Source organism: Coenobita brevimanus, chromosome 108, assembly GCF_032717465.1.
Source record: "Coenobita brevimanus isolate Jiangsu-jjx chromosome 108, ASM3271746v2, whole genome shotgun sequence".
NCBI lineage: Eukaryota > Metazoa > Arthropoda > Malacostraca > Decapoda > Coenobitidae > Coenobita > Coenobita brevimanus.
The window spans coordinates 4,946,063-5,185,777 of record NC_137061.1 but is presented as its reverse complement, the minus strand read 5'-3'; the positions used below and the strand labels follow the sequence as shown (position 1 = coordinate 5,185,777).

Genomic DNA, 239,715 nt, shown 5'->3' with positions numbered 1-239,715 from the left:
AACGGCCTTGTTGCTGGGGTTCAGTCTGAGACGGTTTCCCAGATTTGTCAGCTTTCCTGTTCCAGGTGTGTTGCTTACGAGTTTGATACCCGTATGCAGTGAAGAATGCATCAGCCGTCTTGACCATTTGGCTGACATCCCCTACGTGGCAGATCTTTAGCTGAGCCATGAGTTCAGCAGGCCACGATTTTTCTAGCCGCGAATGCAGCATAAGGTCAATTATCCCCTCACGTGTGGAAGGAGTTTCATCTTTCTCTATCCATTCATCTAATTAAGCAGTAAGCCGATCAAGAAACTGAACGGCAGTCTCTTTTTCTTGTAAACGCGCCCTCATAAACTGACTCTTGGCGTCGTCAACTGTGAGACCGTACGCTTTGACGAGTGTGGCCTTCATCATCTCATACGTGAGATTGTCTCCACGAATTCTGTGGAGAATATCGAGAGCAGGGCCCTCAAACAAGCTAAGAAACTGGAGCCGCTTAGCTGCCTCATCCAGCTGGTACAGCTGAGCCATATCTTCGAAATGAGCTATGAATGGCTCGATTCACTCACCTTCCTTGTGTGGAGGAAGCTTGATGTGTGGGGTTGCCAGAACATGTGCAGGGAGAGTGCACATGGAGCTTGGGTTAGCTACACCAGATGTGTCTGAAGCCAAGGAATCTCGCTTGAGCTTCAACATCTCAAGTTCATGTTTCTTGTGTGCCTCATGCTCGGCACGTTCGTGTTCTTGTTGTTCTCGCTCATATTCGCGTTCTCGTTGTTCTTGCTCGTATTTGCGTTCTCTCGTTGTTCTCCCTCGTGTTGACGTTCTCTCTCGCGTTCCTCGCGTTATTCTCGTTCATGTTCACATTGTTCTCATTCGTATTCGCGTTGAATTCTACGCTCTTCACGAGCATCATTCTCACGTTGCTGCTCATAACTAAACCGAGAGAGTACATATTCTTTGACTTTTTTGGGGTCCCTAAACCCTTTATCTTTAGCTTCCTGCACATAGACATTAGTAGTCATGATGCTAACTCAGTCTGAGTGAACTAAAGACTAAGTACTGACAGCTATTTTGCAGAGAAATGCCAGTAATCAAGAGTAAAGTATATAGGCACAGGTTAGTGGTGACCAGTTTTATCTAGTTAAACTCGTAAAGAAAGAAAATATACCTAAGTATGGGTGAGTGAGTATTATCTCGTTAATAACTTTAGAGCTAGGAGTTAATATCCTGGAATGAGGTCGCCAGATATCACGGGGGATTGTGAATTTAGGTATTACATGAATTGCTTAAAATGTTGCTTGCATTAATAGAGACAATGAATTGACTTGTGAAAATCAAGCAGTAAGTTTTACTTTATGCCGGCTTACTTCGTCGATTCTCTAAGGACGAGAATTTATAGACTTTCTCTACAGTACACAGCGGAGTCTAATTACTCACGAGTGCTGTTTGTTGTACTGTTAGCCTCTCGAGAACGTGACTCCACCCCTGACAATCAGTAACTAATGCTAATAATGATAAACAGGTTCTTTGCCGGTGCATTAACTCCTGGTTGGCACAACGGATTTAAGCTTTACTACAAAGGACTGGCCTAAGTACCTAGTTTGTGCAACTAGGAGCGGCAACTAAAACGAGCTTAATGTGGAGAAATAATACACGAGTTTAATTACACTAAGCTTAAGGAAAAGAACTATAAATTTATTGATTACAGTGAAATAAATTTACGTTATATGAATCTCAAAAATGAATTCAAAATAACAAGGAGAATATACTCACTTGCTCATTCAAACGCTAACACTTAAACCTAGGAAAACGAAGAGAAATACTGGTCAGTGGAGGGGGCTAATGGAATGACCTGGGTGCCAGTGCAGGAACGGACGCTGCAATACTCTAAACCTCTTTGCCGATTCACCGTCCAGGTGGAGATTTCAAGAACTCGCTGTACAACGGCGGCTCTGCTTCATGCTGGGCACAACGAACCTGCTCTCACGATGATCCAGTGCTGACTAACTTCGAATTATGAAAGAGGGCGAGGGCCGGCTGCATTTGCTTCAACTGTCAACGGAAAGAAAGTGAGCGACATACGCTCACAATAAATCACTCAGTGAAGGTGCTAATGTTGCGCGCAAGGATGAGCATTTATGAAACAGTGAAAAATGTTCTGAAAACCATCCCAGTCGAATGAATGCTGGGACGGTTGAACTGAGTGATACACAGTGGGAATTCCACTAGAATTCGCGGTTTTCACACTGAAACAAAATGTCATGAACCTACAAATACTCTCGTGCAAATTCGTGACAGTAAGGGCCTGAGGATGTCCTGCTGTAGTCCTTCACATTTTAGGTGTAGATAACTATTCTACTTTCCTTCATGGTATTCTGTCTATCTATCTATTGCCAGATGCCTCAATCCCATTCGGGGTGGCCACAAACAAATCGCCTCCACGTCGCCCTGTCCCCCACCATTTCACTGGCCTGCTTCCAACTCCCACCTCCCTCTCTCATATACCTCTCCACCCCATCCCTCCATCTCATCCTTGGCCTCCCCCTCCCCCCCTCCACCTTACTCACATACACTCTCTTCGTCAGTCTTTCACCCTCCATCCTCTCCACATGGCCAAACCACCTCAATGTATTCCTCCTAACGCTTCCTATCACATCCACATCCACGCTACAATGCTCCTTTATATCCCTATTTGTCAGCCTGTCTCTCTATGTGACTCCACAGGCTCCTCTTAAATAACTCATTTCCACTGCTTTCACTCTTGACTTGTGTCCTTCCAGCAACGTCCAAGCTTCACTTCCATACGTTAGAGTTGGTATCACGATACTGTCATGTAGTAACTTTTTCACTTCCATGCTCACTTCCCTGCTTCTTATCACTGCTTTCAAGGAACCAGCAACCTTTCTTCCCAGCTGTACCCTTTCAAGCACTTCACCCTCCAAACCTCCATCTTTACTCATCACACTACCCAAGTACTTAAACGTTCTCACATTTTCCAATTCCTCACAATCCAACCTCGCTGTACATTCACTGACTTCACCTCTCTCAAAGACCATCACTTTATTCTTCCCTACATTCACCTTTAGATTCCGTTTCTTACACACTCTCCCAAACTCATCCACCAAGCCTTGCAGCTCTCCTTCGTCTTCACTCAACAACACAGTATCATCTGCAAACAACAGTACAGGGAGTTTCCAAACACTACCCTCTCTCACCAGGGCCACTCCAACATCCACTACCCTACCTTGTACCTCTTTTATTACCCCATCCATGTACATATTGAACAACCATGGAGATGACACATCCCTGTTTCAACCCAACCTTCAGAGAGAAAAATTCACTCAGTTCATGGTATTATAATTAAAAAAAAAGAAAAAAAAAAAGCCACTTTCTGGGGAAGGAATCAACTTTGTGCAAGGTTGTCACACTGACTGGGAATTTGAACCACTAGACCATCAGGCTGTGACATGCTGGTAAGAAAAATAATTACAGCAACAGGCAGGCATATCCTAAGGTTGATGTATATTTTTTATTGGTGATGGATATTTGCTGCTTCCCAGTGAGCAGCATGAACATTAAAAATATTTACAGCTAATGAGTTAGAGCAGCATTAGGGGAGGTGGTGTAGTATATTTATTTTCGCCTTACTGAACTGAAGCATTCCCCTAACTAGATTACTAAGTTCATCATCGTTGTCGTCGTCATCATCATCATCATCATCATCATCATCATCATCAATCATCATCATCATCATCATCATCATCATCAATCATCATCATCATCATCATCATCATCATCATCATCATCATCATCATCATCATCATCATCATCATCATCTTTCCCACCCTAGGGCAGGGTGAGGAGTAGCAGTGTCCAGACAGGCCAAGTTTGCCCACTCCAATGGGCCACGCTTCCATTCATTCATCATTCAAGCCCCCGGAATCCTGGCTTTATCTGATACGTCAAAAACATTCACCACGTTCTGTAGATCACGTAAGCGTATCCGGTAGAGTCACTCTAAGTTGTGATTGTATAAAATTTGATGAGCATTAGTTATGAGATAGGAATGCCTCCTTGGATACTAGTCATTTTGCTGAGCTGAAAGGGGTCAGGGGTCTTTGTCAGGTTAGAACTAATGCTCTGAGTGGAGCATTGGCTGAGCTGGAAGGAGTCAGGGATCTTTGTCTGGTTAGAACTAATGAACAGAGTGGACTCTGGGTTCATGGGTTCCATTGTAACTTTTGCAGGAACTGTTTGGAAGGTTGCATTTGATCAGTCCATGGTCATTGTCCTTCCAGATGGCCCAACTGACATGTTATTAAAACCTCTTCCCAACAGTCACACTGCTTACACAACCACGCGCACCATAACTCGGCCCATGTGCACAAACACTACACTTACAACAGAGATCCACAGTAGACACACACCACTTCATACATTCAGCATAAACATATTACAACTAAGTATTGATGGCCTTCTCACCAAAGGATCACAGACTGAATTTTTTCTACATAAAAACAACATACACATCGTACTCCTACAAGAAACAAAACTCACATACACACACAAGCTTCACATATCAGACGTTACTCACACATCCACAGAAGGTCGTGGAGGAGGGTTCACCACTCACATTCACACAGCCATCCTCTGTAAAGACAACACAGACAACATGATTGCTTTTTCAGAACGATACCACATTAAAAATACAGTAATCCCTCCACTATCCGATGTAATAGAGCCAAAGGCATGTCTGGAAAGTGGTCCCGTCCGGATAGTGGTCCCGTCCGGATAGTGGGCCCCTGCCTCCTGGACTGGTACTTATGGACCCTAACCCAGCCTGACTTTGAAAGCCACCTAAATAGCTCCCTACCGGACATGCATAGCACCTATTTAAACCTATTTAAGACCCTATTCACACCAATAATGGACATAAAGCATGATAAAAATGAAAAGGAACCAAAGAATGAGGAATTAGAAGTGACTGTACCTCAGCCAGGGTACTTACAGCATGTTTGTGGCCACCTTTTGTAAGGTTTTGGCAGTGGTGAAAATACTCTTGAAGCACGTATAGTAATCCAGTGTTGTGCTGCACTTACAGTAATTCTTTGCACTGTGAGTTATAACTGTTTAACACTGCACATTGTTAATTGCATCAGGCCAGTTTCAACTGCCAGGTTTGCACTCCACAGTTAATCCTTTGCACTCTAAATTCTAATTTCTTAACACTGCACAACACTGTAAATTCCTGTGTGGTCTAGTGGCGAGGTATTGCAGTTTATTCACTGTTTATTCACAAAAAAATGAGCACGTGTGGCTTCCAGTACGATAAGCTACCACTCACGATCGAAGTTAGGCAATACTGTAGATGTTTGGGTGTTGGTGAGGGGGAAACAGAGTTACGAGATCACGACAGCCACATTACCAAACTCCTCGGTTTTCATTACCAAATTCATAAAGCTAGCGTTTATTCTTCACTAACTATATATACAAGTGGAAATACGTGTAATCACTCTTCTTATAATTAACAGCATGTTGATTATTTTCATGTTATATACATTAGCAGATTAATCAGAGAGAGCAAATCCACCATCTCCATCCTGTGTATCCTCATACATGTGAAAAATCCGTTTGATAATGCATTACTCTGATTCATTACCAAACGAATATTTCATGACCAAATTGGCCCACATTTGGTAATGAAACATACCAAATGGCAACCCTGGCAGGGGATGGGGGAGGGGGGAGGAAGGAAGGGGTAATGGTCCGTGGTGTAACAGCTGTTCGGTGCCGCACAGCAATTTCAAATTACGGATGGGAAAAAAATTCAGATTTTTGTGGGATTTTTTTCTTTTTTTGGCCATTTTTGGATTCCGAAGGTCCAGGCCCACAACACCCGGTAAGTGGGAATGTCCGGAAAGTACAGGGATTACAGTACAATGGCTGACGTGTGAAAAGTGATTGATGAGAGTGTTTGCTTGTTGTTTGTTTGAGGGTATGGTGTCTGTTGTTGTGATGGCAGCATGTGATTGTGTATTGTTGCTGTTGGAGAGTGTGATACTGTACTGTTTAGTGTTTTACAGAGTTTGCTGGTGTTTGTTTTGTGATCAAGTGTCTGGAGATGATTATTCCAGTTTAGTGTTTGCTGTTCTGATATTTTATTGTTTATCTGAGTGTTGAGTTCTTGTATTTGTTGTACTGTGTCGTGTGTATGGGGTGTTGGGGAGTCTTGTAGTGTCATGTTGACTGATGAGGCCTTGAATTTTTGGTGTGAATTTGGGATTGTGTCTCTTTCTGTTGCCTTTAGGGATGTGTCTTTTGTCTGTGTTTTGAATAATTGTATTGAAAGTGTGCACAGCGGTGATGATGTTTGTGATGGATGTACTATTTAATGTTTCAAAGTGTTGTTCTGTGTCAGTTGTGAAGGCCTCCCAGTTGGATCTTTTATAATTAGTGCATGTGTGTCTGTGGCCAGCTGGGGTGATCTGGTTTTGGTGGTGGTGATGATTGGGAGGTGGTCAGAGCCAAGGGTGTTGACCATCCTCCAAGATGTTGTGGGGGCAAGGTTTGGGGAGCAAAACGTGATGGCCGGTGATGGAGCTCACTGTTATCTGTGGTGCTTAAATGCAGAAATTTCTGTATTTTATCATTTATGAATAAACATTCATTAGTTAGTGGGTGGGATGATTGGGCATGGTGGGTGGTTGGGTGGCCAGGGTATGATCAGTAAGTAAGTGGTGTGGGTGTGTGGGGTGAGGAGGTGGGTGGGAAGGCAGGGCAGGCAGGCAAGTGAGCTGGTAGGCGGGTATGTTGATGGATCAGGTTGGTGGATGAGTGTGGTAGGTGGATGGAGTGCATTGGTGGACTTGTGAGGTGGGTGGAGTGGGCAGGATGTGCATAGGGTGGGTGGATTGTGTGGGTGGACTGAGAGAGTTAGGTGAATGGTATTGGTGCATGGGTGGGATGGATGAGTGGGCAGAATGGGTGGGTAGGATGGACAGCTGGGGTGGATGGGTGGGCAGGGTTGGTAGGTGAATGGGTGAAGTGAACTTTGTTGGTGTGTGGGTGGATGTGTGGCTTACAGGAGGAAATGGCAAGACAGACTGTGTTTCCAGTTTTCATTAAAATGTAAAATACAACATACGAGTATACATCTCGAGAGTGAAAGATTAATTAGCCCCTTCAGCCAGAGACAGTGCTTTCCTGAAAGAAGCAGTACTGTACCATCTGATGTTAGCTGGGGAAAAATACTAAAGTGACTTGGATGTTGCTGTCACTGGAATGAAGTGCCAGAATATACTAAAATTTAGTAACTGAAATAAAACAAATACCGTATTTTGTGGCGTATAGGAAGCACATTTTTGTCTTAAAGTTACCTTGAAATATCCCCATGCATCCTGGAGGCCAGACTAGGCAAGTTAGCTTGGCTCCATTTAGAAGATGATTGCCTCACTTCTTGGCAATCACAGGTATATTTTAGAGTACTGTGTGATTTATTGTAAAAAATTACATGTCCTTGTGTGTATACTCAGCTGATTCTAGAAACTTGCAAGTTCAGGAACACACAAAACACTCGCAGTTTGTTGAGGTACAGTACAACTGGTCATATGATGGTCTAGAAGTTTAATGGCATAGTAGTGTAGTGTTTAATGTATGCCCTACACTAGTAAGCTAACATGATCACTGGTGAACTGCCTGCTACGAGTAACCTTCTGAATGGCAATCATGATCACATGATCACATCACATGCCATCCATTCGCTAGCTAGCAAAGCAATCATATTGGAGAGATGCAGGCTAGCAAGACTGCTGAATCAGCATAACAGACTCTGTCGCATATGGAAATTCAATCACCCTTGTTAGACTGGATTCTCAACTGATGTTTTGTTTCATTCAAGACAAGAGTCTCATAGAAGGAAACAGTTTTATATTACTGGTAGCGAAAAACAGGAAAAACAGTTGTAATGTTAAACAGTATTTCCCAGAATTACAGGTACACCATTTTTCAGCTGTGACTGAAGTACTTTAGCTATGTCTAAGCCACTCAGGGCATAATTAATACAATATTTGAAATTAGCAGTGTCTGATGGGCATTCATAGTAACATCCACCGTTTTTGTTGAAGTCACAGCCGACAGAGCGATCGGAGTGATTGATCCTGTTCACGCTCTACCTCACTTGCTGCCCTAACAAAGCTGTCATGATTGGCAAAGGTGAATGCAACCCTGTGGGTGTAGGTGTGAGTGTAGTTAAGGAGGGAGAAGTCCAAGTAGAGGCTCAGTGATAAACCACAGTACCCTCGCATCCAAGACTGGTTTGTCCAGGTTGTAGACCATAAATAATAATCCATTATATTGCAGTAATACAGTTGCATACGTCCAATACAAAACCAACGGTTCATGACGGCCCAAACCCAAGGAAAATACAGCTATGATGGTCTCACCCGATCCAACACGGTTCCCGCACCCGGGAGAGTGACGTGGTTGAGATGTTCTCCAATAATTGTTGGCATCTGGTCACATGATGAGCAAGTGGGGCTTGTTTCTGTCTCTTAGCAGAGCATCGGGGACACACCGCGTGTTGCACTCAGCGTTTGCTCCTGGGTTACTGCTTCTCCATACATAACCATGCCTAGTAAACCGTTAACTAACCCCTTGAAGCGCCACCATCTACTTCAGGATACTAAGTTGGAGATAACTAAGCTACTAAGCTGGAGGTAAGCTCAGAAACACACACTTTCAAGGTGAGGAAATTTGTTTTGGTGCCAAAATAGATCTAGGTTGACATTTTAAGGGGCACTTTTCGAAGATTTTGTGACAACATTAATTTTTTCCATAAGATGGGGTGGAGAGGTATATGAGAGAGGGGGGTGTGAGTTGGGAGCAGGGCAATGAAATGGCGGGGGACAGGGCAGCGTGGAGGTGTTTTGTTTGTGGCCACCCCAAACGGGATTGAGGTGTCTGGCAATGGATAGATAGATAGTCTTGTGTTGCTCCAAGACGTTTTTCATCCTAGACAGGACCCTCAGGCGACAATATTACCGTTTTGGACATGAGGGTACTGCGCTTATCATAATCCCTTCACCCCATTAACGCCTTTTATAGGGTAATTTCAGTGGTGGGCAGCACAAACGAAGAAGGACCTTGCGCAAGTGCAAAGCTCAATCCACAGTTCACTACGTTGCGCAAGCGCAAATGCGCAATCTGACAAATATTTAGCTTGCGCAATGTCGCAAAGCGCGAGTGCAAACGATTTGCATATATTTTTAGGAATTACCGAAAAATATTGAGATATTTAAATAAAACAGCATACCTACTTACTTACTTTTATTTTTTATTAGCATTTTCTATTATTTGTAATTTGCGCAAGTGCGTAATCTAATTTTTAGCTTGTGCAATGTCGCAAAGCGCCAGCGCAAATCATTTGCACATAATTGTGGGAATTACTGTAAAATATATATTGATATAATTAAATAACTTATTAAAGTAGTGACCTACCCACCACCCGCTGTGACTGAGGTACAGTAGGTCATTGTCCGGGAAAAACAGCCTTTATTTACCAGGGCATTGGCAAAGATCACGTGATTACTGTATCATCAACTCTCTCTCTCTTTCTCTCCGACAGAGGAGGGAGGGAATGGAGAACAAGAGAGAGAGAAGGGGGACGAAGTTTATGCCTTATCTCCTCACTCAAAGGGACGCTCCTTTGCCATTCCCGCATATTTATTCTCTCTCTCTCTCTCTCTCAGAATAATGCTCTTTATCTCTCTCTCTCTCTTGTCTTGTCAAGACAGTTTATTTAATAATTCAATATAGATATACAATAGCATATGTAATTCGATACAAAAAATAAAAAATCATGAAACGTATTTATTCTCTCTCTCTCTCTCTCTCTCTCTCTCAGAATAATGCTTTTTATCTCTCTCTCTCTCTCTCTCAGAATAATGCTCTTTATCTCTCTCTCTCTATCTCTTGGTATTTATTCTCTCTCTCTCTCTCTCTCTCTCTCTCAGAATAATGCTCTTTATCTCTCTCTCTCTCTCTCTTGTCAAGACAATTTATTTAATAATTCAATATAGATATACAATAGCATATGTAATTCATTACAAAAAATAAAAAATCATGAAACGTATTTATTCTCTCTCTCTCTCTCTCTCTCTCTTTCTCAGAATAATGCTCTTTATCTCTCTCTCTCTCTTGTCTTGTCAAGACAATTTATTTAATAATTCAATATAGACATACAATAGCATATGTAATTCGTTACAAAAAATAAAAAATCATGAAAACAGAGTATTTAAATCAAATATCCACAGCCCAATAAATTATTAGGCTGTGGATATTTGATTTAAATAATATGTTTTAATAGTTTTTGTAAGGAATCGCATATGCTAATCTTAATAAATAATGTATATTTATTATCATTTACTAATAATAATAATTTAAAAATGTTAAAAATAAATTATCTGTTGAAGCATATTAATGCTACTATCCCCTTCCCTCCCGCCTCCCCCCACCAAGCACCAACCCACCCTCGCGACCCGCCCCAGCCTCCCCCATCCCTTGTCCAGCCATGTGGGAAGCTCCCACCACATGTCCCCTGGAAGACCACGTGTCCCTTGGATTGCACAGTGCGCAATCCACAGGGCAGGTGCGCAAGGCAGGTGCGCAAGTGCAAATTTAGTTGTGCAAGCGCAACTAAGTTTGCGCTTGCGCACCTGCCTTTTCATGTGCGCAAGCGCAAAATTGTGCATGGTCTCGTGCAATGTGCAATGCGCAAACGATATCACCGGAGCGCAAGGGTGCGCAATTGCGCTTTGTGCAAGTGTTTGCGCACCTGCCCAGCACTGGGTAATTTATTCTTGCTCGCCAGATGGCTTTATTCCATTCTGGAAACATCTTGTACTGAAGGAGTTAATGTGGGCTGTATCAAATACCACTGGTTTGAAAAGTTTCACTTGTGCTCAGTAAAAACATTTTGTACTAGCAATAATAAGAGAATAGTTGCAGTAGGCCAGTTAGCCCATGCTTCTTTAACTGACTGTTAAGGAAAAAAAAGAGAAAGTCTTTCCCTCCCTCACCTAACCTTTCGGCTGAAACTGGTAGAAAATGTTTGAAGGAGTGACAGGATTTTGATATGACATTTAAAGAAAAGTGGTTGTTTTTAATGCACCTAAGACTCAGTTCTTACACCTATCAACCCAACAAAATCTTTCACAGGTATACCCACTAACGTTTAATAATATGCGGCTTAATCCTGCATCATCCTTGAACATGGTTGGGGTTTCATTTACTCGGGACTTATCTTGGAAAGATCATATTACATCTCGTGTAAAATCTGCTTCCAAGAGATTAGGTGTGCTAAGCCGACTCCGTTCTTTCTTTACCCCTGCACAATTGTTGACTCTATACAGGGGTTTTATCCACCCCTGTGTGGAGTACAACTCTGATGTGTGAGGAGGCTCCCCACATACATCTCTTCTCAGTAGGGTGGAGTCAAAGGCTTTTCGTCTCATTAACTCTCCTCCTCTTACTGACTCCCTTCAACCTCTGTCTCTTCGTCGCACTGTTGCATCTTTATCTCTTTTCTATCGCTACTTCAATGGTCACTGCTCCTCTGAACTGTCTGCATGCATTCCTCCACCTCTACGACAGGCACGTGGCACCCATCTAGCAGCATACTCTCATCCCTTTTCTGTCCAACTCTCTAATGCAAGAGTTAACCGTTACTCCCAGTCCTTCATTTATGCAACAGGTCAACTCTGGAACTGTCTCCCTCTGTCTAAATTTCCTGCTGCCTATGATCTCCAGTCTTTCAAACGCAGTGTGTCCAGGCATCTCGAAATGATCGGATCTTGAATTAGGCTCTCTATTGTATTTTGTTTTTCTCTTGGAGGGAACTGTTATTGCAGGCTCATGGCCTTTGGTTCCTTCTTCCTCGTATTTAAAAAAAAAAAGAAAAAAAAAAGAAATCCCTCCACTATCCGATGTAATAGAGCCAAAGGCATGTCTGGAAAGTGGTCTGTCCGGAAAGTGGGCACCTGGCTCCTGGACTGGTACTTAAGGACCCTAACCCAGCCTAACTTTGAAAGCCACCTAAATAACTCCCTACCGGACATTCATAACACCTATTTAAACCTATTTAAGACCCTATTCACATCAATAATGGACATAAAGCATGAAATAAATGAAAAGGAACCAAAGAATAAGGAAATAGAAGTGACTGTACCTCAGCCATGGTACTTACAGCACATCTGTGGCCGCCTTCTCTAAGGCTTTGGCAGTGATGAATATGCTCTTGAAGCACATACAGTAATCCAGTGTTGTGCTGCACTTACAATAATTCTTCACACTGTGAGTTTTAATTGTTTAACACTACACATTCTGTTAACTGCACCACGCCAGTTTCAAACGTCAGTTTGCACTCCACACTTAATCCTTTGCACTCTAAATTCTAATTTCTTAACACTGCACAACACTCTAAATTCCCGTGTGGTCTAATGGTGAGGCATTGCAGTTTATTCACTGTTTATTCACAAAAAATGAGCATATGCACCATCCATTGACATAAGCATCTACTTGTGATCGCAGTTAAGCAGTAACTGGTGATGAGGGAGGAGCAGGATTGCCAGATCGGAGCTCGGCCACATTACCACACTCCTCAGTTTTCATTACCAAATTTAACTTTTCATTACCAAATTCATGAGGCTAGCATTTGTTCTTCACTAATTGTATATACAAGTGGAATCAATCAATCAATCATTTCTTGTGGCACCCTCGGGGACGCATAGGGCCTCGATGAACTCACACCACCACATCCTATCTTGTGCTAACTCCTCAAGATCTCCCCAACACTCATCTCCAGCTTCCCATCTCATTGTCCTCACCCACGTCTCTTTTGGCCTTCCTCTACCCCTCCTACCAAGTGCCACCCACCCTGGTGTACCTCATACTATTCCCTGTCTCCTATACACATGTCCTAGCCACTTCCATCGTGAGAACCTAACATATTCATTGACCGGCTGCACTCCCGTTATTTCTCTAATTCTACTATTTGGTATCCTTTCCCACCACTTAACTCCTAATATTCTTCTAAGTGCTTTGTTTTCAAACACCAAGAATTTATTTTCCATAGTCACTGTGCTGTACCAAGACTCGTGTCTATAAATTAAGATACTCCTAACCATTACCTTATAAAGTTTGATTTTTGTATGCACAGAAAAATTGTTATTATTTCAAATATTTTTAAGCATTCCCATTGCCTGATTAGCCTTCTTTAACCTTTCCTCGAATTCAAAGTTCAAAGAACTATCCTTGGCTAAATAAGTACCTAAATATTAAACCTATCAACTTGCTTTACAACCATACCTCCAATTACACATTCCTGCGTATTTTCCATATTCATATTGATTATTTCAGTTTTTCCACAATTAATAACCAAACCCACCTTGTGACCTGTGCTCACCAAACAGTCCAACACTCTCTGCATCTCTTCTGGCCCATCACAAATCAAAACTATATCATCTGCATAATCTAAATCCAAGTTTCCTGTTCTCTCCCCAAAGTATACCTGCACCGGTTTCTGTTCCAACACGTTTCATAATGTAATCAATGACCAATATAAATAGTAAAGGCGATAGAACACCACCTTGAATTACTCCGGACTTGACTTCAAACGAATCACTCAGACAACCATCAACCATCACTTTACAAAATGTGTCTTCATGCATGTTCATAATGACCCTCACAAACTCCTCTGGTATTCCATAATGTCTCATGATCTTCCCCATAGTCTCTCTCGAAACACTATCAAAAGCCTTTTCAAAATCAACAAAACAAAGACTTAACGGTATTCTCATTTCATTAACTTGCTGCATCAAATGCCTAACTATAAAGATCTGATCATTGCAACCGCATCCCTTTCTAAAACCAGCCTGTTCATCCCTCAGAATACCCTCAGCCACCAGCTCCAACCTATTTAACAACACTCTACTGAAAACTTTCAAAGCTATCGGTGACAAAGAGATTCCCTTCCAATTACCACATTCACTCAGGTCTCCCTTCTTCGGAACTTTAACAATTACACCATTCTTCCAAACTGATGGTAGTAACCCCGTCACCCATATCTTATTGAATAGCTTGGTCAAGATCATTATTAATCTATCCCCCTCCACTTTAAACATTTCCGGAAATAAACCATCCTCCCCTGGTGCCTTATTATTCTTTAACTGTTTTACTGCTTTCTCCACTTCTACAAGCCTCAACTCTCCTGTTTCTATATTTAAATCTTCCTGAGCAGACAGTACATCCTTTTCTGGTGGTATTGGTCTATTAAGAACTGTCTCAAAATGCTCTTTCCATCTATTTTTAATATCTCCATCTTTGGTCAATAAATTTCCTTCCCTGTCTCTAACTGGTATTTCCTTGCGTTTACCTGCATTACCACTCAGTTCTCTAATCGATTCATATGCTATTCTTTGACTCTGTCCATCATTTTTGTTTATTAAGATTTCAGTCTCTGCAACCTTTTCATCCACACATCTTCTTTTATCTCTCCTAGCTAACCTTCTTACTTCTGAATTCAAACTCCAGTACGCAGCTCTTGCTAATTCAATCTCTTGTTCATCAACGCATTGCATCTCACTCCTCAATTTAGCCTCACCTCTCTTTTTTATCATATCCCACGTTTCCTCTGATATCCATTTGTATCTCCTGAATCTATGTCTCCTTCCAATCGTACATTCAGCAGTCTCATGCAAAACTTTGTTCACATCCTTCCACATCTCATCTACACTTCTCTCCCCCTCTTCCAACGTTTCCAACACCAAAAACCTATTTCTGCATTCTAATCTGAATTCCTCTTTTTCTTCTCCTTCCCTTCTAAGCTTAACAATATCGTATCTACCAACACCAGATTTTTTCTTCTTCTGATTTTTTAAGTTTAAACCTTATTTTTGCAATGCTGAGTTGATGGTCACTACCAATATCCGCTCCCCGTTTAACATGAACATCTAGCAGAGAACTTCTATGCCTCCTACTGATAGCGATGTGATCAATCTGATTTTTATATTTTCCACACGGCGACACCCAAGTTGTCTTGTGTATATTGCAATGCTGAAAGAGCGTGCCCCCGATGACTAAGTCATTTGCTAGACAGAAGCTTCCAAACCTCACTCCGTTTTCACTCATCCTACTACCAACTCCCATCTCACCTATACATGCCTCAAATCCCTCATTTGAACAGCCCATTACTGCATTAAAGTCTCCAACGCAGATCAAAACATCATGTCTAGGTACCCTTCCTACTCCTTCTTGCAACTTTTCATAAAATGTGTCTTTCCTTTCGAGTGCATCATTAGTAGGTGCATAACACACAAACAGACTGATGTTGCCATGATTTGATTTAAACCGTGCGTATAACAATTGCTCATCTATAGGATCCCACTCACATAAAGCCTTATTTGCCTTACAACCCAGCAACAATCCTACTCCCTGATAATGCATTCCATCCTGTTGGCCAGATATCAATAAACGTATACCATCCTCCAAATCCAACTTATCGACTCCAGTTAATCTAGTGTCTGTCAGAGCACAAATATCAAGTCCGTAATTTTGAAAAACCTTCACTAACTCATCGATTTTACCGTCATGATTTAGGGTTCTCACATTCCAGTTACCAATTTTAATTGTATTTTTTACATTAACAAAGGAATTAGATTGTAATTGAGGCAACCATGAGATTCTTAGCACCCCCTGCCCATTTAAGGGCTGCACGGAACTGGGGGCCATTATTGTTCTTTCAGAGTCCATCAAGGTTACTTTGGCTAACTTCCTGAACACCTCGCCATTGTGTTGCAGTCGCAGTAGGCAGCTAACTTGCCTGATTGCCCACACCCGAAAGACCCAGCTATGCTGTAGCCAGTCACATGCCAGCATGCTTCCCAGCCATTTCACTCTCAAGGAGTTCCTCTGCCTGAGAAAGCAGCCACCCCCCTGCTCCCGAGGGCTTTTGATCTGTGTAGGTAGAGGGCGATCACTCTCTCACTAGCCATATACAGTGTATATACAGTGTATTGGCTACACTCACCATACAAGTGGAAATAAATGTAATCACTCTCCTTATAATTAACAGCATGTTGATTATTTTCACGCTATGTAGGCTAGCAGATTAATCAGAGAGAGCAAACAATCCACCATCTCCATCTTGTGTATCCTCATACATGTGAAAAATTCGTTTGGTAATGCATTATTTTGATTCATTACCTAACAAATTTTTCATTACCAAATTGGACCACATTTGGTAATGAAAAATACCAAATGGCATCCCTGACAGGGGAGGGGGGAGGAAGGAAGGGGTGAAGGGGCCGTGGTGTAAACAGCTGTTCGGCACTGTGCGGCAATTTCAAATTACAGGTGGGAAAAAATATTTTTTTTTTTTTTTTTTTTTTTTTTTTTTTTTTTGGGTTGCGAAGGTCCAGGCCCACAATGTCCGGTAAGTGGGGTGTCCAGAAAGTGGGTGTCCGGATAGTATAGGGATTACTGTATTGTGTGTAGGGAAGTCCAGCAGTAGAATGAATGTCAGTCTGTTTCAATACCTATCCAGCTATAATTTTACCTATCTAGCTCTCTATCTGGTGTTCATCTTGGTATTTTCAGTGCAAAATTATGAGGGCTGTTCAGAATGTATCTGACCTCTTTCCCCCCCCCCCCCAACCAGTTAGAGGATAGTGGCAGTGTTTTGTTTAATGCCAGCTACCATGAGTGACTTTGTGGCTGTCAGTCAGCCTGTGTTTGTGGTTGTGCAGCTTATGGTCATTTTGTTCATGCACCTGTCACAGTGAGCGAAAAAGTCGAACATTGTTGCTGCATCAAATTTTGCCAAAAATTAAGTGATACCCAAGTTGAAACTATCGGGAAGATCCAACAAGTTTTTGAGAATGAAGCCATTGTAACTATCAGAATGATCCAGCAAGTTTTGGGGAATGACGCTGTGGAGGTAACGCAAATAAAGGAGTGGTACAATGGCTTAAAAAATGGCTGAATGTCATTCAAGAGCAATTCACGTCCTGGGAGGCCATCAGCTAGCATGAGTGCAGAAAATGTGAAGAAAATCTGCAATTTTGTCATGGGAAATCATCAGTTGACTGTCAGAGAAATTGCTAATGAAATTGGAATCAGTCATGGATCAGTTCACAAAATTTTAATGGACGATATGGGCATATGAAGACTTGCTGCCAAGTTCATTTCAAAGCTCCTTTCACATGAACAACAAGCTCTGCAGATGAATGTTGCTCAAGACATGTTTGAGTGTGCAAATCACAATCCAGACTTCTGAAGACAGTTGTTGCTGGAGATGAGACTTGAGTGTACAGGTACAACCCAGAAGCCAAAGCACAGTCTTCCCAGTGGAAGCATGCAGGGTCGCCTCTGCCAGAAATGCACGACAGGTCTGCAGCAAGGTGAAATGCACGTTAACATTTATTTTTGACTACAATGGTGTTGTGTGTCACAAATACGCACCAGAAAGTCAGAAAATCTGACGTCTTCATGACGCAGTTCGGCAGAAGAGACCTTTGGAAAGTGGCAGATTGGAAGCTGCACCATGACAACACCCCAGCCTATTCTTCTTAACTGATTCAAGAATTTGGGGCCAAGCACAACATCCTGCTGGTCCGGCAGGCTCCCTACTCACCAGACATGGCTTTGTGTGACTTTTGGTTATTCCCAAGCTCAAACCTCCACTGAAGGGTTCCCGTTTTGAGACGAGAAGACATCATGACGAATGAAGCAAAGCACCTGCAGGATATACCGAAAACCGACTTTGAAAAATGTTTCAGGCAGTGGAAAGAATGTTGGGCTATGTGTTTCAAGTCAGAAGGGGCCTACTTTAAGAAGGATTAGTGTCCTAGCTCAACAGGTTAGCTGTTTATTTTTTTAGAGTCTGTGGTTGTATACTTTCTGAACAGACCTCGTATATTCTGATATTTGAGAATGGGGCAGCATTTTTCTTGCACCTTTTTTTTTTTTTTTTTTTTTTTTTTTTTGAGCTGTCACATACTGTACAATGGTAGCTTACTATAATATGTTTAGTCAGTGTTGTTTGCGGTGTGTATACATGTGTGTGTGTGTGTGTGTGTGTGTGTGTGTGTGTGTGTGTGTGTGTGTATTTACCTAATTCTGATATAAAGGAAATGAGCTACGCTCGTGGGGTCCCGTCTCAGTTTCTTAACAAATCAGATTTTGCATTAAACTCATTTAAGTTTTTAGACTGGACAATCTCTTTGTCCAGGCCATTCCACTGGTCTATGCATCTGTAAGGAATACTATATTTTTTGATATCCTTCAAGCAGCGTGGCTTCTTTAATTTCATTCCATGTCCTCTTGTTACTCTCTTATCCCATACAAACAGATCTTCTCTGTCAGTTTTATCTACTCCCATCCTGGTCCTGAACACTGCAATCATGTCTCCTCTCTTTCTCCTTTCTTCTCAGGAAGACAAATCCAGCTTTTCCAGCCTCTCTCTGTACAACAGATCTGCCAGGCTGGGGACCATCTTGGTTACTGTTCTTTGTATTCTCTCAGTCTTGTTAATAATCTTTCTTTTTGTGTGGGGACCACACTACTGCTGCATATTCTAACCTGGGGTGGATCATGGCCACTATCAGTTTTTTCATCATCTGATCCAGTGGATGAAATGCTACTCTTATGTTAGTCAAGAGTTTATACGTTTCTCTAACTGTCTTGTTAATATGTTTTTCAGGAGACAAACTATCCAGGACCAGCACTCCCAAAAATTTCTCTTCTCTCACTTTTGTGATAGGTTCATTACCCATCAAATAATTCAGTGATGGCCTCTTGGTACTTTTAGCTATTTCCAATATTTTACATTTCTTTGCGTTGAGTTTCATTTCCTACTTCTGGCTCCAATCATGTATCCTGTCCAGATCCTCCTGCAGCATTTTACAGTTCTCCTCTCCCTCTACCTTCCCCAGGATCTTTGCATCATCAGCAAACAGACTTGCATAACTGTTCACTCCCTCTACCATATCATTAACGTAAATCAGGAATATTACTGGCGCCAACACTGAGCCCTGTGGGACTCCATTTGTTACTTCTCTCGATCCAGACAGCCTGTCCTTTATTACTGTCCTCATTAGTCTGTCTCTCAGAAAGTCTGTCATGCATTCCAGGAGGCTTTCCTTCAGTCCTCCTTCATGCTTTAGTTTCCACAATAGTCTCTTATGGAGTACCTTGTCGAAGGCCTTTTCCAAATCTAAATACACACAATCCATCCAACCATCTCTTTCCTGTAGCATGTCAATGGCTCTTGAGTAAAAGCTCAACAAGTTGAAAACACATGACCTTCCGCTTCTGAATCCAAACTGACTTTCAGCCAAAATATTCATCTCTTCCAGATATTTTATCGATCTATCTTTCAGGATTCTCTTGCACAATTTTGCAGCCATACTGGTTAGGGACACTGGTTTATAATCCAGGGGTTCTTCCCTGTTTCCTCCCTTACAAATTGGCACCACATTTGCCCTTTTCCATTCTTGAGGCACTTTCCCCTCTTCCAGAGAACACACAATTAATTCTTGAATCTTATCCGCCAGTTGTTTTCTGAATTCCTTCAGCACCCAATTAGAGATTTCATCTGGTCCTGGGGCTTTCCTTATATCCTGGGTTTCCAGTAATTTATACACTTCCTGTACTTCCTCTTTTATATCTCTTATCACTACATTTCTAGTCACTCCCCTTCCATAAACTCCATTTCATTAGTGAAAACTAATTGGGAACATTTGTTCATTAATTCAGCTTGCATTGCCGCATCTTTATAGACCTCTCCTTCTACTTTCAGTTTGGTGATTCCTTCCTTTTGTTTCAATTTACCATTCACAAATCTATACAACAGTTTGGGTTCATCCTTACATTTGTTTATTATACCTTTTTCAAAGTTCCTTCGTCCGCTCTGCGTATTCTTGTGTAATCATTTCTAGTTCTTTTATATTCTTCCTTTGTTCTGTTGTTACCTCTCTTTCTCCAGTTGTTCCACGCTGTGTCTCTCTCTTTGCTGTCATACACCTTCTATTAAACCACTCCATTTTCCTGTTTTCTTTCCTTAATCTTGGCACAGATTTTTCCACCCCCAAATTATAGAGGTCTAGAAAGATATCCCATGTCCTCTGTATCTGTGTTGTTTCTCTGAATTTTCTCCAATCTGCATTTTTGAAAAATTTTCTCAATCATGTAAAGTTTGCTTTCCCAAAGTTATCTTCCCTGCCTATAAAGCTCGTCTCTTGGCACCACGTTCCCTGTTATCATGTGGAACTCAGTGACCACATGATCGCTTTTTCCTAGAGGGCACAGATATTCCAAATGTTGTATTACATCAGGTTCTGTGTTAAACAGTAAATCTAATCATGCTGGTGTGTCTTCACCTCGGGATCGTGTCATTTTTTTTGACCCACTGCGTCATCACATTGTTCATTGTTATATTTAATAATATATTTCCCCACGAATCGTCGCTGCCTCCTGAGTCCCGTTCCTCCCAGTTCACCTCTTTACAATTAAAGTCGCCCAATAAAATTATATTGTTGATTTTCTTAATCATTTTCTGTAGATAACTGGCCATGTCTGATAACATCTCCTGGTATTCATCATCATTCCATGCTCAAGTCTTAGGGGGAACATTCACTACTGCCATATCTCTCTTGCCATTCTCTCCAGTTGGCGACTTGGAGGCGATTTGTTTGTGGCCACCCCAAACGGGATTGAGGCGTCTTGCAATAGATAGATAGATAGATCACTTCAGCCCTACCCTTTCCCATTTCCACAGTATCTACATTTATGTTGTTCTTCACTGCTATCATTGCTCCTCCTCCCGTTTTATCTTTTCTGTCTCTGCTGCACAGTTTGTATTTACCATCTCCCATATGGACATAATTATCTTCTCTTAACTTGGTGTCTACAAAGCACATAACATCAGGTTCATGTACCTTCAAGAAATCGTTGATTTCTAACCTTGCCGATATTAAACCATCAACATTAGTATATGCCACCTCCAAGTTATTTTTGTTGTTTTTTATACCCTCTTCTCTCCTTCTCACTGTCGGTACGACTTCCTCAGTTTTTGATCCATAACTCACCGATAAACCATGTCTTCTCTGCCTCCTTTCTCTGTCCTTTTTTTGTCTTTGCTTGCTTTACTAACTCCTTTATTTTAGCTCTTTCTTCTTCATTTGCATCTCTCCATATCCAAACATTTTTAAACCCTTCTTTGTCTGATAATTTCCACGTTCTATTGATGATTTCATTTTCCATTACCTGGGACTTAGACTTTACCCTTAATGGCCTCTCCCTTCCTACCTTGTACTTTCCTGACTTAGACTTTACCCTCAATGGCCTCTCCCTTCCTTCCTTGTACTTTCCTAACTTAAACACTTCTTCAATCTCTTCTTGAGCTTCGTTGTTTCCCTCCATAACTACTGATATTATATCATTAACCTTACTTAGTTCTTCTCTTTCTCTTTCTGATCTTACTGTCATATGTTTTTCTTTTTCTCCTGAAATTATTACACATTTTTTCTTATCTGCTACATCCCTGACTAAAGATTCTCTACTTCTCAGTACCCTAACCACTTTCTTCTCCACCTTTTCCTTGCTTTGTTGTTCTATAATCTCGTTCAGATTTACATTACCTTCCTTCTGAATTTTTTTCTACCCCTTATGTTGCTCCTTGATTTCCTTAATGTGCTCATCTTGCATCCATGATTTGGATTCATACTCATCTAGTTTACTTTTCATCCTATCCCTTTCTTCTTCCAACCTCTTATTCTCTCTCTTGAGCTGTTTTATTTCATTTGAAGCAGATTCATTACTCACTTTTAATTCTGTGACTTCTCTTTCTTTTTCATTGCTGCGTGTGCAAACATTTTCCAGTTCATTCTGTAGAATTCTGATCTTGTTTTCCTACTCTGTGGTCCATTCCTACAACTCTCTAATTACTGCCTGTACCTTTTTTTAACTCTTGGACATTCCTTTCCGCTATTCTCTCTACCCCTGCTATTCTTGTTTGGTTCAGCTAAGTACTTCCATTTCCCACATCATCTTCGGAGAAGCCCGCAAAATCCCTCTCACTGTTTGTAAACAAAGCACCGTCTCTTTCCGCCATGATGCAACCATATGGAAACTTTCTATTTCCACTACGTCTTGAACTCTTTATGACCGAAACCGCGTTTTTTTTTTTTTTTTTTTTTTTTTTAACCACTGTCCGACGGGACCACCACTCATGTACTCATTTACATAATCACAATAGTCTGGTCTCCTTTTCGCTGCTGATTCAGCAATTATTTCCCCACGATCCAGGAAGAGCTTCATCTTTGTTGGCGACCTGTGTGTGTGTGTGTGTATACTGAAGCATCAGTGAGGCAGCAGTGATACTAAGGCATAACAGTGGATGTTTTCACTATACTTAGTATGGTTTGAGGTGAATGTTTTTAGTAAATTCTGATCAGTTAAGTATGCATTGTTAATTGTTGATGTTGCAAGGCAAACGTAGCTGACAGTGAGGGAGTGATGAGAGAAAAGGTTAGACAGCTCTTTACCCTGTTCCCAAACAGCCTTGCTATACTGAACTTCAGTTGTAAAACTATCTATCTATCTATCTATTGCCAGACGCCTCAATCCCGTTTGGGGTGGCCACAAACAAATCGCCTCCAAGTCGCCCTGTCCCCCGCCATTTCACTGCCCTGCTCCCAACTCACACCCCCCTCTCTCATATACCTCTCCACCCCATCCCTCCATCTCATCCTCGGTCTCCCCCTCCCTCTTCCACCCTCCACCTTACTCATATACACTCTCTTTGTCAGTCTTTCACCCTCCATCCTCTCCACATGGCCAAACCACCTCAGTGTGTTCCTCACAACGCTTCCTATCACATCCACATCCACACCACAACGCTCCTTTATATCCTCATTCGTCAGCCTGTCTCTCCACGTGACTCCACAGGCTCCTCTTAAATAACTCATTTCCACTGCTCTCACTCTTGACTTGTGTCCTTCCAACAATGTCCAAGCTTCACTTCCGTATGTTAGAGTTGGTATCACAATACTGTCATGTAGTAACTTTTTTACTTCCCCCCTGGGGGTAGGGGGGTTTTTCAAGAATACTCCCCCAGTATCCCTGCTTGTCGTAAAAGGCGACTAAAAGGGTTGGCGGAGGGTTAGTGCCCCTCCCCGGAAAACAACTAACTAAAAAAACAAACAAGAAGCCTCGGACAAGGACTGACCAAACGTTGACGACCCAGTTGTAAAACATTGTACTGTAATTTGCTTTTTGTTTAATGTGTGTATACAAGTGCTACATTTTTATTCTATTGTGAAAGTAGTTAGGTGAGTGCATAATTAACCCGCCACGTGCCAGATATTTTTAGCCCTATGGGTCACCTTTGTTCCAGCCATTTTTCGACCCTTTTTTTTATTGGCTAAAATGATAGTTTTTGATGTGAAAACAATGAATTTCACCATTAAAATGCTCACCAATGCTCAGAAATGGATTTTATTGAGTCCTGCATACTCGTATACAGGTATATCCGCTCTCTCACACTCACCAGGTAGGTGAGAGAAAGCTGTTTTCTGCGTAAGGTATACTCAGATATTTATGCTGGGAAGGTATAGCAATATTCAGTACACTTTTCTGATTACTTATTTCTTCAACATCTATCACAGTTTGCATGTCTTTCTGACTGTGAATGCATTATCTTACACTTGAAGATAGGTACAGCTTGACTTCATTATGTACGGTCCTGGCACTTACAAGAAGGTATTTACAACTTGACTTCACTATATAGTCCTTACACTTACAATAAAATATTTACAACTTACATTTACATGAAAATATTTACAAAATACTTTCGCTATGTATAGCACTGGGTGAACACACAGGCAGAGTGAGGCAGAGCGAGTGTGAAAGGGGGAGCACGTGAGTTTATGGCCTTGACAGCCTGGGGTATGGTAGAGGAATAATTACCATACATGCCTGCCAATTTTTACCCGCGATTCTTGAAAAATGCGGTCACAGTGAATTTTTAAATTTTAAATCGTTTTAAAACGGCCCTGGCACTGGCTACAGAATTATGTCAGACCGTTTTAAAACGGCACTGGCACATGGCGGGTTAATAATGGCAACGAAGTGGTGTGCCTCATACAAGAGCATGTTATCACCAGTCAGCTGAGCAGAAGACTCATGTCATTTATCATTTGGTTTGTTAAAGGATATTTTCTCAGTTAAGGAAGTAAATGTGTTGTGTCAGGTACTGAGACATCAGGGGCAAGTTACAGTAGTCTCATATTGCACTGAGTTGAAACTGAATGTTTGAAAATACAGTATCTTAATGTGGGAGATGTGGCCGACAAGTACAGGGAACTTTTAGGGTAGGTTAAATGTTGTAAATGCCCACTGTATTGATTTTTATTTTTAAATTCTGTTTCTGCTGTCTTTTATTTTAATATACATACAAGCAGTTGATCTGGAGATTAAGTGTATTTCCATTTTTAATGGCCATTATATTTTCATAATGAATGAAAGAACGGATTTTATTGAGTTCAGTTGTGGTTTTATATTCATTTAAAGAAAAACAGCATTTATCTGTATGTTGATACATATTAATTATACTTTGATTGAGATAAACATTAATTCTCAAATTATTGTATGAAAGAAATTTGACAGTCCTTAAACTTAAATACAGTAGTGTTAATATGGCATAGAGGAACAAAGTAATATTTTGTAAGAAAGGGGTTGTTTGTTTCATCACTTGTACTGTTGTTTTACATAAAAAGAAAAAAAACAGTGACTGATGAACAGTGCTGAACAGAGCTTCTGAAAGGTGAGTGTATATATGAATGAAAACTATTCATATCAAGCAATCGTCCTGCAGTCCTGATCAAGACAAACTTTTTTTTTTCTTGGAACTGCCCTTCCAGAATTAAGATGCATCTTTCACAATACAGTGTCTTATATACTGTGAAATATGGCACTTTCAAGTTTGCCATTTGCAGGCATTAATGGAGTTCAGAACCAGTCTACAAATATTCCATTCAGTTCTAGCAGGCAGTACATCATTACTTGCTTTCCTCACTTCACCTCACAGAAGTACTACATCTTTTGATATTAGCAATGAGGGAATGCTAGTGCTTGCTTTTGTCAGCATTTCATATTAAATTGGATGGTCTCCATCTGTCTCCCCTGTTCTTTAGCAAGCTCTTCATAAACTTATGGCAATGCCTTTCTCTTGCTTATTACCCCTTTTTCCTGCCTAGTAAACAGTCTCTCCAGCTCTTCAGCATATACCATATGTAAAGTATCCCTCACAGACAATTTTCTGGGTATCTTCCAAACTACTTGGTTTTGATGACAACCTTTTGGAAGTTAGTGATGATTGAAGCTGCAAAAAAAAAAAAAAAAATTTTTTTTTTTTTTTTTTTTTTTTTTTTGAACAATGGAAGAAGAAAAAAATCCATACACCATATTACAGGTGTCCGCCATTCATAAAAAAACTTCAACAGTTTGTCTTCAACTGCTGTTGGTTGAAGTTTGGCAGAAACTAATGTGAGGAAGGGAGTTCCAAAGAGAAGCAGTCCAGGGAATAAAGGAATTCTGACAGGCATAAGTTCTGCAATATGGATGTGCGATACAGTAATCCCTCCAATATCCGACGTAATAGAGCCATAGGCAGGTCCGGATAGTGGTCCTGTCCGGATATTGGGCCCCAGCTTATGGACTTGTGCTTATGTACCCTAACTCAGAGAAACACCTATACAACTCCCTCTGGACATGCATAGCACCTATTTAAGACCCAAATCATACCAATAAGGCACATAAAAGACTGAAATAAATGCAAAAGAAGCATAAAATGAGGGTTTTGAGGTAGGTTCATACAATATTCAACATTCTGGGTACTTACAAGTCCCTGGCTCCTGGACTGGTACTTATGGACCCTAACCTAGCCTAACTCAGAAAAACACCTTCCTACTGCACATGCATAGCTCCTAACACCCTAGTCACACCAATAAAGGACATAAAAGAGTGAAATGAGGTGTTTGAGATAAGTATAGTATGGAAAAAAGTACAGTATGAAACATTCTGCCTACTTGCAGCAAGTCCATGGCCATCTCGATGAATAACCGCCTCCTCTCGGACTCTGACAGTAAGAAGGATTTCCTGAAACACTTGCAGTACACTGTTCATGAAGTCTTGCACTGAACTTAGTCAATCGCATTCAGAAGTCCGTTCTCTTCACAGTGCGCACTCTTGTCTAACTTATGCTCCATTGGAACTTACTAAGTGCTGCACTCTGCACTTTAACTTTTCCCACTCTTCTAACCATTTTCTAAAGCAAAAACAAACAAGTCTATTTACATTTAATTTAGTTCAAAAATAGTCTTTTCACTTACAACTGTAAATCCTTAACACAACGCACTGCTTTTTTCACTGCACAACACTGTAAATTCCTGTGTGGTCTAGTGGAGAAGTTCTTGCTGTTTAATCACTGTCAGAGTCCAAGAGTATCACTGGCAGGTGACCTAGGGGTGCGTCGCTGGGTCGTGGTGATGGTGTACCCACTGCAGACAACTCTGAAGATAGACGCAAACTCACGTCGAGCGGTGACTCCACCGTGGCTGATGTGCTGGGCTGTGGCTCGTAGCATGAGGGCCTGTCTTGGGGAGGCAACAGAGTGGAGCCAGGGCTGGGCACAGCGGGGGTCATGGGCCTGAAAAAACTGTCAATCGTTGATTGACGCAAGGAACGACGATTCTGACAATTGATGATGCGCTGCCTGAAAGCACGCACTTCCTCCACAAGTCCCAAGGGCCCCATCTCCCTGTCGCAGTCCGGGTGTTCCAGGTAGTCGAGAACGAACTCTAGGTGTTCCCGGAGTGCGCTCAGCTTGGGGATGGCTGGAGTAGTGTCATGCTGAGAGGACTCCGCATCATCGTCGCCGTCCTCGTCGGAATCATCAAGCTGGGTACTGACACCTGCAACTGAAGATGTGATCTCGATATCAGACAATGTCTGATACCCAGGATCGCCCTCGTCGTCATCCAACCACTCACCCACATCGTCCACATCCACATCGTCGCCATGCGTACGTAGACGTGCATGGAAGTCATCCACGTTAAAACCTAGGAAATCGTACTCCACATCCGTTCCGAGAAGCAGACGACACCAACCATTTTCTAGAGTCTTGACAGGGACTTCCTTCCATGCACTGGCCCAGTTGTAGATTGCAGACTTGTTGTAGCGGCGAAGGTTTTCCAAAGTCCGCTGGCCTCGCGTGTCAGTCCCTCCCTGCGCTCATCCTCGTCCTCTAGAACAACCATCACCTCGTCCAGGAACTTCCTTCGGTATAGGCGCTTTGTTGCCACAATCACTCCTTGGTCCATTGGTTGGATGAGAGCAGTCGTATTAGGTGGCAGAAACATGCACCTAATGCGGCCATTTTCAGCCACCAAGTCCTTGTCGCACGGGTGGGCAGGTGCATTGTCGAGGAGAAGGAGGGCCTTTACCTGGTCGCGCGGGATTCCCAGTATCTTCGTCTGGTAATGTATGACCTCCTTGACGAAGTGGCGGTGGAACCAGTCTTTGAAGATCTGGGCTGTAAACCATCCATCACCCCACGAAGACACCGAGGCTGCTTTGCACGGCCAACAATAACGGGCTTAAGCCGGTGCATGCCGTTAGTATTGGCACAACACAAAGCAGATATCCGTTGCTTGGAGAGCTTGCAGCCAGGTACACGCTTCTCTGTCTCCTCAGCTAGAGTGTTCGTTGGCAAAGAGCGATAGAATAAACCAGTTTCATCAGCATTGTAGACTTGACCGAGAGTGAGGCCCTCCCTGTCGATCAAGCCCTTCACCTTGTGCCGAAACTCGTCAACTTCATCCTCGTTAGCATCCAAAGCTTTGCCATGAGCTTTACGGTTGGTAAGGCCATACCGTTACTTGAACGTGAAGAGCCAACCCTCGGATGCCTTGAAGTCTAGGGCGTCGTGAAGCCTGGTGAACTTCTCAGCAGCAGCCTTCAGCTCCGTTCCACGTACTATCACACCAGCAGCACGTTGCTGTCGATACCAAATCAACATGGATCGGTCGATTTCTGCAAACTTGGGAGTAAACATCACCTTCCTCTCCACGTTGCGTTTGCTTCTCGACAAGAAGTCAGCTGTGTACTGCATGAGAGTGTCTCGGGATCTCTTAATATCGAACAAAGTAGATTAGGCCAGGCTGAACTCGCGGAGGATGCGGGAAGAAGACCACCCCGCATCTACTTTCTCCAATATCTCCCGTTTCTTCTCCAGAATCAACACCACTCTCTTCCTCTTCTCAGGCGGCGGGGCCATCATCACACACACTAATAAGAGGCACGAGAGCAGCAGGAGTGCCTGCAGCAGGTAAGGCACCACCACAAAAACGAGCACATGGGCAGCCATGACGACGAGCGTTCACTGGTGACGAGAGACAGGCGGAAAGTGGGGAGGATGCAGGGGCGCTCTATCGGATGTTGGGGGAATGACACGCCACAACAAAACTGTCCCGCGCCCCATGCGCCAAGTTCAAATTACAGGCGGGATTATTTTTTTATTTATTTATTTTTTTTATTTATTTATTTATTTTTTCTGACCATTTTGGGAATATTGAATCCCGGGACGATTATGTCCGGTTAGTGGGGATGTTCGGATATTGGGCGTTTGGATATTAGAGGGATTACTGTAGTCTAATCATGAGTGCTTCTAGGTGCCTGTGTAACATGGAGAAAGGTGTGGAGAAGCGGAATACTGGATGCAATTTCAACTGAGCATTTGCCATAAAAATATCTGTAAAATAATGCAGGGGAGGCAACATTCTGTCATACTTGTAGGGAGGAGGGGGGTAGTTCATTTGTACTCATTGGATTATTGATTACAGTATTCTTATAGCTTTTGAATTTTGTCCAGTCATCTTAGTGCAGCTTCTTCACATCCACTCCACGGGAGTGAGGAATATTTGAACTGAGACTGGATATGACTTGTAAATTATAGCTATAATGTATCTTTAAAAGATGCCAGCAACATACTGTAGACTCAGAGTACTAGATAAAAGTTATTGCCATGATGCACTGATGCATTGTGATCAAGGTGAAAATTGACTACTGTGTGTTAAAAGAAAAAGCCAGTCCTGTTTTACTCCCTTCAAGGTATTGGGTCATGATGTCAGTACAGTGGTCCAGTATATTTATGTGTAGTTGACCACCCCACTTCCCTTGATGGCATTGCATGATTACAGAACTTCTAGTAACATCTTAAGGATTAAACCTGTCATGGCCATAACTCTGAGAGAGATATTTTAACTTTAATAACTAAGCACCAGTTGCCCACAGTTATTGAAGCTTGAAAATCCTGAGGAGCTAGTATGTTTTGCTTCCCAGCATATCCAACAATGCGGCTGATGGTCGTGGAGAGTGAGAGTGATGTGGTGCGTGTAGGCAGCCTGCATCTGGTGACCATAGCTGGAGGCACTGTGGGACGGGATGGTGGCAACCTTATACACTTCCCTGATAAGAGCATAAGCAAGGTATGACTGTTATGTGGTAAGCTTGTGATTGTATTTTTGTTGGTTAAGGAGGCTTTCTGACACCTCATCCTTGACAACTATTTTGCATATTAACCCCTACCATTTGCTTTTATCTTATTCATGGGAATTAAATATCAACAGAGACTGTATAGCTACCATACAAGAGATTATCATTGTAATGCAGAAAGGTGATAGGGAACCTTCTTTACCAGCAAGAATATGGGCACTTTTCATATGTTGCCGTCCCTTCCTGCTTTTTTTTTTTTTTTTTCCCCTTCACCATCAGTAACAGATACTGTATCATCTAAAATACTACCAGGATGTTTTTGCTGCTACCTAGTGCTTTTATTCAACTGAAGAGAACATTGTAATGGCAGAGACATTAACCTGTGGAGTGTGCAATTACCTTTATTTATCCCATGCTGTGGTGTTCAAAAAATGAAGGATTTTTTTTTTTTTTTTTACTTGAAGATAAACATCCAGGGCATCATCTGCTGAAAAGAAAAAAAATCACTCTCTCTCCGTCTTTATGTAGGGCCATGTGTGAGTCTATGTACAGGAGTAGTGAAAAAGTGAAAAAAATAAAAAAATTGTTTTTGTTTATTATAAACTTGAAGATAAACATCCAGGGCATCATCTGGTGAAAAGAAAAAAAAAAAATCTCTCTCTCTCCGTCTTAGCGTAGCGCCATGCGTAAGTTTGTGTAGGGGTCAAGTTGTTTATGGTGATGCATGGCCAGCATAGCCTGAGCTGTGGCTCGCAACGTGACGCTACCCAGCCTGAGCTGTGGCTCGCAACGTGACGCTACCCAGCCTGAGCTGTGGCTCGCAGTCCATGGGTTAAGAAAGTCTATAATTAACTTTTCCAGTTTGAATAAGTACAGAAGCACAATGCTGCCAGGACTTCGAAATGTACAAAAGCACTAGGTAGATGCAGGGCTGTTTGAGGCTTCACTAAAGTGGAGCATTGCATGGGGCTTTTCTATAGTGAAGCACTTTGCAGATGAAAATCCTTATGGAGGTGCAATGAGCTGTATGCAGCATTATTATTATGGCATCATGCATGTGAATGTCTTTGGGGAACAAAACTGAAGCACCACATGTGGCTTTGCAAGTGTGAAGCATCTTGCATGTAGAAATCTTTAGGGAGCTACAATGAAACACCATTTAGGCTTTGCTGGCATGAAGCACTCGCATGTGAAAAACAATAAAGTAAAGCACACTATGGGGTTTTGCTATAGTGAAGTTCATGTGAGCCAAAACCTTCTGGGTGTGACTGACTGATCAGGCGACCCCTAGAGATACTTGCACAGCAAAAAATCTCTTGGTCTGATGAAAACCAAATAAGAATATCCAGCATAAGTTCAAAAATTCGTCATCATTGTGAGGCAATTAAAGTTGCACTGTATTTATTACAAAGGTAGTGAGGTGTAATATGTTCTCTATACAGTAAGTTCCCATTATAAATGCTCCTTTTTTATACCCTTTTCAGCTGTTAAATCCACAGTAAACTGCAAAATAATTGCTTATTAAAGTTCCATTCCTGTCTTTAAGTCTGATTGGCCAGCCCAGTAAGAGCTTCTTCTTGGAAGCTCAGTGGTTGGGTTAAGGTGGGAACAAAAAATTGTAAGGCTTATTTGCTACTTTTCCTGGTTTACAATATACAGTGTCTTGTATAGGAAAAGTTGCGATAATATGAAACACATGCCTGATGCGTATAAAGGACTGCCTGCATTTGTAACTCTTACATCGTGGAGAAAGCATTATAACCAGTAGCGGACTGAGGAGTTTGACAGGACCAGAGAATGTTTGGAGTCAGCAGATCCAGTATTTGGTCCTTGGCCTTTGATTGCTGCTGTTACTGTGAGCAGAGCAGTAAGCAGGATGCATGTGGGGAAGGCAGCAGGTGTGTCTGTGTTGACTGATGAAATGCTGAAGGTTTCAGGAGATACAGGAGTGGGGTTAGTTATTGATTTGATAAATGCTATTGTATATGAGTGTGTTGTCCCAGATGACTGGCTGAAGAGTGTGATTGTAAATGCGTACAAGCAGGGTGATGCCCTTAAAAGGGGAAATTATAAAGACGTAAACCTTTTGGACCATGTAGTGAAGATAATGGAGAGAGTTCTAGAAGGTATGATTAGTGAAAGAGTGAATATTGATGAGATGCAGTTTGGGTTTATGCCAGGCAAAGGACCACTGATGCCTTATTCATTGTTCAGTTGTTTCAGGGAAAACAGGGTAAAACAGGGTAATTTCGCTGTGAGCTGTGGTTTTTGCTAAATACAGTAATCACTCTAATATCCGGACGCCCAATAACCGAACATCCCCACTACCCGGACATAATCGTCCTGGGATCCAACATTCCCAAAATGGTCCGAAAACCCCCCAAAATAAAAAAAAAAAAAAAAATTTCCCGTCCGTAATTTGAACTTACCACGCGCGCCGCGGGAGAGCATTGTTTTGGCACGTCATTCCTCCGATGTCCGATAGAGCGCCGCTGCATCCTCCCCACTTTCCGCCTGTCTCTCGCCGCGAGTGCACGCTCGTGTAATGGCTGCCCACGTGATCGCTTTTGTGGTGGTGCCCTACCTGCTGCAGGGCCTCCTGCTGCTCTCGGGCCTCCTCTTAGTGTGTGTGATGATGGCCCCGCCACCTGAGAAAAGGAAGAGAGTGGTTTTGACTCTGGAGAAGAAGAGGGAGATATTGGAGAAAGTAGATGCGGGGTGGTCATCTTCCCGCATTCTCCGCGAGTTTAATATGGCCCGGTCTACTTTGTTCGATATCAAGAGGTCCTGAGACAAACTCATGCCGTACACGGCTGACTTCTCGTCGAGAAGCAAACGCAACGTGGAAAGGAAGGTTATGTTTACCCCCAAGTTTGCAGAAATCGACCGATCCATGTTGATTTGGTATAGACAACAACGTGCTGCTGGTGTGATGGTACATGGAACGGAGCTGAAGGCTGCTGCTAAGAAGTTCGCCGGGCTTCACGACGCCCTAGACTTCAAGGCATCCGAGGGTTGGCTCTTCGCGTTCAAGTTGCGGCATGGCCTTACCAACCGTAAAGCACATGGCGAAGCATTGGACGTTAACGAGGATGGAGTTGACGAGTTTCGGCACAAGGTGAAGGGCTTGATCGACAGGGAGGGCCTAACTCTCGGCCAAGTCTACAACGCTGACGAAACTGGCCTATTCTATCGCTCTTTGCCAACGAACACTCTAGCCGAGGAGACGGAGAAGCGTGTACCTGGCCGCAAGCTTTCCAAGGAACGGATATCTGCTTTGTGTTGTGCCAGTGCTGACGGCATGCACCGGCTTAAGCCCGTTGTTGTTGACCTCGCAAAGCAGCCTCAGTGCCTTCGTGGGGTGATGGATGTCCTTCCTGTCGTCTGGTACCTTTCTTTGAAGATATGGTTCACAGCTGTGATCTTCAAAGACTGGTTTCACCATCACTTTGTCAAGGAGGTCATCCATTACCAGACGAAGACACTGGGAATCCTGCGTGACCAGGTAAAGGCTCTCCTTCTACTCAACAATGCACCTGCCCACCCTTGCGACAAGGACTTGGTTGTTGAAAATGGCCGTATTAGGTGCATGTTTCTGCCACCTAATACGACTGCTCTCATCCAACCAATGGACCAAGGAGTGATCGTGGCAACAAAGCGCCTATACTGTCGAAAGTTCCTGGACGAGGTGATGGTTGTTCTCGAGGACGAGGACGAGCGCAGGGAGGGACGGGACACACGAGGCAAGCGGACTTCAGAAAACCTTCGCCGCTACAACATCAAGTCTGTGCTGTACAACTGGGCTAGTGCATGGAAGGAAGTCCCTGTAAAAACTCTGGAAAATGGTTGATCTCGTCTGCTTCTCGGAACGGATGTGGAGTACGATTTTCTAGGGTTTGACATGGATGACTTCCATGCACGGCTACGTACGCACGGCGACGATGTAGATGTGGACGATGTTCGTGAGTGGTTGGATGACGACGAGGGCGATCCTGGGTATCAGACGTTGTCTGATATCGAGATCGCGTCTTCGGTTGCAGGTGTCAGTACCGAACTTGAAGATTCCGACGCTGAAGGCGACGATGATGCGGACTCCTCTCAGCAGGACACTACTCCAGCCATCCCCAAACTGAGCGCACTCCGGGAACATCTAGAGTTCGTCCTAGACTACCTGGAACACCCGGACTGCGACAGGGAGATGGGGCCCTTGGGACTCGTGGAGGAAGTGCGTGCTTTCAGGCAGCGCATCATCAATCGTCAGAATCGTCGGTCATTGCGTCAATCAACGATTGACAGTTTTTTCAGGCCCGTGACCCCCGCTGTGCCCAGCCCTGGCTCCATTCCGTTGCCTCCCCAAGACAGGCCCTCATGCTCTGAGCCACAGCCCAGCACATCAGCCATGATGGAGTCACCGCTCGACGTGAGTTTGCGGCTGTCGTCAGAGTCCTCTGCAATGGGTACGCCATCAGCACGACCCAGCGATGCACCCCTAGGTTGCCTGCCAGTGATACTCTCGGGCTCTGACAGTGAATAAACAGCAAGAACTTCTCCACTAGACCACACGGGAATTTTGAGTGTTGTGCAGTGAAAAAAACAGTGTGTTGTGTTAAGGATTTAAAGTTGTGAGAGAAAAGACTCTATAGAAAAAAAATTTAACGTAAATAGACTTGTTTGTTTTGGCTTTGGAAAATTAAAAGAATGGGAAATGTTAAAGTGCAACATTTAGTAAGTTACAATGGAGCATTATTTAGACAAAAGTGCACACTGTGAAGAGAAGGGACTTCTGTGTGTTATTGACTAAGTTCAGTGCAAGACTTCAGGAACAGTGTACTGCAAGTGCTTCAGGAAATCGTTCTTACTGTCAGAGTCCGAGAGGAGGCAGTTATTCATCGAGGTGGCCAGGGACTTGCTGTAAGTAGCCAGAATGTTTCATACTGTACTTTTTTCCATACTATACTTACCTCATTTCACTCTTTAATGTCCTTTATTGGTGTGAATAGGGTGTTAGTAGCTATGCATGTGCAGTAGGAAGGTGTTTTTCTGAGTTAGGCTAGGTTAGGGTCCATAAGTACCAGAATGTTTATTAATGTATGAACATACTTCTAAACCCTCGTTTTATTTTTCTTTTGCATTTATTTCAGTCATTTATGTGCCTTATTGTTGTGATTTGGGTCTTAAATAGGTGCTATGCATGTCTAGAGGGAGTTGTATAGGTGTTTCTCTGAGTTAGGGTCCATAAGTACAAGTCCATAAGCTGGGGCCCAATATCCGGACAAAACCAATAACCGGACCTACCTATGGGTCTATTGCGTCGGATGTTGGAGTGATTACTGTACAAACCACCACATATGGAAGATTGACATTTTTATTGTTTTATCTATACATTCAGCCCTTCTGCTAAAGATACCCATAATTGTTTTTGTAAAAAGAAAAGGCCCATGCCACAGTATTTTTGAAAAAAAAAAAAAAAAAAATGTCGATCCATCATCCAAGCCTGTGTCGCCTCGTGAGGAGCGTAGGAGACCGGGGCTAGGCAAGTTGGTCCTGACATTTAAGATGAGAGTGACCACCCTCACTCATCCCTGAGTGGCATTATGTGAGCAATAAACCTCAACCATTCCTTGGATATAAACCTGCACCAGCTTAGTCCAGTTGGAGTGCCTTAATTACCCACTAAACCACCAAACACCATAAGTTGGTTATATGGTTACCATCCAGCTTAGTCAATGGTTTCCTGGTGTACAGGAAACCATTTGGCTTGTCACTTAGTGTAGAGTCACCCATAGACAGAAGGAAGAGGAGAGAATGAAGGAAAAAAAGACAGAAGAGGGAGTGTAAAGTCACCTGTAGGCAGAAGGAAGAGGAAAGAATGAAGGAAAGAAAGAAGGAAGAAAGGAAGGGGCAGTCACCCGAGAGCAGCACTATATCAGGTGAGTGCATGGTGAGCGTCCCTACCTACCACCAAAAAAAAAAAAAAAAAAAAAAAAAAAAAAAAAAGTGTCTCGCAGTGAAATTACCCCACCTGCGGGGATATTTTCGCCACAAATTATTTGTTGTTCTTAATGTTATAATATTTATTGGTGTTATTGTTATTATTGTTAAAATACCACACTGTCATGCATCATTCATCATCACCATCCAATCCTACATTGCCCAATGAGTCGTCCAGCCTCGTCTGATAACTCAAGAGAGCTGAATGATGCCCACATCTCAGCCTGGCCAGGTGGACCCTGTCCTCTCAAGGGAGGTAGGGTTCAGAAGTGTGGATATCAGGAGGCCGTGCGTCCAGGTGTGTGTTGTCCTAGAGTGACTGAATGGAGCGGCGAGTGATTTGAGCACGGATATCTACCTGTCTATCTATCTATAGCCTGACACCCTAATCCCGCAAAGGGTGGCCGCAGACAAAACGCCTCCAAGTCGCTCTGTCACCCACCATTTGACTACCCTCCCCCCAACTCACCCCCCCCTCCCTCATATACCTCTCAACTCCATCCCTCCACCTCATCCTCAGTCTACCTCTCCCTCTCCCTCCCTCCACCTCACCTACATACACCCTCTTAGTCATGGATATGCTTCTGGAATTTGGTTTGAGGTGGGCAAGGGGGAAGAGACGACAGTATTTGTGTATGGTATGTGTGCTGGATGTTTGATGTTCCTTGGTGTGTGTGGATGTGCTGCCATGTAGTGTAGTGGATGGTGTGGGTTTGTGGAAGCTGCAGCAAGAATTTGTGTCCCACTCATGTCTAGATGATCCTTGAATATGAGGACTTTGGTTTCTTGGTGTAGTTGGTCTGTAGGTGTAGTAGCTATGCAGCCTGTGATTATTTTTAGGGCCTTGTCCTGTATGGTATGTAGGATGTTATAGTGTGTTTTAGTGAGGTTAGAAGCCTAAGCAGGGCTTGCATAGTTCATCACATAACATAGATATTGTTTGTATACTGTGGTGGTGGTTTCTTTGTTGTGTCCAAATGTTGTATGGGCAAATGACCTTAGGGTGTTGAGTCTTGGTGTTAATTTATTTTTAATGTTTGTGATGTGTTGTTTAAATGACATTGGTGTATTGTATGTTAAACCAAGGATTTGAGGGCGGTGTGTGTGTGGTAGGGGAGTGTTGTTTATGGTGAGGTGTGGTATGTGACTGTTCTGTTGTCCAGTTTGTGAGAAAGGTCACTGTAGATTAGGGTGTGTGTTAGGGGAGTGTTGTTTATGGTGAGGTGTGGTATGTGACTGTTCTGTTGTCCAGTTTGTGAGAAAGGTCACTGTAGATTAGGGTGTGTGGTAGGGGAGTGTTGTTTATGGTGAGGTGTGGTATGTGACTGTTCTGTTGTCCAGTTTGTGAGAAGGTCACTGTAGATTAGGCTGTGGCTATTTTGGGTCTGTTTGTGGTGAACTATTCGTGTAGTGTGTTGAGGTAAAGTTGGAGGATGTGTGTGGCTTTGTTTGTGTTTTGGTGTGTACATGTTAGTGTTATGTTGTCTGCATAGGAAGCCTTGTTTACAGTGATCCCTCAATTATCCGGATGTGTTCAGTATCCGGACGCTGGACCTTGGCTCTGTTAAACCATTATCCGAATTTACTTGCTATTATCTGGATGTAAAAGTGCCTGAGAACTTCAGCCGGCCAGCTGACATGTCAAAACATATGGTATCCTGGCCACTGGACTTGAGCCCTGAGCGGGAAGTAGCCTGTAACCCACAACCAGAGCTAGAATGTCTGTCTGCACCTGTGCTGAATGGTCAAAATCGCGTTTGTCCTATCACTCCCAGCGCACTTCCAGCACCTGAGTATTATGGCTGTAACCCGCAAGCAGTGTCAAAACATCCATATGCATTCCCCCACTGAATGTCTAATATCGGGCGGCCATGGGGGCTAAGTCTTTCCCACCTGCCACCTCCATCGAACGGAGACCACAAGCCATGAGTACATGTTCAGCAACAGCTGCCGTCCGCTTCTCTATTGAAGGTCAAAAGTCCCCCAGTCATGGTGAGTTGTGTTTCCGTATGGTCATTCAGCGTCTAACAGACCGCAAGCCACGAGTACATGTATGACAATAGCACTTGTCTCCCCGTTGACAGAAGGGGAGAATCCTGCCCACAGCCTCGATTCTCCCCCCCCCCCATCCCTCCTTCATACTCTTCTGGCGCCCTCCTCTCTCCCTCAGTCTGTACCCACATCCATTGTGATAACAGTGACTCGTGAGTTTTCAAAGTTTTTTGCAATTTATTCGACTACTGTTGGCCATATCGAAATTCTGCAGTAACCCACGAGAAAGCTCAGGAAATTATGCATCTAGACATATGCTTAACTCTTGGAAGATGCTGGAAAAATTTTGAATTAGGATGGTGGGAAGTCATATGAAGGTAAGAGTAACTCGTAAACACTTTATTCTTGCTTGAATTTCTGTACTCTTACTTGTCAGTTTTATGTGTTTTTATTAGCTTATCTTATAGTATAAACACCAGCAAAGATTATGGTATACCAGATACAGTGGGGCACCAATTTTCGTGCCTAATTGGGTCCAAAAATAATGCGCGAAAGTGGAATTAGCGAAAGTTGGGGCATTGTCTTTATGGCAAAAAGGCTAATTGGTTCCCGGTTATCCTAAAGTAACATCAGATTTTCATTTTCACTTGCAATACAGTACATCAAATCACTATTGTACATTGCATTGTGAGATACAAACAATAAAAACTGTACAGTACACGTTATATGAGGAGAAACATACCACAGAGACCAGGTTACTCTCTTTTAGCCTTGGCCTTTCCTCCCGACTTTGAATGTCCCGGCCACTTTTTATCACCACCACTGCCTCCCAGCCCTCCCCTCACACCACCAGGCTCTCCCCCCACACCACCAGGCTCTCCCCCCACACCACCAGGCCCTTTCCCCACACTACCAGGTATAGTAGAGGCCATTGAACCGTGAGAATCCAACACAATGGAGCTAGCACGCTCGTACACAATGCCGGGAATGGGTGGACAGAGTGTTGACATGACGTCATTCAAGATGGCGGTGGGTTGCGGGCGGGCGGTGCAGGAAATTCAAAGTTCAAAATATTGTCCCAAACCCAAAATTTGTGCGCGAAAATCGATTTTTTTCAAGCGAAAATGGAAGTTAGGGAATATTTGGTGCATGCCGCGAAAGTGGATTCCGCGAATCCTGCTGTAGCGAAAGTTGGTGCACTACTGTATACCAATATAACCAATTTCCGGTGGCATATTTGGCTGTGGAATTATTTTTGAGCCCTGGGAGCAATCACTCGTCACAGACAACAGATTTTCATACCATTGTCAGTTTTGTTTTGTTTTTTTTTGTTAATGCATTGTTTTCATGATGTTTAGCATTAATCTGGATAATCCTATGTGTGTTTTGATGTCTTAGTATGGCAGAATGACTGAAAAACTGTCAAAATTAGGAGCGATACTGTATATACAGTAGTGTATAGGTTGGGTGTTTTTTGATTTTCAGTGTTTTTTTCATGGTTTTCTTGGTGTTTAGCATTACTTTGGATATTCCTATGTATGTTTTGATGTCTAAATATGGCAGATTGACCTGAAAACAGTGCCAAAACTAGGAGGCGTACCATACATACAGTCGTGTGTAGGTTGAGTGTTTTTTGGTTTTCAGTGTGTTTTATTTTCCATGGTTCTCTTGGTGTTTGGCATTACTTTGGATATTCCTGTGTGTTTTGATGTCTAAATATGGCAGATTGACCTGAAAACAGTGCCAAAATTTGGAGGGGTACTGTACATACAGTAGTGTATAGGTTGGGTGTTTCTCAGTTTACAGTGTTTTCTTTTTTTTTTTTTAATGGTTTTCTTGGTGTTTAGCATTACTTTGGATATTCCTATGTGTGTTTTGATGTCCAAATATGGCAGATTGCCCTGGAAACATTGCCAAAGTTAGGAGGGGTACCATACATGCAGTTGCATGTAGGTTGGGTGTTTTTTTTGGTTTTCATTTTTTTTTTTTTTTTTTTTATGGTTTTCTTGGTGATTAGCATTACTTTGGATATTCCTATGTGTGTTTTGATGTCTAAATTGGCAGATTAACCTGAAAACAGTGCCAGAATTAGGAGGGGTATTGTACACAAAGTCGTGTATTGGTCGGGTGTTTTTTGGTTTTCAGTGTTTTTTTTCATGGTTTTCTTGGTGTTTAACATTACTTTGGATATTCCTATGTGTGTTTTGATGTCTAAATATTATTGAATGACCGGAACACACTGCCAAATTAAGCATAGGTACAATACAAATAGGTATAGGTTGGAAGTGGGTGTAGGTAGGGTCTGGGTATGGTAAGGGAATAGTGTTCATTATCCGGATGTTGTCACTACCCAGACGTGCCATTGGCTCTGTTATGTCCAGATAAATGAGGGATTACTCTATTTGTGGTGAGTGGGGTGTGGGTTTGTCGTGCATGTATGGGTTAAAGAGTGCAGGGGACAAAACAGATCCTGGGGACGCCATTTGTGAAGTTCCTGATGTTCAGTGGCTGACCGGCAAATGCAATATGTGCTTGTCTGCCTGCTAAATAGTTTTCCAGCCATCATTTTGTGTTACTGTGCATGTTTGTGTTTAATATTTTGTTTGTGAGGTTGTGGCGGGGGATGGCATCAAAAGCTTTGCTAATGTCTAGTGTGACTAGAAGTATTCTGTGTGGTGGCCTAGCTGAATTGAAGCCATTAAAAACTCTTTATGTGAGGTCTGTAAGAAGAGTGTTTGTGGAGTGTAGAGGCCTAACCATGTTGTGATGGGGCTAGGGGTATGTGAGGCGTTACTAATTGTAATATCAGTCGTTCAGTGACTTTGGAGGGGGTACAGAGGAGTGTGATGGGGTGGTGTGAGGAAGGTAATGTGGGGTCTTTGTTGGGTTTGGGGATAGCGATGATAGTATCATGCTTCCAGATGTTGGGTATTATGTTGTGTGAGTAGCTGTAGTTTGATATATTGGTGAGTGCTTGTATGCCTTTTGGTCCAAGATGTTTAAGGTGTATGTTGCTTATGGTGTCTGGGCCACAGGCAAATGAGTGCTTAAGGTTGCTAATGATGGGCTTCGTTTGGTTGTAGGTGAAGGGTGTGAAGTCTGGGTCTGTCTGGAACTGTCTTTTGTGTCAGATGACACATTGGTCGTCGTGACATGGGTTTAGATGACTAATGTATGAAAAGTGATTGATGAGTGTGTTTGCGTGTTGTTTGTTTGAAGGTATAGTGTCTGTTGTGATGGCAGCGTATGATTGTGTAGTGTTTCTGTTGGAGAGTGTGATGTTGTTTAGTGTTTTACATTGTTTACCGGTGTTTGTTTTGTGATCAAGTGTTTGGAGATAAGTATTCCAGTTTAGTGTTTGCTATTCTGATATTTCATTGTTTATTTGAGTGTTGAGCACTTGTATTTGTTGTACGGTGTCTTGTGTATGGGGTATTGAGGAGTGTTATAGTATGTCGTGTTGACTGATGAGGCCTTGAATTTCTGGTGTGAAGTTGGGATTGTGTCTCTTTCTGTTGCCTCAAGGGATGTGTCTTTTGTCTGTGTTTTGAATAATTGTGTTGAAAGTGTGCACAGCAGTGTTGATGTTTGTGATGGGTGTACCGTTTAATGTTTCAAAGTGTTGTTCTGTTTCAGTTGTGAAAGCCTCCCAGTTTGCTCTTATAATTAGTGTATGTGTGTCTGTGGCCAGCAGGGGTGATTCTGGTCTTGCTAGTGATGATGATCGGGGGTTGGTCAGAGCCAAGAGTTTTGACCACTCTCCAGGATGTTGTGGGGGCAAGGTTTGGGGAGGTGATGTCTGGGAATGATAGGAGAAAGAGGGCTTGGTGTGGGATATGGGTATGTTGATGGAGGTTGTTGTGGATGAAAAGATTATCTGTTTGGGATTGTAGTACCAGCCCTCTGTCTGTGTCAGCGTTGTTGACATACCAGGCCGATGCCATGGCATTGAAATCACCACCCAGGATGATATTGGGTATGTTAGTGATTTGGTGTATTTGAGGAGAATAATTGTGTGGTACTGAGGGGGATGATTGTGGGGGAATGTTTGTATTGATGACTGGTATGTGTGATTTGTTGCCGGTGCGTAATTGATTGTATTTCCATAAAGAGATCAGTGAAGAGGAAAAAGAAGAAGGTAAATGATGATCTAGGAAGAAAAATGAATGCAAATTACTCTGAAAATAGGAAATTTTTCTAGAAAGAGGTGTGGAAATGTAGAAGTGACATCGGAAAGAAATGTGAAAGTGTGAAGGATGTAAGTGGTAGATTATTAGCCCATGGAGTTGAAGTAAGGTCCAGATGGAAAGAATATTTTGAAAGCCTGCTGAATGGGAATAGAGGGAGCAGAGCTACTGTAAACATGATTGGTTTTGGGGGTGTGCAGAGAAGGAATGCAGTATAATAGGAAACATGACACTCGCACAGGTGATGAACACTGTGAAACGGCTGAAAAATGGGAAAGCAGCTGGGGCTGATGAGGTGTATGCAGAGATGATTAAGTGTAGCGGAGAGAGTGGAATGAAATGCTTGTTGGAGACACGTATGAAGGCATGGATGAGTGATATTGTGCCAGCAGAGTCAAAAAGGCTGTGATTGTACCCCTGTACAAAAATGCAGGTGAGCAGAGTGAGTGCAAGAATTATCGTGGCAAAAGTTTATTGAGTGTGGTTGGGAAAGTATATGGAAGAATTATTATAAAGTAAAAGAGATGTCAGAAGTCCTAGTAAGTGATGAACAGGGTGGCTTTAGGAGTGGCAGAGGATGTATGGATCAAATATTTGCAATGAGACAGATAGTGGAGAAGGCTTGTGAGAAGGACTATAAAGTGTTTATGGCATACATGGATCTGGAAAAAGCATACGACAAAGTGGACAGAGAGGGATTGTGGAAGGTTTTACGCATGTATGGTGTAGATGGTAATTTTCAAGGTGCTGTCAAGAGTTTTTATGATGGTAAAGAGGCATGTGTATGGGTAAATGGGCATCTAAGTGAATGGTTCACAATCGATGTGGGCATATGACAAGATTGTGTGATGTTTCCATGGTTGTTCAATTTATACATGGATGGGGTGATGAGAGAAGTAAAAACACGAGTCGTGGAGAGGGGGATGTCGTTAGTAATGAATGGTGATGGATGGAATATCTCAAATTTGTTGTATGCTGATGATGCAGTGCTACTTGCAAATACAGTACCCTCGCGTCCAACATGGTAATATTGTTATGCACGGGTCCCGTGTTGGACCAAAAATGTGTTGGACAAACAACAGAGCTTATGGGGAAAAATGAATTATGTCAGCAACCCTAGGAAAAGTCACCCTAAATACCTACCATATACCTATACATATATTGGTACTACTGTAATTATAATAAATGGTACTCTACTATGAATGATAACTAACCTTTTAGGATAGCGTTGGTGGGCTTGCTGGGAATGGAAGGTGGTATCCGAGGCTTTAGGTAGTCCTACTGGGTCCCTGGAGGATGGCTGCTGGCATCACTAGCGGGTAATGGCTTCTGCTTCTTTCAACCTCCCTCATAAATCCCTCAAAATCACACTCGGAATCACTATCCTTGTCCACATCCATGGAAGGTCCTGCTTCTGCCTGTCCTAGCATTCTCTCTCTTCCTCCTTTTGCTGGAAGAAGCTAGTGATGAGTGTCTGAGTCTTCTTGTTGATGTGCTCCTGTACAGATCATAGTAACGTGCACCGTTTTCCACGGTAAATATCACTTCCTGGCGTCGGACTTTATTAGGCACCCTGTTCATGGCCTCCTTAAGAATTTCAGCAGCATGAAGGATCTTGGTAACATCCTATATCTTCAGGGGGGGAGCTGGAGCTGCGTTGGAGTCTTCAGCAGCCATTCTCGCTTCCTCCTCTACCTGTGCCTCATCAATTGCAGCAACTCGACGAATGGCTTCATCCAAGGTGGTCTCCTCTCGGCATTGCACAAGGTCTGTTAAGTCCTCCTCTGCAACTACCTCACAGCCTGGGACCCTCTGAAGTTCTGCCAAGGTTGCCTGCCTGCTGTTCTCAGGGCACTGAAGTGAATCTTGTTGGTGAGAAGTGGTGAAGTACGGAGTTAGCTTGCACCAGGCATGGTTGTTTGTTGCCACGTTAACACTGTCCCAGGTGGCCACAATATTGTCAGTACAATTTTTCATGTTGTACTTTTTCCAAAACTGTACAATAATCATAGCAGCAGGGTTACTTGGAGTAGTTAACGTCATGGCAGGGTGGGGAGATTCCTGAGGTGGTGATGCTGGCGGTGGTGTGGCAGTGCTTGTTCCTGGTACAGGTGAGTCACGATCAGGAGAGGATGAGGGAGATGATGCTGGTGAACTGTCGGGGCTTCCACCCAATTCCTCCATCTGCTTCACCTCTGAAAAAGTTTCTGTTGCTCTCTGAAGATGTCTGCTTAGTCTTTGGTTGTAACATCTTGAAGTTACTTATGACCTCCTGGTCAAGAGGCTGCGTAAGTGACGTGGTGTTGGCTATTAAAAACCACCTTCACTGCTGGGTCTATGTCTGCCAAGATCTGAGGGTGTCCACGAACGTTATCAGCCAGCAGGGGGATTTTCTCAGGAAGTTTCAGAGCTCTCATTTTGCATTTTGCATCGGGGATGAAGTGTTTCTTAAACCATACCATGCATAATACTGCAGTCATCCAACCCAAGTCATTTCTATGCCAGATAACCCAGATCTGCCATAGGGTGGTTGTAGAAGCACCTGGGGTGTGCCACCTTGCTTATCAAAAACGATCTCATTTTATGAGACCCGGAGGCATTGACGGTCAGGAGTTGAGATACCCTGGACTTGTCGACCTTCCTGCCTCATCCCTGGCGGCTGGTTTTCATGATGTAAGTGTTGTTAGGCATCATTTTCCATTGTAGTCCCGTCTCGTCCATATTGTACACTCGATGTGCTGTGTACCCTTCCTTCTTTATGGTGTCCTTCAGTAGAGCTGGGAATTCTGAGGCAGCAATGTGGTCTGCTGAAGCAGTTTCTCCATGCAGCTTGGCCTGCCGTATCTCCTTCCTCTTCAGAAACAAAGCAAACCACTCTGTAGAGGCACGGAATGAGTCAGGCTGTGACCCAGTCCTCCTCGCAGCCACACTGTAGAACTTCTTCGCCATCTCCCTGATGTTCAAAGAATCTACAGGAACACCCTCTGCCTCCTTCCTCCATACGTACATACTGAGGTACCGCTCCATTATGATGATTGGTGGGTCAGTAGGCCTCGCCTCTGTAAGCCTTCACCGCCGCCAGGATCTTGTCTTGGTTTTTCATTATGGTCCTCACGCTGGCTTCATTCACGTCGTAGACCTTGGCAATGTCCACAATCCTCTCCCCTTTCTTCTTCCTCTCGATGATTTCTAGCTTGGTGGCCTGAGAGAGGTGCTGCTGCTTCTTGGGGTTCTCAGAAGGCTTCCTAGGCATCATGAGCAGGGTAAAATGCAGTAGCAAGGACAGAAAATGCAGCGAGAAAAAAGCACTGTCCAATGCGAATTATGCTACTGAGTGACGCTGTGGCGGGAGAAATTTAAACAAAACATCATGTAAGAGCAGAAGTGTTTTTAATTGGGCGACATCATGATCACGTCACGTTAGCGGGCGGGGGAGGCTACGTGATTGGAAGTTTTGATTGGCTGTCAGCATCACGGGAACGTTCAGCATGACCGTGTTGGACCAGGGGTGATCATGGTAGAGGCGAACTCTGCGAATTTCGCCCACTTCTCGGAGATCTGTCCGTGTTATGCTAACGCATCCGTGTTACAGTAATTAAATCGTATTAAATTGTACCAATTTTTTGCTGTCCGTGCTGGACGCGAATTGTGCTGGACAAACAAGTGTTGGACGTGAGGGTACTGTACTGGACAAGAACTTGGTAGACTATTGCAGAGTTTTGTTGATGTTTGTGAGCGTTGTGCCTTGAGAGTAAATGTAGAAACAGTAAAGTGAAGGTTATTGAGAGAGAAGGTGACTCCTAGTGTGATGCTACAGTGAATGGAGAGAGGCTGGAATTAGTGAGGGTTAAATACTTGGGTACAGTGATACAAAAAAGAGGAAAATATGCAAAAGTAGTAGAAAGTAGAGTGACATGAAGAAGGAAAGTAGCTGGTGCAATGAAGGCCTTGATAAGAAGCAGAGGCTTGAGTGTTGTAGCTGCATGAGGCTTGCATGAAGGAGTGGTAGTGCCTACTTTAACATATGGACATGAGACTATGGTGTGGCATGAAAATGAAAAGTCAGGAGTAAGAGCAGTGGAGATGGGACTGCTGAGGAATGTTTGTGAAGTATAGAGAGTGGATAGGATACGAAATAATGTGATTCATGAAAGATGTGGAGTGAGGAAGTCGGTGGACACCAGAATCGAAGAGAATGTACTGAGATGGTATGTCATGTGGAGAGAATGGATATCAACAGAGTGGTGAAAAAGGTATATCTGAGTGAATTTGAAGGAGGGAGGAGGCAAGGTAGGCCAAGGGGAACATGGAGGGATGTGGTGAATGAGTGTGTGAGGAAGAGAGGCTTGGAAGTCAGTGAGGCTAGGGGACTGACAAGATCAAGCTGGCTGGATGAATGTTGTGAAGAGAAACTTTTGATCAGGGATTTGGCACTCCTTTTTTACTGACAGTGTCCGGATTGACTCTATGGGATACGTTTATGTGGAGCTACAGAACAAGATGAGTGTTTTGGGCGTATCTGATAGAGCCAGGATTCTGGGGGCTTGAATGGTGAGTGAATGGAAGTGTGGCCCGCTGGATTGGGCAAATTTGGGCTCACCCTACCCAAGGTTTGGAAAGGAGTTACAGATGATGATGATGATGATGATTTCCGTTATGGTGTTATGTGGGGGGAGAAGTGATTTTGTGTTTGCACTACTATCTGAAAAGTTGATGGATTGGTGTACCAGGGTGATGAGTCCACCGCCACCGCCATCGGCCCGGTCTTGTCTGATGATGGTAAATTATGATATGTTGGTGTTTTTTGTGTTCCGCGTAATTTTGTTTCCTGTAAGATGGCATTGTGTTCGTTTTGTTGTGTGATGAATTATGTGAATTCTTGTTTTTTGGTGTTTATGTCATCTGTGTTTATTTCAAGAATGTTAATGTTGTGTGTACAATGTGTGTTGGGTGCTGCATCATCGGGGGGGGAGGTGGGGATGTGGGTGGAGGGGAAGGAGTAAGGGTTGGGGTGGATTAGATTGGGGTGGAGTGGGAGGGGTTAGGGGACTGGATGGTGTGAGAAGGATTGATGGGTTAGGCTGAGGAGGTGTGGAGGAAGTAAGAGAGGAGCTGGTGGTGGGGTTAGAGGGTGGGGGGAAGGAGCATAAGGAGCAGGTCTAGGTGTTTGTGTAAAGTTCTTTGGATGCAAGTGTTGTGCAGGTGAAATGGGCCCTGTTCTTGCGGGAATTGCACGGAACTGAACCCTTTGTCAGTCGACTCGAAGTGATGTGTTTTGAGCATATTGGACATAAGTATTTGTTGATGGTTCCTGGATTGCTCTTAATGTCACCAGCTAGAAGTCTTGAAAAAATGACCACTGGAGAGTTGTTTCTCGGTGTGGAAAAAACAGCGTTGTTGTGTGTGTTGTGTTGGGAGGTGTGTTACCTGCCTGTGCAACTGAAGCCACTCCCAGGCTCTTGGGCCCAGTGAGGAGCCAGGGGGGTATGTGGTGGTTTGGCCCCCATGCCGTCCTCGTCTTCCTCCGCTTCGACAGTCTCTTGGGAGTGAACCCACGATGAAGACCACTGCTCCAGGTCCTCCCCGTGTTTATCATGGTGCTTGAAGCCCTCTCACATGGTTTCAGTAATGGGCTCTGGTGGGAGATGTATGCTGATGATTTGGTGTTGATTGGAGAGAATGAAAGGGAGGCGGAGGAAAGATTTAGGAAGTGGGGAGATTGTATGGGGCATAAGGAGGTGAGAGTAAATGCAGAGAAAACAAGGTGGTGGTATCTTGGGTATGGTGGCAGTACTGTCAAAGAAAAGGGAGATGGCCATGTGCATTTTGCCACAAGGATATGGGAAGTAATTCCATCTTGTGCAGTGTTTGTGATAAGTGGGTGCATGATATTTTTAGTGGTATTAGACCTAGACTGTGAGATAATGCTGATTTCATGTGTGATGTGTGTTGGGGAGAGCATGTGGAGATTGTCAGGCATAAAAGGATTGATCTTGCTGGTGAGTCTCTTGATAGTGTGGAAGAGTTTTGATACTTGGAGACATGTTATGTGCTGGAGGTGAGGCTGGATCTAGCTTAGTGGCTAGAGTGAGGAGTTGTTGGAAGAAGTTCAGGGAGCTGATGGCTCTCCTGACATTGAGAGGACTTTCCCTCCTTGCTTTGGGATCCTAGTATGCAGCATGTGTTAGGAGTGTAATGCTGTATGGCAGTGAGACCTGGGTAGCAAAGGAAGAGGATATTTGCAGACTCAAACGTACAGAAATTACAGTGATTAGGTGGATATGCAATGCGTCCCTGAATGTGAGGCCTGGGGGAGCTAGGTTTTTTATGGAAGAGTTAAGAGGAGAGAAGAAGAGATGAGAGGAGGGAGGAAGAGATCAGTAGGTCGGAAGTAGTGGAAGCGATGAAGAAGATTAAGCTGGGAAAGGCCCCAGGAATTGATGGAGTGTGTGGTGAAATGCTTAGGTATGGGGGTGAGATTGTTGTGGAGTGGATATGGAAGTTGTGTAGATTGGCTTGGGAAGAGGGAAGGGTTCCAGAGGACTGGAAATCAGGTATAATTGTTCCTCTGTACAAAGGAAAAGGGGAGAAAGAAGTATGTGGTAACCATAGGGGTATTTGCCTTCTTAGTGTGACTGGTAAAATATATGGTAGAATACTCATTGATAGGGTTAGGCATATGACAGAGGAGCTGGTTGGAGAAGAACAAGGGGGATTTAGGAAGGGAAAAGGGTGTGTAGATCAGATATTTGTTCTAAGATGTTTAGTGGAGAAGTATCTAGAGAAAGGAAGGAAAGTGTATGCTGCCTTCATGGACTTGGAGAAAGCTTATGACAGAATAGATAGGCAAGGTATGTGGAAGGTATTAAGAATATATGGAGTGGAGGGGAAATTGTTGAGTGCTGTGAAGAGTATGTACGTGGGAGCTAGGGCTACGGTGCGAGTGGATGGTGAGCTGAGTGAGTTCTTTGATCTCAATGTGGGACTGAAACAGGGGTGTGTGATGTCTCCATGGCTGTTTAATATATATATGGATGGGGTTGTAAAGGAGGTGCAAGGTAGGGCAGTGGATGTGGGGGTGGCCCTAATGAATGAGGGTGAGATTTGGAAGCTTCCGGTGTTGCTGTTTGCTGATGATACAGTACTGTTGAGTGAAGATGAATGGGAGTTGCAAGGTTTGGTGAATGAATTTGGGACAGTGTGTAGGAGGAGGAAGCTGAAAGTTAATGTAAACAAAAGTAAAGTTATGGTGTTTGAGAGGAATGAAGTCACAGAGTGTGCAGTGAGGTTGGATGGTGAGGATATGGAGAATGTGAGTGCATTCAAGTACTTGGGTAGTGTGATGAGTAAGGATGGAACTTTGGGGGATGAAGTACGTGAAAGGGTACAGCAGGGAAGAAAGGTTGTTGGTACACTGAAAGCAGTGATGAGAAATAGGGAGGTGAGTATGGAAGTTAAGAAGTCACTGCATGATGGTATTGTGATCCCTACCCTGACGTATGGAAGCGAGGCGTGGACCTTGCAAGAGGGGAACAAGTCAAGAGTGAGAGCAGTGGAAATGAGTTACTTGAGAGGAGCATGTGGAGTGACGTGGAGGGACAGGTTGACGAATGAAGAAGTGAAGGAACGTTGTGGAGTAGATGTGGATGTGGTTGAAAAGATTAGGAGAAATACACTGAGGTGGTTTGGACATGTAGAGAGAATGGAGAATGAAAGACTGACTAAGAGGGTGTATGTAGGTGAGGTGGAGGGAGGGAGAGGGAGGGGTAGACCGAGGATGAGGTGGAGGGATGGAGTTGAGAGGTATATGAGGGAGGGGGGGGTGAGTTGGGGGGAGGGGAGTCAAATGGTGGGTGACAGAGTGACTTGGAGACATTTTGTCTGTGGCCACCCTTTGTGGGATTAGGGCGTCGGGCTATAGATAGATAGATAGATAGATAGTTAAGAGGAAGGATGAGGCGGGAGTGTATTGGTGTTGTTATGAGGAGAGGTAGACTGAGATAGTTTGGGCATGTGGCGAGGATGAGGGATGACAGTTGGGTGCAGAAAGTGAGAAGTGCTAACACTGGGGTTGGAGTTGCAAGAGGCAGACTGAAAAAGACCTGGGGTGAGGTCGTAGAGTGTGATGTCAGGGTTAAGGGACTGAATAGGGAGGCTGCCAGAGATCGAGCAGCATAGAGAACTGCCATTAGGTGATCAAGGCCAATACATGCAAACATGTTGAAGCCTTTATAAATGAAACAAAATGAAATGAGATCCATACTGAGATTTATAGTAGAGAGGGACACCTTCACGCAGTGACACCAGTTATACAGAAGACCCTTACCTCCCTGCCTGTCCCTTGAACGGAGGATTATTGCCTCCAGTCCACTGGATTCATGTCCATATGAGCCATGGGCCACATCAATAGGAACAACACTGAGGTATGGAATAATAAAAACACCATTACAATGAACCAATCAATGTTTTCCTCAGCTTCAACACATTCTGCCCTTACAACAGATCCACGCTGAGATCCGATATAACACAAAAGGGCCTGGTGACCACCGCTACTACATCAAGGATCTGGGCAGCAGAACTGGCACCTTTGTCAATGGAATGCGTCTCAGTGAACCATACGAAACCAGCCCGCCATATGAGGTGCAGTTAATCCTGATTTAAAGTTGTTTCATTTAAGGCTAGTTATAAGTTGCTGAATTTATAACTTTTCTTTTGAAGGTGTTTAATTTTGAAGTTGTTTCATTATTAAGTTATTAATGTTGTTTCAAGTTTTCTTATTATGTTGGTGATGAATTAGCACATTCTCTTTAAAATTTTTTCATTGCAAATTTTCTGATTAAGTAGCTCTTGAACTAACACTTTTCTTTTAAGATTGTTTCATTTAAAGTTTTCATATTAAGTTGCTGATCAATTAGCATATTTGCTAATCATCTACTCACATTATGTAGTGCTGCGTGTTTCTTCCTTCCCCTTTCTTTTTGTATCTCTGTGTCTGACTGCCTCTTTTACTTATACTTCCTTTCTTTTGCGTTACTTTTTATTACTCTTCTTTCCACTTCATGTGGTTCTACACTGAGTGTCTAGCCTGATGTTTTCCTGTAGTCCAGGAAACCATTTACCACAGTGGGTGTTAACCATATAACTAGATTACAGGGTGAAGTGGAGCCTGCTCCTGTTAACTGGGTGGAGAGATGCAAGTATGGCATCCATAATAGAAACGTCGTCTGTGGCACTTTGGGGCTGCGGATTGGGAGGCCCTCAGACAGTACTTCTTTTATTTTCCCTGGATTGATTATTGCTTCCATAGCCGGGAGCCATCTGAGTGTGCCATTCTCATTACAGAGGTTATTCTCTTGGGCATGGAAGCATACAGTCCTTTCTCATATCCTTTGACTAATGCAAGAAAGCCTTGGTTTAATCACGCCTTTTCTAACGCTGTCGGCAACAAAGAGAGGGCCTATAAAAGGTACCGGAGCCAACCCACCCCTGAATCACATCTTTTTTAGGTTTCTGCACGGCATCTTTCTAAGTCTGTTCTTTGCTGTGCTAAAAATAATTTCATCTGTACTAAATGCTCTCATCTCTCCAACTTGAATTCTTCCCACTCCTTTTGGCACCTTGCCAAAAACCTTTCTGACAACTTTACTTCATCATCCTTCCCTCCTCTTTTCTACTCTGATGGCTGTGTAGCTATTTCTTCCACTGATAAAGCAGATCTGTTTGCTCAGACTTCTCCTCCAATTCCACCTTAGACAATTCCAGTGCTGTTCCTCCATCACTTCCCCCCTCTGACTTCCTCATGGCTGACATTATAATTTCTTCAGCTGATGTATTTTCTGCCATCACTGGCCTCAGTACTAACAAGGCATATGGGCCTGATGGAGTCCCTCCTGTTGTCCTCAAAAACTGTGCTTCAGTGCTTACACCCTGCCTAGGTAAATTCTTTCGCCTTTGTCTGTCAACTTGTACCTTTCCTTCTTGCTGGAAGTTTGCCATCATTCAGCCAGTCCCAAAGAAGGGTGACCATTCCCAACCCTCTAACTATTGTCCAATTGCTTTAACATCCTGTGTCTCAAAAGTTTTCAAGTCAGTTCTTAATTTAAAAATTTTAAAGCATCTTTCTCATTACAACCCTCTTTCTGATTGTCAGTATGGGTTCCATCAGGGGCTCTCCACTGGCGATCTTCTCATCTACCTTTCAGACTCCTGGTCATCCTCCTTTCAGGACTTTGGTGAAAGCTTTGCCATTGCATTTGACATCTCAGAGGCTTTCGATCGGGTCTGGCATAAATCCTTAATTTCCAAACTTTCCTCTTATGGTTTCTATTCTTCTATCTGTGCCTTCATCTATAGCTTCGTTTCTGGTCGTTCTATAGTTGCTGTTGTAGACTGCCATCATTCTTCTCCTAGATCTATCAATAGTGGTGTTCCTCAGGGTTCTGTCCTATCACCAACTCTTTTCCTTTTATTTATCAATGATCTTCTAAGCTGTACATCTAATCTTATCCACTCGTATGCTGATGATTCCACCCTTCACCTTTCCATTCGATTCGTGCAACATCCATCTCAGCAGTTACCTCAACAAACAAGGGATGAGGCTATGGCACACCTAATGTCTGACTTGGCTTGTATCTCTGACTGGGGTAAAAATAATCTTGTTGTTTGTAATGCATCAAAGACTCAGTTTTTACACTTATCAACCCATCCAAATCTTCCACAGGAGTACCCATTAATGTTTAATAATATCCAGCTCAATCCTGCATCATCCTTGAACATGCTTAGGGTTTCATTCACATGGGACTTATCTTGGAAAGATCATATTACATCTCTTGTAAAATCTGCTTGCAAGAGATTAGTGTGCTAAGCCGACTCCGTGCCTTCTTTACTCCTGCACAGTTGTTGACTTTATACACAGGTTGTATTTGCCCCTGTTTAGAGTACAACTCTCATATGTGGGGAGGCTCCCCACATACAGCTCTTCTCAATAGGGTGGAATCAAATGTTTTTCGTCTCATCAACTCTCCTCCTCTTACTGGCTCCCTTCAACCTCTGTCTCTTTGCCGCACTGTTGCCTGTTTATCTCTTTTCTATCACTGCTTCCATGGTCACTGCTCCTCTGAACTGTCTGCTTGCATCCCTCCACCTCTACGATGGGTGCGTAGCACCAGTCTAGCGACAAACTCTTATCTCTTTGCTGTCCAACTTTCTAATGCAAGAGTTAGCTGTTATTCCCAGTCCTTCATTTATGCAACAGGTGGTCAACTCAGGAACTGTCTCCTTCTGTCTGTATTTCCTACATCTTTTGATCTCCAGTCTTTTAAACGTAGTGTGTCCAGGCATCTTGAAATGAATGAATGAATGGATCTTGAATTTGGCTCTCATTCGTATTGTTTTTGTTTTTTCTTGGAAGGAACGTTCATTGAGGCTCAGCCTTTCAGCCTGTGGTTCCTTCTTCCTCGCATTAAAAAAAAAAAATAAAATTCAATGAACCAAATCTGCACACTATTCCCCACTCACTGTAGTGAGGTGTTGTCAGCCACAGTTGAACAATGGTTCACTGAACAGGACGGACTTGCAGGGGTGTTTGCTTGTCTTTGTTTGATGAGCATGCTTGGCCAGACAGAACAGGGTTGATCAACAACAGCAACCCTTAAAGTTGTTTCATATAAAGTAGTTCTGTTATTAAGTAGCTCCTGAATTAGCCTTTTCAGTCTAACACATCATGGACCACGGTTGTGGTTCAAAATAAGGATCGCCCAGGAATTTGCTGAAAACCTTTTTAAAACAGTCACCTAAAAACCATCTTAAAAAGCAAACTTATTCTTGAAACATCATTCAGAGGGTTCCTTTTCAATAGTTTAGGTCAGCCAAGCATTGATTATGTGGAAAAAGAGCATTATAAGAAAGTTTGGTACATTCAGAATTTGCCTGTTTGTTCATGTTATTGTTATTCATATTTTTGTTTCACAGGTCTACAAGAAAATTTGTTAGGTATTTCGGGATAAAAACTAACCAGTTGTACATAATGGGTCATTGCATGTGTCCTTGACGTATTTTAAAACACCTAATTGAAAGATGATCATCCACATACTTCACCTCTTCCTTACAACTAATCCTTCTGCTTAACTGTTACTCTTTCCTCCCCATTGGGCTCCTCTGATCACAACCTTAATACTTTAACTTGTCCTATTGCCTCAGTATGGCCTGTGGACCCTCCAAAGAAATGTCATTTGTGGCACTTTGGAGTTGCAGATTGGGAGTCCTCAAGCAGTACTTCTTTGATTTTCCCTAGAATGATTATTGCTTCCATGGCCGGGAGCCATCTAAGTTTGCCTTGTTCATTACAGAGGTTATTCTCTCGGTTATGGATGCATACATTCCTTTCTCATATCCATTGACTAATGCAAGAAAGCTTTGGTTTAATTGCTCTTGTTCTAATGCTGTGCACAACAAGGAGAGGGCCTATAAAAGGTACTGGAGCCAGCCCACCCCTGAATCACATGTTTTTCAGGTTTCTGCCCGGAATTGTACTAAGGCTGTTCTTCCTTGTGCTAAGAATAATTTCATCCGTACTAAATGCCCTCAACTCTCTAACTCGAATTCTTCCCGCTACTTTTGGCACTTTGCCAGAAACCTTGGTAACAACTTTACCTCATCATCCTTCCCTCCTCTTTTCTACCCTGATGGCTGTGTAGCTATTTCTTCTACACATAAAGCAGATCTGTTTGCTCAGACTTTCTTCTCCAGTTCCACCTGAGACGATTCCGGTGCTGTTCCTCCATCACTTCCCCCCTCTGACTTCCTCATGGCTGACATTATAATTTCTTCAGCTGATGTATTTTCTGCCATCACTGGCCTCAGTACTAACAAGGCATATTGGCCTGATGGAGTCCCTCCTGTTGTCCTCAAAAACTGTGCTTCAGTGCTTACACCCTGCCCAGGTAATTTCTTTCGCCTTTATCTATCAACTTTTACCTTTCCTCTTGCTGGAAGTTTGCTTTCATTCAGCCAGTCCCAAAGAAGGGTGACCATTCCCAACCCTCTAACTGTCGTCCAATTGCTTTAACATCCTTTGTCTCAAAAGTTTTCAAGTCATTTCTTAATAGAAAAATTTTAAAGTATCTTTCCTGTCACAACCTTCTTTCTGATAGTCAATATGGGTTCCATCAGGGATGCTCCACTGGCGATCTTCTTACCATCCTTTCAGAATCCTGATCATCCTTCTTTCGGGACTTTGGCGAAAAATTTGCCTTTGCACTTGACATCTCAGAGACTTTCGATCGGGTCTGGCATAAATCTTTAATTTCCAAACTGCCCTCTTACGGTTTTTATCCTTCTGTCTTTGCCTTCATCTGTAGTTTTCTTTCTGGTTGTTCTATAGCTGCTGTTGTAGACAGCCATCGTTCTTCTCTTAAATCTATCAACAGTGGTATTCCTCTGGGCTCTGTTCTATCACCAACTCTCTTCCTTTTATTCATCAATGACCCTCTAAGCTGTACATCTAACCCTATCCACTCATACGCTGATGATTCCACCCTTCACCTTTCCATTCAGTTCGTGCAACGTCCATCTCAGCGGTTACTTCAACAAACAAGGGATGAGGCTATGGCACACCTAATGTCTGACTGGGGCAAAAATAATCTTGTTGTTTGTAATTCATCAAAGACTCAGTTTTTACACCTATCAACTCGACAAAATCTTCCACACAAGTACCCACTAATGTTTAATAATATCCATCTCAATCCTGCATCAATCCATGAACATGCTTAGGGTTTCATTCACGTGGGACTCAACTTGGAAAGATCATATTACATCTCTTGTAAAATCTGCTTCCAAGAGATTGGGTGTGCTAAGCCGACTCCATGCCTTCTTTACCCCTGCACAGTTGTTGTTTTTATACTCGGGCTTTATTCAACCCCTGTTTAGAGTACAACTCTCATGTGTGGGGAGGCTCCTCACATACAGTTCTTCTCAATAGGGTGGAGTCAAAGGCTTTTCATCTCATTAACTCTCCTCCTCTTACTGGCTCCCTTCAGCCTCTGTTTCTTCGCCGCACTGTTGCATCTTTCTCTTTTCTCTTGCTACTTCAATGGTCACTGCTTCTCTGAACTGTCTTCTTGCATCCCTCCACCTCTATGATGGGCACATAGCACCTGTCTAGTGACAAACTCTCATCCCTTTTCTGTCCAACTCTAATGCAAGAGTTACCCGTTACTCCCAGTCCTTTATTTATGTAACAGGTCAACTCTGGAACTGTCTCCCTCAGTCTGTATTTCCTACTTCCTATGATCTCCAATCTTTTAAATGCAGTGTGTCCGGGCATCTCGAAATGAACGGATCTTGAATTTGGCTCTCCTTTGTATTTTTTTTTCTTTTCTTGGAAGGAACAGTTTGCAGGCTCCTGGCCTTTGGGACCTTCTTTCTTGTTAAAAAAAAAAAAAAAAAAAAAAAAAAAAAAACACTTCCAGATACACAGAAATTCTTCTAAGACATTGCAAGCAGATGAGAAGCCATTCAAGTACGGAATTGCCATCAAGTATCAATAGTGCATCACTAGCAGCGTGCCTGCTCAGACAAACCCCGGTTCAGTGATGCAATTGCTTAAGTAAAAACCCATAAAAACCCATCGCTAGGTGGGGTATCGTATTTTGGGGTAGATTTAACATGTAAGGTATACTGTAGGAATGCGTTTTCGAGCCTTGGGTTTCCCCCACCAACCAAGTCTTAAACTCATTCAAATGAGTCCCCCAAAAAGTTTAAAGTCAATGTAAATGGCCTAACAGCTGTTAAAGAATATAACCTAAGTCTCAAACCAGTGCCCGTCTTGCTTGTACCCAGTCAAGGTCACTGGAGAATGCGATCTCCGACTCATATTCAAACACGATAGAGAAGCAGCAGCAGCATTGTATACAATCCCACCATCAGACAGTCCCAGGACAATTAAAGAAACATCTTTTATGCATGATAATAATGTATGAATGATGCAGAATCATCCGAAGTACAAATTGTTGTGACGGAGAATTGTTGATGTTTTGATGGGGAATGCAATGGATAATGTCATCGGGATAGGCTTTTCAACGGCTCCTCTTTATATCATTTTAGTTACTGTTCTGGTTGCGGAGCTCCTTTATTTTCTTCTTTCTTATTTTCCAACACTTACAGTAGAAGTCCGATTTTTCTTCATCTATGGGACCAGGCAAGTGCCGAAAAATCAAAATTGCCGAATTATCAAAAACCCTACCCACTCAGTACCTTATATGTTTCGGTGAACACTATCATCACTACTCATATCATTACAAATGTGCTTGGAGAGAGTACTGTATACTGTTTGATACTGTACAATACTGTAATGAATACAGTGCTATACATGAATATGAAAAATAAAGAAATTAGTGAACATACTGTATATAAATGTAATGGTACAGTAGGCCTACAAGTTCACATGCACTTACCTAAACTTATAGTAGGTTCCTTAATTACGTATGTACAATAGAAGGGGTTGATTGGACTCTGCTACTGCTGGAAGAAGTCCCCAGCAGTAGAAGGTCCTGCAACAGGCTCTAAGGACTCATGGAGAATTTCAAGACTGACGAAAAAAATCGGAAAATCTGCCGAATGATCAGAGATTTTCGTAAATGGGACTATTTCTCAAAACTGCCGAAATATCAGATTTGCCGGGGAATTGGATGCCGAAGAATTGGACTTTTACTGTATTTGGAAATTCCTTTGTATTTTCAAACCGTTTTCCCTTGAACAGCTCGAATGTAAACACATGATTTATCGATCGATGATACGATCAGAATAGCCTTTTCAACGGTCCCTCTTTATGTCATTTTAGTCACTGTTGTGGTTACTGAGCTCCTTTATTTTCTCTTTCTTATTTTCTAACATTTATAAGAAATTCCTTTTTATTTTCAAAGCATTTTTCCTTGAACAGCCTGAATGTAAACACATGATTTATCAATGAATATTTCATATCCATTCCCTGGGCCTGGAACTGTGCATTGGGTGGGGCCTGAGGCATATCTCTCCCCATCTTATTTTACTGGTTATGACCAAGCTAAAGAATGTAATTCAAAGCAAGCCTGAGGACATTAAATCACCCAGGGGGATCTGAGTTTCTTCGTGAAATGTGGGAAGTTTGAGGGGTAGAGCAGTGGAAGTGGTTGAGGTAATGAGTAGGAGGTGGATGGATGTGGGATGTGTGTAAGAAGTCCAGTGTAGGGGTGGATCAGCTAGAAAGATTGCTGGGAGGGATTGTTGCTACAAGTTGTTTTGGCAGGGTTGGATAGATGGACATGGGGATGCAGGGGTGTTGATTAGGGAGAAATAGTTGGAGCATGTCATGAATGTTATGAGAGTAAGTGACAGGATAATAGCAGTGAAAATTTTGTTCAGTGGGATGGTGTTTGCAGTTGTATCAGCATATGCTCCATAAGCAGGCGTGGATGAGGCAGAGAAGGATACATTTGGGATGACTTAATACGTGTAGTAAGCGGTATGGAGGATGATGAGATTGAAGTATTTGGGAGGGATTTAAATGGTCATGTAGTGAAGCAGCTCATGGATATGAAGGAGTACATTGGGGTTGTGCATATTGTACAAGAAATGAAAGGGAAAGGATACTCGAGTTTTGAGAGGTAATGAGCGTGATTGTGTGCAACACACATTTTAGGAAAAGAGAGAGTAGGTTGATTACATACTAGTTTTGGGAAATAGCAGCCAGATAGACTATTTCCTAGTCAGGAGGGCTGATAGGAAGTTAGTGAGGGATGTTAAAGTTATAGGGAGTGAGGAGTGTGTGCAGCAATGCAGATTGTTGATATAAGACATGGTGTTTAAGGAGTGAGTGGTGAAAAAGAGGACATATTACCGTAGGAGGATAATATGGAAGTTGAAAAACCAAGCAGTAAGGGATGCCTTCCATAGCGAGATGAGGAAAATGGTGACTGAACAGGAAGATGCGGACGGAAGTGTTAATGAACAGTACAGAGCCCTCAAGACGAACATTTTGAGAATTACTGATTCAGTATGTGGATGGACAAGAGGCCCACCAAGACATAAAGTGACTTGGTGGTGGGATGAGGGTGTAGAAGCTGCAGTTAAGGAGAAAAAAAGGCTTTTCTAGGAATGGAAGAAGGGTGGTAACAAAGAGGAATAGTTGACTGCCAAGCATAGGGTTAGTAATGAAATTTATTGGGCGAAGTCTGAGTCACTGAGACTTTTACTTGATAACCTCAATTGTGTGGAAGGGAAGAATATGATTTTTAAGGTGGCAAATCAGATGATAAGGGAGAAAAGGGATATTATAGATGAGCAGTGTGTGAAGAATGATGAAGGAGGGGTTGTGATGAACAGTGGGGATATTCAAGATGCATGGAGAGAGCATTACAGCCAATTGTTGAATGAGACACTTGACTGGAACAGGGAAGTTCTGAAGCCAGCAGATCCAGTGTTTGGCCCTTGGCCTCTGATTGACGCTGCTGCTGTGAGTGGGGCAATAGGCAGGATGCAGGTGGGGAAGGCAGCAGGTGTTTCTGAGTTGACTGCTGAAATGTTGGAAGCCTCAGGAGATATAGGAGTGAGGTTAGTCACTGACCTGATAAGTACGATTATATATGAGTGTGTTGTCCCAGATGATTGGCTGAAGAGTGTAATTGTAAATGTGTACAAGGGATAGGGTGATGCCCTGGAAAATGGAAATTATAGAGGCAAAAAGCTTTTAGACCAGATAATGAAGGTAGTGGACAGAGTTCTAGGAGATATGATTAGAGAGAGAGTGAATATTGATGAGATGCAGTTTGGGTTTATCCCAGGCAAAGGGACCACTAATGCTTCATTCATTGTTTGACAGCTTCAGGAAAAATATATAGGAAAGAAATGGGAACTGTACTTTGTTTTTATTGATTTGGAGAAGGCCATTGACAGAGTCCCTAGAGAGGTGGTGAGGTGGGCAATGAGAAAGCATGGCTTGGAGGAGTGGCTGGTTAGGGTGGTTATGGCCATGTAACTGGGTGCTCACATCCAGGTAAGGGTAAATGGAGATTTGAGTGATGAGTTTTCCTTGAATGTTGGTGTGCATCAGGGGTCAGTCTTGAGCCCCTTGTTGTTTATCATGGTACTTGAAGCCCTCTCATGTGACATCAGAAATGGACTCCCGTGGGAGATGTTGTATGCTGATTATTTGATGTTGGTTGCAGAGAATGAAAGGGAAGTTGAGGAAAGATTTAGGAAGTGGAGAGATGGTATGGGGCACAAGGGCTTAAGGGTAAATGCAGATAAAACAAAAGTGATGGTATCTAAGGCTGTCAAAGAAGAGGGAGAGTGGCCATGTGCGATTTGTCACAAGGGTGTGGGAAGTAATTCCATCTTGTGCAGTGTTTGTGATGAGTGGGTGCATAAGAGATGTAGTGGTATTAGAAGTAGACTGTGAGATAATGCTGATTTCATGTGTGGTGTGTGTCAGGGAGAGCATGTGGATATTGCCAAGTGTGAAAGGATTGAACTTACTGGTAGAGTCTCTTGAGTGTGTGAAAAAGTTTTGTTATTTGGGAGAATGTTATGTCCTGGAGGTGGGGCACGAGATAGCTCTGTGGCTAGAGTGAGGAATGGTTGGAAGAAGTTCAGGGAGCTGTTGCCTCTTCTGACATTGAGAGGACTCTCCCTCTCTGCTAAGGGATCTTTGTATGCGGCATGTGTTAGGAGTGTAATGCTGTATGGTAGTGAGACCTGGGCAGTAAAGGAGGACGATATTTGCAGGCTCAAATGTACAGAAATGGCAGTGATTAGGTGGATGTCCAGTGTGTCCTTGAGTACAGTGCCTGGGGGGCTAGGTTTACGATGGAAGAGTTGGGAGGTAGGAAGGGACTGGAATGTATTGGTGTTGTGATGAGGAGAGGTAAATTGAGATGGTTTGGGCATGTGAATAGGTTGGAGGATAATAATTGGGTGCAGAACATGAGAAATGTTAATGCTGGGGGTAGGGTAGTGAGAGGTAGACGGAAAAAGACCTGGCATGAAGTCATTGAGTGTGACTTCGGGGTTAAGGGACTAAACAGGGAAGCTGCCAGAGATCGAGCAGCATGGAGAGCCGCCATTAGGTGACCATGGTCGAAGCTATATATATATATATATATATCTATACAGGTATACCTCTAGATGCGATACCCCAGATTAACCCCTAAAGACCACAGGGTGCCTCCCACAACTGCAATTCGAGGGTGTTTTGGCAACTTTCACCAAGGGTAAATCGATTGTGTTCTGGCCAAGGAGGAAGAATTTACACACCTGACAATGCAATCCGTACCCCCGTAGGCCTAATAGTTACCGCACAATCGCGTGTCAAAGTTAAAAAAAGTTTATGATAGTTACTTCTCAAAAACAATTGAAAACATGAAAGTTTTGATAACTACACATTTTTCTTATTGGAACAGGTAATTTCAAATTGTTTTGTGACACCAACCATGAAAACAGGTGTATGTAGGTGTGGGGACATTACTAAGCTGTGGGGAGATAAAGTAGGCTGTGGAGAGTAGGCCTATAGGTACGGGGGTTGGAAATAACCAGCTTTTCGCATGAAAAGAGAACACTTCAGTGTGTTCTGTAACATCTACCATGAAAACAGGTGTGTATGTAGGTGTGGGAAATAACTAGTGTGGGGAGTAGGCCTTCAAGGCCTTGGTGGTACTTGGGGAGAAAAATTTCGGCAACAACCAAATTCTCTTGTGGAAACCATCCATTTCAATGGGATTTTGTCATACCAGCCATAAAAACAGGTGTGTATATAGGTGTGGGGAGATAAAACAGGTGTGTAGAGTAGCCCTACAAGGCCTCATAATCATTCCAAAACTAACACAGACACATATAAATGTTTATATAAAGTTGAATAATGCTATAGATGCATAAGGAAGGAAGGAAAGAAGAAAAAACAATAATCTGTTTCCGATTTCTCACTTTACTGTCCCAACTTATCATTACACATTTATCACACTCACCATTACAGTTATCACATTATCATTACACCTCATCACACTTGTCATTACAGTTTCGGCAATAACCAAATTCTCTCGCGGAAACTCTCCACTTCAGTGGAATTTATCGCACCAGCTATGAAAACAGGTGTGTTTGTAGGTGTGTTTGTAATGCAACGTTGAGGAGAAAAGAGACGTACACAGTATTTCGGATGAAAGTAATGAAAAGTACAGAGCCTCATACAATCTGGTGGCCAATTATAACAGAAATAAGGAAAACATATGCAATGCATTGCCTTTCAAGTGCATTGAAAGTAACAACATCTGGATGTGTGGTGGGAAACGTTCGCACCTTGCCAGTGCTAATCACAGTCGTGATAGCCTGGGCTGACCCTGGCTGACACGCCAGATAACAGGAACACATGGATAGAATACAAAGGAATTCATAAAAATAAATAATCAGTAGTCAATCATGAAACATACATGCACATAAGTGTGTTCATTGTGATGGAAATGCAAAAAAAAAATGCTGACCAACATTGTCACGCGTAGCGGTGTGCATTCGTAATGCAGCATTGAGGAGAAAACAAACATATACAAAATTTGGAATGAAAGTAATAACTTTAAGCAGCCTCAAACTATTGGGTTGAAATCAATTAGTGCAAAAAGTATGTAATTCACTGAATCATGAGTTATTTGTTATGTGCAGTGACTCCCTAACTAACTAACTAACAAACAGGCAGATAAGTTGACCACAAAGGGCTGGCGGTTATGTTTACGCAGAGTAAGCATTTGCTCAGAGATGAAGGCTAATCAGAGGTACAAATCTGAGCAGGTAGGGGGGGGGGGGAAGCGGTGCATCACATGTAGTACAACATATAGCATTCTCCAACTACGTACGTACGGAAACTGGTAGGTACAACGTGAGAAATGAACAGAGTGTGGTGTAATTATATGTAAATTTGGGAAGAAGTAGAAATAATATGAAACAGGTGCGTAAGGCCTGATAACATTCAGGGGTCTGTAGGGGGTTGGAAGGGTAGTGAGGGACAAGGAGGGAGGGATAGGGTGGGGTTTGGAGGAGGGATGAGGCTAGCAGGAAGGGAGGAGGGGCAAGAGAGGGTGGGAAGGGATGCAGGTGGTGGTGGGAGGAGAGATGGAGGTGTGTGGAGGGGTGGGAAAGTGATGGGGGACAAGGAGGGAGTGAGGGAGTGGAGTAGAGAGTGAGATGGAGGCGGCCGAGAGGGGAGGGGCGCCCCCTCACCGGCCAGGTTGGTCTGATCCCCTCTCATGCCACATCAGGGATGAGTTCTCATTGGCCTGAAGCCATGTACATCATAATCGAGGTGGAGCAAGAGCTCCGCAGTTTTTTCAGGCCCTGCCTAATTGATGCTATTAGGCATTTTGGCATAAAACTCAAATCGCATCACTTGATGCGATTAGGGCTTTAGGGGTTAACGATGGGTGTAGAAATACCACCGTACCTCGCCTAATGATGGCTGAACCCTGGTTTAACGATGGGTTTTGATTTTCTTTTACCGATTTTGATGATATTTTAGACTAAAATTGTGTGTTTAGGTTGTTATATAAACTGTTTTTTTGGCTTAATGTGTTTTAGCCATAGGTGGGGTGAACATTGTCATTTTGGGGTACAGTTTACTAAGCTTGATTTTTTGCAGACTTATTTTTGATGATTTTCAGATTATATTTGTTGGTTTTAGTTAGTTATTTACAGGTGTTAGGCTTAGGTTAGCTTCTTTTAAAGCTATTAGGCCATTTAGATTTGCTTTAAACTTGTTTGGGGGCTCATTTGGCTGGGTTTTGGACTTGGTTTGGGGGGAAACCCAAGGCTGAGAAACACATCCCATTATTATACATGTTAAAACTACCCTAATATACAATACCCCGCCTAACGATGGGTTTTTACCTAACCAATTGCGTCGTTAAACCTGGGTATATACAGTATATACTGTATATATATATATATACCTAGGCTGCTTCCCCCAGGGAAAGGGAGGTAGCCGAGACAGGACGACACACTCCCCATTTACTCATCCATTCAAACACATTCATTCGCATCTTAGCCCCAAAGGGGAGAACGGACAGATCCTCACCGCACCACACCGCACAAGGGTCAACTGGGCAATGCAATCAGTGACATCCGCAGCAGGGCCCGACAGCAGAACTGGTTTACCCCTGCAACATCATAACAGACCCATCCCCTTACTCGCACCTGACCTGACTAGCTGATCAGAACAAATGCGGGAGAATATCCCCTCAGGGCTGCGTCATCACTTATTCATTCACAATTTCTCTCCATTTATTTCTGTCACGCACAGCCACTCTTCCTTGCTCAACAGACATCCCTCTCGCATCCAGCGCTCTCTTCACACTGTCCATCCATCCTATTCGTGGTCTTCCTCTCAGCCTTACACCTCTCACATCAGATCTAGTTATCTTTTTCACCAATCGCTCATTATCCATTCTCTCCATATGCCCAAACCATCGCAACACCCTCTGCTCAACTCTACCAGCCATCTCCCGAACAACTCCAGTTCTCCTTCGCACTTCATCATTTCGCACCCGATCCATACGCGTCACTCCACACATACTCCTCAGACACCTCATCTCCATTACATTCAAACTTTTCCTCTCTGCTACACCCATATTCCATGTTTCAGCCCCATATAATGCAGTCGGTACCACAACACCCTCATACAGCCTTCTCTTTACATCCATTCTAAGCGAACGACATTTAAACACTTTTTTCATTCCTCCCAGCACCTTTCCTACTTCATTTATTCTAAACTTCACTTCTGCATCTATTCTTCCATCCACAGCAACATGTGACCCTAGATATTTAAAACAATCTACCTCCTCAAGCAACTCACCATTCAAAACTATATTCATCCCCCTACCATCTATCAACCTCGTACACTTCATCACTTTACTCTTATTCTCATTTACTTTCAATTTCCTCCTTTCACACACCCTTCCAAACTCCTCTACCAACATTCTCAATCTCTCCTCTGAATCAGTCACCAGTGCAGTATCATCTGCAAACAGCAGCTGCTTCAGATTCCACTCTCCACCATCAACATTTACCAGAATCAGACCACCTAAAACTCTTGCATTCACCTCCCTTACAACACCATCCATGTAAATATTAAACAACCAAGGTGACATCACACATCCCTGTCGCTGCCCCACTCTCACAGGAAACCAATCACTCACAGCATTTCCCACTCTTACACACGCTCTACTATTTACATAAAAACTTTTCACCCCTTTTAGTAACCTACCGTCAAGTCCATACAATCTTAAAACAGTCCACAAAGCCTCCCTATCAATTCTATCATACGCTTTCTCTAAATCCATAAATGCCCAAAACACATCCTTGCCTTTCGCTAAATACTTTTCACACACTTGTCTCACAGCAAACACCTGATCAACGCATCCCCTCCCTCTCCTAAAACCACACTGCTCATCACCAATCACTCCCTCTGTACCCTCTCTAACTCACATAATTAACACTCTACCATACACCTTTCCTACAACACTCAAAAGACTTATACCCCTAAAGCTAGTACATTCATACTTATCACCCTTGCCTTTATACAACGGGACCACACAAGCACTTGCCCAGTCAATTGGCACCATACCTTTCTCAGAGCACACATTCAACAATCTTACTAACCAGTCAACAATAGTCACTCCATCACCCTTCAGGCATTCCACAGCACACCCATCCATACCTGCAGCTTTCCCTGTTTTCATCTCCTTTACTGCCTTCTTCACTTCCTCCTTCGTGATCAAAGAATCATTCAACTCTCCCAACACATTTATTCCTTGCACCCTTCCATCCGCCACAATCTCAGCCACCCTTCCCTTCTCTACATTTAACAGTCTTTCATAATATTCTGCCCATCTCTTCCTTACTGCATCCATCTCAATTAACATCCTTCCATCCTCTGCTTTTACTCGTTCTTCCTTCCCAGACTCTCCCTTTCGCACCCTTTTCACCTCCTTCCAAAACATTTTCTTATTCTGTTGAAAATTCTCTGTCAGCCGCCTGCCCCACCTCTCATCTGCTGCCACTTTAGCATCACGCACAGCCCTTCTCGCTCTATTCCTCTTTTCCTTATACCTTTCATGTGACATCTCATCCTTCCTCTGCAGCCACACTTCATATGCACGTCTCTTCTCAGCCACAGCCATACTTACTTCCTCGCACCACCATTCACTTCCTTTTCTTACACCACCACCCACACGTCTCACACCACACACCTCTTCTGCATGCCCCACCACAGCACTCTTAAACAACTGCCATTCCTCCTCCACGCTGCCATTATCCCGATCTTTCACTGCATTCCACTCATCTTTCAATTTCTCCTGGTACTCTATCTTTTTCTCTCTTTTATCCAACTCACTCATTTTCAAAACCTCCCTGCCACACCTAACCCTCCTAGCTCTCACCCAACTCTTACCTACTCTTAACTTTCCCTCCACCAGGTAGTGGTCAGACATACCTCCACCCTCCCCTCTCAGAACTCTCACATCCAACAATCTTCCTATTACATTCCTAGACACAACCACACAGTCCATCAAAGCTCTATCAACAACCCTTCCACCCTCCTGTCTCACCCATGTATACTTATAAATATCTTTCTTCTCAAACAGCGTATTCCCAATCACCATCTCTCGCTCAACACACATCGCTATCATTCGTTCCCCATTTTCATTTCTTCCAGGCACACCATGCATACCAACTACGCCTTCAACTGCTACATTTCCCACTCTAGCATTCAGATCTCCCATCATTACCACATTCACATTCGCTCCAAAACTCGGCAGACACTCATCAACATCATTCCAGAAAGACTCCCTCTCTTGTTCATCCCTTTCACTACCAGGCCCATATGCACTCACAAACACCCACAACTCACGTTCAAATTTTGCTTTCACCCACATCAGTCTCGATGACACCTCCTTCCATTCAATCACACATTGCTGTACTTCCGGACTCACTAACAAGGCCACACCTTCTCTTGCCCTTCCTCTGTCAACACCTGACAATCTTCCATTCACACTACTGTATATATATATATATATATATATATATATATATATGTATATATCTATCTATCAATCTATCTATCTATCTATCGCCAGACGCCTCAATCCCGTTCGGGGTGGCCACAAACAAATCGCTTCCACGTCACCCTGTCCCCCGCCATTTCACTGCCCTGCTCCCAACTCACACCCCCCTCTCTCATATACCTCTCCACCCCATCCCTCCATCTCATCCTCGGCCTCCCCCTCCTTCTTCCCCCCTCCACCTCACCCACATACACTCTCTCTGTCAGTCTTTCACCTCCATCATCTCCACATGGCCAAACCACCTCAGTGTGTTCCTCCTAACGCTTCCTATCACATCCACATACACACCACAATGCTCCTTTATATCCTCATTTGTCAGCCTGTCTCTCCATGTGACTCCACAGGCTGCTCTTAAATAACTCATTTCCACTGCTCTCACTCTTGACTTGTGTCCTTCCAGCAACGTCCAAGCTTCACTTCCATACGTTAGAGTTGGTATCACAATACTGTCATGTAGTAACTTTTTCACTTCCATGCTCACTTCCCTATTTCTTATCACTGCTTTCAAGGAACCAGCATCCTTACTCATCACACTACCCAATACTTAAACGTACTCACATTTTCCAATTCCTCACCATCCAGCCTCGCTGTACATTCACTGACTTCACCTCTCTCAAAGACCACCACTTTACTTTTCCCTACATTCACCTTTAGATTCCATTTCTTACACACTATCCCAAGCTCATCCACCAAGCCTTGCAGCTCTCCTTCGTCTTCACTCAACAACACAGTATCATCTGCAAACAACAGTACAGGGAGTTTCCAAACACTACAGGGCCACTCCAACATCCACTACCCTACCTTGTACCTCTTTTATTACCCCATCCATGTACAGATTGAACAACCATGGAGACATGACACATCCCTGTTTCAACCCAACCTTCAAAGAGAAAAATTCACTCAGTTCACCATCCACACGCACTGCAGCCTTAGCACCATCGTTCATCCTCTTCACAGCATTTAACAGCTTCCCATCTACTCCATATATTCTTAATACTTTCCACAATCCTTGTCTATCCACCCTGTCATATGCTTTCTCCAAATCTGTGAAAGCCACAAACAACTTCTTTCCCTTCTCTAGAAACTTTTCCACTAAAGATCTAAGAATGAATATCAGATCTACACAACCTCTTCCCTTCCTAAAGCCGCCCTGTTCTTCTCCAACTAATTCCTCTGTTCTTTCTCTGACTCTGTCAGTAAGTATCCTACCATACACTTTCCCTATTATACTAAGAAGACAGATGCCCCTGTGACTATCACACACTTCTTTTTCCCCTTTTCCTTTGTACAAGGGAATAATTATACCTGACTTCCAATCCTCCGGGACTCTACCTTCCTCCCAGGCCAATCTGCACATTTTCCACATCCATTCTACTACTATCTCTCCCGCATACTTCAGCATTTCACCACACACTCCATCAATTCCTGGGGCTTTCCCCAATTTAACTTTCTTCATTGCTTCCACAACTTCTATCCTACTGATTTCTTCCTGTTTTCTCACCTCCCTCCTTCTCCCAGCCATTCCCCAGCCACTTATACTCACCTTACTTCCATCGTGTATGTTCAACAATTCCTTAAAGTGTTCTCTCCATCTGCTCACTTTTTCTCCCTTCTCCACTAGTAATCTAACATTTTTATCTTTCACTCCCCTGCTTACTTCACATCCACCCTGTCTTACTCTTCTCACCTCTTTCCAGAACATTTTCTTACAGTCCCTCCACTTTACACTCAAGTTCCTTCCAAATTCCTCATCCGCTCTCTTCATACTCTCTCTTACTAATCTTTTCACCTCTCTCTTTCTTTCTACATAGAACTGTTTCTTCCGCCTCTCAACTTCTTCCATGCCCCTATTTCTCATCCATTCATTGTATGCTTTCTTCTTTTGTGCCACAGCCTGTCTCACCCCTTCATTCCACCACGCTGTTCCTTGCACACCCCTCCGTCTTCTCTTCCTCCCACACACCACATCACATGCTGCACATATTTCTTCTGTAAATATACTGCACACACCTTCCACGTCCCCCATCTGCTCCAATTCATATTTGCCCAATCGTTCCTCCACTTCTCTCTTATACTCTGCCTTTTTCTCATCCACTTGTAACCTTTCCACTCTCCTTACAAATACTCCTTCTTCCTGTCCTTCCCTTCTTCTATTTCTCCATCCTAATTGGACCTTGATTCTGGCCACCACCTAGTAGTGGTCAGAAAGTCCACTCCCCCAACCTCTATAAGCTCTTGCATCCATTACACATTTTTGCATCCTTTCATCCACACACACACATAATCAATCATTGCCTTTCTTTCATTCATTTCACCACCCACCCTTCTCATCACTCGCCATGTATACCTGTGGATCATTTTGTGCCTGAAGAGGGTATTGGCTATCACCAACCCCCTCCCAGCACAAATGTCCACTAACGCACTTCCATTCTCATCTATCTCAGCAGGCACACCCCACTCACGAACTATTCCATCCACCTTCACATTCCCTACTTTACCATTCATATCACCAATCAAAAACACACTCTCATTCCTTCCAAACTTTTCCATGCACACTTCCACATTTGTCCAGAACTCTTCTCTCACACTGCTTGCACGATCTTGCGTTGGCACATACACACACACAATCGCCCACATTTGTATTCCAACTTTCAATCTTACCCACACAATCCTTGACCCAACTGATCCATACTCTCTTATGCCCTTGTTCGATCTTTTACTCGCAACTGTGAGATATATATATGTATATATATATATATATATATGCCCAATAATCGAACACCCCACTACCCAGACATTTTCGGCCCAGGACTTCATAACCCCCAAATTGCCTTAAAAAAAAAAAAAAAAAATTAAAAAAAAAAAAATAATAATCTATCTATCTATCTATTGCCAGACGCCTCAATCCCGTTTGGGGTGGCCACAAACAAATCGCCTCCAAGTCGCCCTGTCCCCCGCCATTTCACTCCCCTGCTTCCAACTCACACCCCCCTCTCTCATATACTTCTCCACCCCATCTCTCCATCTCATCCTCGGCCTCCCCCTCCCTCTTTCCCCCTCCACCTCACTCACATACACTCTCTTCGTCAGTCTTTCACCCTCCATCCTCTCCACATGGCCAAAAATAATAATAATAATAATAATAATTTTTTCCCCCCGCAATTTGAACTTGGTGCACAGCATGGACCAGCTGTGTTTTGCCGCATAGTTCCACCTATGTCCGGCACGAGGACACTGCTTCTTCTCCATTTCCCGCCCGTCCTTCACACTCGTCACCATGGCTGCCCACATGCTCACTTTTGTGGTTGTTCTCTACCTGCTGCAGGCTCTGCTGTTCCTCTCCTGCCTCTCCTTTGTGTGTGTGATGATGGCCCCGCTGCCCAAGAAGAGGAAACGAGTTGTTCTGACTCTGGAGAAGAAGAGAGAGATATTGAAGAAGGTGGACGCGGAATGGTCTGCATCACGCATCGTCCGTGAATTCAACCTGGCCTGCCCTACATTGCTTGATATCAATAGATCCTGGGGCAAGCTCACCCGGTACACGGCTGACTTCGCATTGAAGACCAAACGCAACGTGGAGAGGAAGGTTATGTTCACTCCCTGGTTTGCAGAAATCAACCGCTCCATGCCGATTTGGTATCATCAACAATGTGCTGCTGGTGTGCTGGTGCGTGGTACGGAGCTGAAGGCAGCTGCTGAGAAGTTTGCAAGGCTCCACGACGCCCCAGACTTCAAAGCATCTGAGGGTTGGCTCTTTGCTTTTAAGTTATGGCATGAACTTACAAACCATAAGGCCCATGGCGAAGCTCTGGAGGCCAATGAGGATGGAGTAGAGGAGTTTTGGCAGAAGGTGAAGGGCTTGATTGACAGCGAGGGCCTCATTCTCAGTCAGGTCTACAACGCTGATGAAACTGGTCTATTCTATGGTGACGAAACTGGTCTATTCTATGCTGACGAAACTGGTCAGTTCTATTGCCCGTTGCCAATGAACACTCTAGCCAAGGAGACAGAGAAGCGTGTACCTGGTTGCAAGCTTTGCAAGCAACAAATATCTGCTTTGTGTTGTGCCAGTGCTAACAGCATGCACTGGCTCGAGCCCGTTATTGTTGGCCGTGAAAAGCATCCTCAGTGTCTTCATGGGGTGATGGATGTCCTTCATGTCGTGTGATACCATTCTGTGAAGGCTTGATTCACAGCCAAGATCTTTAAAGACTGGTTTCACCAGCACTTTGTCAAGAAGGTCATCCATTACCAGACGAACACACTGGGAATCCCGCTCGACCAGGTGAAGGCCCTCCTTCTTCTGGACAGTGCACCTGCGCATCCGTCCAATAAGGAGTTGGTGGCTGAGAATGGCCGCATTAGGTGCATGTTTCTGCCATTTAATACGACTGCTCTCATCCAACCAATGGACCAAGGAGTGATCGTGGCAATGAAGAGACTGTACAGTTGGAAGTTCCTGGACGAGGTGATGGTTGTTCTTGAGGACGAGGATGAGCGCAGGGAGGGACGGGACATGTGAGGCTAGCGGACTTTGGACAACCTTCACCGCTACAACATCAAGTCTGCCATCTACAACTGGGCCAGTGCATGGAGGGAAGTCTCTGTCAAGACTCTGGAAAATATTTGGTCACGTCTGCTTCTCGGAGCCAATGTGGTGCACAATTTTCTAGGTTTTGACGTGGATGACTTCCATGCACGTCTTCATGTGGCTGGTGACGATGTTGATGTGGACAAAGTGCGTGAGTGGTTGGATGAGGACGAGGGCGATCCTGGATGTCAGATCATGTCTGATATCGAGATCACATCTTCGGTTGCCGGTACAAGTACCCAGCTTGAAGATTCCGACGAGGACAATGATGATTTGTGGTAGGTGGGGGCGCTCACCATCCACTCACTGGATGTAGTGCTGCTCTCGGGTGTCTGCTCTTTCCTCTCTTCCGTCCTTCTTTCCTTCCATCCTCTTCTTTCTTTCTTGCCTTCTTTCTCTACTTGTCCCTCTGCCTACGGGTGACTTTACACTCCCTCTTGTGTCTTTATATCCTTCATTCTTTCCTTTTCCTTCTGCCTTTGGGTGACTCTACACTGAGTGACAAGCCAAATGGTTTCCTGTACACCAGGAAACCATTTACTATGCTGGGTGGTAACCATATAGCCAAAATTTGGCACCTGGTAGTTTAGTGGGTATTTATTGTGCTCCAGTCGGATTGAGCCGGTGAAAGTTTATATCCAAGGGGTGGTTGGGGTTGATTGCTTATGTAATGCCACTCAGGGATGAGTGGGGCTGGTCACTTTCATCTTAAATGTCGGGACCAACTGCCTAGCCCTGGGCTCCTACGCTCCTCATGGGGCAATGTAGGATTGGACGACGGATGGATGGACAATGATGATGATGCGGACTCCTCTCAGCGTGCCACTACTCCAGCCATCCCCAAGCTGAGCTCACTCCGGGAGCACGTCGAGTTCTTTCTCGACTAACTGGAACACCCGGATTGCGACAGGGAGATGGGGCCCTTGGGACTTGTGGAGGAAGTGCGCACTTTCAGGCAGCACATCATCAGTTGCCAGAATCGTCGTTCCTTGCATCAATCAACCATTGACAGTTTTTTCAGGCGCGTTACCCTTGCCGTGCCCATCCCTGGCTCCACACCGCTGCCTCCCTAGGATAGTCCTTCCACCTTTGAGCCACAGCCCAGCACATCAGCACGGTGGAGTCGCCACTGGACCTGAGTTTCCCCCTCTCTTCAGAGTTGTCTGCAGTGGGTAGTCCATCACCACATCCCAGCGACGCACCCCTAGGCCACCTACCTTACCTACTCTTGGACTCTGACAGTGAATAAACAGCAAGAACTCACCACTAGACCACATGGGAATTTACAGTGTTGTGCAGTGTAAAGAACAGTGCGCAGCGTAAGAAATTAGAATTCAGAGTGCAAAGACTTAAGTGCAGAGTGCAACACTGGTTACAGGAAAGTACAGTAGAGTGCAGGTGAGAAAAGAATGTGCAGTGTTAAGAAATTAGAATTCAGAGTGCAAAGACTTGATAGCAGAGTGCAACATTGGTTACAGGAAAGTACAATAGAGCGCAAATGAGAAAAGAATGCGCAGTGCTAAGAAATTAGAATTCAGAGTGCAAATGACTAAGTGCAGTGCAAGACCTGATTACTGTAGGTGCTTCAGGTGCACCTTTTTACTGTCAGAGTCTGAGAGGAGGTGGGTTATTCATCGAGATGACCACAGACTCGTTGTAACTACATACCTAGAATAATTGTACATAGTGTACAGTACTATATTTTCCATACTTACCTCTAAAACCTCATTCCCTGGTTTCTTTGCATTTATTTCACTCTTTTATGTCCCTTATTGGTGTGAACAGGCCCTTAAATAGGTGCTGTTCATGTGCGGTAGGGAGTTATGTAGGTGTTTTTCTGAGTTAGGCTGGGTTAGGGTCCATAAGTACCAGTCCAGGAGGCAGGGGCCCAGTATCCAGACAGGCCCACTATCCAGACATGCCTTTGGCCATATTACATCGGATATTGGAGGGATTACTTACATATATATAATATATATATATATATATATATATATATATACGCACACAAGGTGACCCAAAAAAAACTCCCACATTTCAAAGGTAAATGAAAAAAAAATGGTTAAAGATAATCAAAATATTATTTGCCCACATGAAATTTCATTCAATACAGTTTTTATTCATCATGTTTTAAAGATGACATCCTCCAAATGGTGGCCGTCATTGTCTATACATGCATGGAGGCGATTTCTGAAGGCTGCCATGGCTTGATGGGTCATGTCGGGTGGAACAGCGGCTATCTCCTGCTGAATAACAACCTTAAGGGCTTCAAGAGTTTCGAGTCGATGAGTATACACTCATGATTTAAGGTAGCTCCTCAGAAAAAAATCACAAGGGGCGAGGTCAGGGGAATGGGCCGACCACCCAACATCACCACGCAATGAGATCACTCGATCCGGAAACATTTCCCTTAGCACCTGCAATGATCTTCGAGCTGTGTGTGCCGTAGCTCCATCTTGCTGAAACCACACATCAAGTTCTTCAAGCTCAAGGTGTTCGAGTTGTGGCCTTAGAAAGTTTTCAAGCACATCATTGTAACGGTCAGAAGTTACGGTAACAGTTACACCACCCTCTTCAAAGAAATTAGGACCCACGATGCCAACATCAGCAACAGCGCACCACAGTCACTCGACCGGAGTGCAACAGTCTTTCATGTAGCATGCGAGGGTAGTCTTCAGACCAATAGCGTAAATTTTGTTTGGTTACAGAGCCACTCAGATGAAAATGAGCTTCGTCACTGCACAAGAGAACTGCATCTTCCGGAACACGTTGCAGAATGTTCTTGCATAACTCCCTGCGACTCATCCAGTCTCTCCCATTGAGTTCTTGCACAACCATCATTTTGTATGGATGGAAGTGAAGGCTTTGTGTAAGATTCTCCATGCAGTTTTCCAGGATATCCCTACAGCTAAAGCATGCTTCTGTGCAGAACGTCTCGGAGACTGCACAGCAGATCACCTCAATGCTTCGACATCCTCAGGCGTACAAGCACTCCTAGGTCGACCAGGTGATTTTCTTATAAAAGCTGAGCCTGTTGCCCTGAAATTCTCAACCCACTGCAAGATGGTTTTCTGATCTGGAACGTTTTGGTTCCGTGGAATACTGAAACGTCTTTGAAAGCCCCTCTGCACGGCAATCATGGAACGGTTATTTGTGAAGAACGCTTTGACAGCGAACGCGTGGTGTGCTCACGACCATGCCATGTTGGCGACTGAGGACGGTTGGGATTGGGCTACCAACAGACCCTAGCCCTGCCTCTCCCGCCTCACTACTGCCAGTGCTACAGCCTCTCGAAATGTGGAAGTTTTTTGGGGGTAAACCCTGTATACATATATATATATATATATATATATATATATACATATATATACAGTATATATATGTACAATACCCTCGCATCCAGTAAGGTATTTTTGTCAGACAGTACTGCCATACTGGTCTAAATCCATACTGGACATATATATATACTGTATATATATATATATATATATATATATATATATATTTATATATATTTATATATATGTACAGGTAAGCCCTTAATTCACGCGAACTTTTTTCACGCGATTTCGGTTATCCACGAATTTTTCGTACAGTATTAAAACATAAAATTATAGTATTTAAATAAATAATTTTAATATACAAGAGAAATAAAATATAAAAATGCCTACCTGCTGCCCGTGTGCATACATATATGTATATGTGTGTGTGTGTGTGTGTGTGTGTGTGTGTGTGTGTGTGTGTGTGTGTGTGTGTGTGTGTGTGTGTGTGTGTGTGGGAGGTCGGTCTACCAATGCACCACACAGTCAGTTTGAATCCGACGGTCGAACCATGCGTGACTTGTGAATCGTTATTTGTGGCTTATTTTTCTGCCTTCCAGTGATTGCTTGACTTGTCTGCCAACATGGGGCTTAAGCGTAGTGCTAGTGATGCATGTGGTAACACACCAAAACGGACTGTAATGTGATGTTGCTGACAGAAAGTTGTGTTGGACAAACTTAAGGGAGGAATGTAGGCGACAATTCTCCATCAGGACGATTCCCTGTCATTTATTTACATACCAGTTTATTTAGCAGTTACAGTACACTAGTTTTTTACTTATATGAGTTATAAAATCCCCCTGAAAATTAGTTATTAAAGTATTAATTAATCAATAATAAATATATTTATAGAATGACAGGGAATCATCCATGATTTGATGGTGAATTGACTTCATGGTGAATTGTCTTGGAACCGTGTGTTTGGAGTGAGTCAACTCTTCCAACAATAAAGAAGGCCGAACGTAGCATACGGGAGGCAGTGAGGGCCAGTGTACCAGACTGTGCTAAAGTGTCTCCACCTGTGCCTGTGAACTGACTTGGAACCGTATGTTCGGGGTGAATGAGTCAACTGTTTCGACAATAAAGAAGGCAGAATGTAGCATATGGGAGGCAGTGAGGGCTTGTGCACCAGACTGCAGAAGTGTCTCTACCTACGCCTGTGCTTGTCAGGTTTCAGTGTTAAATTTCTTAACATTTTTGTTGTTTTTCATACTTTATGCTAGTTTATAAGGTGTATGTAGTGCATAAACAGTATTATTCAGATGTAATATAATTAGTAGACATGCGTAATTATGTGCACACAAGGGCAGAACATATACGCGAATTTACCACATTCGCGAAGGGTCTGGGAACGTAACCCTCGCGTGAATTAAGGGCTTACCTATATATATATATATATATATATATGTATGTATATGTATATATTTATGAGGTGCTACCCAGCTTGTGTCTACTTGTCTGAGCGCCATGGGGCACTACAGAGCGCTCTGCTGGTAGACAGAATTGCTCGGCGAGCAAGTTTTTTCTTGCCGCCGGGCGAAGAGAGCGAAAGAATGAGGTGGATCGGTCGGCGCACTCCACTGTTTGTAAACAAAGAAGATGGCAGCCACTTCAACTGTGTGCTACAAGTGCTCCAACTGTGGACTTTTTCTCACCTATGAAGAGGTTGAACTTCACAAAATTCATTGTGTTAAGTAATGAAACATTAAAGATTCTTTGGGTATAGTGATTAATATAGGTTTGTTTGTAATACCGCTATGAACGTGTTACTAACGGAGCACCTATCTCTAAGCTAAGGCGAAGTATAAGGCCTCCCATCATCATCATCACGTATATAAAAATGATTATTAATGTGGTATATTAGAGTTTTATTCACACTTGAGCATACAAATGTTGTCAAATAAACTTCTTCTATCAGTGCTTGAGCAGCATCCTCTGCCATCTTGAAAGTTTTCGTTGGTCAGCTGATCTGTGTCTACTTGGCCGACCTTTTTTTTGCTCGATCCACAGCGCGCAGTATTGCCCAAGTAGACACAAGGCAGAAGTTTCAGTAATTTGAACAGAGGGAGCCAACCATTTGCAGTTTTGCCTTTTGCTGCTAGGAGGAATCAGCAGTACCCCTTGTGCGTGAGTGTGGCCCCAGCTGTGTCTGTGTTGTTGAGCTGCGCTTACTATTGTAACATGGTGTGTAGGTGTTTTGGCGGTTTTGCAGTTGTGGACCTCATGGAACAAAGAACCTCCTAAATTTCTGCAGAAGATCAAGAAGACGGCTGCAGAAACTCACTGGTTGCTTCAGCAAGCCATTGGTGACAATGCAATGTCCCAAAGCAGAGCATTTATCTGGTATAAGCTGTTCAAGGAAGGATGAACATCCTTCGAAGACGACGACCGTTCTGGACAACTGTCAACAGCAACACCAGAAAAGGCGGAAATGTTCGTCAGGCTATCCTTGCAGATCGTAGATGAACTATCCATGATGTCTGTAATATCGTTGGACTGTCGTATGGGAGCGTTCAACGCATTTTGTTGGACATGTTGGGCATGAGACGCATCGCTGCAAAATTTGTGGCAAGATTGCTGAGTGACGAGCAGAAGACACATCGCGTTGTAGATTGCAGGGAGCTCAAGAATCAGGTCAGAGATGATGCCACCTTCCTCTCCAAGGTTATAACTGGTGATGAATCATGGGTTTGTGGTTATGACCCAGAGACAAAGCAGCAGTCATCGCAATGGAAGTCTCCCAATTCACCGAGGCCGAAAAAGCGCATCAAGTTCACAGCAGTGTCAAGTCGATGTTGATCGTTTTCTTTGATATCCAAGGGATTGTTCACAAGGAATTCATCCCACCCAGTCAGTCTGTCAGCAGAATGTTTTACTGTGAAGTTTTGCAGTGTCTAAGGGAGAACATCTGCTGCAAACATTCAGAACAGTAGAAGAACAAGGACTGGGTCCTGCATCATGACAACACCCCCGCCCACACATCAGTTGTTGTCCGGCAGTTCTTGGCTTCCACTAACATAGTAGGCATTCCCCACCTACCCTATTCATCTGACCTTGCCCCCTAGGACTTTTTCCTGTTTCCCAAGCTGAAATTACGATTGAAAGGGCATCGATTTGACCCGATTGAGGATATCCAGACAGAATCGCAGGAAGTGCTCAAGACCATCACACCTGAAGCCTTCTGGGGATGCATGGACTCATGGAAAAAATGCTGGGACCACTGTATACATGCCCAAAGGGACTACTTTGAAGGCAACAGTGAGAACTAGAAGGTAAGGTAACTTATTTTCCTACAAAATTCAAACTACTGGAACTTTTGGGTAGCACCTTGTACTATTTCGGCCAGGAGTTGTGAGCCACCCTCGTCTAGCCAACCCGTGTATGTGGCAACGTCGCATTCATGAGCACAGAAGTTGCCTTTGATGTATTTCTGTCGAAAAATATCCCTTCAGCTTTGGGCTTGTACTAATGGATAAAGTATTAGTAATATTTACTCTGAAAATATGACTCTAATAATACGAATATATCATATTTATTATTTAGTAACTATATTTTCTCATACAATACCAAGCAAGTGACTTAAATATGTTTCTTTGATTTCACACCATGACTTCCTGTACTGTAGATTTGAATCAGCGAAGACAGAGCGAACAAGTCCGAAGGATTCATCTGTTATAGAGAGAGAGAGAGAGAGAGAGAAAGCGTGTTTGGTGGGCGCCTGTGAATTTTGGAGAAATGAGGTGGAGGCAGACTGGCGCAGGGAGACGCATGGGATGAGAAACCCTAGATTCCTGTGCTCCATTGAAAACAGGCCACAGTGTGAATATTTCTTCCATCAGTCACTAAAACTTGCCATGCTTTGTGATAAAGAGTCCTTTTTATTTATTTATTTTTAAGGATTGCTATTGGAGGAATAATGAATTAGGAGATAAGTGCTGTTGATTTAACAAAAAACTGTGCTTAATTTGCCTTTCTGTCCAGAGAGGTATATCCAGCTAATGAGAAAAATACTCATGAGTTTTCCAGAAATCTCCAGGTGCCAACCACTAGAAAGAAAACAAATGCGAAAATAAGGCATTTAACAGAAGTTATGCGGCCTGCCTAATAATTTGACAAAATCAACTGGCGTTACCCAGAATAAAACTCATCTTTCATTTTGCCTGACGAGACGTTATCCTCGGATAAATAAACTCCTTCGTCATCAACCAATGGAAATATTCCCTGTTTAGCTGGAGCACGTTATTTACTCATATCACATATAATCATGTGTATGTAGCCGGAATGAAGCCCATTCATTATCTACGGCCTGGCAACCTCCCTGTAAAGTGTACTATTTTCTACCGACAGAGTTAAGCGGTGAGACTCTTCTTTCGTGTAAGGAAATCCACCCCGCCTCTGTGTGTGTGTGTGTGTGTGTGTGTAGAACTGTGAGTCATCTGCCTTGTGGAGCATGGTATGTGGGTTGGTAGGTTTGTGACTTGGTGGGTGCATTGGTTAGTGTAGGCTGGTGGTTTCACAGGCGTATTAGGTGGAGTGGGTGGGCGAGAGGGAGGGAAAGGGTTGTTGGGCTGGTTAAGTGGGGTGGAGTTGGGTTCGTGCATTAAGTGGGATGGGTGGTGGGGCTACCCGTAGGACAAGGCAAAAAACAGATTTATGTCGTCCTACTTTTGAGACATACTGTACTGAGTTAGGTTGTGGGTATGTGCATTGATGGGTGAGTGTGTAGGTGGATGGATGGATTGTGGGAAAACAGGCCTCTGGGATTAGGTTACTTGAGTGAATACGTCCGAGTTGGGAACAGATCAGTGTACGGAAAATCGGTCCACAGGGGATATTATTCTGGAATCATGCTGAAGTAGGTATATATATCCAGTGGGTTACAAAAGCTCCATAATGCAATACGTCTGTCCATCGTGCAGAGGTCTGTTTTTCAACTGCACCACATCGGAAAATAGGTTCATGGGGAAAATAAGTTCATTGTGAAAAATATATCCATGGGTATACGTCCATGTAGGAAACCTGCATCCATGGAGATATTCAAGGTCGATGGAAAAATTGGTCCATGGGGAGAAAATACATCAATTGGGAAAATTAGTTCATGGGAAAATAGGTGTACGTAGAAAAGTAGGCGTCTTTGGGAAAAAAAAAAAAACAGCGTCATTAAGGAAAATAGGTCCATAGGGGATTGTGCTCCGAGTGGTGATAGTGTCCATTGATAAAAATATTCATGGGTTGAAAATAGGTCCCTAGGGACATACACGTACTGTAAACGTACATGGAGATATTTAAAATGACTGGGACTGAAAATATCCAACTTTTAACAGCGACCGTTGCCTGGAATTAGGCTTACCACTGCGCACCTTGGACCAAACAACCATTAGCCAAACCCTATTACCACTTCGTCATCCAGTTTTTATATCCTTCACAATTTACCTTCATTTAGTCATTTAGGCATAGAAAGCCAACCAAAACAAAAGGAAAAATCCCTGTTTAACTGTGTTGAGCATCTCATTTCTCCATCTCATTTCACTAAAATTCACTGGCACTCTCTCTCTCTCTCTCTTTCTCTCTCTCTCTCTCTCTCTCTCTCTCTCTCTCTCTCTCTCCTGGTAACAAATGAATGCTTCGAACTTGTTCACTGTGTGTTCGCTGGTTCAGACTTGCAGGAAGTCGTAGAGTGGAACCAAATATACATATTTGTCACTTGCTTGGCTATATATGAGAAACAAGTTATTAAATAATCAGCATGATATATTCGTGTTATCAGAGTCAAACCTTCAAAGTAAATATTACTATTGCTTTATCCATTAGTACAAGCCCAAAGCTGAAGGGATATTTTTTGACAGAAATGCATCGAAGGCAACTTCTGTGCTCGTGAATGCGACGCTACCACATACACGGGTTGGCTGGATGAGGGTGGCTAAGAACTCCTGGCCGCAATAGTATATATATATATATATATATATATATATATATATATATATAGCAGCCGTGGCTCAGTGGGTTAGAGCGCTCTGCTCTGACCGAAGGGTCAGAGGATCGAATCCACCCAAGGGTCATTGGTAGACATCAGGAAGGGCATCCGGTCATAAAATGCTACACGCTCCAAACCAAAGTCCTCTACCCAGGGGCAACGCCTTAGCCCTTCTCCAAAAAAGGGGTACCTGGCGTAAAACTCACATAAAAAAATATAAATAAAAATATATATATATATATATATATATATATATATATATATATATATATATATATATATATATATATATATATATATATATATATATATATATATATATATATATATATATATATATATATATATATATATATATATATATATATATATATATATATATATATATATACTGTATATATATATACTGTATATATATATACTGTATATATATATATATATATATATATATATATATATATAATGTATATATATATATATATATATATATATATATATATATATATATATATATATATATATATATATATACAGTAGGCTCGCCCAGTGCGCGTCATCACAGTGCGCGTGTGACCAAAAATCATAACGAAAAACCTTGAATGCGCGAGTTTACCCCACAAAACACGAGGTAGAGGCAAGAAGTGGCTTAGAAACGCCATTTTCCATCAGTACGCGACCCCCCCTCACACATAACGCGCCAATAGTGACCTAGAGGCTCAAGAGGAGCCTACATTAAGATATTGCCAATAACAGCTTCAATAATAACATTTTCAGCAATAACAGTAAGTTAGAATAGATACCCAGTTTCTATAATAATGATGTCTTATGTCATGAATACCAGGTTGTTATACTGCCAATACGTCCATAACAAGATGAGGAATGAAACAAACAAGCAAGAGGAGATGAAGGAAATTGCCAAAAATGTGAGCAGTAGCGAGGAGGAGAGGGAGGATCCTCCCCTCACCACCTCCCATAACTCGCCCACCGCCGTCCTCCACTACCCCACCTGACTCACCAGCCGCCTCCCTCTCCACCTTCACAGCCCCACCTGACTCACCTGCTTCACCTGGCATACTTGCAACCCCCACCATAATGACTGTTGCTGCATTCTGGAAGAAATGTAACATTCAACAGGCTGTAAATTTCTTCGTCAAAGCCTGGAATAATACAACATTGGCTACCGTTAAACAAGCCTGGTGTGGCCGGGGTGGTGGCGGGGGCACTGTAAGTGCATTGCTGCACCTCAGAACCCCTGTTGTTTAAGTCCATCAGGCCTGTTGTCTACTGTTGTTAAGGTGACTGCCTATATTTTTGTTACTGCAGTTATATCTGTAGTACAGTGTCTGAAAAATTTGACCTTTTTTAAGTCTCTAAGGGCCAAAAAATGTCCACGTATTAGGGGGTACCGCCCATATGTAATTTTTCCCAGAAGATTATGTATTCCCAATACGTGAGGTCGTGGACTGCCCAATCTCTCGCGCACTGTGTGAGCCTACTGTATATATATATATATATATATATATATATATATATATATATGCTGTATATATATATATATACATATATACAGTAAGCTCGCCCTGAACACGTTCTCGCCAAATGTGCTCGCAATTATACACGGTAAGTGCTGGGATACGTATAAGACAGCGTAAGATTAAAGAACAATTACGAAAACAATAAATTTACGCAAGAGAGGCCTTTGAAAGGCCAAACCATTGAACATCAACGGAGCATGCATGGTTTGTTTTGATCACGTGATTCGCTTTACTGCTTTCCCACGGTACTGTATTTGTAAGTTAAATACAGTATTTACATTACTGTTTTGGTAAGTTTATGTGCAAGTTAAAGTACTATTAAATAATGTTAAAGTAAGAAATAAAGTCTCACAACCAGTTTACCTGATAGGCGTTGGAATAGGTTCCAAGACAATTCGCTGTCAAGTCAATTTGCCGTCAGACAATTTCCCGTCAAAACATGGCCGATTCCCTGTCAAGACATTTTGCACCCTGGACGATTCCCTGTCTTTCTATGAATATACTTATTATTAATTAATCAGTACTTATTATTATTTTAAATATTCTAGCGTCATCCATAGTTGTCTTCATTAATGATGGCAAATTGTCTTATTATTGTGATGGCCAATTGACTTGACTGCGAATTGTCCCAAAACCAATCGGCGTCAGAATGTTGCCTTGTGTTTATGTATTTGTATGTTGAAGTTTTGCTGTGCAGTACTGTATTTGTAAGTCTTGCTGTGCAGTAGTGTATTTGTAAGTTATAACATTAAATAAACCTTCTAACCACTTTAAATGCTTCATGTTGATTACCAGTGGCAGGTAACAGCAAAACACCACATTGAGGGGGTCTAGGGAGCACAGTGAGGAGTAATTAAACTTACGCGGATTCGTGCCGAACGTGCCACAGTTGGAACAAAACCCACACGTTCTGGGTAAGCTTACTGTATATATATATATATACATACAGTAAATCCTCATTTTTCGCGGCGTGGATGTTCCGCCAAAGCCGCACAAAATGCAAAACGTCGAATTGTTAAGTTAAGAATCAGTGGGAAAAACAGAGGAGCGTTCCGGTGGGACATGTACCTATCCTATGGGAAAGTACTATAATACCAAACAGGCCCTACCCAAAATAAAATGAAGAGTGTTTACTAGTGCTAAAACAGCATAACACAATAAACATGTACCTGAAAAGACTTTAAAGCTGTTATGAAGAGCTGCAACACCAAAAATCCTTACCAGAAATAAAGTGAAGACTGGGTTGAGTGGCAGGTGAAGGTGTGTTGAGAGTAGATGGGCTAGTTACTAGGTGACATGGGCCTCTCTGGGGAAGCCCCATCACCAATGCCGAAGCCCTCGAAGTTGAACTCAGGCTCCAGCACCTCCACTTCCTCTCTGTCTACTTCTTCTTCATCCACCCCTGCTGGCATGTTCAAGTCTTGCAGAATAGCAGCCACATTCTGTCTCTCATAAAAATATCGTGTGATCCAGGCATGTCTCTGCTCCTTTATATTTCAGTTGTAGATGGCCATCACTTGAGACTTCAGATCACTCAAGGTCAATAGGATGTTGGTGGCCTCAGGCATAGTCCTGGTGTATGCATCAAAGGTGGTTGCCATGTCGATTATGGTGGACAGGGTGGTAGCAAGGTAGCCGCTAACAAATGAGCATCGGTATGCGTCGTCGGCTTCCGGCTGGGAGCATCGAATTTTGGGGAAATTCGCGAGAAAAACGAGGCGTTGAAGTAAAATGGAAGCATACATTCCTTTCTCATATCCTTTGACTAATGCAAGAAAGCCTTGGTTTAATTGCGTTTATTTTAATGCTGTCCGCAACAAGGAGAGGGCCTATAAAAGGTACCGGAGCCAACCCACCTCTTATTCGCATCTTGTATATGTTTGCTCCCGGAATCATGCTAAGTCTGTTCTTTGCAGTGCTAAAAATAATATCATCCTTACTGAGTGCTCTCAACTCTCCAACTCAAATTCTTTCCGCTCCTTCTGGCACCTTGCCAAAAACCTTTCTAACAACTTAACCTCATCATCCTTCCCTCCTCTTTTCTATTCTGATGGCTCTGTAGCTATTTCTTCTACTGATAAAGCAGATCTCTTCGCTCAGACTTTCTCCTCCAATTCCACCTTAGACGATTCCGGTGCTGTTCCTCCATCACTTCCCCGCTCAAACTTCGTCATGGCTGACATTAAAATGTCTTCAGCTGATGTATTTTCTGCCATCACTGGCATCAATCCTAACAAGGCATATGGGCCTGATGGAGTCCCTCCTGTTGTCCTCAAGAACTGTGCTTCAGTGCTTACACCCTTCCTAGGTAAACTCTTTTGCCTGTCTGTCTGTCAACTTGTACCTTTCCTTCTTGCTGGAAGTTTGCTCTCATTCAGCCAGTCCCAAAGAAGGATGACTGTTCCCAACCCTTTAACTATCGTGCAATTGCTTTAACATCCTGTGTTGCAAAAGTTTTTGAGTCAATTCTTAATAGAAAAATTTTAAAGCATCTTTCTTATCACAACCTTCTTTCTGATTGTCAGTATGGGTTCCGTCAGGGACTCTCCCCTGGCGATCTTCTCACCTACCTTTCAGACTCCTGGTCATCCTCCTTTCATGACTTTGGCGAAAGCTTTGCCATTGCACTTGACATCTCAAAGGCTTTCGATCGAGTCTGGCATAAATCTTTAATTTCCAATCTGCCCTCTTACGGTTTCTATCCTCCTATCTGTGCCTTCATCTTTAGCTTCCTTTTTGGTCGTTCTATAGCTGCTGTTGTAGATGGCCATCGTTCTTCTCCTAAATCTATCAACAGTAGTGTTCGTCAGGGCTCTGTCCTATCACCAACTCTCTTCCTTTTATTCATCAATGACCTTCAAAGCTGTACATCTAATCCTATCCACTCGTACGTTGATGATTCCACCCTTCACCTTTCCATTCAGTTCCCGCAACGTCCATCTCAGCAGTTACTTCAACAAACAAGGGATGAGGCTATGGCATACCTAATGTTCGACTTGGTTCGTACCTCTGACTGGGGTAAAAATAATCTTGTTGTTTGTAATCCATCAAAAACTCAGTTCTTACACCTAGTAACCCGACACAATCTTCCACAGGAGTACCCTCTAAGGTTTAATAATATCCAGCTCAATCCTGCAAGATCCTTGAATATGCTTGGGGCTTCATTAACTCGTCCCATGTCTTTCTCGGTGTACCCCTCATAACCCCACCCCCAATATTAACACTTCTCACCTTCCTCACCCAATTATCATCCCCCATGCTCTCCACATGTCCAAACCATCTCAATCTACCTCTCCTCATCACAACACCAATACACTCCAGTCCCATCCCACCTCTCAACTCTTCCATCGTAAACCCAGCCCCCCCGGACCTTGCACACAGGGACCTACTACATATCCACCTAATCATTGTCATTTCTGTACGTCTGAGCTGGCGAATATCCTCCTCCTTTACTGCCCAGGTCTCACTACCATACAGCATTACACTCCTAACACATGCTGCATAGAAAGACCCCTTAGCATGTAGGGAGAGCCCTCTCAATGTCAGAAGAGGCAAGAGTTCCCTGAACTTCTTCCAACCACTTCTCACCCTAGCCACAGAGCTAGCTCCAGCCCCACCTCCAGCACACAACATGTCTCCCAAATAACAAAACTCTTCCACACACTCAAGAGATTCAGCAGCAAGTTCAATGCTTTCATGCCTGACAATCTCCACCTGCTCTCCCCGACACGCCGTACACATGTAATCAGCATTATCTCGCAGTCTCCCTCTGATACCACTACATCTCTTGTGCACCCATTTATCACAGACACCACACAAGATAGAATTACTTCCCACTCCCTTGTGGCAAACTGCACATGGCCATTCTCCCTCATCTTTGACAGTACCGCCACCAACCCTAGATATCATCACTTTTGTTTTATCTTCATTTACCCTTAAGCCCTTGTGCCCCATACCATATCTCCACTTCCTAAACCTTTCCTTCGCCTCCCTTTTGTTCTCTGCAATCAACACCAAATCATCAGCATACAACAACTCCCACGGGAGTCCGTTTCTAAAGTCACGTGAGAGGGCTTCAAGTACCATGATAAACAATATGGGACTCAAAACTGACCCCTGATGCACACCAACATTCACGGAAAACTCATCACTCAAATCTCCATTCGGTCTTACCTGGGTGCAAGCATCCACATACATAGCCATAACCACCCTAACCAGCCACTCCTCCAAGCCAAGCTTTTTTAAGCCCACTTCACCACCTCTCTAGAGACTCTGTCAAATGCCTTTTCCAAATCAACAAAAACAAAATACAGATCCCTTCTCCTGCCAATATATTTTTCCTGAAGCTGTCGAACAATGAATATGGCATCAGTGGTCCCCCTACCTGGCATAAACCCAAACTGCATCTCATCAATATTCACTCTTTCTCTAATCATACCTTCTAAAACTCTCTCCATTACCTTCATTATCTGATCTAAAAAGCTTTTTACTTCTATAATTTCCTCTTTCCAGGGCATCACCCTTCCTTTTATACACATGTACAATTACACTCTTCAGCCAATCATCTGGGACAACACACTCATAAATAATTCTATTTATCAGGTCAGTGACTAACCTCACCCCTATATATCCTGAGGCCTTCAACATTTCGTCAGTCAACCGAGACACACCTGTTGCCTTCCCCATTAGATGTTGGGAAGATTACTGTACTAATAAGCTGTTGGGATAGTACTGTTGGTGAATCAGGGCCCAGGGTGGGAAGTTATCAATGATGCTATCTGCCTGTGTGAGAGGAGTGTAAAATCTAATCTAAAAATGATTCCATGCTTCCTCTTAAGGAATCCCTCAATTTTGGTTGACCATGGTACAGTTGATGTTTTCTATGGACTGGAAGCTAAATGAAGTGCCAAAAGTAGCTAATTGCTTCCCAACAGTTTCCAGCAACTGTTGGGAAAAAGAAATTTGAGATTTCTAGTAAGTTTTGTAACTGAGAGAGTTTCAGCTTGGACTTGGACTTACGAACAGTCTCTCAGGAGAAAGGTCATAGAGTGATTGTACTTGCAGCTGAATGTTTCCTGTGTAAGAGTGATGATTGTGTGGCAGACTACTGTGTTGGTAACCACACTTCACTCCTGTGGCAGTGCTTCCCAGGGTTGATGGTAGTCACTCATCTACAGTTGCAAAAAAAAAAAAATATTATATTACCAGTATTGATTACCATTTTTTTTTTTTTGTATAGTTCCTTGCCACACGTCTGACTGTCTTTTAACCCCTTCACTACAATAATGTAATTTCGAATGTATTCTTGTTATCTTTAGGTGCTTTGATTCAGCTTCGTAGAAACTGAATTGGAGAGGACAGATAAGCTATAGATTCTATTAATCCTCATGGTTACAGGAAGTATGTCATCACATTATAAAGCATTCAATAAGTAACCTTTTTTTTACATACAATTCATTATTTTTTTTTTAGGTGAAACATGGGTGGCTGATAGAATTTGGTTGGGTGCAAGTGAGATGTCACATCCACATGGAAGATCAGACATGCAATGAGTGTAAAATTGGTCTGCCTCCATCTCTGATGGCTTCAGGTAAGTCCATGTCTTTGTCTCATATTTCATTTTATCCACTCACTTGATGTAGTGCTGCTTTCGGGTGTCTGCCCTTTCCTCTCCTCCATCCTGCTTTCCTTCCATCCTCTTCTATCCTTATTTCCTTCATTCTTTCCTCATCCCTCTGCCTGTGGGTGGCTTTACACTCCCTCTTCTGTCTTTCTTTCCTTCATTCTTTCCTCTTCCTTCTGCCTGTGGGTGACTCTACTGTGAGTGATAAGCCAAATGGTTTCCTGTACACCTGGAAACCATTTACTATGCTGAGTGGTATACATATAACCAAATTTTGGTGCCTGGTGGTTTAGTGGGTAATTAAGGCACTCCAATCGGATTGAGCCAGTGAAGGTTTATATCCAAGGGATGGTTGGGGTTTTTTGCTCACGTAATGCCACTCAGAGATGGGTGAGGCTGGTCACTCTCATCTTAAATGTTAGCACCAACTTGCCTGTTCCCGGGCTCCTGTGTTTCTCATGGGGCAGTGTAGGATTGGATGGTGAATGAATGAATGAATATATGCATGATTCAGCAGGCCTCGTTGTTGTACGTGAATGACAGATTTACAAGCCTTTGGACAATTTTATTTCTGTTATTTATATTTTGTGTGTGTGTGCTTCAGGCATATTATGTGAGTTTTTGTTACTATTTTATTAAGTAAATCTAATATTTTAACCAGTTCAATATGTGAGTAGTGCAGGACAGTAATAAAGGTTTTTGTCCTGCCAGAAATTCATTTTTTGTATATTAGGAAGTCAGGAAGAAATCCTTAGAAAGAAATTTGCAACCTTCGCGTTCACTGTTGCTCAGAAAGGTAGTGAGAGTGAGGGGTTTGTGTTCAAATAATCAACACTCAAGAGAGGATTGTTTTTTCTCCACTGCTTGAACAATGATTCTGAACTTCCTAAAGTCCCTGTGCAGACTATTCTTAAGTGCAGATGTGCACAGATCGTGGGGTCTGGAACTCACAGTTGCTGGGGGTTGAATTTATGAGTTATAGCACCTCCCTCATGAACCTACAGTAGTGTAGAGATAAATCCCTGTGTGCTGTGATAGGAGAGTGTAGGCATGACTTCCTTGCTGAGGTGCCATAATAACCAGTCATGAGATAGTACTGTACTAGGTTTTTTTCCTTAATTAAGTACCTGAGAAGCACCAGAACTTTTAAGGTACTTTTTGGCATATACTGCAGCAGGAAAACTAACTTTTTGCATCCAATAAAAATACAGTGTTGAAAAAAGAATTTTTGCAGATATTTAGGCATGTGAGGAACTTCTAGTGTAAATTATTGTGTGTCTTATTTCAGTGTACGGACTGTTTATATTTCTCCCACTTCCCTAATTTTGTTATATTTGTACAGTATTTTGTCGTACCTTGTGGTACTAGGTGTCAGTGACCATCATCCACATACTTGATGTAGTGCTGCCTACTTCTTCATTAACTTATAACATTCTTTTTCTGTGTCTGTCCTCCTCTCTTCCTATTTTTCCCATCCATCTTGTCACATTTTATTACTGGTATTCTTCTTTCCACCTCTTGTAGCTTGACACTGAGTGACCAGCTGATTAGTTTGCTGTAACCCAGGAAATAATTTGCAACATTGAGTGGTGACCATATAACCAAATAACAGGATGATGTGGAGCCTGCTATGGTTCCTCTGTTAACTGGATAAGGAGACACGATTGCGGTGTCCATCCAGGGACCAATCCTTCACGCATTTTTCCATGCTCCCCTGTGGTGAGATGCAGTCTGCTGCAAAGGAACATCAGTTCACTGCATGGGGCAGCCCTGCAGGTGCAGTTGCTTGCATGCAGTTGATGGGTCTGCTTGGCCAGACAGACTAGGGTTACACAACAACTACAACAATCTCAGCCTCATACTATCAATAAGTGGGAGTAAGGGTTAGGATGATGATGGTCACGGTGGTGGTGATGTATACCACTTCCACACCTTTTCTTTCCTTGTTTCTGGATCCTTCCTCACTTACCTACTTGTGTATAAGTAGAAACAAGGGCTAGGATGATGGTAGTGATGATGATGAGGCCATGATGGTGATGATAAAGATGCTGATTATGGAGATAATGATGAGAGTGATGATGATGATGATAAGTGATGAAATGATGGTGAGGGTGTTAATTGATGACATGATGATTAAGATGATGATGATAATGGTGATAATGATTTGTTTCCACAGCACCAAACCCTAACGTTGATGTGCCACCATCTCTTCGGTTGATGGTGGTGAAGAGTGAAAGTGATGAGGTCCGAGTGGGCAGCCTTCACCTGATGACCGTGGCTGGAGGCACCATAGGACGTGACACAGAAAACCTTGTCCAGCTTTCAGATGAAAACATCAGCACGGTACAATAAGTGTTTGTATTCAGAATGTTCAGAATGAGAGATTAACTATACAGGTAGGTCCTGTTATACGACCATTCGATATACGAGAAACTGATGATACGACCCGAGTAAGTTAGGGACTATTTTCAACATATGATCTTGAAAAGCCAATGATACGACATTCAATCTGGGGCGAGGTCGGAGAATTCTAACTCAGTCATCCCAGCAAATGCAGTCACCGCCGTTTTCTCTCAAACCTCGGAGAGAAATAGTGGGACTGCTCAACTGGCGACAGCCAGCTTCCTGCCTCCAGCACAACGTTACCACCTATAGGTGAGTGTTATGCATGTTTTATATGTTTAATTAATGTGCAGTCATGTTATTTGCATATTATTTGCTCTTTCAGGTTGCTTTCTCTACAGTTCGGTAATATAGATATGTTTGTTGCATTTGGTACCATATATTTTAGCTTGAAAACTTACTTTTGATGGGGTCCTTGAACCCAACCAATATATTACCATTAGTTACGTGTTTTGTTATGCGAGAATTCATTATACGACTATGCCAAATGGAACATAACTGCTCGTATCATCGGGACCTTCCTGTTCTGTATTCTTTTCAGTTTAACTTGGCCTTTATTTGCCATTCCTTCATTTTGAATTTTTATATGTAACAGGTGTTTAATTATAGGACTTTCCTAATCACAAAGAAGTGTTAACCTCTAAAGCACGAGTGACGGACAGTGTCGTCCAAAGACAAGTGTTCAGGGTGCCTCAGTTGATGGACAACCATTTTGTGTTTCCTGTCAATATTCGAAGTCATTCCCATTTTATGTGGTGCCCAGTGCATAATAGGCATATAGGAGGTAGGTGAATGGTGATTCCAGTTTTCGCTGGGAAATGCGAGGGGTAGTAATGATGAGTTTCGATTCCACTTTGTCTGATTCGCTTGCCACCGTCACTGGCATTCCGACCCCTGCCACCTCCATCCTTGCCAAGTCTCCCACTCATGCAATGAAGGGGTTGTGTGAAAGTGCAGTTGGGAAGGAACTAGAAGTAACGGTGTTGTCATTTTCGAGTGGGGAGACAAAGCCTGAGGACAGAATTTACCACGTGGGGTGATGTACAGTACCTTGGCTTCCCTCATGTGCCTCCTCTCATAGCTCCGTGCAGCCACCTGAGAGTGATCTTGATGACCCTTCAGAGTCCAAGGACTTCCTCTATCCTTCTAAAGCCTTGGGAGGGTCCTCTGAGATGTCGGACTCTTAGGGCAAGGGTCTGACGATCAGAAGTCATGTTTTACATAAACACTGAGTAACGGCCCCTGAACCTCCTCTGGGGCGCCTTTGCGTTGCTCATGTGTCACCACTGTCTCATCACCATCCACATCACCACAGCTTTATACTTTGAAGGTGTGTGGGAAAGTGTATTGTATATGTGTAAATTTGTACATGAAAATAGAAATAAGTAAGTGGGTTAGAAAAAAGTAAGATCTGACATTCATTTAGTGAAGTAAGATTGTAAAACAAAAGTGCAGTATACGTAAGATAAGGAAAACTACGGTATTGAAAATAAGCACTGTACAGTATTATGACCAAAACTAAACCTGTATATTGCTTTTGCATGATCCTGTATAGAAAACAGGTGTTGGGGTGAGAGTAAAAGTGATCTTTCAGGGCAAATGCTATACAGTGATTTTGTATTTTGGTGTATAAACTCTGATGTAAGAAATGAGCTTGAGTGAAAATGAAAGTGACTTTGCAGTATATCAAAAAATAAGTGTAGTGACAAAAAATAATTTAGTGAACTTCTTGTAGTGAAGTAAGGACTTAACCAAATGAGTGTCTGTTATACGTAAGGTGCTGGAAGATAAGGAAAACTTTGAGTATAACAAATGAGTACGGGTGAGATGAAAGGTGAAAATAACCTTTCATGGCACTGGTATAAAAAATGTGCCTGAGTGAACGTGAAAGAGATCTTTTGCAGCAAGTACTGTGTATCAGTGTATAAACCTTAGTCTCCCCACACACCTTCTGGTGGAGTGTCTCCCTAGAACAGCTGTATGGATTGGGCAAATAAAATGAGGAAGCTGCACATAAAGGATGTGATGATAAATTCATCCAGCAGTGGCAAGGGCAGGTGGAGAGGTGTGGGAAGGTCTAGTGGGACAAAGGGAAGTGAGAGCGGGGCAGCCTCAACTGACCCGGGCTGCCACAACCTGCGCGGCCTCCCACCCAAGCCAACAGCTACTGTATTCATGTGGATGCTGCCTCACTTCAACCTCAAAAGTTACCTATCCTCCTCACCTCCTTGTTCCACAACTCTTTCACCTAGAGACCTGGGGATACTTGCAGTGGAGAGACAAAGCATTGTTGAGTACAGTTATCTCCCAGTTATCTGTCGTCACAATATCTAGCCTATCACAATATCCGGCGCTCTTTGCTTGGCTCTATTAAAACAATATCTGGCGACATTAGACAGTATCTAACTCAGAAACGGGAAGTAGTCGGCAGTAATATGCATTTTTTGGTGGTGACGTGTATCATCTGGCTCAGACATGGGACCCAGTTGGCATGTGGGCACACCCTGCAACACAGCAGCCAATCACAGTACGTTGCAGGAGGAGCCCATCCGATATGCCAAGCCTACCATTGCCCTCTCATTCTCTCCCATGGATGTTGTGTAATGAGGACATATCTGTTCATTGTGCTTTTGTGACCCACATGGTGGTTATTCCCCAGTGCTGTGACTTAGCCTGTGGCCCCCCATGCCTCACTCATTGCTGTAGTGCTGAGGTGGTAAATCTGGAGTAATCTTTGTGGGAGCCATTTGCCACTAGACTACATGGGATTTAGTGCACTGTACTGCATAGTGTACTACTCTACCCTCCATCTGTGCCAACACTAGGTGAGTACAGTATGAATATGATTATATATCATGTACTGTAGTGGTGGTAGATGGGGACGCTTACCATCCACTCATTCGATGTAGTGCTGCTTTGGGTGTCCACCCTTTCCTCTCATCCTTCCTTCTTCTTCTGTCGTTCTTTCTTTCATTCTTTCCACTTCCTTCTGCCTATGGGTGATTTTCCGCTCCCTTATCTGTCTTTATTTCCTTCGTTCTTTCCCCTTCCTTCTGCTTATGGGTGACTGTACACTGAGTGACAAGCCAAATGGTTTCCGGTACACCAGGAAACCATTTACTATGCTAGGCGATAACCATATAACCAAATTATGGTGGCTGGTGGTTTAGTGGGTAATTAAGGCGCTTCAGTTAGATTGAGTCCGTGTAGGTTTATATCCAAACGATTGTTGGGGTTTATTGCTTACCTAATGCCACTCAAGGGTGGGTGATGCTGGTCACTATCCTTTTAAATGTCAGGACCAACTTGCCTAGCCCTGGGTGCCTTCACTCCTCATGGGGCAACATAGGATTGTGTGTGTGTGTGTGTGTGTGTGTGTGTGTGTGTGTGTGTGTGTGTGTGTGTGTCCGACTGTGATCATAGGCGTCACAGCCTGCTCCCATGGCCCAGTAGTACTCCTACATACCATACACCTCTTTGATGGATGAATGGATGGATGGGTGTACTGTATTAGTGTACAATACCATATGTACTGTATCAATACTTTATTGTATTTTATGCATGATTTTAATCATTTACTCTTGGTTAATATTGTGGGAAAGTTTTTAAGATAGAGAGTTGAGACAGATAGCTTTGGGTGGTGACATATTATCCAGCTCTGTGTTGAATGGATAGCCAATTGGGGATACCGATGCAATATCCTGCATTTTTGCAATATCTGGGGGGGGGGGGCTGAATTGCATCGAGTAATTGAGAGGTTACTATATTCTGATCTTTCATTGAATGTTGTAGGTGGTGTAATTACTGAGATGTGATGGTTTAAATACAAGCAGTTTTGGAGAAAATGCCTGCATACAGGGAGTGCAAAGTATGATAGATGCCTGAGTTTTGGGGGTTAAGAAAAGGAAGTATAGCCATTGTGCTCATATTCTGTTACTGAGCTTTGAGAAATCAGCAGCAAAATAAATTATCTAGATATCAGTAGCAAAATAAACACTCCACTGAGCTAAGGTGGATGAACCATGAGAGAGTGTATGTGACTGAGATGTGTGGGGGAGAGGGAGACTGCATATGAGATGATAGATGGGATTGAGAAATATATAAATGAAAATGATGTGAGTTGGAGAAGGGGGCAGTCTGATTGCAGAGGATAAGGTGACATAAAGGCAATTTGTTTTTGGTTACTTTCTCTAGGCTTAAGGCTTGTGACAGAAGATAAATATGGAACATGTATTGGCTGATTTTACACATTCAAGTTGAGATAACCCTGATTCAGCACACAAAATCTTTTCTGTTATCACTACCCAATTTCATATAACTCAGGAAACCATTTACAGTGTTGGGTGGTAACCATATAACCAAATAATAGGGTGATGTGGAGCCTACTGTGATGTTCCTGTTAACTGCATGGATTGCAAATGAGGCATCCATCTAGAAACCAAACCTCCGCACTCTTTTTCACGTGTTGCTGTGGTGAGGCATTGTCTGCCGCAAGGGAACATCGATTCAGTTGCCTGCAGGGGCAGTTGCTGGCCGGCAGTTGATGGGTCTTCTCATCCAGACAAACTGGGGGGTACTCTCATGCTGCTGGTGCTGATGTTGCTGCCCAATGTAACAACTAAAACATGAGCAGAAATGCATTAAATTGCAATATGAGTGCATTAATCTCTGTCATCACATGTGGACTTGCTCAGCCCACCAAAAGAAAACATTTTTGGTCAAGCAGCACTGATACTGTTTAATCCCGTCACTCATTTTGCACTCACACCAACCTACACACACACACACACACACACACACACACACACACACTGTCAGCCAGAGTGAACGGACGTGTTCAACTGCTCTCAACCACCGCTGCAAACCTTAAGTAGTTTTCAGGAATTACGTTTGTCCTGTCTCCTATGGTATTGTTTTAAGCTTAAAATATTGTAAGTTAATATAGATTACCAAAAATGTAAAGATTTATTGGCAAGAATATACTTGAATGTTTTAAGTATTTTTCGGTAACAGCTGTTTTTGGTACTGTAACCGACATCAAACATTGCCGAAAATGTAAACACTGAGAGAATCGAATTTCCAGGATTTGATAGAAATACTAATGTCGGAGTTAGAGAAAGAACAGAGAAATTAGTTGGAGAAGAACAGGGAGGCTTTAGGAAGGGAAGAGGTTGTGTAGATCAGATATTCATTCTTAGATCTTTAGTGGAAAAGTTTCTAGAGAAGGGAAAGAAGTTGTATGCGGCGTTCATGGATTTGGAGAAAGCATATGACAGGGTGGATAGACAAGGATTATGGAAAGTGTTAAGAATATATAGAGTAGATGGGAAGTTTTTGAATGCTGTGAAGAGTATGTACGATGGTGCGAAGGCTGCAGTGTGTGTGGATGGTGAACTAAGTGAATTTTTCTCTTTGAAAGTTGGGTTGAAACAGGGATGTGTCATGTCTCCATGGTTGTTCAATCTGTACATGGATGGGGTAATAAAAGAGGAACAAGGTAGGGTAGTGGATGTTGGAGTGGCCCTGGTGAGAGAGGATAGTGTTTGGAAACTCCCTGTACTGTTGTTTGCAGATGATACTGTGTTGTTGAGTGAAGACGAAGGGGAGCTGCAAGGCTTGGTGGATGAGTTTGGGAGAGTGTGTAAGAAACGGAATCTAAAGGTGAATGTAGGGAAGAGTAAAGTGATGGTCTTTGAGAGAGGTGAAGTCAGTGAATGTACAGCGAGGTTGGATGGTGAGGAATTGGAAAATGTGAGTACGTTTAAGTACTTGGGTAGTGTGATGAGTAAGGATGGAGGTTTGGAGGGTGAAGTGCTTGAAAGGGTACAGCAGGGAAGAAAGGTTGCTGGTTCTTTGAAAGCAGTGATAAGAAACAGGGAAGTGAGCATGGAAGTGAAAAAGTTACTACATGACAGTATTGTGATACCAACTTTAACGTATGGAAGTGAAGCTTGGACGTTGTTGGAAGGACACAAGTCAAGAGTGAGAGCAGTGGAAATGAGTTATTTAAGAGGAGCCTGTGGAGTCACATGGAGAGACAGGCTGACGAATGAGAATATAAAGGAGCGTTGTGGTGTTGATGTGGCTGTGATAGGAAGCGTTATGAGGAACACACTGAGGTGGTTTGGCCATGTGGAGAGGATGGAGGGTGAAAGACTGACGAAGAGAGTGTATGTGAGTGAGGTGGAGGGGGGAAGAGAGAGGGGGAGGCCGAGGATGAGATGGAGAGATGGGGTGGAGAGGTATATGAGAAAGGGGGGTGTGAGTTGGGAGCAGGGCAGTGAAATGGCGGGGGACAGGGCGACTTGGAGGCGATTTGTTTGTGGCCACCCCAAACGGGATTGAGGCGTCTGGCAATAGATAGATAGATAGACTGATGTCATGGATCTGGTTAAAACATTAATTATGAGGATTAGGGAACTTCAAAAGAAAGTGGAGAATCTAGTGTTAAAGGACATGTCTGAGAATACGGAGATTACTATACAGAGTCTGATCCAGTCCAATGACACGGCGAATGAGGAGATCAGAAATTTGAAGCATGAAAATATCAAATTGAGGAGAAAACTAGAAGAGAGTACTAATAAAACGGAGAAGGTGAGTAGTGTATTAGAAGTGCATAAGGCAAAGTGGGCACACGTAGAAGAACAGAAAAAAGCGGTCAGCTTAAGAGAAATCATCCAGGAAGAAAGGGAAATGAACAAAAAAATAAATGGAAGAAAATGTAGTGAAAATACTGAAGAAAAAAGAGAAAATAATGAGAGAAACTGTAGAAAGGAACAGATGCGTGGTAATATTTGGAAACAGGGAAGAGGAAGAAAATGTTAGATCTGTGAGACTCGAGAGAGACACGAACCTTGTGAGAGGAATATTAGGCAAGATTGACCCCGAAGGAGACAAGTGGGTAAAAGAAATTGAGAAAGTAAGGAGGATAGGGCCTTATAAGAAAGGGGAAACAAGACCAATGAGAGTCAAGTTTACATCAGAAAGTGTAGTAAATGATATTCTTAAAGTGACCTGGAAATTAAGCAAAGAGGCAGGGATGGAAAATATTATAATAAGAAAAGATTTGAATGAAGAAGAAAGGGAAGTTTTAAAATAATTGAAAGAACAAGTAAAAGAAAAAAATTATAAGAGGACAGAGGAAGAATGTAATACTTTTTTTTGGAGAGTGATGGATATGAAAGTAAGGAGGTGGTATGTAAGGAAATAGAAGCGAGGGAGACTAAGGGAGATAGCTATGAAAGATCAGAAATTGAGGAAGTGGTACCGATGGAGAGAAGGAGAGAAGAGGGTATAAAAAACATCAAAAATAATTTGAAAGTGATATACACTTATGTCGATGGTTTAATATCGGCAAAGCTTGAAATCAACGATTACTTGAGAAAACATGAACCTGATATCATGTGCTTTGTAGAGACCAAATTAAGAGAAGATATTGATGTTCATTTGGGAGATGGTAAATACAAACTGTGGAGAAGAGACAGAAAAGAAATAATGGGAGGAGGAGTGATGATAGCAGTGAAGCACAACATAAATGATACTGTGGAAATGGGAGAAGGCAGGGATGAAGTGATATATATGAAATTAGAAACTGGAGAGAATGTCGAGAGATATGGTGGTAGTGTATGTTCCCCCTAAGACAAGAGCATGGAACAGTGAGGAATACCAGATGTTGTCAGATATGGCTAGTTATTTACAAAAAATAATTGAGAAAACCAACAATATAATTTTGGTGGGTGACTTTAACTGGAAGGAGGTAAAGAAAGTAAGGCAGTGTGAAAGGGGAAATAGTAGGGGAGTGAAAGATAGCAATAATAGATTGTTGGTGGAGAAGAGAGAGAAATTGAGGAGATGGAAGGAGCACTTTGAGGATTTGTTGAATGTAGAGAGTGAGAGCAGTGTGAGTATAAGTGGTTGGGGAATGGCTGGGAGAAGAAGAGATGAGAGGAGGGAGGAAGAGATCAGTAGGGTGGAAGTAGTGCAAGCGATGAAGAAGATTAAGTTGGGAAAGGCCCCAGGAATTGATGGAGTGTGTGGTGAAATGCTTAGGTATGGGGATGAGATTGTTGTGGAGTGGATATTGAAGTTGTGTAGATTGGCTTGGGAAGAGGGAAGGGTTCCAGAGGACTGGAAATCAGGTATAATTGTTCCTTTATACAAAGAAAAAGGGGAGAGAGAAGTATGTGGTAACCATAGGGGTATTTGCCTTCTTAGTGTGACTGGTAAAATATATGGTAGAATACTCATTGATAGGGTTAGGCATATGACAGAGGAGCTAGTTGGAGAAGAACAAGGGGGATTTAGGAAGGGAAAAGGGTGTGTAGATCAGATATTTGTTCTAAGATGTTTAGTGGAGAAGTATCTAGAGAAGGGAAGGAAAGTGTATGCTGCCTTCATGGACTTGGAGAAAACCTATGACAGAATAGATAGGCAAGGTATGTGGAAGGTATTAAGAATATATGGAGTGGAGGGGAAATTGTTGAGTGCTGTGAAGAGTATGTACGAGGGAGCTAGGGCTGCAGTGTGAGTGGATGGTGAGCTGAGTGAGTTCTTTGATCTCAATGTGGGACTGAAACAGGGTTGTGTGATGTCTCCATGGCTGTTTAATATATACATGGATGGGGTTGTATTTCTTCGTTCTTTGGTTCCTTTTCATTTATTTCATGCTTTATGTCCATTATTGGTGTGAATATGGTCTTAAATATGTTTAAATAGGTGCTATGCATGTCTGGTAGGGAGTTATTTAGGTGGCTTTCAAAGTTAGGCTGGGTTAGGGTCCTTAAGTACCAGTCCAGGACCCAGGGGCCCACTTTCCGGACGGGACCACTTTCCGGACATGCCTTTGGCTCGATTATATCGGATAGTGGAGGGATTACTGTACAAAAATTTGACCGGCTTTCGGATAATTAGATGAGTATGAACCTCTTTGGTGATAAAATCTATAACACTTACAGTTAAAAAGTGCCAATTTGGTGTTGATTCGTTAAATGACCTCCAATTTGGTATTTCGTCACACTCCCCTGAAGGTACTTTACAGTCAAGTTCAGAGTCACTGAAACTGTTCTTTTCAGGAAACTAATAATGAAGATGTCATTTATTAAATATTCATGAGCATAATACCATTATAAATTCATACAACTGATATCAATCTGTCTATCTATTGCCAGATGCCTCAATCCCGTTCGGGGTGGCCACAAACAAATCGCCTCCACGTCACCCTGTCCCTCGCCATTCCACTGCCCTACTCCCAACTCACACCCCCCTTTCTCATATACCTCTCCACCCCATCCCTCCATCTCATCCTCAGCCTCCCCCTCCCTCTCCCCCCCTCCACCTCACTCACATACACTCTCTTCGTCAGTCTTTCACCGTCCATCCTCTCCACATGGCCAGACCACCTCAGTGTGTTCCTCCTAACGCTTCTTATTACATCCACACCACAACGCTCCTTTATATCCTCATTTGTCAGCCTGTCTCTCCATGTGACTCCACAGGCTCCTCTTAAATAACTCATTTCCACTGCTCTCACTCTTGACTTGTGTCCTTCCAACAATGTCCAAGCTTCACTTCCATTTTTTTAGAGTTGGTATCACAATACTGTCATGTAGTAACTTTTTCACTTCCATGCTCACTTCCCTATTTCTTATCACTGCTTTCAAGGAACCCGCAACCTTTCTTCCCTGCTGTACCCTTTCAAGCACTTCACCCTCCAAACCTCCATCCTTACTCATCACGCTACCTAGGTACTTAAATGTACTCACATTTTCCAATTCCTCACCATCCAACCTCGCTGTACGTCCACTGACTTCGCCTCTCTCAAAGACCATCACTTTACTCTTCCCTACATTCACCTTTGGATTCCGTTTCTTACACATTCTCCCAAACTCATCCACCAAGCCTTGCAGCTCCCCTCCGTCTTCACTCAACAACACAGTATCATCTGCAAACAACAGTACAGGGAGTTTCCAAACACTACCCTCTCTCACCAGGGCCACTCCAACATCCACTACCCTACCTTGTATCTCTTTTATTACCCCATCCATGTACAGATTGAACAACCATGGAGACATGACACATCCCTGTTTCAACCCAACCTTCAGCGAGAAATGTTCACTCAGTTCGCTATTCACACGCACTGCAGCCTTAGCACCTTCATACATAATTCTTCACAGCATTCAACAACTTCCCATCTACTCCATATATTCTTAATACTTTCCACAATCCTTGTCTATCCACCCTGCCATATGCATTCTCCAAATCCATGAAGGCCGCACACAACTTCTTTCCCTTCTCTAGAAACTTTTCCACTAAGATCTAAGAGTGATTATCTGATCTACACAACCTCTTCCCTTCCTAAAGCTTCCCTGTTCTTCTCCAACTAATTTCTCTGTTCTTTCTCTAACTCTGTCAGTAAGTTTCCTACCATACACTTTTCCTGTTATACTAAGAAAACAGATGCCCCTATGATTAGCACACACTTCTTTTTCCCCTTTTCCTTTGTACGAGGGAATAATTATACCTGACTTCCAATCCTCCGGGACTCTACGTTCCTCCCAAGCCAATCTGCACATCTTCCACATCCATTCTACTACCATCTCTCCCCCATGCTTCAGCATTTCACCACACACTTCATCAATTCCTGGGGCTTTCCCCAATTTAACTTTCTTCATTGCTTCCACAACTTCTGTCCTACTGATTTCTTCCTGTCTTCTCACCTCCCTCCTTCTCCCAGCCATTCCCCAGCCACTTATACTCGCATTACTTCCATCCCCTATGTTCTACAATTCCTTAAGTGTTCTCTCCATCTGCTCACTTTTTCTCCCTCCTCCACTAGTAATCTACCATTTTTATCTTTCACTCCCCTGCTAACTTCACTTCCACCTTGCCTTATTCTCCTCACCTCTTTCCAGAACATTTTCTTACAGTCCTTCCACTTTACACACAAATTGCTTCCAAATTCCTTATCCACTCTCTTCTTATTCTCTCTTACTAATCTTTTCACCTCTCTCTTTCTTTCTACATATAACTCTCTCTTCCACCTCTCAACTTCTTCCACGCCCCTGTTTCTCAACCATTCATTGTATGCTTTCTTCTTTTGTGCCACAGCCTGTCTCACCTCTTCATTCCACCACGCAGTTCCTTGCACTCCCCTCCGTCTTCTCTTCATCCCACACACCACATCACATGCTGCACATATTTCTTTTGTGAATATCCTGCACACAGCTTCCACATCCCCCATCTGCTCGAATTCATATTTGCCCAATCATTCCTCTACTTCTCCCTTATATTCTGCCTTTTTCTCATCCTCTTGTAACCTTTCCACTTGCCTTGCAAATACTCCTTCCCGCCCTTCCCTTCTTCTATTTCTCCATCTTATTTGGATCTTGATTCTAGCCACCAAGTAGTGGTCAGAAAGTCCACTCCCCCAACCTCTATAAGCTCTTGGATCCATTACACATCTTCGCATCCTTTCATCCACACACACATAATCAGTCATTGCCTTCCTTTCATTCAGTTCACCACCCACCCTTCTCATCACTCGCCATGTATACCTGTGGATCATTTTAAGCCTGAAGAGGGTATTGGCTATCACCAACCCCCTCCCAGCACAAATGTCCACTAACGCACTGCCATTCTCATCTATCTCAGCAGGCACACCCCACTCACCAACTATTCCATCCACCTTCACATTCCCTACTTTACCATTCATATCACCGATCAAACGCTCTCTCATTCCTTCCAAACTTTTACATGCACACTTCCACATTTGTCCAGAACTCTTCTCTCACTCTGCTTGCATGATCTTGCGTTGGCACATACACGCACACAATCGCCCACATTTGTGTTCCAACGTTCAGTCTTACCCAGTCAATCCTTGACCCAACTGATCCATATTCTCTTATGCTCTTCTTCCATCTTTTACTTACAACTATACACACTCCTTTCTTTGCCCTCTCATTCTCACCTACTCCTGCACAAGTACCCCATCCATACTCCCATTCTCTCACTTTCCACCTCATGAGGTACAAGCACCGCTCGGGAATAGTGTATACTTTTGGTCGATTTCACCACAATTTACTTACCTAACAGGTACCATCCATTTACACCATGAAAAGTATTCCTTCACAACATACCTGAAGGAGGTAGTTTGGATCTACGGTGGCCATGTAGGTACAACTATTATCTCTGTTACTGGTAAAGTATTGTGTGATGGATTGGAGTGTCGTCTGCAGTATGAATTCTGACGTCATCGCCAACATGGCGGCTGCTTCCTTCCAACCGCAAAGAATTAAAGTTATCACATCTTGTTTAGTGCAAATGATAAATTACGTTAAAAAATACATATACTGTAAGTTTTTAAGTACATGGCAGAGTGCACTGGCCATGTTTACCCAGAACCGGCAACACGTCTGTTACCTGTACCACCATTATTATTGTTGTTTTTATTATTGTTATTATTAAGAGCTCCACATTTTGTGGAGTTCTTATTGATATTGTAGAAATTACACTTTTTTTTTGGGGGGGGGGGGATTTGGCTGGCATTCCAAGACCGTTTGAGATAGAGACTTGAAATTTTCAGGAGTGACATATGGTTGCAGCTTCTTTTGGCAAAAAATTTTGTTGCCAACACTAGTGCCTTATATATATGTTATTTTTTCAAAATTTTGCTCCTGCGCAGCAAAAACTTCCAAAATAGTTGCTTTGCAAATGTCTGACTATGCAGTTGTTAACATATACTAGTGCACCTGGGTATTGATATTGAGATCCAACAAATACTTTTTGAGATATTGAGGAAAATCGAAATGACCACCTCATTCCAAAAGTGCTAAATTGAAAAGTATTTGGCTGATGTTGACCAAACTTGGTGGAAATGTAGTGGGTCATGAGTGAACATGAATTGCATAGTATGAATGACCTCGGCCTTCATCTTAAGGTCACATGTCAAAGTCCATAATAAATTTGGAGTCATACCAAAAGTCCATTAATATTAGGTCTACAGTGATAAAAGTATTTTCATGTAGATCAGATATTCATTCTCAGATCTTTAGTGGAAAAGTTTCTAGAGAAGGGAAAGAAGTTGTATGCGGCTTTCATGGATTTGGAGAAAGCATATGACAGGGTGGATAGACTAGGATTGTGGAAAGTGTTAAGAATATATGGAGTAGATGGGAAGTTGCTGAATGCTGTGAAGAGTTTGTACGATGGTGCGAAGGCTGCAGTGCGTGTGGATGGTGAACTAAGTGAATTTTTCTCTTTGAAAGTTGGGTTGAAACAGGGATGTATTTACCTATTTGTATTTACCTATTTGTAGTATACGGGAATTGAGCAATGCTCGTGTTGTCCTGTCTCCATATCCACATTTATCAAGTCTACCTTTACACACATGAATGTTTTTCTCATGCACCACCTCTTTGTCTAAGTCGTTCCAAATATTTAAGAATATACCTAATTGTGATATACACGGAATGTACTATGCTCGTGGGTTTCCGTCGCTGTTTCTCAATAAGTCGAATTTAACTTTAAACTCGTTTAAGTTTTTAGACTGGACGATCTCTTTGTCCAGGCTATTCCATAAGTCTATACTTCTGTAAGGAAAGGTATATTTCTTGATATCCTTCAAGCAGCTTGACTTTTTCAATTTCATTCCATGTCCTCTTGTTGCTCTCTTATCCCATACAAACAGATCTTCTTTGTCAATTTTATCTACTCCCACCATGGTCCTGAACACCGCAATCATGTCTCCCCTCTTTCTCCTTTCCTCTAACGAAGGCAAATCCAGTTTTTCCAGCCTCTCTCTGTATGACAGGTCTGTCAGACTGGGGACCATCTTGGTTGCTGTTCTTTGTATTCTCTCAATCTTGTTTATATCTTTCTTTTTGTGTGGGGACCACACTACCGCTGCATATTCTAACCTGGGACGGATCATGGCCACTATCAATTTTTTCATCATTTCCTCATCCATATAATGAAATGCTACTCTTATGTTAGTCAAGAGCTTATAAGTCTCTCCAACTATCTTGTTAATGTGCTTTTCTGGTGACAAACTATCTTGGACCAGCACTCCCAAATCTTTCTCTTCTCTCCTTTTTGTGATTAATTCATTACCCAAAAAATAATTCAGTGATGGTCTCCTGGTACTTTTACCCATTTCCAATATTTTACATTTCTTTACATTAAATTTCATTTCCCACGTCCGGCTCCAATTGTGTATCCTATCCAAATCCTCCTGCAGTATTTTACAATCCTCCTCAAGGTCTATCTTCCTCAAGATCTTTACATCATCAGCAAACAGACTCGCATAACTGTTCACTCCATCTACCATATCATTTACGTAAATCAGGAACATTACTGGCGCCAACACTGAGCCTTGAGGGACTCCACTTGTTACTTCCCTCCATCCAGACATCTTTTCCTTTATTACTGTCCTCATTTGTCTGTCTCTCAAAAAGTCTCTCATCCATTCTCTCATCCATTCCAGAAGTTTCCCCTTTAGTCCTCCTATATATTCTAGTTTCCACATTAGTCTCTTATGAGGTACCTTGTCAAAGGCCTTCTCTAAGTCTAAGTACACACAATCCACCCAACCATCTCTCTCCTGTACCACATCAATCGCTCTTGAGTAAAAGCTCAACAAGTTTGAAACACATGACCTTCCACTTCTGAATCCAAACTGACATTCAGCCAAAATATTCATCTCTTCCAGATATTTTATCCATCTGTCTTTCAGGATTCTCTCACACAATTTTGCGACCATGCTGGTTAGAGACACTGGTCTATAATTCAGGGGTTCTTCCCTGTTTCCTCCCTTGTAAATTGGTACCACATTTGCCCTCTTCCATTCTTTTGGCACTTTCCCCTCTTCCAGTGAGCATACAATTAAGCTGTGAATTTTATTTGCCATTTGTTCTCTGCATTCCTTCAGTACCCAATTAGAAATTCCATCAGGTCCTGGGGCTTTCCTTACATCTTGAGTTTCCAGTAATTTATACACTTCCTGCACCTCCACTTTTATATCTTTCATCACCGGAACATTTCTAATCACTCCCTCCCCTTCCACAAGCTCCTTTTCTTTAGTGAAAACTGACTGGAAACGTTTGTTCATTATTTCTGCTTGCATTGCCACATCCTTAAAGACCTCTCCATCTACTTTCAGCTTGGTGATTCCTTCCTTTTGTTTCAGTTTGCCATTAACAAATCTATAAAACAGTTTGGGTTCATCCTTGCATTTGTCAGTTATACCTTTTTCAAAATTCCTTTCTTCTTCCCTACGTATTCTTGTGTATTCGTTTCTTGTTCTTTTATATTCTTCCTTTGTTCTGTCGTTACCTCTCTTTCTCCAATTGTTCCACGCCTTATCTCTCTTTTTTTTGGCTATCATACACCTTCTATTAAACCACTCCTTTTTCCTGTTTTCTTTCCCTCTTACTCTTGGTACAAATTTTTCCACTCCCAAATTATAGAGGTCTAGAAAGATATCCCACTTCCTCTGTATCTCTCTTGTTTCTCTGAATTTTCTCCAATCCGCATTTTCAAAAAAGTTTCTCAATCCTGTAAAATTTTCTTTGCCAAAGTTGTATCTTCCCTGTCTATGAAGCTCGTCTCTTGGCTCGACGTTTCCTATTAACATCTGGAACTCAATGACCAGGTGATCACTTTTTCCCAAAGGACAGAGATATTCCAATGATTCTATTACATCGGGTTCTTTGGTGAACAGTAAATCTAACCTTGCTGGTGTGTCCTCACCTCGAAACCGTGTCTCTTCTTTGACCCACTGCGTCATCACATTATTCATTATTATATTTAATAACATAGTACCCCACGAATCCTCGCCACCTCCCGAGTACCATTCCTCCCAGTTCACCTCTTTACAATTAAAGTCACCCACCAAAATTATATTATTGCTTTTCTCAATTATTTTTTGCAAGTAGCTAGCCATATCTGACAACATCTCATGGTATTCGTCATCCTTCCATGCTCTCGTCTTTGGGGGAACATAAACTACCGCCATATCTCTCTTAACATTCTCTCCAGTTTCTAATTCCATATATATCACTTCAGCCCTGCCTTCTCCCATTTCCACAGTATCTACATTTATGTTGTTCTTCACTGCTATCATCACTCCTCCTCCCTTTTTTTCTTTTCTGTCTTTTCTCCACAGTTTGTATTTACCATCTCCCAAATGAACATCAATATCTTCTCTTAATTTGGTCTCTACAAAGCACATGACATCAGGTTCATGTTCTCTCAAGAAATCATTAATTTCGATCCTTGTCGATATGAAACCATCAACATTAGTATATATCACCTTCAAATTATTTTTGACATTATTAATACCCTCTTCTCTCCTACTCTCTGTCCGTACCACTTCCTCAACTTCTGATCTTTCACAACCATCCCCCTAGTTTCCTTCACTTCTATTTCCTTAAATACCATTTCCTTACTTTCATATCCAATACTCTCCAAAAAAAAGTATTACGTTCTTCCTCTGTCCTCTTATCATTTTTTTCCTTTACTTCTTCCTTTAATGATTTTAAAACTTCTCTTTCTTCTTCATTCAGATCTTTTCTTATTATAATATTTTCCATCCCCGCCTCTTTGCTTAATTTCCAGGTCACTTTAAGTATCTCATTTATTACACTTTCTGATGTAAACTTGACTCTCATTGGTCTTGTTTCCCCTTTCTTATAAGGCCCTATCCTCCTTACTTCCTCAATTTCTTTTACCCACTTGTCTCCTTCGGGGTCAATCTTGCCTAATATTCCTCTCACCATGTTCGTGTCTCTCTCGAGTCTTGCGAACCTAACCTTTTCTTCCTCTTCCCTGTTTCCAAATACTACCACACATCTGTTCCTTTCTACAGTTTCTCTCACTATTTTCTCTTTTTTCTTCAGTATTTTCACTACATTTTCTTCCTTTTCTTTCTTGTTCATTTCCCTTTCTTCCTGGATGATCTCTCTTAAGCTGACCACTTCTTTCTGTTCTTCTTCTACGTGTGCCCACTTTGCCTTGTGTTCTTCTAGTACATTACTCACCTTCTCCGTTTTATTAGTACTCTCTTCAAGTTTCCTCCTCAGTTCAACATTTTCCCTCTTCAAATTCTTAATCTCTTCATTGGCTGTTTCGTTGGACTATATTAGACTCTGTATGGTGGTTTCCGTATTTCCTGACACATCCTTTATCACTAGATTCTCTACTTTTTTTTCGAGTTCACTAATCCTCATAATTAATGTTTTCACCAGGTCCATGACATTAGTATTAGCATCAAATCCTTGAAATTCCATTCCCTCATTGTTTACATTTTCGGCCATCTTTAACGTACCGGTAAAGTACCTAAACAGCTGTTACCGAATAACCCACAAACATTCATGTATACTATTGCCAACAAATCTTTACATTTTTGGTAGTCTACCAACTTTCATTATTTTAAATTTAAAGAAAGACCCTAGGAGACAGGACAGACAAAATTCCTGAAACTACTCAAGGTTAGGAGCGATGCCTGGGACGACCTCTCTCGCTGGCTGTTCGTGTGTGTGTGTCATGTCTCCATGGTTGTTCAATCTGTACATGGATGAGGTAATAAAAGAGGTACAAGGTAGGGTAGTGGATGTTGGAGTGGCCCTGGTGAGAGACTCCCTGTACTGTTGTTTGCAGATGATACTGTGTTGTTGAGTGAAGACGAAGGGGAGCTGCAAGGCTTGGTGGATGAGTTTGGGAGAGTGTGTAAGAAACGGAATCTAAAGGTGAATGTAGGGAAGAGTAAAGTGATGGTCTTTGAGAGAGGTGAAGTCAGTGAATGTACAGCGAGGTTGGATGGTGAGGAATTGGAAAATGTGAGTACGTTTAAGTATTTGGGTAGTGTGATGAGTAAGGATGGAGGTTTGGAGGGTGAAGTGCTTGAAAGGGTACAGCAGGGAAGAAAGGTTGCTGGTTCTTTGAAAGCAGTGATAAGAAACGGGGAAGTGAGCATGGAAGTGAAAAAGTTACTACATGACAGTATTGTGATACCAACTCTAAAAAAATGGAAGTGAAGCTTGGACATTGTTGGAAGGACGCAAGTCAAGAGTGAGAGCCGTGGAAATGAGTTATTTAAGAGGAGCCTGTGGAGTCACATGGAAAGACAGGCTGACGAATGAGGATATAAAGGAGCATTGTGGTGTTGATGTGGATGTGATAGGAAGCGTTATGAGGAACACACTGAGGTGGTTTGGCCATGTGGAGAGGATGGAGGGTGAAAGACTGACGAAGGGAGTGTATGTGAGTGAGGTGGAGGGGGAAAGAGGGAGGGGGAGGCCGAGGATGAGATGGAGAGATGGGGTGGAGAGGTATATGAGAGAGGGGGGTGTGAGTTGGGAGCAGGGCAGTGAAATGGCGGGGGACAGGGCGACTTGGAGGCGATTTGTTTGTGGCCACCCCAAACGGGATTGAGGCGTCTGGCAATGGATGGATGGATGTGGAATGTAGAGCTCTGGATGTTGCTTCAGCAGTTTCAGAATTTTAGTTGTTATTATTATCATTATCATTATTGTTATTATTATTATTATTATTATTATTATCATTATTATTATTGTTATTATTATTATTATTATCATTGTTATTATTATTTGGGTCTTTTTTGTAGTGACGGTCATTGTGAAATGATGATACAAAAATACAGTAATCATTATATTATAAGTACTGTTATTATTGATGTGTTTTGTCTCCTATTGGCAGGTTCATGCAGAGATCACTTACAGCTCTGATGGGCCTGATGACCACCACTACTATGTGAGAGACATTGGCAGCACCACAGGGACGTATGTCAATGGATCACGCCTCAGTGAAGCACAACAGCCCAGCCAGCCAGTTGAGGTATTTTATAATGTATACAGTCTGTTACTCAAACGCAACTGCTCCAACTTTCAATTTACACATTATTATGCAGCAAAAAAAAAAGAACCCATGGCAGATAGCCTGCATATGTCATGTCCAAGGAAAATCGAAAAAGCCAAATCAAACATCCATTTCGAGATGCATGGGCATATTATGTCTGAAAGACTGGAGGTCACAGGCATTGGAAAATATTGGGGGAAAATAGTTCAAGAGTTGACCAGTTGCATAAATGAAAGACTGAGAGTGCTGATTAACTCATGTACTGTATTGTAAAGTTTGACAGAAAAAGGGTGAGAGTGTCATTCAAGATGGGAGTTATGTACCTGCAAGGAACAGCATGGTGGAATGAAAAGGTGAAACGAGTGTGACAGAGAAGAAAACATATAATGACTTGATGGGAAGTAGAGGAATGAATGATATGTAGAAACAGAACAGAGAGACACAAGGAGTGATTGATATGTTTGTGGCCTAAGGTACAATGATTTAATTTCATTGTAGACAGCACGGTCATTTTTCAACATAGTCTCCTTGCAGACATACTGTACACACTTAGTCCAGTGGTCATGGATCATATGGATCTCTTCTTTGTTGAAGTTAGTATTTTGGGCCTGCAAGAAGTGATCTACAACATCAATAACACCATTATCAGTGGCAAAATGGCGACCACTGACCCCCTTTTTCATCTTGGGGAACAGGTAGTAGTCTGAGGGCACCAAATCAGGTAAATACGGCAGGCATTCGACAGGAATGGCATCCACGGACTTGTGAGCCGTGGTGTTGTCCAGGTGGAAGAACACCCGTCTTATCAGCTTCCTGTGCTGATTGTTCTTAATTCCCTCATAGCTGCCTCAAGAGACCAGCATAGTAGATCCCAGTAACAGTGTGACCCATTTCCAGATAATCGACAAGCATCACTCCTCCTGCATCCCAAAAAAGGAGGCCATCATCTTCCCTGCAGACATCAACAACCTAGCCTTCTTGGGAGTCGGAGATGTTGCATGTTTCCACTGTTTTGACTGTTCTTTCATCTCTGGTTGGAAGTGGTGCACCCAAGTCTCATCCATGGTCATGAATTGCAGGAGAAATTTCTCGGGATCTGCACAAAAAATAGCAAGATTGTCCTTTGACATGTTGTGCTGACTCCGCTTGCTATCAGGTCCAAGGAGCTTCGGGACCCAGCGAACCGAAATCTTGGTCATTTAGAGGTCATTATGGATAACTGCATGAGCGCATTGCGAGGAGATGCCCAACGCTGTGGCAATGTAAAGCTCTGTTATTCATCATTCGCCAACACCATGTCATGAATTTTGTCAGTGGTTTCCTGTGTAGTGACAGTGACAGGTCTTCCTGGACGAGGGTCATCTTCCAAGTTTTCTCTGCCTCATTTAAATTCAACAGCCCACTTCTTAACCATGCTGCAGGAAGGGGCATCTTCCTTTAGCCTGCCCTGTACCAACCAATTTGTTACCAAACCCACCCCCCAAAACCCGACAGATTTTCGATTTTTTTTTTTCTTCCTCAAACCTTCACTTTTGGTGAGAAACAATGGAAAATCACCAAAAAGTGCCTACCTATGCTTATAAGTGGTCAGGACAGGTAAGACTCCGCGCACCTGGGGCTCATACTCTGTGGAGGCGCGATGCAGCTGCCGCGTTTTCTGTGGTGGGGTAACTAATTGAAACCACCCAGGATACATAAATATACATTTATTTGGTCAAAATTTACATGTACTACAAGAATACTGTATATTGGTTTTCAAACATAAATCTAGGTGATATAAGTGTAGATTCATTATCAGAACACCTGAAAATCGCCAATTTCTTACACAGTTAAGTGCCTGAGACTGTTGTTTCAACCTACATTCTATTTCTCAGCTTACATTATACTTTTGTACAATCATTATACCATTTTCAACTTTCTGTAACAGTTACCACATTCTGACAGGCCTTACTTTTATAGTGAGAGTAATATTATCACCTATTGACATGCCTACTATTATAGTGAGTGTGATATTCCCACAAGCACACAGTATTACATTTTTATTTTTAACTTCGAGTATTGTTTTCCACAAAGATTATACCAATTTTCAACCTTTAAAACTGTTGTCACAATATAGACAGGCCTTACTATTATAGTGAACTCAATGTTATCTCATATTTACATGCCGAGCTTGATATTCTTTCGAGCACACAGTATTACATTCTGTTCTTCAACTTCCATTATACTTTTCCACAAAGATTATTACCATTTTCCAACCTTCTTTAATTGTTATCACATATATACAGTAATCCCTGTACTATCCGGACTCCCCACTTACCGGACATTTTGGGCCCAGGCCTTTGCCCCCCCCCCAAAAAAAAAAAAAATACTTTTTTCAACTGTACTCTGAAATTGGCGCACAGTGCTGAACAGCTGTGTTTACGCTCACTGCTTCCTTCTCCCATCCCTCCACAGTTACCACCTAACTACTGTCCTGACTAGACGTTCATTCAATGGATGCTGCATGTGCTCGTGTTTGTGAATAAACAGTGAATAAACTGCAATACCTCGCCACTAGACCACATGGGAATTTACAGTGCTGTGCAGTGTTATGAAATTAGAATTCAGAGTGCAAAGATTAAGTACGGAGTGTAAACTGGCAGTTGAAACTGGCGTTGTGCAATCAAGAACAGAATGTGCTGTGTTAAACAGTTATAACTTACAGTGCAAAGGATTAAGTGCAGCATAACACTGGATTACTGTACATGCATCAAGAGCATTTTCACCATTGCCAGAGCCTTAGAGGAGGCGGGTTAACCTTTGTAACGAATGGCCATGGACGTGTTGTAAGTACCATGTATACTGCTAAATATTTTCCATACTCACTTCTAATTCCTCATTCTCTGGTTCCATTTCATTTACTTCATACTTTCTCTCCCTTATTTGTGTGAATAGGGTCTTAAATAGGTGCTATGCATGTCTGGTAGAGAGTTATGTAGGTGGTTTTCTGAGTTAGGCTGGGTTAGGGTCCATAAGTATCAGTCCAGGAGGCAGGAGCCCACTTTCTGGACATGCCTTTGGCTCTGTTACATCGGATAGTGGAGGGATTACTGTATATGACTTAGTATTATAGTGAGCATGATATTCTTGCAAACAAACATTATTACATTATTACATTATTAAGGATGCGCAATGCAAGCAGAAATAATGAACAAACGTTTCCAGTCAGTTTTCACTAAAGAAAAGGAGCTTGTGGAAGGGGAGGGAGTGATTAGAAATGTTCCGGTGATAAAAGATATAAAAGTGGAGATACAGGAAGTGTATAAATTACTGGAAACTCTTTTCTATCGCTACTTCAATGGTCACTGTTCCTCTGAACTGTCTGCATGCATTCCTCCACTTCTACAACGGGCGCATAGCACCCGTCTAGCAGCAAACTCTCACCCCTTTTCTGTCCAACTCTCTAATGCAAGAGTCAACCGTTACTCCCAGTCCTTCATTTATGCAACAGGTCAGCTCTGGAACTGTCTCCCTCTGTCTGTATTTCCTGCTTCCTATGATCTCCAGTCTTTCAAACACAGTGTGTCCAGGCATCTCGAAATAAATGGATCTTGAATTTGGCTCTCTCTTGTATTTTGTTTTTCTCTTGGAGGGAACAGTATTGCGGGCTCATTGCCTTTGCTTCCTTCTTCCTCACATTAAAAAAAAAAATTGCTGTTTACACATTATTTACAATTCCACTTGCACTGTTTTACTCAATAGAAAGATTGTAGTCACTCTTTATCAATTGTCAGCCCTTTACGTCTTTCCACACGAGGTTTAGTAGGGGGTAAAGGTCACAGGGCCCTTTGCATGGGGCTAAAAAGCGGGGGGAAGTTAGCAGGAGCGAATCAAACGTACTTCTCACCTTGAAAGACGACAGTGAACTGATAGTGGTGGCCTCCTGCCGCCTGGCTAGGGTGAGTGCAATACTACCAACTTCAGCCTTGTGAGACCTGCTAATATACAGTAATCACTCCAATATCCGGATCAATAGAGCCATCGGTAGGTTCGGATATTGGTTTTGTCCGGATATTGGGCCCCAGCTTATGGACTTGTACTTACGGACCCTAACACAGAGAAACACCTATACAACTCCCTCCGGACATGCATAGCACCTATTTAACACCCAAATCACACCAATAAGGCACATAAATGACTGAAATAAATGTAATAGACACATAAAATGTGGGTTTAGAAGTATGTTCATACATTAATAAACATTCTGGTACTTATGGACTCTAACCGAACCTAACCTAACCGAACCTAACCGAACTCTGAAAAACACATTCCTACTGCACATGCATGAGGTAAGTTTAGTATGGAAAGAAGTACAGTATGACACTTTCTGGTAAGTATAGTATGGGAAAAAATACAATATGAAACATTCTGGTAAATATAGTATGGAAAATAGTACAACATGAAACATTTTGGCTACTTACAGCAAGTCCCTGGCCACCTCGATGAATAACCGCCTCCTCTCGGACTCTGACAGTAAGAACGATTTCCTGAAGCACTTGCACTACACTCTTCCTGAAGTCTTGCACTGAACTTAGTCACTAACACACAGAAGTCCGTTCTTTTCACAGTGTTCACTTTAGTCCAAATAATGTTCCATTAAATTTAAGTGTTGCACATTAACTTTTCCCAAGTTTTTTAAGTTTCCAAAGCCAAAACAAAGAAGGTTAGTTACGTTAAATTTCTTTTCTACTTAGTCTTTTCTCCCAACTTGAAAACCTTAACACAACACACCGTTTTTCACTGCACAACACTCAAAATTCCCGTGTGGTCTAGTGGAGAAGTTCTTGCTGTTTATTCACTGTCAGAGCCCGAGAGTATCACTGGCAGGCGTCCAAGGGGTGCATCGGTGGGTAGTGGTGATGGCGTACCGACTACAGAAGACTCTGAAGACAGCCGCAAACTCACGTCGAGCGGTGACTCCACTGTAGCTGATGTGCTGGGCTGTGGCTCGGAGCATGAGGGCCTGTCTTGGGGAGGCAACGGAGTGGAACCAGGGCTTGGCACAGCGGGGTCACGGGCCTGAAAAAACTGTCAATCGTTAACTGACGCAAGGACCGACGATTCTGGCGATTGATGATGCGCTGCCGGAAAGCACGCACTTCCTCCACGAGTCCCAAGGGCCCCATCTCCCTGTCGCAGTCCGGGTGTTCCAGGTAGTCTAGGACGAACTCTAGATGTTCCCGGAGTGCGCTCAGCTTGGGGATGGCTGGAGTAGTGTCCTGCTGGGCGGAGTCTGCATCATCATCGCCTTCGTCGTCGGAATCTTCAAGTTCGGGACTGACACCAGCAACCGAAGACGCGATCTCGATATCAGACAACGTCTGATACCCAGGATCGCCCTCGTCATCGTCCAACCACTCACGAACATCGTCCACATCAACATCGTCGCCGTGCGTACGTAGCCGTGCATGGAAGTCATCCACGTCAAACCCTAGGAAATCGTACTCCACATCTGTTCCGAGAAGCAGACGAGACCAACCATTTTCAAGAGTTTTCACAGGGACTTCCTTCCATGCACTAGCCCAGTTGTACAGCGCAGACTTGATGTTGTAGCGGCGAAGGTTTTCCAAAGTCCGCTTGCCTCGAGTGTCACGTCCTTCCCTGCGCTCGTCCTCGTCCTCGAGAACCACCATCACCTCGTCCAGGAACTTCCGACGGTACAGGCGCTTTGTTGCCACGATCACTCCTTGGTCCATTGGTTGAATGAGAGCAGTCGTATTAGGTGGCAGAAACATGCACCTAATACGGCCATTCTCAGCAACCAAGTCCTTGTCGCACGGGTGGGCAGGTGCATTGTCGAGGAGAAGGAGAGCCTTTACCTGGTCGCGAGGAATTCCCAGTGTCTTCGTCTGGTAATGTATGACCTCCTTGACGAAGTGATGGTGAAACCAGTCTTTGAAAATCACAGCTGTGAACCATGCTTTCAAAGAATGGTACCATACGACAGGAAGGACATCCATCACCCCACGAAGGCACCGAGGCTGCTTTGCACGGCCAACAATAACGGGCTTAAGCCGGTGCATGCCGTTAGCATTGGCACAACACAAAGCAGATATCCGTTCCTTAGAAAGCTTGCTGCCAGGTACACGCTTCTCCGTCTCATCGGCGAGAGTGTTCGTTGGCACCGAGCGATAGAATAGGCCAGTTTCGTCAGCGTTATAGACTTGACCGAGAGTGAGGCCCTCCCTGTCGATCAAGCCTTTCACCTTGTGCCGAAACTCGTCCACTCCATCCTCGTTAGCGTCCAATGCTTCGCCATGTGCTTTACGGTTAGTAAGGCCATGTCGCAACTTGAACGCGAAGAGCCAACCCTCGGATGCCTTGAAGTCTAGGGCGTCGTGAAGCCTTGCAAACTTCTCAGCAGCAGCCTTCAGCTCCGTTCCACGTACCATCACACCAGCTGCACGTTGCTGTCGATACCAAATCAACGTGGAGCGGTCGATCTCTGCATACTTGGGAGTAAACATAACCTTCCTCTCCACGTTGCGTTTGCTTCTCGACGAGAAGTCAGCCGTGTACTGCATGAGCTTGTCTCGGGAACGCTTGATATCAAACAAAGTCGACCGGGCCAGGTTGAACTCGCGGAGAATGCGAGAGGAAGACCAACCCGCATCAACCTTCTCCAATATCTCCCGTTTCTTCTCCAGAGTCAACACCACTCTCTTCCTTTTCTCAGGAGGCGGGGCCATCATCACACACACTAAGAGTAGGGCAGAGAGCAGCAGGAGGCCTTGCAGCAAGTACGGCACCACCACAAAAGCGAGCACGTGGGCAGCCATGACGAAGAGCGTAGGTCTTGTCGCGGTGAGAGACAGGCGGGAAGTGGGGAGGATGCAGCGGCGCTCTATCGGACGTCGGAGGAATGACGAACCAAAACAATGCTCTCACGCGGCGCGCGCGGCAAGTTCAAATTACGGACGGCAAAAAATCGATTTTTTTTCCAATTTTTTTGGATTTTCGGACCATTTTGGGAATGTTTGATCCCAGGACGATAAGGTTCGGTTATTGGGCGTCCGGATATTAGAGGGATTACTGTATAGCAATGAAATGATTGGCAGGAAACCAAGACAATACATAATAAATTAGGTAGTTCCAGGTGAATGTAAATATCACTTAGGCTTCTCCCTTCCCTCCTTATATGTATATTTATTACGAAAGTAGATTATACGGCATATTTCAAGGGAAAATAAATGGCGAAAATTAGCGAATGAGTGCACGTGACGTGTTGTCAGGTGATAATTAGCCAATTCTAGGTGTATGGCACTCTCACTTACCTTATTTCTTTCTTGTATACTGTATATTATTTGGTATAAGAATAGGGCATAGGGCTTATTTCAATGGATGAAATCAGTGGAAAATTCCAGGGAAGATTTACTTAGCGTAGAATACAGTGTGGTGGCCTGCAATAATTAGGTAGTTCCAGGTGAATGTAAATATCACTTAGGCTTCTCTCTTCCTTTCTTATATATACAGTATTTTTATTACGAAAATAGATTATACGGCATATTTCAAGGGGAAATAAACAGCGAAAATTAGCGAACGAGTGCACGTGAGGTGTTGTCAGGTGATAATTAGCCAATTCTAGGTGTATGGCACTCTCACTTACCTTATTTCTTTCTTGTATATATCATTTGGTATAAGAATAGGGCATAGGGCTTATTTCAATGGATGAAATCAGTGAAAAATTCCAGGGAAGATTTACTTAGCGTAGCATGGCCGGGCAGGCGAGAGGATAGGGTAATGGAGGGGAGGTAGGGAGGGGAGTCAAGAATGGGGAGAAATGGCTAAATTGTCAACACTGGATGGGAGTACAGATGAGATTAGGAGTGCTGACTAGTGTTGGACATTGGCAGTACTGATAGATGATGCAAGCCACCACTTGAAAGCCCGGGCGAATTCAAAATAACACAGAATCACAAAAGTGACGCCCCGCGGTATGATCCCTTGCTCCCAAGCGTCACGAAAGTGACACCCCGCGGTTAAGGAGTTAAGCAAGGCTTGTATGCAATGAAACTTAGAAGTTGTAACAAAGTATATATATTTTCTTACATAACCATTCTGACTCACTTGGCTCACCCGAGTCCTCCCCCACCTTGCCAAATGTTTATCATCATTCAGCACCTGCTGAAGGATCCTTCAGAGCAAATCATTCAAAATCAATACCCATTATCTTCAGGGTCATCATCAAGGAACAGTGAATCATCCTCCTGATTGTCTTCACTGGCAGGAGCTGAATAATGGACAGGAACTGGAGATGTAGCTTGTACAGTGCATCCATGTACTGTGTGATTAATGCTTGGTGTCTTGAATTTATATTAAAATTAATGTAGACAACTTTTGTAATTTTTTATCATTTAGAAAATACTTCATTGTTACAACTTAAACATTTTCAAATACTGTACCGTACAATTTCTGTACTTTATTATTTACAATCTTACAGACTAAAGATGTTCACTTTGTCTGCATATTTGACTTATCACTTATCACCCTCGAGCAATCTATCAGGAACTTCCATGGAAATGATGTGGATCAAACTGATGCAGAGCGCAGGTAGGCAGTAGTGACGCCACCAGCCTGCCACCAAGCAGTGCATGAACACACAAACCGTGTGGACAAAATGATCATTCCGGACTAAAGTCAGGCAGTCTGGACAGCTTCTAGCTTTATCAGAGTTTTCCCGATATACTGTGTAAGAATTTTGTCTGGCTGGCTCCTCGACGCCAATAAAAGCGAATTCCGGTCTGTTGAAGTCTGTTGTAGTGAGGTTTTACTGTCAAAGCAGAGGGAGTGTGGCCATGTGCAGTTTGCCACAAGGGTGTGGGAAGTAACTCCATCTTGTGCAGTGTGTGTGATAGTGGGTGCATAAAAGATGTAGTGGTATTAGAGGAAGGCTGTGAAATTATGCTTATTTCATGTGAGGGGTGTGTCAGGGAGAGCATGCTTAGAGATAGAGAGGTGTTAAAGAATTGATGTTGTTGGAGAGTCTCTTGAGTGTGTTGATGAGTTTTGTTATTTGGGAGACATGTTATGTGCTAGGATAAGGAGTGGTTGGAGGAAGTTCTGGGAGCTCATGCATCTCCTTACATGTAGAGGGCTCTCCCTCCTTGCTGTATGGTAATGAGACCTGGACAGTAAAGGAAGGGGATATTCTCAGGCGCAGATGTACAGAAATTGTATCATATCCTTTATAGAGGCTCCAACATGCTTGCATGCGTCAACCTTGGTCACCTACGCTGCTTGATCTCTGGCAGCCTCCCTGTTCAGTCCCTTATCCCTGCTGAACTGTAACAAGTGATTAGCCTTTTCAGTCCATCAGGGAGTAGATAGTATAAAATCATGAAAAAATAAGAGTATTGATAAGGACTGTATCTGACCTGTCCAGTTTGAAAAGTCTGTTGAAAACTTAATATACTTGTCCGAAGGTAGTTCAGTGTAAGGATTGAGTAGCTTAACCCCAAGTCTTTATGCTGCTGTTTTTTTGGAGCAAACTGGGATTGGAGTTGGTAGTGACCATCATCTGCTCACATGATGTAGTGCTAGCTACTTCTTCCTTCACCTTTGTTATTCATTTTCTGTGTATGCCCTCTACTCATTTCACCTTTTATTACTCCCCTTCCCACTATGTGACCCTACACTGAGTGACAAGCTTAATGGTTTCTTATAACCCAGGAAACCATTTACAATGCTGTGTGGTAACCATAAAGCTAAATAATGGGGTCTTATGGAACTTTCACTGGTTCCCCTGTTAACTGGGTGGAGAGATACAAATATGGTGTCCATCCTGGAACCAAACCTCCATACTCTTCCTTGCACCTCATTGTGATGAGGCACTCTCTACTGTAAGGGAACATATGTTCCCTTGGTTGATGGGTTTGCCCAGCCAGACAGATCGGGCAGCAACAACAGTGATGATGATAGTGAAGGTCGTAATATTATAATAAAAACTGTAACTGTAGTGAAGAGCTTAACATTGGTATAGTGCTAGTCATGAGGAAGTGTTTTGAAAAGGATTTGGAACCATAGGACAGTATCATCTTTTTCTGCCATTATTGGAAATATGCTGCAAAAGGATGAAAATCTGTACCTTAATTGGGTGGACAAACTATTGTGATAAACAGGCCCTAGATGATAATAACTTGTATTCACTTTTGCAGATTGGGCATGGGTTCAAGCTAAGGTTTGGTGGAATCGAGATGGAGTGCCATGTTCATCGGGGCCACTTGACATGCAACGGGTGTGAGCCAGGGGTTGTCCTCTCAAACCAACCTGTAGGTCAGTCATTTATATTGTCAGGTGACATAGTGCTGGAGAGGGATGCCTTCATGCAGTGGCATTGAAATGACTAGGAGACTTTGCTGCCCAGTTATATAAATGTCCCTTAGTTCCATCCCTATCCACCTAAAGGACTGTGATGCATTGCAAGAAAAGCCAACTTCAACCTGCAGTCCACTGGATTCACATCTAGGTGAAACCAGGGTTACTACAGCAACAAAAACCAGGTGTTATGCAATAAATAGTAAGTCTGTCAATCGGTCTATCGCCAGACGCCCTAATCCCGGAAGGGGTGGCCGCAAACAGATTGCCTCCGTGTCGCCCTGTGCCCCACCATTTCACTGCCCTGCTCCCAGCTCACACCCCCCTCTCTCACATACCTCTCCACTCCATCCCTCCATCTCATCCTTGGCCTCCCTCTCCCTTCCCCCCCCCCCTCCACCTCACTCACATATACTCTCCTTGTCAGTCTTTTGCTCTCCATCCACTCCACATGGCCAAACCACCTCAGTGTATTTCTCCTAATGCTTCCTATCACATTCACATCCACACCACAACACTCCTTCACCTCCTTATTTGCCAAGTTTGTCTCTCCATGTGACTCCACATGCTCCTTTCAAATAACTCATTTCCACTGCTCTCACTCTTGACTTGTGTCGCTCCAAGAGGGTCCAAGCTTAACTCCCATACATTAGAGTTGGCATAACAATACTGTCATGTAGTAACTTTTCATTTCCATGTTCACTTCCCTGTTTCATATCACTGCTTTCAAAGAACCAGCAACCTTTTCTTCCTTGTTGTACCCTTTCAAGCACTTCACCCTCTAAACTTCCATCCTTACACATCACACTACCCAAGTACTTAAATGCATTCACATTTTCCATTTCCTCCTCATCCAACCTCACTGTACATTTCACTGACTTCATTTTTCTCGAAGATCATAACTTTACTCTTCCCTGCATTCACCTTTAAATTCCGTTTCTTACACACTCTTCCAAACTCATCCAATGTCAAAAAAGGCAAATTATACCAAGAACTTACTGTATAATACGATACAGTAAGTTCTTGATATAACTTGCATTTTTTTTTTTTTTTTTTTTTTTTTTTTTTTTTTTCGTGTCCCATAAATTTGTGAAAATTGCCTACTGTTGTTCCATTTGTCTCTTTGGCATAAAATTGATTTGCGAGAGTCCTGCTTTACAACATCACAGTTCTATATGGCAGCCAGCAGAAACACAACACTCTTGTCATTATATGGCAGAGCCACACACAACCAGGCACATAAAATGGTCACCACACAAGCACTACCAGACCCTTTTCAGCAGCACCCCACCTCCAGACACTCAGACACTACCAGTGAAAATGCACCTACTGTTTTTCCAGCCTCATAATGCACACTATTTTCACAACAATTTTGCTTCAAAAAAGCACCTTAAGCATTATGCCACGAGGGTTTGGGATAGGCTTATGGGTTGAGGTGACTGGTACTCACAAAGCCCTGTTCATCAGAATGGTGAAAATAATGACGAAGCATGAGAGCCAAGGCCAACAATAGTCAGAAGCAGATCACTCAGTTATTAATTACTAGCAGGGGTACCCAGCATTGCCAGGCCAAAAAGGCAAACACTCTAATCCTTTTTCTTCTAGTTCAGTCTTTCTTTCTACCCCAGAAAGACCATGTACCTCTTATGCTTTTGAAAAGGGAATATAAAAGGTCCAGGAACTTTATGTTTCAGCTTTCACAGACTAACACGCAGTATTTGTGGAGACTTGTTTGCTATTACTGGTGACCTCAAATGACCTTGGAGGTCAACCTCACATAGCTTATGTCCTAACTGGAGGCCATGTGAGTCTTCCAGCCCAAAATTGGGCATCTGGGTCCAGTTGTTCGAGCGTGTATTACCGGTGACCTCCAATGACCTCCGACTGGTGACCTCAGATGACCTCGGAGGTCAACCTCACATAGCCTATGTCCAAACTGGAGGTCATGTGAGTCTCCATGCCAAAAATTGGGCTGCAGTGTCCAGCTGTTCGAGCGTGTATTACCAGTGGCCTCAAATGACCTACGACCAGTGGCCTCAAGTGACCTCGGAGGTCAACCTCACATAGCCTGTGTTTGAACTGGAGGTCATGTAAGTCTCTATGCCAGAGTTTGAGCTGCAGGGGTACCTGACATTGCCCGGGCCAAAAAGACAAGCACTCTTCTAGTGACTTCAGGTGACTCAGATCTGAATTTTGACACCCTAAAAGTTGGGTCACCCTGATTCAGAATATATATGGGTCTAGGGATCTCTGGCCCATGGTTTGGGTGTGATTGAAGGACAAACAAACATGCAAACAAACAAAAAATGTGGCTCTTTTATATATTTAGATTAAGTAATATTTCAGTAATGCAAATGTAGGTGAGTGTGCATTATCATTAATACATTAATAACATTATAAATGAACAGAGGAGGAGGCTGTAGCACGAGCTGAACAGGGTGGTACTCCCGAGGGGAATGGGAATGCAGGTGATAGGGAGAGCTGGAGCTCCTGTTTCACTAGTTATCTAACCATCCCCCTTTGCTGACCTTTTCACTGTGACAGTAACATGGAGAATAGACCAGCATACTCTCCCAAACATTTCCTCTAACTGTCTTATGCACTACACCACATGCACCTTACATTTCACACAACGTATCCCACTACATTACAGGGGTTGGCACCAGCAAGGTCATGCAGCCAGAAAGCTTTGCCCCCTCTACCTAGTGGCGAACTTCTGGGGGGAGGCATGACGGGGGTTCCGCCGGCATAGATCATGGGTCCAGGGCAAGATGGGGCTCGATCCTGTGCTAGAGAGTACAGGGCATTGTGGTTCCCAGGCTGCCACTTCCGCCCAGTGGAAAGGGGCCCGAACCTGGGAGTAGCGCCCCAGGAGACTGCCCTATCAGTGGGTGTATAATGGCAGGAAAGTTGCAGTGACAAGGCGCGCTTGGAGGGTGTCCATGCAGCTGTCCTGGCAGGGTGCCCCGAGGCCACTACCACAGCCACTGGTAAGCTGTTGGGCTAGGGGTTCCAGATCCATTGCCTGGACCTGGGACTGTGCAGTGAGTGGGGCCTGTGGTATGTCTATCCCCCTTTATTAATACTGACTATGACAAAATACAAGAATAAGTTTCAAAGCAGGCCTGAGGACAGTAAATCACCCAGGGGGATGAGGGTGAGTTCATGGAATGTGGGAAGTTTGAGGGGAAGAGCGGGGGAAGTCATTGAGGCATTCAGTAGGAGGTGGGTGGATGTGGCTTGTTTGCAGGACGTCCGGTACAGGGGTGGATCAGCCAGAAAGATTGTTGGGAAGGACTGTTACTATAAGTTGTTTTGGCTGGGGGGGACAGATGGATATAGGGGTGTTGGTGTGATGGTTGCAGAGAAATGGGTGGAATATGTTATGAATGTTATGAGAATAAGTGATAGGATATTGGTAGTGAAAATTTTATTCGGTAGAAAGATAGCTGCAATTATATCGGCATATGCTCCACAGGCAGGATTGGATGAAGCAGAGAAAGATAGATTTTGGGATGATTTAATATGTGTAGTAGGTGGTATGCGGGATGATGAGATAGTGGTTTTGGAGAGAACTTAAATGGTCGTGTAGGTTAAGCAGCACAAGGTTATGAAGGAGTACATGGGGGATGTGCATATGGTATAAGGAATGCGGAAGGGGAAAGGATACTTGAGTTTGGGGAGGCAACGGACATGATTGTGTGCAACACATATTTTACGAAAAGAGAGAGTAGGTTAATTATGTATGAGTCTGGGGGAAATAGCAGTCAGATAGATTATTTCCTGGTTAGGAGGGCTGATAGGAGGTTAGTGAGGGATGTTAAAGTTATAGGAAGTAAGGAGTGTGTGCAGCAGCACAAACTATTGTGATATACTGCTTAAAGAACGAGTGATGAAAAAGAGGACTGATGTACCTAGGAGGAAAATATGGAAGCTGAAAAAACAAGTAGTACGGGATGCCTTCTATAGCGAGATGAGGAGAGTGGTGGCTGAACAGGGAGCTGTAGACAGAGGTGTTAATGAACAGTACAGAGCCCTCAAGAACAATCTCTTGAGAGTTACTGATATAACATGCGGTTGGACTAGAGGACCACCAAGACATAAAATAGCTTGGTGGTGGGATGAGGGTGTAGAAGCTGCAGTTAAGGAGAAAAGAAGGCTTTTCTGGGAATGGAAGAAGAGTGGTAGCAAGGAGGAATACTTGGCTGCCAAGTGTAGGGCTAGAAGAGAGGTATACAGGGCAAAGTCTGAGTCACAGAGACTTTAACTTGATAACCTAAATCATGGGGAAAGGAAAAATATATTTAAGGTGGTAAATCAGAAGAAGATGGATAATCGGGATATTATAGGTGAGCAGTGTGTGAAGAATGATGAAGGAAAGGTAGTGGTGAACAGTGAGGATATTAAAGATGCATGGAGAGAGCATTGTGGCCGGTTGTTGGGTGGGGAGTTTGACTGGGATGGGGAAGTTTGGAGCCAGGAGATCCAGTGTTTGGCCCTTGGCCTTTGATTGATGCTGCTGCTGGGCGTGGGGCAGTGGGCAGGGTGAGGGTGGGGAGGGTAGCAGGTGTGTCTGGGTTGGCTGCTGAAGTGTTGAAGGCCTCAGGAGATGTGGGGGTGAGATTGGTCACTGACCTGATAAGTATGATTATTTATGGGTGTGTTGTTCCAGATGATTTGTCTGAAGAGTGTAATTGTAAATGTGTATAAAGGGAAGGGTGATGCCCTGGAAAGAGGAAATTATAGAGGTATAAAGCTTTTAGATCAGATAATGAAGGTAATGGAGAGAGTTTTAGAAGGTATGATTAGAGAAAGAGTGAATATTGATGAGATGCTGTTTGGGTTTATGCCAGGTAGGGTGAACGCTGATGCCATATTCATTGTTCAGCAGCTTCAAGAAAAATATATTGGTAGGAGAAGGGATCTGTATTTTGATTTTTGTTGATTTGGAAAAGACCTTTGACAGAGTCCCTAGCGAGGTGGTGATGTGGGCAATGAGAAAGCTTGGCTTGGAGGAGTGGCTGGTTAGGGTGGTTATAGCTATGTATGTGGGTGCTCGCACCCAGGTAAGACTGAATGGAGATTTGAGTGATGAGTTTTCCGTGAATGTTGGTGTGCATCAGGGGTCAGTTTTGAGTCCCATGTTGTTTATCATGGTACTTGAAGCCCTGTCACGTGACTTCAGAAATGGACTCCTGTGGGAGATGTTGTATGCTGATGATCTGGTGTTGATGGCAGAGAACAAAAGGGAGGCGGAGGAAAGGTTTAGGAAGTGGAGAGATGGTATGGGGCACAAGGGCTTAAGGGTAAATGCAGATAAAACAAAAGTGATGATATCTAGGGTTGGTGGCGGCACTGTCAAAGACGAGGGAGAGTGGCCATGTGCAGTTTGCGACAAGGGCGTGGGAAGTAATTCCATCTTGTGCGGTGTTTGTGATAAATGGGTGCACAAGAGATGTAATGGTATCAGAGGTAGACTGCGAGATAATGCTGATTTTATGTGTACGGCGTGTCGGGGAGAGCAGGTGGAGATTGTCAGGCGTGAAAAGATTGAGCTTGCTGGTGAATCTCTTGAGTGTGTGGAAGAGTTTTGTTATTTGGGAGACATGTTGTGTGCTGGAGGTGTGGCTGGAGCTAGCTCTGTGGCTCGGGTGAGAAGTGGTTGTTAGGAGTTCAGGGAGCTTCTGCCTCTCCTGACATTGAGAGGACTCTCCCTACGTGCTAAGGGGTCTTTGTATGCAGCATGTGTTAGGAGTGTAATGCTGTATGGTAGTGAGACCTGGGCAGTAAAGGAGGAGGATATTCGCAGGCTCAGATGTACAGAAATGACAATGATTAGGTGGATGTGCAGTGCGTCCCTGCGTGCAAGGTCTGGGGGGGCTGGGTTTGCGATGGAAGAGTTGAGAGGTAGGATAGGACTGGAGTGTATTGGTGTTGTGATGAGGAGAGGTAGATTGAGATGGTTTGGACATGTGGAGAGGATGGGGGATGATAATTAGGTGAGGAAGGTGAGAAGTGTTAATATTGGGGGTGGGGTTATGAGGGGTAGACCGAGAAAGACATGGGACATGGTCATTAAGCATGACCTCAGGGTTAAGGGACTGAACAGGGAGGCTGCAATAGATTGTGCAACATGGAGAGCCGCCATTAGGTGACCAAGGCGAACGCATGCAAGCATGCTGGAGCCTTTAAAAATGAAACGAAACTAAATGAGGATACTTTGTCTAATAGTACGTCTAGTTGGGCCAACAAATAAAACAACGAATAGAACACATTACATTTCTTTAAGTGATTTCTGAGCTTGTTAAGAACAGAGGGAGTGGGTATCCAAGGCCATGATGAACAGGTGGGTACTGCTACAATGCTAAAATGGACCACAGGATGCGAGGTACACCAAGTGTTTTCACAGCAGTATGTAGGAGAAATGTCTGTTTACCCAGGTAAGTCGGTAGATGGCATGCAGATAGCTGGCCAGCCGCCCGCTATTTTGAATTTGGCTCATTGCTAGCCACTGCCTTCTTGTGACTGAATCGCATTGTTCAGCCCGCCGCTTGTAGTAATGGCAGGAAGTCTATTTTTGCCTTGGAGTTATACATTCGATTTGCATGTTGGGAAGTTCAGTTCCCAGATTTTGCATTCGTTGAAAATAAAGCATTTTCTGGGTTAACCTCGCATTGTAGGTGATTCGCATTGTGTGGGGGTGCACTGTATTTCCATTCAAATAAATAATTTAATGCAAAATTATTTTCCCTCACAACTTAATGGTGGATGTTGAATAAGAATAATTATTAAAGTAAATTGATTTTTTCTTCTTCTTCTTCCTAAATACCCCTTGGAAAATCATGGGTGCACATTATGTGCCAGTCTGCATTATATGACGGTAAATATGTTGAATACTCATTTCATGTGCGAAGCAATACAGCACCTGGATCAGAACACTATACTACAAGTCTCCCTTCTGACATGCACCCATCAGAGGTATGCTGTATGCTTTAATAGAGCTGCTGATTAAATTCAGCTTATTACCCTTAGCTCAGGACATCATCTAGCCCTCCTCAGTTATCAGCCTAGACTTAGGTTGGGTGGAATCACAGATGAAACATGCCCCCTCTTGTAGAATAGCCCCACAGAACATCACGCACATTATGGAACACTGCACAGCCCATGATGGGTTTGCTTGGCCAGGCATGACTGGGCCTTGGTATCAACAACAGCACCATCAGTTGTATGGAAAAAGTTGCAATATATTGGAACGCATCCATTGCATATAACAAGATCTGTCTGATTCAGAGGGGCAAGAGGGGGAGGTGATGGTAAGTGGTAGAGGAATGACTTGCAACTTTTGATCACAAGGGTTCGAGTTTCGTTAAAACAGTCTCAACACCTTCAGTCCAGTGACATCTTTGTTCATTCTTGCCATTACCAGGTAGTTTTATTAAACTTTGGGAAACACCCTTGTTGTTGAAGGGTTATTGAAGGTTCTGGGTAACTCCAGTAGATTTGAAAACTCTCATTTAAAGCTGAAAAAGTTCTGATAATGCAATAAATCAGCTATACTGTGTACATAAAAATGATTTAAGACATCAGTGTTGTGAAAAGTCAATCTGTCTCTCTGTTGCCAGACACCTCAATCCTATAAGGGGTGACCACAACAAATCACCTCCCTGTTGCCCTACCCATTGCCATAGCACTGCCTTGCTCCCAGCTCACACACCCCACTCTCAAACACTGTACCTCTCCACTCCATCCCTCCAGCTCATCCTCAGCCTCCCCCTCCCTCCACCTCACTCGCTTACACTCTCCCCATTAGTCACTTGCTCTCCATCCTCTCCACATGGCCAGACCACCTCAGTGTATTTCTCCTAACGCTTTCTATCACATCCACATCCACACCACAGTGCTCTTTCACTTCCTCATTTGTTAGTCTGTCTCTCCATGTAACTCCACATGCCCCTCTCAGGTAACTCATTTCCACTACTGTCACTCTTGACTTGTGTCCTTCCAACAAGGTCCAACCTTCACTTCCATACATTAGAGTTGTTATGGCAATAGTGTCATGCAGCAACCTTTTTACTTCCCTGTTAATTATAACTGCTTTCAGGGAACCAGCAACCTTTCCTCCATGTTGTACCCTTTCAAACATTTCACCCTCCAGACTTTATCCTTACTCATTACACTACCCAAGTACGTAAATGCATTCACATTTTCCATTTCCTCCTCATTCATCCTCACTGTACATTCACTGACTTCATTTCTCTTGAAGACCATAACTTTACTCTTTTCTACATTCACCTTTAGGTTCCATTTCTTACACGCACTTCCAAACTCATTCAACCAAGCCTTGCAGTTCCCCTTCATCTTCACTTAACAATATAGTATCATCTGCAAACAGCAGTACAGGGAGAGTCCAGATGTTGCCCTCCCTCATTATAGTCCCTCCAACATCCACTGCCCTACCTTGTATCTCTTTTGTAACCCAATCCATATACAGATTGAACAGCCATGGAGACCTGAGCCATCCCTCTTTAAATCCAACATTCAAAGAGAAAAATTCATGCAATTCACTATCCACATGCACTGCAGCCTTGGCCTCCCCATACATACCCTTCACAGCATTCAACAACTTCCCATTTACTCCATATGTTCTTGATATTTTCCACATTCCTCGTCTATCCACCCTTTCATAAGCTTTCTCCAAATCCATGAAGGCTGCATACAACTTCATTCCCTTCTCTAGAAACTTTTCAACCAGAGACCTAAGAATGAATATCTGATCTACGCAACCTCTTCCCTTCCTAAAACCTCCCTGTTCTTCTTCAACTAATTGCTCTGTTATTTCCCTAACTCTGTCAGTAAGTATCCTACCATATACTTTTCCTATTACACTAAGAAGACAAATGCCCCTTTGATTACCACACACTTCTTTTTCCCCTTTTCCTTTGTGCAGAGGAATATTTATACCTGACTTCTAATCCTCCGTGACTTTACCTTCCTCCCATACCAAACTGCACATCTTCCATATCCATTCTGCTAGTATCTCCTCCATGTTTCAGCATTTCACCATACACTTCATCAATTCCTGGGGCTTTCCCCATTTTGACATTCTTTATTGCTTCTACTACTTCCATCCTACTGATTTCTTCCCCTCTTCTCACCTCCCTCCTTCCCCCTGCCATGCCCCGCCCACTTATCCTCGCATCACTCTCATTCTCTATGTTTGACAGTTCGTGAAAGTGTTCTCTCCATTTGCTCACATTTCATCCCATCTCCACTAGCAGTTTACCATTTTTATCTTTCACTCCCCTACTACCCTCTTTATCATCCTAACTCTCTTTACCTGTTTGCAGAACATATTCTTACATTCCCTCCACACTGTACCCAGATTCCTGGAGGAGTAGACTGCAGCACCAGTCGAACAGGGCAGTACTCCCAAGGTGGATGGAAAGCTGATGACAGGGAGAGCTGGAGCCCCCGTTTCATCAGCCCTCGGGACTAGGTCCCGACCATCCCCCTTGCTGAACTTTTACAGTGTCTCAGTAACACAGAGAGTAGGCCAGCATGCTCTCCAGTACAAGTTTCTCTAACTATCAGCACCAAATTACATGCACAGTACACACTTCACTTCCTTTCCCAAAATTACAAAATCATGGCAGCACTACACGTGGCCTTGAAGTCCCCGGGGGGGAGGGGACCATAAATGCCCCCACCTTCCGCCCCTCTCCCGGTGATGACTCGAGCTGCCTGGAACCACTGTCTGACTCTCTTCTTCTTCATTTCTACGACATTCGCGGCCTTTCCTCTAACTTTCGCTCTGTTGAGCACCACCTCTCCTTCTCTAAACCTCACCTTCATTTTCTAACTGAGACCCAGCTGTCCGAGGCAACTGACGGCAAACCCTTTTCTGTATCCTCCTACTTTCTTTATACTCATTTCAAAGCCAAAGGTGGATGTTGCATATATGTACGCAACGACCTATCTTGTTCTTGTGTTCCTGAACTCGATTCTTCTGAATTCTTTACACTCTGGCTTCGGCTTTCCTGTCATTCTCTGACTAAATATATCTGCGCCGTTTACCTGTCTCCTAATTCTACTGACTATCAAAAATTCTTTGACAATCTTACTTCTAGGATGGAACACATTCTGTCCATTTCTCCTTTCTCTGCTGTCCATTTCTCCTTTCTCTGCTGTCCATTTCTCCTTTCTCTGCTGTCCATTTCTCCTTTCTCTGAATTCTCCATTCTAGGAGATTTCAATGTTCACCACCACCTTTGGCTCTCCTCTCCTTTCACTGATCCACCTGGTGAACTAGCCTACACTTTTTCTATCCTTAATGACCCACAGCAGCTTGTACAGCACCCTGCCCGTATCTCTGACCGCCTTGGAGAGAGCTCCCACATACTTGACCTCTTCCTTACTACTAATCCTTCTGCTTACACAGTTATTCTTTGCTCTCCGTTGGGCTCCTCCGATCACAACCTTATCACCTTAACCTGTCCTATCGCTCCGGTACGGCCTGTGGACCCTCCAAAGAAACGTCATCTGTGGCACTTTGGAGCTGCGGATTGGGAGGGCCTCAGGCAGTACTTTGATTTTCCCTGGAATGATTATTGCTTCCATGGCCGGGAGCCATCTGAGTGTGCCTTGCACATTACGGAGGTTATTCTCTCGGTCATGGAAGCATACTTTCCTTTCTCATATCCTCTGACTAATGCAAGAATGTCTTGGTTTAATCACGCTTATTCTAATGTTGTCTGCAACAAGGAGAGGGCCAGTAAAAGGTACCGGAGCCAACCCACCCCTGAATCACATCTTTTATACGTTTCTGCCCGGAATCATGCTAAGTCTGTTCTTTGCTCTGTTAGAAATAATTTCATCTTTACCAAATGCTCTCAACTCTCCAACTCGAATTCTTCCCGCTCCTTCTGGCACCTTGCCAAAAACCTTTCTAACAACTTTACCTCATCATCCTTCCCTCCTCTTTTCTACTCTGATGGCTCTGTAGCTATTTCTTCTACTGATAAAGTAGATCTCTTTGCTCAGACTTTCTCCTCCAATTCCACCTTAGACGATTCCAGTGTTGTTCCTCCATCACTTCCCCCCTCTGACTTCCTCATGGCTGACATTAAAATTTCTTCAGCTGATGTATTTTCTGCCATTGCTGGCCTCAGTACTAATAAGGCATATGAGCCTGATGGAGTCTCTCCTCTTGTTCTCAAGAACTGTGTTTCTGTGCTTACACCCTGCCTAGGCAAACTCTTTTCCCTTTGTCTGTCAACTTGTACCTTTCCTTCTTGCTGGAAGTTTGCTCTCATTCAGCCAGTCCCAAAGAAGGGGGACCACTCCCAACCCTCTAACTATCATCCAATTGCTTTAATGTCCTGTATTTCAAAAGTTTTTGAGTCAATTCTTAATAGAAAAATTTTAAAGCATCTATCCTGTCACAACCTTCTTTCTGATCGTCAGTATGCATTCGGTCAGGGACGCTGCACAGGCGATCTTCTCACCTACCTTTCAGACTCCTGGTCATCCTCCTTTCGGGACTTTGGCAAAAGCTTTGCCATTGCACTTGACATCTCAGAGGCTTTCGATCAAGTCTGGCATAAATCTTGAATTTCCAAACTGCCCTCTTACGGTTTCTATCCTTCTATCTGCGCCTTCATCTCTACCTTCCTTTCTGGTTGTTCTATAGCCGCTGTTGTAGACGGCCATCGTTCTTCTCCTAGATCTGTCAACAGTGGTGTTCCTCAGGGCTCTGTTCTATCACCAACTCTCTTCCTTTTATTCATCAATGACCTTCTAAGCTATACATCTACCCTGTCCACTCCTATGCTGATGACTCCACCCTTCACCTTTCCATTCGGTTCCTGCAACGTCCACCTCAGCAGTTATTTCAACCAACAAGGGATGAGGCTATGGCACACCTAATGTCTGACTTGGCTCGTATTTCTGACTGGGGTAAAAATTATCTTGTTGTTTTTAATGCATCAAGGACTCAGTTTTTACATCTATCAGCCCGACAAAATCTTCCACAGGTATACCCACTAATGTTTAATAATATTCAGCTTAATCCTGCATCATCCTTGAACATGCTTGGGGTTTCATTTACTCAGGACTTATCTTGGAAAGATCATATTACATCTCTTGTAAAATCTGCCTCCAAGAGATTAGGTGTGCTAAGCTGACTCCGTTCCTTCTTTACCCCTGCACAATTGTTGACTCTATACAGGGGTTTTATTTGCCCCTGTGTGGAGTATAACTCTTATGTGTGGGGAGGCTTCCCACATACAGCTCTTCTCAATAGGGTGGAGTCAAAGGCTTTTCGTCTATTAACTCTCCCCCTCTTACTGACTCCCTTCAACTTCTGTCTCTTCGTCGCACTGTTGCATCTTTATCTCTCTTCTATCGCTACTTCAGTGGTCACTGCTCCTTGAACTGTCTGCATGCATTCCTCCACCTCTACGACGGGCGCGTAGCACCCGTCTAGCAGCAAACTCTTATCCCTTTTCTGTCTAACTCTCTAATGCAAGAGTTAACCATTACTCCCAGTCCTTGTTTTATGCAATGGGTCAACTCTGGAACTGTCTCCCTCTCTCTATATTCCCTGCTTCCTATGATCTCCAGTCTTTCAAATGCAATGTGTCCAGGCATCTCAAAATGATCGGATCTTGAATTTGGCCCTTTCTTGTATTTTGTTTTTCTCTTGGAAGGAACAATTATTGTGGGCTTGTGGCCTTCGGTTCCTTCTTCCTCGCATAAGAAAACAAAAAATCCTCATCCACTCTCTTCTTACTCTCTCTTATTAATCTCTTCACCTCTCTCTTCCTCTCCGCATATAGAGGTATACCCCTGTTTAACGATGCAGTTGGTTAAGTAAAAACCTGTCGTTTGGTGGGGTATTGTATCTCAGGGTAGATTTAACATGTAAAGTATAGGGATGTGTTTTTGAGCCTTGGGTTCCCCTACCCCCAACCAAGTCCCAAACCCACTCAAATGAGTCCAAAAACAGATTTAAAGCCAATCTAAATGGCCTAACAGCTGTAAAAGAACTAACCTAACCCTAACACCTTTAAATAACTCACTGAAACCAACAAATAAAATCTGAAAATCGTTAAATATGTCTGGAAGAAGTCGATATATGAGAGAGGAGGGTGTGAGTTGGGAGCAGGGCAGTGAAATGGCGGGGGACAGGGCGACTTGGAGGCGATTTGTTTGTGGCCACCCGAAACGGGATTGAGGCGTCTCGCAAAAGATAGATAGATAGATAAATAGACATGTTATGTGCTTTGTAGAGACCAAATTAAGTGAAGATATTGATGTTCATATGGGAGATGGTAAATACAAACTGTGGAGAAGAGACAGAAAAGAAAAAACGGGAGGAGGAATGATGATAGCAGTGAAGAACAACATAAATGTAGATACCGTGGAAATGGGAGAAGGGAGGGCCGAAGTGACAAATATGAAATTAGAAACTGGAGAGAATAGCAAGAGAGATATGGCGGTAGTGTATGTTCCCCATAAGACAAGAGCATGGAGTGATGATGAATACCAGGAAATGTTGTCAGACATGGCTAGTTATTTACAAAAAATGATTGAGAAGAGCAACAATATAATTTTAATGGGTGACTTCAATTGTAAAGAGGTGAACTGGGAGGAATGGGACTCAGGAGGCAGTGAAAATTTGTTGGGCACTATATTATTAAATATAACAGTGAACAATGTGATGACGCAATGGGTCAAAGAAGAGACACGGTTCTGAGGTGAGGACACATCAGCTAGACTAGACTTACTGTTTACCAAAGAACCCGATGTTATGGAATCCTTGAAATATCTGTGTCCTCTTGGAAAAAGTGATCATGTGGTCATTGAGTTCCAGATGATAACAGGGAACATGGAGCCAAGAGACGAGCTTTCTTGGCAGGGAAGATACAACTTTGGGAAAGCAAACTTTACAGGATTGAGCAAATTGAAAATGCAGATTGGAGAAAATTCAGAGAAACAAGAAAGATACAGAGGAAATGGGATATTTTTGTAGGCCTCTATAATTCGGGAGTGGAGAAATTTGTGCCAAGATTAAGGGGGAAAGAAGACAGGAAAACGGCGTGGTTTAATAGAAGGTGTATGGTAGCACAAAAAGAGAGAGACATGGCGTGGAACAATTGGAGAAAGAGAGGTAACAACAGAACAAAGGAAGAATATAAAAGAACAAGAAATGAATACACAAGAATACGTAGAGAATAAGAAAGGAATTTTGAAAAAGGTATAATAGACAAATGCAAGGATGAACCCAAACTGTTGTATAGATTTGTGAATGGCAAACTGAAACAAAAGGAAGGAATCACCAAACTGAAAGTAGAAGGAGAGGTCTATAAAGATGCAGCAGTGCAGGCAGAAATAATGAACAAATGTTTCCAATCAGTTTTCACTAATGGAAAGGAGTTTGTGAAAGGGGAGGGAGTGACTAGAAATGTAGTGATAAAAGATATAAAAGTGGAAGTACAGGAAGTGTATAAATTACTGGAAACTCAAGATGTAAGGAAAGCCCCAGGACCAGATAGAATCTCTAATTGGGTACTGGCAGATAAGATTCACAGTTTGATTGTGTGTTCTCTGGAAGAGGGGAAAGAGCCTCAAGAATGGAGAAGGGCAAATGTGGTACCAATTTTTAAGGGGGGAAACAGGGAAGAACCCCTGAATTATATACCAGTGTCCCTAACCAGCATGGTCGCAAAATTGTGCGAAAGAATTCTGAAAGATAGATGGATAAAATATCTGGAAGAGATGAATATTTTGGCTGATAGTTTGGATTTAGAAGTGGAAGGTCATGTGTTTCCAACTTGTTGAGTTTTTACTCAAGAGTGATTGATGTGCTACAGGAGAGAGATGGTTGGGTGGATTGTGTGTATTTAGATTTGGAGAAGGCCTTCGACAAGGTATCCCATAAGAGACTAATGTGGAAACTAGAGCATATAGGAGGACTGAAGGGGAACCTCCTGGAATGGATGAGAGACTTTTTGAGAGTCAGACAAATGAGGACAGTTATAAAGGATAGGATGTCTGGATGGAGGGAAGTAACAAATGGAGTCCCCCAGGGCTCGGTGTTGGCGCCAGTAATGTTCCTGATTTATGTAAATGATATGGTAGATGGAATGAACAGTTATGGAAGTCTGTTTGTTGATGGTGGAAAGATCTGGAGGAAGGTAGAGGTTGAGGAGGATTGTAAAATGCTGCAGGAGGATCTGGATAGGATACACAATTGGAGCAGGATGTGGGAAATGAAATTTAATGCAAAGACATGTAAAATATTGGAAATGGGTAAAAGTACCAAGAGGCCATCATTGAATTATTTAATGGGTAATGAACCAATCACAAAAGCAAGAGAAGAGAAAGATTTAGGAGTGCTGGTCCAGGACAGTTTGTCACCTGAAAAACACATTAACAAGGCAGTTAGAGAGCTGTATAAACTCCTGACTAATATAAGAGTAGCTTTTCTTTATATGGATGAGGAGATGATGAAAAAATTGATAGTGGCCATTATTTGCCTCAGGTTAGAATATGCAGCAGTAGTGTGGTCCCCACACAAAAAGAAAGATATAAACAAGATTGAGAGAATACAAAGAACAGCAACCAAAATGGTCCCCAGTCTGACAGACCTGTCGTACAGAGAGAGGCTGGAAAAGCTGGATTTGCCTTCTTTAGAAGAAAGGAGAAAGAGAGCCGACATGATTGCAGTGTTCAGGACTATGGTGGGAGTAGATAGAATTGACAAAGAAGATCTGTTTTTATGGGATAAGAGAGTAACAAGAGGACACAGAATGAAACTGAAGAAACCAAGCTGCATGAAAGATATCAAGAAATATAGTTTTCCTTAAAGATGTATAGACCTGTGGAATAGCCTGGACAAAGAGATCGTCCAGTCTAAAATCTTGAATGAGTTTAAAGCTAAATTTGACTTATTGAGAAACAGAGACAGGTCCCCATGAGCATAGCTCATTTCCTGTATATCACAATTAGGTAAATACACACACACACACACACTGGTGCAGTGGTAACGCTCTCACCTGCCAGCTGGTGGACGGGATTTCGCGCCTCGCTCAGGTTACGAAAAGTTTCACTGACGAAGTGGGTGGTTACTGTCCCCCTGGAGCAAGGGGACGGGTGTGTGCGTGTGTGAAGGTCACAGCCTTGCCCTTAGATCGGACTATATGAGCTCTCAGCTCCCTTCCGGGAGGGTAAAAAGCTGACAATCACGACCATCAAGTGATCCTGACCAACCCGGTGAATTACACACACACACACACACACACACACACACCTATAGTCTGTACTTTTTCAGTAATTTGTCTGTCTGAAGTTAGGAATTTGTTCTGTAAAATAAAGAAATATTCATTAAAACAGTCATGGCAAGATTATGCTTGTACATATTTTAAAATAGTTTACTGCCTAGTACTTACAACACTTCTCCACATATGATCATTCTAATCACGTTCTTACAATTGAAACTGTTTGTTCTGTGTGAACAAAGTTTTGCAGGGATAAAAAATGCCAATTCTTTTTCCATTCAATTCATACATTTTTTTTCACTCACACATATTCATGCTAGTTTAATAGGACTTATACATAATAATCTTTGAAGATTACCCTACCTACCCATATCATTATTTTTTGCAAATATCGCACTTTTTACCGATAAACTTGAATTATTACATTTTTTCGCAAAATGTCCGAAATTTGAGCGCAGTCCGAAGTTATGGTGTTTTACTGTATGTTACCTATAATAAGGTCAGACAAAGGTTCTGGCATGACAGCTGCGACTGTCGTACCAGTGTAAAATGGACATGCCACCTGGATACGTGCCCCAGGGAACAATCTCACCGATCCATCAATAAGCTGGGCTTGGATCTGTCTACCTGTATACTCCTCAGGCAGAACTAGACTTTGCCTGACAGAGTAACCTGGGGAACCATTGTCTCTCAGGACCTTTACAGAAATGCCTCCCACAAACCCTGGCTGAACACGGAAGGCACTGTTGCCTATGGGAGGGCCTGTGGAGGAAGCGGCCAGCCACTGATACGGCTGCATAGCGCACAACTCTGCGAATGTGATGCCCTGATGTCTAGATGCCTGAGGGGTCGTACTCACCATCTGGGGAGTTGGAGTGTTGACCACCTGTGGAGGTGGGCTCACTGTCTGAGGCCCCAGTCATACTGCAGGTACAACTTATCACAAACCACCGGCGACCTGCAAGTCATGGGTGGTTTTGATGAGGTTTATGACCGGTCTTCATGTCTCGGTCTAGCCGCAGGCCACCATGGCTACCAAAAAATCATCACGAGGTTTTTCATGCTGCACGAAAAACCTCCCCGCGACCACCTGGCATTGAAGCCACCTGGTGGGCAGCTGGACTGCGTCTGGCCGGCTTACAGACTGCGACTGGTCAGCGACACCTGATTTTTAAGCGGTGGTTGCCATCCAGACGGAGGCCAGTCGCTGCCCGCTCTGTGCGGTGGCCGTCCGCACTCCGTCAAGGTGACGACTGGACTGCGGCGGCCGCCGTCCAGCTGGTGATTGGTCGAGCGACAGGTGGTGGGCTGGACCGAGACCAGCCGCCAGCCAATCCTCAGCTGGTGTCGGTTTAGTGGTCGCAGTTTAAACTGCAACAGGACGCGGACTGGCCGGCCACCCGTCAGTGTTTTGACCTATGTGAACCTGGCTATGGTTGCCATTCGGCTGCCCACTGGACGGACAATGGCTGCCCACTGGACGGACGCTGGACAGACATTGGACGACCACCGGTAGCCGATTGGTGGCACAACTGCTTGGAGACCTCCGTGGTCGGGGATTGGTTTCGTGATTTTCATGTTTGCGACAGGTCTTACCTGCAGTGTGACTGGGGCTTGAGCGGGACTAGTTCCTTGTGAAGGAGGACCTGTGCTGCTAGGGACGACACCATCGTGCGCTTGTTGGGGAATGAAGGCTGCGTTTGCCTCATGCCTCCGATACACTGGGGCTGGTGCTGAAAAGGGTTGTCCCAGCTGTCAATTGCATGGCTGATACTGCTGCTGTTTAGGGTACTTGTTGTACCTCTTCCAAGCAGGTTGCTTGATGTTCTGCTGTTGGTCCTTTTTCTGCGGTTTGTTTGGACCATGGCCATTACTCTGAGAATGGCCTTGATGCTGGGATTCGCTCTGAGCTGGCTTCCCAGACTTGGCAGTATCTTTCCTGTTCCAGAACTGTTGCCTACGAGTTTGGTACCCGTACACAGTGAAGAATGCATCAGCCTTTTCCACCATTTGGCTGGCATCCCTTACCTGATAGATCTTAAGCTAAGCCATAAGCTCAGCAGGCCACGACTTTTCTAGCTGTGTGAGCAGCATGCGGTCAATTATCCCCTCTCGCGTGCGAGGGGTCTCATCTTTCTCCATCCACTCATCTAAGTAAGCAGTGAGACGGTCGAGGAACTGAACAGCAGTCTCCTTTTCTTGGAGACGCGCCCTCATGAACTGACTCCTGGCGTCATCAGCCGTTGAGACTGTATGCTTTGATGAGTGCAGCCTTCATCATCTCATACGTGAGATTGTCTCCACAAATTCTGTGGAGAATATCGAGGGCAGGGCCCTCAAACAAGCTGAGAAACTAGAGCCGCTTAGCTGCCTCATCCAGCTGGTACAGCTGCACGATATCTTTGAAACAAGCTATGAATGGCTTGATTTGCTTGCCTTCCTTACATGAAGGAAGCTTGAGGCGCCGGGTTGCCAAAACATGTGCTGGGAGCGTGCTTGTGGAGCTTGGGTTGGCTGCACCAGATGTGCCTGAAGCCAAGGAGTCCTGCTTGAGCTTCAACACCTCAAGCTCGTGCTTCTCACGTGCCTCGCACTCGGCACGTTCGTATTCACGCTGTTCTCACTCTTGTTCACATTTAATTCTACGCTCTTCATGGGTCATTGTCACGTTGCTGTTCATAATTGTACCGTGAGAGCACATAGTCTTTAATTTCCTGGGGATTGGTAAGCCCCATATCTTTGGTTTCCTGTACATAAGAACTAGTAGCCATGATGCTAACTCAGCTAAGACTGAGTGAACTAAAGACTGACGTACTGACTTCTGTTTCACAGAGAAATGCTAATAATCGAAATTAAAGATTATAGGCACAGGCTGGTGGTGACCAGTTTTATCTAGTTAAACTGGTAAAGAAAGAAGCAAAGAAAAAAAAAAATGCAGCCGACTGGGAAAACTCTTACGTAAAATTAATAAACCAGAATCAATAACCACTAGTAAGATAGTTCCTATAGACTTTAATGACAAATTCTTAGCTAAGAGTGAGTGAGTATTATTTCGTCAGTAACTTTAAAGCTAGGAGTTAATATCCTGGAATGAGGTCGCCAGATGTCACAGGGGGATGTGAATTTAAGAATAAGATGCTAATATATGTATGTAATCAGTTGACACAAGGTGAATCGACTTGTGAAATCTAAAAGTAAATTTTACTTTATGCAGGCTTACTTTGCCAATTCTCTAAAGACGAGAAATTTATAAACTTTCTCAACAGTACGCAGCGGAGACTACCCACGAATACTGTATCATTAGTACTGTTGGTCTCTGAGAAAGTGTCCTTACCCCCTGACAATCAGTAACTAATACTAATAATAATGGACAGGTCCTTGTTGATGCTACCTCCTGGCTGGCACGACGGATTTAAGTTTTAATATGGAAGAACTGGCTTAAATACCAGTCGTGATTAATATAAGAAGTTTGTGCAAACTGGGAGTAGCACGCTAAAGTAAGTTCAGTGTGGAGAAATCAAACACGATTCTACATTTACATTAAGCTCAAGAAAAGAACTGTAAATTTAATAATTACGAGGAGAATTTACATTACAAGTACAGTATCTCAAAATGAATTCAAATATCAGAGGAGATACACTCACTCACTCTCATTCAAAAAGCTAATTAAACTTAAACCTAGGAAAAAGAACGGAAATACTAGTCAGTGGAGGAAATGGAGCTGAAGCTACGAAAAGACTGGGCGTCTGTCTGTTGCTACGGCAGGTGCTGCTATTCACTGCTAATGTCCACTACGCCGATCACCAACTCGGTGCGGAGATAAGGGGAATCGTTGTACAACTGGAGACTCTGCTCTCAACGCTGGGCACGATGAGACCTTCTTCCGTGACAGTCCGAAGCTGACTGATGTAACCAACGCCAGTATAGGGGTGTGAGAACAGGCATGTTCGTCGGAAGTGAGCGTGGCCTAACTTCAACGGTCAACGGAGGCAGGGCGAATGATATACACACGCAATGAAATCACTCACTGAAGCACTAATGTCGTGCATAAGAACAGTCACTTTTGAAGCAGTGATGAATGTTCTGAAAAACCATCCCGATCAAAGTGCATTCAAGGATGGTTAAACTGAGTGATACACAGTGGGTCTTCCACAAAAGTTCGTGGCTTCCCACCAAAGTACAGTGTCACGAAGTGGTATAAATACACAATCTGGCAAATTTGTGACACACTCTACCTGCACGACCTTGCATTGGCGCTTACACGCTGGCAGTCGTCCACATTTCTAGTCCAACTTTCAGTCTTGGTGATTTACCGTATAGTGATTGATATAACATGGGCTCAGTGGGGATAAGGAGGGGGGGGGGGCTGCGACCATGAAATCTGTATAATAAAAAAAAAAAAAAAAAAAAAAAACTGAAATATGTCCTAGGATGGTGATTATCATCACCAAAGGTTCCCCCTGAGGTTGGGGGACAGTGGGAGGCCCTGGACAATCACTCTAGGTACTCAGGAGGAGGTGAAGAGAGGTTGGGTGAGCAGAGCAATGAGGCCAAGGGAGATTGATGTGGCAAGGACGATACAGAACATAGTGGTGAGGACGAGGGAGAGCATGGCCGTGTGGCAGCGAGGCAGCATGAGGCAGCATGTGGGTGTGCCAGGCAGCATTGAAGACAAGACAGACAAACATGACAGGGCAGTTGAGGCAGGATATTGCGTTTGCACACTGCTCATTGATGGCCTTAGCTCTTCATCAGTGCTGGTGGCAAGGGAGGTGATGTTGATGGTTGTCTGCTCTGCTGCCTCTTTCCTAGTTGTCAGGAACTCCCTGTATGTGCCTCAAGTGTTGCTGAGTGCCATGTGTCACTATGTCACTCCTCACTGAGTTTGGGTCCTTTTCCTGGATGTATGAAATTGCCTGGTCCCTCATGGCAAGGAACATGTTCAAGGTCTTGATTTCGAGAACATGAATGGGCTCACCGTCACCTCCATCCTCACTGCCCTCCTGTGCCTCTACCATGCATTCTCTTAGTTCAGTGAGCTCCTCTGTAGAGAGTTGCTCAGTGTGGCTGTCTAGGACCTCTTGCACATTTTCTTCATTGACCTGCTTAAATCCCGCCTCGTGCGAGAGGTCAAGGATTTCACAATGAATGTTCTCCACTACCAGAAACCTTGTGAAGGAGTGCACATATTCTGGCCATACTTTTTGTCATATGGCATTCATTGTGCTTGACTGCACCTCCTTCCACGCTGTTGTGATGTTAATGATGTGCTTGATGTCATAATTCTTTAAGAACCACCACACTGCGTCACTCATCCCAGAATCATTTGCCCTCACCATTTGCTCCATGGTGCAACAGTGGTAGTAGTCCTTGAATGTGGTGATGACGGCATGCCCTGGTCCACTGTTTGGTGAAGTAGTATTGTGTTGGGGGACAGATACACCACTTTGATATTATCCACCCAGTTCTCCATCCCCCAAGGATGACTCGGAGTGGTATCACATAGCAGGGGGAAACAATTGGCAACTCTGCTGCAGCTGGTACAGGCAGGGGAACAGGTGTCCTGTCATGTATGCATGGCAGAGTCTGGAGATAAGCCATGCCCTGGAGTTAATCTTCCAGATAACCCCATGGTTTTCCCTCACGTACCCTGCTAGCTCGTAGGGGTTCTCCCAATAATACACCAAGAGGAGGTCAGGCTTCAGGTCTCCCTCTGCATTGATGCCAAGAAGGATGGTGAGGTCCTTGGCTTCTTTAAACCCTGCTGCATGTCATTCTTTCTTGAAGTCTTGTGGGAGATACATTTCCAAAACAGGCCTGTTTCATAAAGTTGAGGACCTGTTTTGGAGAGTATCCCCTTTCCTCTATGAGTGCCTTCAGCTTTATGGAGAAGGCCTTAGCTGCTGCGTGATCAGCACTTGCAGCCTTGCCATGCATGGTCACATGTCTAGGGTCAGCACAGGCCTTAAACCACTCAAACCAACTCCTGCAGGCCTTGAACTCCTCCATGGCCTCTATACCTTGCTTATCCCTGAGATTCTCCCACAGATTGAGAGGAAATAAAACTTCAGTACAGGGGCTGCTTCACTCGGTTCAATTCATTAACCCACAGAGCTAGGAGTGGAAACACTCCATCTCCTCCATTATAGGCCTCCTTGTTCTGGTTAGTCATTAAGCAGTCAGGGTAGGCATGCTCTGCAATGCTTAATAGCACTGAAATTGTGGACTGGGGCAGCTTTAAGGCCTTGGCAATCTTGCTTGCCGTGGTGCTTAACAGTGTTCAGTTTCACATCAAGGGAAAGGCTACACTTTGTCCTTTTCGTGTTGCCCTTGGCAATATCAATAGCACCACACTTCTCACTGGGGGTAGCACAGACAAGATTTTTAAGTTATGAGTTTCATTTATTTCATACACAAAAAATTATCTGTCAAATTACTGTTGCTTGCAGCACATTCGTTGTGTCCTTGCACAGTTATTCAGTGATAGCAGTAGTGTTTCAGTGGCCTTGCACAAGCAAGAAGGTTAGGTAACTCAGAGAACACAAGGGAGACGATCACAGGTGCAGGACAAGTGAGTGAGTGGGTGAGCAAGACAGGGTCTTCAAAGGGTGGCACAAAGGAGGCCCCCTTCACAGAGGCCTGAGATGGTGGTTCTGCACATGTAAACACTATTTAGCTATCTCGAGTCAAATGTCTGCTGTCAGCATGTTTGTCACTGCGTTCACATAAGTTTGTTTAAGCTGCCATTACAAATATTGTTCAAGTGAATTTGCAATCATTTTGCCATGATTATTCAGGAACTGAGTAAAACTCTTTGTTCATTGCTATAGTGATTTATCACATAGGGAACAAACAGCAGACACCCCCAGATCTTTGCTGCTAGGGAGCACAGTTTTACAGATGGTAGGGACAGTTTTGTTAGATGAGGCACTGGCATCAGCATCTTTATGTTTTCACGAGATCCGATGCTAGCAGTATCTCTGGCACCACCATGTGCAATGCTAAACTCCCTGTTATATTTTATATAATTTTTTTTTTTTTTTTTTTTTTTTTTTTTTTAACAGAACGGAGGAAGGAAAAACAAATGAGTAAAAAAAAAATACTCCATACACCAGATTACTGGTGTCCTCTGTTCATAAAATATCTGTAACAATTAGACTTGAACAGTTGTTGGTTGAAATTTGGAGGGAAACAACTCTGGGGAAGCGAGTTCCAGAGAGATGCAGTTCGGGGAATGAAAGAATTCTGATAGGCAGAAGTTCTGCAATATGGCTGAGTGACATTCCAGTCATGAGCGCTACCAGATGCCTGTGTAGCACGAGGGAAGGCATGGAGAGGTGGCACCATGGACGCAACTTCGTCTGAGCATTTGCCAAAAAAATATCTGTAAAATAATGCAAGGGAGGCAACAGTCCTTCTTACTTGCAGGGGAGGTAGTTTATTTGTAATGGCAGGGTTGTTAATGATTCTAACAGCTTTGTTCTGAATTTTGTCTAGTTGTCTTAATGCAACCTCTCCACAACCATTCCACAAGGGTGAGCAATATTCAAGCTGAGAGCGCACATGACTCTTATAAATTATAGCTAACTGCTCATCAGCGAAGAAGGTATGGACTCTGTACAATAATCCAAGTTTCTTTGAGGCGGTTTTAGCGAGTGATCTGACATGAGAGGTCCAGCTGAGGGCACTTAAGTGAGATGCCAAAAATTTCAATACTTTTGGAGATGGGAATATTATTAGCACTGAAGGTAATGTACGAATCTGGCAATATCTGTCTATTAGTAAACTGTATATATTTAGTTTTACTAGCATTAAAAGAGACAAGGTTGTTTTGTCCCCATTCACTGGTTGTAGATAGATCTTGATTTATGGAGATGGCTGTACTGAGTTGAGAGGTGGAGATATTAGACTTTGTAAATGGATGTCTGAGTGTGAATGAACTATGTAGTGTTGAGTCATCTGCATATGAGTGAATGGGATTGTGGGTGACAGATAAGAGATCATTAATATGAACCAGAAATAGGGTTGGCACCAGAACTGATCCCTGCAGCACGCCGGCATTAATTGAGTGGAAATTGGAATATACATCATCTACTTTTACTCTTATTTTCCTGTCACTAAGATATGAAGAAATTAAAGAAACAAAAGACGTTAGTCCATAGCAAGGGAGTTTGGACAGCAGGGAATGGTGCCATACTCTGTCGAAAGCTTTAGAGATATCAAGAGCTACTGCATGAGTTTCTCCAAAAAGATCAACTGATTGATGGATGGTATGAGTTGAGAGATTGAGTATGTCAATGGTGGATCTTTCATGGCGAAAACGATATTGTCTATCACTAATTAAGTTGTTGGATTCAAGATGTTTAACAATGTGCTTATTAATTAAAGTATCAAATACCTTACCAAGAGAAGATGTGACAGCTATTGGTCTGTAATTGGAGGGGTCAGACGAACTTCCTTTCTTCGGAATTGGGTGGATATTGGCTTCTTTCCATGAGTTTGGGAATAAAGAAGTACGTATGCATAGTCTGAATAATTTATCTAGGACAGAGGCAAGTTCAGGGGAACACTTTTTCAAAACAATTGGCGGAATTCCATCTGGGCCTGGAGCTTTGTTGGTAGGTAAATTGTTTAGGATGGATTTTACGTATCTTGTCTGTATTTTAAGTGGGGCAATTTCGGGAGAATCAAGTTCCAGTACTGGGACATTTTGGCTGGTATCGTCTATGGTAGAGTTTCTGGCAAAGGTATTGGCAAAGATATCTGCTTTCCCACGTGGGTCATTTGTAGTGTCGCCATCAGAAGATTTTAGTGGGGGAATGGAAGATGACTTGTTAAAGTTATTATTGAAAGAATTAAGAGTTGACCAGAATATTCTATTGTCATTAGGGTTGTTAAGTAGTTTTGATGCTTGCTTTTTGAAGAAAGTTTGATTTAGATAGATTTAATACAGCTTTTGCATGATTTCTAGTAATTTTAAATTGGGAAAGTGATTCAGATGTTTTTGATTTTAAGTAAGAGTTATATGCTAGTGACTTTTGGGCTGTTGCTCTGGCACAGTTGCCATCAAACCATTTTGGAGAGTTCGATCTTTTAGTGAACTGTTGACTTGGTATGAATAAATCCATACCAGCTAGTATTAAGTTGCAAATGTGGGACTGGGTAGAATTGGGATCACTAGAGAAGAAAGACTGCCATGGAACATCAGCAAGATAATTTCTAAATGCATCCCAGTCTGCCCTATCAAAGTGCCATCGGGTCACCCTGACAGGTTCAGAACGGGGAGGTGTGGTAGGGTTAACTAATGAGGCTTTGATGAGATTGTGGTCAGAGGATCCAAGTGGTGACAGTACCTCTATCCTGTATTGATCTGGATTTTTTGTCAAGAATAAATCCAAGAGATGGGCATTATGGTCATGATTTTGTAAGAAAAGGGTATTTTGACTGCATGGAGGAATTAAAAGTTCACTTTTGTGGAAGCCTTTTCCCAACCAGCACAATAATTACTTCCACATTTCTCAGTGTTATCACTCATGTAGTACTTGAAATGGCTTGACCAACACTGCAACCAGGACATGATCGATGTTCATTGAGGAACCATCATATACACATTTGATCAAAACCAAATCAAAATAAAGCACCAGGAAATGCATAACCTATACAGTTTTATTCTGTATCATTTATTTTAACAAAGTTTATTCTCCTGTTAATGAAGCAGGACATATTGGGATAAATTCTGAAAACGTGGGGCATTATCAGGACGCCATCAAAATGTGAGACTCTTGTTGAAAAATTGGGACTGTCCTACCCAAACTAGGACATCTGGTCACCTTACTGCAGGGCCAGACTTTCAGGAACATATATAAAACACTCTTCTTACTCAACAAACAGTACATTAGACCATTGATTTTTTGTGCCTCCTTGGCATGGGCTCCCATCCAATTAATATTCACTACATCACCATGCAGACCATTCAAAACAGTGCCCTGACCCCAGCTCACTTATAGAGTACTATGAAACTAAATTCCTCCCTGTCAGAAACTACCTTGATGTGAGAAGCACATAATTCTATGTAGCAACTTGTACCAGTACACAACACCCCTGTCATTACATGACACACACACAACACTCATTGGTACATAAGACAGTCACCTCACAGACGTCATTAGATCCTCAACAACAGCATCCCATCTCCAGACATTCCAACACAAGCAGTGAAGAAGCGCCTACTTACTCACTGCTAGCGCAAGGCAGTATAACACCTGAATCAGAATACAAAATTACAAGCTTCTCTTGTGACACCCACCCATTGAAGGTGTCCTTAAAAAGATATGATCATGTTCATCTAGCTAGGCTCAGATCAGGACATCACCCAGCTCTACACAGCTACCAGTGTCAATTTGGGATGGGTGGAATCACAGATGACAAATGCCCTTGTAGAATAGGCCCAAACAAAATAACACACATGTTGGAGGACTGCACAGTACATGCCCCACTAACACATAGATGCATCATCTGTGTAAGAAACATGTGGAACAGCCCCATAGGGGCAGTTGCTTACCCACTGTGAACAAGTCTGCTCATTCGTATGGATTGGGTATGAGTGACAGCAACAACAAAACAAACATCCGTCACTTCCTTCCCTGTCCTCCAAAAAGAGGTTGTTGTACTGCAGAAGGGTAACTTCTGCCTGAAGTCCACTGGGTTTACTGTCAAATGACCTGGGGGTTGCAGCTGTTACTACTACTACTGGCCATATAAGATAATGAATTTGTTTTTGGAAGAAAGGTGATTTTTCTCAGCTTTGCCCTCATACCAGTGTGTAATACACAGATCCATTCCAGGGCATAGGGGCTAATATCCAAGTGGTTACATGTGAAGGTGTGTGTTGCCAACTGTTACAAATATGAGAACTGCTGAACCTAACAGAATGGAATGCTCTAGGTTGGTATTGCTTGCTTGTAGAAAGAGAGAGAGAGAAAATCACATTGGTTTCCTACTAACATTGTAATTTTTTTTTTTTCTTCACTCAATCTTCCATTCATTTTTGATGGGATATTCCGTTAAGGTCCAGACACAAAAGAGTCCTTTGGCAATGTAGTAAGTTAGAGAGAAGTATTTGTTTTATCTTTTGTTTTATTTTTTTTCAGAACGCTCCATCTCCTTCCAATCAAAGGAAAAGGCCAGAAAAAAGGAAATGAAGGCTCTTCGGAAGAAGTATGGGATCACAACAGATAATGAGAAAGTTGTTGTAAGTGGACAGTACATTGATAGGGCTGAGAAAAGGAAAAAAGAGGTTGGGTCCAGCAATCCGTATGAGAAGACGGAAGTTGCATCAACAGAAACGTAAGTTCTGAGTGTAAGAGGGTGTAGTACAGTAAATCCTCCCTATAATTCACCTTTCTGTTTTTTTCCTGTTGTGTGTTATACCAACATCCTGCAACTCTCACCATATCCCCTAAAGGAGGGTGGTGGACTGCAAAGGTGCAGCTTCAACCTGCAATCCACCTGGCTCACATCCAGATGAATATATAGCCACAGCAACATCAACTACTTCATTCTGATGATGTCTTTTTTCATTTTAACCAGGCCACCCACAGACAGTTTTATTGATCCTCTGGAAGATCTTTTGCATTAACCCCCCCCCCATCCCGACGTTTTCTGGGCAGTGGTACGCCCCAGTCCCGACATTTTTGGACTTTTTTTTTTTTTTTGGCTCAAACATCCGCTTTTGGTGAGAAACATCAAAAATTCATAGAGAAATCGCTCACCTGAGGTTTAAAATACTCGATCCAGGTAGGAGTACCTCCTTACCTTACAGGGTTTTCTGTCAGGCTGGCTGCAAAGAAAATGAGTTCTGTGGGAAGATAACTATTCCACACCACTCATAAACAGTATTTATTTATTTATTTGGTACGAATTTATATGTAGTATGAGAGTATATTGGTTTTCAAACGGTAATATAGGCATTATAAGCATTGTTTCACTCACTAACTCATCACCTTTGCTGACCTTTTTTTGCCACATTACCTGATCATCATTTCTGACTGTTTCTTCCTCTAATGTTTGTCCTCCACATTGTCATCGATTGGGGAATCACTCTGGCCCTGAATTTCGTACCGTGGCATAACATGGCTTTACTGGCCAGGTCACTGATGACAGGTGAATTGCTGAGAAAAGGGCATGCAGGGGGGGGGAGGAGGTCATGCTGGGTAAGGCATTGTCCCTGCCTGGCATCTTGTAGAGGAAGGTGTCCTGTGTATATGTGCCAAAAATCACTTGCAAAAATTGGAAATTGTGCAAATTAAATTGAAAATTGTGCAAATTAGGGACCTTGCAATGTTGCTGCCTTAATTTACGTCTCCGGGATATGAGTGCACATCGCGTGAGGACGTGAATTCACATCTCCGGGACGGGGCGGGTTAAAGGAATTAATGAAGAGTGTCTAACTCTTCTGATGTAGAAAATCTTACCTAAAATCCTCTAAGTAGCAAGAATAAAAAATGAATTACAGTATGTCATTGGAGTGGAGGAGTTAAAGTTAACTGTATATCACAGGAAAAATAGCTCAAATGAATTTAAAGTTCCATTGGTACATACAGTACAGTACGGCCTCAAATCCAGAGTGGTTGGTTCCAAAGGCTTTATGGAAAATGAAATATTTTGGAAAGTGGAATCATATTGATACCTATGAGAAAACTATTTACTGTACACAATACAGTACATAGTCTCGAGGAATGGGAACTGTAAAGGCAGTGAAATACCTTGCATAAGTAAGTTTTCCTTTGCTTTTGTACATGTCTGCAAAAGAACTTGATCTTCAAGTATTCATTGGTTGTGTGAGGCCTTTTTTTTTTTTTTTTTTTTTTTTTTTTTTTTTTTTAATGTGAGGAAGAAGGCACCAAAGGCCAAGAGCCTGCAATAATACAGTTCCCTCCAAGAGAAAAACAAAATACAATAGAGAGCCTAATTCAAGATCCGATCATGTCGAGATGCCTGGACACATTGCATTTGAAAGACTGGAGATCATAGGCAGCTGGAAATACAGACAGAGGGAGACAGTTCCAGAGTTGACCTGTTGCATAAATGAAGGACTGGGAGTAACGGTTGACTCTTGCATTAGAGAGTTGGACAGAAAAGGGATGAGAGTTTGCTGCTAAATGGGTGCTACGCGCCCGTCATAGAGGTGGAGGAATGCATGCAGACAGTTCAGAGGAGCAGTGACCATTAAAGTAGCGATAGAAAAGAGATAAAGATGCAACAGTGCGGCGAAGAGACAGAGGTTGAAGGGAGTCAGTAAGAGGAGGAGAGTTAATGAGACGAAAAGCCTTTGACTCCACCCTATTGAGAAGAGCTGTACGTGGGGAGCCTCCCCACACATGAGAGTTGTACTCCACACAGGGGCGGATAAAACCCCTGTATAGAGTCAACAATTGTGCAGGGGTAAAGAAAGAATGGAGTCGGCTTAGCACACCTAATCTCTTGGAAGCTGATTTTACAAGAGATGTAATATGATCTTTCCAAGATAAGTCACGAGTAAATGAAACCCCAAGCATGTTCAAGGATGATGCAGGATTAAGCTGAATATTAATAAACATTAGTGGGTATACCTGTGGAAGATTTTGTCGGGTTGATAGGTGTAAGAACTGAGTCATAGATGCATTAAAAACAACCAGATTATTTTTACCCCAGTCAGAGATATGAGCCAAGTCAGACATTAGGTGTAGCATAGCCTCATCCCTTGTTTGTTGAAGTAACTGCTGAGATGGGTGTTGTGGGAACCGAATGGAAATGTGAAGGATGGAGTCATCAGCGTATGAGTGGATAGGGTTGGATGTACAGCTTAGAAGGTCATTGATGGATAAAAGGAAGAGAGTTGGTGATAGGACGGAGCCCTGAGGAACACCACTGTTGATAGATCTAGGAGAAGAACGATGGCCATCTACAACAGCGGCTATAGAACGACCAGAAAGGAAGCTAGCAGTGAGGGCACGGATAGAAGGATAGAAACCCTAAGAGGGCAGTTTGGAAGTTAAAGATTTATGCCAGACTTAATCGAAAGCCTTAGAGATGTCAAGTGCAGTGGCAAAGCTTTCACCAAAGTCCCGAAAGGAGGATGACTAGGAGTCTGAAAGGTAGGTGAGAAGATCGCCAGTGGAGCGTCCCTGACAGAACCCGTACTGACGATCAGAAAGAAGGTTGTGATGGGAAAGATGCCTTAAAATTTTTCTATTGAGAATTGACTCAAAAACTTTTGAAATACAGGACATTAAAGCAATTGGACGATAGTTGGAGGGTTGGGAGTGGTCCCCCTTCTTTGGGACTGGCTGAATGAGAGCAAACTTCCAGCAAGAAGGAAAGGTACAAGTTGACAGACAAAGGCGAAAGAGTTTGCCTAGGCTGGGTGTAAGCACAGAAGCACAGTTCTTGAGAACAACAGGAGGGACTCCATCAGGCCCGTATGCCTTGTTAGTATTCAGGCCAGTGATGGCAGAAAATACATCAGCAGAAGAAATTTTAATGTCAACAGGAAGTCAGAAGGGGGAAGTGATGGAGGAACAGCACTGGAATCGTCTAAGGTGGAATTGGAGGAGAAAGTCTGTGCGAAGAGATCTGCTTTACCAGTAGAAGAAATAGCTACAGAACCATCAGAGTAGAAAAGAGGAGGGAAGGATGATGAGGTAAAGTTGTTAGAAAGGTTTTTGGCAAGGTGCCAGAAGGAGCGGGAAGAATTCGAGTTAGAGAGTGGAGAGCATTTAGTACGGATGAAATTATTTTTAGCAGAACGAAGAACAAACTTAACACAATTCCCGGTAGAAATGTAAAGATGATGTGATTCAGGATTGGGTTGGCTCCGGTACCTTTTGTAGGCCCTCTCCTTGTTGTGGACAGCATTAGAACAAGCGTAATTAAACCAAGGCTTTCTTTCGCTAGACATAGGATACAAGAAAGGAATGTATGGTTCCATGACCGAGAGAATAACCTCTGTAATGGGCAAGGCACACTCAGATGGCTCCCGGCCATGGAAGCAATAATCATTCCAGGGAAAATCAAAGAAATATTGCCTGAGGGCCTCCCAATCCGCGGCTCCAAAATGCCGCAGACGACGTTTCCCTGGAGGGTCCACAGGCCGTACCGGAGTGATTGGACAGGTTAAGGTGATAAGGTTATGATCGGAGGAGCCCAATGGAGAGAAAAGATTAACAGTGTAAGCAGAAGGATTATTTGTAAGGAAGAGGTCAAGTATGTTGGAGCTCTCTCCAAGGCGGTCTGGGATACAGGTAGGGTGCTGTACAAGCTGCTTTAGGTCATTAAGGATAGAAAAGGTGTAGGCTTGTTCACCAGGTGGATCAGTGAAAGGAGAGGAGAGCCAAAGGTGGTGGTGAACATTGAAATCTCGTAGAATGGAGATTTCAGAGAAAGGAGAAATGGATAGAATGTGTTCCATTGTAGAAGTAAGATAGTCGAAGAATTTTTGATAGTCAGTAGAATTAGGGGATAAGTAAACAGCACAGATATATTTAGTTAGAGAATGACCGGAAAACCGAAGCCAGTGTTGAGAATTCAGAAGAATCGAGTTCAGGAACACAAGAGCAAGATAAGTCGTTGCGTATATTTACACAACAGCCACCTTTGGCTTTGAAATGAGTATAGAGAAAGTAGGAGGATACAGAAAAGGATTTGCTGTCAGTTGCCTCAGACAGATGAGCCTCAGTCAGAAAGAGAAGGTGAGGTTTAGAGGAGGAGAGGTGGTGCTCAACAGAGCGAAAGTTAGAGGAAAGGCCACGTATGTTGCAGAAATGAAGAAAAAGTGAGTCAGACAGTGGTTCCAGGCAACTCAAGTCGTCACCGGGAGAGGGGCGGAAGGTGGGGGCATTTATGGTCCCCCCCCCCCTGGGGCCTCCGAGGCTGAGTGTGGAGACGCCATGATTTTTGAAATTTTGGGAAAGGAAGTGTAGGTGTACTGTGCATGTAGTTTGATGAAGATAGTTAGAGAAATTTGTATTGGAGAGCATGCTGGCCTACTCTCTGTGTAACTGAGACACTGAAAAAGTTCAGCAGAGGGGGATGGTCAGGAACTAGCCCTGAGGGCTGATGAAACGGGAGCTCCAGCACTCCCTGTCATCAGCTTTCCATCTACCTCGGAAGTACTGCCTTGCTCGACTGGTGCTACAGTCTACTCCTACTAATGTCCCCCTGTAGCATGAAAAAAATATTTTGGAGAGTGGAGATTTAAAAAAATCGGATGTTTTGATTTGGAAGTTTGTACTTTACTGATTTGTGAATTCTGCCACTCCACAATATCATTTGTATGGGAAAATTTCTGATATAGGCAGTCAGTGTCAGAAGTCAGGCATGTATTCCAAAATATCACCACATTTTCATATATGTGCACAGTAAATATTGTTGTTAATGCTATATTTAATTGGGTACACCTAAGATAGTTCTCCATGTAGCAGTTATTTTTTGCTGTTTTGATCCAACCTGACCTATCTAATGATGGGAAAAGAGGTCAGGATTATGGTGGTGATGATGGTACCATAAATTGTATGAAATGTCAAATCACTATACAGTACTGTAATAGATAACAATGGAATGTTAACAGATAATTTATCCAGAACTTACTGTGGATCTAATAGCAAAATATAACAAATATAGACAACTTGTATTGAAGAGTTCACATATTTTAGGACATACCTGTAATGGATAATGAGAAGTGCTCGCCGCTCAATGAAGATGGTACCATACAGTTATAGTCAGACTGTTTTTGGCTGATGAGACCGGGCCACTCCCACTGCTTGCATACTAACTCAAGGTTGCATGAAATTCATTGATTCTTAGTTACGAGGTTTGAATGAGTCTCCTTGGTTACTAACCACATTGATTCTCTGATCTGACTACACCTATAATGAGGAATTATTGCACAGTACAACCACAATCCCTTTGTGTGCACGGAGAAACTTACTGTTGCCAAGCCTGCAAGAACATAGTGGTTACCAGGCCTTGGGAGGTTTCATTTAGGGGCTGTGTCAGGTACTTTTTTTTTCCTCTCCAGAATTAATTTTTTCCTTCCACTCCCCCCCTCCCCCCCAAAAAAAAAATATATATATATATATACACCACAGGCATCATTATTAGATATTGTACTATATAGGCCAATAACATAAGTGAAAAAATTAAATTATATGACATTCTGGGGACTGCAAATAAATGTGAATTAAAGCACTCACACTTCCCAACATTATTGATCAAAAAAAATTTTTTTTTGCAACTTCTTGCACACAATACGTCCCTAGAGATGGACATTTCTGTCCTTTTCAGTGATGTAATCAGATTTACAGTACAATCAATAGTTACTAATAAAATAGCAGAAAACTACTCATATCCCTAAGATATGAATTAAATTTTTGTTATACATACATACATACGTACATCATCTAATCCTGTGTTGCCCCATGAGGAGTGTAGGAGCCCGGGGCAAGGCAGGTTGGTCCTGACATTTAAGATGAGAGTGACTAGCCTCACACATCCCTGAGTGGCATTATGTGGGCAATAAACCACAACCATCTCTTGGATATAAACCTACACAGGCTCAATCTGGTTGGAGCAATTTAATTACCCACTAAACCACCAGGCACCATGTGTTTGGTTATATGGTTACCACCCAGCATAGTAAATGATTTCCTGGTGAACAGGAAACTATTTGGCTTTTCACTCAGTGTAGAGTCATCCATAAACATAAGGAAGAGGAAAGAAAGAAGGTATGAAAGACAGAAGAGGAAGGAAGGGAGGAAAGGGCAGTCACCCGAGAGCAGTGCTACATCAAGTGAGTGGATTGTGAAATCTCTTTTATACATGATGTTCATGATTTTTTTTTTTCATACATGTATGATTTATTGTGCACTTTTGTTGAAATTTCATGAGCTTTCCCATGGTGATATCAAATTTCAGTAATTTGAACCATCCATCCATCCATCATCTAATCCTATGCCGCCCCATGAGGAGCATAGGAGTCTGGGGCTAGGCAAGTTGGTCCTGATATATAAGATGAGAGTGACCAGCCTCACTCATCCCTGAGTGGCATTATGTGAGCAGTAAACCCCAACCACCCCTTGGATATAAACCTGCACCAGCTTAATCCAGTTGGAGAGCACTAATTACCCACTAAACGACCAGGCGCCATAATTAAAATTTTTCATAAAAGTGTCAAAAAATGAAAAAAAAAAGGCTTATTTGGAATCTTTTTTGGAATGACGTATTTTCTGCGTTTTTCTGTTTATTTTTTATGTAAGTAGCAGTGGATTATGTAGTGATTTTCCTGTGCTTTTTGATTGTGGCTTCCTCAGATATTCAGTATTAATAATAATTTTGGAGAATATGGAAAAAGAACAGATTGTATGTCATATTGTTTCTACCATTTATAAAGACTCCAAAATGCTTGCATGCCTTAGATATGAGTTTACGTATGCCTTGTGCTTTTGTGGTTTACGTCTGTATAAAAAAAAATATATATATCATCATCCAATCCTACATTGCCCCATGAGGAGCGTAGGAGCCTGGGGCTAGGCAGGTTTGTCCTGACATTTAAGATGAGAGTGACCAGCCTCACACATCCCTGAGTGGCATTACATGAGCAGTAAACCCCAACCATCCCTTGGATATAAACCTTCATGAGCTCAATTCGATTGGAGAGCCGTAATTACCCACTGAACCACCAGGTGCTAATATTTGGTTATATGGTTACCACCCAGCATAGTACCAGTAAATGGTTTTCTGGTGTACAGGAAACCATTTGGCTTGTCACTCATTGTAGAGTCACCCACAGGCAGAAGGAAGAGGAAAGAATGAAGGAAAGAAAGACAGAAGAGGGATTGTAAAGTCATCCATAGGCAGAAGGACAGGAAAAGAATGAAGGAAAGGAAAACAGGAGAGGATGGATGGAAGGAAGGATGGAGGAGAGGAAAGGGCAGACACCCAAGGGCAGCACTACATTGAGTGAGTCCAATACAAAATTTTAAGAAAATTAGTGTGTAGGTGGTGTGGGGGAGATCGGGGGAACCAACTGCCTGGATGCAACTCTCATTTTACTAATCATCATTGTCTAACTCACTTTCTCCCTGGTTGTTGCCTGACATGCTTATGACCTCGAACTCCCTTTCACTCTGTGTTTCTTCCTCAGACAGCACTTTCTGCCACTCCTTGTTCCCTAAACCTATGCTTTTCTGACACATGTTTCATATAGCAGGGTTGAAGGTCACTAATAGCCAAGATGATGCATGGATTTATATTCACACTATACCCAAAATCACAAAAACACATCATAGTACAATGAAATAGCTTGAGATAAGGAATGGTTGGATAGAATGGTTATGGGAGTGTAAAAGTGAGCTAGCACCCAGATGAGAGTGAATAGAGATTTGAGTGATGAATTTTCCAACATTGATGTGCATCAAGGGTCAGTTTTAAATCCCTTTCAGAGTATTATGATGCTGGGACTCTCTAACATGTCTTTAGAACTGGATCCCCATGGGAGGTGTTATATGCTGATGACTTGGTGATGATTATGGAGAATGAGAGGGTGACAAAACAAAGATTTGGGAAGTGGATAGATAAAATGTGGCACAAAGGTTTTCAAGGTAAACACAGATAAGGCAAAACTGAATATAATTAGGGCAGGTGGTGGTACTGTCTTAGCAGAAGGAGTGTAGACGAGTACAGTTCACCACAAAGATGTGGGAAATAACTTCATCTTATGCAGTGTCTGTGATAAGTGGGGGCATAAGAGATGTAGTGATATAAGAGGGCTGCAAAATAATGCTGATTTTGAGTGCAGTATGTAAAGAACATACAGAAGGAGGGAGGCAGGCAAGGATTAATCTTGCTGGAGAGTCTCTTGAGTGTGTGGAGTTTTGTTACCGAGGGTACATGATATGTACTGGATGTGGGGGCTTGAGTTAGCTCAGTGTCAGGGGTAAGGAGTGGTTGGCAGAAGTTCCAGGAGTTGTTACTCTTCCTGACATTGGGAAGGCTCTCCCTCTGTATTAAGGGGTCCTTGTTTGCAGCATATGTTGGGATTGTAATGCCGTACAATAGTGAGAATTGAACAGAACTGGAAAAGGATATTTGTAAGCTCAGACATACAGAGATGATAGGATTTGTAGTGCATCTTTGAATGACAGACCTAGGGGAATTAGAATTGTGAATGAAGAGTTGAGAGGAAGGATGAGATTTGAATGAATTAATGATGTAATGAGAGGCAGTAGATATGAAATGATTTGGGCATGTAGAGGTGATGGAGGGTAACAGCTGGGTGCAGAGGTAGAGAGGTATGAATGTTTATGGTTGAATGCTAGAGGCCAGGACCAGTCCTACCAGTAAACAAACTAGGTGACCACCTAGGATGGCATCAACTAGGGGGTGCCATTTTCAGTCAAATATGAAAAAAATTAAGTCTTGTAGATCAATCATCCCATAAGTGCAACAATAATAGAAGTAATTTCAACAAAAGCTTTGCATATCTTCCAAGGTTAAAATGCATTAAAATTCAATGTAGTGGGGGGGGTACACCATGGCATTCAACTAGGACGTCAGATGCTTTAGGACTGGCATTGCTGGAGGCAGACCAAAAAAGATCTGGTATGAGGTCATAGAGTATGACCTCTGGGTTAAGAGACTGAGTAGACAGGCCACTTGATATCAAGCGGTGTGGAGAGCTGTCATTAGGTGACCAAGGCTGTTGCATGCAAACATGTTGCAGCTTTCATATATGAAACAAAATAAATGCACTGCTTAACTTTACTGTTTGTTGATAAATATAGGAGCAGTGTGACAGTAACCCTGAATTTAGCCATTTGACACCACCAGAACATTTACTGTAACCACGGCATCATTATTTGACTGCAGAGACAAAACTAAGCAATTCCCATGCTGCACTGTGGTACATGGCAGGTTGGAGGGTTGCTGATTTGTTTCTTTAGTGAAGAGCATGACAGTCTGTGACACACCAGAATTTGACACATATCCGTTGAAAATGCCAATACCTTCTGACGGTGATTTTAAGCACTGGTGGCACGAATCATGTCATCTTGCGTGAAAGGGTTAATACTAACTGAAATAAAAAGTGCATTTCCAGATTAAAGGGGCTGTATAATTTTTCCATGTTTATTTCCACAGCTCTGCATATTATAACTGTACATCTGTAATGTTTTGTATTTCTTTAACAGACCCCTGAGGGACAACAACAAAGGTTTTGGATTGTTAAAGAAAATGGGCTGGTCTGAGGGGGAAGGTCTTGGAAAATCAGTGAAAGGAATAACAGAGCCGGTAAGTACTGTATTGTATAGTCTTCATAACACCTTCCCTACTAGGAGATTCATCTCCATCCATCCATCCATCATCTAATCCTACATTGTTCCATGAGGAGCGTAGGAGCCCAGAGCTAGGCAGTTGGTCCCGACATTTAAGATGAGAGTGACCAGCCTCACTCATCCCTGAGTGGCATTACATGAGCAATCAGCCCCAACCACCCCTTGGATATAAACCTTCACCGGTTCAATCCGATTGGAGAGAAATAATTACCCACTAAACCACCAGGCGCCAAAATTTGGTAATATGGTTACCACCCAGCATAGTAAATGGTTTCCTGGTGCACAGGAAACCATTTGGCCTGTCACTCAGTGTAGAGTCACCCACAGGCTGAAGGAAGTGGAAAGAATGAAGGAAAGAAAGACAGAAGAGGGAGTGTAAAGTCACCCATAGGCAGAAGGACAAGGAAAGAAAGACAGAAGAGAATGGGAGGAAAGAAGGCTGGAGAGGAAAGGGCAGACATCCAAGAGCAGCACTACATCGAGTGAGTGGATGGTGAGCGACCCCACCTATCACAAGGAGATTCATCTAATCTGTATAATTTGATAACGGCAAAATTATCTAATATGAAGGACATCTATTGGTTGTAGGAGTTAATGTTGACATCATAAATCTTCTCATGGTTGGGATAACTCTTGTTTTTTATGCCAGAAAACAGCAGATAATATTGAGCTCAGAGTCACAGAAGGCTGAGAATGTTAGCTCCGTCACTGCATGGGTGATCAAATCTGAATCAGCTCATCTCATAGCATCAAAAATAAAACACAAATAATGTCCTAAAGATGCTGCCTAGACCTGGTTGTCACCAAATGTGTGCTTCTCATCCATGTCATTCACAGTTTTGGGTACATAGCCCATCATCTTTTGTGTGTCAGACACAGTACACTGCATTGGTGTGTTGTGCTCTGCTATCGCAGTGATCATGTTTTGTTTTTATAGTGTTTGTAGGCCAGTTGTTAAGCTTGTTGTGGAGTTTTCCATGACCGGTCTTGACTCCCAGTGCGCCCAAATGTAACTTGCCCTTGCCACTAGGGTGGACACTGCTGCTACCAAGTGGTTGTAGATTATTTCTACCACTAGTAATGTGGGTGGAGCCCCTGAGAAGTGAATCTGGCTTTCCTCCCCAAATGATGATGCCACCTGTGAAACTCAGGCCCTGTCAGCATTACTAGGTTAATTGATAACACCTTTGATTTTTTAACACATGTAGGTTGTCAGAGGCCATCATTGGGTCCCCAGTGGATAAGTACTGCATTGAGGGTTCACTTAGGATTTTGGGAAAGGGGTCAGCTATTAGATTTTGTGTATCTGCTGATAATGTGGCCAAGATGACTGTGCTGCCTGAGTTCCTCACCCAGGTGGGAGACTGGTCTCTCAGGTGCTGGTTGGCCTGTTCACTTTCCAGTGACAAAGTTTCCATTGGGAAAATCAGGCCTGTTGCTCCAGATATCTCGGAGGAGAAACTCTTATGTCATCTCATTGTCTAGGCAACTGTTTCTCCCAGCTGGTGGGGGTCACCTGCCTCATGGTCTGCACTCATGGAGGTGAGGACAGGGTGACAGCCTGGATGGTGTGGCTCAAATTCAGGGGCCCCTTACCAGAGCAGGTTATCTTTGGACATTCCAGCTACTCTGTAGGGACTGTTTCCCATTCTGAAGTGTTATACATACCATCACTTTGGGCATGGCACAACTTTCTGTAAAACAAAGTCAGATGCTCTCGGTGTAGTAGGTTCCATCCTTGCAAGTCCACATCGAGTTTTCTGTTTTCTGCCTTGTTGCATGCTCAGTTTGTCTCCTGCATTTGCCCAGTTTAGCAGCAGACATTTTCTGTTCATGATTCTGCCTGAGCCAACCCTTCGACCCAGCCTGTCATTAACACCTGCCTGTGTTCCCTGAACTCAGTGTTCTTGTGCACCTCTCCCAGTTCTACCCTCCTGACGCCACGTACTGTTCCCTCTCAGACATCCTGGCCTGTCCAGGAGGGTCTTACCTATCTAATGGTGGTCAGCAAAGTTTTTCAGCATTGGATGATCTTGTTAACGCTTCGGGTGGTGAGTTTGCGGCTAGGCCCAGTGAGGCGAAACACACAATTGTTGTGTTTTCCAACCCAACCTCCTAGTCAGTGGTGCTGCACCACCCTGCCCCTTCTCCCAAGGCCCGATATAATTGTTCCCACCCAGCTCAGATCTCTCCTTTCCAAGCTGCTCGTGGTCCGTGTGGTCCTTACATCCAGCCCCATACCTTACCTGGAACTTTGCCAGATGATTCTACCTCATCACTGTTTAATGGTCCTGGCTTCATGCAAGTGACATGTCATCCCCTTGAGCTCTCTTGTGACAGGCTTTTTCCCTGGTGGTCCTCCTGCTCCTCCACATCAGCCTGTAGCAAGGTCAATCTTCCTAGCCACCCCACATGCCAACACCTCAGGTGCCCATTCCTCCAAGTCCATTGTAGAGCTGCTTGCATCCCTGTCCATATTTTGATATGAACTGTCCGTCATCAACATGTGTGTTAGCCTCTTGCCCCAGCCTCCTTCCCTCCTTTCCCATGTGATGGCTCCTCCATCTCTCTGCGGACTCCTCCTCTGGAATGCCAGATTCCTTCCTTAGAAAATTTTTGATTTTTTTCAGCCAAACAGTAGTGGACCCCACCCCCAGATGTCATTGGCCTCTGTGTAGACTTGACTATCTCCACAACTTCATCTGTCACCCCAAGAGTCACCATCTACTAGGCTGATGATTCTGGTGCTGGGGATGGTCTAGCTATTGGAGTCCAAGAGGACATACCCAGCTAAGTTCTGCCTCTGACCTGGCCTCCTCAGGGGATACTGTATTGGAAATTCTTGCAGTTCACCTTTTTCTCGTAATGGGTTGGACCATTGCGGCAATTTGCTTCAGCCCTCGCAAAGACTTTGGCTGTGAAGAACTCTGGGCCTACCAGGATCAGCTCCATCACTTTGCCACCTCCTGGGTGACTTTAATGTCAAAGATCCCCTTTCAAGATTCTTTCCTGGTGCAGGGTTCTGGCAACTGGCCAGGAACCTCCCTCTTTCAGTTTCTCTTGGAGAGTGGTCATTTATCCTGTCTCACCTTGGACTTACAGAGGGGTTGGGCCCCTCTCCATCTATCGCATGGAGTTGGACTGTCGGCTGCTTCATTGCATTTCTGCCCTTCTCTCTAGCCACCTGGCCTCCTCCTTCTACTGCCCCCCCACTGTCCTTTGCCAGCCCCCAGACTGGCTACATATGCAATTGCTCTTCATTATCCACAGCATCAAGGCCAGCCACACCATATCTCTTGACCTTCCCATCTCTTGATTTCCTAGTGGCCCTTGTCCATGCTCCCCCCCTTAGATGGATTTGTCTGTGATTATTTCCCCCATCTCATGATGCTGTTCCTGAAGTCAACTGATGCAGTCTTGGCATGGCAGCTCCTTAACATGGACTCCTCTTTTTGTGAGGACTGTCATAGAATTTACACGAATGGATCCCATTTCCCCCAACATCCTTTGCCTTGGTGGCCTACTTTGAAGACCATTCACTCTGCCAAACTTGGTCTTTCTCTGGTGTCGTGATGTCCTGACTGAGGAACTTCTAGCCATCCTTCAGATTCTAGGGTTTGTACAGGCCTTCCTCCGCTCCCAACTGTTAGTTTTATATACTGTACTGACTCACAGTCCTCACTTACCTTCCCCCTCTCAGATTGTTCAATCAGTCCTTGCCATATTGGCACACCTCTTCCTTGCCTCCCCCCTGGCACTTTCACTTTCATTGGATCCCCTTGCATGCAGGCATCCATAGTAATGAAATTGCTGATGCAGCAGTGAGGCAGGCACTGATCTTCATGTTAGCCTCAGTGGCTCCTGATCCAGCAGCATCCCATAGTCTCACAGGCAGTGCCTCATGTCATATTGAGATGGAAACCTTGCCACCCACCTGGGGTTTGCACATTCTTGAGCTCATCATCCCTGCCAGGATGTTGATGTTGCCATCTCCAGGTTGCAGTCGAATCACACGGGCCTCACACACCACCTGTACTGTTCGGGTATGACAGAGAACCTTTGGTGTCAATGATGACCCTGGGGTGAAGAAACCATAGAACATTTCATGTTGTGGTGTTTGAGGTTCCCCTCCCTCCATACATCCTTGAGAGACCACTGGCATCTCTGGGAGTTACATTCTGTCTCTGCACATCCTCAGGTGGGGGTGGGGGATGGGGAATCCTTGGCAATGCATCATGTTGTACATGTCTGACTTCATCTGTAAATCTAGGCAGCTAATCCACATTTAACCTGAGGTCCTAATCAGTTTCTGTCAGAAGGACACTGGGTCATTGTTCCATATCCCCTAAACTCACAAGAAGAAAAGATAAAGAGTGTCTTTTGGTCATTGTTAATCAACCTGTCAGTCTGGCTGAGCAGACCCATCAAACACAGAGCACAGAAAACACCGACATTTCATAACTTCACCACCATTCGACAAGACTGGGCCAACGGCAGTGGCTGTGGACTCATCACCCAGGTACACAAATCCATCAACTTTGCAGATACCAGTGCACACACAAAGTCACTTCTCCCCCCACATGACACCACAACAGAAATACAATCAATTAAAATATGCACTGGTAACAAATCACACATAACAATTGCTAACACATACATTCCCCCCCAATTGTCCCCCACAGTACCACACAATTACTCTCCACAGATACACCACATCACTAACGTACCCAACATCATCCTGGGTGGTGATTTCAATGCCAAGTCGTCGGCCTGGCATGTCAACGACCCTGACACAGACAGAGGGCTGGTACTACAATCCCAGACAGATCATCTTTTCATACTAAACAGTCTAGACCAACATACCCATATCCCACACCAAGCCCTCTTCCTCCCATCATCTCCAGACATCACCTTCTGCTCCCCAAACCTCGCCCCCACTACATCATGGAGGGTGGTCAAAACCCTAGGTTCTGATCACATCCCAATCATCATCACCACCAAAACCAGAATCACCCCAGCTGGCCACAAACACACATACACTAATTATAAGAGAGCCAACTGGGAGGCCTTTGTAACTGAAACAGAACATCTCGAAACACTAAACAGTACACCCATCACAAACATCAACACCGCTGTGCACACTTTCAGTACAATTATACAAAACGCAGACAAAAGACACAACCCCAACTTCACACCAGAAATTCAAGGCCTCATCAGACAGCGGGACACACTGCGACACTCCCCAACACCCCATACACAAGACACCATACAACAAATACATGAACTCAACACTCAGATAAACAATAAAATATCAGAACAGCAAACACTAAACTGGAAAAATTATCTCCAAACAATTGACCACAAAACAAACATCAGCAAACTCTACAAAACACTAAACAGCATCACACTTTCCAACAGCAACACCACACAATCACACGCCGCCATCACAACAACAGACACCATACCCTCAAACAAACAACAAGCAAACACTCTCATCAATCACTTTTCACAAGTCAGCCATCTAAACCCCCATCCTGAAGACCAACGTAAGAGACAGTTCCTCACAGACTCAGACTACGCACCTTTCACTTACAACCAGACGAAGCACATCATTAACAACCTCAAGCACTCATCTGCCTGTGGACCAGACAACATAAGCAACATTCACCTTAAACACCTAGGACCACAAGGCATACAAGCACTCACCAACATATCAAACTACAGCTACTCACACAACATAATACCCAACATATGGAAGCATGGCAATATCATCACTATCCCTAAACCCAACAAAGACCCCACGTTACCCTCCTCACATCGCCCCATCACACTCCTCTGCACCCCCTCTAAAGTCACTGGACGACTGGTACTACAACTAGTCACACCTCACATTCCCCTAGCCCAGTCACAACATGGCTTTAGGCCACTACACTCCACAAACACCCTTCTTACAGACCTTACGCAGAGAGTTTTCGATGGCATGAATTCAGCTAGGCCACCACACAGAACAATTCTAATCACACTAGACATTAGCAACGCTTTTGATGCTATCCCCCACCACAACCTCACAAACAAAATACTCAACACAAACATGCACAATAACACAAAGAGATGGCTTGCAAACTACTTAGCAGGCAGATGTGCACACATAACATTTGCCGGTCAGTCTTCTAACATCAGAAACTTCACAAACGGCATCTCCCAAGGATCTGTTTTGTTCCCAACACTCTTTAACCTATACATGCACGACGTACCCACACCCCACACACCGCAGATACACATAGCTTCATATGCAGATGATATAACACTTACATGTACGCACCAAAACGCAAACACAGCTGCACACATCATTCAACCTTACCTCAACACACTACACGAATGGTTCACCACAAACAGGCTCAAAATAGCCCCAGCCAAATTTACAGTGACTCTTCTCACAAACTGGACAGCAGAACACAGTCACATCCCACACCTCACCATAAACAACACTCCCCCTACCACACACACACACACACACAAAATCCTTGGTGTAACATACAATACATCAGTGTCATATAAACAACACATCACAAACATTAAAAATAAAATAACACCAAGACTCAATGCATTGAGGTCACTTGCCCATACAACGTTTGGACACAACAAAGAAACCACCACCACAGTATACAAACAATACATACGTTCAGTGATGAATTGTGCAAGCCCTTCCCGGGCTTCTAACCTCACCAAAAAACACTGCAACACACTACAGACCATACAAAACAAGGCCCTAAAAATAATCACAGGCTGCACAGCTACTACACCCACAGACCACCTACATCAAGAAACCAAAGTCCTCAAAGTTAAGGATCACCTAGACATGAGAGGCACCCAGTTTCTTGCTGCAGCCTCCACAAACCCACAACATCCACTACAGTACATGGCAGCACATCCACCCACACCAAGGAACATCAAAACAACACCCAGCACACGATACCATACACAAATACTGTCATCTCTCCCCTCTTGCCCACCTCAGACCAGCTTCCAGAAGCATATCCACACTCAGATCACTCGCCACTCCATTCAGTCACTTAAAGACAACACACAGCTGCATGCACGGCCTCCTGACATCGACCCTTCTGAATCCTATCTTCCTGGTGAGGACAGGGTCCACTTGGCCAGGCTGAGATGTGGGCACCATCCAGCCCTCTTAAGCTACCAGAAGAGGCTGGATGACTCCGTCGCTGATGCCTGTCCACGATGCAACACAGCACCCCATATTATTAAGCACAGTATGGAAGATTGCATTGCACACAATCACCTATGCCAACAACACAACATACACTCTTTGAGAGCTCTGTGCGAAAGCCCGGTCTCGGCCATGGCCTTCCTAAGGGACTCGGGGCTGTTCGGCCAGACTGCCTAGGGAACTACTACTACTACTACTACTACCACAGGCAAGCAACTGCCTCACTTCCGCAGGGATGACCTATGCAGTGAACCGATATTCTTTGTGGTTGACAGTTCCTCGAAATAATGAGACATGAGGATAAATGTGGAGGTTTAGTTCCTAGATGGACACTGCCTTTACATTCCTCCATCTACAGTAGTTAACAAGGACACCCTATCAGGCTCCACTCCACCCTATTTGTTGGTTTTATGGTTACCATCCAGCATTGTAAATGGTTCCATGGATCATAGGAAACCATTAGGCTGGTCGCTTACTGCAGAGACATATGAAGTGGAAAGACATGTAATAAAAAATGACAGGAAGGAAAGGGAGAAGTAGGAAGAGGGCAGAAAAAGAAGCAGAATGATAAAGGTGAAAGAAGAAATAGGCAACACTACATCAAGTGAATGGATGATAGGTGTTTCCACGTACCACCTAATGTCCTTTGGTTGAAAGGGTTAAGGTGCTGACATATATGTGTGTAGGTGCAGACTGTCCTGTGCTGAATAATATAATTTGAAGATAGTAAGAATGGAATGAAAACACATTGCATGAAGAGTTTGACTTATAACTTGCATGTGCCTGCAGGGACAGTTTTTCCCATGCTGAATATAGTGACTTGAAGGTAGCAAGAATGGAATGAAAAATATGCCATGGGATTGAAAGGATTCTATTTAATTTTTGGATACCTTAAACCCTGTATGGTACTTTCATAGGAGCAAAACGTGGTTACAAGCTTGGCACCTAACTCCAGTCATCATTCATAAATAGTAAACTGAGCCACAAGTAAAACAGAGTCAGACTCCAAGCTGAGACCTGTTTATTTTTTACAAATCCTATAACATAATACAGTATCAGATACCTTTCTCCCAACAATATCCTACAACCTGTATAGAAGTAAATAGATGGTGTTGGAATCTGATATAGCTCCCAATCCATTGAAATCAGCTGTTCCATAATCAGCCACAATTCAGGAATTCACCAAGAGGAAGCCTGACATCAGTTTAATTGACAGATTGGCTAGAATAAACGATACATGATGGAAGGGGTTATACAGTACAATATTTGTATATCCTCAGGTGCAGCCAAGAGCAGTGACAGGGACAGCGGGCCTGGGAAGCTCATATGACAGTGCTGTTGCTGTTCCACCAATGAGTAAAAAACAGAAGACGCAGTGGGAGCAGTGGAACATCACAAACCAAAGATACCAGCATGCTCCAGTTCTTGATAATGACTGGACCAGCAAAGACTAAGGCCTGTTTGATTAGCACTGTAATTTTGATTTGGTCCAGGTCTTGATAACAACTGGACCACCAAAGATCAACACGAAAATTATTTAACTGAAAATAAATAGATGTAGGAGCTTCTGTGTGTACAGTGGTAAAGTGTGCGTTTTCATACACTGACGAACGAGGGTTCGCGCCCTGCCAGGGTAATAAACTTTGGGAGCGTTCTTCACGCCACGTACTGCATTGGCGGACACAAGGGGTGCTGTGGTTGAACCAGTGTCGCATACTCTAAAGTATGCTTGCACCCAGCCGGCTTGCACGGGCTGATTACACTTGGTTCACAGACTACACACACATCCAAAGCCACTCCAACACTACAATTACACTTACAAGCACTTCTCACCCAACATACAATCTCTACTAGACGGCCTAAGCCACTTGGTAGAGATACATTGGCTGTATCGTCCCAACTTCGATCAGGATTGGTCGGTCCTGCAGTGGACACTCAAACGGCTGGTGAGATGAGATGAGATGAGATGAGCTTCAAGACGATCCAATTCTTGATAACAACTCCTGGACCACCAGAGACTAAGTCACGTGTTGTGCTGTCAGTTTTAATAATATGGCCTGAAGAATCATATGTTAAGTGACTTTAGGGATTTTGTAGCATCTCTTTCTTTGCCGTTCATTCTGCATTTATCCTCTTAGGATCCTCTTGTATGTTGCTGATGCAAAGTATGTCCATGTTTAAATGATATAAGTAATATGCAAGTGAATGTTAAGAGTGTACTGTGCAATATATATTTCCAAGGAATAGGTTCTACAAGTCTCTTATGCCTTGTAGCATACAGAATGAAGGATCGTATTATTAAAACTGAGAGTGCAGAGGTGTAGTAAACACCTTTTTTTTTTTTTTTTTTTTTTTTTTTTTTTTTTTTTTCCCCCAAACTTTGCATCACTGCTGACTATAATGATTGATGCAGGCTGATCACATGACAGGTTAAAATTGAGGTTATGCTTACACCTTTGTGCACTCAGTTGTTAAAGGGTCATATTCATGTGGGTTCTTGAAGCTTTTTAGCATCTGGCATTACACTGTAATATTCCTTTGTGTGGTACGTTACCTACCGGTATGTATTTTTTAGAGTCCCGTAATATATATATAAACAGTACACAACAATATCATTGGATCATATCACATGCAGTTATAAAATTAACAAGAGGCATTGGGAAGCCTAAGAGCTGATGAAAATATTGGCCAAAAAAAAGCATGTAAATGGTTAGTACAGTACAGTTTGTGGCTACCTTTTCGGAGATTAAAATATCAGGCAGTAGGTAGGTAGATAGGATATTACTGAATTATGTGTAGTTATCAACTGATATGGAAGTGGTTGTAGCAGGCCCCCTAACCTGATTAACAAAAAATTCAGATGGTTAGTACAATACATTTCTAAACCTTAGTTTTTGGTGTCTCACTACCCCTGCCATTGACTGTAACAAAATCATTGCCAGGGTCTTACACTGAATGAATACCTGTGGTTCAGTATTAAAGTAGGAAAGCCTCATTATTAGTTACCTTTTATTTATTTATTTATTTTTTAAATAATTGTCTCTCTATCTATCTATATATGCCTAGGCTGCTTCCCCCAAGGAAAGGGAGGTAGCCGAGACAGGACGACACACTCCCCATTTACTCATCCATTCAAACACATTCATTCGCATCTCAACCCCAAAGGGGAGAAGGGACAGAACCTCACCGCACCACACCGCACAAGGGTCAACTGCGCAGTGCAGTCAGTGACATCCGCAGCAGGGCCCAACAGCAGAGCTGGTTTACCCCTGCCACATCATAATAGACCCATCCCCTTACCCACACCTGACCTGACTAGCTGATCAGACCAAATGCGGGAGAATATCCCCTCAGGGCTGCGTCATCATTTATTCATTCATAATTTCTCTCCATTTATTTCTGTCACACACAGCCACTCTTCCTTGCTCAACAGACATCCCTCTCGCATCCAGCGCTCTCTTCACACTGTCCATCCATCCTACTCATGGTCTCCCTCTCAGCCTTACACCTCTCACATCAGATCTAGCTATCTTTTTCACCAATCACTCAATATCCATTCTCTCCATATGCCCAAACCATCGCAACACCCTCTGCTCAACTCTACCAGCCATCTCCCGAACAACTCCAGTTCTCCTTCGCACGTCATCATTTTGCACTCGAACCATAAGCATCGCTCCACACATACTTCTCAGACACCTCATCTCCATTACATTCAAACTTTTCCTCTCTGCTACACCCATATTCCATGTTTCAGCCCCATATAATGCAGTCGGTACCACAGCACCCTCATATAGCCTTCTCTTTACATCCATTCTAAGCGAACGACATCTAAACACTTTTTTCATTCCTCCCAGCACCATACCTACTTCATTCATACTAAACTTCACTTCTGCACTTATTCTTCCATCCACAGCAACATGTGACCCTAGATATTTAAAACAATCTACCTCCTCAAGCAACTCACCATTCAAAACTATATTCATCCCCCTGCCATCTACCAACCTCGTACACTTCATCACTTTACTCTTATTCTCATTTACTTTCAATTTCCTCCTTTCACACACCCTTCCAAACTCCTCTACCAACTATCTCAAGCTCTCCTCTGAATCAGCCACCAGTGCAGTATCATCTGCAAACAGCAGCTGCTTCAGATTCCACTCTCCACCATCAACATTCACCAGACTCAGACCTCCACCTAAAACTCTTGCATTCACCTCCCTTACAACACCATCCATATAAATATTAAACAACCAAGGCGACATCACACATCCCTGTCGTAGCCCCACTCTCACGGGAAACCAATCACTCACAGCATTTCCCACTCTTACACACGCTCTACTATTTGCATAAAAACTTTTCACCCTTTTAGTAACCTACCATCAAGTCCATACAATCTTAAAACAGTCCACAAAGCCTCCCTATCAATTCTATCATACGCTTTCTCTAAATCCATGAATCCCCAAAACACATCCTTGCCTTTTGCTAAATACTTTTCACACACTTGTCTCACAGTGAACACCTGATCCACGCATCTCCTCCCTCTCCTAAAGCCTCACTGCTCATCACCAATCACTCCCTCTGTACCCTCTCTAACTTTCGTAATTAACACTCTGCCATACACCTTACCTACAACACTCAACAGATTATACCCCTAAAGCTAGTACATTCATACTTATCACCCTTGCCTTTATACAACAGGACCACACAAGCACTTGCCCAGTCAATTGGCACCAAACCTTTCACAAAGCACACATTCAACAATCTTACAAACCAGTCAACAATAGTCACTCCACCACCCTTCAGGCATTCCACAGCACACCCATCCATACCTGCAGCTTTCCCTGTTTTCATCTCCTTTACCGCCTTCTCCACTTCCTCCTTCGTGATCAAAGAATCATTTAACTCTCCCAACACGTTTATTCCTTGCACCCTTCCATCCGCTACAATCTCAGCCACCCTTTCCTCCTCTACATTTAACAATCTTTCAATATACTCTGCCCATCTCTTCCTTACTGCATCTATCTCAATTAACATCCTTCCATCCTCTGCTTTTACTCGCTCTTCCTTCCTAGACTCTCCCTTTCGCACCCTTTTAACCTCCTTCCAGAACATTTTCTTATTCTTTTGAAAATTCTCAGTCAGCCGCCTACCCCACCTCTCATCTGCTGCCACTTTAGCATCATGCACAGCCCTTCTCGCCCTATTCCTCTTTTCCTTATACCTCTCATATGACACCTCATCCTTCCACTGCAGCCACACTTCATATGCACGTCTCTTCTCAGCCACAGCCATACTTACTTCCTCGCACCACCATTCACTTCCTTTTCTTACACCACCACCCACACATCTCACACCACACACCTCTTTTGCATGCCCCATCACAGCACTCTTAAACAACTGCCATTCGTCCTCCACACTGCCATTTTCCTGATCTTTCACTGCATTCCACTCATCTTTCAATTTCTCCTGATACTCTATCATTTTCTCTCTTTTATCCAACTCACTCTCTTTCAAAACCTCCCTGCCACACCTAACCCTCCTAGCTCTTACCCATCTCTTACCTACTCTTAACCTTCCCTCCATCAGGTAGTGGTGAGACATACCTCCACCCTCCCCTGTCAGAACTCTCACATCCAACAATCTTCCTATTACATTCCTAGACACAACCACATAGTCCATCAATGCTTTATCCAAAACCATTCCACCCTCCTGTCTCACCCATGTATACTTATAAATATCTTTCTTCTCGAACATCGTATTACCAATCACCATCTCTCGCTCAACACACATCCCTATCATTCGTTCCCCATTTTCATTAAATAATTGTAGTTCATAGTAACTGCACATTTTAAGTTCCATTGTTAACCATCCTGCTGATCCCCTGATTTAAGTTACCATGATTGAGAGGAGTTTACTGTCTGTGTTTGGGCAGAAAGTTACATTGAGCAGCCTGACTCATCCATCGTGCTTTACAGAGGCTAATAACATTTTACCTAATAAAACGAGAGCAGTGACACACACATGCATGCACACACACACACACACACACACACACACACACACTTTCTCTCTCTCTCTCTCTCTCTCTCTCATGTCTAGATTCTAGGTTGATGAATTCAGTTATGTATTTAGTGATTTACAGAACCAGTGTCGCACCATAACACACTGCAAAAAAGGAAAACAATTTAAAAATCTCACTTGCTTGTTATACGCGAAAACACGCTTGTTATTGGTGATATTTTGGAATACAACCTAACTGGTAAAAAGGACTCAGAGCTTTGCTATAATACATGAGTAACTATGTCAACATGTACTGCTTCTCATGTCTAGTAAAGCTTCTGAATATCACCCTTGCATTGACAAAAGTTTTCTTTTTGGTGCGAATAGTAGGGCTCATATTGTCGCATGTTGGGGTTCTGCGGGAATTGAATGTTGGAATTGTCAAAGGGGAGTTCCTTTCATTTATGTTTTGCCGAAACTCCAAACCCGTTTGTTAATTTTTCTGATAGGTTTGTCTATTATTTCAGTTCCTTTGAAAATTAATGTGTAAATTATTTCGATTTCATGAGGGGGGGTAGGGGGGTTTCAAGAATACTCCCCCAGTATCCCTGCTTGTCGTACGAGGCGACTAAAAGGGTTGGTGGTGGGTTAGTGCCCCACCCCGTAAAAAGAACTAACTAAAAAAGCGAACAAAGCGCCTCGGACCCGGACGGACCATACGTTGACGACTAAGGAACAGACGAAGACATTCTTAGGGTGGGAACGTGGAATGTGAGAGGAGTGAATGATGAAGTGAAAGAGAGAGAGATTGTTCAGGTGCTTGAGGATGCAAAAGTGGATACATGTGGATTGACTGAAACTAAATGGAAAGGTGAAAGGGTGAGAGAATGGGAATATGGTTTTGGTATATGTGTGGGAGTCAATGAAAATGAGAGGGCAAGAGAGGGAGTATGTCTGATGATAAGCAAGAAGTGGAAGGAGAATATAAGAGAGTATGGAACAGTGGGTGCAAGGATTGTATGGGTGAGGATGAAAGTAGGTATACAAGCATGGTCGATTGTATGTGTGTATGCCCCGACAGAGGATCGAGAGGCAAGAGTGAAAGATGAGTTTTGGGCGAGTGTAGAAGCGTGTATGGACAAGTTTGAGAGGAGCGAGAGAGTGCTGTTGATTGGAGACATGAATGGCAAAGTTGGGAATGTACGAGTGGATGGAGTGGTTGGTCAGTGGGGTGTGCCAGCTGATGTAGATGGGAATGGAAGTGCTTTGGTGGACATCTGTGCTTGTAAGGGGTTGGCAATAGCCAACACCTACTTTCGGCATAAGATGATCCACCGGTATACATGGAGAGTAATGAGGAGGATGGATGGTGAACTTGTTGAACGAAAGGCAATGATAGACTACGTGTGTGTGGATGAGCGAATGAGAAGACAAGTGTTGGATGCAAGAGTGTGGAGAGGGTGGGGGAATGGAGCCTCAGATCATCACTTAGTGATGGCCAAGGTAGAGCTGCAAAGAAAGTGGTTGAGGAGACGAAGGGGAAGACAGGAGGAAGCAACTCCTGTGAGAGGAGTGGAGAAATTGGAAGATAGTGAGAAAATGACAGAGTATAAGAGCATAGTGGAAGAAAGACTGGGAAGGGATGAGCTAGAGCAGATGGAAGGGGTGGAAGACGTATGTAAGATATTCACGGAAGAGATAGGCACAGCGTGTGAGGCGGTTTGTGGAGTGAGGAGGAGATGCAAGGGTGTGCAAGGGACAGCATGGTGGAATGATGAGGTGAAACGAGCTGTGGAACAAAAGAAGAAGGCATGTAGTGAATGGTTAGCGGGTAGAGGTAGGGAGAAGATGAGAGAGAGAAGAGAGAGGTATATGTCAGCAGGAGAAGGGAGGTTAAGAGACTGGTGAAGGAGAGTAAAAAGAAAGTGGATGAAGAGTTTGGGAGGAATCTGAGTGTGAAATGGAGGGAGAGTAAGAAATTGTTTTGGAAGGAGGTAAAGAAAGTAAGGCAGTGTGAAAGGGGAAATAGTAGGGGAGTGAAAGATAGCAATAATAGATTGTTGGTGGAGAAGAGAGAGAAACTGAGGAGATGGAAGGAGCACTTTGAGGATTTGTTGAATGTGGAGAGTGAGAGCAGTGCGAGTATAAGTGGTTGGGGAATGGCTGGGAGAAGAAGAGATGAGAAGAGGGAGGAAGAGATCAGTAGGGCGGAAGTAGTGGAAGCGATGAAGAATATTAAGTTGGGAAAGGCCCCAGGAATTGATGGAGTGTGTGGTGAAATGCTTAGGTATGGGGGTGAGATTGTTGTGGAGTGGATATGGAAGTTGTGTAGATTGGCTTGGGAAGAGGGAAGGGTTCCAGAGGACTGGAAATCAGGTATAATTGTTCCTTTATACAAAGGAAAAGGAGAGAAAGAAGTATGTGGTAACCATAGGGGTATTTGCCTACTTAGTGTGACTGGTAAAATATATGGTAGAATACTCATTGATAGGGTTAGGCATATGACAGAGGAGCTAGTTGGAGAAGAACAAGGGGGATTTAGGAAGGGAAAAGGGTGTGTAGATCAGATATTTGTTCTAAGATGTTTAGTGGAGAAGTATCTAGAGAAGGGAAGGAAAGTGTATGCTGCCTTCATGGACTTGGAGAAAGCTTATGACAGAATAGATAGGCAAGGTATGTGGAAGGTATTAAGAATATATGGAGTGGAGGGGAAATTGTTGAGTGCTGTGAAGAGTATGTACGAGGGAGCTAGGGCTACGGTGCGAATGGATGGTGAGCTGAGTGAGTTCTTTGATCTCAATGTGGGACTGAAACAGGGTTGTGTGATGTCTCCATGGCTGTTTAATATATACATGGATGGGGTTGTAAAGGAGGTGCAGGGTAGGGCAGTGGATGTGGGGGTGGCTCTAATGAATGAGGGTGAGATTTGGAAGCTTCCGGTTTTGCTGTTTGCTGATGATACAGTACTATTGAGTGAAGATGAATGGGAGTTGCAAGGTTTGGTGAATGAATTTGGGACAGTGTGTAGGAGGAGGAATCTGAAAGTTAATGTAAACAAAAGTAAAGTTATGGTGTTTGAGAGGAATGAAGTCACAGAGTGTGCAGTGAGGTTGGATGGTGAGGATATGGAGAATGTGAGTGCATTCAAGTACTTGGGTAGTGTGATGAGTAAGGATGGAACTTTGGGGGATGAAGTGCGTGAAAGGGTACAGCAGGGAAGGAAGGTTGTTGGTACACTGAGAGCAGTGATGAGAAATAGGGAGGTGAGTATGGAAGTTAAGAAGTCACTGCATGATAGTATTGTGATCCCTACCCTGACGTATGGAAGCGAGGCATGGACCTTACAAGAGGGGAACAAGTCAAGAGTGAGAGCAGTGGAAATGAGTTACTTGAGAGGAGCATGTGGAGTGACGTGGAGGGACAGGTTGACGAATGAAGAAGTGAAGGAACGCTGTGGGGTGGATGTGGATGTGGTTGAGAAGATTAGGAGAAATACACTGAGGTGGTTTGGACATGTGGAGAGAATGGAGAATGAAAGACTGACTAAGAGGGTGTATGTGGGTGAGGTGGGGGGAGGGAGAGGGAGAGGTAGACTGAGGAAGAGGTGGAGGGATGGAGTTGAGAGGTATATGAGGGAGGGGGGGGTGAGTTGGGGGGAGGTTAGTCAAATGGTGGGTGACAGAGCGACTTGGAGGCGTTTTGTCTGCAGCCACCCTTTGCGGGATTAGGGCGTCGGGCTATAGATAGATTGATAGATAGATGAACAACACCAATGGTACTGCTATTGTGACCAAATCATTATCTATGTATAAAAATGCAACATATATATATTTATGTGTGTCTGTATGTGAGCATGTAAGCATGCATGTACTTACATATGTCAACAAAATGTCTCAACTCAATGCCTGATCTGAATTGGATCAAAATTGACACATATATTATGTGTTAGTCTGGGGGTAATTGATTAGATTTTAGTGTTGATCAGTTAAAGGTCAGAGATCATTAGTTGGGATTAAAGTTCAGGGTGGGATTATCTCATGAATGCCTGACTTGATCAAAATCAATTCTGCTTGTACTCTGTGAATGAGAATGGGAAGAATGGCAATTTTCATGCAAATCAGGTTAGAGCTGGGTTCACAGGTGAGGGTCAAATTGCAGGTGCAGCATTGCTATGCTTTCTTAGCACTGGGTATGATTTTGCTGTCACTAAATAGTGATATTCTTCACATTTTTAGATGCAGGAGATTATCTAGGAACATGTCCAACGGTCTTTGACTAATAGTTATTGGACACAAGATGCTTCATTCCCATAGACTTTAGTGACCATAGCAAAACCACACCACATAAAATCATCCTTTCACACCACATCACATGCGAGGACATTAACAGAACAACCTTGAAGCTCATGCATCTAGTACTTTTGCATCTGTCAGTCTAGCTATGTAACAAGAAGAACCAGCTTCTAAACAACCCAAATGTGATAATCCAGTCATCTGCCAGCTACCCCTTTACCATCTGACAGAAACTATGGGGACCCTCCCAAGTAGTTTACCTCCCCTGAGTCATTGTTTTACAACCAGTGTGAACTATAGCTCATATGAGGCATGCAGCTTGGCCTGTGCAGACCTTCATTGTGCCTCATATAAGGTCTGAAGTGCAGCAAGGGTTATTGTTTCTGTACAGCAAGTTCGTGTTAGATATAGATATGAAAGTAGCTGATTCCTATCAGCAAGTGCTTGCAATGAACCATCCTCAGATCCAAGTCCTTTGATCCAAGTCTCCTACAGATGGACCTGATAATGGCTTTAGTGATTTTGACCTCTTGTTTCAGACTTCCTGCACATTCACTGTAGCTGACATGGAGTGCAGTGTGAAGGACCACAGGTCATGACAGAGTGTGGTGTCACTGATAGGATGATATGTCACTAGTGATGGCACTGTCTTCCACTGTAGTCATACCAGCAGGTACTGTCACTCATCACATCAGCCACCAACATCACATTTATGTATAGGTTGTTGTTGTTGTTGTTGTTCAGCTCTGATCTGCCTGGCCCAGTAAAGTGTAAGAAGCAGCCCCTGTGAGGTCATCTCATAAGTTCCTACACCATTGATGTTGTGTCTGTGTCTTAGTATTGCATATGCCGTGCAGTGCTCCGTAATGTGTGGTATGTTGTGTGGCTCTATTCTACAAGTGAGGCACATGTCAACTGTAATTCCACCTAACCCATATGCAATCTGGTAACTGAAATGGGCTGGGTGAGTCTTGATCTAAATCTAGCCAAGTGTACTTGATACACTGTTTTTAAGGATACCTCTAATGGGTGGATGTCTGGAGCGGAGGGCTAAGCCTGCAGGAGGGAAGGAGGAGATGCCTGCCTGATTGGCTCTGAGAAACGACTGGAGACCTGAAAGCGGAGCAAGGGTACCAAACTGAGACCCAAAAAACATGGCCAAGAAGGCAGCCTTGTCCTGGAAACCTACCAGAAGATTACCCTCCTTCACCAAGGGATATGAGGGGGTGGTTGAGCGACCCTTCATTGCCTGAATTAAGGACCAAATGCGGGATGGTGAGCTGGAGAATGAGGAGGTCAAGCAGAATGCAAATCAAGCAGCATGCTGAGCCTGATTAAGAGTCCACTTGCATTCTGCATCACTATGGTGGTGAAGGTCTCGGTGAATACGGCAAGGACACCTCCACCAGGCATTCCAGGATGACTGCCAAGCCTGGATGACCCTGGTGCAGTCTCCCGACAACCAAGGAATCTTAGCGGTGCATTGGGGACATGCTGAGGACCTGCAGAAGGTTGTCTCACCCACCATGACCACATAGGAAGTAAAAGTCGCCACACATACAAGGCCCTTCCGGGCTAAGCCCCAGCATCACCGAGGGCTGCCGTAAAGGTGGATCAGGTGTGGGAAATATTTTCCCCCAGAGCAGTTGCACTCTCTACATTTTGTATGAGTCATCTCTGGTTAAAAAGCGGAGGAAAACTAGAGACCGTTGTCAATTGTTCAAGCGGTTTTTATAACCCAGAAATTACGTGGAGGGAGGGAGAGGGAGGGGTAGACCGAGGATGAGGTGGAGGGATGGAGTTGAGAGGTATATGAGGGAGGGGGGGGTGAGTTGGGGGGAGGGGAGTCAAATGGTGGGTGACAGAGTGACTTGGAGGCGTTTTGTCTGCGGCCACCCTTTGCGGGATTAGGGCGTCGGGCTATAGATAGATAGATAGATAGTTATTGTTAAATTAAATGCTACTGCGTTTAACCCTCGTGGACAACCCTGTATTGTAAATAGTAATCACTCTAATATCCGGACGCCCAATATCCGAACATCCCCACTATCCGGACATAAGAATGTTTCATACTGTACTTTTTTCCATACTATACTTACCTCATTTCACTCTTTAATGTCCTTTATTGGTGTGAATAGGGTGTTAGGAGCTATGCATGTGCAGTAGGAAGGTGTTTTTCTGAGTTAGGCTAGGTTAGGGTCCATAAGTACCAGTCCAGGAGCCAGTCACCAGAATGTTTATTATTGTATGAACCTACTTCTAAACCCTCATTTTATGTTTCTTTTGCATTTATTTCAGTCATTTATGTGCCTTATTGGTGTGATTTGGGTCTTAAATAGGTGCTATGCATGTCCAGAGGGAGTTGTATAGGTGTTTCTCTGAGTTAGGGTCCATAAGTACAAGTCCATAAGCTGGGGCCCAATATCCGGACAGAACCAATATCTGGACCTACCTATGGCTCTATTACGTCGGATATTGGAGTAATTACTGTACATGTAATTATACGGAATTTTCCACTGACCTAAACTGCGTCTGCACGTTAGATGACGTGGTGAGGATGGAAAGATCTTCATGTGATGCAGATGTGGAATTAAGATATTTACATAGTTACAGGGAATATTTGGTTTAACTTTAGTTTAATTAAAACTAAGATTAATTTGTTATATTCACCCTGTACATATCATGATGTAATCTAGCACTATTTAGTATTGTAATTAATTAATAGTTGGCAACCTACCTTTCTATGAGGGAGGTAGAGCCTGCCACACACTTCACTCTGTTCCTAGACATAGTCAAGCTAGCACGGTTGTACACCTTAAGGATGCCTGATTGCTCAAGCAATTACACAAAGCAGCCCCATCGTCATCGGTTGTCCGACACTCCCTCTTCACTAGCTAAGTAACCTTTATGAATTGGCCAATTCAAGGGGGGATTAGCTAAGAGATAGAAGATAAATAATTGCTGTAGGTGAGTTGAGGTTAAGTTACGGTTTACCTAACTCTGTGAGATTTGTTTGAATTCACTTAAGGACAACCTTAGGGAAGAGTAACGACCTTCAAGTTGTTTATTAGAAAATACCAGAAATTTCTTACATAGCAGTGCCCCGACAGGGATACCGACTTGTATCATTTTTTCATTCATTCATTGCCAGATGCCATGTATCCCAGATGGGGTGGCCAAGGGCTTAGAGTTAATTGTTTTACAGGGAGGGGCACTAATCCTCCACCAACCCCACTTGACACGTAGGGATGCCAACAGCATCTGGTATTCCCAGGCGGTCACCCATCCAAGTACTAACCAGACCCAGCGTTGCTTAATACAATAAATATTTTACACATTTTGGTGCCCAGGGAGAGGGCCCCGATTTGTTTACCAGAACCTCTAAATATTTTTCACATTTTTGGTGCCCCGACTGAGTGAGGAGAGCCGATGTGTGCAGAGGCGCTGAATGTGTTTAAGGTTGCTTTCGCTGGGCGTAGTTTACTGCCGCGTTCGGTTGAGGTGGAGGATGTGGAAATACATGTCTACCGTGCTCCGGGAAGAAGGGCAAGCTCTTTCTCTGAAGATGAAAGGCTGAATGCCGTCTTAGATTGGGAGCAAGACCGGACTGTCCTATTCCTGGGAGGAAATGATATCCATGAGGAAGTGGAGGTCAGTGAAGTTGTGGAGAATATTTTAGCAGTGGTAGGAGCCATAGAGGGCTCTTGTAAATCCTCAGTAGCCATAACTCTCCTCGAGCCAAGGAACCTGCCATGTGGCTCTCCAGTTTGTTATGGAACATATAAATTACTTAGCAGAGCTGTAAACAGGAAGTTGCAACGGATCAGGAAGGGGAGGGATTTCATACATTTTAACGCCAAGCCCTTCCAAGCAACGTTGAAAGCTGATGGTATACATTGGAACCATCGTGGTAGGGAAGCGGTTCTGCAGAAATTTATAAATTATATAGAACATAAGAAAGGACAGTTCTATGCTATACAAGCAATGGGTGGGCCTATGGAGTATTAAGAGGTAATAAAGTCTGAGCTCGGGGAATATGGGTGTTTTGGCAATTGAGTGTGGGGATGAAATATAACCCTAGAGGTTTAATAACCCAGGGGGATAGGTTGAAATTATGGACCTAATCCCTACACTCCTCAAAATTAAATGAATAATTAGCTGAGCTGTAATTAATATTTGGAAATCGAGTGAGGGGATAAATACAACCTTAGAGGTTTAATAACCCAGGGGGATAGTTTGCACAAAGAAGACCTAATCCCTGCCCTCTTCAAATTTTAAAATAATCAGATAAGTACTAAGTAGGGGTAAATTTGTGGTTGAAACTCATAATTAAATTATTAAATTAGAAATCAGTCAACATGTCTGTTTCTTTATTGCAAAGATCTTCTAGTAGTAAGGCAGGATGGGTAACTAGAGCCATAAATTACTGTAAACAGTCATTGGACGAAATACCTCTGTCCAAGGAGAAATTAAATAGTCTCCTAAATATCCTGAAAAACTGATGGAACAAGTATGAAGGATGTTATATAACTTTAGAAGCAGCTATAGTAAAGGCTGATGATAAGGAACTCTTAGAGTCAGAAACTACGAAATTTGAAGTTAAATTAGAAGAATACTTAACTGTAGTAAAGACACTAGAGTCAAAATTAGCTGAGACTGCCGCGGAAACATAAGTTGTGGCACAGCAGAGTAGAGCTGTGTTACCACAAATAACGCTTCCGGAGTTTGATGGGGAGCAGAACTGGAAATCCTTCTGGGACTAGTTCAGATACATGTAATAGGTTTCTATTCTCAAACAATACTTTCACATCTGCCATTGGTACTGCAGCTGGCATTACTAATGGAGCATTCCCTTTTGCAATTGTCATATTGACGCTTGCAGGTTTAGGAACCTCAATTTTCATCCTAGGGCATAAAGCACTATGATGATGATCTTTTTTGTATTTAAAACAAAGATTTAATTTAGTCTTACAGTCCGCAGCAGTATGTTCGGAGTTCATACAGATTATACAACATCCCAGTTCCTGAAGCTTTCCTACTCTAGAAGCATAATCAAGATACTGTTGACAAGATGCACTGGAATGCTGTTCACCACAAAATACACAAACTTTCCTGTCTTTTACCATGGAAGGTTTTATTTCCTCAATATCCTCAGCATGTCTATTCCTTATCTTTAATACTTTATCCTCAGCCTTTAAGGAACTAAGGAAAGTACCTATCTCTTCTTTAGGCACATACTTAGTCTTCTCTGACTTAGCTTTCCCAACCAGTTGGTTAGTGGGTTTTTTCTTTATTTCAGTCTTCTGTCTGACCTCAGTAGGTTTTACTGTTCCATGCAAATGTTTACAGAGTTGCATCAAGCCTTCCTCAATCTCTTCACAGGAGAAATTATCCTTCTGGTACCTACAATACAAAGCATCCTTGGTTTTCGGTGGAAGCTTTAAGGACATAATTCTTGAAAGCACCAAATCTGATGCCTTAATATCTTCGTAAGTACCTAAGGCCCTTAAGTTACAACCTAGTGCAATCCTAAATTTTTGCAAGGAATTAAAATCGTGCCTAGGTATGGGTAATTCAATTACAGACTTCAACAATTGAGTAATTACTTGCTCCCTGTCTTCATAGTTTTGTTTAAGGATGGTCAAGGCCACCTCATAATTATTTTCTTCTACTGGTAATTCCTTTATCAGCTGATATGGTGTTCCTTTGACCTGTCCTAACAAATATGTAAGTTTACTGACTTTTGGGAGATCTACTCTATCGTGTACTAAATACAGTAATTGCTGTAGGTGAGTTGAGGTTAAGTTACTGTTTACCTAACTCTGTGAGATTTGTTTGAATTCACTTAAGGACAACCTTAGGGAAGAGTAACGACCTTCAAGTTGTTTATTAGAAAATACCAGAAATTTCTTACATAGCAGTGCCCCGACAGGGATACCGACTTGTATACATTAAATATTTTACACATTTTGGTGCCCAGGGAGAGGGCCCCGATTTGTTTACCAGAACCTCTAAATATTTTTCACACCATGAGCCTCATGTGAGGATCCACTGTAGATGAATCAATGCAGGGTGAGTAAAGGCTGGGGGACATACAGCATAACTGGAAGGTAGTCGGACCTCAAATTTGGGCCAGTCCAAATGGGCAAGCCACTAAAACAGAGTCCTCCACATAAATATCAAGTGTGGAAAGAGGACCTGTGTTTGGGTCCATACGGGTCTGTAACCCCAATAGGGTGAGTAGGGAAAAGGCAACTGCTCTCCAAGAGAAACTGGAAGAGGAAAGATTTTGACTTGCTGCTAGATCCCCGCACCAAAAAAGAATCCGAATGAGGATGTCTGACATTAAAATCACTCAGGAGGAGGCAGGATGAAGGAGCTGGTTATGATAGTCCCAGAATTCTTCGAGACCAATGTTCTTAACAATACCAAAACATTCCAAATTGTGCCAAATTCATTCACTTTATTCTGGCTGGAGGGCAACACCTAAACACAGAAAAGTGTGACTGTTGCCCACTCCAAGGCAAGATACGTAATATCTGAGTGGGGATGTGGCATCACTCCCAGCAGGAGTCTGTCAGGTGAGGGTCCTCCTCGGGGGTCGACTGGATGGAGAATAATCCAGGGGATAACACTGGGCCTCTCCACCAGTCCTTGAGACAGAAGTCCTCCTCCTGGAGGTTGCCTCGGTCTGGGTGGACAGAGATGTGGCCTGCACTTCCACCAGCAGGCAGGGCTGATCGCAAGTCACCCTCACGTTGCAGAGTCACAGGGGGTGAGGGACTTTGGCATCCCTCCCCGGTGCGGCTACCAGGCGTCGCCGAGTTCCCTTGGGCAACAAATGGAGGGCGGCTACAGGCCATCCCTTCACTGTTGGTGCAGCTTCTGGCCGTCACCGGGGCCCTACTCCCTGATGGGACCACAGATGAAGAGTGGCTGCAGGCCATCGCTTGACTGCAGGCGCAGCTAAAGGCCGTCATCAAAGTCCCATATGGAGGGTGACATGTAGACGAGGAGCAGCTACAGGCCATTTCCTGCCTACTGGCATGGCTACAGGCCATCGCTGGTGTCATGCCCTCCAAGGCAACTGCAGAAGGAGAGGGGGCACACTGTTCTCTCCCCATGTGCAGCCTCAGGCCATCACGGGTTCTGCAAGCACCTGTCAGAGCGGTTACAGGCCGTCTTCTTTTTGGGGGCACGGCTACAGGCCATTGTCTCTTTTATGTGCGACTACCAGCTGTCACAAGGGCACGGCTACAGGCTGTCCCCTTTTTATCAGAGCGGCTACATGCCATCTCCTGGTTATTAGAGTGGCTACAGGCCATCTCTTGTTTTGCGCAGCTACTGGCCATCCTTGGGGTGCTGCTTGGGGCTGATTTTTCAGTTCCACCCCGATCCTTGCAAGGGCTAGCTCAGCCGAAAGGTAGTGCACCAGGACTGGGGTGGTTGCGCCGAGCGCACTCCGAGGAATAGCAGCGCGGCCCAGTGGGACTTCTCTCCGTATTGCATGGATGTGGCGCACGCGCCATATACCTCTCCGTAGTCTCCTCCTGGCAGTGTAGTGGTGCCCTGAGTTCCCACGGCTGGTATTTCACTCACATTCTTAAGGAAAGTAAATTTAGTACAGTTTGCAACACAGATAACTGTTTGCTGAATTTAGACTACAAAACGTAAATAGATAAAAAAAAATTTTTTTTTAGGGTATTTAAGGACTGTAATGCTAGATGTTTAAGGCTCGACTTCTCGCTCCTAGAACACCTAACGTGTAGCAGGGTCCTCTTTCGAGACTGGGGCTTAGGACAAATAAGAGAGAGGCAGGACACAAAAACTTCAGGCAGTAACCTTTACACGTGTATTACTTAGTCAGACAAGGAACAACAGCAGATGATACAACACAATATTTGGTCAATTACAAACTCTTATAACTAGATTCTTAGTATCTCGCAGGATACCACAGTAGTATGTATGTGTGATAACACTCAAGGCGTACTGCACAGAATTAGTATAGCCCAGGGTCTCGGTACACGTGGAGGAGTGGGCAATAGGGCTCACTAGGGGAGGGTGTAAGGTCTAATTGTGTTTATGGTAGTGTGAGGCAGAGGTTAATGATAGCACATTCAATTTATATTTTCTAAGTGCAAAGGGTTATTTGTTGATTATCACAATACGGTCCAAAGTTGTTGCACGCGTAGGGGGAGTTTAAGGTAAAGCTCACTAGGGGAGGGTGTAAGTCACTGGGGTCTAATTATGTTTCTAGTAATATGAAGTGGAGGGTATTGATAGCATGTTCGATTTATTATTTTCTAAGAGCGAGGGACTTTTGGATAAATTACAAATGTGAGTTCCATGGCTTGGTCGTTACACTGATTATGACGTGAAGGGAGTCATACATGAGTCTTATGCACTATCACATGGATTTCACAGGAATTATTCACTATTCTGCCCTGTTGTACATGAGGCCATTATTTCCCTGTCATGTAAACACTTGGCTGGTGCTAGGAAAGTACACTATCACCTTGTCACTGTTTCACTGTACTTAGGGCACAATCACTGTCTCACAAGTTACTGGTGGTGGGTGCAGTGGGGAGACACGCCGGCGACAGTTCTGCCGGGGCAGGGGCACCGCCAGGGGAGGTCGTGTCGAGAGGGCACGGAATGGCGCGCAGGGACGTCTTCTCTCGTCCGGGGCTGCAGGTGGCGAAGGGGCCCGATTTCTCTGGGCTGGGAACAGGAGTATGGCCCTCAGGACTGGGGCCAAACAACTCCCTGAACCTTGCAGTCAGGTCTTGGCTGGAGGTGGAGGTCTTCCGCCATCGGGGCATAGGGAGGTCCCGCCCGGGTGTTCTGGGGAGGGCTTGGAGTTCTCGAGAGCTGCGGCCCCCAGAGCCAGGCGGCACCGTCAGGGAGGGGCTGCGGCACCGTCCTGCGTCAGGGTCCATCAGGTGGGTTTTCTCCAGTGCCAGGCATAGGGAGCAGAGGCCGGGGGAGGCGATAAAGCCTCTCCAGTACTCTCCCACGTTCACTGCATCGGGGGACAGGACACTCGTCTCACACTGGGGCGGCAGGACTGCTCTCGACTGCTTCCGGCCGTGGGTCCCGGCTACTGGCCGTGGCTTCCCAGGGGCACGACTATATGGTGCCGAGGCCCAGCTACTGGCCATGGCCTGAGAGGGGGAATATGAACCAGCGCACCTCGGGACACCTTCGGAACAGCTACTGGCCATCTGACGAAGGCGGGAGCGGCTACAGGCCAACTCCTGCAGTAGGGGTGGGGAGCGGCTACAGGCCAACTCCTGCAGGAAGGGTGGGGAGCTGCTACAGGCCAATTTGAGGGCAACACCTTCAGAGCAGCTACCGGCCGTCTGACGAAGGCGGGAGCGACTACAGGCCGTCTCCTTCTGCTGGTATGAGGAGTGGCTACAGGCCGACTCGGGGGCAACGCCTTCGGAGCGGCTACCAGCCATCTAACGAAGGTGGGAGCGGCTACAGGCCGACTCCTGCAGGAGGGGTGAGGAGCAGCTACAGGCCGACTTGGGGACAACACCTTCGGAGCGGCTACCGGCTGTCTGACGAAGGTGGGAGCGGCTACAGGCCGACTCCTGTAGGAGGGGTGTGGAGCAGCGACTCGGGGGCAATGCCTTCGAAGCGGCTACCGGGGGTCTTACGAAGGTGGGAGTGACTACAGGCCGTCTCCTTCAGGAGGGGGTGTGGAGCAGCTACCGGCCGTCTCTGGAAGGACACCTTCTGACAAAGGCGGGAGCAGCTACTGGCCGTCTCCTGATTACCCTCAGGTCAGTGTTGGGCTGATTCCTTTGTGAGGGCCGGGCGACTACTGTCTGTCCCAAGAGGGAAGACACCTTCGGAGAGGCTACTGGCACACTCCTGTAGAAGGCGGGAGTGGCTACAGGCCAACTCCTGAGGGGCGCTGATCGGAGCTGGACAGACAGCTCCACCCCGAGATGGTTTGGTGGAACCTCGCCCGGAAGGTAGTGCCGGATTTCTGCTATGGCAACGGCGGGGCGGCTCCGGGTTATAAGGGCTTACGTCCTTGGCTGGCTTGTGCCGTTGTTGGGCCGAGACTTACGAACTCGTCAACCTAACCAAACTTATCTTAACTGGGGTACCTCGCCTGCTAGACCCACTATGATTTTAACCACCTAGGAATGCCACCAGACCTAACATTGGAATCTCCCAATTCCTATCAAATCAAAACTTCAAATCTAACCCATCTTACTCAACCTGTGAAAGACCCATTTGAAGAGGAAGTTTTTAAGATCTGAGCCCGTATGATAAAGTATAAAAAATAAAGTCATCCTTTTAGTCTTTTGCAACTTATTTCCACGGCTCACTGGCAGAGTGAATACCAGTGCATTGATGGTCCCTGCCTGGATTTACTACTCCAGTCCGTCCCAGCCTCTTCCATTACACAATCTATACTTGCGTTCTCTTCATTTTATCACCCTTTCTCTGCCAGGTATATCTATATACTAACTTATCCTCAAAATAAGTATTTTTGAATATCTACGCAATTGTTATGCAGCATATTTTGAGTCCAACTCCTTGAACCCAGACACAAGCACGGACTTGGGTTCTTTTGTTCAGGACCGGGTTAGAGCAAACAAACAAGGGATAGGGCTAAAACACAGGCTAACCAGTCTTACACGTATATTACCATACAAACATATACAGTGGACCTTACACAATTAGTACATGAGGCAACGCTAAATATGGGGCACAAGTATGGTGTATCTCACAACACTATGTATCAAAGGGGCCAAGTATTCCACAGAGTTTTAACACTATAGATGATCACAAGTGTTACAGAAGGGTCGTGACATTACAACTGGGGCACAAGTACTACACAAGGGTTGTGGGGCATAACATTACACATAGTATATAAGTTATGCAGCATAGTCTGACCCCGACTCGTCTGGTTCGGGTACGGTGCGGGTCTTGGGTTCTTTGTTCTCGACCAGGCCAGAGTATGCAGACAAGGAGGGGAAGCCCAAACACCAACTGATCAAAGGCACACATATATTAAATACAGAACAAGATACAAAGATTGGTACAATGATATACTGTACACCAAGCTCCGTGACCAAACCTACTCAGTACAATATATTAACCACTACAGAGAAATATAGTACACACTTACATAGAATAATTCCACGATACAATACACATATGGCATTTACAATACACTATGTTTGTCTTACTAGAATATACACAGAGGTGAGGACGCAATAGAACCTCTAGCACAGTCTATCTCGATATGCATACATGCACATGACAGGGACGGGAATATTTGCTCATTCCATAACACATCCGCGTGACATAGACGCAACTTTATGTCACCTATAACTCATCCGCGTGACATAGACGAGATACAGGCTGTCTTATGCTACACCTGCGTGACATGGGACGTGGGGATATATCACTTATTACCTACTCGCGTGACATGGACGGGAGGTGACACTATTTCACAGTATTCTCGGGTGACATGGACTCACACTCACTTGACATAGATGGGATATCACCATGGGAGGGAGGGTGGGCGTATTGTATCCAACAGCCCGAGGGACAGAGACACAACATTGGTACGTCTATGAGGTTACCTGTGTATTGCACGGGGGGGGGGGGGAGGTGCACACGTGAGGCGACCAGGGGCCTAGCGCCTTTGTACCACTATTAGCTTTAATGTGAGTTCTTTGCTGGGTTCACCATTCATTGGATGGGGGGAGAGGGGAATATCACTAGGGATGCTGGGAGGAATCTACTTCACACAAGGGGGAACACTGACGGGAGCTATAACAATGGTCTAGAGTTCTTTTACTCACGGGTACAAGCGGTGAATGGCGCTAGGGCACGCCTGGGCCCACTATCCTGGTAGCTGCAGGTGGCGGCCGGGCGTAGGGGGTGGGCTGTCAGGAGTGCACTCCTGGTGTGGGTCAATGTCGGGATCGCCAGGTGTCCTGGTGGAGCTGAAGGGCGAAGTGGTGGGCAGCCCTTTCTTAGTAGGGGCCCTGGGAGAGGAGCGGCCCTCAGGACTAGGGCTGAACAGGGCTAGGAGGCGCACGGCACGGCGCCTGCCCTTCATCGTGGTGGGTGTCCTGGGGGCAGACCTGGCCAAGTCCGGGCCAGGAGTTGGCTGCAGGATGGGCGGCGCCCTTCTGGAGCTGCAGTTGCACCTAGGGGAGACAGCGTCAGGGGATGGCTGCAGCCACCTGCGCTGGGGGGAGTCCGGGAGCTGCAGCAGGTGGCAGGGGCGGCTCGTCGTCACCAGGGGCTGCGATCTCGCCTCGGGAAGGAGGCCGTCAGGGGTGGCCTGTGGCCGCTCACTCTAGGGGAGTCCGGCAGCGGCTGTCAGTGGTGAGGGCAGTGCCGCAGTGACACGATGCCTGGCCTTGGGGTGATCTCGCCCTGGCGTGTCTCTAGCAGGGTACCTGCGGGGGAGCAGTCTCCACTCTCCGTACAGGAGGGGAGGGGAGAGGGGTGCCTTGCTCCGCCACAGGAGGGTCGGGCTGAGCAAGAGGCATCACCCTTGACAGGAACCTCCGGTGTCACGGAGGGGGAGCGACCGGTAGTCTACTCCCCGACTTGGCAGACCTGATGGTCTCTGCCGAAACTTCATGTCAGCCCATGAGAGGGGGGTCCAGAGGACGCCCTTTCGCCCAGGCAGACCCAGTGGGCACTGCCTAGGTTCCTGCCTGGGGTAGCGACCAAAGGGAATCCAGTGGATACTCCTCCAGGTGACAACTTGTCCCAGGGATGACCGGAAGGGAGGCCAATAGGGTCTCCTTGTGGGCACCGCATGTCCGGTGGACTCTGCCCTCCTGCCGTTGGGGGATGGTGCAGCTGGGGGATGATGGGTGGTCTGCACCCCAGAGGTAGATCTGATGGATGCTACCCCTGGGCATGCCGCCCTCCTGGGGAGATTCAGCAATGGTCGTCTGTAGGACGTGCCAGCGTGCTGGCTCCCGGAGGTGGATGGCAGAGGGAGAAGAACCAGTGGTCGCTCCTCTCACAGTGGATCCGGAGGACGCCGCTGCTCCCCTGGGGTATCGCAGGGCATGAGACTCCAGAGGAGACCCCTCCTATTCCAGAGGCTGATCCGGTGGACACGGCATCTGAGGGCATGCTTGGGACTTGGCTGTTGCAAGTCCCACCCCGATTCTGCCGAGTGCTCTCTCTGTCGGAGTGTAGTGCACTCAAATAACATACTGCCTGGTGGTCTGGCTGCATTAAAGAGGGGCGTCGGGTCATGGGGGAGATATGCCGTTTCCGCTCAGAGCACGGAAAAACCTCCCCATCGTCTCCTTGTCGGGTGGGGGTCACCTCCCTGTGCCCTCCTCCTGGGGTGGTGGTTTCTGGCTTGCTCTGCCGAGCGGATATTCATCACTGTCGTGGGGGTGAAAGTCACGTCCCCATGACTGGCGTTGGTAAATGTCAATGGTGGGGATGTGATGCGAGAGTGTGAGGTGATGGAGGAGGTTTGTCCAGTGGAGTATTGGCTGGTTTGGCTGTTGATGTGGGGAGTGGACCACGGTGAGTGTGGATGGTAGGGGTGTCTGCCGCAGAAGGTGGAGGAACTGCAGTGTGCCCTTGAGGCAGAATTTGCGTCCTCGGGCTGGGGTCGAGAAGATGTGTTTGATTTTCATCTTGGGTAGGACGCAATGAATGGTGTCCAGTTGCAGACTGAAGACAGGTGAGACCGCTTTGCTTTTAAGAGGTCGTGTATGGCTAAGCCGCTTAGTGGGGTGGGCAATTGGGATGTCCCACGGGCATGGTGGACTTTGAGGGTGAGGGGAGCAGTGTTAGGCGGTGGTATCGAGGGTGGGGAGGGTGTGTGGGTGTATCTGGGTGGAGGGTGGGACAGGTAGCCTGACCTGGTGCAGGTGGTGGTGAGTACTGGTGTAGGGGGTGAGGGGTGGGCTGTGGGTATGCATGTGGGTAGCATGATGGTGCGGGGAGGTGGTGATGGGGGCAGGTGTGAAGGAGCAGTGGTGGACAGTCGGGCATTAGTATCAGCTGCAGGGGTCGTTGTTGCCGGAGTTGGTGTGCGGGTGGAGTGGGCGGTCTGTGGGTGGCTCAAAGAAGCTGTAGGTGAGAGCGGAAGTGAGGAGGTGGGGATGGGGGAGGGGGGTTCGGGATGGCTAATGGGGGTCGTGGGTGGGGTGGGGGTGGCGGGAGCGTTGGGTGGCCACATGGTGCAGGACTTGGGGACTGTAGTGTGGTGGGAGTAGAGTGCGATGAAGCCGTTAGAAGCGTCAGGAGTGAGAGAGGAGGGGAGGTGTCCGAAGTGGGGGTGGTGGCCATGGTGGGGGTGCTAGGTGAGGATAGGGAGGGGGAGAGGTAGCAGGAATAGGAGTAATCGGAGTCCGGTGGGGAGGTAGGGTGCGCAGTAGGCAGGTGGTGGGGGTGGCGGGGCAGGGTGGGGAGTGCCTGACAGAAACGTACGCGGTGATTCCTGTAGGTGCAGGTGGTGGTGTGATACTGGATGGTGACTTGATACGGGTTTGGGACTTTTATGATTGTGTAGGGGCTTGTGTAGCGGGAAGCTAGCTTGGGTAGCATTGGGAGTGTGACCACCATGATGGAGTCACCTGGTTTGTAGGGGTTGGTGACTGAGGCATCTGGGGCCAGGTCTTGTGTGGTTTGGTGAGGACACAGTGGCTCAGTGGTAGAACATTGGAGTCGTGATCGGGGGATTGCGAGTTCCAGCCTCACCCGGGACTGCCGTGCCGGGAGTGGTAGCGCGCTCCTGTAACCTAGCGGGGCTAAATGGCCATAGTTGCCTAGCTCAGGGATTAAATCCCTTTGTGTGGTCTGGAGGTGGTGGAGTTTTCATTTGAGGTGGTGAAGGGGTTGGAGGAGGTGGGGTTGGTGGGTGCCTGTGGTGGCGGAGAGGCAGAAGCAGAGGTGCCTTGCCGAACACTCATTCATGGGGCGTGATCCCATCCTTGCAGGGGCAACTGTTCATACCCCACTGCACTATTTTGACATATGCCGGCCAATCGTTGCTTTGTGTAGCTTGAATTCTGGTTAAGCAAGGTGCGGTAGCTCTGCTCACAAATGCCATTTCCTTGGGGCCAGTATGGTGAGGAGTGAGAGATGTCATAGCCGAAAAGGGTGGACAGTTCAGCCCAGACTTTTCCTGTGAATTACGGGACATTGTCGGAGTGGAGGGCCTGGGGAATGCCAAAATATGGGAACACATGGCGAATCAGGGCATCCGCAATGGCGAGAACATGATGTTCTTTCGCCGGACATGCAATCAGGAACTTGGAATACGTGTCCACGAACATGATTATATACTTGTAGCCCAACTTAGGTGGGAGAGGGCCGACGATATCCACTCACTGCAGCTGCCAGGGTTTGCTGGCTAGGATGTGGCCAGATGGGCCAGGCGTTCTAGTGGTGTCTTTCCCCAGGGCACATGCTTGGCAGGACTGCACGACTTGTTGTGTTAGTTTGGAGGGATCTGGGGACCAGAGGGTGTCATTAAAAATTTGGAGAAGTTTTTTAGTGCCAAGGTGGATTCCATTATTGACGTGGAGGTGTGTGAGGGTGTCAAGGGCAGTGTTGGTGTCCAGGGTGATGTGACCTGAGTGGGTGTACAGATAGTCGCCGTTTCGTTGGAGTTTTGAGAAAATGTGGGTGGGCATCCAATTGGGGAGGTCTTTAGCTTGCCACCACTGTATGAAGGTGGAGGTTGTCGGGACAGCGTTGATAGGGAGGCAGGAGAGGGTGTTGGCATTGGTGTGGAGTTTGCCAGGTCGGTAGGCGGTCAAAATTAAACTCCTTAAGAGTTTCCCTCCAACAGATGATTTGAGCATTGTTGGTGTCTGACTGATGCAGCCATTGCAGGGACTGGTGATCCGTGATGATGGTGACGTGGGTGCCTGCTAGATAAGCTCGGAAATACTCAAGGGCCCAGATAATTTCCACTCATTCCCACTTGGTGATGGCATAGTTCTGCTCCACCTGGTTTAAGGTGCGGCTGGCACAGGCAATAATATGAAGTGCTCCGAGCCAGAAGGGCGACCGTGCATTTTGCTTATTTGCTTTGACATCTAATTACCAAACTGTAATATACTTTAAACATGTCATGTTTAACAGCATTTTAATCATCTTGGTTAGCACTTTAAAGCTAAACAATAAATTGCATATAAGTATAATTTTACCATTATATAATTAGCCATGTCAAAGTTTAACAACTATCGCCGAAAATAAGCAAAATGCACGGTCGCCCCTCTGGCTCGGAGCGCCTTATATGTTCTCTGCTGTCCTGTACATGGGCTAGGACAGTGCCGATCACCACTAGCAACATGTCCATGTACAAGTGGAAGGGGAGGGTATAGTCGGGAAACGCTACTATGGGGGCAGTGATGAGTTTGTCTTTGAGGGCGTGGAATGACTGCAGGCGGTCTTCAGTCCATGTGAAAGGTTACCCCTTTTTGGTGAGACTGTGCAATGGTTTGGTGATATTCTCGAATCCTTTCACAAAACGCTGGTAGTACGATGCAAGGCCTATGAAAGCACGGACCTCATGCACGATGCGGGGCAGGGGAAGCTTGGCTGTAGCCCAGAGTTTCTCTGGGTCGGGGCTATGCCTTCCCTGGATATAACATGTCCCAGGAAGGAGACAGAACGTTGGGCCAGGACACACTTAGGTGGACGGAGTTTAAGCCCGGCTTGTTGTATCCTGGAGAAAACCTGTCGTAGGTGATGGAGATGGTCAGCCCAGGTTTTGCTAAAGATTATTACATCATCCAAGTAGGCAAAGCATAATTATCTCCCAAGTGAGGCCACCTAACACTGACTCCATTAACAGGGAGAAGGTGATGGGGGCATTGTGGAGGCCGTAGGGGAGCATGTTGAATTCACAGTGCTTCCCACTGCTGGTGGAGAATGCGGTTTTTCCTCGGTCCTTCGGGGTGGATGGGGACCTGCCAGTATCCTGACTGTAGGTCGAGGGTGGAGAACCAGAATGCCCCATAGAGAGAGTCAAGGGAGTGTAGATTTTGGGCAGGGGGGTGGCGTCCTTGGTCGTTACGTCATTGAGTCATTGGTAATCCATACAGAAGCACAGAGTTTCATCCTTCTTTTTCACTAGGACAATGGAGGAGGACCATGGGCTGGTAGAGGGTGATATTATGCTGGCATCTAGCATGTACTGGACCTGCCGGTCTTCTTCAGCATGTTGTGTCTGTTTTTTTCTGAACGAGGGTTGGCGGATGGGCGGTCCCGTCGTATGGATCTTGTGGGACAGGTAGGTGGTGTGGCCAATGTCCGTTGGTCCTGACGCGAAGATGTCTTGGAAGTCCAGGAGGAGGCGTTGAAGGTTGTCCATTTGGTGGGGCGAGAGGTGGTCAGGGATGGGGGATAAGGATGGGTGGCTCAAGGGGAGGGGGGGAGAGGCTCAGGGCTCAGCCTCTTCCATCTCACCTACAACAAGTCCCTTAGCGAGGGTGAGGGGCAAGGTGGGAAAGTTGGCTGTGCACACTGATGCGTGGGAGGGAAGGAAGATGGGGGATAGTAGGCATGAAGCGGTGGAACCTTTCGGAGGATTCGGGGAAGACACTATGGAGTTTCCAATGGGTTGATGCAAGGGGAGCCAGGCCTCATGGTGGGGGGGAACAGTGATGGTGGAGGCGATGGTAGTGGGGAAGGTGGGGGATGAGGGGAGGGGGGTCACTAGCGAGAGGGAGGGGGCTGGGGGGGTACGGGGTGGTTGGGAAGTCCGGGGTGGGGGGTGGTGTCGTGGTGCTGCACGTGCAGAGGGGCTGGGGGGGATGGATCTGGTAACTTGTTAAAATGTAGCCACCGCATGTGGCTGTCGATGTTGGCTCGAAGTTTCTGCAGTAGATCTAGCCCAAGGTAGCTGTCGTAGGCATGGCAGGTAGAGTTGAATATGATGAATTGATGTTGAGAAGTCACTTGTTGGTGTGTTTCGACACGGAGGGCCTGTGTCTCCCCACGGATAGGCAGGGGGCCGTCCCCCGCATCTACGAGGTGGGCCGAGGTGGGGAGGAGAAGGCCGAAGGCTGTGGGGTGATGGGAGTAGATGTGGTGGTAAAGACAAGATCTGGCTGCTCCCGTATCAACCAGTATTCAAGCTTTCACCCGGTTCAGCCTTACTTTATCGTAGACTGGGGGGCGGTATTTGTGCGAGGTGGCCCCCGCAACCGTGGGGAGGTGCGAGGGCGGTCCTAAAAATCCATTTGGGGTGAGGCGTCCTCCCTCTCGCTGCCGAGCTCTGTTTCCTCAGCTTTGGGGTAATCAGTGGGGGTTGTCATGCCCTCGGCCTGGTCGTCCTCGATGGCCAACACTTTGCAGCGCCCCTAGTTGGTCGCTTTGCATCAGGCGGCCTTCAGCTGCTCCCAGATGTCATGTATGGGGCAGTGGTGGTTACATGCGGGAAACTCCCATGGATTAATAGAGATAAGGTTGGTGGTCTCTCTGGGGTTAGGGTGCTTCTTATTGGGGACAGCCCTTGGTATGATGGGAGGCTCCGGGGGCGCAGTGTTTCTAGAGGGTGTCCGGGGCTTGGCGGGGGAAGGCGTACGGATGGGGACTCGGCTCACTGCCCTGATTTGTTGGGGCGTGGTGCGAGCGGCGAGTAGGCACCTCACCAATTGGATATCTTTGTCGAGGTCCCCAGTCAGGTCGCAGATTGTAAAATGCACTCTGACGACGCAGTCCCAGGTGTTGGTATCCGCCTCCGGGTAGACAGTAGCGACAAGATGTCGGGTTTGTATGAGGGTATTATCCAAGTTCCCACTATATGTAAGGGAGTCTAACTGGGAGAAGGCGACAACCTTTCCGAGCGAGGGTGTGACGGCCTGCGTCACAGTGTGTTGAAGTTGATCCCATTTCAGCTCTAGGACAATTTTTGTGGCAATGCTCGATACAATTTTCCCGAGGTGTGGGAGTGTGACTCCTATTTTCTCGCGATCATTTTTGAAAGTTATGTCTAATATAGATTTCATCATGGACATATGTGTGTACCTGTATATCGTATAGTTCGGGGTCGAACTTACGGAGTTGAACGTGTGGTCTGGCAGCGATGTTTGCAGATTTTCCTCCTTCCTTGTTACTCTTACTGCCGGATCAAGAACCACCGCTAGCCACCAGTGTTATGCAGCGTAGTCTGACCTCGACTCCTCGGATTCAGGTATGGTGCTGGCCTTGGGTTCTTTGTTCTCGACCAGGCCAGAGTATGCAGACAAGGAGGGGAAGCCCGAACACCAACTGATCAAAGGCACATGTATATTAAATACAGAACAAGATACAAAGATTGGTACAATGATATACACCACGGTCTGTGACCAAACCTACTCAGTACAATACATTAACCATTACAGAGAAATATATATATATATATTTTTTTTAATGCAAGAAAGAAAGAACCAAAGGCCAGGGACCCACAAACTGTTCCTTCCAAGAAAAAAACAAAAACAATACAAAACAGAGCCAAATTCAAGATCCGTTCATTTCGAGGTGCCTGGGTACCCTGCATTTGAAAGACTGGAGATCATAGGAAGTAGGAAATACAGACAGAGGGAGACAGTTCCAGAGTTGACATGTTGCATAAATGAAGGACTGGGCATAACGGTTAACTCTTGCATTGGAGAGTTGGACAGAAAAGGGATGAGAGTTTGTTGCAAGGCCCGCCTGTCAAAGAGATGGAGGGATGCAAGCAGACAGTTCAGAGGAGCAGGGACCATTGAAGTAGCGATAGAAACGTGATAAAGAGGCAACAGTGTGGCGAAGAAACAGAGGTTCAAGGGAGCCAGTAAGACAAGGAGAGTTGATGAGATGAAAAGCCTTTGGCTCCTCTCTATTGAGAAGAGCTGTATGTGAGGAGCCTCTGCACACATGAGAGTTGTACTCTACACAGGGGCGAATAAAACCCGTGTATAAAGTCAACAACTGTGCAGGGGTAAAGAAGGTATAGGGTCGGCTTAGCACACGTAATCTCTTGGAAGCAGATTTTACAAGAGATGCAATATGATCTTTCCAAGATAAGTCCCGAGTGAATGAAACCCCGAGCATGTTCAAGGATGATGCAGGGTTGAGCTGGATATTATTATACATTAGTGGGAACTCCTGTGGAAGATTATGCCTGGTTGATAGGTGTAGCATTAAAAACAACAGGATTATTTTTACCCCAGTCAGAAATACGAGTCAAGTCAGACATTAGGTTTGCCTTAGCCTCATCCCTTGTTTGTTCAAGTAACTGCTGAGATGGACGTTGTGAGAACCGAATGGAAAGGTGAAGGGTGGAATCATCAGTGTACAAGTGGATAGGGTTAGATGTACAGCTTAGAAGGTCATTGATGAATAAAAGTAAGAGTCAGTGATAGGACAGAGCCCTGAGGAACACCATTGTTGATAGATCTAGAAGAAGAACGATGGCCGTCTGCAACAGTGGCTATAGAACGACCAGAAAGGAAGCTATAGACGAAGACACAGATAGAAGGATAGAAACCATAAGAGGGCAGTTTGGAGATTAAAGATTTATGCCAGACTCGATCGAAAGCCATTGAGATGTCAAGTGCTATGGCAAAGCTTTCGCCAAAGTCCCGAAAGGAGGATGACCAGGAGTCTGAAAGTAGGTGAGAAGATCGCCAGTGGAGCGTTCCTGATGGAACCCGTACTGACGATCAGAAAGAAGGTTGTGATAGGAAAGATGCTTTAAAATTTTTCTGTTAAGAATTGACTCAAAAACTCTTGAGACACTGCATGTTAAAGCAATTGGACGATAGTTAGAGGGTTGGAAATAGTCACCCTTCTTTGGGACTGGCTGAATGAAAGCAAACTTCCAGCAAGAAGGAAAGGTACAAGTTGACAGACAAAGGTGAAAGATTTTACCTAGGCAGGGTGTAAGCACAGAAGGACAGTTCTTGAGGACAACAGGAGGGACTCCATCAGGCCCATATGCCTTGTTAGTATTAAGGTCAATGCTAGCAGAAAATACATCAGCTGAAGAAATTTTAATGTCAGTCATGAGGAAGTCAGAGGGGGAAAGTGATGGAGGAACAGCACCGGAATCGTTTAAGGTGGAATTGGAGGAGATGTCTGAGTGAAGAGATCTGCTTTATCAGTACAAGAAATAGCTACAGAGCTATCAGAGTAGAAAAGAGGAGGGAAGGATGATGAGGTATAGTTGTTAGAAAGGTTTTTGGCAAGGTGTCAGAAGGAGCAGGAAGAATTAGAATTGGAGAGTTGAAAGCATTTAGTAGAGATGAAATTATTTTAGCAGAGCGAAGAACAGACTTAGCACGATTCCAGGCTGAAACATAAGCAAGATGTGATTCAGGGGTGAGTTGGTTCTGGTACTTTCTATAGGCCCTCTCCTTGTTGTGGACAGCATTAGAACAAGCGTGATTAAACCAAGGCTTTCTTACATTGATATGAGAAGGGAATGTATGCCTCCAAGCCCAAAAGAAAAACCTCCGTTATGCGCAATGCACACTCAGATGGCTCCCGGCCATGGAAGCAATAATCATTCCAGGGAAAATCAAAGAAGTACTGCCTGAGGACCTCCCAATCCGCAGCTCCAAAGTGCCACAGTCGACGTTTCTTTGGAGGGTCTGCAGGCCATACCAGAGCAATAGGACAGGTCAAGGTAATTAGGTTGTGATTGGAGGAGCCCAATGTAGAGAAAAGATTAACAGTGTAAGCAGAAGGATTGGTTGTAAGAAAGAGGTCAAGTATGTTGGAGCTCTGTCCAAGGCGGTCAGGGATACGGGTAGGGTGCTGTGCAAGCTGCTCTAGGTCATTAAGGATAGAAAAAATGTAGGCTTGTTCACCAGGTGGATCAGTGAATGGAGAGGAGAGCCAAAGGTGATGGTGAACATTCAAATCTCCTAGAATGGAGATTTCAGAGAAAGGAGAAATGGATAGAATGTGTTCCATCGTAGAAGTAAGATAGTCAAAGAGTTTTTCAGTCAGTAGAATAAGGAGATAAGTAAACAGCGCAGATATATTTAGTCAGAGAACGACAAGAAAGCCGAAGCCAGAGAGTAGAGAATTCAGAAGAATCAAGTACTGGAACATGAGAGCAAGATAAGTCATTGCGTACATAAACACAACAACCACCTTTGACTTTGAGATGAGTATAGAGAAAGTAGGAGGAAACAGAAAAGGGTTTGCTGTCAGTTGCATCAGACATCTGAGTCTCAGACAGGAAGAGAAGGTGAGGTTTAGAGGAGGAGAGGTGATGTTCGACAGAGAGAAAGAGGAAAGGCCGCGAATGTTGCAGAAATGAAAAAGAAGTGAGTCAGACAGTAGTTCCAGGCATCTCTCTGAGCTGTCACCGGGAAAGGGATGGATGGTGGGGTAGTTTATGTCCCCCCCCCCTGCGGACCATACAATACACATATGGCACTTACAATACACTGGGTATGTTTCACTAGAATATACACAGAGGTGAGGACACAATAGAACCTCTAGCACAGTCTATCTCGATATGCATACATGCACGTGACACGGACGGGAATATTCTCTCATTCCATAACACATCCGTGTGACATAGACGCAACTTTATATCACCTATAACACATCCGTGTGACATAGACGAGATACAGACTGTCTTATGTTACATTCGCATGACATGGGACGTGGGGATATATCACTTATTACCTACTTACCTGACATGGACGTGAGGTGGCACTATTTCACAGTATTCTCGTGTGACATGGACTCACAGAGTATTACCCTTAGCACACTCACTTGGAATAGATGGGATATCACTATGGGGGGGGGGGACGTATTGTATAAAACAACTCAAGGGACAGAGACACAACACTGATCCGTCTATGAGGTTAACTGTGTATTGCACAGGGGGGGGGGGGGTGCACCTGTGAAGCGGCCAGGGGCCTAGCACCTTTGTACCACTATTAGCTTTAATGTGAGTTCTTTGCTGGGTTCACCATTCACTGGATAGGGGGGGTGGGGGGAATATCACTAGGGACGCTGAGAAGAATCTACTTCACACAAGGTTGTACTCTATCACACAAGGGGGAACACTGACAGGAGCTATAACAATGGTCTAGAGTTCCTTTACTCACGGGTACAGGCAGTGAGTGGTGCTAGGGCACGCTGGGGCCCACTGTGCCGGTAGCCGCAGGTGGCGGACGGGTGTAGGGGGTGGGCCGTCAGGAGTGCACTCCTGGTGTGGGTTGCTGTTGGGATCGTTGGGTGTCCTGGTGGAGCTGAAGGGCGGAGTGGTGGGCAGCCCTGTCTTAGTAGGGGCCGTAGGAGAGGAGCAACCCTCAGGACTAGGGCCAAACAGGGCTAGGAAGCGCATGGCTTGGTGCCTACTCTTCATTGTAGTGGGTGTCCTGGGGGCGGACCTGGCCAAGCCGAGGTGAGAAGCCAGCTGCGGGACGGGCAGTGCCCTCCCGGAGCTGCGGTCGCGCCTAGGGGAGGTGGCCATCAGGGGATGGCTGCAGCCGCCTGTGCTGGGGGGAGTCCGGCAGCTGCAGTGGGTGGCAGGGTCGGCTCGTTGGCACAAGGGGCTATGGTCTCGTCTTGGGGAGGAGGCCGTCAGGGGTGGTCTGCACCTGCTCACTCTGGGGGAGTCCGCCAGCAGCTGTTGGTGAAGAGGGCTGTGCCTCAGCAACAGGATGCCTGGCCTCGCGGTGGTCTCACCTTGGTGTGTCCCTGGCAGGGTACCTGCGGGGGAGCAGTCTCCACTCTCCATACAGGAGGGGAAGGGAGAGGGGGGCCTCGCTCTGCCACAGGAGGGGCGGGCTGAACAAGAGGCATGACCCTTGACAGGAACCTCTGGTGTCACGGAGGAGGAGCGACCGGTGGTCTGCTCCCCGATTTGGGGGACCTGATGGTCCCTGCTGAAACTTCGTGCCAGGGCGCAAGAGGGGGGTCCAGAGGACGCCCCTTCGCCCATGCAGACCCAGTGGGCACTGCCTAGGTTCCCGCCTGGGGTAGTGGCCGAAGGCAATCTGGTGAATACTCCTTCAGGCGATCACTTGTCCCAGGGATGACCGGAGAGGGAGGCCCACAGGGTCTCCTTGTGGTCACCGCAGGTCCGGTGGACTCTGCCCTCCTGCTGTCGGGGGATGGTGTAGCTGGGGGATGACGGGTGGTCTGCCCCCCAGAGGTAGATCCGGTAGATGCTACCTCTGGGCTTGCCACCCTCCTAGGGAGATCCAGCGAAGGTCGTCTGTAGGACATGCCAACGTGCTGGCTCCCAGAGGTGGGTGGCAGAGGGAGGAGAACTGGTGGTCACTCCTCCCACAGTAGATCCGGAGGATGCTACTGCGCCACTGCTTCCCTGGGGTATTGCAGGATGTGAGACTCTGGTGGAGTCCCCTGCTCTTCTAGAGGCCGATCCGGTGGACATAGCGTCCGAGGGCCTGCTTGGGACTTGGCTGTTGCAAGTCCCACCCCAATTCTGGCGAGTGCTCTCTCCTTTGGAGTGTAGTGCACTCAAACTGCACACTGGCTGGTGGTCCGGCTGCGTGGAAGAGGGGTGTCGTGTCACTGGAGAGATATGCCGTTTCCGCTCAGAGCGTGGAAAAACCTCCCCGTCGTCTCCTTGTCGGGTGGGGGTCACTTCCCTGTGCCCTCCTCCTGGGGTGGTGGTGTCTGGCTCGCTCCGCCGAGCGGATATTTCACTTAGTTTACAGGAAACCATTCACCGTGTTTGGTGGTAACCATATAGCCAAATGACGTCCGCTGTTTTATTGGGATAAAATGTTCCAAACGGATGGAGTCTGCATGAGGCGACCGAGCCCCTGAAGGTCGCAACTGAGCAGCCTAGCTGGCCAGGGGTCCTATGCTCCTGAAAGATTAAAAAAAAAAAAATAAATAAATAGATAAATAAAATGATGCATGACATGACATAAAAAAAAGTGGAAAGTGATGTAGTGGGTGGACGCACGGAGTCGTGCTGTACCTCTGAAATTGTGTGGAGGGATTTAAATACCTTTAAAACAGCCAAGAGTTTAGCGTGGAAAAATGGATTGGAATGGGGGAGGTTTAGACTTTAGACTGATAGATAAATGACTGAAAAAATAGGTAATCCTAGACTGACAGATAGATGACTGAAAAAACAGATAATCCTGTACCTTTTTATCGCGAGGGGGAGCAACCTCACACTGGTCCTACGTTGTCTCACCGCATATCTTATCCTGTCCCAAAGAAAAAGCCTTTCCTGTTCTTTCTCTAACATACCATTTTTACTTTCCAATACTGTAAGTAGATCCACCACTTTGTTGTATAAGGACTGTATACCTTCACAACAATATTTCAGTCAATCGTCTTATTATCCAAGTCACAATGGTCCACCCGTCAATTAAGAGATTATTACTCAGCTTCACTCCCCCCCCCCTTTTTTTTTCTTTCTAAATGAAAGGGGATCTTCTGTATTACTTTTCCATCGTCAATGCATCCCTTGCTATTTAGTAAATAAGGAAAGGGGGTGATTATCCAACTTCTACCTGCGTCCCGTGTAGTGTCAGCGATGATTATATATATATATATATATATATATATATATATATATATATATATATATATATATATATATATATATAAAGTCAGTTCGCTTCTGCTGGGTTCCTAGCCATACTGGGATTATCAGTAATGAACAGGCTGACTCATTGGCACGCTATGCTACATTCTCCTCTAGGTCCTGCTTCTGCCCCATTTCTGCCTTTGATTGATTACATCTAACCCGTCCCTTCCGTGATCGTTGTCAGTCGTCGTGGAACCAACAGGTTCACAACAGATTACAGAGTTACACCCTCTGTTCTTCCCTGGCACACATCAACCCACCCCAACTGTCGATGGAAAACAATCCTTGCTCGTCTTCGCTTAGGTCATACCCGCCTAACTCATGGTCATTTGATGAGCCATGATCCTCAGCTCACCTGCTAACCCTGTGACTGCCCTATGTCTATCCGTCATCTTTTTTCTGGATTGCCCGTCTACATTCCAAGAACGGCTGGCAGCTTTCCCTTCCTTTCCACACTATACATCGGTGCCAACACAACTTACTGATTTTCTAGGTGACTCTTCCACTGTTTCTATTTCCAATATTATCATTTTCTTACTGCACTTCATATCATACATGTAATATAATTATTTACTCCGCTCCTTATCACCTTAGTACCATAAAGCCGTATTATTGCTTGGTGCTAGTTCTTCACTATTCTTTCCTCTCTCTCTCTCTCTCTCTCTCTCTCTCTCTCTCTCTCTCTCTCTCTCATGCGACTCTGCGCTGAGACTTGACATTTCATTCTCTATGGCCCCAGAATGGCTATGGTGGCTGTTTATTGATGTGTGTGTGTGTGTGTGTGTGTGTGTGTGTGTGTGTGTGTGTGTGTGTGTGTTTTCCTAAACTTGGTTCACATTTCCATCCTTTTGCATCTTATTTCCCGTACCTCATTGGCAGAATAAGACAGTGCTACGGGCCCACAACATATCAATGGCACTTCTTTGTAACTGGTATCATATTTTACTGTTAAGCTATTGTTACATTAGCGTTCAAGATGGAGAATGGCAATTTTAGGCCAAGTTAGAGGAAAGGAGTATAGTGAAGGGCAGTGTTGGGAGGAGGAGTGATGTTACTGAGATGCTTTGGGTTGTTATTTGTTTATTTATTTATTTTTTTTTATTTTTAGTTGAGGGGCAGATACGGCATAGAGTTACATGGGTGGGATGTGTCGTGATCTAAAGAGAAGAAATGCAGGCATCTCCTACGACCCTGATGGGAAGCATTTTTATACCTTGATGTAGGGATGTGTATTTGTGGTCGTGGCTCATCCTTTTATCATCCTTAAGGCCTTTTTTTTATAATCTGTGTTTATGTTGGCTAAGGCGTCATTGGAGTGAAGGAGTTAATAAAATCGTCTGGTAACAGCAAGAATAGAATTAAAACTACGTTGTCGGAGTGAAGGGGGTTAATGAAGTCAGCCTCGATCCATATAAAAATCACTTCTCGCTGCCTTCACACGATATTAGTCAGTTTTTTGAGGTGAAGAGGTTAACGTTCCCACTCTCCGGTCTTTTTGTTACCTCCGCCAACGAGGTTGGAGGAGGTTGTGTATTCATATTCCCCTATGTTTATCTGTTTGTTGGAGATATCGTGTGGGCAGACAGTCCACACCATATCTCCAAAAGTTCTCAATGAATTTCAATGAAACTTTGTGGAAGAGTGGGCCATGGCCCAAGAAAAAATTTTAAATTTTTTTTTTGGGGATCCGGATCCGGATCCTATGTATCCCGCACAATATCTTCAAAAGTTCTCAGTGAATTTCAGTAAAATTTGGTGGAAGCGTGGTCCATGGGTCAAGGAACAACATTTGAGGGAAGAACCGGATCCTATGTATTCCACACAATATCTCCACAGATCCAGATCTTTTTCAACGACAATGGCATTGGCGGAAATATGCGCTCTCTGAGTACTTTCTACTTCAGGTAGTTTCTCTCTCTCTCTCTCTCTCTCTCTCTCTCTCTCTCTCTCTCTCTCTCTCATTTACACACCCTAGTCTTAACCTCTCCACACCCCACAGTCTTTTAGCGCAGTCAGTTCCCTCCCCTCCCTCATGCTCCCCCCCTTCTCTCTCTCTCTCTCTCTCTCTCTCTCTCTCTCTCTCTCTCTCTCTCTCTCTCTCTCTCTCTCTCTCTCTCTCTCTCTCGGCAGACGCTATCTCTCTCCAATTCCAGCCAGATCCCTTCTCCTCCCCTTTCTGGCCTCTCTGCCCATGCCTTACCCCTCATCCTGTAAGCGGCTGGCAACTGCTCTTCACTTCTCACAAAATCTTTCGCAAAAGTTGATGACACGCACAGCAAAGTCCCCAGAGTCTTGTATCTCAAAAAACCTTCACAGTTATTCCATGGTAAAAACTTTTCTTGCGAGGCTTAAATATTCTGCTGAGTGGCTGGTGTGAGAGAGAGGGAGGAGGACAAAGGCTGAGAAGTATCGCTTAGGATAAAATTCCCGCCCTCAATAATATGGAAATTATATGCCATTTCAAAATTACATCAACTTCTTTCTGTAAGGACTCGTGTTCGCCTCTTCTAGCCGACCTTTTGAATTTGCCGCGCGCGCCTTTTTGTGTGAAGCGTCACATGGCGGGCGGGAGACGAGCGCTATAAGAGGATCAACACAAATCCCGTAGCAAAGCCGATTGGATCCTATTGAGGAGCGCGCCTAGGTGATTAAATTCTAATTACGAAAATGCGCCGATTCGCAAGTGTTAATAGAATGGTAATGAAGTGAGAGATTGAGGAGTTTATGAGCAAACACGCTGTTGGGGGAGATACGAGCGCTCCCATTGTTGGACTTTAATGATTTTTCCTCCCCGCCTCTTCTTGGCGTCGGATTGTCTTGTTTGTTTTCCTAATGGCTTCTGTCCTGGCGTCTTTGCCTCCATGATGACTCTACTCGGGGAAGGGGCGGCGGGGGAAGCTTCGGGAGAGGCTTCGAGAGAGAGCAGAGCTTCACTGGATGAGCTCTCTTCTCGCTGGCAAAGAATTCATAGCACCACTTCCTTAACTATATTTAATCTGTATATTACACTTTAACATGTTCATGTATGCTACTTATATCTTTTTAGCATCAACATAGTTTCCATCAGTTATATAAATGGGGCCTGATGTGTAAAATAGATCGCTGGGAAGTGGTGTTACGAAATCTCCTATAAGCCAGCGAGAATGTGACCGGATGAGTAAGCTTTGCAGAATTATTGAAGCCTCGTGGAATGATTGAGGTCTGGCCGAATGAAAAAAAAGGGGGGGGGGAGAAAAAAAGAGACACAGGTTCGAATCCCGGGTGGAGCAGGGAACAGTTTAAAGGTTTGAATTTCGCTGAAGACATTCTTGATCTGCCATAAGACCCACCGACATATAAAAACATCGCCGCCATTACCAATACACCAGTCCTGTATTCAGTATGGACGGTGGGTGTTAGCGCCGAAGTGGTGATATGTGGAGGTGTACGGTACGTAGGACTGCCGGGCCACAGGACACATAAAAGAGAGAGAGAGAGAGAGAGAGAGAGTGAAGGAGGCTATGAGAAATGCGGAGGGCTTGAGGAAATGAGTTAGTTTTGGGAGATGATGAGCGAGACTGGGACGTGAGTGAAAGATGAGTGGAAATGTGAGAGATGAATAATACACGGGGAAATTATTTAGGCTTTAGATGAGTAGGGTAAGTGAGGTAATGAGAAATGAGTGTGTTTGGGGAAATGAATAAGGCATGGAAATGTGTCTGGCTTTGGACGTGGGGTTTGGGAGATGAATGGGAATTTAGGAAATGAATAAGGGTTTGGGAAATGAAGAGAGCATGGAAAAATGAGCAGTAAGACTTTATCTCAGTTTCCTCCTCCTCCTCCTTCTCCACCACCACCACCATCTCCACCTCCTCCTCCTCCTCCTCTATCTCCGCCTCCTCCTCCTCCTTCACACCACCACCACCAACACCGCCACCGCCACCACCACCTCCTCCTCCTCCTCCTCCTCCTCCTCTCTCTCTCTCTCTCTCTCTCTCTCTCTCTCTCTCTCTCAGCTAATTACCATTTACCGAATTCTTTAAAAATCTTTGTTACCCACATCTCTTCCAGGTCGATGGTGTATTGGTTAGCACGTTTAGATAGCAACTGGAAGAACCTGAGACCGATTTTGGAGCTGGGCAGACTGGTAGACCCCATAATCCCTCTTCACCCAGCACTACCGTAGAGTTAGGGACCTTGTTATAACATTGACGGATGCAGGGGGTGTAATGGAAGACCGTTGATGCATTTTTTTTTCTTCTCATTCCTTCCTGATTTTTTTTTTTTTTTTTTTTTTATGTATATGAATGGGGGACGCCTGTAATTTGGTGTATGGATTTTCTTTTATCTTGTTTTTCCTTCCTCTGTTATGTTATTGTTAAAAAAAAATCTTGCGGGAGGTTTTTCGTAGTACCGCTGTCCGTGAACTCTGTATCGAGCCCCACGACAACCCTTTCCTTCCATCCATCACCTGAGTCCTGGAAGTTACGGCACGACCAGCCTCACTCGACCCTGGGTAGCATTATGTCAGCATAAAGGCCAACCATTTCTCGGATGTAAAACCCTGTGGGCCACATCCACTTGGAGCATCTTAACCCCCTAGCCCAACAGCCTCTCCTAAGCTTAATAAAATCGCCTGAAGGTAGTGAAATTAAACTGGGACTATCTGGGCCACGTGTAGTAAATAGGCCTTAATATAAACCTGATTTCTTGCCACACTATTCCCTATTCACTTCAACTTGGCGGAAAATGGCCGTCTCTCCATCTTGAATGATGAGCTGTGGGAAGAGGTGAACGCTCCAGTACGGTGCTAGTCATGAAGGAGTGCTACGGAAAAGAGTGCGGGACTTTGTATTGCCTCATTCTGTCACGGAACTACGGGAAATAATTAGCTAAAGGAAATTCTCAGTCAAGTTAATATAAACGTCTTCTAGTTGTTAGTTCGCAGACCAAAATGTGTAAAGGGATTATTGACCGGGAATGTGCACTTTTACAAACCCATTTAATCCAGGGCCGTGTTTTGTTGAGCTTATTCTTGCCACGACTTTTTGAAACTCTTAATTGGTCTAAAACTGGCATCTGTCCGTCTTGAATACTGAGTTGTAACGATAGACTAAAGCTAGATTATGATGCTAGTCACGAATAAGTGTCATGGAAAGGACGTAGAGCCATAGCATTGTTTTTTCCTGCCACGGAGCTACGAGAAATAAGCTGCAAAAAGACGAACATCTGAGCCAAGTTAAGATAGAAAACGGGGGATCTCGCATAACCTGAAGGAAAGGTTAGAAGTTAGAAAGAACAAAATCTGAATAGACATCATTTATACTGGTGGTTATCCCCTTCAGTGGCGCTGTAGAGAGACGCCTTCACGTGGTGGTACCGATAGGACTTGGCGGCGGAGCTTCCCGGTTATACCAGCGTCCTTCAGTTCCCTCGCTATACCCCAAAAGGAGGATGGTGGACTGAGAAAAGGGGGTAACTTGGCCTGCAGTCCACTGGGTTCACATTCATATAAGCCTGGGGTTGCTATTACTACTACTACTACTACTACTAGAACTGCTGCTGCTGCTGCTGCTACTACTACTACTACTACTACTACTACTACTAGAATTGCTGCTGCTACTACTACTGCTACTACTACTACTACTAGTACTAGAATTGCTGCTGCTACTACTACTGCTACTACTACTACTACTACTATCACCACCACCACCACCACCATTACTACCACTACTGCTACCACTACCCTTTCACTATAATGGACTATTTTTTTCTTTGTTCTTATACCACAGGACGATTTTCTTCAGGTTAAGAATATATTCAGAGGAGAAGGGTTAGCTATATAATCGTACCCTAGTGAGGTGATTAATAATGACGTCACGGTATTTTGATGTTTAGTAATGACGTCATGATGTTGGGGTTAAATAATGACGTCATGGTTGTGAGATTTAATGACGTCATGATAGTGAGATTAAATGACGTCATGGTATTGAGGTGTTTAATGACGTTATGGTATTGAGGTTTAATGACGTCATGGTATTGAGGTATTTAATAATGACGTCATGGTAGTGGTGTTAAATAATGACGTCATGGTAGGGAGGTGTTTAATAATGACGTCATGGTATTGAGGTGTTCAATAATGACGTCATGGTATTGAGATTTAATAATGCCGTCATGGTACTGAGGTGTTAAATGACTTCATGGTATTGAGGTATAATGACGTCATGGTATTACGGTATAATGACGTCATGGTATTGAGGTATAATGACGTCATGGTATTGAAGTATAATGACGTCATGGTATTGAGGTATATGACGTCATGGTACTGAAATATAATGACGTCATGGTACTGAAATATAATGACGTCATAGTACTGAAATAAAACGTCATGGTATTGAGATGACGTCATGGTACAAAGGTGCTTAATAGTGCATCGCCTCTTAAAGCTCCACATTATTAAATTATGAGGGGAAAACGGGTTAGTGAGGCGAACAAAAACCGCCACAAGAGCGCCGCACTTTGCCACTGGGGTGTAACGTCATCCCATTTTCTCCAGGCTCTAATCTGGGAAAATGGCCCGGTGTGGCGAGGGTCAGGGGGGACTTAAGTAATTAGGTATTTGGTGTGTTTTATTAGCTTCCAGTGGGTGACGAGTTGGACGGCTTAGTTTGATGCACGGACGAGAGTGAGACGGGGTGAGGGGGAGGGAGGGACAGTGAGGGAGGAAGGGTAGGGATGAGAGAGAGGGAGGGACAGTGAGAGAGGAAGGGTAGGGGTTAGGAAGAGGAAGGGACAGCGAGTTAGGAAGGGAAAGGGTGAGGAAGAGTATTAGGGAAGGAGGAAAAGTAGGGGTGAGGGAGAGAAAGGGACAGAGAGCGAAAGGGGTGAGGGAAAGTAGTAGCTGGATGGGTTAGGAGAGAGAGAGAGAGACTGTTTATTGACACTATCTGAGCGTCAGAAATAGACTATTCCACTCGCTTGTCTCTTTGTCGATAGGGCCTTATACTGGGTGACAATAGATCGGTGTGTGTGTGTGTGTGTGTGTGTGTGTGTGGATAGAGACAATGTAACAGAGACAGTGTGGCAGACCGTGAGACAGAAACCATGCAACAATGTGACAGAGACCGTATGGCAAAAATCATATGACAGACCGTGTGGCAGAGACCATGCAACAATGACAATGCGACAGAGACCGTGAGACGTAGACTGTGTAACAAACTGTGTGACAGAGACCCTGAGACAAAGACCGTTAGACTGTGTGAGTGCTAGAAGGCGTGTGACAAAGCGTAACAGTGTGACAGAGACCGTGTAACAGAGACAATACGACAGAGACCGTGGGACAGACCTCGTGAGCCAGAGACTGTGTGAGACTGCTTGACAGAGAGCGTGTGACAGCGAGTAAGAGACAAGGTAACAGAGACCGTGTAAAAGAGACAACGTGACAAAGACCGTGTGGCAGACCGTGAGGCAGAGACCGTGTAAGACTATGTGACAGCGCTTGTAAAAGAGAACGTGTGACAAAGACTGTGAGTGTGATAAAGACTGTGTAACATGACAGTTTGACAGACCGTGAGACAGAGACCGCGTGTGAGAATGTGGCAGAGAGCGTGTGACAGAGAGCTTGTGACAGAGGGAGTGTGGCAGACAGGGTGGCAGAGAGAGTGTGGCAGAGAGCGTGTGGTAGAGAGCGTGTGACCGAGAGCGTGTGACAGAGGGCGTGTGGCAGAGGGGGTGGCAGGGAGCGTGAGAAAGCGTGTGGCAGAGAGCGAGAGAGAGTGTGACAGAGAGCGTGAGAGAGAGTGTGTGGTGTGGCATGCAGAGTAATTTCTTGCCAGAGAGACAGTCAAATAGGCGTAGTGAGGTGTGGTTCTAGCTCTGGCTGCCTAGATTTATTGCTCCCTCCTCTCTCTCTCTCTCTCTCTCTCTCTCTCTTCCACTATGCAAATTTCTCAAAACACACGCGCACACACACACACACACACACACACACACACACACACACACAAAGATTAAGCAACCCTTCCCTTCCCCGCCACTCTCTCTCTCTCTCTCTCTCTCTCTCTCTCTCTCTCTCTAAAGTATTATAATTAATGACGTTATCGTACTGAAGAGGCTAACTGAGATTGTAAGTTGTTTTTTAGGAGGCTTCGTAGCAACTCTTCCTCGGCGATTTATTTCTTAGCATATTACACTCTTATATTTTCTTTTAATCTATTTTTATTTTTTAATTATTTACATAATTTTCATTAGGATCATGCAGGAGGATATGGAGGTGTAATGTGCGGATTAAATCGCTAAGAGTGAGGTGTTACGAAGTCTCCAAAATCTAAAGAAAACACGACCTTTTTTGTCTCCTCTAAAAGCTGAATAAAATCGTCTGGCTGTAGTATGAAACGGATATATATATATACTATTTATCTATAGGAATTTCTTAGTTAAAATAATTACGCCTATCGACAACACGGTGGTAATGGAGACAAGGCAATCACAATGGAATGAAGATCTAAGAAGGACGATTTTGCTCCCTGTAATTCCCTTCCCGAAATAAACAATGATATTAAAAACATTTATTATTTTGAAAATGGAGTAGTTACTGCACACACATAACTTTTCTTCTTGGCATATAATCTTCGTAGCTCCCTCTCCTTAGCGAGTTATTTTGCTCACTACACCTTATCATTTGCTCACTACACCTTATAATTTTGCTCACTACACCTTATCATTTGCTCACTACACCTTATCATTTGCTCACTACACCTTATCATTTGCTCACTACACCTTATCATTTTGCTCACTACACCTTTTCATTTTGCTCATTACACCTTATCATTTGCTCACTACACCTTATCTTTTTCTTGTATACGAGTACTATTGATGCTTGTCTAATATCGAGCGACATACAAGAGGATAGTGAAGTGTAATGTGCAAAATGAATCGCTAAGGGAGAGGTGTTACGTTGTCTTCAGTTAATTAGAATACGGACGAAGATGGCCGTTCACTCGTTGATCTGCAGTATGTGAAGTGTGAACAGTGTGTAAAATGTGAAAAGTGAAGACTGTGAAGTGTAGACATTGTGTTAAGTGTACTATAGACTGTGAAGTGTAGATTGTTTGAAGTGTAGACATTGTGTGAAGCGTAGAATGAAGTGTAGACAGTGTTAAGTGTAAACATTGTGTAATGCGTAGACTGAATTGTGGACAGTGTGAAGTGTAAATTGAAGTGCAGATATTGTGAGAAGTGTAGACTGACGCGTATACTAAAGTGTAGACTGAGTAAACTGTAGACTAGTGTAAACAGTGTGAAGTGTAGAGTGTGAAGTGTAAACAGTGTGTGAAGTGTAGACATTGTGAAACGTAGACTGAAGTGTACCTGTGTGAAGTGTAGTGTAAAGCGTAGTGTAATGTGCACACAGTGAGTGAAGTGTATTGTGTGTGAGGTGTAGACTGTGTGAAGTGCAGACTGTGAAGCGTAGACATTGTGAAGTGTAGACACTGTCGAGTGTAAAGCAAAGACTGTGTGAAATGTAGACTGTGAAGTGTAGACTGAAGTGTACAGTGTGAAATGTAGACTGAAGTGTACAGTGTGAAGTGTAGACTGTGTGAAGTGTAGATTATGAAATGTAGATAAAGTTAAGTGTAGTCACTGAAGCGTAGCCTGAAGTGTACACAGCATGTAGATGATGCAGTTAGCGTGTGAGGTGTAGACTGAAAAGTAACCAGAGTGACGTGAAAACAGCGTGAGGTAAATCTGTGTAAGGTGTAAGCTGTATAAAGTGCTGGTTCACATAGTCGAGTGCTCAGCTGCAGTGAGAGGCGGGTTGGCAGAAGGGAACGCAATGCGTGAAAAGCGAAACAAAAGCGAGTGACGCGGCGTGTGGTGTGTCCGGCTTGAATAAACCAGCACACACTTACGTCTTTGATCACCACCTCTGTTATTGTCCGCCCTTGTCCATCGGTGCTCACAGTCAGTCGCCACCCCGCCACTCCCAGGCATCAAAACACAACACAACACACTAGGAACCGAATTTACAAACCCGCCGAAGCTGACGTTGGACGCATCAAAACAAAACACACTACAGTAGGAATCCTGTTTACAGTTTCTCCTGATCTCAACTTGCGAGTGATATTACTTATAAATACATCTGCCTTCACTCATACAGCTACCAAATAACTCACAATAAGAAAGGAGTGAGTTTTAAACCGGCAAAAGACAGACTGGAATCCGATCTCTTATGGCGACTGAGTATCCTGTAGATTGGTTAGGATGCTTTATAAATACTTCACCAGTTCGTTTGAGGCAGCAGCTGTCTCTTCCCCGGTGTTTACATGCTGTGGAATGATTTATCGCCCCACGTTGCCGGCGACTCACCCTTGTTAGCTCATCCTTGTGGACTAATGACTCGAGACCAGAGGAGTGAGGCCAACTTTGAAGGTTTGAGGACCACCGTCGCCAGAGTGCCACAACATGCTGAAAGTTAGTATTATTATTTTATTATTATTTTTTTTTTACTTTTTTCCAGTGATGAGTCGGAGATTTTCCTGCGATTTATATATTTATTCATTTGCATATTTCTGCGATTTACGAATGATCTGTGTGGTTTGTGATTTATTTATCTATTTATTTAATTGAACGATGTGTAAAATGCTGTATTTGTGTGCCTGGATTTATTTATTTGTTTATTATTTATGTGTATTTAAGTGCGTGAATGATTTCTGTGACTCGCGATTACTTATTTACATTTATTTAATTATTTTAATGTGAATGGTTTTTGTGGCCAACGATTTTTTGCTTTATTTCATTACTGTGTGATTGCAGTTTATGTATTTATATATTTATGTGGTTGTTAAAATGATGATTCAGTTATTTATGTGGCCCATTTCACGAAGCATGCTGTTCGTAGTTCACCTTGTATACTTCCTTTTCCCTTGTTTCCGGATCCTACCTCACTCCGTCTTCAGGTGGGTAAGAGGTTCATGATGATGATGATGATAATGAATGATTTGTGTGTCCCTGTTTACCATATTCTCTTAATCTGCTATAGGTACAAAATTGCCATCTCTGTATCTTGAATGTTTAGCTGTGGCAAAAGATTAACACTTGTATATGGTTCCAGTCACGAAGAAGTTGTACGGAACGCATGCATGTTATATTGCATCATTGTCTTTCCTATTATATGAGAGAAGGGGGTGTGAGTTGAGAGCAAGGCTGCGAAATGGCGTTGGACAGGGTGACATGGAGGCGATTTGTTTGTGGTCACCCCTTACGGGAATGATGCGTCTGGCTATAGATAGACAGATGGGTAGGTAGTCTTATTCTGTCACTGAGCTACGGAAAATAACCCCAGTTAAAATGAATAAGGTACAGAGTTCATAGCCCCACTTACAGAGCCGGCCCGAGACTCTAAGGGTTCCCAGGGCAAGATATAGAGCCGTTTTCTTGTCTGTTAGTGTGGCTTTCTTGCACCTATCTCGCAGCGATTTAGTTTCCATAGTATACCTAACTAAACTCTAATATGTCGCTTGTGCTTTGAATATGACACTAAATTATATTACGTCAGTACCACACAAGAGAATATCAGTGTGGTGTATGCAGAAACAAACTGGTAAAGAAGTGTTTGGGAGGCTACTTAACCGATCACAATGCTGGTGATCTAGAGGCCTGTACACTGCCTCTCCCTTACCACCTGCCTTCATTAACGACAAGCAAACTGTTACTTGGAGCTGTTTATATTGCTACTCATTGCTGAAAAATTGCTCTATTCTTTTTTCATAATTTTGCTAAGGTATGCATTTCTTCATTCATGAGACTAATTGGAAAAATTCGTTGTTCAGATTTTGTCATACATGTTTCACCTAACTCATTATGGTACTGGATCCGCAGTATGTTGGTTATGAAACTATGAAAAAAAAAAGTTAATTCATTTTTACTTGGAGATTTTCGTCCTTTTATACCGTGTCTTCTTGGCTGATACCAAATTCTGATATTAGTGTCTTGTCACAACTCAGCATTCATATATGGCACTTTTGCGCCTGGTTAAAGTGAAGAGAGTATAGTTGCTTCTGACAAACATCTTCATTACCTTTACAACCATCATAGCAATCTGAAGCTGTAGAATTTCGATTGCTTCTTAGTTTTTCTTCAAGAGAATTCGTCAGTGGTTTGATCACGTGATATTCGATGCCGGACAACATGATTTATGCAGATGACCACGCTTGCAGTGGGAAATTTTGAAGTGCCTGATCTTTGAAAATATTCTTGGCTTATAAGATTATTGTATTACTGGGATGCAGACACTGAGTGGCGGGTGAGATGCATACGCATGGCATAATGGGTGGGAAAACTGGAGGGGGGGAGAGATGACAGACGGGGAGAAGGAAGGGAGTATGAGATGGGGAGGAAGAAGGGGGTGGCAGATAACGGGAGGAGGGGAGGGGGTAGAAACCTGGGGTGCGTACGTATAATCTAAACATTCCCAATATTTTTGTTTTGTTTTATTTTACTTTTTCTCCTCTAGTGTCTGTATGCACTTTAAAAATTCATAGCTACTGTAACTAAGGTAATGTGAAGTTAGAGAGAGAGAGAGAGAGAGAGAGAGAGAGAGAGAGACAGAGAGACAGAGACAGAGAGAGAGATGAAATTCGCGAATCGCAGATTTGCCGGGAATGGATGGAAAATGCCAAGAAGCAAAAGGTCAGAGTGGAGAAATATGGTTGAGACGTTTGTCCTGCAGTGGTGTCTCGGGTTGATGATGATGATTACGTTTCTCAACAAAAATAAAAAGCTGTACTGCACACCTTGAAGTGTCGTAAAATCGTAGATATCGTCAAAGGTACACCAGGAGCAGTTAATTTAGTGTGAAGACACTTACCTAGTTCATTGGCTGGATCCCTTGACGTCACGCCTTACGCCCTTCAGCTGTTACCTGCACATGTTTACCATGCGCTCAGTGCTCCTGACCCGTCCGTCGTGGGAATGTGGAGCTCTTGCGTCTCATCAGTTTTATCTGTTTACTGGTGTTTTATCGGCGACTTTAGAGTGTGTTTATAGAAGACAAGCGAGAACAGCAGTACGAGGTGACAGTGAGTAGAAAGGAGTGGACAAATATCATCACAGGGCGCCAAAGGTAATTTTATTTACAACCTTCAGGGAGACTTGGGTTGTCTCGATTAACGTCCGGTCATTTTACGGGTGTTCTAGTTAGATCGCGTCTGTGCAAACAGCTTTTCATCTGTGACACTTCAGTCAGAAATATGTAATAACGCAGATAAAACATTATATAATCTTGCCATTTGGTGATCCGGACGAGTCACGTCATTTTGCTCTAGCCAATCACTGTTAGAAATGCTGCGGCAGCCTGGCAACTCTGTTTCACAATGGTCTCCGTGAAAATAACAGACGTTCTCTTATTCCTGCTCTTGTATTTTTACAGGCCAACAACCAAGGTAATGCTGGGATTTGTTTTGGTCAAGACTGAATTGCTTGGGGTCTAGGTTAGGGTAAATGGCGTCAGGGTAAATTAGGTTTGTGCCTAAAATTGCTTATAATTCACATATTTCGGGGAAGGGGGCCGTATCTCAATAACTTCCCATTTTCAACGGAAACTAAGGGGAAAAAAATCAAGCGAAAAAAAAAAAAAAAATCATGTCGAGTATGGGATGACACAAGAAAATTACCGTTTGGTGTATCTTCGTGTCATTAACTTAGGGATGATGGGTGAAGGCTGGATGCAAATCTGTTTGGTTAATTAATGCATTGCTGTCAGACGCCTGGATGTTTGTATTGTTCGGGCCACTCAGTAAGCGTGACGGTAATACAGTAGCTGATCATTTTCATTGGCCTAGCATGGCTTATTTGCTAGTTTTGAGCTTAAAGAAATAACTGAGCAAGAATTTGTGAGATGGCGGAGGTGACGGAGGGTGAATGACATGGTCTGGATGGTAAAACTGAGGAGATGGAGGAGGAAGGAGAGTGAGAAGGGAAGAAAAGGAGGGGATGGTGAAGGAAGAGAGGGCGGAAAAGGGGATTGGGTAGAAACATGGGTTATTGAACATATTGGCAATAATCTTTTTCCTAGAGCCGTGTGCATTTGCTTTCTAAACCAGGGGTTCTTAACCTGGGGTCCATGGATGGGCTTCAGGGGGTCCGTGAAGGTCAGAATAATTGAGAACAATTTAGCGATATTGCGTGATGCTGTTTGGCATCATTAGCTGGAAAAAAAAAAAAAATAACGAAGAGCCTGGAGTTCTGGTGCTCATTGACACAAGCCTACCCTCGTCTGGCAATGCGAGCTATGGGTGCTCTGATTCAGTTTGCTACTACATACCTTTGTGAGTCAGGGTTTTCAGCGCTTGTTTCTATCAAAACGAAAAGTCGAAATCAACTGGATGTCAGCGATGACATAGGCCTAAGTGTTTCCTTGTCAAAGACCACTCCACAATTTCATCTTGTTCAAGCCAAACAACAACCCTCTCGTTGAAATGAACTTTTGAGCAGAATTAAAGTTTTTTGTTTTGTTTAATTTCCATAAGTTGGATGTATTTCATTTTTTCATCGAGTGGCCATTAGTTTTTGCATGAAAAAGAGTAAGAAAATAATTCTTTGTAAAGACTTTTATACTTTGTGCATGTCATACACTGCGTGAGGTAGTTTTCAATAAAATAAAGTATATTCATTGCATGCAAAATGCTGTGTTTGTGTTTACGTGCATATTTGTAGGGAAAGAGTTCATAGCTTTCACCAGATTCTCAAAGGGGTCCGTGACTCAAAAAAAGGTTAAGAACCATGATCTAAACCGTCCTAACGACTTAATCTACTGTAAGGCAAGGCGAAATTAGTGAAGGGTTCTGATCCTTTGTGTGAAGAGGGTGAAAGTGGGGATGTTTGCCTATCCAAAAACGCATGCGCCATCCGTGTCCTTCCTGCTTTGCGTTGTATTCTCTTGTCTGCCTTGCCCAGTCAGTTTATCATTTTTTTTTTTTTTATACCAAGTTTAGTATGATAATATATACTCTTTTACTCTTCCAACCTGCAGACGATTTTCCTAAGCTGTGGAGAGACCATATTATGAAGTGCCATAAGTGAGTGTCCATTAACTCCTTCACATCTTGATTTCACTCTCTAAGCTGAATAAAATCGTCTGATGGTAGTGACAATGAAATATAAAATAGTGTAGGTTATTGGATTGAAGGCGTCCATATTTTGAGTGCATTGGATATAAGTAGGCTGCTTCGAGCGCGGCTACGCTACCTCGAAACCTAGTGAAGCACAGGATCGGTGACGTTTCATTGTAGTCGGTTTGTTTTTCACCTTACATAACTGGAGTTCTCTCACAACTTGAATACAAACTACGGTAGGACGTGGTAGCATTAGATTTAATGAGCCTTACTTGTGAAGCAGATTGGGTCTCCTTTATGCGCTTTAACTTGGAGATTTTCGTCCTTCTGTAACCTACCTCCCTTAGCTTAGTGGTAAAATAAGACATGCCACGGCTTTACATTCTCTCCACACTACTTCGTGACTGACTTTGCATCATATTCTGATGTAAATCTGTTACTGCTCAGCACCGAAGTCGGAGGGATGGCAGTTTTACGCCTAGTTAAAGTGAGCAGAGTATAGCCAAATCAATCATATAGTCCGAACACACTTGCCGAGCAACTGAAGTAAAAGGGGTCTGGAATCTTTGTGAAGTTGAAACAATGAGCTATAACAATCAGATTCTTGGACAAAACTCCATGCTTCGTTCCGTCTTGTCGATCGCATGCATTTGAGGAAATGTAAGCGAGTCCATCATTTAATCCTACCAAGATCGATGGCACTGAGACAATCTTATTATTAAATACTTGACTCCTGTGTTTGGGGGAGGCGGTAGCTGAATCGGTAAGAGGCTGCCTGCAGTCCTAATGGACCCAGGTTTGAATCCCGGCTGGAGCAGGGAACAGTTTAAGGATTTGCATTTCATAAAGGCAGACTTTCCCGATCCACCAGAAGACTTGCCGAAATGTAAAAGTTCCCCCGCTAATACTAATACAGCAGTCCTGTATGAGACAGCCCTAGCATGTATTCAGTATGGACGGTGAGTGACATGTGGAGGTGTAGAAGGGCCTTGGGATAGGCCACTGCCCCCGAGAAATAGGCCCTGAAGCCTTTGTCCAGAGTCGGACACACACACACACACACACACACACACACACACACACACACACACACACACACACACACACACCTTTTCAAATGGGTTGTTGCTATCTCCAGTCCTGCCCTTTTTGTACAGTAATTGTGTTTTTTACCTTTTCTTGTCCTTGTTCATCCTCTTTTGCCGTGTTCAGTAATTTCTCCTCTCTCTCTCTCTCTCTCTCTCTCTCTCTCTGTCCCATAGGCCCTTTGATACCTGGCTCTAGGATTCCATTATTTAGTTCAATTCACTGCAGCCCCCAGACAATTTCATGCCGCTTTGGGGAGAGACCTTGTTGTGAAGGAGAAAACGAAGGCCCTAATTAACTCTTGTATGGAAAGTCTTTTGAAACTGCCTGAAAGCAGTGAAAATAAAATAATAACTGTCATTGGAGTGAAAGGGCAAGACTGAGTGGGTGAGGGGGGGGAATGTAAGGAAGACCCTAATTATTGACGGTCACGTTGTGGGGTAGATGTGGATGTTGAAAAGATTAGGAGAAATACACTGAGGTGGTTTGGACATGTGGAGAGAATGGAGAATGAAAGACTGACTAAGAGGGTGTATGTAGGTGAGGTGGAGGGAGGGAGAGGGAGGGGTAGACCGAGGATGAGGTGGAGGGATGGAGTTGAGAGGTATATGAGGGAGGGGGGGTGAGTTGGGGGGAGGGTAGTCGAATGGTGGGTGACAGAGTGACTTGGAGGCGTTTTGTCTGCGGCCACCCTTTGCGGGATTAGGGCGTCGGGCTATAGATAGATAGATAGATAGATAGACTTGTGCAAAACGTGATATTGTTAGGTGTGATTAGACGCATCCCACATTACAGAAGTGCATGGTTTATTTATTTAAACTAGGCAGAGATTTTTGTGATTATTTCCGGTAGCTCAGTGGTAGAAAGACATTGCTACACCTTTTCATGCTTCTCGTTGCACTTCTTCGCAACTAGCATGGCATTCTAGTGTTGATCTTTGTTACCGCAGAGCCGTTGTGTTGGGATGGCAATTTTACGTCTGGTTAAAGCGAACAGAGTATAGTCACCAACGTTACACAAACGTTTTATACATTTTACTATCATGAAATGCTTCGGAAGTTTTTGTCAGAGACTGTGAGTGAGTGTAGTCAGCAAAGGTATAGGTCAGACAGGTTGCATCGTCATCATTTGATATAAAAATTACCGTTCGAAATTCGGGCTTTGTCTTCATCTTGGCACTCTCAGTTGTAGCCCTTAAAACCTGGAGACATTTTTTTTTTTTTTTCCGGTTTTGCTCGTAACGATTTGTTAGTTGGGGATAGTGTTTTTGAAGTGTAGGAGTTCAATACAGTTCTCATCAACCCGTTCACTACAAGCCACCTTTTCAATCAATCAATCAGTCTGTCTGTTTATCTGTCATATATCATCTGTGCATGTATCTGTCTGTCATCTTTTCATCCATCTATTTACAGCCAGACGCGTTAATCCCGTTAAGGGTGGCCGCAAACAAATCTCCTTCATGTCATCCTGTCCTCTACCATATGGTTGCCCTCTGTCCAACTCACCCCTCGCGTCTCTCATGTATCTCCACTCTGTTCCTCCATCTCATCCTCAGTCTCCCTCTTCCCCCTCCTCCCGTTTCTAAGCTGTATAAAAATTACTTAGTATTCCTTCTCAAACTACCCCCAGATTTTCGTTCTTTTGCAGCTTATTTCACGTGAGTCAGTGGCAAAATAAGGCAATACGGCGGCTTTACATCCTTTCCATAGCACTTCCTCTTGACTTGCATGTTATTCTATTATTAATATATGTAGTGTTAAAACTCAGCATTCAAGACGGAGAGATGGCAGTTTTAGGCCAAGTTAAAGTAAAAAGAGTATAGCAGCGAAAACAAAATATATACATTAGGGCCTCACCCGAATTCAGAGTTGATATCACCGACTTTGGTTATAAAAATCCGGGAGACTGAGTTGATCCACCTGTGCAGTTTACCTGGCATTAACTTGATTAACTCTTTCATATTACTGGTTTAGTGGTTAGAACACCCCGGTCCGAGTGACGGCAATGCACAGGTTATATCTTTAAGGCGTGACTGGAGGTGTTTCGATCCACGCCATCAAGGGAAGTAGTCTGATTCCATAAATGTACTGGAGGGCGGTAACCTAGGCCAGTTTTCTCATCAGTTAAGGAAGCTCCTTAGCACCTCTTCCTTAGCGATTTATTTTTGGATATGGCTGGTTATTATCCACTTTGTACGTTATATATGCAGAGTATTTGTTATTAGATTAATGTGTAAAGGAAATTATAAGATGTAATAATCAAAATAAGTTACTTAGAAAAAGGTGTTCGGGAGCTTCCTTAACCGACGAGAATACATGTCCTAGCCTCGGGTCCCTACGCCTGGAAGGGAGTAATGATCGTAAGAAGCAAACTTAATAAAACTGTCCAAGCACCCCTTCCTTGGCGATTTATTTTTTATATACCGGTACTTCAACATTGTCGAGTTATTTATATTGATTTAATACATACCTGGTTTACTTCAGTGGCGTACAAGAACATGCTAAGCTGTAATGCGCAAAATAAATCGCCAAGGAGTAGGTGTTACTAAGCCTCCCATGCCACCCTGAAGACGGGCCAATGTATTATCCAGCACCATTTTGAACATAAAAAAAAATATATATATTCTTCGTATTGAAGAGATTAACATAAATATTTCCCGTAAGTCGTCCTCTCTCCCGCTCCTTCCCTCCTCCTTATGTCTCTCCCTCCCTTCCATTCTCCCTCCCTTCCATTCTCCCTCCTCACCTTTCTCCTTCACTTCCTCCTTCCCCTCGCTCCTTGGCTCCCGCGCTTCCTCTCTTCTCGTCTCCTTTCCGACCCTGCCTTCTCATCTCTCTTCTTTCCTCGATCCCTCTCTGTCATCTCTTAGCTCTGTCCCTCTCTTCTTATCTCTCTCATTTCCTCCTTACCTTCTCCTACCCTCCCTACCCTCATCCCATGTCTTCCTCCCCATCCTTCCCCAACTCACGGCTTCCTCCTCTCCCTTCCTCCATCTCACTTCTTCCTCCTCTCCCTTCCTCCATCTCACGTCTTCCTCCCCACGCTCCCTCCATCCCATGTCTTCCTCCCCTCCCTCCTTCCATCTCACGTCTTCCTCCCCTCCCTCCTTCCATCTCATGTCTTCCTCCCCTCCCTCCTTCCATCTCATGTCTTCCTCCCCTCCCTCCTTCCATCTCACGTCTTCCTCCCCTCCCTCCTTCCATCTCATGTCTTCGTTCCCTCCCTCCTTCCATCTCACGTCTTCGTTCCCTCCCTCCTTCCATCTCACGCCTTCCTCCCCTCCCTCCTTCCATCTCACGTCTTCGTTCCCTCCCTCCTTCCATCTCACGTCTTCCTCCCCTCCCTCCTTCCATCTCACGTCTTCGTTCCCTCCCTCCTTCCATCTCACGCCTTCCTCCCTCCATTTCTCGTCTTCCTCCCCACGCTCCCTCCATCCCATGTCTTCCTCCCCACGCTCCCTCCATCCCTCCCTTCATCTCACGTCTCCCCCCCCTCCCTCCCCCCCTGCATCTCACGTCGTCTTCTCCCCCTCCCCCCCTCCCATTAGAGCGGGTGCTTCATACATCCTCATTTATGTTCACCCAAGGGACCCCCGCCGCCAGCCTCTGTAAGGTGTACAGTCGGAGGGAAAAGTATCTGAACACTCTATTCAATCTGGTTTTATCTGACGGAACTGGGCCACTCGTAACTTGGACGCCAGGTTGTGGTTGCATGAAATTCGATGAGTCAATTATACAGTAGGAAATTGATCTCCTTGGTAACTAGATAAATCGACTCTCTAGTGTGACTGTTGTTGGCCAGCGGGGGAACTGAAATGGGTTGATATCTTCGTCCGACTAGAACAAACTCGCCATTGCTTCTTTGCCACAGCGACTTATTTTTCCATGTTATTCTTGCCACCAGCATAAGAATTTTGTTCCCTTTAGGAAAGTCTTCTCGTACTGAACGCGTTAAGGAAGGCTGCATCAAATCCCTCTCAGTTTGAAAATTCTCTCTTAATCTACACAAAATTGCCTGGGGTCAGTATGAACAACACAAAATACATAAGGCCTGAAATATTAAAATTTGACACAACGAAGTTAACTTGTGAAATTTTCCCTTTGAATCTGCAGGTTTTCAGTTATAATTTTTTAAAGGACGGGCGCTGCATTACTAAGACCGATGTTGGTCTGTAAACATCGCTTTACAAGAAACACACCTGGATGTATCTTACGTGTTCTGGGGATGGCTTAGTCTGCCGGTATGGGCGTGGGTGTGGCAGTAGGAGCAGGAAATGTTGCAGGAGAGACTCTGATAACGCTGATGGAGCCGCCCCCTCAACACATGAGAAATCGCCCGACGGAGCAGAAGAGCAGTGCTATATATAGACTACCCTGTACTCGTATGGACTTAGGCACTTTCACGGTCAGACACAGCAGCCAGGTCGAAATAAAAACCAAGATATTGAAGGTTATATTCCAGTGGCTTTGGAGAATTCGTAACACCTTTTCCTCAGCTATTTATTTTGCATTTTACACCTTCTTCTACTATTATATATTACTGATGGAAACCACGTTGAATGAAATAAATAATATAGAAAAGAATGTCCGGTTGTTAGATGCAAATAAGTCGCAAAGGATGAGGTGCTACGAAGCCTCCAATGTCATCTATACTGGCCTCCATCGTACCCAGATTTCCAGATTTTATTTTTTGTAAATACCTGCGTTCACAGAGCGGGAGCAAGTAGTCTGTTGTCTTACTTGACCTGTGTGTGTGTGTGTGTGTGTGTGAACAAATTAGGTAACTCAAAAATTTTTCATCCTATTTTAATCTAACTTGGTGGAAATGTTGGTCAGTCAATTCATAAACCACTTTTTGTAAGAAAAATAGGTCAGAGATCAATCTCATAGGACTAGATAATATACTGACCTAGGAAAATCAACTTAAAAGAGTTCTCACCCGATAAAAAAAAAAAAAAAAAAATCGGTTTGTGCTAAACAATATGACAAACGACGATGGTTTAGGAAAAACAGGCAGGGGGCTAGGAAACTGTTGGTACCTCTGCATATCCCACAATGTTGGTTATGCATGGGATACAAGAGGCATTTCCTGTGTTTGAGGTAATAAATGCGTCGATATGAATGTATCAACCCTTCGGAAACAGCAGCCATCGTAGTGTTCGTTACGTATCTATCGGACCCCTGAGTAACGATACTTTTTTGTACACAGAAAATTCGCAAAACTCAACGGAATTAAGTCACCACGTTTCACAAAAAGCCAATCCTTATTTTTAAATATATGGTGGCTGGCATTTGGTCGTCTTTGATCAGATCCTCACCAAAAATAATAGACTTCTGCACATCCACATTGTTGCTGTTTCCTGAAAGTTTGGTGAAAACTCGTCCACAACTTTACGAGATATTTTGGCAACACACACACACACACACACACACACACACACACACACACACACACACACACACACACACAACTATATTGCATTCCCTTGCTGAAGGCAGGTGATAAAAATATATGGCGGCTGGCATTCGGTCGTCTTTGATCAAATCCTCACCAAAAGTAATTAACTACGTCACATCCACATAGTTGCTATTTCCTGAAAGTTTGATGAAGATTCGTCCCCAGCTTTTCGAGATTTTATGGCAACAGATACACACACATGCACAGACACGCTTTGACAAAAGTATAAATATTATTGCCTCGCCATGCTAAAGGCGGGCGATAATAAAGTAGTGGCAAGGTTGAGGTTAAGACAAGAAGCAAGTCGCTCAGTTCTGAGAACAGTTAATTAAAGACCGAAGTCTGAGGACAAGGTCAGAGTTCAACCCGTTGTCTGTGGCAAAAAAGTAAAATAAAACTTTTTATTGATTCGAACCAAACTTGGTGGAAATGTTGAGGGTCAGCCAAGAGATGAACCGCTAGTGTTTAAGAGCAATAGGTCAAAAGTCAAGTTCACATGGCAAGATCAACTTCAGCAGTTTTTATCCGATTTAGACTAAACTTTGTGGAAGAGTTCAGCGTCAAGGGAGCATAAATGAATTATATTTTGAAAACGATTAAATATCCAGGCCAAAGTGAAAGATCAAACCCAGGATCACATGACAGGGTCACATTTAAGCAGCCTGTACCCAATTTAAACCAAACTTTGTGGAAGGGTTCAGGGTAAAGCAAGGATGAATAGATTCGATTTTTCCTTTTAATGTGAATTCTGAAACAAAAAATCGCTTAATACGTGACATCATTTAATTCGCATTTTGGTATGTTCGTTAATATTCCTAAATTGAGAGAGTGCCAGTGTTGTTTCTCTGGCCATTGATGATTCTCTTTGACCAGATGCGTGAGTGAGGAAAGTGACGGACGTGCAAGAAGTGTGTAGACGCAGTGGAATGGCAGAGAAACTTTTGTATCTGTCTGTACCTAAACCAGGCGCCTCCTCACTCTAATTGCCCTAACGACGCGGTGATTATGCCTCGGGAAGACTAACAACCCTGCTGGATGTGAGAATTTACCGAGTATTTTCCAGACTGTTTAGGAATGAGGGGAAGCGGAAGGCCCCCGCCACACTGAATCAGAATATAGTTTAGACCTGTAGACCATTTTAAGTGACGTAGACTTCGTGGCACCTCTTCCTTCTCGATTCATTTTGTATATTATTTCTTAACTTTAGTTAAGTTAGGGATTAGTTGGAGAAGAACAGGGAGGTTTTAGGAAAAGGAGAGGTTGCGTTGATCAGATATTCATCCACAGGTCTTTAGTGGAAAAGTGTCTAGGGAAGGGAAGAAGTTATATGCGGCCTTCATGGATTTGGAGAAAGCATATGACCGAGTGAATAGACAAGGAATATAATATAATTATGGGGTAAATGGGAAGTTGCTGAATGCCGTGAAGAGCATTTATGAGGGTGCTAAGGCTGCAATGCATGTGGATAGTGAACTGAGTGAAATTTTCTCTCTTGAATGTTGGATTGAAACAGGGATGTGTCGTGTCTCCATGGTTGTTCAGTCTCTATATGGATGGGATTATAAAAGATATAGTACAAGATAGAGCAGTGGATGCTGGAGAGGCCCTAATGAGAGAGGGCAGCGTTTGGAAACTTCCTGTATTTTTGTTTGCAGATGATACTGTATTGTTAAGTGAAGACGAAGGGAAACTGCAAGGCTTGGTGAATGAGTTTGGGAGAGTGAGTAAGGAACGGAATCTAAAGGTGAATGTAGGGAAGAGTAAAGTTATGGTCCTTGTGAGATATGAAGTCATTGATGTACAGTGAGGTTGGATAATGAGGAAATAGAAAATGTTAATGCATTTAAGTACCTGGCTAGTTTGGAGGGTGAAGTGCTTGAAAGGGTACAACAAAGAAGAAAGGTTGCTGGTTCTTTGAAAGCAGTGATAAGAAATAGGGAAGTGAGCATGGAGTAAAAAAGTCGCTGCATGACAGTATTGTAATACCAACTCTAACATATGGAAGTGAAGCTTAGACCTTGTTGGAAGGACACAACTCAAGAGTGAGAATAGTGGAAATGAGTTATTTGAGAGGAGCATGTGGAGTTACATGGAGAGACAGACTAACAAATGTGGAAGTGAAGGAACGTTGTGGTGTGGATGTGGATGTGATAGAAAGCGTTAGGAAAAATACAATGAGGTGGTGGTTTGGCCACGAGGAGAGGATGGAGAGCGAGAGAGGGGAGTAAGGGGAAGTCCGAGGATGAGATGGAGGGATGGTGTGGACAGTACTATGAAAGAGAGGGTGTGTGCACTGGAGGGAGGGCAATGAATTGGCGGGGAACAGGGCAACGTGGAGGCGATTTGTTTGTGGCCACCCCATACGGGATTAAGGAGTCTCGCAATAGATAGATTTCTTAATATTCATATTGTGCTTTATTTGTTTAAAGACACAATTGGCATTTTTAACATACTGTACAAAGGGTAATGGAGATTAATGTGCAGAATAAATCGCTTAGAATGAAGTGCTACGGAATCGCCAAATCCTCTCAGTTCGGTGTTGATCCTGAAGTAAATTTCGGACAGTGCGCCATATTTTAGGTAGCATGGAAAGTTTCGTGTCTCCTCCTCCTCAGCGATTTATTTTACTTGTTACACTTAAGCATTCCTTTGTGTAGTATTTATATCGCCTTAATACCTGGATAATTCGCATCAATAACTTGCAAAAGGATATTGAGATGTACAGAATTAATCGCAAAGGCAGAGGCATTACGAAATCACCCAAAGCACTTCGAATATGGCGTAGTGTAGGCTGGGTTATACGTTGAACTAAGAACACCAGATTTCTCCGCCTCATCATGTTATTTACCGTCGCGTTCTGGGCATCATGTTTTTCACCGTCACGTTCTGGCATCATGTTTTTCACCGTCACGTTCTGGGCATGATGTTTTTCACCGTCACGTTCTGGGCATGATGTTTCTCACCGTCACGTTCTGGGCATGATGTTTTTCACTCACGTTCTGGGCATGATGTTTTTCACCGTCACGTTCTGGGCATCATGTTTTTCACCGTCGCCTGTATCTCTCCTGACACTGATTAACGCATTGCCGAAATCGTGACCTAGTGAAACTCGGTGCTTTTATTCCAATTTTCCCCTAACCTGCGCAGTAGGACAGTTTGCGCCAGAATATGTGGAGTTTTTGAAGCTGCACTGGAGATTTCGTAACACCATTTCCGTGGCGACTCATCCTGCACACTTCGTCTCAGTATCCTCTGTGAAGTGCTCGGAGTTGACTGACCTTAGACTTACATACATGGCAGGGTCAAACTGTGTCGTGATGAAGATGGTATGAGATTTTTTTTTTTTTTTAATAACAGAACAGAGGAAGGAAAAACAAATGAATAAAATAAATAATCCATACACCAGATTACTGGTGCCCTCTGTTCATAAAATATCTGTAACAGTTAGACTTGAACAGCTGTAGATTGAAGTTTGGAGGGAAACAACTCTGCGGAAGCGAGTTCCAGAGAGATGCAGTTCGGAGAGTGAAAGAATTCTGATACACAGAAGTTCTGCAATATGGCTGAGTGACATTCCAGTCATGAGCGCTACCAGATGCCTGTGTAGCACGAGGGAAGGCATGGAGAGGTGGCAGCATGGACGCAACTTCGTCTGAGCATTTGTCATAAGAATATCTGTAAAATAATGCAAGGAAGGCAACATTCCCTCTTACTTGTAGGGGAGGTAGTTTATTTGTAATGGCAGGGTTGTTAATAATTCTAACAGCTTTGTTCTGAAGTTTATCTAGTTGTTTTAATGCAACCTCGCCACATCCATTCCACAAGGGTGAGCAATATTCAAGCTGAGAGCGCACATGACTCTTATAAATTATAGCTAACTGCTCGTCAGTGAAGAAGTTACGGACTCTGTACAATAATCCAAGTTTCTTTGAGGCGGTTTTAGCAAGTGATCTAACATGAGAGGTCCAGCTGAGGGCATTGTTAAGTGAGACGCCGAGAATTTCAATACTTTTGGAGATATGAATATTAGTAGCACTGAAGGTAATATACGAATCTGGCAATATCTGTCTATTAGTAAATTGTATATACTTAGTTTTACTAGCTAGCATTAACTGAGACAAGGTTGTTTTGTCCCCATTCACTGATCGTAGATAGGTTTTGATTTATAGAGATGGCTGTATTGAGTTGAGAGGTAGAGATATTAGACTTTGTAAAGGAGTGTCTGAGTGTGAATGAACTATGTAGTGTTGAGTCATCTGCATATGAGTGGATGGGATTGTGGGTGACAGATAAGAGATCATTAATATGAATCAGGAACAGGGTTGGGTGCCAGAACTGATCCCTGTGGCACGCCGGCGTTAATTGAGTGGAAATTGGAATATACATCATCTACTTTTACTCTTATTTTCCTGTTACTGAGATGTGAGGAAATCAAAGGAACAAAAGACGTTAGTCCATAGTAATGGAGTTTGGACAGCAGAGAACGGTGCCATACTTCGTCGAAAGCTTTAGAAAATCAAGGGCTACTGCATGCGTTTCTCCATGTAGGTCGATTGATTGATGGTTGGTATGAGTTAGGAGATTATGTCAGTGGTGGACCTTTTGTGGCGAAGACCATATTGTCTATCTCTAATTAAGTTGTTGGATTCAAGATGTTTAACAATGTGCATATTAATTAAAGTTTCAAATGCCTTACCAAGAGAAGATGTGACAGCTATTGGTCTGTAATTAGAGGGGTCAGAGGGACTTCCTTTCTTCGGTATTGGGTGGATATTGGCTTCTTTCCATGAATTTGGGAATGAAGAAGTACGTATGCATAGTCTGAATAATTTAGCTAGAACAGAGGCAAGTTCAGGGGAACACTTTTTCAAAACAATTGGCAGAATTCCATCTGGGCCTGGAGCTTTGTTAGTAGGTAAATTGTCTAGGATGGATTTTACGTATCTCGTCTGTATTTTAAGTGGAACAATTTCGGGAGAGTCAAGTTCTAGTATTGAGCTGTTCTGGTTGGCATCCTCTATGGTAGAATTTCTGCAAAGGTACTGGCAAAAATATCTGCTTTCCCACGCGGGTCATTTGTAATGTTGCCATCTGAAGATTTTAATGGGGGAATGGATGATGACTTGTTAAAGTTATTATTGAAAAAATTAGAGTTGACCAGAATATTCTGTTGTCATTAGGGTTGTTAAGTAGTTTTGATGCTTGCTTTTGAGGAAAGCTTGATTTAGCTAGATTTAATACAGCTTTTGCATGATTTCTAGCAATTTAAAATTGAGACAGTGATTCAGATGTTTTTTATTTTAAGAAAGAGTTATATGCTAATGACTTTTGGGTGTTGCTGTGGCACGGTTGCCATCAAACCATTTTGGAGAGTTCGATCTTTTAGTGAACTGTTGACTTGGTATGAATAAATCCATACAAGCTAGTATTAAGTCGCAAATGTGGGACTGGGTAGAATTGGGATCACTAGAGAAGAAAGACTGCCATGAATTGAACGCAAAAGATTTGTTAGTATAGTACTGTGGAAGGTAGTAAACATAGGGAGAGAGATTCCATTTGGATTTGGAGTCACATCAGAGCATTTTGAGAGGTGCTACGGTCCAGGGACGAAGTGGGTGAATGCTACCTCTACAGTTCATGAAGCTTCGAAGCAGTTAAATGATAAGCTGCGATTCGGATGCCACATCGTCTCAGTATCTTGAAGCAGAGAAAAATAGCTGATTAAACCATCATCACCACATGTTTGTTATTGAACTCTGTATACCTGAGATAAAGAATAACTGGTTAAATGATTGAACATACATGAGGACTTCAATGCACAGTTTATGAAGCAAGGCATGTGATATATTTTCTTGTATATGGGCGTATGGCACTCATGGCACTACAAGCAGTAACCTGGAAAGTGGTGAAGTGGAACTGTATTGGGCCCAGTCGTGTGCAAAGACAAGCTAAACCGAGACCAGCACAGCGGTAGAAGGAATGATTGATGAAAAACCCATCTGACATACGAGTACAGCTGTTTCGTGCCCTCAAGCCGAGACCACCTTGATCAGGATATCAGCAGTCCAGAACGTTGCCCCTGAACTACTTCCGCCACCCTGTGTAGCACTATGGAAGACGTACAGAATGGATGTTCATTATTTGTAAAAATAAAATGTATTATCAAACGGCGTGCTGGATTGTTTAGCCACAAATATAAATGCTTTTCCAAAATCTTCCAACTGTACCGGGTACGTGTCAGTTTGTAAAAATGTGGTTAAAACGTGCACTTCCCAATACCAGAGCAGAAATATAGCTTACCTGTGCGCAAGAAGTGACTCCTTGATCATGGAATGTAGGATTTGCCACCAAAACCAAGTTTCTAAGTCAGTGTCAAATTTTAGGAGTTATAGCATTTTTTTGTTAAGGCGACCATTACGATTTTTGTTCAAGCAAAATTTTTCCGGAGGGTGACGGTGTGGCATCAAACGATCTGTGATCAATAAGGTCTGTTGTACCTGAAGCAACAATAAAACGTTTTATGTAGGCTACTCCAAAACACACCTGAGCTCTGTGAGGAAGTGAAGGGGCGTTATAGTGTTAATGTGGATGTGAATGAAAGCGATTGGACAAGTACACTGAGATGATTTGGCCATTTGGAGAGGATGGAGGATGAAAGCCTGACTAGAAGAGTGTGAGTGAGGTGGAGGGAGGGAAAGGGAGAAAGACCGATGATGATATGGAGGGATGGGATGGAGGGATATGTGGGAGGTGTTGTGTGAACTGAAGAAGGGACCCTGATGAGAGAGGACAGAGTGACATGGAGGCGATTTGTGATCACCCCTTACGGGATTAAGGCGTCTGGCTATAGGTAGATAGAAAGATGGATGGATAGATAGACAGATAGATAGATGGATAGGAAGACAGGCAAGCAGATATGTGTCGAAGCATCAAAATAATAATTGTACGGTAAAATATATAACAACTGTAACATTCCTTTAAATCGGTGGTTTATTGCATCTTTACAAAGCAGTTCTATTAAGTACTTCAAAGGTACTATCAAATTAAGCTCAGTTAGACAGTAATTGAGTCTGCCGGGTACGTCTCGCATCATCACCACTATAATTCACTCACTTGAACTTGGCGGAGATTGTCGTCCTTTTGCAATACTACAGCTCGACATCCTGTTCACTTCACTTCTTCGTGACTGTCACCTTATTATAGTGTTAATTTGTTGCTATAGCACAACATCGTATATGGTTATAATGACGGTACGCGTAGTTAAACAGAGTATATCCCATCAAAGGAGCAACGGAGAATGTAAGGTCAGTCAACTCAAACCACTCCACAGTTTCCAATACACCTCCACCCCCCCAGTGTAAGGTCAGTCAACTCTAACCACTCCACAGTTTTCAAAACGCCTCCCCCCCCCCTCTCTCTCTCTCTCTCTCTCTATTACATGCAGGCTCGCGAAGCAAGAGTGGACGTTGTTTTGCTCGTCGTTTTGTGTGTGTGTGTGTGTGTGTGTGTGTGTGTGTGTGTGTGTGTGTGTGTGTGTGTGTGTGTGTGTGATTTTAACCTAACTTGGTGGAAGGGTTGAGGATCAGCAAAGGGGCTGACTTTGGCTTTTGAGGACATTTGGCCTTTGAGGTCAGGGTAACATGGCAGTCAGCTTAAACATTTTTTATTCATTATAATATTGGTAGAGGGGTCAGGGTAAAGCAAAGGAAAAGGGATTCGTTTTTGATAATAATAGTCTAAGGTCAGGGTTGTAGGAAAAGGTCAAAGGTCAAGGTTACATGGGAAGGCTAGCTTAAACAGTTTTGAACCGATTTGGACCATAGTCAGCGGCTCACTTTTCCTTCATTTTCTTGGGAGGGAAGAACACTAGCGGCTACAGCTCTTATATTCCTCCCCTTTGCATTTAAATTTCATCATCATCATCATCACTGTCTTCATCATCGCCATCACCATTACCATCTTCTCCATGCCATTACCATCTTCATCATCATCACCATCGCCATCTCTGTCATCATCATCATCACCATCTCTGTCATCATTATCATCACCACCCAGGAAATAAGCTCACTGAAGCTCACGAATTGTTCTCACTCCATTTATAAATCTCATTCCATTCTTCATCCACTTACTTCACCACCTCACTGCCATACACACTAGTATACCTCCCACGCCACACCATTCTGCCACTCCCTGTAAATCCTCACCACCTTATTCTCTTCCACCTTCTCGCTTTGCCTCACTCCCGTTCACACCGCACCACTCCACTCCAACACCTATATCACTCCACCACCCATTACACACTGCTCCACTACCCACAAACCAACACCACATAGTTCTGCGGCTCCATTCCCTTTCTTTTTCCTTTCCCTCTTTTTAACTAATTCCATTCCGTCACCCACACCACACCACCTCACTCACACCTCTCCTTACTCCACTCACACCACTTACTCACACTCTTTCTTTTCTCACTCATACCACACTATTCACATCTCTCCTTTGCCCTCTCACTTCAACAGCCCTTTTGCCCACCAGTCCCTCTTCTTTGCACACGCCTTCCCCCACTCACTCCACTCCAATGACCTCTTCCTTTCTCACACCTCACTCCTGCCACTCCACTTAGTCAGGGTCGTCTGCTCATTCCTCCTCGTCCTTTCCCCTCTCACCCTACTGCTTTCCCCACTCACTTTTCATCCGCCGTCTCCTCCCACGCCATTCCACTCCATTCAACGCCACTTCTCTCACTCATCCCACTGCACCTTTCCATTCCATCCCCTCTCCCACTCACTTCCCTCCTCCTGCCATCCTACTCTTGCGTTTGTACTGTAACTCTCGCCCACTCCATTCCGTCTCTTCCCTCGCCCATTCTTCTCACTCCATCATACCTATTTATCACCCACTCATCATATCGTACAACCTCTCCCTTCCATCCCCTTTCCCACTCACACCTCCACAACACCTCCCACTCCCGCTATGGTTGCCAGCAGAGTTAATCCCACTCCTTCGCCCACTCATCTCACGCCGTTCCCCACTCACATATCCTTTCAAGTGTCCAATCCATGCCTCACGTTTCCATCTCTTCGCTCACTCACACTTTTCCTTCCCCCACACTATTCCACTCCTCTTCACCACTCCACTCCACCACACTCCCCTGCACCACACCACACCACCACTCCACATCCCACTCCACATCCCACTCCATCCCACTCCACCGCACCTCACAAAGCGGCTCTACCTGCCCCCTTAACAAGTTCTAATTGGGGCTAATATCCCACACGCAAACAAGGTGCGGGCGGGGGCAGTGAGGAGGGCGGATCGTTAGGTTGCCGGGCAGGGGTTAATGAGGCTGTTAGGGCTGCCTGGGTCGTTAGCGCGGCTGTATGGTCGCTTTTGCTTACTTTAATTAACTGGTTTGGGGAGTTGCTTTGGATGTACCCCTTCTGCCATACCCTCACTGGCTTTCTCTGTCTCTGATTCTGTGTGTGTGTGTGTGTGTGTGTGTGTGTGTGTGTGTGTGTGTGTGTGTGTGTGTGTGTGTGTGTGTGTGGATATAAAGTCATACTCTCCTCTTGTTCCTGTCAGTGTCTCTTGTCCTTTACCTCTCTCCCTGTTTCACCCTACGCCGTCTTTCCCCTCACTCTCCCTGTTTCACCCCACTCCGTGTTTCACCTCATCCCCTGTTTCACCTCGCTCCCTGTTTCACCTCATTCTCCCTGTTTCACCTCATTCTCCCTGTTTCACCTCTCTCCCTGCTTCACTTTTATTTCCCTGTTTCACCTCAGTCTTCGTGTTGGTGTTCTAAAGTCCTTCGAACACACGAATACAAAGAACATAAGAAGAGAGGATAACTGCAATAGGCAAGTCGACCCATGCGAGACAGTTCCTTTTCTTGTATTTGTTCAGTCCCCATTCCTGTATTTGTCCTATCCCATCCCTGTTTTTGTCTGTCCCAGTCCCAGTCCCTTCCCCTACCCCTATTATTGCCACTCCGTCTCTGCGTGTTGCCCCTACTTCATGCCCCTGTCCCTTGTCCCTCACCCAGCCCCTACCCCACACCCTTCCCCTCTGTTTCTGCCCCTATCCCTGTCCCTGTACCTATTCCTGTCCCTGCTCCTGTCTGTCCCAATCCTTATCCCTATCCCTGTCCATATCCCTATCCCTCTCCCTGTTCTTATCCATGACCCTATCTTTATCTCTGTCCCTGTACAGAACTTGTCCCAGTCCCTGTCCGTCCCTATCCTTGTGCCTCTTCCTGGCGGTCCCTGTCCCTATTCATGTTCCTATCCCTATTCCTGTCCCTCGCCCTCACTGTGATCGTCAGGAGTGTCTTATAAGCCTTATCCTGTACCAGTGTCACCCACCCACCCTTCCCCCTCACATCACATTTCCATTCACCCTTTCCTGCGCAATTACCCTGAGTTTTCCGTGCTGCTCGATGGTCCTGGGCTTCGGAAATTTCGTAGCGCCTCTTCCTCAGCGATTTATTACGTATGTTGCATCTTTTTATCCACTTTTTCGTTTCTGTAGGAAAATGTGTCGATACAAGAAATATATAAATACTTGAAAGAGAAAATTAAGGTACAACAAAGAAAATAAGTCGCTTAGGAAGAGGTGCAAAGAAGCCTCAGTTGTCACTATACCATGTTCACTCTAACTTGGCAACTTTCCATCTTGAATGCTGAGTTGTGGCAAGAGATTGATAGTGGAATATGATGCTAGTCACGAAGAGGTGCAATGGAAATGATGTAGAGCCATAGCAATGTCTTTTTCCGCCGCTGAGCTACGTGGAATGAGCTACAAAAGGACGAAAATTTGAGCCAGGTTAGAGTAAAACGAGTATAGGAATAGTGCCTTATTTCCTGCCAGTTTCGTCTGAGGGTTGGGTCGCTGGGTGAAGGGGGAAGGCTTCTTGTTCTGCATTTTTATCAAAGACTCGCAAGATAGATAGGCCTACTTTATTCGTAGTCTTTTCTTGAACACACAGCCTTGAAAGGAGTAATAGCTCTGTTGCAGTTTCTTATCCTTAATGCTCTATACCTTACTCCCATGTACTATCTCTACATCACACTGCCACATCCACACTACACTGCCACCCCCACACCACTCTGCCACACCACACTACACTGTCACACCCACACCACACTGCCACACCCACACTACACTGTCACATCCACACTACACTCTCACGTCCACACTACACTACCACACCCACACCACACTACCACACCCACACCACACTACCACACCCACACCACACTACCACACCCACACCACACTACCACATCCACGCCACTCCGCCACACCCACACCACTCTGCCAGACCCACACCACTCTGCCACACCCACATCACACTTCAGCACAATCACCCATAACGCTTATCTTTGGGGAGGTAGGAAGGGTATGCAGAACGGTGTTGTGGAGTTAAAAGCAGTACAAAGGAAAAAGGAAACAGCAGTAGATTTTGTGGTCTCTTCGAGGTTGTTAGCAAGTTTCTCTCTCTCTCTCTCTCTCTCTCTCTCTCTCTCTCTCTCTCTTTTCTTTCTTAGGATATCGATTTATTTATGAAGTACCAATTAAACTAATTAAATCAGTGGTTAAGTTCCAATATTATCCTTCTCTGATAGTGAAGGATACGAACTCATCTATCTCTCTGTCTGTCTGTCTCTATCTATCTATCTATCTATCTGTCTGTCTGTCTGACTGTCTATTTGTCTATCTGTCTGCTGTATCAGTCTGTCAATCTATATATCATTTATCTGTCTATCTATCCATATTGCCAGACGCCTTAAAACCGTAAGGGGTGGCCACATACAAATCACCTCCACGTCGCCCTTTCCCCTGTTATTTGACCGCACTCCCTCCAACTCACACCTCCCTCTCTCAACTCTGCACTCCATCCCTCCATCTCATCCTTGGTCTTCCCCTCCTCCTCTCATATGCACTCTTCTAGTCAGTCTCTCTCCATCCTCGAGCCAGCACATCAGCATTACCAGTTCAGCACAAGACGATTCGGCCACACCTTTCCATCTCTGCTACTTTACTCTCCATCCTGATCCTCCCTACGTACATTATTCGATATATTTTAGTTACTGCTTCAAAGTTTCCTCATGGCTTGTATTTTCGTCGATAAAGGAAACTCCCTAACACCTCTTCACCAGCGATTTATTTCTGGATATGGTTAGTCAGTTAGGTATCCTTTTATACGTACCTCTTCCTCAGCGATTTATTTTTGGATATAGTTAGTTAATATCTTTTTGTACGTTACTGATGCAGAGTATGATGATATTGGAAGGACTTGGGTAACACAGAAGAGGAGAGTAAGGTGTAATAAGCAAAATAAATCGCTTAGGAAAAGGTGTTAGGGAACTTTCTCAACCAACGAAAATACTGGCCCATGTGTGTCATACGCCGTATTCTAGATGACATAGAAGAGTTCGTTGCATCTTTCTGGTAGCGATTTATTATGCGTGGTACACCTTGATCTTCGTCCATGTCACCAGGGCTACTGCTACGGGCAGCTTGTAACAATAACATGCAAGAGGATTTGCAGATAAGAGTAAGTCGCTGAGGGAAAGGTGTTACGGTCTTTTACCACACAGAATACGACTTTTGTTTTCAGCACAAATGGAAAAATTGTACCAGCATATTTAAATCGTGCTTAACATACAAGAGTTACGATTCTCCTTAACAGGGTCCAAGTCAGGCCTAAACTGTTGTATCGGCTCAGTAAATACAGTAGCCGTAATGTGGGTGGATATACCTCCCCCTCCAGACCCACCCCAGTGTTTTGTAAAGGTCTATGGTGTTATCTCTTTACCATCACACACACACACACACACACACACACACACACACACACACACACACACACACACACACACACACACACACACACACACACACACACACACACACACACACACACACACACACACACACACACACACACACACACACACACACACTCTCTCTCTCTCTCTCTCTCTCTCTAACCAAACACCTTAATGCCAGAGGGGATAACCACAAACAAATCTCACTCACGTCGCGCCGTATTCCCCTTCAAGCTGCACTCCCTCCAACTCACACCACTCTCGCTCATATACCATTCCATCTCGCTACTGTGGCTCATCCTCAGTCTCCTTCTCCCTCCCTTTCCCTCTCTCACTCACATACGCTCTCCTAGTCAGTCTCTCACTCCACAACACCACAACACTCCCGAACTTCCTTATTTGTCTGTCTGTCTCCACGTAACTCCACACGCCCCTCTCAGATAAATAATTTCCGCTCTTATTGTATGCTCTGTACTTAAGGGCATGTCCAGGATTGTAGGAAGGGGGGCGCCATGCCAACATCCTTTAGGCTCAGTGAAATGGGCCACACATTCATTCACTCACTCCTCTAGCTCTTGGAATCCTGGCTCTACCTCACAAGCTTAACTGTCCTTTGGCTGTTAAGTTAGAAGAAGGAATTTGTTGCTGTTATATTGGAGCTGCTTGGACCCCATAACTCTCTCTCTCTCTCTCTCTCTCTCTCTCTCTCTCTCTCTCTCTCTCTCTCTCTCTCTCTCTCTCTCTCTCTCTCACACACACACACACACACACACACACACACACACACACACGAGAGAGAGAGAGAGAGAACGCCCCTCCCACATTAATTAGGGAGCAATTACCCTTGACGTTGGTCCGGCCTGGGAGAAAATTAAGTTTCTTCCGTGAGAGGCAGGTGAAGGAGGGTGGGAGGCAGGTGAAGGAGGGTGGGAGGCAGGTGAAGGAGGGTGGGAGGCAGGTGAAGGAGGGTGGGAGGCAGGTGAAGGAGGGTGGGAGGCAGGTGAAGGAGGGTGGGAGGCAGGTGAAGGAGGGTGGGAGGCAGGTGAAGGAGGACGGGAGGCAGGTGAAGGAGGGTGGGAGGCAGGTGAAGGAGGGCGGGAGGCAGGTGAAGGAGGGTGAGAGGCAGGTGAAGGAAAGAGGGAGGCAGGTGAAGGAGGGTGAGAGGCAGGTGAAGGAGGGTGAGAGGCAGGTGAAGGAGGACGGGAGGCAGGTGAAGGAGGGCGGGAGGCAGGTGAAGGAGGGTGGGAGGCAGGTGAAGGAGGGCGGGAGGCAGGTGAAGGAAGGAGGGAGGCAGGTGAAGGAGGGTGGGAGGCAGGTGAAGGAAGGAGGGAGGCAGGTGAAGGAGGGCGGGAGGCAGGTGAAGGAAGGAGGGAGGCTATAGTTACTGTGGACTCCTGCTGGTGCTGTCCTACTCACTCTACGGGACTCACACGCCAGGTTTTAATTGCTGGAGGGTGCTTGGGGTCTGGCGTGTGTGTGTGTGTGTGTGTGAACAATATAGCTCAAACAGTTTTTACCGGATTTTAACCAGACATGTTGGAAGGTGTAAAGCAGGGCCAGGGATTGTATTTAGAGATGTAGGTCAAAGGTCAAGGTCAGCTGAAACAGTCCTTGTCCGATTTAGACCAGACTTTATGGAAGTGTTGAGGACAAGACAAGAATAAAAGATTCAGTTTTTGAGAACCAAGGTCAAGGTCACAGGGAAAGGTCAAAAGCGAAGGATACAGGGTAAGGTGAACTCAAACCTTTTTTATCTGATTTAAATGAATCTTGATGGAAGTGTTAAGGGTCAGCCAAGAATGAAAGGATTCAGTTTTAAGAGCAGTCAGCCAGAAGTTAAGTTTGCGGGATAACGTCAAAGTTAAACCTGTGTATGTGTGTGTGTACACAATTACTAAACCAGTTTTGATTTGATTTAGTTTAATTTTGGCGAATGAGATGAGGATCAGTCAAGACGTTGACCTGATGTTTTTGAGAACGTAGGTCGAAGGTCATTTCCCATTGCGATGTCATCTTAAGCAGTTTTTGTCTGATGTAGACTAAGCTTTGCAGGAGGGCTCACATTAAAACACGGGTAAAGATATTCAGTTTTGAGAACAGTCAGTCCAAGATCGAGGTCAGAGGGAAAGATAAGAGGTTAGGGCCAGTGAGCAGGGTCAACTCAGACAGTTTTGATTTCATTTGGACAAAGTTGGTGGAAGAGTGAGGAATTCCGCGGGAAAAGAAGTATAGCAATTTTGCGAATAAATTGTCAAAGGTTAAGGCCATATGGGTGAGTCAGATATTAGGCCCTTAGAGCAGTTGGCGGGGGAGGTGGAGCACTTTCCTGAGGGTCCTTCGTGTTTATTTTTGTACCATGGTGCTGTTGGCTGTGCTCTCTGGCCTGTTCTCGTACTCATCCTGGCTTCATCTAACTTAGCTCACCTGACCGCACCTTATCTTACATTTGTCCGTTGTACTCATTTTCTTGTTCCCGTTGTCACCAAACTAACAATTTCTTAAGCTCACTCAGTGTCATATGAAAAGAAGAAGAAATAGGACTGAGAGCACATGTAATTTGATCCTTGAAAGTCGATCAGAAGAAAGGCAGAACCATCATCAGTTCATTTTGAGGTGTCTGGACGCACTGTGTTTGCAGGGCTGGAGGCTGTAATGTAGTGTGGGCAGTGGGAAAGGCAGACCAAGGAAAACATATCCAGAGTTGACTGCAGACGTGAAAGACTGAGACTGTGGATTAACTCTTGCATTAGAAAAATGCATAGAAAAGAAGTGAGAATATGCAGCTAGGCCGGTGTTGCTTGCCCGCACCAACTGGGAAGGAATGTACGAGTAAGTAGAGGGAGGCGGTAGCTAAATCAGTAGAGACGTGGCCTGTACTCCTACTGGACCCAAGTTCGAATCCCGGCTGGGGCAGGGAATATATAGTTTAAGGATTTGGATTTCATAAAGAAAACTTTACTGATGTACAGAGGACTCGCCAACATGTACTGTAAAAATACCAGTACATCAGCCATGTGTGAGACAGCCCTAAAGTGTATTCAGTATGAACGGTGGGTGTTGGCGCCAAAGTTGTGACATGTGGAGGTGTATGGTATGTAGGAGGAGTACTGGGCCTTGGGAACAGGCTGTGAAGCTTGTGCCCAGAGGCGGATGCATTAAAAAAAAAAAAAAAAAAAAAAAAAAAAAAAAAAAAAACAGAGAGAGAGAGAGCACAGGCACCTCACCCCAGAAGTTTGACTTTGATCTGTGACCTTGACCTTTGATGGATCTGCATCAAAACAGAATTAGAAATATGTCATGGAATTAAATGAGTTAGCATGATACGTTTTCATATCAGTATGTTTCTCCATAAGACAAAGTTCATGAATCCAATGACATTTTTTTTTCCACATTATACGATTTGGTGCTGGAGAGAGACGCCTTCATGTGGTGGCACCAGTGTAACTCTACGGCTCCATTGCATGGTTTTTGCAAATGTCCCTTATTTACTGTGTCGTCGCCGAAATGAGGATGGTGGACTGCAGGAAGAGGGCAGCTTCAATCTTGAGTCCATTGGGTTCACGTTCAAATTAGCCTTGGGCCACAGCAAAAACAACAAAAACAATACCAGCGACAAGAAAGCAATCTCAGGGCTTATAAATTTAAACTTATGATTTATTTGTGTAATTCCCTTTTTTCTTACCAGATGAATACTTTTACGGTCTCCCATTGAGTTAATTCTACGGTTTTAGTCTGTCCTGTTACACAATCTCAGGAAGCGCATGCCTTCGCCAAGACCAGTACAATTTATGATTTATTCCTGCATACGGATCTGGATTCACTTCAATATCTAATCAACCCTTCCTTGGCCCAGTGTCAACCATTCAGTCAGATTTTACGTAAATCCGATATCAACTTTTTGAGATCTCGTACGAAAACGAAGATATAACAACAACATAGATGATTTTATTGAGCTAAGGAGAGTTTTTCGAGCTGGAAGAGTTAAGTACAGCTTGCATTATCTCTGTCACTACAAGGACGCTTTTATAAACTGGATACAATTTGCTGAGGGTAGTAACAGAAAAATTTAAAGGATAATACGATATCGGAATGGGGAGGTTAATATTCTCCTCTGCGTCATTCATGTAAACTATGACAGTATTGAAAAGGTAAAGATAATATTCAGGATAATTTTTAACTTTAATATGTAGAATCAATCACTAAGGAGGAAGTGCTAGGACCTCCGGAACTAACTAAAATATGGCCCTATTAAAAAGGAGTGAGAGAACCTAATTACTCTCTCTCTCTCTCTAGCACACACACACACACACACACACACACACACACACACACACACACACACACACACACACACACACAGCTTCAGGAACACCCCTCGTAATAAAAAACACACCCTATCATCACTCTCAGGCCCCCGTACACCCTCACATCTTCCTGTAATTGGCGTTACATAGAATAGAACACTAGAGTTGTCCCCACTATGTAAGGGGCGGTGGTGGCAGTATTTACACCTTCATGGGGCCATACTCACTGTTAGTAAAAATAAATAAACCAGTCAGTCAGTCAGTCAGTCATACACACTCACTCACTCACTCGATCAATCAGTCAATCGGTCAATCAGTCTTGGCCCATCAGGAATATAGACTTAGAGTTGTTCCTATCATGAGGGTGTCGAGGATCCACGATAATGAGTGGGTTAAGAAACGAGGCCTACTTTCTGTTACCAGTAAACGTAAAAAAGGTAAATTTCCAGGTGACTTTATTTCCAGGTAACTTTCCAGGTGGCTTGATTTCCATGTAACTTTCCAGGTGGCTTGATTTCCATGTGACTGTTTCCAGGTGGCTTGATTTCCAGGCGACTATTTCCAGGTGGCATTACTTCCAGGTGACTATTTCCAGGTGGCTTTCTTTCCCGATGACTTTATTTACAGGTGACTATTTCTAGAAGGCATTATTTCAGGTCACTATATC

The 239,715-nt window shown here is 44.0% G+C and overlaps 1 protein-coding gene across 1 annotated transcript; it reads left to right on the top strand.

Moving 5' to 3' along the window:
• The first annotated feature begins 29,527 nt into the window (after nucleotides 1-29,527).
• LOC145416872 (angiogenic factor with G patch and FHA domains 1-like) lies at nucleotides 29,528-165,907 on the top strand. The gene is made up of 9 exons (XM_080285739.1): nucleotides 29,528-29,586; nucleotides 50,266-50,403; nucleotides 87,786-87,903; nucleotides 90,113-90,279; nucleotides 109,051-109,188; nucleotides 119,403-119,520; nucleotides 146,993-147,188; nucleotides 157,067-157,166; nucleotides 165,722-165,907. Exons 2-9 carry the CDS (start codon nucleotides 50,362-50,364, stop codon nucleotides 165,893-165,895), a joined length of 1,053 nt encoding a protein of 350 aa, XP_080141865.1. The 5' UTR covers nucleotides 29,528-29,586; nucleotides 50,266-50,361; the 3' UTR covers nucleotides 165,896-165,907.
• Nucleotides 165,908-239,715: the final 73,808 nt, after the last annotated feature.

Excerpts from the sequence above, each read along its gene's own strand:
- LOC145416872 (XM_080285739.1), top strand. The coding sequence starts at position 50,362 with ATGCGTCTCAGTGAACCATACGAAACCAGCCCGCCATATGAG. Across the intron at positions 109,189-119,402 it reads AGCCCAGCCAGCCAGTTGAG|ATTGGGCATGGGTTCAAGCT; the intron begins GTATTTTATAAT and ends TCACTTTTGCAG. Across the intron at positions 157,167-165,721 it reads TGAAAGGAATAACAGAGCCG|GTGCAGCCAAGAGCAGTGAC; the intron begins GTAAGTACTGTA and ends GTATATCCTCAG.